Raw genomic sequence first — 225,638 nt, 5'->3', positions numbered from 1 at the left:
TCTGATTGCAGTCGTTCTTCTTCGGCGATGAGAATGTGGAGTTGATCCAAAAGAATTTTCTCGATTGTTAGAGGTTTGATCGAAAGTATCAGTGTGTGTGTGTGAGATGGTTGGAACCTAGGTAGGGTTAGAGCTTCTTCTCGTATCACAGATCCTGTATTTTCAAACGTTTCTGTGTTTGTTCTGATCAGCGAACTGCAACTACTGCAAAGAGTCTTGTTATGTAAGAATTATGTGCTACATCTAAGGCTCCGATTTATATGCTAAGAAATTGAAGTATGCGCATACGCAGGGTGTTTCGCATAAGAAACAACACAGAGTATATGGGTATAGGGGAGCCTAAAATTTGACGATTAGGGGCCATTTACCTTCATACCAAGAAGTAATGGTAAATAGAAGGCGATTGAACCATTCTGTAGGGTTCATTAGGAATGACTTCACAGATGTTTTTATACTATGCATAATTTAATTCTAGAACTTGTTCTATTCTTTTAGTTTTACGATAAAACTTTGTCTCTTTCAAAGTTCAACAATGTTATTTATTTCAATTATTGGTGACTTAAAAAGTCTCTTACATTGACATTAAATTGAGGTGGTGCTCCTTTATGCATAAACCTATGTTCCAATTTCAATTGTAACGGTAAAACTTCAAATAAATGCGGAAGACAATTCTGGAGCAACTCTGAATGAGTTTGACTAGTTAGCCGATTTAGTGAAATAATTGATCCAATCAAACATGATAGATAAGGTCAATCCAAACATTCATCTTGAACTTATATGAGTGTTTTCATCTTAATACTCATGATAGTTACGCATACTTGTACTACCCCTACGAGTAACGTAAACCAAGGTTTGAGGTAACAACTCTTGTACTTTTTGAGCATGTGGTATCCAAAATAGGTTTCGCAGACTCATATGAACAGAACATTCTCCATGAAACTTTCCTGTTTATTGAGTCCGCCTTTTAACATTATAAAATGTCTTCCTGTGAGGAACCAGGCGATTAGCAAACTTCTTTGACTATTATTCCGCGCTTCTTGTACAGTTTCCTTCACAAAAACCTAACCAGCTTTTGACTTGTTTCTAGTTTTTTCTTTGGTTATTCAGCTTTTCCTTGGAAATGACAAAGTTTTCTGAAAAATTACAAGAGTACAAAAGCTCTAGATTAAGGTGTTGCCCTATAATTCCTCAGTGACGCAAGTTAGTATATATTGTAGTAAATTGCCACTAAACATATATTTTGGGCACCCTTATACGGCCTATATGCTATATCTTTCCATTTTAACTTCCATAACGCAGTTTCCAGGCGACAGCATAAGTAATATTGACATAATATTATTAATAGAACAAGGAAAGACAATTTTGAGGAGTCAAAAAATGTTAAAATCCGTTCAGTCAACCCGGAGTAATTTATGTTAAAGGAAAATGCTTAAAATTTACACATATCTCGTGATACGAAAAAGATATCGACATGTGGTTTTCGCTATTCTGTTGCTAATTTATTCTACTTTTATATTCCTAAATTAAAACTGCATGTTTCCATTTAACATTTTTCAGAAAGAAATTATGTATGGGGCGAATAATTGCGTTGTTCCATTGGCTTGGCATTTCTTCTAGTACCCACATTTTTCTCAACATGCTGAACATCCGATTCCGAAGAACCCCTCCAACCACATTAAATTACTTCTATTGTTATTCCGGCACTCTTATTTTTTTTCTATTTCCACAATTTTATATTAGTTAATATAAAATAGCAATTTGGTTTAATAATAATTATAATACAATATTGATATCTTAGTCCGGAACTTATTAAATGTAGCTGCCACGTTCAATTTTAAGGTAGTTGATTAAATAATATTTTGGCATTGAAGATGATGGAATTTTTTATCAGATCAGAGGTGAACGTCCAAATTTTTTCTTCTAGTAGGGTAACTATGAGTGGGTCTCTCAGTTCAGTTGTGAAAGAATTTGCGAACCAAACAAACGGATTTTAAAATGAAAAGAGTGGAAAGAGTTGAAATTTTGTATTTTTTAAAATAGAATTCGTTCTATCTAATGGGTAGTTCTGCGAAAACCGGTAATTCTGAAACCAAAAAGGGTAGCTCTGAAATTTGAACTCATTTTGTATTTAAAAGAAAAATAATACTATAACGTATATATTCTGTACACTACTATCTTTATTACACTTCATTTCTTGAAAACTATAATATATGATTCACATATTTGACTAGACTCTCTTTTTCAATAAATATTGACTACCATCAAATCACGATTGAGTTACTTACAGTATTATATAGTAATGAATAGTCACGAAATCAACACAATAATAAAAAATTAGAAACGACGAACCTTCAACGCTGGTTCTTTAACATTCTTGTGTTCTGATGACTCCGTAGAAGTAGAATCAAAGATCCCTTGAAAGCAATCCTGATCCTTGGCCTTAATACAATTTTTAACGTGAGGCTTGGCAACTAAAATCCGTGAAAACACTTTGGTAATATTTGGAGAATTATCTAGTTTGATTAATTTTTTTATTACATCTTTTAGAGTGTGTGTAATTCCATGTCAATTATTTCATTATACTCCATAGATAAGTTGGAAAAATTTAGTTCTTTAGCTATCATTTTATGCAAGTTTTCAATGATCAAAGATGGATCAAACAATGTAAACTGCTTTTATATTTGCACAGTAATCTGGTCTTAATAGAACCTTTCATGTGTATAATTTATCAACGATTCTAAAGCTTCAAAACATATAGCTTCAATATTTTTTCTCTCAGACACGTACAAATTATGTTTAACTGAACGTTTCATCTCTGTTAACTGGATTCCTTTCAAAGTAAAAACTTCGTTTCAATTTGTACATTCAAAGCTGCTACCTAACCACCAGCAAGAGGTTTCGTTTCCAATTCTTTCAACCTCTTACACAGTTGATTCGTGTACTTCGTCATATCTAATAACGAGGTCGTATCTCTTTGAAGATTTTGCTGATATCTTGAGTATACTTCTAATATATAAGCTAAATATGATAATAAACGTAAAATATTTATGATAGCCAGCATATAATATCCTTGAGTTTCTTTTTGCGTAAGGCACTTACGTGAAAGAAAGAAGCAATCGAAGATGATTCTTTGATTATCTTTCTTATCTCATGTACATTTTAAATCGTTGAGCCCCAAGGATAATTTAGACATAAAAAGTATCAAATTTTTATACTGTATTTATAGTTAGTGAAATTATTTAATATGTGGATGCAAATAATTATTTTACTTGTGCACAGCACACCATATTTTCAGAATTGGTGGTAAATAACAGTATTCTTCGGGAGTTAGACTTTTTACAAATTCTTCAAAAAGACACCACAGACCATTGTTTTCTCCTGTATTCACGGAGGCTCCATCCTTAACCAGTGACGAGATATTTTTCATAATGTTTGCTAACTTTTCTGATCCAATTCATTCATTTATAATAGCATTGAGAAGTCCTTTTGCACACCGTTCTTGTAATTCAGATGCGCCAAGAAAATAAAGCTCATCAGTGCTATCTAGAGAAATAGTTTTAGCCAGTGTGAATTTTAACAACTTGTGTTCTGTCTACTGATCCATCACAACGTTATTGAATAGCTAATGTTTTATTCATAGTACGTTCCAAATTTGGTCTATCACATTTAACAAAAAGTTTTTAACTGTGCTTGGATTGACATAATGAAAGTTAAAGTCCTGGTTTAAAACTGCAGTAGTATCATTTAAATAATAATTTTCGCCCAAAGAACTCATCAAAACTATGGCTGGAAAAGTGTTTGCTGAAAGAGTCAATTTTTTCGCGCTCCCATACGCGTGGATCAGTAGATTTCCAATTTTTTTAGCTAATAAAGAATTAGTTTCAGCTAAGCAACGACCAATGGGAGTCTTCTCATGTTTTAAGAGGTTTTAGTTTTGACTGCAAGTAATCTTTGAGACATTATTTGTGCACCTCACTTTTCATGTGTTCCTCTACAATTGCATTTCTGATGTAATGGGTGCTTGCTTATTATTAGATTAATTCTGCTTTACAACGTCAGGAAATGAAAAACAACATTTGCATTTCACGTAGTGCTCCCCATTGCTGTGAAAATGAATTAAAAGTTCCCTTCTCTTTATAAGATTTTGATTTTCACTAAAAACTCGCGTAAACTGGTTTACTCAGTCCTTGGCTTTCTTGTTGCTCATTTTTGGCATCATTTTGTGATTCGTAAAGTAACTCGTCCAACATTTGAATCATCTGGATTATTAGAATTGGGATCTATAAAAAAATACATTCATCATGAAAAAAAAAACATAAAATAGCTACTATAATATTATTTAAAATTTATTATAAGGTTGTTTTCAAAATTTATGTTTATGCGTGCATAAAAAAATTACTTTACTTATGCACTTTGTTCAGGTTTCAACAACCAAGTTCTCACAGGATCATTTAGAATTTTATTTCTCATGTATCCTATCGAGGGGTGGATGGAATAATAATCCAAACTCACAACAATAAAAATGGTCGCTAAGACAATTATTATTCAATCAAAGCAAGTTTAAGTACGAATTGTTGCGAGTTTTGACAATATTGGACTCTGGCCGGCGTTTGAATTTACGTCAATTGTATTTTTTGTTGTGTTCTCAGAGAAACGCAACGAGGCCGGAAACCAGACTACCCTTTTTGGGCTCTACTTTCAGGGCTGTGTAAAAATTATAAATAATTGACCTACAGTTACAGTACAAATTCTTATTTTTTTCACTTAATTGTTTATAACTTTTGTAATTTTTTTCAGGGGCTTTTCGGACTATTCCTCAAACTTTCTAGGTAACAATACGAATCGAATGACACCTTGGTCGTAATTTTCGGAGACTACTGAAAATTTTTATAAAAAATCGTACATGTGAACTAGACCATTATGTATATATTGATTTTAGAATGAACATTATTATTATAATATATTATTATTAGATATATTTTTTCAATCGTGTGTTTACTGCTAAACCCAATGATAATAAAGAAAAGCACATATCAGAAGTGTTTGCAAAAATAAAAATGCGATGATGATTATAAATAAAGTCGGAAAACTTATTTGCGTTGCTAATTATTTATAAATAAAAATTTAATATATGCTGTCGTTACTAAGAGTTGTCTTACATTAATTAATCCATGTACAATAAATTCTATTTCAATATTCTATTTCAATACTTCAGAAAAAGTTCATATAACGGGTATATATATATATAATCAATTGGTTTTAATTATTCCGTTAAGCTCAGACTTAAATGGAATAAAAACGTCAATTACCATGAAAAATTGGAAAAGCTGGCAACAGGCGCTGGGAACCAGCATACAAGTTGATATTTCTAAAGTGACCTGCGCCTTGTCCAGATCCCTTCTGTGTATTATGGGTAGCATAAGCATAACAAATTATTGACAGTGGTGCGCGGCAAGCCTACGGATAAACGTTTCGTTCTATCCGTGCATTTTTATTCTAAAGATCGAATCGTAGAATTTTAAAAGGTTTATTAGTGATTATGGCAGTTCCGCTCGCTTGTACGCGTTTCAGCGATAATTACGATCTTAAAGAAGAACTAGGAAAGTACGTATATTCTTATTTTTATTTATACACGTCCAATTTTTGCGCCGATCGAAAACCAATGTAGAAGCTAATATTCTAAAATAAACTAAGCTTTCACCTGTTTGTGTGCGTTTTAACAGCGTGAACTTATAATAATAATATACTCTCCAGCGAATTCGCCGAAAATGTTTGTTGGTTTGGATATCTGCATTGCCATAGAGAAAATCAATATTCCAGAGGCTCAGCCCTGTGCAGTATGACAGGTGGTTGTCTCCCTATAACAAAAATTGGGTTATTACACGATTATTACTAAAAAATGATATTATCTAACGTTACCCTTAGTCGAGGAATAGAATTTTTTGTCATATTTGTCATATAAATGAAATCAGTTTAATTTAAATCATCATAATAATTTCATTTTCATCTCTATTAATATGATATTAACTGATGTTTGTCTACAATAAAATTTAGTTGTAAATCTTACTCCATCCTTTTGAAAATTTTAAATATATACAGTTTTTTGTTAAGCGATACATTGATACAACAAGTGGAAGAGCGCATACGTCAAAAATTCCAGTTTTTTATTTTATATTATATTAATCTCAATCAAACTTCAATTGAAACTACATAATATTGATATATTTGTAATAATATTAGGTTCCATCATTTCATGCAATTTTGCCAAACGAAAATCGTCTTTAATTTTGCATTATATGTTTGCAAATTTAGAATTGCTTGTTTATAATTTGCATATTGTATGTGGTCAGTTATCCGTATATAATAAATACATCAACTGTATAACAAATTTATAATATCGATATTAGAACGATATTAATTTATTGAAACCATTTTTGGTACAAATTCATTAATTGTATACACGAGGAATCGCAAGAATAACTTGAAAAAAAATATCGTTTTAAAATACATACTAATCAGTAAAACAGTTTTTCTCTAGGTGGCCCAAAGTTCAATTTCAGTAAACAAAAATATAAATATAAATTTTATAACAAAATAAATTTTAATTGAGAAAAAACGTTTTACATTGATTAAGATTTTAGTTTCATTTATGGGATGTTTGTGGGGCGAAATAATTTGTTCGGAATGTTATAAACATTTGAAACTATTTAGGCATTTTTAGTACAAAATTTTATGGATTGTTTTTCATATTTTGTCATTTGTTTGCAAAACTTCTTCAGAAGTTTCGTTTGAAATTTTGTGTGATTTTGATACGTCTATATACTAGTTCAAATCGGTGTTGAACCTACACTATTACTAAAATTATGAAGGTAAATTTATTCGATCCGGAGTAATGTCTAGATCATTGTGCAGAAATAGTTAAAAAGTCTGTATCTGTAAGAAATATCGAAAGGTAGAAACAACACTTTCCAAAAATAGTATCTGGTTTTTCGCTTATAGCTAATAAAGTATAAATATTTTCGAATTTTTGAAAAAAAAAGAAGCAAATTTACTAAAAAAAATTTATGCCCAGGATTGTACTACAATTATTTATAATTGTACTCAAAAGCGAGTACGTCAATTAAAAAAATGTTTTACTGAAGGTAAACTGTCTCTGAAGACGATAACTTGGTTATCGAAACGCGTGTCATACAGTGTAATCATGAGTGTTGGTGTAGTGGTGGTGTAAACAGTGTAATTAATCAGTATCTCAACTAGATAATGATATTCCATCAAATTAAAAATAAACAAAAGAGTAAACTTGAAAATCTTATTAAAAAATTAATTTAGTGCTCAAAATCCAAGACAATTGGAATTAAAATATTTCAAATAGGGAGAGACTAGTGATAGGTTATTTTAGTTTTCTATCACTACTTGCGCCCTAAATTTAGTATTGAACCTAATTACTAAAGATACTCCAATTAAAACTGTGTTAGTACAGTAACACAAATGTTGTAATGTTTTCAAAGTACTTTGTCGGTATTCCGTATCATTTGCAAGTGTCATGTTGAATGCTCAATCATCTACTAGGTACCTATAATATTCAAAAATTTGGGCACAAAACTGCGTTAACTATATTTAATCACATTGAGAAATTTAAAAAAACTTTTTTAAACTTTTGTGAATGTCAAAGAAAAGTCACTATGAAAATATTCTCATTTTGACAGAAGGTGAAACACCAAAACGTTGATACGTCGTCAAGGATATATTCAATCAATACGCGGTAACTACGCGAAATTCATGAATTTCATTGGTTTACTTAAACTTGGTTGTATAATCGTTTCACCGAATCTTGTATGAATGGCATGCTATTTTTCATTACAGAACAAGTTGTCGTTTTCATGACGCTATTACAAGTATTGATGGACTGTTTGTAATGTTTTGGTGTAAAAAGTTAAGTAGGGAAATATTCGAAACCACTTGTAAATCAATGATTATAAATGTAATTTGATATTGAAGTACAGATTTATGATAAGAGATGAAACACCATTGAAATCATCTGAGATGCTAATATATATATATATATCTTTTAAAAAGTATCAAAAGCTGGGTAGTTGTGTATCTCCTTAAGGTTACGTTTTAGTAGAGTATTGTCTGCATTCAGTGAGGATGTGCTTAATATACGCAGGAATGCGACGCCATAACTTTGGCAGAGATGGAGACTTTCTGACGACATCCAAAAGACATAAGTTTTGTGTGATGCGGAGTCTTTTCATTGTCACAGTCTCTTTCCTACTCAAAAAGTTTAAGGACTGTGGAGAAGTAGATTGGTGGCATTCTTGTTCAATCTCCCTTATTCTGATGATAAATCAGCTCAACAGCTTTTATTCTCTTCTTGAAAGTAGACATCATACATCTTTATCCACAATACATTCTCCATATTTAGAAACTAACTTTTTTCATCTACTCTTGCTAATTTCAATGGATGCCTGCATTTTTCCTATTCTTCTGTACTTACATTTTTTACTGTAACACGTTTACACTGTGTTTATAATGCAACGTAACTTTGCACCCTTTATATATTTTCAATTTATCTTGATTTATTATATTACTAATATTATTGTCGAGATCGCATAACTTACTTCATTTATTCTACGGCTATTGAAACGGAAAAGTTCTTTTTTTTAGTTGACAATATCTCAATCTGTTATAAGAACTGATTTGAAATTACGCAATTGCTGAGTAGTTATTTGACGGTCTATCGATATTATATTTCTCATTTCATCTTGATTATCCGGTTTCCTATTACAAAATGTTTTTTAGATATTTCCTGAAAAAAATCTTTCACATCATTTTTTCACAAAATTCCAATCTGCGGCCTTGATTATGTTCTGATAATTTTCTTACTTAAGTTATTCCATGAGTTTGAATTTTCTTAATAATGTTACAGCTAAATCTCACACTTACATCTTGTGGTAACGCTGTTTTCCAAATGGATATACAAGAATTTGCTCCAAAACTTTGTATACCTCCGAAGATAGGTTATGCATTTTTAGTTGCAGTTTTCGATCGGTGGTCAGTTTTGGTGCTATTTTTAGTTCTTCAAGAATTTACACAATTCTCCAAACTACTGTTTTAGTAATCTGACGATCTTTCTCTTCTTCCGCCGAATTCCAATATACAAATTATTTTGGCGTCATTTACTGGACATGATCATACCATTCTAGTTGCTTCATTCTTCATCCACTATTGAGGGAATATTTTTCTCTTTTAGCTACCATACTTCGCTACCGCATGAAACGATGGTTTTTACAATTGTCTAAACAAATAATCGGTGCTTATTATTTGTGGGTACGTTGCTTTTCCATAAAACGTATTTTTAGTATTGATCGCTTTTATTTCCTGGATATTTCTGTCCTCAATAGTGTCCAACATTTCTTCACTTGTACCTTTTGTACTCAAATATTTGTATTTTTATCACCACTCTATACATTGACCGTTTTTCTGTGGTATATTTTGGTGATCTTCCAGTACACATATTTCTCGTTTTTAATACTTATGTTTAGCACAGAGAACATTTTAAAACGTGTGGTATATAATCAGCCTCCCTTTTTTAACCACATGTTTGTAACAAAACCGCTGAAGAATGAGTTTTTTATTATTTTTATATGGGAGCCCTCATAAACTTCCTAAATGGCCGCTATGATCATAATACTTATGTTTGTGTCAATACCTTCCCATAGTGTGACCAGATGTACACTATCCTAACCTTTTTTAGTTCCACAAACAATAGGTGGAATTCCTTATTTGCGGCTACCGTTTCTTCCAGAATTTGTGTAAGGAAGCATAGTTGGTCGTCCTGTCGCAAATCCAGCTTAAGTTTTATTGTGAGCGAACTCTCATTATACGCATAATTATCCTTTTCTATTTGGTAAACTTAGTAAAAAGAATATGATTACTATAAACACATATCACTAATGACAATGATAAATACTTTAAATATAATTAATAACATTCTTTGACACAATTTTTAAAGAATTAATACTGTAACTACATAGGTATATGGTGACCACGCCATCTGCCCTCGCATTGAAAAATACATGCACACACACCTTTCTTTTATTTCGTCCTTAATGTCTTAATAACATGCAATTGAAATAATCCTCTCCAATATACCTGGTACACATTTTAGGATAAACCATACTTTTTTGAACCCAGGCGAGACGTTTTGAAACGAGGAGAATTTCATTCTCGAGATAGAGGAGTGAGCAAAACTCGATCCTAGATCTCGGCAGAGACATTACTCCTAGAGATTTGGCAGATTCGGCACGCGCGACTTTAGTTTAGTATATCGTTTTGTATATATTTTTGTGTATATTGTTTTTTTTTATTTATGTATATATAGTAAGTTTGAGAAGTTATCGAATTATAATTATTGTTTTACCTTTTTGCAATCTTCGACCCTAAGACTAGCTCCAATAGGTACAGGTTATACTGTTAGAACATTGTTAATAAGCTATGTTTCAGTTACAGCACTCTTCTGTTGGATTTCAATATATTGTTCATTTTTGTAAACAGAAATCGAAATATTTGTGTCACATTATTTCCTAAGATTTCCAAATTTTCGTTCATCACTCAATTAGGTCTTCAAGTGTAGGTTAATGTTCTCTGTAGCACTTTAACTAGGATATCGTCGATTCTCAATTTTTTGTATTATCATCTATTTTATTCCTCTTTCTGTTTTAGAATATTTACCTAGATTTATTTGATATTTCCTATAAGAAAGCAGTTATCGCTCAGTATATGTTCATATTCTCCACATAAATATGAAGTAACCTTGAAATATATCGTTTGTTATCGTTATAATAAACTGTGGTTTGATTGTAAACAAGACATTACTCAATAGTCGATATCCATTAGTGAAATTAATCAATTTCTGATTAAATTCGATGAAAATATGTTAAAATACTTTGTTACTTAGCAGGCGTTGTTTAATATAAACCTTTCACATGTGTTCATTGAAAAGAAATATTTCTATACAGTCTGGTGACATTATTGCATAGTCCATAAATCAACACAATTCATGAAATTTTATAGATAATTCCGAGGGCAGGTCGATTTTCTATTTTAAATAATTTAACTAGGAAAGTAAATTCACTCCGACATAATCGTTGCTATTAAATATTATTAAAAAAATCTTTCAAATAGTATATGCAATTCAAGTTTGATTATTGATTCATATTTTGGGTAATCTGATTGCAGATCTAATAGGTGGTGAAGAAATGCAAGACCAAGATCAGGTTAGTTTGGTCTAGCTCTTACATATTTCTTCTTGGTCATGGTATTACAGTGTACAAATAAAAACAGTGAAAAATCAATTTGAGTTAAAGAATCAAATCATTTTTTAATTTTTTCACCATATTTAACAATTTTACTTACTCGCGTGAGCTAATAGTCCGGTAAATAAATGTCGAAAAATTGAGTAAGCGATCAAATTCTGCAATGTTCATTCAAGTTTTCATTTGTGCCGATATATCAAAAGCTATGACATTTAGAGAAATTTTGTTTGGATAAAAATGAAGACCAGTTGATTATATACAAAAATTGTACCAATAATTTTTTCCCAACATCAATAAATCTTGCACATCTTGCAAAAATATGAAATTAGAGACTTAGGGGTGTGAAATTACGCTAAACGTCATGTTCTGGACTTTATGGACGCATTGAAATGGCGTTGTCACGTTCCTTCCTTTGGTAAATATACTGCGGCTATACATGAGAAGCCTTGAGCATGGTTAATTTCTTAACAATTATTAAGGTTGCGATTCTGATTTTTTGCCCGGATAAATGTGTTTGGTGTATATTCATTGGTTGATACGTGATGGTGTTAAAAAGTTTATCCAAAGCTTGCGAAAATTCACTTTTTGTGAAAGAAATTCTTCTAAGCCGTACACTTATTCATTTGTTTCCTGAATATTCTTGACAATTTTATCAATCTGAAAGGTGGTTTCAGAATTATTGGAATGTTAAGGCTCGTCAGTGTTAGAATATTTTGTGCACCTTCGTAAGAAGCATGTTCTACAACCGGTATGCTATCTTGCTACGGCAGTCACTTGTGGAAATTCTGTCCAGTACCACTTTCGTCTCTTCCTAGTTCACATAAATATTCATTGTACTAATAAGTTTTGACCGAAATTCTGGATTTCGTTCAACATTGGAGAGATATTTCAACAGTATGCGTTATTTTTGAACCTGGCTGAGTACATTACAAACAATTGATCTTAAATCGAATGCATCATCTGAGCGCCTCTTTTTCTTAGGACTAGCCAAATAGTCGAACCTCGTTGTGTGATTTTTTACAAAGTCGTTGTATAACAAATTTCCTCTGAATTTTACTATGTAGCGTACGTTGCACTCTAGATAGACCTTACTTTACACAGGATTTTTTTCCCAAGAATAGATGATGCTTTCTCTTTGTAAACCATAATCAGCATATCCAGGCCTCCAAGACGTTTTCAGAAATAGCCTCAAATCCAATAAAGCAAACCAATTTACCGTTTGCTGCCATGATCCTACAATAAAGTATATAAAACCAGTATTGAAACGTTTACAATATGTCCCCCTTTTCATATTATAATTAAAAAGAATCTTAAATGTTTTTGTCCCCTTTTAGCATTTTCTGCCAAATAGGCGGTAGAGTACATTTTCAAAATTTATTACGTTTATTTACCCATCGAGTTGATAGCAATGAAAATGTTTTTCATTTTTTGTGTGTTCAAGAGCTCAGGGTTTTTAAATTTTTTATTTAATTGACAACAAATGCGTGCAACGTAAAAACAATTCACTTCTTTCAGCGTTGTTTTATTGAAGTTTTGAGTTAAATAGTAATATTTTTATTTCAGTGCAACAAATATTTCTCAATATTTCTACTTTGATATGGAACATTTGCGGCTTCTTTATGACCCATTTTTAATGTAGACTTAATAACTTGATCGTAACGGGTCACTATTGAGTCTAATAAATAAACTAATAAACATAAAAATCTTACAATAAATTACGATCTTTGAAAACATTGGACAAAAACAGTTAAGTGATTTCGGATAGTTGCATAGTGAATTGAAATCTGTAAATCATTATTCAGGATGTTACAATAATCGAGTGAAACTTCTAAAAATATATCTCGGGTCACATATCTGTAGCCATAGTCTACGCTATTTTCAACATGTCTTCTATAAATAACGTTTGTCTAATATTTTCGGACTCACTTTCAGAACTACAAATGTTTATAAACGTTCTTATCGATATTTTCCACAATATTGTGCATTATTTTGACTCTGTTGCGTTAGTTGTTGACCGAAATTTTTCTTTAATTTCTTTGTCTAGCAGACATTATGGTTGTATGGCGGATATGGCATGCACGATTTTGGGTCAATGCTACAGCTAGGTACCTACAATTTGAAGTTTTATACAAGATTCTAAATTTCATTAAATTAGTAGTATTTGTGTCTCGTAAAAGAATTTAATGAATATGGCAAAACAGTCGTTAAATATAGATGTATAATATAATAATAAACAAAAACTAGATACTCAATGTATTTATATACCAAATGACAAAGTATGATAATGTTATTTTCAATAATCGTTGTTTTATATCCACTTCATGGCAAAATTGAGTTCTTATACATACATACAGTAAACCGAATAGTAAATCAAGATTTTTATATATAATATTGAGGATAATATGTTTTAAATATTGTTTATTTCGAAAGGAATCAATGAATAGAATCAAATAATGGATGATTTTTATTTAATTGAAAAATTGCATCTAAATGTTGAAAAAAATTAAGTAATATCATGAGGCAGGTTCAGCTAAAACTAAATCCATATCCGAGTATTGGGGGTTTCAAATAGAATAATGAAATCATATCTGTGTATTTCAAAAAGATGAGGACTGGTTGCTTATTCCGTTGCTTTGGATCAGAAAGTAGAACACTTGGTAGACCTATTCTTGCGCTTCGGGCGATTTAATTCATGTCTTCTGGACATGACCCTTTGCTCACTCTTTGCAAATCGGTGGCTATATGACAAAAATTTGAGGTTAACGATGATCATTTTTGAGCAATACCCTATCGTTGAGATTTTATCTTCCACATCTGCCTCGATAAAACCCACCGGTACGAGAGTTATATTATCGCTTCCACAACGTATTTGGTATTGGTTCAGACGAAGTTGAAGCAGATCTTTCCGCCTTCAGGTCTTTCTTTTCAATGTATAAACTTCTACAGCTTCAAAAAAGTAGATAAAATCCATAGCACTTATCATTCCAGTAGCTCTCCAGGTAAATATGAAAATTTTTAGTTAAAATGACGCGTTCAGAGAAGCAAACACCCTCTGAAATACTGAACGATTGCATGCTCGGCCTGTTTTTTATTAAAATTCAATCTTTAAGACACAAAACAGATGAACTGTATCTTTTACTAGAGGAGCTTAATTTTCCAGAAATGGTTGCCATCACTGAACATTAGTTGAATAATAACGAGTTTGCTCTTGTCAAAAACTGTACCACAGTAGCCAGATTCAATAGAACTAATTTATCTCATTGAAGTACTATGATCATGTCCACAAACAACGACTTTTCTGAAATAACACAGTTCAATGATTTACTATATTCGAATTTTTTATCGTCTACCACAAGACTTATGACCTCTATATTGTTTGTATTTACAAAAGACTTAACGCTGACTAGCATTTCTGTCACAAATTACTGACTCTACTGGAGTCCTTACCTCTAAAAATCAAACTAATTCATTGTGGCGATCTCAATATTGATTATTCCATTGTGAATGCCAATCTCCGAAATATCATCTCCAGCTTGCTCTCCTCCTACAGAAACACCGCAAGTAGATTTTTCAAAACCTCAACCAGTACAAAATAAGAAGAAAAAATCAATAAACTAGCCACTACCACTTCGGATGCCATTAATATTGAGTCACTATTACAACCAACTAAATAACTGATTCAGGAAGCATCACAGCCATATGTACTAAACTATATCCAATTAGTAAGCTTCTTAGAAGACGTACACGGCTCTTCCACCCCTCTAGAAATTGCTCTGAAGTACACACAAGACATACAAGGCCTACTACACATGCTGACAAAAATATATCTCAAGTTGCAGGAAAGAGTAATGAAAACCAGGATTACAAGAATCAAGAAGAAAATTCTCAATAAAATGAAACAAGATTTAAATAACGTGTCGGGTATTTACACATATCGAAATGCTTCAACTTTTAATTAAACAAACACTTCCAAAAGTCATCTGCCTACAAGAGACAAACTTCAAAACAAATATAAAACATTCTTTAAAACAATTTTATGCCTTCACAAAATCAGAACCAGCACTAGTAAAGCCAGTCGCAGTTAAAATAAAGTCCCCAACACAATTCTCTATATGCAACATATACCTTCCCATCAGATAAGGAAATTACCTCCAAACAACTCGAATCGTTAATAGATCAAATTCCAAAGAAATATTCCATATATTCAGCAGAATTGGTAGCAATATCCAAAGCCCTGCATCATATATTACAACAGTGCAAATCAAAGACAGTAATTTTTACTGATTTCTTAAGTGCAATTCAGGGAATATCGAGGATATACCCAAACCACCTGCCAAATTAAAACTGACCTTGAAGTACTTCACAATATGAACAAACAAGTCGAGTTCGTGTGGATTCCATCCCACGTCGGTATAATAGGAAATGAGAAAGCCGATCGGGAAGCTAAGATGCCTGTAGTAACAATAGAATAGAAAACCGACCTCCTGAAATTCCACATTCCAACATTAGAAGCAATATTAAACAACATTCGACGGAAATATAGCAAAAAAATGGGAAAAACTTGAAGACAATAAATTACAGCGTATCAACCCAAATCTACTACCAAATAGGAAAATATCACAAAGACGACGGGATCAAGTGATACAGTATCGCATGAGAATAAGACACACCAAGTTAACCCATGAGTACCTATTGAAGAAAGAGCAACAAAAACTGTGCTTTCGCCTGCGATACTCCTTTAACAGTAGAACATATTATTGTCGAATGTCCACTCTACCATCAGGAACGACTAGAAAGTGAACTTCCACGTGAAATGAAAAGTGCGCTGGACTATGTCAACAGTGATAAAATTTCTAAAATTGACTAACCTGTACAAATTAATATAGTGCTTAATTGTTTTGAAAACTTAGATTAAGACTTTACTCACATTGTCCCGTCGTCAATAACTTTTCATGGTTGACGCGGTTCTTTTTTTAATAAAAAAAAATTTATTATAATAGGAGACTCGCCAATTCTTGTAATGTTTCTAAAGAGACGTGCTTCATTGTGAGTGATCTAAGAAATAAGGCTTCATCATCGAGCATAATCTTAATATTTACTTTGTGAATGTAGCCAAAAATTTATCAAATTCTAGAATTCTTTCTCATGATCTTGTTTCATATCTCCCTGATGGTAATGCTAACTTACACAGCTTCTTATTTATGCCTGTAGTTTTAGCAGAGCCTCGCAGTACAATAAGTGACATCAATAATAAATCCACGTCTGGAACTGATGGACTTACATTAGAAATGTTTTAGAGTCTGTCCGATCGCATATTAAATCACCTTACCACTTTAATTAATGTTTCATTTCAAAATGGCACTTTTCCCAATTACCTTAGGATGGCTGTAATTATTCATCTTCAAAAAAGAGGAGATGAAAATCAATGAAAGTTTGGTCAAAAATAGGCTTTTATCATTTCTGTTTAAATATAAAATACTCGTAGTTACTACCCATCAATTTTTGTTTTTAAGTAACAAATGCACAAATTATGCTTTATTCTCACTCCTAAATAATATTTTTATTAACAAATTAAATAACAAATACAACAGTGCTACGGCTTCAGGGGACACCTCTCGTATGGTTTAAGTCGTACCTTACCAACACAAGTTAACTTTTAAGGTTTGATACAACGATGTCTTCTTGCAAGCCAATAGAATGTAGAGTGGCTTCAAGGTAATAGACGACAAAAGTATTTCCCAGGCCTTATTGAGTTTAAGTAAAATGATTCGTATTTTCTCCGTTGATTCGTAACTGTAGATGAAACCTGGATCCACCATTACACTTCTGGAATGAAAATAAGTCAGACAGTGAATAGCAAAGGGAAAACCTCCAAAAAAAGGCAAAGACAGTTTTATCGGTTGGAAAAGCGATATTTTTTTGAATAATCATGAAATTGTGTAATATAGTAACAGGAGCATTTATTTTCTGCATTGTCAAGAAATAATTTGAGTATTCAGATAAAAAACGACAGAATTGAGAAAAACCGAATAAACTAAATTAAATTAATAATTTTTAAATTAACTAAACAGTCTATTGCACCAAAACAATTTTTATAGGAATTGGTTACATTGTGTCCCGTTCACTATCTGACGGGTCAAGACGGTTGAAGACCCTATTATTTGGATTTGAAAATACAATTAGATCGGGAAGCACTGCCATATGAAGATATTCTAAATATCGCTCAGCTGTTGAAATTCCGTGAAAAAGAATTTCCGTGAAAAAATAACGATCAATAAATCTTCCCCTTATGAGTCCTATCCAAACATCAATTTTTTGGAGATGAGAGATTGTTTTGTCTGAAACTACTAAGGATTTTTCCGAGTCCAGTAGCGACAATCGTGTCGACTTATTGTACCTCTCGAACGAAACCTTGTCTCGTCTGAAAATACTACACTGTTGAAAAAAATTTTTTCATCTCAATGTCTCATGAATATTTCACAACATTACTAACGTCTGTCCGGATCATCTCCTAAGAATTTCGTGACAAGTTTATCTTTGTATGGGTGTAGTTTTTATTTCGTCAAAAACTCAACCAAAATCGACTAAATATTCTTCGTATGGCAATTTCTGGTGTAATTGCGTGAGAATTGTCTTTGCATCGTTACTTATGCCTATCCTTCCATATTATGAAGCAGCAATTAGTATATGGCTTTCAAAATACTTTTCGGTAAATAAAGCACATGCATTTTCAAGACTATCCCCGTATTCTACCATGAAAAGAATTTCTATACTTTTTCTTTCAGTAAAAGACGTAATAATAAAAATGGTTTTAGCCTATTTATAAGACTGACAATCACAGTTGTTTTGAAAACAAATGTAACTTCAATTTTTGATGCTTTTAATTATTCAAATCAAGTTTATTTTGTTTTCTAACTCCATTTTTTTAGAAAATGAACATTTTGTGAATTTTGTGCATTACCTTATTATAACTGTGTATACATTTCAATATTTTTCAGGAATCTTATCATTGCTTTCTTTTTCATTTCAGAGGTGCATTTTCTGTAGTAAGACGATGTGTACAAAAATCTACAGGATTGGAGTTTGCCGCTAAAATTATAAATACAAAAAAACTATCAGCTAGAGGTAAGTAATATTTAAGTTTCGGTAGATTCCACTCTTTAAAACGAACGGTGTAATAAATAAAAACCCGAGATAATTTGACGGTTCCCCGATTTTTTGTAAATTATTTTTCATTTCATTATTTCTCCGATGACACTGGCTACGTGGCTACTAAATAGGCTTACATAAAATAGTGTGTTGTGCTACCACCTGATAATTTCAGCTGGTGTATACCGAGAGGATTTATTGAAGCTCAGACAATGCAGTAGTGTGATTGTGGCGTGACTGACTATAACAAGATGTTACAAAACTTCGCATGGGCCAAAAAAATGTTCACCATACCTACCATTAAAAGGACGAAGAGACGTACACCATTCTATGCTAATCGCTTAAATAAAAATCAAAATTGAGAAAAGCGTCATATGGTAAGGAACATTAAAAATGTCAGACGTATAATGAGCAGGAAACCACTGCCTTTGTTTCGTTGATCTTGAACCTCAAACTACTAATGAACAAATATTTGAGTTACAATATATTATACAACAAGAAATATACCACAATGTACAGGATGGTCGTACTAAAACATATTGTATAAAACCATGTCACTGCGTCAAATGACACATGATACAAAAGATTAAAGGATACTATCTTCCAATTACAGAGGATGTTCTGCTTATCTTGACCTCCTAAATGCCTGATACAATGAAAATATAAAACAAACAACGATCCAAAAAACAGTTACCAATAGTAATGTAATCTAACCCATTCAATATACACAAATGCAATTTACAACAATAATAATAATGAACGAACTAATAAACTATGAGATTTTCTGAATTATTGCACTAACCTGTTTTTTCAACTTTTAAAACATCACATCATGATTTTATCCAGAAAGCCTTTTAAGATACTTCAGACAGAATAAGCCACAGGCTACATATATCACTACATGAAGCAAACCATGTGTCTTTCCAGAATTATGTCTCGAGCCATTCTTCTTAAGACCACTCTATTTGGATACAAATACAAAAAAATTCAAACGATCGACATCAACAGATTAGGATTTGAAACACACAAATAAATTATTACTATTTTACGATTATTGCCTTTTAACGTACGATAGATAGTCATTGAACAATCAAACATACAAACGTGCTAAACGGTGAACACAATACAGTTTAATGCAAAGGCTTGAGTCTACATTTCATCTTTGGATTATGTGCTTTCTAGATAATTAAGCGTTCTCAGATTTCTGTTCCATTTCGTATTACTTATTAAATAGTGTCTAAACCCGCTAGGAATCTCCGTTATTTTAGGCAAAAATGAGAAATTCTCGAAACGGTCAATTGTTATTTTAATCGAAGTTTTTTATAATTTACAAAAATTATTACCTCTTTCGCCCACCACTAATCTTGACAGCTACCACTCAAAAATGTATCATAGTTTGTTTTAATCTCAAATATTTGTTTGTTGAAACGATTCATTGGTTTAAGATTCATATTTTGCGAATAACAAAAAAAAGGTACACGGGCTTTACTTTAATGTTGAACACTCGATATAACAAAAATGATCTAATTTCCATTTTTGAACGCTTATACCGATTTATTTTTTCTACATTGACAAAAACAAAGTGAAATTAAAACTTTGATCACTTTTTTATCCACAACAATCAAAATGGTACAGCCTCGTGGCTTAGTAGAAAAATGTAAAGTAGTTCCAATGTTCAATGAACATATTATAGACTACTTTTGAAACTGGTTGTGTAGAAAAGACTAAGAAAAAACAAGTGGATATTTTGTCTCAATTTATATTAAATCAATCCAGTTCAAGTACAAATATTGCTAACTGGTGCGAAGTAAGTCACAGAACCGTTTTAAAAATTTTAAAATAGCAAAAATTTCATCTATATAAAGTGAAAATGTCGCCCGAATTCACAGATGGTGATCCAGATCGACGGCTGCAATATTGTGAAACCATAGATAATAATATTTCACAATATTTCTATATTACTCATCAGCAGGATAAAGTTCTATCTCATTACTCTGCACGAGTTCGAAATGCTTTAAATAATGTGTAATTGAGAAGGTGGATTGTGCGTCGTGGATTCATTTTATGGACACCAAGATTACCAAATCTGACTCCTGTAGATTTTTGCTTATGGGGTTTCCTTAAATTCAAAAAGTTTGTGAGCCATTTGACGACACTTGCTGATTCTCGTCAAAGAATATTACAGGATTTATATTCAGACCCTACAAAAGGTTAGGGAGGATCTACTTCTGCCAGAAAGTGAATGAATAACATTTTAAACATTTTCTGTAGGAGATCCAGTTTTCTTTAGGATAATATTTCTAGTCCCTTCAATTTGAAAGGATTAATGTTTCTTGATAATTTTTATCAATTAATTGTTTTATCCAAAATTTTAAAATCATAGATTTTTGAGTTTTGCTTTTCAAACACTTTCCAGCAAAGTATCGCACAACTCCCCTGGCTATATAAAAAATCTGAGTGGGTAGCTGTCAAAGGTAGGGGGTAGAAGGGATGAAAATTTTTTGTATGTTATAAAACACCTCGATTAAAATAAAAACACCGTACATAATTAAACAAATTAATCAGTATTCTGATACGTGCTGCACCTTAATTACGCTGCTTAATCACCACACATACTTAGTTGGTGATGACCTAAATTTCTACCTAATACCTTTTGTACTGATTGAATATCATTTTAATCGAGCTTTTTATAATTAGCTTGGATTATCAACTATGTCAACAATTAGTACACAAAAAAAGTTGTTTCCTTTGTATTCGACATATTATGCGATGTTAGGACTAATTAAAATTTATTCATTTGATTCAAGTTACATTTTACAATTTATATCCAGTAATATTTTATTTCTTATATATAATAAAGAACGGGAAAAAATTTTCAATTAATTATTATTGTTCAAAAATAGAGCTCATAAGATTGTCATTTATATTATGTCCCGTATAGGTGAATTCATGATTTCAGTTTTCATTTTTTGTATTCCAGTTTGGTTAAAGTATCCAAATACTGCTTGGCGTTTGATCAAGAGATTTTTTACACCGATAAGAATTGATTATAATTAAAAAGATACTCCAGTTGGTTGAATCCAATAAATGCAAATCATAAAATGTCACTCAGATATCGAAGCGTAATTTCAGACATAAGTAAAACATATTTACAGAGAATTTTTGAAGCAATCAGAATTTTTCCTTAAATCTAAATTTGTTACATTTTAGAAGAAAGTGAGGAAGCAAGGCCATCGCAATTCAGTTTGTGTTTAGAAGAGTTAATTTAAGAAAACATAAATTTTCAAAAATTAATAATCAAATAAAATTAGAAAGCAACAACCAATAGCGCAAATATATGTAAAACATTTCATCTACAACCTTTTATTTCAAGCAACTCTAGTGCAATATGATAGTCCCAAGGATCAGCTACAATTTAATTATATATCGAAGGGTGACAGAAGTAGTAACCAATCATCAAGCTATAAAATATCAATGGAAACGCGGGTCTTTTCTAATTAAGAAACTTTCACAATATCTCATTTTGCATTAATTTTTGTTTTAGATAGAATGTTCCATAAATTAATCATGTTCTATTTCAAATATCAAAGTTAAATAATTATAAGGACCATACATTTATTATATCATTTATTACTCGCACTAAATCTGATAAAATTCTGGATAAAATTATATTTATGGTCGAATCGGATGCCTTAAACAGGTACATTAATGACTTATACGAATCGCACTAGCCAAATACTTGTTTACAATCATCTCACTGATGCAGTGATACTGTTGTAATTATTCCTGTATTTTTTTATATAAGTGTAGTTAACTAATTAAGTGGCCTCAGCTTCTGGCTTCCTTAATGAAGCTTATTAAAGTATTCAAGTAGTAGCTTTTTTGTGCTTGCCAGGAGAGAGCTAATATGCATTGGGATCAATCAAAGAAATATATAAATTAGATATCGCCGCTTCATTTTTTATATAAAAAAATACTTGCACCACAATTTTTAGTTAATTGTTTTTTAATTAACGTGAACTTTGGAATAGTTAAGTATTTTTTTTTCAATATTTTTGGGTCTTCGGTTCAGAATCGTGAAATATGTAGAAAAACGCATGTTTAATAATGTTTTATCCGTGAATCTTCTATTTTTGGTAGTAAAATTATGTGGGTGAATTTATAAACACAGTCTCTTACGTTCTTAATTTATTTGAACACCATACACTACACTTATAATAAACTTATCACTAAGACTTAACTAACAAATCGCCTGCTATGATAAAAACAAACATCAAACGAATTCCTTGAGGAGCACTACTGGAGTTACTCAAGGATTGGATCGATTACAATTGTCGAAATTTTTAACGATAAATCTATATTTGATCATTTAAGATATCCTCTTACAGGAGTTGGCAATATTATTTTAGAAACTTGTACTATTTTAAACAAACAAAATAATAAGAAAAAGAAGAGAAATTCAGTGACAAATGGAATAAATAGATAATTCATTCCACAAAAAGGGTCTTGAAAACATTCCTCAAATGCAACTCTATCATTTGTATATGTTAACTTTTTCTCTTCCATTTGATAGACTGATTTTATTCAGATTTCTGCGGTATAAACTGTAATTCTTTTTCACTACATAACCTATCCATTTTTAAAAGAAATAAAAGTAACAACGTTGGTGAAAAAAATGAATTTTAAGTCACATATTGCAAGTTAATTTGTTTATTTTGCCATTAGAATGCAACGATAATGATGTCTCATCACTAAAATAACTAGTTTACTTTATTATTTCCAATTGTCATGTTTTCATATTAATATCAATTTTATAATTTCATAGTATAGGTAACACAAGGAAATAAAGTATTTGTGGATAACAGGTCTTTGGAACATTAACAATTGAATATTAGGAGTATTAAAAATATCTATTTTATTCTAGTGTGCCCTTCTAGTGGATTCTCAATCACCACCACCGACTACCAATACAGTTTTAGTGTCCCATTTATAATCTGGCATTAGTAATCTCTAAAAAGTTGGCAGTTTGCTTATTCTACTGTCCAATTTTGTATAACACAATATTTTGTACTATTTCAGTCGAACAGCCGATATATTTTTGGCAAATATCATTTTTGTCGGTAATTGTAAAACTTTGGGTTTATTTAGTTTCAAGTCGTTGGTAATCAATATATTTATTCCATTTTGATTATTTTAATCATTTAATTCGTTTGTAATATGCTCCCATGCAACCTAAGATAATTTTTAAAAAAATTGTTAGGATGCCAAGAATTTGGGGTCTGGTAACATGAATTATAAAGAAATTGAAAGCGACTTGCATCGATGTGATGAAGAGGTGGGCGAGGATAACCTACGCTTATCAAACGCCAAACGAAGTGTATCAGGAATACTCGACGGCCTAGTGAAAGAAGAAAAAATGAAATAATATTCGAAATAATAAGGAGAGACACCGACGATATTCCGTGGTGCTGAGTCGGTAGCAAATCTCAAAAATAAATGGAAAAGTGCAAAAACTCAACAAACTTGTTGATTCAAACTGGAGGGATTGCAGTATTGGGATGTTTGTGAAACTTCATATGAAGAAAGAACCTTCCAGTATTTGTTTAGAACATCAAAATTTCATTTTGTCCTATAAAACGCATTCACGTATTCACAATATGATTATAATATCGTTTATCAATTATGTAAGTAATATTGAGATCATTTTTAATATTGTTATTCTGAAATATTGTCCTCCAACAATTCTTTTGTTACAGATTTCCAAAAATTAGAACGAGAAGCTAGAATATGTAGGAAACTTCAGCATCCAAATATAGGTATGTTTAATTGATTCATATCGATAGTTGCCTATAACATACACGCATATATACCTCATATAACCTTCAAATCATTCATCATCAGCTTTAGCTAAACATCACTCTCTATTAGACACATGTTAACTCTTACTGATGAATGTTATTGTTACGCAATGTTAATGTATTTTTTGTTTTTTCATTGTAAATATAGTTAACAATCCTGAGGTTCTCAAGCATTTAGGTAACCGTTATTGTTTACTATTCGATTGATTTTTTTCGTTATTATTCATGTTAGTCACGTGCTTGCATGAAATTAGTTGTACACAATTTTCTTTGCTTGAACAATTGGATGAATTGAAGATAAACAAATAACAGACTTATCCATACATCTTCCTACATTTTAAGCAGGTATAAAAGTCAGTCAGTTCATTCCTTTAGTTTCCTATTGGCAACGAAACAGCAAAGTGGACTAACTTTAATATATTTTTCGAGTTTTCGAATCCTTATGTATTTATCGTCTGGGAAATAATTAATTAAGATTTTCGGTGATTTCTAATAGTTTTAGGTTAGGTTAGGTGCTTGTATAAATTTTTAAACTCATAGAATTCAAAATTCAATATTCAAATTGACGTTGATAGAAATATTTCTACGATTCATATAAATTTCTTTAATTTCTTAGACCTGTTGATATTGTTTATGTTTCTACATGTTTTTGATTTTAGTTCTCTTCTGTTTCAAAAATGTTTTTTTTTAAATAATTTTAAAAGATAGTCATCAGTCACAAAAGTGTTTCACTTATTCAAGATAATGGAAGATGTAACGCTAAACGAGCGAAGATCTCTATTTTTTATGCACTTTGATAGAAGTTGTCGTAATTTGCTGCAGAGGCAGATTCACCTCAAGAATTCAAAGACAGAATTCAAGGTCACCTTAATGTCATCATTGCCGTCATAGAAGATTAATGGATTCTTTAGAAAAAACTTGTGTATTCGTGAAAACGGAGGAAATTTAGAACACCTACTCTAATTGAATTCTATTTTATTTTTTTAACTTTTTTTTTAAATTTTCATCTCGTGATTTTTTGTTTAATTATTACATTTATCATTACTTCATATCAGCATCGGTTATTTCATCATAATTTTCAAAACAAAATATCCAGACACGGTACACAGTATCGAGTATTTGGTGTAAAATTAGATGATGTTCAAGTTCACTTGAAATTTTGCTCAAGAAATCTAATATTGAAAAAGTTATATTCGATACTACTTGGTACGAAACCTGTAACTAGCGCCCTCTATGAGAGTCAGACATAAAAACAAATTCATTTGATGTGTCAGCTTCCAAAACATACTCTTATAAAATTCCAATACAATGTTGCCAGTAGTTGAGTCAAAATCGTAAAAATTGTGTTTTATCTTCAGCGCCCTTTATCTTGAATACGGATGGCATTATAAAAATTTTTTACCGAGCAAACCCCAAATAATTTTCTTTCTATCCTTGAGAAGAGATCACCTTTTTTTGAAACATTCTGTAGATTGACTGAAGAAGTATGCATGTAGAAAAAGTGATTTTTCAACAGAACAACATACCTTCTTATACTGCGGTGGTATTCATGGCTAAAATTCACGAATTGCATTCGAATTAGTGTATCATGAGATTGGGCTCCCAGCGACTTTTTCGGTTTTCTAACCTTCAAATTTCACTTCTAAAAGAGATTAAGAACTAAAAAATGTCTTTCTATGTTAAGTCGATTTTTTTTTACACCGTATACCCACGAAGTGACTGATTGTGACTGATTTTTAGCTCTCAATGACTTTGCTTAATATAGTTGTCATTCATACGTAGACTTCAACAAATCTATGGAAAATTGTATAAACTGTTGCCATGCTTGTTTAGCTTTGAAAAGAGTCCATTCCAAAGTTTTATAATTCAGATTTGTATTAAAAGACGTAAGAATGTTGATTTTTGATCAATCCTGATCAAATTTGATCTTATTATATCCTTGATAATAACAAAATTATATCAGATATAGATGATAATTTATCGTGTCTTTAGCATGAAGAAACTGGCATTAGAATTATTTTTCTGTTTATAAACCAAATTTTTCAATTAAATCCCTACAAGTATGTTTTGAAATGATGATGATCACGTATGGTTAAACACAGGAACTGGAAAACCAGAAACATATACCATATTCAGAGTAGAATAAAATTCTTTGGATCTGAAGCAGAAATTTTTAAACTCATCTGCATTCTTTTTGTAACTACAGGACATTGTTACCAAAAACATTTTTTTTGATAAGCTTGCTGTTTGAAAATGTAAATTTATGTAAAGTGTTTCATATTTAGTTTTATTTTCTTTTAGAAAGTTTCACTTATGATTTTATGATCAATTTTATAACACCTGCATAACTAAAGTATTTTGAGTAAACAATTTAAGGTCAACATATTGTAAAGCATTTGTATAGATTGTAAAACGTGAATGGGACTGAAACCTATTTGACTAATTCTGTTCAAGCTTTTTTATCCCTTTCTGGAATCTTTGTTTGCAGCGATTATTTAATAACTTTAATGGTCTAGTTGTACCCAGATAAAGACATATTTTAGAAGATGGTTTTTTTTCGAAAAGTAGTAACTCTCTAACATACTAACATGTGTTTTTAGTTGAGTCCTGTTCTTGAAATATCTACAATCAGTCCCATTAATGTTTAAATCCTTGCTCATTTTATTCAGAATACTCTTTTACACTTGTTTTTTCTCGATCACTTTTAATCTTCCAATTTTTTACTTCGAATTTCTAACTAATGTGTAAAAAACTTTCAAAACATTCAAAATACTTTGAAATATTGTTTTTAAAAAATTTGGCATGGTTCAGCTGCGTCATAGATACTACGGAAAGAAAAGAAAATACAGATAGGAATTCATCCATATCCGGTTTGCATTGTAGCTAGATCTTTCCCTCATTGCCTTGTAGAAGAGTTCAAGAGTACACTATGACATATTTCTAAATGTATACTAGGTGCTTAGCTATTTTATCTAAGCTCGTAGCTTTGTTTAGTACCCAATACTGTGAGTTCAATACATTTGTTCGGCGTATAATGCGCCTGTTTCTATTCACAAAAAGTGATGATTTGTCTTTTTGACGAGCTCCTGGTATGCTTGTATGGGTGCTGTAGACTTGAAGTCTGCGTCATAGACTTATACTTTATTTGCACCCAAATGTCTAGCAATTCTCCAAGGAACTTAAATGATTATTGTTGAAGCAAGTAGCAACTGAATGATACTGCGTAATTGAACGAAGCCTTTTCTCTGGCTTTCCTATGTTAATTAAACCTTAAAGTGAAGTGGAGGGCAGTGTTTACCGAGCTTCAAGTCTTGAGTCGACCAATTTTTAGTTGCCAAAAAACGCTGTTTTGATGTTCAGGTGACAACCCATTTATCATAAATTTTGGAGAAATAATTACAGTGTCCTCCGCTGACTATAGAAAGTCTTTTGCTTAATAGAATAGAAGCAGTTCATTTTGTTTGGTTGAAATGATGTTTGGACGTCGAATTTATTCTTTTGATATGGACACACTCTTAGAGCTCCATGACTCATGTGGTGAGTGTGTCATACATAAACAAATATAAGATTAATATATGCTGTAACCTTTGATCCTCGGCAGGAAACTCTTTCTCCGGAAGTGGTATTCGGCTTCAGTTAAAGTATTTAAATAGCTGGTACTCAGATGGGGTGAACAACCAACATTAAATTGGACGCCAACAGCTTTTTAACGAACGACGTTACAATTAATAAAAAAAGCGGAAAAGCTGGAAACACCTTCTGAATTAAATAAAAAATTAAACAATATAAAACTATCCCCGGACACGATTATACAAATCAATATTTATTGCTAAGAAGAAGAAAAAAGTTTTAGCAACAAATACATTTATTGAAAAAAATACTAAATTCGCATTAACGGCATAGCCAAAAAAGCACAACTGGGACCTCAACTGGGCTCCCAGATGCTAGAGTTGAGGTTTAGTTTGTAGCCTGTTGATTGAATCCTTGGTGGTTCAAACTCCCAATCTTCCAGCTGTAGAACAGGGAATATGATGAATAAAATCACCTCAAATTTAGTAAAATTTACTTTTATTTGGAGTGTAGATAGGTAGAGAAAGAAATCGAATCAATTTGGAGGCTTTACTGAATTTTCGATTGAAGTGGAAGGTCGATAACAAATTAATTTCTCCAAAAACTTGAATGGTAGTATAAATAAATCCGAAATTCTGATCAGGATTCTGAAATATGACAAAATCTTGTGGCCTGGCGCCACCACCAAAAGTGTTGTAGCGCTTAGTATCAGTCATTAATCGTTATGACAGTTATTCTACTCTATGATTATTCAAACCCTCTATTTATTTTGTAAGATTCAGAAATAATATTTGCAATTGGAAGCCACACCGAGAAATTCAAAATATTTATCGAAAAGCATATTCTCAAATAAGAAGGAACTTATGTGTTTCTATAAATATTTTAAAGTGATTATTGATTTTCCGTCTCATGATTCACTTATTCTTATCATGTGCTCTATTTTTCTTCTTGGGATTATCGATTTTATTTACGGAAACTTTTCACGGTTAAAGCCTAACAATCGTATTCGTGTTTTATGTTCAAATATAGAACAACTTTAATAGTGCTCTGTACAAATTGAAAATATATGACTTGTACAGTGTGTCCATAAAATAAAGCATACTTGCAGTTTAATACACATAGGGTGATGAAATTCTATGCCTTGTTTGTTTTTGAGGTATCAATTTGAAAATTTGAGGGATTATAATCAACATTTTAAAATTATTTCCAACCTTGCAGTTTGTTCCAGATTGCTGTACTTTATCAAAATTACATTTTTTCAAATGAAACACTATATATTTTATTGCGTATTTGCAATCAACTTCACTTTCCCATTATATTAATATAGGATTGTGATATGTTCAATGGGCATATGAAAAGTTATAACCAATTTTCCAGAAAAATCGTAACAAGTTCAATACATTTTTTCGAATGAATCCTCATATATATTATATGTGAGTATCAAAAAGTACTACCAAAATACTTCTTTTTTATCTTCAATTATATCTTCAATAATAATTCCTTCCGAGAACAATGATTATCAAATCTTTCTTTCGACTACTGATAAAATGGAATGTTTTATATGCAAGCAAAGCACTAAGCTTCCAAGCCCTCAGCATTAAACATGCAAACATCAGTCCTCATCAGCCCTAATATCCAATCCCATCATCAACCAAAAATTAGACACACTACCTTCCTAATCAACAATTAACACATCCAGCACTCCAGATGTTATTAAAGTTACTTTCTTTACTGCAGATCATCCGCAACCACCAGTAATTCCTACAAATAAAAGATCCTTATCAAATTTAACTGACACTGAGTCCCCGTTGAGACAACTGAAAATATAATTACGGGAAGCACCGCCTTGTACAACAAATCTTCTATTTCATTTACACAGCCTTTTGAGCAGTTTATAGCTTTTCTAGAAAACATATATCTAAAGACCCACTATCAGAAACCCAATCATTTATCAGAGGCATCAAACTATTGCTTGTTGACATGCATACTTTTTATCCCGACCTTGCCAAAAGATCTCTCAAAAATCGATTCACAATCGTCAATAGATGATGACTGAATGTCTGACAGTTCTCTCATTTTTCAATTTTCTTACTAAAATCTTATACAATGGAATTGTGATGTGATTCAGGAAAATCACAAACGGGAATCCAAACGCTTTATTGGTTACCAATACATTGGGACCCAACTTCATAAAAGCTAGCGGTGGTACCTCGATATTTTTTTCTAGTGATTTTTATTCCATAAATGTGTCACTATCCTCTCCAATAGAAAGCAGAATAAAAAAGCATTTTGGAATAACTATGTTTCCACTTCTTCTTCTTCTTCTTCTTCTTCTTCTTCTTCTTCTTCTTCTTATTTTAAGACTGTGTCTTGTGTTTTCAAAGAGGCAGCCTAAGTTGTGACTGCGAGGACCAGCTCTCATACCAGCGCTTTGGTGGTCTTCCAGGCGGTCTACTTGTATTGGGTCTCTCTTCCTTTGCGATTTTCGCCAGTCGATCGTTGTTCATTCTATTGACATGATCTCTCCATGCTCTTCTTCTAGTTCTGGCCCATCTCACTATATCCGGAACGTTACACATTCTTCTGATTTTATTGCTCCTTATTCAGTCTCTTAGTGTTTTCCCTGTGATTCAGCGTAATGTCTTCATCTCGGTTGTTCTAAGAATTAGTTTAGTAGTTGCAGTCTCCGCCCTCGTTTCTATGGCGTATGTCATTACTGGTCTGACACAAGTTTTATATATCCGTGTTTTGCTTTCGATACTTAAAAATTTATTCCTCCATATCACGGTTCGAAGGAATCCTGATATCCTAGATGCTGCTGTTGTTTGCGTTTTGACTTCTTGTTTCAAGTTCCTATTGCTCGTGATGTTAACCCCTAAATATTTAAAAGACATAACCTGTTCTACACTTTTATTATTAATTTCCAGTTTGCATCTTCTTGGTTCTCTCGCTATTGTCAAGGATTGTGTCTTTTGTTTCGATATGATCATATTGAATTCTCCTGCAACTGTTTCAAATCTGTGTAGAAGTTTTTGCAGATTATCCTCATCTTCAGATATCACAACCGCGTCATCAGCGTAGCAAACTATCTTAAACTCATGTTTTCCCATTCTGTATCCTCTGCCTGCCGTTTTGACTTTTTTTATGATTTCGTCCATTATAATGTTGAAGAGTATTGGGCTGAGACTATCTCCTTGTCTGATCCCTGTTGATACTGACATTTTACTGGAGAGTTCGTTGTTTACTCTTACATATGTGCTATTTCCGTTGTTCATGTCCCGAATGATGTCTATTGTCCTTTGGTTTACGCCTCGTTTTTTTTAGTAGCTCAATGACGTCATGTAATCTCACTCTGTCAAATGCTTTTGTTAAGTCTATGAAGCACATAAACGCGGTTTTATTGTACTCTATGGCCTTTTCGGCAATCTGTCTTAAGATGAATATAGCGTCTATGGTTGATCTATTTTTTCTAAATCCCTGTTGTTCTTCGCTCATGCCGCTACTTGAGATTTCTTCTGCAATAATTTTTGTTAGTAATTTTGAAGTCGTGCTTAGGAGGCTGATCCCTCTATAATTATTTGGATCTTTCTTTTCCCCTTTTTTAAAGACGGGGATCGTTATGCTTACTTTCCATTCCTCTGGTACTTTTCTCTGGTCGTATATCTTGGTGAACATGACATGCATTTGGTCTATTAATTCATTGCCACCATATTTAAGAAGCTCGTTATTAATGTTATCCAGCCCTGGTGATTTCCTATTTTTCATCTTGCGCATTGTTGCTTCAATTTTGTCTTTTGATATTAATTGTTGTTGGATGTCTTCTCCTTCCTCAGATATATTTTCTTGTTTCTGTTCTGTGGATTGGCTTGTTATTATGTCACCGTAGAGTTCATGGAAATACCTTTCCCATTCTTTTAACGTTATTGTTTTCGTGTGGATGTATTCATTGATTGGTCTTTTGATGTTCCTTATCATATTCCAGATCTTTTTTTATCCCCCATATAAGTTGTTTTCCATGTCTGATGAGTATTTCTCCCAGAATTGTCTTTTAATCGTTTGTATTTCCATATTTGTCCTATTCCTCACGACTTTGTAATCAGCATATGTAATCGTTTGACTTCTATATTGAAGATATGCTTTCCTTTTTTCTTCCGCAAGTGATTTGATTTCGTGTGTGAACCATGGTTTCGTGTTGGGCTTTCCGTTTAGGTTCACCGTTCGTTTGCCTAATGTCTCTTCTGCAGCTGTCCTTATATTAGTACTTAATCTTTTCCATGCTAGTTCTACGGTATCATCTTTCAAGATCTTGTTTTCATTTATTGCCTTCCTTAGTCTTTGCTGGTAGAGGTATTTTGTGGTATCATCGCTAAGGCTTTCTATGTTCAGCTTTTCTGTCACTTTCGGTTTGTTCTGGGTTTTCCTTTGTACGCAGTTCCGCATTATGGCTAGCACTATATGGTGGTTAGTCCCTGTGTTTACTGAGGTTAATGTTCTGACATCTAATATTTTTGAGGGATGAATATTTCTGTTTGTAATAATGTAGTCTATAATCGATTTATGTCCTCTTGTGTTCTCGAACGTATACTTGTGCTGTTGTTTCCACACTTACCTATAATATACCTCCGGGACAAGTGTGGACAAATCTACGACAAATAAAAGGCATTAAAAAACATAATAAAACTCCAGCACTGATTATTTAATGGTAACATTGTTATTGAGAAACAGAAAATCGCAAATTCAATAGCTACTCATTTTGAAGAGAAATGCAGACACAAGAACCATGATAATGAATACCATAATTAACAGAACGAGCTCCCACTTCCCATCTCCCCAACTCTCATATCTGATCTTCAATTTTTCAAGTATTTCATCTAGTGTTTTTGCATGTATTGGCGGCCTTATGATCTCATAATAGAAAGTGCAATATTTATACAATACAAGAAAATTTTGTCAACTCTATAATATCCGCTAAACGCAAAAAAAATCACAAAATACGAATAAATACGTACAACTTTAACCTAATCTTAATAACCAAGATTACATTCTGATTCCAATGTGACGACATGCGCGAGGCGTGTTAAATTTGTGCCGACAATTCACCATACTGGTGTATGTGTATCGTGTCTTGAATTATAGGCAGGACTAAGCATAAAAAAGAATAAAAATTAAGACAAAGATACACAATATTCTTGACTAATTTTTTATTAGTCACATTGCACTCACGATTTTAAAAACAAAAATTTCATTGCAAGAACCCATCGCACTGTTTTTTATCATAACAAGGATGTTATTTTAATAATACCTTGTCAAGTGTCAGTAAAGAAATAATTCATAATATACCACTTGATATTCTAGCCGTGTACGATTTAACAAATTGATTATAGTTGAAATATTCTTTTATAAAAGCGTAAAAATATGTAAATCTGTGAATAAAAGTGAATTTCCTTTCGTTTTGTTTTTGAAAGTGTGAATAAGATTATGCAATCAACGGTTTTTATATTTTATTAAATAACAAAATACTAAATATACTGAAATCTACAGATATCACCGATTTAAACTACCCCAAGTCGTTAATGCTGAGAACCCACTGAGCTACTTAACTTTCACCGCCTAGTGATTGAAATATAAGCAGGTTATTCCATTATAAGGCGCTGTAATGGCAAACGACAATATGCAATGCAAGACACAAAATATATTAACTGAAAGAATGCAATTCATACAAGATCTCATAATCGCATCTGCCATTTTTATTGCATACAAGATATTGAGAAGCCTAATTTTTTAATTGAAGCACTTTTTCGTCTTTTGTGATAAATATATTCTCGTTGGCTCGTGATTTTTGTTGCTGACATTTATTTACTCTAAGATTAATGTTGGAGGGTTGGCTGCCACGCAGAAGAGGAAAGGTTAGTTTTGGGTTAGTGTAAGCGATTATATAATGACAAGATCCTTGCATACTGTGAAAAAAAGTGCAAGATCATTTCTTACACGTTGTTTGCTTCATACCCATAGGCACCAAAGGTAATACAATGGGTTTTGACTAAGTAGTAGTTACATTATATACAAACTTATTCATTAGAAACTCAAAATACGATTCAAATTTTCTTCAAATAAATCATTTATCATTTTCTAAATCTATGCAAATTTCGACATATTCCTGTATTCACAACCACAAATAAAAAAAAAATAAATTTTGCAGTGAAGAAAAAATGGAGGAAATGTTTTTGTATCCTTGCCATGGATCGCTCTACAAAGCTGATAATAATTTGTTTGAGAGATATGTTTTAGATTTATACTAGTATTAGTAGAACTACTAAACAGAGTATCTGTAAAAGGTCTACATCAACTATAGACATATTATTTAGATATACAGTTGCCTTCGATGGAGATATAACGATTATAGGTTTTTCTTTCCCCTCAAAATAAGCTTCAGTTTCGGCGATAATCTCAAAATTTTTGCCTAAAGAGCATTCTCTTGGTGTCTGAGAACAGGAAAATGTCGTTGGGGACAGAGAATAGGGTATTCGGAAGCAATTTAAATCTCAATTCCATGCAATTGTAAACACGGTGAGTTGTGTCGATGAAACAGTACTATATTTATCTTCAAATATACCCGTTTTTTCGCAATTTCATCCTTCAAATGCTTTAATAACGTGTATTATACCATACGCATACAAAAATATTGATGTCATAATGTTGCCAAACGACTTTTTCCTCTTTGAAGTAAGATCATCACGCGAAGTCCATTGGGCCGTTTCAGAGTCATCAATCCGTTGTATTTGGTCGATTGTGAGCTCGCGCAGCACTCACTTTGAACAGAGCTTTCGCACACCCAAATTCACGATATGTCCAAAAGAAGAGCTGCACCTGGCACACCCTGTTTATGTTCTCATATTTAGTTTTCTTTCATAGTCCTTGCTACCACAAAATATCGAAATCGGTACATGATCGTTACCTAAAATATTTTTGTTAATAATTTCCTTGGATAATTCCATAATTCCGAATTTTTCGACTGTTGTCTATGTAAATATTTCGAATTATCATCTATTTACAATAAAATCAAATAATGCCGAGTAGACTAATTTTGGAAGTAAATATATCTAAGAAAAATATTTGTTTCCAAGTTTGGGATAGTTATTAAAAATAGTGCTTAGTGCTTTTTATAGTTCATATACTAGTTTGTTTAAAAATCGATTTGGTAGTGGAAACTATCTTTGTAGTTAAGTTAGATAGAAGAGGACTCAGTTGCAGACGAGAATTCTATTGATTAAATCATAATAGCTAATACGATTTCCAATTATCGTTGAGAACATGACACCCAAAAAAAAGGGAGTAGTGAAAAATTTTGAATCTTATTTTACGTATAATACCACTAAATTCAACATATGAGATACTTATCAATAAACGTCTAAAGTACATGCAAAAAAATTCTGATGAATTCATCTATCTCTGATCAGAAGAATATTGTAGTGGCATTTGAATTGTAGTTAAATAAAAGTATTAGCTCTAAATGCGGAAATAATGGCCTGTAATTTTTATTAGTTTCAGTATTTAATAACAAGAAATACATAACATTTTATGGAAGCATTTCGTTGAGTCGTGCTGTTTTGGCTACAATCTGAGGTTAATCTCTGTTTAAATTATTATACTTCAAATATGTGACAGTTTTCAAAAGTAGTAGTCTTATTCGGAACCTAAGTGCTCCCAAAACCATAACTTAATCACTAAAATACTTCCTATTCTGTATTTAACGGATTTCATATTTATCCACAAAAAGTCGTAGGAATGTCTAGCTCTCATTCTTTTCAGATGAATATATTTCTTAAAACGTTTAATACATGTGACATGGGTCATATAAAATGTATTTGAAAGCATTCATTAGATTTAAAGGAGTATTTTAATCAGATTGATTAAAATTGGAACACAACTACTTTGGTTTGTTAATTTTTCGGTGTTCGATCACATCAAAAGTGGATTAAAACAAATTATTTTCTAGTATCGCATATATCTGTGAAAGTGGGATCATAAGTATCCAATAATGATTATAAATTACTCCTCTGCACTAATTTTGTGGTATAAATAATAATAATAATTTCTCTCACAATTGACCATATTTTTTAATTCACTATAGTGTTTTTCATGATCAAGCGACGGGTATTAGTTAAACCTAGAAATTCAAAGACCGGCGTTGGACAAATTAATTTAGGGATTCGTATTGAATATTGCCAGGTGTATAATATTTTTTTTACATGCAATAAGTGATTTTCTAATTAGATAAATCACCAATGAAACCGACATATGAGAAAACCAACCATAATGACGTATCACGTAATAAGGTATTAATTTGAACAAATTTCATGAATTTCAAGTATTTCAACTGAAATGAGTACTCATCATATAATCTAATATGCATGTATAAATTCAACTACATATTTATATTACGAGGCATATTTTTTAAGTAAGTACCGTTTTGGAATTAAAAAAAAGTGCAAAGATATCGCAATAATTTTATTTTTACAAGAAATCCTCTACCTTAATCTACTTTTCCACATAATTTCCGTGAATATTGAGGCCCTTGTCATATCGTGGCACCAGTTTTTGAATACCCTCCTCATAAAATTGTGCCGCCTGACTTGTTAACCACTGTATCACAACTGTCTTGACTTCGTTATCGTCTTGAAGACGCTGACCGCCCAGGTGTTTCTTCAAGTTCAGGAACAAATGGTAGTCGCTGGGCGCCAGATCAGGGTTGTAGGGAGGATGATCTAGAGTTTCTCATTGAAAAGATTTGATGAGATCTTTGGCCCGATTAGCCACATGCAGCAAAACGATATCCTTATTCAAAATGCCACGTCTTTTGTTCTGGATTGCACGACGCAGATTGTTCAATGTCTCATAATAAGACGCTGCATTGATTGTCACATTGCGAGGCCGATTCTGGTGTGACGTAGACCACCCATGTTTCGTCACCAGTAACAATTTGGTCTAAAAAATCTTCACCTTCATTGTGGTACCTCTCAAGGAAAGTCAATGTACTGCTTAAACATTGGGTTTTGTGCAAATCCGTCAACATTTTTGAAACCCAACGTGAACACAATTTCCGGTATTTCAAGTTCTCGGTCATAATGCGATACAAAACACTACGAGAATATTGAGGAAAGTAGTCACACAATGATGAAATTGTAAAACGTCTGTTTTCTCTCACCTTTTCGTCCACTTTCTGCACCAAATCTTCATTAACGACGGAAAGACGCCCACTCCGTTCTTCATCATGCACATTTGTGCGGTCATCATTAAAGGCTCTCGACCATTTCCTTACCATTCCATCACTCATAATGTTTTGTTCGTAAACTTCACAGATCTCACGATGAATATCAATCGGCTTTACGTCTTTAGCACTAAGGAATCGTATAACAGCCCGTACTTCACAATCGGCGGGACTCACGATTGTCGGAGGCATCTTAAACACTCATTAAACAACGTACACAATGAAGAATCAGACTGTAATGGCGTCAGTGTGTAGACAAGAGATGTAGGTAACCTGCACACGTGCGGAACGCCGACCTTGGGGTTGCGGCGGCGGAATCGCAGAACGGTACTTACTTAAAAAATATGCATCGTATCTATAAGGGCAGAATCAATTGGTTTTCAATTTTTAATTTGTGACAAAAATCACAATGGGGCGTTATTTTCCATGAATAATAAATTAAATTGATTAGAAAGTCAAACCTCATGTATGTGTGTTGATTGTAAATAATTAAAATTTTATATTAGATAATAATACATTGCATCAACTGTACCAAAAAAAACGAACAACTCTAAAAAGTTTTAAAATCAAAATTGCTGTTGACCGTTTTACGTTTCCCGATATTTTATACTCATCGACATTATCAACCGTTATTTATGTGTACAAGAATACTCTGTACAGTACCCTATTTACAGATGAAGCCCAATTTACAAGAAACGGAATAAATGATTCCCGTAATTCATATGTGTAGACAGAAGAAAATCCCCATACTATTCGAGAATGTCGTTTTCGGTTAACGTGTGTCGTAACTGACTAATTAGTAGGACTTGTTTTTGTGTGTGTTTGTTTTTGATGGTCCTTCAAACGGATACGTCTAAACTTTCTACAAAATATTTAGCCAAATTTGCTTGACAACAAAACCGATGTTATACGAGGGACGTATTTCCAATATGAAGGGGCATTGACACAACAACTAAATAATGATTATTGTAACAGGTGGGTAAGACGTGAAGGTCCTATTTCATTGTCTTCAAGATCCTCTGCTTTTAGTCCCGTTGATTAAAATATTTGGGAACAATTGGAGCAACTAAAGTCTATTTCAGAAAGGTATAGACCAATAAAATGGGGAATTCCGTTCAGCTCAGCTGAATTTCGGTGTCGGTCATAGGTGTAGCTCTTAAAATATTGTGTAGGGATTATTTAGGTAGTAGATTATACAGTTACGTTTCGGTTTTAACAGTTACCGTTTAACTTTCTATTAGTGCCTCTACCTAATTTCAAACCTATTTCAGATTCGGCAATGACTTGAGTTGGAAGTACACCGTTTTCAAATTATTGCGGGGGAGAAAGATAGCAGGCCAAGTGGAACCTCCCAAGAAAAGTCTAGGCAGACCCGTAAAAGTTCTTGATGAAGATACCAAAATTGTAATTCAACGCAAAGTTCACTCTTTTAATTTTCAAAAAGAAATACCCACCCCAGATAAGATTTCAATGGAGCTTGGCCATGATGACAGTATTCCGTTGATAACTGAAAAACTTTTATGGACCACTTTGAAAAATATGGATTTTGTCTGGGAAAACATAACCATAAAGCACTTTTACTGGAAAGCGATGAAATTGTTCACTGGCGACGAAAATACTTAAGGCCATACAGGAGATTACCATTCGGATTTTTTTAAAAACTATTTTGATGAAATGTTAAAATATCTTCCGGCTGATGCAGTAGTAGTTATGGATAAAGCAAATTATCATTCTCGACGCATAGATAAGACTTCATCTTGGAGAAAACAAGAAATTATTGATTGGTTAACCATCAACAGTATTTAATTTGAAAAGAATTTGATAAAAAAAGAACTATTAGCTATAGCAAATTTACACAAACATCGTTTTATGAAATACGCCGTGGAAGATATGACAGAAAAACATATTGCAACTGTGCTGCGCACACCGCCATATCATTGCGAGCTAAATCCTATAAAACGTATATGGGCGCAATTGAAAGGATTTTTGTAGCAAGACACAACATGACATTCAAAATGAAAGACGTTAAGTTACTGTTTTATCAAGCCATTACGGAGGTGACACCAGAGAACTGATGAAAAGCAGTCCAGCATGTCATTAAAGAAGAGGAGAGAATGTGGAATCTTGACCACTTAATCGATCGGACCTTCGACCCGTTAATTATAACATCAAGAGATGAGGGTTCCTCAGATGACGAAGAATATTGTGATTTTTTATAATATAATTTTTGTATAATGTATTTTTTGTATAATTTTCAATAAAAAATAAGTGTACCTGATACTATTCACATATTGCCTTATTTTTATTCTGTTAACATAAAATTCTTTCCTTTCCTGCCGGCTCAATCTCATATAATTCATACATCTTTACTATTTATCAAAGAAATTACTCCTAGGCTCACCAAACTTTTCAATCACAATAACAAATTCAAGATTGCAAATTAAACAATTTTAACAAGCAGATATATCTTTTCCAAAATAAAAGATGAAAGATATCTTTTATTACTATTATTACATATTATTACATCTTTTATTAAAATCATGGTCCAAAATCAAATGAAATTGGCGAAAGAATATAACAAAACAAGCTTCCTACTACAATGTAGACAAAAGAAGAAAAAAGAACATTTCTACAGAATAATATCAAGCATATACATAAGCTTTTAAATGATGAAATTGTAATCAAAAAACAACTTTAAAATGATATCTTACAATTTAAAAACCAAATGAATTCACTTTTGGAAATTCTTCGAGCAGACAATAAGTTATTTATAATAAATTATTTCTTAAAATTAAAAACAAAAAAAAAGAACTTAATAATCTTATTAACAAAAAAATCAATACAGTTCTTAAAACCCTAGATAAATGGATTAAAAATATATTTTACATATATATTCTACAATTTCTATCGTTAGGGCATAAATTCAGTATTGAACCTATAATTACTAAAGATATTTCAATTAAAACTATGTAACCAATATTGACTACATATCTTTCATACAAAATGAACAAGAAAGAAATTTTAACTAACCACATTCATGAATCAAAACAATTATCTGTTTTAAGAGATCTATTGCATAAAACCAAAAATTTCTTAAAAGAAAATCCAAATTTAATAGTCATACCATCTGACAAAGGTAATGTCACAATATTTAGATTTATCCAAAGAACTTATCTACAATTCTACATCATACAAGAACTTAATACTTTTGTAATTTACACTTAAATATATGCCTTACAGCTCTACAACATAAATGTAGCGATATAAGTAAAAATTGTAAACTTAATAAAGGAACTTTATTAGAATTAATAACATTCATTTTTAACAATACATATTTCTCTTATGATGATAAAAATTACGCACAAATTTTTGGAAAACCAATGGGGTCTTCAATATCCCCTATATTAGCAGATTATGTAATGGATTATATCTTGGACTTTGTAATATCTGATTTACCCTTCAAATTATTCTTCATTAAAAAGTATGTCGATGATATAATTTTATCCCTTCCATATAATGAAATTGCTAATTTATTATTTTACTTCAATAGTTTTGATCCCTATATACAATTTACTATAGAAAAGGAGAATACTGAAAAATCGTTACCTTTTTATACTAAATTTATAAGAAACGAAGATAATAAAATTTCAAATGACTGGTATTTGAAACCAATAAGTTCTGGAAGATATATCAATTATCATTCATATCACCCACGTAACACTAAAATTGATTCGATCAAACAGATGAAAATTTCTGATCTAATTTTTCATAAAGAAAATATTGAAATACTTCACAAACTTTTTTGTTAAAACTCATACCCTCCATATCTTTTGAAACGAATTTTGTATAATTCATTTGACATTGACGCGAACATTGATTCATCATTTTTAAACGTAATTAACATTTCTATTCCATATATTAACACACCTTTACCTAATATATGTATATATATATATATATATATATATATATATATATATATATACATTGGTCAGTAAAAAGGTCACTGATCAGTCTGGTAACTTCCCACAAGAGTGAAGCAGATTATATCCTGATTAGATGTTCATTAGCGACTCATGTTTATCATGAAGGACACAATATGAATTATGAATCTGCAAAAGTTTTGATAACTGAAAAAAACTACAAAAAACGTTTATTTTGAGAAACAATATATATTGCCCAATATGATCAATGCATTAATAAGAAAACAGATTCAATTATTTAATTATGAATTCAACGTAATTCATAATCTAGCCAATTCAAAATTAACCAGAATCAATATTTCAATTAATCAATATTTCTATCAACGTCAATTTGAATATTGAATTTTGAATTTCTATGAGTTTAAAAATTCATAAAAGCATTAATACTATAAAAAATCGCCGGAAACTTTATTTAATTATTGTTAGTAAAATTTTATTATTGTTATACATTTATACATATTTCTTAAAATGTATTTGACCATAATTTCAGTCCCAGACGATAAACGATAAATACATGATTATTCGAAAATATATATATTAAAGTTAGTCCACTTTGGTGTTTCCTTGCCACGTTCCCAATAAGAAATACATAAATACGTATAAAAATATGATATCTAATGATTTTTCACAATTTTTTTCAATCTAACAGTTTATTATGCCAACTACGAAATTTTTTAGTTGATGTGTATATGTATTGGCTTGCGAAATATACTTTTTAATGTTGTTGGGGTTCTGTATTGTACATCTTTGTACTCATATAAGAATAAGCGTTGAAGTTTACACTTTGAAGTTAGGATGATTAAGTGTGTATTAGGGCTAATGTACTGATGATAATGAGGTTTCTCTGTTCTTGATACTAATACTGAAATAATGAAACTAACTAATGTCTAGGATTGTGATTCTTCATAGCCAACATAACAATTCTCATAAATTACTGTCCGCACGAGTAATTTGAAAAGTTACAATACTCTTTTAGTCATTCCAGGCACAGAGTATTGCCACTTGCCAATCATTTACAAAGCCGGAAACACATATTCTTCGTACTGTAAAATATAAAATATCATTTACTTTCTATTTGCAATTTTTCACTCTTCATTAAAAAAATAAAAAAAAAACGAAGGCAGCCGAAAATTTAAATTTAATATAACCAAAAAGCTAGAAAACCTTGTCTTCCGTTTATAAATTTTATTAGAGAACAGCATAACCACAAAAATTGTATTAATAAAAAATAAATTACAATAAATATTCTCAAGTCAATATCTGAATCATCAGAAGTATAATTGTGACCTTCGAATTCACCTAATTCATTAGATTATTTTATCATTTTCTTCCATTTCGACAATGTTCTAGATTTTCAAAGAGAGTGATCTCTGATAGATCCTGTTGGTTTTACAAATGTAAACCTTTGTTTCCCGGGTTCGTGCAACAATGAAGTTACACGATATACTTACCTCGGATAACATTTTCACTCGCGTTAAAATTTCAATCTTTAAAATTTACAATCCCCTATTAGGATCTACATCTTATATCAACGTGTTCGCAATAAAACAATCGAAAGTATCGATATTACCTGTTCATATCTGACAATACAGTAGTTCATTTAGGTAAATAATACGTCAATCCAAGGGATGCACAATCCACGTTTGATACTTTGTCACTATAACATTTCCTCATTATCTTGATGTTGCAACATTAAATTATAAATTAGTTTTTTTTTATAATCAAAACAAGCCTGCCCATGATTTTTTTTTGTCAACCTATCTTGAATCTATTTTCTAATATACTGAATTTATTATAAAATATGTTTCATTTTTTTATCAGCCCGGTGAATGTTGATTTAGGTCGAATCTTCTACTAACTAGTTCTAATATGTATGAGTGATGAAGTTGTTCGCCTTCATGAACCAAATAAATTCGCTGTACTTTTTGCACACATTCCATTTTCAAACAATGTGGAAAACTCGTTATGAAATATAATATACGAAATTTTAGAATTCCCAGCAGTTGCCTGGCCTCAAGTATTATTTCAACATTTCTGTTACACTATAAAAATGCAAAATACGCAACAAATTATTTATGATCATGTAAAATGTACACTTTAAGATGCCTTGGCGGTTTCATGGAATTGACAAAATTCCAAGTTCATATATCTATTCACTCAAATTTCATAAAAAAATTAAGACTGATCTGTACTCAACATCTTGTAGAGGTTGAAAAAATGTTACTGAAAAAAGTGAGTAATGAACATCTAATAAATTGAAACTATTATGAATGAAGTTTGTTATAAGGCCATTAAGCCATCTAGTATATTAATTAATATACTTAGAAAACTGCCTTAGTAATCAATTTGTTTATGACAGTATCAATGAAGAGCCCTTGTTAGGTTCTCTCTGTGGTTCTTCCATGTAGCAAAGAATAGGTAAAATATTTTTTTACTTGAGACTTATGAAAAATATAGGGATTGATGGAAGTATCAAACAATGAATTAGACCATATGTGGATCTAGGTACATAAGTTGTTGCAAGACTTATACGTGTCTTTAAAATATTCTTTTACAAGCACGAAATCCAAATATATCGAATGAAAATTTCTTTATGCCACGCGGAGTTTGTGAGCAGCCGATCACACTAGCACACCGTAAATATGATAGCTGTAGCATTTTGATATTGAATTATGTTTTGTTACAAATTTTTCTCATTTCACTTAGGATAACTCGTATATTGAAATATACCAGCCCTCAGCGAACTCATATTGCAAAACGGCTTTGAAGTTGTATTTGATATTTAACGTAGATAACATACATTCGTTTAATTATTATATCATGTTTTTAAGTATAAACAGTATTGGAGAATCGGAAAATTCCACTAAAATGACAAATCTGCCAGTCGAGTAAAATGTAGAAAGGAAAAAATCCTCCTTGATCCTTTGTTAGTATATTTTCGTAATGTACTTTTGTTCTCCAAAATCTTTGCTTCGATAAGCGAAGGGATTGAAAAAATAAGCTAAAAGAGAATTGGTGATACTAGCTATTACGTAACACAGCTATGGTTAGATCCTTACCCTTAAATTCAATGGAAATTCATTTCAAAAGTAATGTTCTTGGTATATTTTGTTAAACTGTTAAAAATGGTATAGTAGTTTAATATGTCAATTAATGCCGTTGCCAACGTTAACTTTAAGAAAATATCTCTATAATCGTAACATATAGAATATACTCAAAAACACAAGCTGATGGAGTAATGTTTTTGGGGTATACTGTTTAGGTATAGTTCTTCCAATATCAATTGAAGATTATATAAACTCATTTCATAAATTTATTATTTTTATAAATACTTTTACAAATATGTATATCTTATACGAGAAAGTATTTGTAAAAAAGCAATTGAATCATAAATTGGGCTACACTATACGCCGTTATTTATACAGATGTACTTATTTGTAGTCCTACTTGGAAAAAAATCATTATTATACATCGTTAACCTGCTACAACTGAATATTAAATTATAAAACGTAAATATACTAGTAAAATGTACCTGCCTGTAAGGGCTTTTGGTTTAAACTACCCCGTCAGACGTGAACTGAGCCCTTTTGTACCCCATTCGTTTTTTTTCTGGAAAACGAAATGTCAAAACAAAAACCATAAAGGAAAATAAATTATTTGCAAATAAACAAAAAGAAAAAAAAAACATTTCAATTCCAAATTATCTTTATAAATAATTATAATAGTCAGAATCGTCTAAACTGGGTCATAATCTTTTTTTGATCTTCTTTTTTGACAACATTTGTTCAACACATTTTTTCAAAGCTCTTGGCGGTTTGCTGCTAGAACTTTTTTTACGAGTTCTACAACATCTTTACTCAGTTCTGGAGACTGATTATATTTTCGTAATTCTGATTTTACGTTTGCCCACATTAACTCTATAGGGTTAAATATACAATAGTACGGAGGTAGTCTGAGAAGAGTATGACCCCGTTCTTTGCACAGCTTCTTCTTCTTCTTACGTTAGGACTAGGTCCTGTATTTTCATCAAGGGTTTGCCAGGAGTAGTTCGAATGCTGAGGACCAGCTTTCATTCCACCTTATAGGTGGTCGTCCAGGAGGTCGCACAGCTTCAATATAATAAATTTTTTCTAGCTTTGTACATAACAATAAGCAATTCTTTGTTTGGGCGTTTCTTACGATCACTAACAGGAATAGGAATATTTTTTTCAGACATAAATGCCAAAATTTAAGTTAGTTACTACTATTATTTGGTATCTTAAGGAGTTGCCGCGAGTGGTAGGATGCGTTGTCTATATGTTAGATAAAAGCTGTTCATTAAACCACTTTTCAAATAATTCTGCTGTCATAACTATTAATAAAACATTAGGCACGAAAGCTTCTTTGCTTCTAGCGTGTACGCGTTTCCATTTAGAACATGGCTTATTCAAACGCCAATTTTTAATATTGTCAAACCCTCCGAAATTTAATGTTTCATATAGATAATTTATGTATCTATTAGAAGTTAGAAAATAGAAATAATATTGTCGCCATCGAACGATCCTTGACGATACGGTTATTGCCCTCCGTTTATTCAGTTTTTTGTGTTTAAAACCACCTGCTGACAAAACTTGACGCTATGTTTCTAAACTGGTATAATTGTATATCAGTTTTTCTGTACATGTTTTTCGGTTCTGTGAATGATCCACATCAACCCCTTTCGTAACTACTCGATAAGTGGGAAATTTATTTACCCATTTAATTCATCAATTCTTTTCTTATTATGATTGCATTATCATATTGCTGAATATTTTCCTTTTGTAAACATTCAAATATATTAAAAATAACTTGCTGTATATTCTCAGTACACTGTGCAATTTCATTGTCTTCATTCGCCCATGGTCTGCAGAACGTCATATTTCTATTTATGAATTAAATCAATCTCACCAATCCCCGCCAATGCTTATCGTGAACTTTCTAGCAGGAATATTTCTAAAAAATTGTGTGCATACGGCCTTGGCCAATAGAGATGCATTTATATTCACGATTCGATGTTTTCATTGGTAAACAGTGGAGATGATGAGTCCACGTGGGCTGACAGTTTGTTATATGTTTACCGAATTTTATACGAGAAGTAAACATTAGTTTTCATTTCTCAATTTGGCTTGAGTGCCGTGCGTATTTATAAAATATTGATTGTTATATTCATGATATATTACAAACTATTTTTACCTCTTACTGGTTTTCCATATTTTTTTCAGCACATTTTAATGAGAAAATTTATCCAAGAAAGATATACACATTGAAAGATTACAGAAATTCTTTAATATCTATTACAAAACACATGCTGCAAAATGAACACCATCGGAGATACAGCTGATTACCATCCATATCACTTCATTTAGAATAGTATTTAAAAAAGGCTTTACTATAATTATGTTGTCTTATGCACAATTTTTTATGCTATTTCTGTATTTTTTATATTGTATTGGCATTTAAGTATAATCGTTTTATAAAATACACTTTTACCTAGCCTTCAGCTTTTTGCAAAATTTGCAGATGCTCTTTTTTGCATGATTACTTCAATTTTTGTCATAAAATTTATATATATTTTTTATATTCCAGTGAGATTACATGACAGTATCCAAGAAGAAAATTTCCATTACTTAGTATTCGACTTGTAAGTACAACTTTAATTTTTTTCCCAGAATGCTTAATAATATTTAAATCAATTAGATAGCAAAAAAAGATAATTCACATTGAAAAATGAGTAAGAATTCCCTTTACAGTACTGTATTGGCTAGCAATGCAATCATTAGACGTTCATGTCTACGATAACGTCTTGATCTGATGAACATTTATCTCCTGTAAGTGGATATTTAAGGTTAGGAAAAAGACACTGGGGACCACATTGGGTAAATAAGGAGAGTGGTAAACCCAATGCACTTTTAGCTATGGTGATAACCGAAGTGTGAGAAGGTGCGTTATCTTGATGTAAAACCACTTTTTTTATCAAATGCGATCTCTTTTATGTAGATTCTTCCTTTAAATTGGCAAGAAAGGATTGGCGATATTCTCCTGTTATTGTTTTACCTTTTGAAAGATAGTCGATTTACACAGTATCCCATGATAATTCCAAAAACGGTGGATACCACTTTTCCGGCCGATGAAACGATATTCGTATGTTTCGGAGCCGGTTGGCCCTTTACAATCTACTGTCTTGACTATTTTTGTGATAGTTGATCCAAGTTTCATCTAAAGTTTCAAAAAAGTTGACCCATTTTGCTCAAATCATGTCAGTAAATTCTGGGAAATGTTCGATTGCTTGTTTGGTTACAAGTGAGGTTATTTCAATTTGTGGACTCTAACGCTCCGTTGCAGTTACGCTGGCACGACCATATTTGAATTCAGCTGTCCAAAATTACGGTCGCACTTGATGGTGCAGAGTCTCGGTACACAACGTCTAGCACCTCTTCCATTTGCGTAAGCGAATTACCTTTCACACTTATTTAGTTAATGAAATCTCGATCTCCATTTTTCCATTATCAGAAAAATTCTTAAAACGACTCACTTATACGATTTTTAAACTGAAATTAAGCAAAAAATATGAACCAAAAAATATTCTATTTTTAATGATATCCGCCCATACCACATCCATTTTTCTGTTTTGAAACCTCCCCATTGTTCGTCAGCATGGTTTTAGGTCAATGAAACCGATATTAAATGTGAAAATAAGGCAATGTACAAATTTTCTGTTCGTCTACAACAACTGTGCGGTCAATTCTGCGCATGTTTTTTATTGTACCAAGTTCTTCAAATTTGTGGAAGATCTTACTAACAGTAACTGCTGAAATGTGATTTTTCGAATATTTCACTTCAACTTGCCGCATGTAACCAAAATCAATATGCTATTAACATTTAATATAAATGAATGAACTAGATTCAATTGTATTCAGTCAAGAAACCTAGTTTAAAAATACAATTTTTCTCTTTTCTGGAGTACACTGTTCAAAATTGATTGGGATCAGACCCATTTCATGTCTTTTCTGAAATCTCTATATTTCTTTGTGTTGGCATTGCTGCCATTTCCCACAGAACTGAATTCGTATGTCCATAACGGCATAAGGATGCTTCTCTACACTAGTACTTTGGAAACTCATACAATTACATATAATATTTCTTCTACTACTGAAACAAAAAACAAAAGTTTTATTTTTTTCAAGAAGAAACTATAACCCTTTTATTGATTTCTAATAATAGTTATTTCTGTGACAAGTGTGCAAAGTAGCTTTTTTTTCACGAATACGAATATTGTCACATTGTCGAAAAAACGCCTTTACACACGAATTGCATACAATATTTTATCAACTAGCGAAAATTTTATCAAAATACAGAAGTTTAATGGTAATTCAATTAGTAACATTACTAATAGTAAAGGTGCATTTTGTGCAGTTATTAAATATGTCAACTCTTCTTTTCGGCATGCCACCTAACGTGATTATTACTACATAAGTAGAAAAATAAAAATGGATTTAGCGGGACTATGAGCCTCGTACTCTTAGCACTACGCTACGGACTCCTTAATTATGATTTTCTTCACGCACTACCATTTAAAGTATGTTTCTTTACGCACTAGTGCGCAAACCTTACCCACTCGAAAGTGTCTCAAGAGAATGAAGTTTACACACAGTAGTAAAAAAATAATATACTTAACTTTCGTTTGGGTGTGCATCACTTCTCAAGATTCTGGTATAACGTTACTTTACATAAATGAAGAACAACTTTGGTTATACATTTAGCACCGCGTACTCATCTTATGAATTTTAGCACTAATATCTCAGATTTGAAAATATATAGAACTTTATACAATACTTTTGATATTTATTGCGTATGTACTGCCTCTTTGTAACCGCTCTCGCCACAGTATCATAGATTCATATAATGACAATTCTTTTCCAGTGGGTTATTACATCAAAAATAGAGGCCATTTTTTTGTTGTGAATGTTCAAACCTCAAGATAAGACATAAATAAATAAAGGGACATTTCATAATGACTGATCATAATCTAGAACACATTTCTATAAATCATTTACAGCTTTTGATTTTGAGGTGAAATCTTCATCCTCGGACTTCCTATAGTTTATTTCAGAAAGGTATAGAGTAATATTAGGTATGCAAAGGGACTACAGAGTCACCCAACGAATATTCAAGCTAATATTAAGTGCGGGTAGTACCACCCGGGTTGGGGTCAATATGAAATTATAAAAAATCATAATATTCTTCGCCATCTCCTCTTGACGATATAATTAACGGGTCGACGGTCCGATTGATCAAGTAGTCAAAATCCCACATTTTCTCCTCTTCTTTAATGACATTCTGGACTACTTTTCGCCAGTTCTCTGTTGTCACCTCCTCAATGGCTTGACAAACAGTAACTTAACGTCTTTCATTTTGAATGTCATGTTGTGTCTTGCTACAAATCCTTTTAATTGCGCCCATATACGTTTTATAGGATTTAGTTACAATATGTTTTTCGTCTATATCTTCCACGGCATATTTCATAAAACGATGTTTGTGTAAATTTGCTATAGCTAATAGTTCTTTTTTTATAAAATATCTTCAAATTCAATACTTTTGGTGGTTAACCAGTCAATAATTTCTTTGTTTTCTCCAAGATGAAGTTGGAGTCTATGCGTCGAAAATGATAACTTGCGTTATCCATAACTACTACTGAATCGGCCGGAAGATATTTTATCATTTCACCAAAATAGTATTGAAAACATCTGAATCCATGTCCTCGTGGTAATCTCCCGTATGGTACGACTGAAAGGTTAGCAAACCTTCTTTTAAAAATCCCTCTTCGCTTCCAATATGGACGATTATTAGTCTTTTCCCTTTACCTGAAGGCACCTTAATAACCGTTGACAGGCCTTCCATGAAAGCTTGGCGAGCACTGGTTATATTTTTGTCTTGCTACATTTTTGGTACTGTATATTTTCGTCGCCAGCAAACAATTTCATCGCTTTCCAGTAAAAGTGCTTTATGGTTATGCTTTTCCCAGGCAAAATCCATATTTCTCAAAGTGGTCCATAAAAGTTTTTTAGTTATCAACGGAATACTGTAATCCTGGCCAAGCTCCATTAAAATCTTATCTGGGGTGGGTATTTCTTTTTTAAAAGAAAAAGAGGGAACTTTTCTTCGAATTACACTTTTGGTGTCTTCATCAAGGATTTTTACTGGTCTGCCTGGACTTTTCTTGGAAGGTTCCACTTGGCCTGCTATCTTTCTTCCCCGCAATAATTTAAAAACGGTTGACTTCCCAACTCCAGTCATTCGGGAACATCGGTCGACCGTTTCTTGTGCAGTAAATTTAGGGTAATAGTATTTTATGCAATCGTGTACATTTAAAATAATAAGTAATCAGTGATAGTGGAGAATTATTGGAACATCTTTTCGGTTTCTTTCGTATTTACGGTTTAACAGCAAATACTGATACGTTAAACTAAAAAAATATACTTATAAAGGTCTAAAAATTTTGGGTAGGGCACCAGTGCTCTTACGGCGCATGGTTAAGCCGAATCTGAAATAGGGCTGGAATTAGGCAAAGGCACTAATAGAAGATTAAACGGTACCTGTTACACGCAAAACGTAACTTTATAATCTACTACCTAAATAATCCCTACACAATATTTCAATAGCTACACCTATGGCCGACATCGAAATTGAGCCAAACTGGCCGGAATTCACCATTTTATTGCTTTATACCTTTCTGAAATAGACTATAACAGTAATATCTTGTGAATGATGAAGTTATTAAACAATATAACTCTTCTTCCTTGCCTATCAGAATGTCTAGATTTTTAAACTTTCTTACTAGTGTAGGGAAATGAAGCGAACGATTCCGTAATATTATAAGCGTAGTAACCAAACTGTCAATCAGACACGCAGTACAAACATCATCTTATTCATAACTATTTATTTCACTAAAATCTGTTTGAAACAAGATTTTTGTTAATGATGAGGAATTTGAGACATCTGGGCTGCTTATGAAATTTCATAGATGAAAAATCAATGTTTTATTGTCTAGTTTGGTTTTACATAAAAAAATACACGAGTTTTCAGCGATTACAACTGGTTCGTCGCCTCACTTCAATTTTACTATCCATGGAAATCATAGAAATTGAAGTATATAAAACATCCCGACTACCAGTTTTGAAATTCATATTATATAGATTATTTTGTTTTTCGACACTTTTTTAGATTCAGATAGGAACGTCTTTAGAATTCGTAATTGACATAATTTTTCTAAACTTTCGTGTTCTTATTTGACGTTTTCTAATTTTTCAATCAAATAGTAGACACATTTTGTTCAGCAAACGCACTCCGTTTCAAATTTTGTGTTTACAACGAAATAAAAGCATGAGAAATATATTTGGGATGACCCAGAAGCAAAAAACAAAAATGTTAGAACGTTACTAAAGAATTCATGAAGGATAAAGTTCTAATTTTGAAAATGACTGGAGGAAAACTTTCCCAAAATGCAGACTATCAATAAGATATAGAAATATCTAGAAATTGTTTGGTATTTGATCATAATGCAATAAATTGTCTATTAATAATACTTATATTCCTTCTCCAGTGTTGGTGGAACCATGGTATTTTTTTCTATTGTTGTATCCCATGTTAATTCCAGGTATTTCTTTTTTATTATTTTGAAAGTGTCTACTATGATACTACCTTTCAACAATTCCGGAACTTATCATTCTTTGCATGTGACATGGTAATTTTTTGATGTATCTATCGTTAATATTACCATTAGACGTCCTCCTTGATTTTTTTTCCTTTTATTTCTTCCACTCTTCTACGATCTTCTGATCTTCATAAATTCAGTTTTAGATTCATTCCTAGCGGTTTTTTCGTTTATAGTAAAGTATAAATATTTTTGAAAAAGAATAATAAAGCGTTGTGGTCAGTTTCCTTGAAGACCCGTATGAGAAGGAACTCAAAATATGTCTACTCCTGGTACTATTCTTAGTGCTATCTTTCGAATGTTTTCTAGTTGGTTTAGAGTACTTTTCTAAGCAGTCGCATATACTATAGAGCCGTAGTCTATTTGTGAGCAAAGTTTTAGTCTTCTCGGTTGACAATTGCCCGTTACTTTGGACCAGTTTTTGACGTTGGTTCAAAGTTTTTCGGGGAATTGTTTCTGAATGGAGTTGATGTTCTCACTCCTGGAGAATATTACCAGATGGCCATTATATACCCTAGGATTGACTAGTTTCGAGTGCTGGTTAAATATATCAGAAAGTGTTGTACTTATGACCTATTCATAAGGAGTTCCGTTAGTTTGTTATTTTCACGTTGGAGTAATAAGTATTTTCATAGGCTCGAACACGAATGAAACGATTAAAACAATTTAGGAATTTCCCGAGGTTTCCTTTAGCTCCATGAATGAAGATATTTGATAATGCTATGGTGCTAGGTTGTGTGGAAGGCTTCTGTAATATGTATAAAGGATTTCGGATACTATACTGCTCTAAACTTTATGCTTATTTTAATATAAGGCTTCTGTTTTCTCATTTCCATAGAAGTATTTTGTTTTGATTCAGCTCTTGGGCAGTTTGCCTTTGGTATTGGTATGACGATGTATACGGAAACATATATTTTGTCTTGATTGGATTGAATATTTGGAGAAAATATGATTTGACAGTATACGAAAGATTCTCGAGAAAAATTGATGGAATGTTATCAGGTCCTAGAGCAGAATTTATTATTGCGCCTATAGAGAAATTCACTTGATGAGTTATGTTGTTTTCAAGGTCATCGAAATCAATTATTATTTAACTAATGATAGCTGCAAAAACTATGATTTGGTATTTAGATGTAGGTATTTCAAAACCACAATTTTTCTTGAATGAAAATCTTCTTTCCATTTTATGTGAATAATTTTGTAGATAAAATGCATATCTTGTAAGGTATATTTTATGCTGGCAAACTGTTATTAAATTAATTAATTTTAAAGTAATGAATTAATGATCGCATGAATATATATTCATGACGTCGTTTTCATTACTTGAATAGCTCATTTACATACACGTCATTTTATTTTCGGACGATTTTCCTTGAAAGAAAACCGACTTCACAATAGATAGTGACAATAGTGTAATAAAAATTTGAACTACTCATAACTGATACATAAAAACTGTATACGTACCTCCATAAGAAAATGCGCTTTCTTCACTTCGCGTTGGGCATCATACTATCAACCAAAGAAAACGCATATTTTCCTCACTTGGTAGGAATAAAACCTATCGTCACCTCTACTGTCAATAATGTATGAAAATATTTTGATATTCGTGTCTATAGATTGATATAACTATTGGAGTTGTCAATGTCAGATTATATGAATATAAATATTTGTAGTTCAACTCAAGAATTGCTGTTCAGGACAAACCTTAATTTAGAAATGACAATACATCATCGGCGGTTATCATTTATGATAAAATAACAGAATTACTGCAAAATACTACAAATTTCATCAGAGGATTATTTTTCATTCCAAACGAGCTTTCCAATTATGGCAGTAGAAAATTCCATATGTCAACTGGGTTCTTTTGGAAAAACATTAAATAAAAAAGACAATAATCTGGACGTTTCAGTATTAAACGACAATTAATTGTTCAAAGTCAAAGCAGAAAAAGGACTACTGTCATTTAACTTTCAAGTAAGACAGTGTTCGAAGTGAAATGTAGTACCTCAACCAAAGAAAATAGCAGTGGTGACCAAAAAATTATCAAAAAATATTGAATCAAACTTCTAATTTGTTATGATCATTGGTACGTTGACAATGGTGCAATTATATTTGTAACATAAAACTTTGAGTCTTTCAATGAAGATCATTGAGTGACAAATGGTGATGTTACAAAAACTTTTGCAAAAGGAACTATTTTGATGAAAGCATGTTCCTTTGATTGCCAACAATATTTTCTTAGTAACAAAAATTCACAGGAAAATTTTGGAAAGAGATTTTGAAACGCACAAAACGCATTCGTCTAGAGATTTGGTCTTGGATGGAGAAATAGAGGTTCGGAGAGTAGACGCCAGAAAACAATGACCTTATTGCGGTCGAGGTTAGTTCTCTTGAGAAGTCTAATATGCAGTCTAATCTGAGAAGGTGGAAATGAATTTATGAATTGCTTAAATTGATATAATGTAGTACCGTTGCTTTTCCGAGTGTGCTGATATTTTTTTAATGTCAGCGGGACAGAAAGTTTCTGCATTGTGTCTAAAGTCCCCGATGGTCTCCGTGAAATGTTAACCTAAAAATAAGTGAGCCGCTCAAATATACTTTTTCGACAAAGCAGCATCCATGCTGTATTAAACTTTATGTCGCCAGAAATGAGTAAGGAATAATGGTCATCTACAAATAGAATGATAACCACAGACTAAATCAAACTCCAAAATAATGTCGAATATATGACCGTAGTCATTCATACCAACAAAAAAAATCTAAAGATTTCTCGTACAAAAAGCAAATATTCTAATCTTAAATAAAATGTTTTATAAGGAAAAAATTGGAATATCTAGGACTATGTAATAGATCAAGGGTCGGAAACCCATGGCACGCGAGCCATATTTGGCACACTGGGTGGTTTAAAAAGGCACGTATAACTTCGTGAATTTAAATAATTGAAAATAAAGCAATTGAATATATATCAAATTTAACCATACTTTTGTAAATTAAAAATAATCTACGAAACTATATACAGGCTAATAGCTAAAAAGCAAAACTTTATGATACTCGTATGTGTATACGTATTGTATTATTCCGAACATCTACTTTTAAGGATAATATCGAGCACGATATGAATCGGAGTTTAAAGAAAATACTAATAGAATGGAGAGAATCCAACAAGTAGTTATTCAATATACAAAGCAGGCAACATTTTTCATAAAATTTAGTCAAGGGAAAGATCAAGTATACACATTACATGGTAGAAAAGGGAAGACCTGTCACCGATGGGAAATTTATGAAACAAACGTCTGTTATAATTCGAAGGAACCAGAAGACAAGAAGAGATATACTATCACAATTCGACAATCATTATGAGTAACGGGGACTGGATATTTCCTTATTTACTGCAGATAGTGCACCCGTTATGATCGCGATACAAAGAATTTGTATCCCTGCATTATTCATCAAGAAAGTTTATGTGATAAAACCAGATTCAATAGATTTTATCAACATCCCTTAAAATAATTATTTTTTCGCATGGATCTAAATTCAATAGCTTCAACATGTTTACCAAATGCATTCATTTGACTAAGAAAGGACATTTACAACACTTTAAAATAGATTTAATGCCCCATTGTTCATGGTTTACTCCATTTCGTCATTCATTTATGTTAATGTAGGACTTCATTGATTTTGTTCTGGATTGTACGTAATGGTTGAAAGTTTAAAATTATTTATTTAACGTCAATTACCTTTTGTTGTTGCAGGGTTACCGGTGGTGAATTATTTGAAGATATAGTGGCCAGAGAATTTTATTCAGAAGCTGATGCTTCGCATTGTATACAACAAATATTAGAATCAGTCAACCATTGTCACCAAAATGGTGTAGTTCATAGAGATCTTAAGGTAAGAGATATTTATTATTGTAATGATTCTCTTATTTATTTATAATTAATTAAATATTATACAGAAATACCTCAAAACGAATTTATAAAAGCTATAGAACTCACACTTACAACAACATATTTCAAAAATGAAAATGAAATATATAAACAAATTGATGGATGTGCTATGGGGGCTTCCATTTCAAGTGTTAGCACTTATTGTCATATATAGCACAATTATTAATGGAAGATCTGGAGAAACGTGTTCTGAGCAAACTTGATTTAAATATTCCATTCTTTTTCCGATATGTAAATGATTGCATTACTGCCGTATCAAAGAATCAAATCGAAAACATAAATAAATAATTCAAGTCACAAAAAACAACAGTGATAATAAGTTTGGCTGATAGATCTATCCAACTATCAGATCTTGAATTCGAATCCGAAACATCAAAACATAAAACATTTTCCTCACGATATGTACAAGGACTTTTCCAACGAATTATTTCAATAATTATAATATTAGTATAAGTCATAAAGGACATAATAATTTGTCCAAATATTTCACTAAATTGTAATCTAAAACACCAAAAAACAAAAGAAGTAATATTATATATCAAGTGCCTTGTACTAATTGTGACGCTGGGCATAGGGCAGACATCTCAGTATTTAGAAAATAGACTAAGATGTCATCAATACGATAAAAAAAAATAGAACTGTAATAACGAATCATGAAATATCAAAAAACATAAATTCAATTATAAAAATTCAAAAATTCTTGTTATTTTTATGCAAATAAAACTACAGGATCCAACACTCGTAAAAAAAAAGAACTATAATTATATATATATATATATATATATATATATATATATATATAAATATATAGAAATAAACCAGGTTACTTCAAATACCTCATCCACACGAACGAATGAACTGAAGATGATACGGAAAACCATGATCTCACAGATCCGGATTTCGTTCTTCCCAACGCATCCGAACCTCATTTAAGCACTCAGCATGAATAAAACCACTTAGTTACAGATATACAATGGTGTTCTCCATGGAAAATAATTAAGGTCTTATTATTCTATCATTTCGTAAACTTTTCTTAGAACTTCCTCTTTATGAATATATGGGTATCTATACTTTACTTTACATGTACTGGAATTTCGTCTGTCGTTTTAATTGAATGTTCTATTGTTGAAGTAAACGTTAATGGATCACCCGGTTTTAGAAAGCATCAGAAAATTTCTTACATAATTTGATTACATTACTTTTTTCTTCTGAATTCATATGGTCTGTTCAGATCAATTTTCTTATATCTGTTTTTTGTATCGTTCCATTTGTATTATATTGACTATAATTTTTTATCTTTTTTTTGTCTTTTCAGTTAAATAAATATATAATATGAAATATATTGTAACATTATAATTGAATTCTTTAAAAGTAGGGATCTCTGCCTGAAATCGTTTTGTTCTACTTACTAATGAAGTTTTTATATCAACATTAGAGTGATACTTTTCAGAAATAACGGGTCTAAACAAAGATTTATTACTGCCCGTATCGATCAAAAGTTTCAATTTCATTTTTATCATCATATCATAATCGTTTTATTCCTCAGATGTGAAATTTGGTTGTTGATTTTTTTTACGTTTTTCTTCGAACCAAACACCTGTGCATTGGTCAGATAATTATGACGTTGCTTTGGTGAAGGTTATATATTAATCGGTTGACTAGGAAAACTATCAATGTTATAATTATAATAATTATTATTATTATGCGAAAGACTTACGCACTACTCAGCTCAGAGCCAGTATTATTTACCTATTCCGGATAGAAAATATCAAAAGGATTAGATTCGGTTCACATAATAAACTTGCGCACTTTGTGGCAAGTATTCAATATTACAGTCTTCTGGATATCGGCGAAGGAGTTTTTTGGTAATCCCAGTTTGGCGATGCTATAGTTCAGGGTCTTAGGTATAACGCTGGTCGCTGGATAATGGATCTATCGTAGTAGAGTCTGAAAGTATTGAGTATACCAAACTTATTGACCAGTTTCTGGTGGATGATGTTGCACACTTAATTATGTCGGTGTAGATAGTCGCTATTATATGTTGAGTGGTCTCTGATGTTTGTTGACACTTTCTACATTTGTCGGATTGAGTGTTCGGATCCCTAAAAACATTTTTCTTTTAGAGTTCTTCTTGTTAATAACTGGATAGCCATTATAAAGCCTTCTGTCTCTGGTAAGAGATTTCCGCTAGTAAGCCAACTGTTTGTTTCTTTGTCAACATAGTTGCAACACAACGATTCCAAGGCTTTTCTAACTTCTCCCTGCCGTGCTTATAGAAGGATTTGTCTTTTGCATCGAAATAAGCTTCAGTTTCAGCAATTGGTTCTTCAATTAAGCTGCATTTCTTACCTGTGAGCACATTTTTGAGATTAACGAATCGTCAGTAGTCACTGGGGGGGCAGAACTGGACTATACGGTGTCTTGGTGAAACAGTGGTTTTTTCTTCGACATATTAGGACATTTTTCCTTAATTGATATATCAACTTCATGCAGTAATCGCTACAGTCCACTCAGATGATGATCTTTTTGATTGATGTGGAGTGATGTTTCCATGTTTCATCAATTGTCACATACCGACGCAAAAAATCTGATTTATTATGTGTTAACAAGGCCAAACTCTTCTTTGAATCATCATCACGTTGTTTTTTTGATCGACTGTGAGTGAACGCAGCACTCAGTCATGGTCAAATATTCATACATAATTGTAAACACACTGTCTTCTGATATCTTTACGGCCTCAGCTATCTCACGCAGTTTCAATTTACGATTAGATATAACCAACATTTGATGTTTTTTGAAGTAACCACCTCAATTGGACGACCGGAACATTCACCATCATCGGTGTCTGAACGACCACGTTTAAATTCAATAAACCAATAACAAATGGTTTTTTTCGATGGAGCAGAGTCCGGATAATACTTTTGAACCTATTGCTGAGCTTGTACTGTATTTTTTTGCATCAAGAATCAATGATAAATTAACTCACGCAGTTGTTTTGAAAATAACAAAAGTAGCTTCACTTTAAACGGTTGTCACTTTTTTCTGACTAATCGAAATGTCATGATATTTTACACATAGTATTTTTAAAGCTGGTACTTCATAAACGTCATATGGATTTGACAATTGCAGCGCCATCTGTGTGTCAGTCACACGATTTAATGAGTGATATAATATCTCAAGTTGATTCCATTTATATTTTCTTTCTAACCATATTTTCGCTTTCAGAGTTAAACCTAAATATTCCATGTTTTTGTTTGGTAGTCTTTGGTCGTTTATTACAATTGTTATTATTATTTGTTTTATTTTTGTGAAATCTACTTTGATCGACTCAAGCTTATTAAATTTAATTTTGGATTCATGGATTCATTTATATGTACATATTGTAACTTGTATTAATCAACTATGTCAAATATAAGAAGACAATTTTCAGAATGATTCACATACATAGGAACGAGGAAGCTATCAATGATAAACAAGAGCTAAACAATTTAAGAAATATTCTATTCTATAAAAAATATTTAATGAGGTTAAAAATAAACGTTTATTTTATGTGTGATATTCTAATTAATATAAGTATGCAAATTGTCAAGGCCAAATCATATTTTGATAATGACCGAAATAGGTCGAAACGTCAAGATTATTTTATTTACCAACAAAGAAATATTTATAACAATTGTGATGTTTCGACAGGAACAAAAATAATTTTCCGATTATTGGCATTTTCGCGATAATACCAGCAGTTATCGGTTTGTGAATAATCAGATATTATGGAAAATTTGATATGAAAAATTATTTATGATAGTGAGAGTATGATAATAGATAGATTTTTTCCTTATATTTCAGCCTGAAAACTTATTATTAGCTAGCAAACAGAAAGGCGCTGCGGTAAAATTAGCAGATTTTGGTTTAGCGATTGAAGTTCAGGGCGAACAACAAGCGTGGTTTGGATTTGCAGGAACGCCAGGATATCTGTCACCGGAGGTGTTGAAAAAGGAACCATACGGAAAACCAGTGGACATATGGGCGTGTGGTGTTATTCTATATATACTGCTTGTAGGTTATCCACCCTTCTGGGACGAAGATCAACATCGGTTGTACGCACAAATCAAAGCCGGAGCTTACGACGTAAGTATATTGATTTAAATAAGGTATTTAAGATTGTTGGTCTAATCTCAATGTTTTTGTGCTAAATTCCTTAGATATTAAGTGAATACCTTCAAGAAACTGGAAGGTTGAACAAATTTTTATTCTTTAAGGAGCTTTTTTTTAATGTGGTAAGACTGAGGTTATAAAAAGCTGCCATATTTCTTTAGTAACTGGAACAAGGTATTGTTGTCCGCCGATTATAGTATATTTTAAAAGTAGTCTTCATATCATGCTTGATTGTATTCATCAGGTGGAAGAAGAATTGGAAGTTGAAGAGGAGAATGAAGAAAAAATTCTGAGCTTCATAATTATTGAGATTTGACCGTAATACCATAAGAAGATTTTTTCGACTAATAGTAAAAAAATTCTTCAAGGACACTTTCATACCCGCAATAATAGACACTTCTGTTATTAATTTAGGCGACGACTCTGAATCCGTTAAGGATGATAGTGACACTTCTTTTAGCTACATAACAACAAATGAAATGAAAAATATTCAAATTGATTTTCTAATAAATGTCATATTCATGTTTTTCTAGCCAACACTCATTTTGATTATTCGAGAGACGGTACATTTCTTATACATGAAGAAAATCGTCACTATTTGGTGCGTCAACATCAGATATATTGACACATGAAGAAGAAAAATTATATATTCTCACCTGATTGTGGCAAAAGCTTCTTAAATATATTATATCAGTATACTCTAATCTAATCGAGAGTCCTATCCGTGATCTTTCTTTCCCTCTACTTAGGTCCTCTTCTACGTCTTTCAATACTTTGATCTGAGCTTTCTTATTCTTCCTCTATATCCTATATCTCACTATAGCTTTGGCAAAGCCACTTTGTCATTCGCTTTCTACATTTGTCCTAGATATTTTATCCTTAGTTTTTTTATTCTCTCAATTATATTATAAAAATTCCTTTTCATCCTGACACTCTCCAGACACTTCATTTTTTTTATGTATTGTGCTGCTTCAGTTTTCTCATTGACAGGTTCCCAGAATTCCTTAATTTCTGTTCTTCTAGATGGTTAAACTTTCAGTTGATTATTATTTTTTTTAACCTTTTGACGATTTTCATCAATTTCCAGACAATTTCCGGACAAAAAGTCCGGAAATTTGATATATGACCAACCAGATTCTTAAGTTATTCCAACAAAATCAAAACGATTAACATAATGGAAAGAGGAAGAAATTCAACCAGTTTGCCTCTCGAGTATTGCCGTACAGCTCAAAAACATTAAGTATGACATTCAGGATATATTGCCATAACCCTCCAATGGCTAAAATATGGTTGCGGAAGAAACAAGATGATGCAGGGGATATCAATAGTAGATGTAGTACATAGGCCGATTGAGTAACGATATCAAAAATCTCCACGGAGAAATTCTTCTAACGCGAAATTGGATAATGATGGCAAACTTTTTAAATCTATTATAAGTAATAGATTAATATCTGTTTATGATAAGAAAACCTTCTCCCAATGCTTTGATTAAATTGAAAGACCATTTTTAAGAAATATTTCATTTATTTCATTAACTTCTTCTCCCAGTGATTACAGTAGCGAATTGTTTTGAGTGAAGTGGACTATGAGCGAGTGCTCCACTTCAGTGAATAATTTGCGGCTTTCTCCATAGTTTCTGAGAAAAATGAAGTGAGGCTGATGGATGGTAAAACTTAGGTCTCCTGCCCGTTGTTTGTATGAAAACTAATTTCGTCGGTGTCCATATTTTGGATATGTAGCCTAAAATCAGGCTTGCTTTGAATCGCTTATTTGAATGTTCCTTCACAACTTCGAAACCTTTCTGTAGCAGAGCTGAAAAAATGCCATCTCTGCCAGGAAATTTGTAGGGCTTGAAACTGTCAATCGTCCACTATTCGGATTATGAAAAATATTTTTCATGTCAGAATTTTGCTTCTCCAGTTTAGAACGTTCATTCATTCTTCCAGTATGTTCTCTTCAGCGCTTCTCATCATTTTTTTGATATCTGAACCGAGAAAGTTAGTCTTAAGAACTGGATCTAGACTTTCATGCTCATTGTTGTAATATTCCGCTTTTCACTTTTGAAGTAGTCCAATTTTGTTAGGATTGGTTCTGATGGAGTATGTGTACATGTTTAACGCTCCCTAGACTTGTTGCTGTTAGAGTTCCTTGTAATAATTTAGTAGGGCTATTCTATAATTTGTTCAATTGCAAGTATTACTTGAATTTTTAAATTGCTTTCTCACCTTATGCTTAAGCACCCAAGTTTCCCGTTTTACCAAGGTACGTATGTATCTGTAGATAGATCCTTTGATCCTAGAAATAGTTCACAAACATAAGAGAGAAAGAGCATTTCTATTTTAATAGTTTAATTGATGGTTGGTAGATATGTTTGAAATGCAACGATTAAGAAAATAGCACATTATGTTACTAGGAGTAGAAGGCTGTCATTTTTGTTGGGCTCAGATTGTTGCACTATCGAGGCGTTAGCAAAGTGGGAACATATAATGGGTCTTCTACTCCGAGTGACATATACCAATTTTTCTTCGAGCGTAAAAATAATAAAGTGAAATTCTTCTTGGGATATTTTGACAATACACTTTTCAAAACTTACTTAGTTACTTAGGTACAACGCCCACAATAAGACGTTGCTATCGGCTTTCATTATTTTGTCACTAATATAATAATAAGCGTTCATTATTTTACTAGTAAAAGAAAAGTTTATTTCTACGACCTATGTTGCCGGAAATAATATAGATATTATACGCTTGAAGAAAAAATATTTTTTTGTCGTTAGAACAGATGTTTTTATATTCATGTTGTAGGTGATCTATTGATTGATATAATTATTCAATTTATCTTTGTCAAATCATATTTTGATAAGGACCGGAATAGGTCTACTGAAATTAATGCTCTATAAAGGAGACCTAAACTCAAGACGATTTATCAAAAAACAAATATATAAAAAGGTCTTAGAAGTAAAGATTTAAATATACTATGTTAATTTACTTTCAGTAGTTCAAAAAATGTTTTTTACGTTCCAGTATCCGAGTCCAGAATGGGATACTGTGACGCCGGAAGCGAAGAATCTCATTAATCAAATGTTGACAGTGAATCCAGCGAAAAGAATTACGGCTGCAGAAGCTCTGAAACACCCATGGATATGCGTAAGTTTTGTATATTTAATCTATAACGAAATAGCTCTAATACGTCGGTATTTTTTTTTTTTGGAAACGTTCTTTATACCAGATATTTGTCACTTTTAAAAATCTGTTTATAAACATGGTCTTATAAAGTTTTCTCACATGGTACGGCTGATAAGAACAATTTAGAAAAAAATATCGTTTAACTATTTAGTAGTAATTATTTTTAAATTTTACAGTACAGAATTAGTTATAAACTGTTCTATTATCTTTAATCTATTCTCATGTCGTTCTTTCTTAGTAATAATGGAATATTTTCACGATATGCGATTATTACTATCTTCAGAGAATGTCTTGGAATATGAATAATTTTTCTTTCAACGTATTCATTGTCGCATCAACTTCAAATGCTATTAGCGAGATGTTAGTTTATAGTTTGTAATTGATGATTGATTGCCTTATATTGTTTAGATAGTTGTTAAGTAGTCTTTCATTTTCATACTTTTGACAGTTCAAGAATAAATTTTTCTCATTTCTGATTACAACTTTCACATATTGGTGGATACTCTCGATTCAATAGATAGGAGTGTCTCACTTTAGCCTTCCGCTATCGATTTTTATTTGGTTCGTACAATTTTTGGAACTGTTTTTCCATGGCTGACCGCATGGTTTGATATATTTCAATGTTGTTAGCGATCTGTTCCACTCACTTTGCCAATTGCAGTGAATTCCTGTTCTAATGGTCGAGTTAAAATCATTGCTATAACTTCATCATCAAATAATCAGTGTACAATCGAGATAGCGATAAAAAATAGGATGGAGCTTATTGAATACCATTTTCTTCTTCTTCTTCCTGCTGTGTATAGGCATCATTGCCTGTTTTTCTTCACATCATTGCCTCTGCTCAGTCACCTGGAAGGTTGTCACTCCATCTTTTCCTAGGTCTTCCAAGGTTTCTTTGTCCTGCTGGTGATTTGTCCCTTGATATTTTCACAATTAGTTCTTCCGTCATGCGGTCAATGTGCTCATTCCATTTTATCTTTCTATCCAGTACCCAGTCATTGATGTTATCTATCCCGCATGATCGTCTTATGTTTTCACTTCTTTCTCTATCCATTAGTGTTCTTCCCGCTATTCTTCGAACTATTTTCATTTCGGTAATCTCCAATATCCGTTTCGTTTTAGAGGTATCAGGTCGGTTCTCTGCTGCTTGCAGTCTTGTATATGCGGGCTTTTGCTTTAGTTCGAATGTATTTATTTCGCCAGTCATTTAGGTATGCTGCTGCTCTTGAGGCTCTTGTAGCTTGGTTTCTTACTTCCGTCTCCACGTCCCCGTGTCCAGATATTTCGATTCCCAGATATTTACATTTCATTTTCTGGTGTATTATTTTGTTATTTTAGAATCCTATTATTTTGTGATTTTTTGACAGAGAAGCCACCAATTTTATTTGGAAGTATCTATCTGTAAGGAAATTGTTAATGAAGTATAGAATGTTTCCTCTCAGGTCCCACTAGTGTAATTTTGAGAATATGTTGGAACTTCTAACCATATCGTATGCTTTGGAGATATCAATAAATACTGCTATTCATTATTAAGTATTTGCTAATTCGGCTGTGCATATATTTTAGCAAAATTCACTTTGTTCTGGTGTCAATAAAATATTCGGTTCCAGTACCCGAGTAGACCACGATTGATTTTGCATAGTGTTGGTTCTCGTTTTATTAGGTTTCAAAATTGGAGTTATCACGGTTTCACGCCAGCTTGAAGAGAAGACTTTTTTAATCCAAATGTAATTACATAGTTTTAATAGGTAATTTTTGGTGGTATCTAAGAGTTTTTGTAGGAATACTATAGGTATTTGATCACGAGCAGTATATTTCTATATCAGAGCTTCATAAAATTCTATCTCGCTGAAAGTGCAGTTAATAGGATTTGTTCTTGTTTCAGTAGAATCTTTTGATATCCCTTCCGTTTAAATTATTAGAGTTATGTATTTTATATATATATTGTAAGGCTAATATTCATCCTATTTCATCTGATATTATGTATAGGGTGTTATATATAGCTAAAAATGAAATTCTTTGAGGTCATTTTAATCCAGACATCTTCCGGAGGTTTTGCGAAACTAAGGATGTAATATATGTAATATATCTTGCTTGAGTTCTTTGTTTTTCACATTCAATTGAATTTTCAGCTGTGTTATTCCGTTTAAACTTATTGGAAGACGATCTATATGTTCTGATTACTTTTTGACAGTCTGTTTTCCACCAAGGTAGCAATTTGTGGTTTACTAATAGTTTAGTATATCCTTTGTGAACTTTTGCCATTTCTATGACATTAGATGTAAAGTTTACGTTACAACATTATCTATATTTGTAATTTGCATGTCATTTGTAGTATTAATCCCCTCAATTGTTTCACATAATTCTCCCGATTAGCATTTCATTTGAGTTTATATAACCAGGTATGAACTGCCTGTTACCGCATTTTTTATCAGTATCAGTAGCTAATTATTGTATGTTAATAAATATTTCTATTTAAAAAAGTACAATGTATTAATGTTATAATCAAGTAATTCAAAAAAACTGAATAGATTTTTTTGTTTTTCAGCAAAGGGAACGTGTTGCTTCTGTTGTTCACCGACAAGAAACGGTCGATTGTCTCAAGAAATTCAATGCTCGACGTAAACTCAAGGTAAATGAATTTACACACGTTTTATAAATATTAATCGGTCCATTAATAAATTATAGGGTGCTATCCTTACTACTATGCTGGCTACTCGCAATTTTTCAAGTAAGTTAAGTAGTTTTCATAAATTGTTCTATCTAATATGCGTTTAGCTAATTACAAAAAATTGTGATTTTACAGAATTTTCATTACATTAAATTAAATTTTCATAATTGTATGGCCTTATTATTATTTTTATTGTTAATTTCTGGAATAAAGTTAATAACGATAACATGCTAGAATAGAAAAAACAGACCTTCCAAAAGATGTTACAAAAATTTAAAATTATACCTTCTATTTAAGAAATTGTATATGCCATAAATGTGTTAATTTGTATTAAAGCTGCGTATTGAAGAGAACAATAATCAGATATAATATTTTTTTAAACTAATTTTTTATTTTAAAAATAATTTAAAGCAAGTATTTGGGTATAGCCATTCGAAAACATATCAAAATGTTTTACCTCAACTCAAGCAATTTATTATTACAGCACCTTATTAAGCTTAAGGGAAAAGTAAAATAGTTGCCAATTCCACTTTAGAAAGTCTATAGGCTTGTAATGAACCAAATTCTTCTTCTGTTGAAATTGTCTTATTCACGTGTCAAACAAAAAATAGGACCAACCGATTATATACGGTGTGCTTCTAAAATTTAGACTGCCTCATAACACAAATAACTTTGAACGTTTCCTAATTTTGTTGAATATATATGAATTGTAGAATTATAAAGAAGTCTTTGCCAGCTATATTATGAGTAGTTTTTTATTGGGAACGTGGCAAGGAAACACCAAAGTGGACTAACTTCAATATATTCCGAATACTTGTATATTCATCGTCTTATTTATATTGTATTTGACCATAATTTCAGTCCCAGACGATGAATACATAAGTATTTGAAATATCCCAACATTTTTAGCACTGGGTTCAACACCCACTATCACGTGCCTACCCACTTTATATAAGATACTTACAGCTTGTACAGAATTTATAAGAAACTCGAGGAAACATATTAGCAGAGGAACAGAAATGTTGCTGAAGAGATAACCAAAGGTCCAAAGAACAACTTATCCTGGACTCTCTGATACTTCGGCAAGCAAAGAGAGATCACCGTAGTATACACACTGCTTTCGTGGATTACAAGAAAGCATTGGAGGTGTTGCAGATTCACAAAGTTCACCCAACTACAAGCTTTCAACAACGATGAAGGGTTGGCGAACGAACCTACATCTTCAAATCGGTCCAAACTGCCTCAGCATCGACAAAATACCCATTCTTAGGGGAATATACCAGGGCGACTCCTTGAGTTTGTTGTGGTTTTGCCTTGCAATGAAGCCCTTATCTACCATGCTCAATGATACAAATAAATCACTTTCTCGATTCTCCACTAATATACATATGGACTTGGGACTGTCTAAGTGCAAGACTCTACATGTCGAGAAAGCCATTGTCATTAATGGAAATGTGCAACTTCGTAACGGAGATATCGTACAGGCGATGGAAAACAGAGAAACCTACAAATACCCAGGATTTCAACAGGCTAAGTTGCTGGACCACAAGCAGGCAAAAGCTAGAATCTAGGATCAATACACCCAAAGAGTGAAGTGACTTAAGAAGTCCGAATTAAATGCAGGCAACTTAGTCAGTCCAGGCACTCAACACCTATGCCACGCCTGTTTTAACATATTCTTTTGGAATCCTGAAGTGGACGTTGGAAAAACAGAGCTAGAAGGTATTCAGAGGTTGACACGAACAATGATGACGAAAAACAACAATCACCATTATCTACACCGGCATAACCAAGTGTGCAGCAACATCAATTGAGATTAAGCAGATGTGGCACAGCGAAAATGTGGAAATAGTCTCAATTATTATGTCAGCAACCGGCGTCGTGATTGCACAATAGCATCTCCAAACTGGAATTACCAAAAAACACCTTCCCTGACATTTAGAAGGTTGTAATATTGAATACTTGCCACACAGTGCGACAATGTCCCTGCCCGATGAAAATCTCTTTCATGCAAGTGATAGTTTGAGGTTAGAAAACAGCCTGATGGGAAAGCCCTTTCTTTTCTTCAAATGCGGTCGATTTTTGCAATTTCTCCCTTTGCCTTACTAAGCAATTATGTATATGTATATACTTTCCCGTTATTGTTTCACCACAGTCGTCTACACTTTGCGGGCCTTTATCGGAGCAATTTGGCCGTTCGCAATCACTGTTTTAACTATTTTTTCCTTTCAAGAATTTAATAGTAGATCTAGGTTTTATCAAAAGATTAGAAACGACACAAACAATTCGACTCATTTAGCTTAAACCGCGTCAATAAGGCCTGGAAAATGTTCATGCGAATGTTTTTGGTTCAAAATCAGCAAGCGTGGCACTTAGAGCGCGGGTAGCAAAAATGATAAGATTCAACATTCCGTATCTCACTTCTAAATAGAAATAGAGCCATTATTGTAATGGCAAGGTTAAAATTTCTGCATTCTGACCGTGTACTTAATATTTTTTTTCTACGATTTCTGCTAGTGCTATTTTTTACATAAAAATGATATTTTTTATTGATCACTATTCCCTTATTTGAAACGTTAAAAATATTATTTTCCAATTTTTATTTTACTTTGCTATTAAAGCCTGCTTTCCCAAATTTTTTAAACTACTATTGATCTTTTTTTTATTTTGAGTCCATTATTGTGCTGCTCCGTTACTTGTTTTTCGTCGGTTTATGAAAATGATAACTTGGTTATCGAAACACGCGTCAGACCGAGTAATTGTGGTGTTATTTGTGCAAACTTCAACCTGTTCATAATAAATAAATGTTTAAAATTCTGTTTGATTTTATGTTTCATATACTCTTGTTATCAAACAGTAACAAGATGTTTTATTAGAAAATTTTGGGTTACTAACCATATGCTTTGATCACAATTTTTTGTAAAATATATTTTATCATCTTTGTAATAACTACTATTTGTACTACATCAAAACACACCCTACACTTAGACACACTTTTAGTTTTTAAAATCTTCAGTTAGTTTACACACTTAAAATTAGTTTTTTCTTTTATTCTACTTCTTCATACTTGTTCATTGCTTCAGGAGGTTTTTTCATAATTATTTCACATTTAATAAACTCGTACTAATGACGTTTAATATATTTTTGTTTCGAATTCATTTCTCGTAAATATTTATTTTTCGTTTGTTAACACTCTTTACAATTTTGTTGGGTTAACAATTATGATAATAATGTTCCATTTTCGACATTTCGTTCAATAAACAATAGGAATATTAATTTGATTATAAATAACAACAGAACGTAACTCTTTCATAGAAAATGGTATAAATTGAAATAATTCATAATAATCGAATCCGCAAATGATTAATTATTATACTAAGCCAAAAACTATGTTTGACAATAATATTTTCTCTGCCTTTATAATGAATAAACTGTTGAAAAAACTTGACTCATCAAATTCTAATAAATGAGAACAGACCTAGTCAGTTCCTTCTAAAACGATTTAATCGTTATGCTCATTTCTTCCCTCAATGCAACTGCGATTTGTAATTCTTCCTTTCCTGGGGCATTTTTGAACTACATCTCTTCGTTATTTGAAATCAAACTAAAAAGTTTGTTGTTGTTGTGGTAGTTTATAACTATACCCTATACATTTACTTAGTTTCAAGTATTCTTTGTACTTGTTTTTATATTAGTTCGATAACTGAACTGTATTTAACTGGGCTTTTTTGTCTTTTCTTGCGCTTCGTTGCCTATCGATATTTGTTTCAAAATGTAACGCGACTTCATTTTTCACGACTTCAAAGGAGTACTTCTGGTAGTATAGGCTATAATACCGAGCGTTTTCTATTAACACTGAGAGGTGAGGCAACAAATCACCGTTCGGCATTATTCACAATATTCCCCTAATAAAATACAACATTATATTTCCCAATTTTAAATACAACAACTATTATACTAAATCAGCTTGTTTTTTTTTTGTATATAATTTGGAAATCGGTACTCCATTCACATTTCAGTTCATTTGTGTTTCAAACCAAAGGTGACCTTGTCTCTAGGACAGCTAAATACTGAGAAATAATTGGGATTTGCTTAGTAAAAAAACCTCGCCATATTCAAGATAAAGGGCATTGAAGATTAAAAATTTATACAAACTTTATACGCTTTTGCAGAAACTACAGACAAGATTGTTATGAAATATTTCATACAAATATGTTTTGGCTGATGCATGCCATGAATTTGATTTTACTCTGACTCTCATAGAGAGCACTAGTTTACATAGTTTTTACATACTTTTTCAAAATAGGACAAAATCTTGAAATTGACACAGGAAAATGGTGAAACTCAGCTTAGGGGGATGTATGTAATATTACTATTAAATCTGTCATTTTTTTTAGTAGTTGATAGAAATTCTGCTGTCCAATTTACTTTTTTAGTTCATTCTGTTTCACCCACAGAAAAATGTATATTTTTTGCGGTCCCATAGTTGAATCGACTCCTGTACATGTTTCCAGAAATTTTAACTTTCTGACATAAGAAGCAAGAGTCTCTATGGAGAGAAGTGCAAATTTAACGGTGTCCCACATAAGTTGGATGGGATTTAAAATTAGGGACCGTGGTCTGATGTATAATATCCAATATAAAAGTGGTAATGTTCGTAACTTAGGCTATCATTCGTTATGCCATCGAACTTTACTCATCGTCCTTGACAGTTTCTTTTTCAAGACAGAATTTTGTCTCCATTATTCAATTTTCTTAAGAATACGCTTGAAATTTTGCATAATTTGCTTTTCTTTGGTTTAACGGTCGTTTGAAAGTCTTATATTGATAGTGACTTCCGAATATTATTCCGATGAACTGATGTCTTTAGTTTAAAAAATGTAAATTGTTATTTTACTTAATCATATTAGAATATATAAACTCTTTGTTGCGAACCGAACTCTTGAGTTGTTGGTATATAAACGCTTAACACTATATAAGCGAACGACCGAAGTATGTGATGATCTCGTAGGTTTGATTTCTGTATACCACTGGATCTCAGGACGTCAGTAATGATTTCGAATTGTCTTCCAAATTGGCTACATCGACGATATTTCAGTATGTGCAGATAAAAAGAAGCTGAACAATATTACTCAGAAATTCAAAAGAGGTATACAACAATATTAGTGACACTCAATCGAGTTAAATCAATCACAACTTGGAAGGCCAATTTTACATATTCCATCAATTAAAAATGCAGATGGTATGTGGGTAATGCATGTTTTAGACTTTAATGTTTTAAAAATATAGAAAATAACAGAGATGACAGATAGATTCAAAAACCAGGTGTATATTTATCACTACCTTCTCTATTGACCAGATCCATAGGTTAATAGATATAATATTTCGAGTAAGAAATCTGTCCAACTGTCTTCCTCTACAAACCGCAAGCATATGATATAGCATGAGGGACTTCACTACAAATTGAGCAAAGTTCTTCGTTCTGCCCAAACAGTTTCCAGAAATATAAAAAAACTATCTAATATTATACGTTTTGGCATGTACGACACTTAAACTCGTATGTTCAGTTTTCTAAAGTTAGGGGTAGTTTTCCTGTATTAGCATCGGTTAATGATTTGAAAAATTAGTTCAGGGAAGCTAGGAAACAATCATTAACTTTTCCAAATATGGCATATATTGTTACTAAGCGGAAATATATCGACAATTGTTATCTTAAATTCTTTAATAAATTCAGCTGGAGCTTGCAGTTAAAGGTAAAGCTTTACGCACTAGAGAATCAAGACTTTTACGCTGAATTTTTTTTGCCTGCACAAAACTGCTGGCATTAATACTCTAGGAAATACCGCATCCTATAATATTATATATGTAGATTTCGAAAAAATTTTAATCCCTTAATTTTCCCAAAATTGTTGAACAACTTGAAAATTTATTTATTTATGCATCAAATATGAAAATAACATACAGAATCATATAGAGAATGTTTCTAGATAAGTTGGTGTTTCCCAATTTTCAAAATTGCGACCTTATAAATTGATTTATATACATTTACTGCAATCGCTCCTTATTTCATGAATATTAACAATTGGGAGATAATATTCACATATTTTTGAATGCTTATCAGTACCTCGAGGAATTCGACTTTCATTAACTCGGCTTCTAATAATCGTTTTAAAAAAATATTTTCCAAATTGTTTGGCTTTTTAAAGACCTATCGTTTTATAATTCCTAATGGAAGCCAACATTAATTTTTCAATGAAAAATTATGAACGAACTTGAAGGTTCTTTGTAGTTCAAAAATGTGTGAATGAAATTTTGAAAATTTTGTTCAAATTATTTGATAAACTATAACTCTTTCCCTGTCGATTGCAGTGAACCCCATCTCAAAATAATTCATGTAATGAAAAAATATATTCATAAAATAAGTTTGCGCAGCCGCTATTTTGGATTATGAGAAGTAAACAAATTTTCTAATAGTTTGATTATTTTCATAAAAAGAGGAGACGAAAAATTTTTCTAAAGCTATTTATATGACATTCTCTGCAATTTTTATGTGTACAATTTTTTTGAGCAAAAAGAGTTATCAGCGTAAAACATTCGCTAAGCTGTACTTCGTCGCAAGCTCTAGTGGAATTTATTAGAGAATTTAGAAAAATGATCGTTGGCCAATAGGTTAAAATGGGACCAAATATTCCTTATCGGGAAAAGTTGATGTTGATTCCCCGGAGTAAATATCAGACGTTCGATAAAGCGTTGCGTTCTGTTGATGACTTTTCAAAATTTGGTACGATATATTTTTAGAATCCTACTGTTTTTGATCTATATACAGGGTAAGTTTTTATTGCGCCCTCGTTCAATAAATACGTTATTATGGAAATTATCCGAAGAAGTTATTGACATAACTTACAGACAAAATGAAAAATATACTGATATTTAAAGGGGTTGTAGCTGTGTCATAAAGCAAGATATGAATATTTTTATATCGAAATTACTACGAAATAAGCAATATATGAATAACTAGTAAATAGGTGATTATTCTTTTTGCACAACAAATTGACGAATATTGTTCAGTAGTTGAAACAGAAATCATCGACTAACATCCGTGTATAACATCCTATCCCAAATTTGGAAATATTCTTAATTTTTTCTACATTTTAGTAATGCATTGTTAATCGATATTAATAAATATAACTCTGTTATTTTATTCGGTGTTGTTTCATGCTCTTGCTAGACATTCATATCCGAATGTTAATAACTACTGATACGCTAATAACACACATTTAGCCGCCTCCGAACGTTGCGATGGAGAGCATTTTGATAAAATTAAACCACAAACAATGGAAACGTTACCCCCGGCCGTGCTAGAACTGCCAGATTGCTTACGAACTCGCTCATCGATATAGCCGGTCCTGTCCTAATATGTTACCGAAGCTGAAGTAAAGGCGGTGTTATTACATAAGGTGATGGTCTAGCAGCCCATTCACATCTTGGTGTAATTGCATATAATTCGAATGCAGAGGATATCAGTAACGTAGAGTAGTACTACATACTTTTTGCCTTTGGTGGTAACGATTGCTATTTTTCTGTATTTTCCATATGCCATTCATTAAGTACGAACCAAGTATTCCAATAATCTCTCCAACGTTCGTGTACTTGTGTGCTTTCGTTTAGGATACCGCTATTGATATATTCTGGTTTCAACTATTTCTTATAATTTTTCCAACAACCACAGTTTTCCAACAAAGAAATTACTTGAACAGTTAATTATATGACTAGAGGAATTTATCAGTAACCCAACTGAAGTTTAACTTGATTATTATGAAAACTTCCTATACAATAATGTAAAGAAAATATTGTTGAAATCAGATTATTCTAGAGTGCTAAATTAATTCATATTTTCATAATTTAGAATTGTTTATACAATATAATAATGAATTTAGTTATAGGAAAAAGTAATCAAAAATGTAACATTTCAAATGCAATTAAAACAAAAATGCAGAATTATATAAAAAGCAAAGAAACTCATAAGCTTACTTTTTAGTTCTTCTTGTATAGAAATGTTCGTACATGATTTCGATTACAGTAAATTTGAAAACACAACAATATTCATCTACTGTGTAAAATAGGTAATAATTTGTTTTACCAAAAACGTGTTTGCTTTGTTTCCCAGCTATGAGTCACTCTGTAGATATTGTCATATTTTTCAAATAATAAGTATGTTACTTACAATTCTTGTTTATAACTCTTCTGGATATTAATAACGGAATATTGACCGTTGTCATATTAAAAGCCCACTCTGTATATCATTACGTATTATTTCTAAATAAACATAATTTAATAATTACTTTTTATTTTCAAATTTACTATCCAAAAGTAAGAGGTAAATACCTTAATTTTTCGTTATTGGGCTGATAAGTGTTTTTCAATATTTTACAGTATTTATAGTTTACTAGTATGGTAGAGATCGAGATTAACAAGGCTGACGCTTATTTGGAATTTAAATAAATAAGTAGCCCATTTCAGTAGACTTCATGTAGATTTGGTCATATTTCTGTTATAAAATATGAAATTAAAGTTTCTATTGAAATGGTCACAAAAATCATTAACCTAAAATGATTGAGCTGAATTGTCAATGTACTAGAAAGCTAATTGTAACAAATTCAACAAATGCAAGCAGAAAAATTTGCAGCTCATCTACAGCTTGGGTAATCAGTTTCTAGATATCTTCCCCACATTTGACTTAATTGATCAATATAAAATTATATTTGAGCTTCAAAGTTGCTTCCTGTAACCTGATCTAAGTCTTTTTCACCGAAACATATTTTTGAGATAAGTGAATAAGTAGAGTCAGATATGACTAGATCAGTTGATAACAGAGATTTGTATGAAAAATGTAAAAAAATCTCTGCGTGAATTTACATTTATTTCTGCTTGATTAAAGAAAATTAGAAGTTTTGTAGGACGCATTTTTCTCTAGAGTAATATTTGGCAAATACAAAAAAAAGTTATTATGCAAGTCGTTTAGAATCGACATTTAGATCCCTATACTAAACTTCAAAATCATAGGTCAGTTCTAATTTATATATTTATTCCACATATCGAAGAAAAATATTGTATGTATGTATGTATATATGTATGTATGTATAATTTAGGGTCTCGTATACACTGCGACCCAAAGGTGTTTAAAGCTGATCCATCAATCCCATTCCTTTTAAAAAGTCTAGAATGTCGGATGGCTTCAATTGCCAGAGAAATGGTTTCTCGTCCTACTGTGTCTTCTATTTCATACGCTTCCCGGTGTAATGACTTGGAGTTTCACACTTTGAGAGAATTTGGTTAGAGGCTTCGTCCTCTGTGCATCAAAACTTGCACGCCGCAATATCTGCTAGGTCTAGCGTCTTCAGGTGTTTGTTGAGGCGACAGTGCCCCAAAAGATCTCCTGTTAGTATTCGCAGATTGTTCTTACTTATGTTGATAAATTCAGCAGATCTACTCTGGTTAAAGTTTCACAGAAGAGTCTGTCTCAGCCCTTGTAAGTTGTCCCTATAATTGAGGTCCCATGAAGGGCTTGTCTGTGGTATTCAGAATAGTTCTAGTACCCCCAGATAGTAGTTGTGCCATCCATCTGGATCCTATCCACTCCTCTCGCATCTAATGCTCTTTTGACAGGGGCATGTGAAGTATTGTCAAATGCTACTTTATTAGACTTAAACAGAGACCAAAGGTTGTGATTCAGTGTTACGGAACAGTCGAAAGATTGATAAATATTGTTAATATTTCTAAATACTGCAACAAACAAAAGTTGGGTAACATGAAGCATTTATTGTAAAAAGAAAAAATCAATATCTTATGATGAAACTGATGCAGGTACTTCAGTTCTTTTGAATAAGTGGTGTTTTAATATAGGCGCAATTTTTCAGTGTTCAATGAAACATGGTTTTCTGTAACAAAGTATTGAAATATTTATTGATTGAAAATATACATTTGGAAATTATATATGAAACAAAATATCTTGTAAATAGTTTCCACGGCGTTATTGGCATATGCGCACCTTGTAGACAAAAATTTGGTTAGGTTAGGTTAGGTTGGAGGCCAATTCTGGTACCAAATCGAGAAATAACACGACTAGAAGGAAACTCATGCAATATCGTCAATGTTTCACGGACGGTATGACATAAGGCACGGTCTTGCTGATACCACATATCATCAAGATCAATAGCTTCGGAATAAGGTACAAGAAACTGAGTTATCATAGCATAACGTTCGCCATTCACCGTTACTGCATTACCTTCTTCTTTTTCGAAGAAAAATGGTCACCAAATGGAGAAATAACACGACCAGAAGTAAACTCGTACAAGATCGTCAATGTTTCACGGGCGGTATGACATGTTGCACCGTCTCGCTGATACCACATGTCATCAAGATCAACAGCTTCTAAATGAGGTACAAGAAGCTGAGTTATAATAGCACAGACCATAATGCACCCCATACAGTGACCTGTTGTGGGCGTTATCTTTTCTGATGAATCATTCGTGTATTCTATGAGCCCCAAATTACGACAGCTACGCAAGGATCCAATTGGTGAATTCTCTTCGCTGTTTATGGTCTACTGGTAGAAGTTGTTGAGTCAGTTGAATTTTGTAGGCATGAAGCTGTAAATATTTAGTAAGATTTCGGTGAAAAGTGCCTGTCTTGAGCCGTATGGCGAATTGACGTCTCTGTTGTCTCTATCACACTCTCGCAAACTGCCGTAATTTTTTGTTCTCTCTACGAGCTCGTATCGTGTGTATCACATCACCAACCACACCAGTACTAATAATTTTTTATTATTAGGACGCCTTGTTCTACAGTGTAATGCTCCATGTTAACTCTATCCAAACTGTAAAATTTCGATCTGCCACGCCATAGTCAATGAAATTATTACCGTTAAACATGGCGCGCAATTAAAATATTACGCTATATTGAAACACCCTTAGATGCATATCTCAAAAAACAGTTATAGTTTACAGTTTACAGAGAAATTCGATAGTCCTACATTTCTGCCAATTCATTTAAAGAAACTCATCCTATTGTAACTGAAAAGGAAGAGATTGTAAAAAACTAATTCCAAGATAAGAGTAACAATTTATTTATATCAGACATTAATAATACATTAATAATCGGTATAGTAGAATTTTTTTCCATGATGAGAGTTGTCGAAACTAATTTCTTTACAAATACATAATGGTCTTTAGGGAATCGACTTCCATAAAAGTGCAAATTATTTACGATTACTAGAATAAATAAAAATTCATATAAAATATTTCTGCCAGGATAAATCTTGACACACCGGGGGTATATTGTACCTCTGATTAAATAGAATTGATTTTTATACTGAATTTCAGAATATAGTATAAGTGTAGTTTTAATATCAACCGCCTATATATAAAAATATAGTGAGCTATGTCGCATATGATGCCTGTGTGCTTATCTAAATAGTGATCTATGTCGGCTGCTTGTTAAGATTTTCAAATTTCTAATTAAAATCTATGTGAACAACATTTTCCTCAACCTTTTCAGATAAAACAAAACAAAAAAATTGATAAAGGCTTATATCTTCGCTGAATACGTGAATAGAGAACTTTATTTCCTTTATTTTATAACAGAAATAAAAATTGTTGTGTATCGTATTGTGCTTTTCATTAAAAAACATTTTTGTATTTCATATGTAAATCATTTACTTGTGAAAATACTTCCTGAATCGCTCTTTTGGTAAACTTCAGCTCCTATCTTAGATTTTGAATACTATTACCTTTATTGATAACGACTTTTTTGTATAAGTCAAACCCCATTCATTACGAAATTAATAAAAATTAGTAATTACCGTTGTAATTACGCGACAAAACAGGAATCTTTGAGACATTTATTCTTAATTCACTAAACAAAAAATAGGAGGTACATTTTAATGAATTTCAGCTTCACCAACATAGATATTATATTGCAATAAATGAAAAAGTGGAGAGATTTTGATCACGAATTGAAATGTTTTAATTATCAATATTTGATGGATATTCAATGACTGAACCAAATTACTTAACTATGAACTTTTAGATTGAAGTTCCCTCACCAATCCCCATCTACTTATATTTGTCTTAGCACTTACGAATGTTTTTTTATGTCGCTAAGTTTTTGAGGGGTAATTTCTGCACAAGTCTATAGAATTATTGCACAAAGTTCGCTTCTATCACCGTTTTGAAAATTTTTTACAATATATAGTGTAGAATTGTTAGATCTGGAGGGTGCCCAATCTATAGCTTATGCTACAGTTCTGCGATTTTAACCCGGTCATATATTTACCAAAGGATGTTTATTTTTCGTAATTTCTATTACTATTTCTAAATTAATAATAAACAGAGTTTTTCCCATTATAAATTCATCCAATAAATAATGTCCTATTAAAATTCTATTGCTTGTATTGGTCAGGTTCATTTTAACGATTTTGCGAGTATTCTCCCTGGTATTCTCTATGTTGTCTTTTCTATCAATTGGGCATATTAGTGGCTTCGACCATATATCTGCCATTTTCTTTTTATGTGTTACAAGGTGTATATTTTTGTTGTAATTTTGACTCACTATATCTGATTATTTCTGAGGAGATTCCGTTTTCTCCGGTACTTTAATCGTTTTTCAGTTCATTCTTTCTCGTCTCTACAATTTGATTTCTTCACTTCTCTCTAAAAATTCTTACTCTATTTATTGACACAGTGATCTTTCATTTGATCTAAGTATTTTCTAGTTGTTTCTTCTTTCTGATTGTTAAGCTCTATATTTGATTCTTATTATTTTTGTCATTAAGGGATGCCTTGTATACATCATTAAACCGTTCTTCTTTCCTTCCTCGCCTTTACTTTTTTTAATTAAGTCTCCTTTTGTTGTGTTAACATCATACACTGGCGTATTTTGTTTTACTTCATCTAACTCTTTTTGATTCTTGTTTTATTCCACACTACACACACTTCAACATTTTATGATTCAATTAGACTGATATTGTATATTGTAATTTTCTAATATTCTGAGTTTCGTTACGTAGCGACATTACGTGAACCGGCCTTCATAAGGATGATACGTCGTTTTCAAAAAAACTTTCGATAACTTCCAGATATTCATATCTCTAGATCTGCAATCGACTGTAGACTATTTCCTGTATATTCTTTTAGTCGTGTATTGGGTGAGAGTGGATTTGACACTTGTGAAATTATTCACATAAAAAACTCTCTCTGCAATAGTCCGTAATCGATATCTCTACCTTTTCATTTGTCTGAATGACAATACTAATGGATTTATACAATAAATTTACGCATAAGAATACGAAAATGCTTGTTTGATTAAGTAATTAGTTAATTCGATAAAAATTGATATTTATACAAAAAAGTGCGTATAGGTCCCTGAAAAATAGTACTTAGAGAATTTAGTTTATTTTTATTTAGTCGATGCACTGAAGCATGTTAGACATATATAGATATTTTTTCAAGTTATACATGCAAAATTTTCTACGTTCGAACTCGTATTATATGATCGAAATCGTATAGATATATGATGTATCCTAATGTATAGAAAGGATTATTTTAATTTTTTTTGCCAACAACACTTTCAACACATACATCACACATTAACATGTACCCACACACAAATATAATGCTATATTAAAAAACATATTTTCAAAGTTTAAAGGTGATTCTTATTGATTCGATTGATAAGTTGTCGTTGTTAAATTGAAATTTAAAACGGTTCAAGGTCAAATTCGTTTGTGAAATTATTTTATTATAAAAAAGAGATAGTTAGAAGTATAATGAATTTGTTGATACAATTTTAACTAGTTATGTATATTGAAAATATATTCTTAAATCTCTCAATAATAATAGCTCTCGACCTCATAATTGAAACGGCTTTAGTATAAGTTTTGTGTCTATCGCTAGATAGCGTGATCGAATTAAAAATATGGAACGACAAATATCACATACATACATTTTTGTTTAAGTTTAGGCAGTTTTCTTGCAGAACCTATACAAATTACTTTTTCAACTCGTGTTACAATATTTCTATTGGTAGTCCAGTCAAAATAGACATTTGACTTAGGCAACATTCGCATACAGCTGAAAATTAACAGAGACCTTAAATACATCATTATAAATGAAATGTCAAAAGGCCCCTTCGACCCTACTTCTACAAAAAATTTCATTGAATGTGAAAAGTACAATAAGTTTTCATGATAAGAATTTTTTCTTCATGTTTATAATTTGATTTCTTGGTACGGCAGAAATACAGACATACACATAATGGAAAGAGAATAGAATACTAATGTTCTAATACAGTTTTCTCAAAATTTATCATTACTATTTGTGCCATAACACTTGATATGGGTGCCTTCATACTATTAGTTCTATATATCTTCGATAAATTCGTTTTGAGGTAAGTCCGTATATTTTTAATTTAGAACCAATTTTTCCTTAGTATATCTTCAACAATTGTTATAGAATTATTTCTTTATGGAAAAACTACATCTAACTAAATAAATACATAGTTAGATATTTTCATTGCTCATCGCAAGGAGATCTTGAGGAAACTGTCTTCAGCAAACTTAACATATATTCCACATTTTTTCCGGTATGGAGATGACTGCAGTACTGCTGTACCAAAAAATGAAATTGAAAACATGAGACACAAATTCAATTCTTATAAAAATTTCACTACAAAACCGATTTTGATTAAAAAAATAAAATTAATTGTCTTGATGTTACATTATACGTAATTAATAATAACAAAAAATACAGGATGACATTTAAAGCCAGCTAGGTTTTCACAATATTTAAACTTCAATTCATATCATCCCTATGTCATAAAAAAGATTATTAGTTTGCCTGATGGTGCTATCAGATCATGAATATAGATGCACAGCTATTAATAAACAAAGACTGCCATGGGAGAACATAATTGTCTGGAAGAAATTATCAATAACATTTTCAAAATTAGAATAAACTAATTCTATAATCAACTAAGGAACAAAACAGAATCCAAACATCAAAAGGTAGTCAGGAAGACCAGAATACATTATTGAAATATTTCAATAAAGTTAAATCTAAAACACCCAACAACAAAAGAAATAATTTCATTATTATATTATAATAAAAATAAAAAATAACTACCTTGTATTGATTGTGACACTGATTACATTGGATAGACATTTCAGTATTTAGCAGATATATTGAAAAGTCATCAATACAATGAAAGAATAAAACTTTATCAACAAACCACGATTTTTCATAAAATATACATTCAATTATATCAAATTTTTTTTTTTTTGAAATCAAATACAAGAAAAAGAGAATTTCACAAATATAGAAAAGAGATATGTCCATAATAATAAACACCCAAATATTTTAGGTAAATTCCAATGTAACAATAAATGTTTTGATCTTATTTTTGAGATATGACTACTAAAATATTATATAGTGTGATTTAACCAAACTTTCATTTTAATATTCATTTTGTAGGTGGTATATTTATTGATATAATTATAGAAATTATCAATTTGAATTGATAGAGTAAAACTTATCCAAGCCGAATTTTTTTAAGGATTTTTCCGTTCCTTTTTCATCGAACTCTAGCGGTAGATATGCAAAGTATTTTCCAGATGTTTCTCGATATCACATTTGCTATAAATTTTTGTCAATCAGCTGAACTATGAACAGTTTCTAATATATGGCCGAAAGCTATTCACATTGAAACATATTTCTTGCCTCTACGTAAAAGTGTCATATATTTTATATATACATATATTTCAAGTGATACGTCAAATAGTATTTTTAATTTTCGAATACGCATTATATTTGATATCCAGCAAATACCTTTCTTAACGATAATATCATTAATTTATGGGAAATATGAAGTACAAGTTGTATGCAGAGTGTAAGATGATAATAAACTTTGCTTCTTAGTTATGGGTACATAAATTTTTCGAATTGTAAATATTCTTATCCCAGCCTAACACCTGAAAAGGTATAGACGCCTCGGGATTCAGTTAACTTATTCTCATGTCCTCTACTAGTTCCCTTAATTTTTAACATCGAGTTTTTGTACATTCTGCATAAATGGTTGATCTCTGAAATGATGTAATGTCTATCTAATAGTGGTTTATTATTCAATTGCACACCTGTTTTCTAAGTGTAAAAATCGCGGTAACAGGTTGAACATCTTCTCTATACAACGCGGTAACATGTGTCGAAAGCGTCAAGCTCATATTTTTGCGTAACTCTAAATGATATAAACTCTCTTCAGCTTATACAATTATTTGCAACTATAGCGAATTGATTACTGTTACTGATACTAATTTGATATTAATTTACCAAAGTAATATTTTTTTTCAACTAAATGAAAAAAGTCTTACGTAAAAAATATTATTTTCTTCAGTACTTATTTCAATTTTTATATCAGAGAAGCAAGCTACGTGTCGTGTCAATATACTCATTTATATTGCAATCAATTTTGTGATTGTCTATCAAAGTTGAAGTTAGTAATAGCTACTGTCTAATTTCCTAAAAGTCATTCTTTCTATTCTTATAAATATTTCAATATGGCCATAATTAAATGAGAAATTTCTCATACGCAGCCTGCCAATACTTTGTCAATTTTCCATACACTTGTTGTAAACCTCAACTGAAATGATGTTCAGTACTTTGTGCGAATGACTTTTTATGAGTTCAATTAAATTATCGCACGTTTTCAGAAGCATATTTTTGAGTTTTGAAAGGAGGATGCAGTCACAGAAAGACAAATCTGTCGAATACGTGAACAATGACTCTATTTTCGTGTTTGGTCGAAAAATCAGTCACAATCAGCTTAGATTTCATATTCATCAACTAACACCATGTCCTCAGCTGCATTGTTAAGTATCTTTTCTGCTACCTTTTGAATATGTTGAATCGTTTTATAATGTTGATAGTTTCTGCTACCCCTCGACTTCATGACCTTCACTGAATGCTTTGGCTACTCAAAGTAAACTCCTCAAAACACAATCAACATTTTCATTCCGTAGGTGTAATTTCATTGGGAACATAAAATTTCAAGCTAACTTGCCCCTTAACTTTATTTCCACAGTCAAGATAGTCAAACTTTTTGCATTGTGAGTAAACAGCTGACAAACACACAGTAATTCAGATATGACGCTCAGCATCTCACGAATATTCAAAGAAGTTGTACTAATTTGGAAGAAAAATCAAATTTTCGGGTGTAGTTTAAATGGCCCCAGTGCTGGTCAAATTTGATGAAATCATCTACTATATACTGTCATATTTGACACTATATAAGAATTTCCCTTAAAATGTCTTTCGAAATTTGAAAATGACAGAATACATTACTCAGTTTACATTCTGATGAAAAATATTCGTAGCCTCAAAATATAAAACTAAGGGATATTAAATATCTATCCATGTGATTTAAAACATTTTGAATGTTTTTGTTTTAAGTTGGGTCATTATAAAAAAGGAGTTGATTTTCATAGGTTATGCAGGATTAGGTTGTTACAGACGACGTTGAATTTTTTTAAAATTACTTTCAAAATCTTAAAAATATGGTTCCAACCACCAAGGTTGTTTAATTCACTAATCATCTAGCAATATATGTTGTTCCTAAAAATAGGCTTTTTTCGTAGTTATTTTTTGTTGTTAATACTTTGGCGGATTTATAATCCTTAGAATGACCTTCATAAAATATGCGCTTAGCAAGTGAACATCTGTAAGGGTTTAATCGGCTGTCATTGTTGTAAGATATAGTCCGATTGATGGATGAGCTTTTAAATTGACTAATCTATTTTTATTACAATTTAAACAAAGAATTTCATAAATTATTTTCTAGCTGTGGTTCTATTTTTGATTTTACTGTCAATAAAATGGATTGTAGGGTGCTGCTACTCTTACGTCGTATAAAGATTCCAGAAAGGTTAGGAGTAACCGATTTGATATATGGTAAAAAAAACTATGATTCTTAGAAGTAGTATCACTAGATTTTAAGCTCCGACAATGTCAAAGTTAGTGTCGCAAAGGTTATATAGAATTCGTTTTAAAAAGTTTGTGCTCTGTCATTCTTTTCATGCAAAATAGGATCAGAAATTTTTGGCGCTTTATTTTTCATCTGCTTGATTAAATATATGAATAATAATATGGTGTCAAGAAAACTTGACGGTTGTTTCATATGTTATAGTAAATTGTATATTGAAACTATTGAACTAAAATAATATATTAACAACTCTAACTATATAGAAATTACCTCAATTTATTACTTCTAAGAAAATAAATTGTCTTGATTTCAAGTCTATTGTGATTTAAAATTGGATATCAAACAAACAAAAATCTTGACATTCCGCCCTATTTTGATATTGATATATAACAGTTAAATCCGTCAAGATTTTTGTTTATTTGAAATCCAATTTTTATTTAAAAGAGGTCTAAAATGAGATCATTTACCAAGAATTTATGACAATATACGAAATATGTATTTGTAAATGCTGAAAAATTGTTAAGGAAGGTATCCTATCTCTTTTACAATGCTATCTATCACTAGTTGCCATGCATTATAATTTAGTATAGAGCATTAGGTAGTTAGTAACTTTTGTTTTATTGGTTGTGGCGGACTTGTTCACGTCACTCTACCTCACTTCACTCTTCACCTTGATGCAACTAGAATGTGGTAAGAACACTGCATCCTGCATCAAATTTCAAATATCCTCATAATGAACTTTCCTCACTTTTTTTCTATCACATTTTTCGGCTTATAATTTGTTACCTAGATAGAAAACTGAACGGAATGTAATAATAGAGAAAAAATTCATGATCTAAATAGAACATGGTTAATTTAAAAAACAAATGTATTAAATAGACAAAATACTGATAAATTGAAAAAAAAATAAGCTTCCTGTAGGTACAATCTTTAGACTGTGTGTAAACAATATCAACATATTTTAATTTTTTAAATCGAACCACGAGATGGCCTCAAAACACTCACTAAATAATTGTGGAAGTAATAACTTCCTAAAAAAGTTGTGACATACTTCGACTCTCGTTTCAATGGTTCAATCGAATATAATTTAAATCAACGTCCTTAAAATGAATTGCGTTTACCTTTTTGAACACATCTGCAGTCTCCAACGATTCTTTGACGTTAATTTTCTAGAAATTCAGATTGTGTTGTGAATACCTTGATTCAAAATGACCCTGGAAAATGAACCTGAGGGGTTTAGTGTTGATTCTGACATTAGGATCATATGGATTATGGGAATATTGAGATATTCGGATCGACTTTTCCCTGTGCCTTGTCAAGATGTGCATACTAACATCGATTTAGATACCGATTTATGAATTTTTGACCACTAAGTTCATATCTACAAACTTGTTAATTCCAATCACTAATCACACCTCCGCGTCTTAATTCATAGGTCTTAAATGTTTTTATAACAAAAATTTAGAGCATTTATAAAAGTTGGTTCTAGTTTTTTCCATCTGTCATAATTTGCACTCGCAGATATTTGAATTTTGAGTCGTTTATTCATGATAATCTTCTTTGTTCTTGTTAACACTGTCGTCTTTTATTTTCATCTATAGATGGTAACTTATTTTTTCGATGTAGTCTTTACATCATGATTAGACGTAGAAGCATCGTATATGGAATTACTAATATAAAGAGTGAGCTATGTAGACGCATCACGCTGAGATTCTAAGTTGTTGCTTATTATCTTCAAATTGCGTTTCGATCGATTTTCGAAACCGGAGGTTGAAGAAGTTAACCACTCTAGACCAGTTTTAGTTTGAATTTTTCTAAGAGGAATTTTACGAATACAAATATTATTGTAAAATATGTCTTCCTCTAAGTCATAGTCGAAATATTTCACTGCTCTTTTAGAATGTCGATTTTTATCATCTTTCATTCCGTGTCAATTCTACTATCTGAAATATTGATCTGGGAACAGTAAATAATTGTTTGCAAAAATAGTAAAAATTTCACTTTAGCAATAAATTATATGAGTATGAGTAATATTTTCTCAATATAGTTTTAACTGACCTTTTATTTGTCTACCATGTGGCCAAACCATATTAGCTTTCAGCTATTAGTTCCATACTTACTTTTTTCCTTAGGACTTTGTTTTTCATTCTGTTTTTCGTGTTATTGCCCTCACTCTTCTAAGAACTATTTGTTAGTACCAGCTTTCACTTTCATACATTGTTAAGAACATACTCTTCCATATACCGTCATTTTGGTTCACTTGCTTATTTCTTTTTTGACTGTGAATTACCTTGAAGGTGGATGGTACCGTTCATATGCACAAGAGATACTTTGATTTATTCACCCATCGTTTGTTAATTCACGGTCTAAATATTCCACTGCTTCGACTTTATCCATTTTTCCTACTGTACGTTATTTTCATCTGTTCATTTAATTCTTTCATGTGCCTATAATACTTTTAAAGATTGATCTTCAGATTTTTCATGTAGTACTCGTACCCATACATTGGTGTTATTTCCTGAACATGCTTTGGTAGATGCACAGGTCATGAGTTGATTTGCAAAGGCGTATTTAGACAATTCTGCTTGGTTTAACCTACTATATCTCAATCTTAATTTCTTGGATTTCCTTTCTGTTGCAATTATGAAATCCATAACTATCATAAACAATAGATGGTTCAGTACTATAAGAGAAAGTGTCATAATAATTGCTTTTACGAGTGTGGTTATTGGATAATGAGAAAGACGATGTAGTATATTTTATTCTGTATTCATACATTTTATTATCTTCATTATATACTTATTCTTCATCCCTGCAACGCTCCATGAGAGCCTTCCATTGTTACAAACAGTGGTGAAACTGTAAATCGGCTAAACTTCCGTAATATCTTTCCGGTTTACGGTTATAATAAAAACAAGCTAGATTTAGCGTCTTAGGACTTAAGACTCAAAATCCATTTATAGAGATTATTTTGAGAAACCTATTTTCAGGAGATGGATACTTGCTAGGAAAATACGTATAGTAACAGTGGTAATGTCAATATCATGTAATTCAAAATTAGTTAACATTTCAGTTTACTACCTTTCCGTACTTTATGGAAGTAATTCAAATTGTGTTTAATGTTTATATATACTATATGTTTAGTTTTCTAGGCTGAGGTAACAATAAATATGTGAATTGTTTTGTGCATGCTTTTTTCCTATTTTTCGATACATGTTACATATTAAAATCACAACTTCGTTATATCAGGCACCACACATCATATAAAGCTTATTTTTACTAGGTCATTCCATTTATAATTCGCTGAGTTATATTAAAAATCGTTTTGATACCGACTATTTCGAAATTACCGAGGTTTCACAATTTTTTTATTAACGTTTGTTTGAATTTCATCTGTAGAGTAATAAAATGCCTAATAAGCATTATTAGAAACTAAGTTTCATGATTTCTCTGACAAAAACTGTAAGATGAATTAGTCAGAATTAGTAAAAACAAATAGGCCGAAAGAGTTTCTTTCATACAATATGTTTCTTATTTATAAGGCACAAGAAGTACCAACCAATAAAGATAAACCACGTAAAAGAATGGTCAATTATTTGTAGATAAAAATTGCAGGTACATGAAAGTATCTCTCAATCAGCACTGTATTCGTAGTGAAAAAACGTAAGATTGCTCAGCAAGAATAAATGTATGAGATGAAATTTCAGATTTAAACCAAGTTGTGACGTTTAGCAACCAGATACAGACTACGACGCAGATAAAAATAACTACAAACACGATTCCAGTGAATTTTTTATTCTGGAATCACTAGGAACCAAACAAATACCGTTTTTTACAGTCGTTTTAGTTACACTGAGTCTATATTGTCTGGTGCCTTAAGAGCGGGAACCACGGTGCGGGCGAACGTGAGTTCCGGGTTTTTCAGAAGAAATTTGCACACACGATCTAGGTAAACGTCTGAATTGTGCTAGGTTCTCATATTACTTCAACGTTAGTTTTTTTGGAAATATGAAATTGTCTAGACGTAAGCTATTCTTTGTTTACTTCGCTACCGAAGAAGATAAAATGCTTCAGAAATATTTGGGTTCATCCTGTTTTAGGAAAACGACATCTTTATGACGCAATCTATTAATTATTTCTTGAATTGGGGGATGATGAATTTTCCAACTAGTTTTCTGTAGCCTCATTTGACGACCTTCTACAGAAAATAAAGGTACACATTGAAGGACAAGACACCAACAACTATTTTGGACACCATCTTCCAACTGTCTCGATTGTTTTTGTCTTTATAAGTATCTAATGCTCTCACCAAGAGTGATGGAATTTCTTGTCCAACACTCACTTATAACTAATAATTATCCATCTAATCTCGTAGACGTAATGATTTAGAACAACGATACACGTACACTATTATTCAAACATCACCAAATAATACAAGTTGTTTCTAAATACACTGTGGAGGATTGAAGAGGGACAGTCATGAATAGACGCCGGGTGACTCTTCGGGTCGTGTGTTTAAAGCGCAGTGCGAATGAGTAGAGAATACTTGGGCGAACACCTGTACACTTTTTCGCCCGGACTGTGTGTCCCCAGCGTAACTATCCAACTTCGACTTCGATGGTTGTCCAGACGTAAGGATTTAAAACTCTGACGGTCTTCCTATATTTAAATTTAAAGTTTAAAGTAATATTCATAAGTAGATAATCCCAAAAAACTTTTTAGGCATTTTATCACGCTGCGCGATTTTTTTTTCATTTTCAATAAACTGCATTGGCTTGTTTTTTTGAAATTTCTGGATTTGTGTTTTCGTCAGAATTAGCGACATTAATTAATGTGAATAATCAATTTCTAGGTAGGAGTATAATCGTGAAGAAGGGAGAAGGATCTCAAGTGAAAGAATCAACAGACAGCTCTACAACTTTGGAAGACGACGACATCAAAGGTAAGTTTTCCATTAATAAAATAAAACGTCTGTTATTTTTGCTGCTATAAATTGATGCGATTTAGAATATTTGTTGTGAAAACGAATTATTTATTAACATTTCTTTAACATTTTTTTAGTCCACAATAAGAATGACACAAATTTTATCATGTTATAAAACATTTTCTCTCATGAAATGATAATTTGAGGATTACCTTTACAAGAATTACCATTAAAAAATGATATAGGACCAAACTCATCACTACAAACCGTAGTTGTATCAGTTTCAGCTTTTGTGTTGGTGTTTCTTAGACGACAATAATTTTTTGAAAAGTGTCGTTGGATGTCATCTAAGAACAATTATTATGGAAATTGTTAAGAAATGAGAATATTCATGAGCCTATATAAATTTATTAGTGTTAATTATACAAGGTGTTTTATTATTAATTGCAAATATTTCAACTGTCGAATCTTAAGCTCAAAATATTTGAAATCACTTAGCCAAATGTTGTCTTTTACCGAATTACTTGGACGAAAATGAATAATTTTATTGAAGTGTTTAAATATTTTGGAAAAGTAAAAAAATAGGCAAGGAAGTACTTTTTCAGTATTTTCTTTCTTTCTAAAGCATGACTCAACAGTTTTGATTATTGTCTACTCAACCATTATTCACTACATAAAGACTGTCAAACCATTTTCTGCAGACAAAAAAAATTGAAAGCATAACACTGTGTCACCGTGATGTAAATGTAATCTAGATAATCTGCTTTTTAGTTTCTAATGTAGCAGTCTTAGTCCACTCATATCCATCATGAATAAATGCATGTTATAAAATTTTCCCAACATCTTTTTCTATTCTCAGCATAACGTCTTCTTCAGTGACAACTCGATAAATAGGAGTTTATTTGCGGGTCTTGGTGGCCCAATTTCTCTTCTTATCCTCAGCAGACGTTATGCATCAACGCCAGGACATATGTCTCTCCTAATGTTTTCCACATGATTTTATCTTGTATCGTTTGCATCCAGTGTTATCGTGCTATTCTCTTGATAGAACCAGCGTTTCTGGGATCCCGTTACTTTTTTTCTGGTATCTTTTGGATGCTATATTGTGATCTTTGTATGTATTATCTTCTAAAATGACCTACACACTATCATTTCAACCTAGCTATATGCTTTATAATATCTGTATCCCCTATTTTCCCGTTTCTCGTTATAGATCCTATCTCTGAGCGAAATTCGTAACATAAAACCTTGCCTTTAGTGTTGTTTCTAATCTAATAAATTCTTACTGACACATGCAATCTTATTACTACTTTGCTGCATTTCATTTCCAAGTGTTAAAAAAAGGTATATTATCCAACATAATACAACAGAACTCAACAATATACAGTGCTTTTCAGATAAAAGTATCCACCTTTAATAACTTTTGTAATACTGGTATTTAGAAAAAATCCAAAAACACGTCAATTTATGTTGGAAGGGGCAAGCATTATGGCTTATTTAAACTTACTGGAAAAGCCACCCCCTCACCCCTAGCAGCATCCCCTTTATTTTTTTAAATTACTTTTCATATTTTTTATGTAAAATTTGGATACTCCTCTTTGAGCTGATTTCAAAAATGTATAATACTTGTAGGTTAAAGTGGTTAGTTTATGAGATAAACAATTTTTCTTTTAAGAGCACAAATTTTACTTATTATTTACTTTCACCTTATTTGCCTGTACTAAAATGGGTTGTACAACAGTTCAAACTCTTTAATCTTTTTAACTGTGCTATTTATTATGAAGTTACAATAAGTGTTCAAAATGAGTACCATTCACTTCCATACTATGGTATAATCTATTTTGAAATGCCTCTCTGACATTGCTTAATACGGCTGGATTTAATTGTCGACATTCATTTTCTATCCTCTCTCGTAAATCATCCAGAGATTCTGGTTGGGTAGCATAAACTTTTGTTTTTAAATACCCCCATAAAAAGAAGTCTAGGGGTGTTAAATCCGGTGACCTAGGTGGCCACTCCATCATCTGCCCCCTTCTACCTATCCAACGAGCGGGGAATGTTTCGTTTAAAAATTGTCGGACAGACATAGCATAGTGTGGGGGAGCTCCGTCTTGTTGAAATACCAGTAAATCTTCGGAAAGGTTATCATCATTTTCTATTATTGTTGTAATACGTGGGTCAACCCCTTCCCTGAGTAACTCAAGATATGATTCACCATTTAAATTTCCGTTGATGAAGAAAGGTCCGACAATGTGGTCACCTAGGATACCACACCAAACGTTTAACTTTTGGGGATGTTGTGTATGGAATTCACGCATAATATGTGGATCACTTTCAGCCCAATATCTACAATTATGCCTACTTACTAAGCCATTTAATGACCATGAGCATTCATCAGAAAAGCAAATATTGTTTAACAATTGTGGATTGTTATTGATAATTTGCGTCATTGATTCGCAAAACTCTAGACGACGATCAAAATCATCTTCATTCAACTCGTGCACCAACTTAACTTTGTATGGGTGGTACTTGAATTTATGTAGAACTCGGAAAACTGTAGAAGATGAAACACCGATCGCTCTACTTATTGTTGACAACGATTGGGGTTGTTGAGCCTCTAAGCTGACTTGCCCTAAAATTGCCACTTGGATTGCTTCGTTATTTACGAGTCCCTCTCGCTTATGCACTTTATTGCAAACAGACCCTGTTGTGGTAAATTTCTCCATCAGTTGAATTACATACTTATGAGTTGCATGTCTTCCGTCATGTAGTTCGTTAAATATTCTAGCAGCAGCTCTTGCACAATTATTATTTTGGTAGTATAAACCTACAATTTCAATTCTTTCTTGCAAAGAGTAAACCATTTCAGAGAAACAAAATAAATAATGTATCAAATTACACTATCAATAGTGACTACAAATTCTAGTTGACAATGTCAAACTTTAATAAAAAGTAGAGTTTTTTGTTGTTTGGATTTTTTAAGTAGAATAAATAGCACAGTTAAAAAGATTAAAGAGTTTGAACTGTTGTACAACCCATTTTAGTACAGGCAAATAAGGTGAAAGTAAATAATAAGTAAAATTTGTGCTCTTAAAAGAAAAATTGTTTATCTCATAAATTAACCACTTTAACCTACAAGTATTATACATTTTTGAAATTAGCTCAAAGAGGAGTATCCAAATTTTATATAAAAAATATGACAAGTAATTTAAAAAAATAAAGGGGATGCTGCTAGGGGTGGGTGGGTTTTCCAGTAAGTTTAAATAAGCCATAATGCTTGCCCCTTCCAACATAAATTGACGTGTTTTTGGATTTTTTCTAAATACCAGTATTACAAAAGTTATTAAAGGTGGATACTTTTATCTGAAAAGCACTGTATAACATTTCATTCTACACACACGTGCAATGACTATGAGCCTAGAAATTTTCAAACATTGGTTCATCACTCTGTGGCTTGATATTCTTACATCAATAGTCCGCATAGACTATTGTGCTCTATTGAATGTTTAAGTTTTATCAACAATATTTTACGTTTTTTATTTTGCATTTACACTCGTGTTTAACGAATTGAGTTTTTGATTGCTTCTTATGAAAACAGCTTCTACAAGATTAGAACCACTTACTATATGTACTATATTATATAAACGTTTCTAGGTACAACCATTGTTGTAGAATAGGGGTATGTGATTGGTAAATCTTTCCTCAACCCTACGCCCCATTTAGTTGCATCTAATTGCAGTTGGAAAAGTTGTATACTATAATATTGCAGTCCTGCACTCTAAGTCAAATATTATAAAGATACCCGAAATGGTTTTAAAATAATTTATATTTTAAGATGTTTAGGTTAGGTTAGGTCTTATTATTTTGAATTTAAAATGCAGTAGGTAAAATGTTTCCAATTATTAATAATACACCCTATTTAAGCTGAAACAATTCACAAAAATGTAGTAAGAACCTTGAATAGATTTTAAAATTGAACATTTATTAAAAAATATTGAAAACCGTCAGTATCAGAAAGTATATACATACAATTTTCAATTCTTTTAATTAAATGTGTTCCTCAATATTACAAAAAATTTTCTCATTATCACTGTCTAACTACAAAAAGTAAAAACTGTTGAATTTAGTTGTTTATATGCAAAGATTGAAATCAACTAAATTCAATTTAACAAATCATCAATTTTTCATGAAAAATTTCCCTTTCACAACGAATATGATAGACCCTGTATTGTTAACATTCATCCACATACCACTGGTTTATGTAGATTTACATGTAAAGTTTTAGATCATCCATATGCTGATAGTATTTACATCGATTCCATACGATGACGGGTAAAAATATCCATTTAAAATGTCACATATATGCCCACAGTTTGATTCTTATGCCTATATTCGTATTATCAAAAATAGAATATACAATGTATATTGCCATTATCAAAAATAAGTTAATCGCAGCCTATTAAGGAATAAAATTATCTTAACAATATTGGTGGGCGAAAAATTTCTTAATAAAAGTTTATATTATCTGCTATCTATCATTAAATGAGATCTTGTACAACAAAATATTCGAGTCTTAAACAGCTGATGTTTCTTTTCTAGTCTAATATATATAGAATCCTGAAAAGATCATTTATTATGATTAATTTTATTTATCTATTATCTATTCAAATTATTTACTGCCTAATACTAGGAAAACATAAACCTAGTGATAAAGTTTTCACTCTACACCAACACTATAGTCCAGTCATTTACGGTATTTCAACAAAATCGTGCCTCCATTCTTCCCAGAAACTCAGAAGCAAAGATATCTTTCAAAGTGTAAAAAAATGTTATTGGGAAGGGGACAAATTCATACCCAAGAATGAAACCTCCACTGAAATTTTGTTGTATCATTATTGTGTGAACATCCAGTTACCCTTAATTTTAAAAGTTAATACCACTGATTTTATTAATAAAAGTATTAAATGTACCTATGATTTTCGCATATATTATATTCTAAACACTTAACGGATTAATAGTATTAATTTAATTAAATGCATAAAGTCATGATAACGTTTCTGCACACATTTTAGGTGCATAAAAATATCTTCCTTCAAAACCTCTTACCCTGCTAAGATCTCAGTCATTATATAATAATATCGAAGTACTTACTCGTACACGTAAATCAGGATATACTGTCATATGTTAATACTTTGTTTGATTTAATGAACATTCATTCTAAAGTCTATTTATAGAAGAAAAATAATAACCCAAAACATAATATTCACGCATAGTGCACGTGATCACAATGTAAACGTGAGGTTTGGATTACTTTGGAAACTTTCTTATTTTTCTAAGGTATTCTCGCCTCCACACATTATTTCTATTTTTGTTTTCTATAATAAACTGTTCCTTCCTCCTTCCTGTTTCTTGTAATGCAATCCAATTTCTTTCAATATAAAATGTTGATTTTTTAAAATCCGACAAGTCCTTATCTTTGTTAACTACTTTTAGAATTTTAATAGCACTCTTGTACAAATCATCAATTCAATTGAAGGGAAATTGTTGCCTTGATGGATACTTTTTGGATCGGCCACTGAATTATTAGCTTTGTACTCATATTCGATTCGGTAGACACTTGAAGAACATACTTCTGTTTTGGAAATAACGTCATCAACAGTCTTGACATCATTTTCCTTCATTTTATTGTTATAAATATTCACAATATCTAGTTAGCCTAGACCAGTTCCTTGCATGAACAAAATATTGCGTTACCATAGCAACGAACAATAACTTATTAGAAGTGTCAGTGTAAAGTTTGATGACGTTAAAAAAGTAAACCAGAGCAACGCAATAAATTAAAAGAAAAAAGATGTTCACCGACGAAATTGTGAAAATCGAAAAAGCAACAATGGATGGAATGGCGACACTCTGGTTCTCCAAGACTTAAGAAGTTTCGTGATTTCGTTTCATGATTGATTTTTTGGATATGGGTAGAACTATAACAATAAATTCAATCGTGGTCACACTTCGCTACAAGATGAATTTCGTGAAGGTCGTCCCAAAACTGCTGTTGTGCCAGAAAACATCGATGCTATGGGTAATCTGATATTGCAAGATCGTCATGTGAGATACCGTGAGATTGAGGTATACTTGGGCATTAGTTCCACTGGCATATATTTGACTGTGAAATAGATTTGTTCGCGTTGGATACTGCATTATTTGATAATCGCAAAAACCTATCTAATCAAAAAAAGCTCGTTCTATTGGTGCAAAGAAATTCTTAAAAAATGCAATGACAGTACTTAAAAAAACGTCTATAAGATCGTGGTAGGCGACGAATCAAGGAAAAACTAAGCAAAAATCGACTGTATGGGCCGTTCAAGACGAGCTAAATTCAACTAAAGTTGTTCGCACACGAAGCACTTTGAAGCGAATGGTCCCCTTTTTTTTTGGAATAACTAGATATGTCGCCAACTTTTCATTAGAGCAGCAGAGAACGATCAATTCTGAATAGTAAACCAGCATTTGCATGCCAGAAGTGTGGAATAATCAGGGAAACCAATCACAGAAGTCTGATTTCTTCCTATTCTCATAGATCAACAATAAATTGTGAAAGTTTTTCAACACATAAAGAATCAGTTGAGGCGTTCAAATCGGAATGGAAAAAATGTTTCGACAATACGTATGTTTACTTCGACAAAAATTTCAGTTAATATTTAAACGCACACAGAAAAATATACTTTATGCATATCCATACGTAGTTCTTTGTATGGCTTAAGCTTAATCCATACTGACGCAGAATTTTATTCCCCATAAAAATGAATAAAATACTTAGTCACTACTGAGCACAAATCGATGATCTTTTTAAAAGTACAAAATAAATAAATTGTTTTACACCCTATGCTTATTCGAAGTTTATGTTGACTATTCCGTTAAATCCCACACTATATTTCGAAATTCCAGGTATAATAAGATTTGCTGTCGTAGAGAGCACAAATTTTTATGCCGTATTTTGTTATTTTTGTACGAAACCACAGTAGCCTCGAAATTTACTAAGCATTTCAATAATTATGTACGCTTTCATATCAACATATGGAACAGGAAAACTATAATGGAAACAAAATAAGCTAAAATTATATACATATAAAACTATGGGATTCGAATCTATTTTGAAATGCAGAATGCAATCATGTGCTCGTTATCTGTACTTTGTCATATGATACGTTATTTCAAATGATGTATGTAAAGGAATACACAGTCTATTAGAGATTTTATTATCAATTACTACTTTAATAACAAAATCGAGATGATATTAGAAACAATTTAAAAATATATTGTCGTCATGAAATTTCATATTATCCAAGAAGACGACGTATATACCTCCATAATTGTTTGCAAATGGAAGTGAGGATAGCGCGAGTGGGACGTCTGTGGGACGGTGGAAAGCATCGTTTACTGGTGTTCTATTTAGATCATATTAGAGCTTTCTAAAGAGAGGGACTCACTCACGCAACAGTTGAAGAAACTTTGGCTAAGCCCAAAGCCCAAGAAGCAGAATATATTAAATGATAAACGACAATTAAACCAAGTACATAAAAACCACTAGCAATATGATTCATAATCAACAAAAAAATACGGTAAACATCGGAGGTCATTTCTTCGAGATTGTTAACATATTTGTTTATCTTGGAGTGCTGACCTAACTCAACAGTAATACAATACCCGAAATAAGTCTGCGGCAAATGCTATTTTGGCTTATTTAGACATCCACAGATTAACATTTGTTTACTTAATATAGCATTGGAATTTTCATGTTTTTGTTTCTAGGTTTATACATAATGTGAAATAAACTGAGGTCTGAAAGTACATTATCCATAAATATGATTTGTATACACTAGCCATTATCCAAATTTGCAAAATGATTATCATTTTTTTTATTAATATACAGCCCTTCTACCTATAAGCAGAGTAATAAGTAAATTGTCTATAATATAGTGAGTCAGGAACCATCCATTGACGGTACTCTGAGAGTATTTATTATGGGAGATCTTCTGGCCATATTCTCTTCAATCTTCTCTTTGCTAGTGGCTGGTTGAATAGATTATTTATTAATTCATTGTTAAGGTCATTGAATCGATTTCTGTATATTGTGGAATAGTTCTTTATCATATATTTGATTAGTGGGATGTTCAGATCATTATGAATTAACATACGGTGTGTTTTCGATTGGAATATTTGGAGTATCTTCGTATTTGAAGGTTTACTGCAACTCCATATTTCTATTCCATGCGACCAAATTGGTATGAATATAGTTTTGTGGATGAGCAATTTATTTTTAAGTCTTAGTTGAAACCTTTTGTTAAGTAACCAGTGCATATCTAATCTAACTGTTTTGAATATGTTGTCCATGTAAGTTTTTAAAAATCAATTATGCCTTAGAAATCTTTCTGAGAAGTGTCTCTTATGTGGTAAATATGAAAAAAGTTATTGTTTATTTCTAAATCAGTTTTGACAAGTCAAGCACAATAGAAATACAATATTGTCTGGTAGTTCATTTTAACAGATTAATGTTGTTATTGATAGAACTTTGTTTATTAATGATAATCTTTCACTTGTGAAATGAACATAAAATGTTATATTACACTATAGGGGCCGAAAATTGAATTTTGGGCCATGATGAGGCGAAGTCAGAACCGAGATTTTGGCCCCTGTAGTACAATCGACTTTTCTTCATAGCCAGTCGAAAGTACGTACTATCATGCAGGTACAAAAGTACTTAAACAACTTGTTGTATTTGCCAAATAAAAAGTACTTTACTACAGCTAAAAATAAAAAGTTTTCGTTTTCCAAACAGCATTGCCAGACAGAATGTTTCAACGTATCGATTTGAAGTTAGGATAAGTTGTCTAAAACAGAATTTGAAATTTTAGGAAGCTTTTTGCCGGAAATTGGTGGTGAAGCTCTAGCATTAAGTGTACGAAAACTATTAATCTTCTTCACATACAGATAGTAGTATGAAAGCGCCTGACGATCCTGTACGACTAGAGTATAGTTAGTAGTTTCTGTGATGAAACCCAGCAGACATTATTTTCTAGTGTTCTATTCAAGAACCAATTCGCTTATGCCAGAAAGTTATTAATTCTTGTGATATACACATATGGGATAAGAGAATTCAATGATATTATCCAAAAAAGAATCAGTATAAATTTATGGTAAATATTTGCATAGGAACATTTGCAATCATTTAATAGAGCCATACTTTATGGACGGTACTTTGACTCCGCAGAAATATTTGTATTTTCTGCAAACCTAGCAATGGAACCTATTCGATCATGTAGCATAGCAAATTCCAATGAATTTATTATTCAAGCATGAGGAATGTAAAGTTTCCTGACAAATGGATTATACGGGAGGATCTATTTCAGTGGCTACTACGATCAAAGGATGTCAATCCTATAATTTTTTGGGAGGTGTTTTCAAAAATAAGTGGTTGTAACACCAATTGAATATTTATTAGATACACTTATGTGCACATTTCACTAAAATTAATCAAAAACCAGAAAACCAATCAGCCAAACGGCCCATTTCATCAAACTGCAACCAGAGTACATTTTCGTCAGCCAAAGGTGTGAGAAAGTTCGATAATTACTACGAGTTGTGTGTCAGTAACTTCAAGGCAATACTATATATCTGTTCACTAAACCAACATAGACAATAAAAAATAAATAAAAATTTTAAGTCGGTAGGCCTCTAATTCGAAAATGAGTACTTATATAGACAATTTTATATGAACTACTGAAATTATTTTGGCTCATCCTATATGCTCTTGACTTTTTCCCAATAAGTCCCAATTGGTTATTTTGGAATAACGGTAGAAGGTACAAAAAGATCTATTACTTTATTAGGACACTGTATAAGGGATGTACATTGTAAACTACTTATTAGGATTAAATTAGTTTCATTAAGCATGCACTCTTCTCTATTCTGAATAAACCAACCAGTTTATGTGGTACCTTAGGGACAACATTCTGATGTTAGTTAGTTAGTTAGGAAATTGAGTTCACCTTTAACCTTGTTGGTTGAGGGTTGAGTGTTTGAAAACCCTCTTGGGAATACTGCGGTTTTGTATTTGTCGCAGATTTTAGTATTATTCAGATTAATAATATTTTTATTTTAGAGCCGTCAACTATATTAGGTTTATAAGAAGAGCAAATAAGTTAATGTGACAAGAAACATTTAGTTGGACTAAAATAAACGTCATTGGGTGAAATTTCTTTATCGAAACTCTTCTATAATATCAGGTAGTCATGGACAATCTTATCATATTTTAAGGATACAAGATGTCATTCAACTTTCGAACGCCAAACAATTGTACAAGTTTATAGCAACTTATCATTTCTTATTTCGAAATGACTTTATTTGAGACTTAAATGACTGGACTATTGAATCTTTTCATATTTCTGAGAAGCATTTGGATTAGCAAATTTGAGCTAGGCTAGACTTCCTTTGAAGCCCAAAGTGAGCAAGTAGCAAAATTTCATTTATCCATGCTTGTTTTGCGTTGACAAACATTTCGCTAAGTATTACACTTTATTCGGAAAATACCAACTGATCAACTTTAAACATAAAACACAAAGAGTGACTAAATCTATGGAACGCCTCAATTAATATCGTTGTCAGATCTTTACTTCTTCCGGACAAATAACGAACTTCGTTATTTCAAATGGATAACCCTGTATATTTTTCCCTTTTCGAAATCTTTATTATTTTTCATTTGATGTTCCCTATACCTAAAGGCCATAATTTCGGAGTTATACCTACATTTGCGTTATCTCTACTGAAGTTAAAATAATACATGACGTTTGAATAAATTATTATTGTTGGAGTTTATTGAAAGTCAAAATGGATCTGAAAAAGAACGAATTGATATTTGAATGATATTAGGAAATGGTGATAGGCGTAGAAGTCAACAAGAAACATTTAATATCTTTAATAATTTATATCCTAACCGAAATCCCATATGAAGATCTACATATTGAATACACTGTCTACACCAACACTTACAATTACACTGCCTGACGCGCGTTTCGATAACCAAGTTATCGTTTTCAGAGACTGAAGGTTTCCTTTCCCGCGAAAATTAATTCTAGCGGGAAAAAACTCCTTGGCGGGAATATTCACGCTCATTCTTTGACTACTGAACTATAGAGTGGGCTGTAAAGAATTTGCCCTTTGTTCCTATTTAAGCTACTCTTACATCATTTCAATGCTCTCAAATGCATCCAACAATTTATTATTGGATAAATTTTTTAACAATTTTACACTATTAATATTTATCTCATGATTGTGACTGGCAGCGTGATCGGCAATACTTGATTTTCCGGTCCGTCCATACTTCAAATGAGCTATGTGCTCTTTAAACCGGACAATAACGGATCTCTTAGTCTGTCCAATATACTTTCCGTCACAATCACCACAGCTTATTTCATATTTCCAAATTTGGTTTTTAACCTGGCTTGCCCAACAATTGTTTTAAGATATTGTTGCATTTATAAACCAATTTGAAACCCACTCTGCTGAATATTCCTTCCAATCCTTTTGTATAAAGAGGATTGAAAGGTATCAAAGCAAATTTTTCTTGTTTTTCACTTTTGGTTTAGAAAACAGTGGTTTCACATAGATATTTCTCAAACATTTGGCGATTGATTAACCTATTGACAATTCTTTTATAATAACCGTTCAGTACAACTACATCCTCAATGAAGAATTTTTCCTTATTGTATCTCTCGAAGTGGAAAATGGATTAACCGATGTACCAGGAAATGGAGACTGGTCATCTTATATTGGATGCAATGAAAAGAATCAGCCGGGATGTACCTGCACGTAGCAGTATTTTTCCTAAATACATCAAATTCTAACCTATTACTATTCCTAATTACTAATGTATCTAAAAATGGAAACTGTCCATTATTTTCCATTTCATAGGTGAACTTTAAAGATGAATATTTTGAGTTGAATACCAAAATGAATTTTTCCCATTGCTGTTCCTACGTCTTGCTTGTAGACTTCGTGGTTGTACTGAAAATAGTTTCGTTCCGTACATATTTTTGTTAACTGTAAATATTCTTCTATTACATCAGCTCCCAAATTATAAGATCTCATTAAGTTCTCAAGGTATACGAATGTCTGTGGGATCGGCACGATGGGATATAATGAACTTACATCAAAGGAGATTAAAATTTCCTCCTCCTTCTTCGTTAACCACCTGGAAATATTATAACTAGATGTACAAATTGTTGAAACAATAGGTCTCATTGCCTTCCCTGCTTTGTGAATTTTGGGAAGGCAGTAGAGCTTTGACAATGTTGGATTACTTTCCGATAACTTATGCCTGAGTGTACCGGTGACAAGGTTCTTACAATTTCTAAAATTTTAAAATAATAATAATGAATTCCATACATACAGAATAACGTGGGTTCGAGAGTTGTTAGATGACGATTTTGATGGACGTGAAGATGTTGCAGACCTAATGATGAAAAAATGTTACAATCAAAACAATCCAAATTTTTTGACTAATGTTATGTTTTGCGTGGCCACTTGTCGTATTAATGTAAACGTAATCTGCATAATTGTAGATACTGGTCACGTTACGCTCCTCGTTAGATGCGTTAATCCTACACCGAATATCCTGAAAAACTGAATGTATGGGCTGGAATAATAGGCGATGAACTAATTGGTCCCTTTTTCACTATTTAGAATTACCACAGAGATAAAAAGAATTGAGCAGCCATGGATGCTGCAAAATGTATTGCAAAATTCTACTTCACAAATGTGGATCTACTTCTTATATGATACAAACATTTAAAGATTTGTTGTTGTGGGTTTTCTTCGCCATGATTTGGATAAATATTAAATATTTTACTGAACCGTTTTCGTTTAACTTTTTACTAACTTACTGACACTAGACCTCGTTACGAGATTTGTATTAGCACATAAATTATAAAAGAATATTCAAATTGAACAAGTTTATTCAATCGTAGCCATCTATATGTACAATATTTTTTTCAACTTTGATGGAGATAGTGTAAATGTAGCTTTAACTACGAAATTATGGCATTTAGGTATAGAGAATATTACATGAAAAATAATCAGTATTTATTAACGATTTCTAGAAACACAAAATATATAAGCTGATCCATTTGAAATAACAAGGTTCATTATTTTTCCGGCCATAATACCGACCGTATCACAAGAGCCGTTTCGGAGATAATGGGGCGTTCCATACATAAAACTCACTCTGTATATTTTCGTTATTTTACGAAGAAAACTTGATTATCGAAACGCACTTCAAATATTATTATTTTGTACGGAGCGTTTCATCTTACTTAAAAATTAGTAATTCGGAAATTTTCTAATAAATGTAAGCTTTAATTATTTAAATCTCTTCTTTACTTTGTGAATAATTACTTCGAAACAATGGCATCAAATAAGAAATAGATTCTTTATAGTCTTCACTCTATTTCCCAATCATGAACTAGAAACTAATTAATTTCAGATCAGTAAGACTCGAAAATTTTCTAGGAGGAACTGAATGAGCTTTGTATTTCGTAACACTCCTCTATTCATTCTCTGTTTCACATCAAGGAATAAATCATTGTTTTTATGTAAAAGAAGGAAATATAAATATATAAATAGATTATGATGGATGAATTTTCCACTTTGGTTTCAAAAAATAAATAATAATAAATCAAACGTTTCAAATATAATATTTTTTTTCAAATTTCCAATTGTGATGGTATTTTAATTATTCAATTGATTTACATCGATTGGCGATATTGAAAGTGGTTCTTCGTAATATCGTCGTTAGATTTACCAATTAAACGATAATTAGTTGAATTGTTTTTAAATAATGTGCCAAATTTTTCGGCTTAGTTAACTTTCACAAGTCTAAATATGTATAGTTTGCAAAAGAATGTTAAAATTCTAGATTTGTGCTATATATAAGTACGTAACTGAAGTTATTATGGAACGTCAACAAAAAAAGTTTCCAAGATCGTCTCCAGGGAACGTAGCCGTTATCTTAAACTTTTTAAGTCATGCTGAATTTATAGATAGATTCAGATTTATCAATTAAACCAATATTTATAAATCTGAATTTTATTTTAATAATATTTTTAGTTGAACACTTTTTTGTGTAGATATTTATTAAAACATGGTGACTGTATGCGTGTGTCAAAGAAAAGAGATTGGAAACCATAGATTTTCTTGAATGATCCTGGAGAAATATCGATTGATACAACTTTGATAAAATTTGCAAGTAGATCTGAAATAAGTGAAAAGTTTAATTTACTTTGTAAACTTGTTGATTCTAAAATATAAAAGAGCTCGTCTTTAATTTATCGAGTCTATTTATATAGACTAGATAACAAAACATTCAATAGAATGAGCACATTGTTCAGGGAATGATCAGATCAACAGATAAATTTGCGATCATTATTGATGAATCGAATACCGTAAACAAAAAATCAACTCTGATTTTGTATGCTCGAACTTGTTTAAAAGACTTAAGTATAGAAGCCCCTGTTCATTTATTTTGGACCTCGTTGAACTTAAAAATGTAAATTTATGAGGCTATCATTAAATGCTTGAGTGCTACAAAATTCATGAAATTGTGCTGCAAAATAGATTTGTTGCTTTATCTTCAGGCGAATGTGAGAGAGTGTTTTCTCAGATGAACCTCATCTAAACTGAATCCAGGGCATCTTTGTGAACACAAATTGTTTCCTCACTACTTTTTATGTAGCTAGATGGGCCTACACTCACTTGTTTTAACCTTTCAAAGTTTGTGGATTCTTGGCTTCTTCTGGGACGGCACTCCGCTTTGGATACTAACACACACAGAGAGAGAGGCATAAACTATGATAACCATACCAAGCTTAGGACAATTTTATAGAATGAAATGTGATATCTATTTTGGTTCAATAATTGTAGAAGTGAAGCATTGTTTCATTATAAATATTAATGCCAGAAAATTGTAAACCCAAAATATTAAAAGCTAGTAAAATATTGTTGAATATATGTATTTTTCTTCCCAAATTTGTTCTAAAAACTCAAAAAACATCCAACCATATAATAAAGGTACATTATTAGCATCTTTTTGAGTTGAACGGTAGTCAAGAGGCCTACAAAATATGTTGAAGTCACAGTCTAGTGGATCCACATTAAAAATTATTATCACTAGACCATAGTAAGAAAATTTGTACCATAGCAGTTTCAGTCAATTCAAATTAAGACTGCTGAGATAATTTTTTGTATCTTCTGTTTCCTACAGATGGTTCGAAAAGCGTAAAAATATCGTATTTAAAGTCAATATTCTACTAATGCGTACATACAAGGACACAAGTACAACCCATATGACCAATAGTTCACAGTACTGGTACCTTTTTATCACAAATCATGCACTGATCACAATAATCAATCACCCTGTATTTGGTACATGGTAAACATCTAATTTTATTGGACCATAAAATCGCTGTACAATTACAGTCACTCTATATAATTGTGGGCTTCAACTATAATATTTACAACACATTTTACGATTCTGGTGCATAGTACGACTGCTGCTCTTGTCAATATAAGAAAATATTATTGTGCCTCTAGGAATGGTAGACGATAAATAACACAAAGTATTTTTCTAAATAAACACACTCCGGGTGGAGTGGGAAATTGAAAAATGTATTTTTTTTATATTTGACTAAAAAAAATACATAGTCCCGCAGACCGTCACAAAGCTTACTGGTTTCCCCAACAGGAAAAAATTTATCGGCAACAAGTAAAACAAGTGATTATAAGTTGTGTTGAAATCCTCTCTAGCTAAATGTTTTCTACTACAGTTGTTTACTTTCAGTCTCTGAAGACGATAACTTGTATTTAATTGTAAGTGTTGGTGTAGTGGTGACGTAAACAGTGTATTCAGAAAAAGTTGAATGCTCAAATTTTGTTAATTAAATTTTCTAACATCACTTCAAAAAATTATTAATTGCAAAGAACTGTTTTTTTGCGTTTTTCAAATTTCCTTAAAAAGTTCAAGCATCACAAACAGCAGTGATTAATTTAATATAATAGTTCCACATTCTCTGCTCAACTAGTGAACTTTTTAAATATTGGTACCCATTTTAACTGTTACCGCTGACTTTGCCGTGTTTGGGATAATTCAGTAAATGGCCGGGTCAACAATTGAAAGGGTTGAATAATTTATGCATATTTGCTTTAAAAATATATATCTACACTTGCTTCTGACGACCATCTTGGAAATTATTTTTTGACACGTTAAGTCATAAAATTTTCTGATTTAAGCCACTTGGTGATTGTCTAAATCGTAGATCGAGATTAAAAATACCGATCAATACCAAAACGCATGTACGTTTTTTCATTCATTTATTAACAATTATGGCTAATAGATATTATATATTTGGAGGTTGGTTATGGTCATATTGAATCGCTGTAATGAATAAATGTCAAAATTTTCGGTGATGAAATGCTTTATTAAGAATATTTAAAAATTACACGTTACTCCATTGATACTGGATCCTCTATCAAAATTTGAAGTCTATTTCGAAGCGGTGAATTTGAGTATCGCTTTTTTTTGAGAAAAAATATTGTAAATAGGCAATAATTATATGTGTGGGTTTTCATAAATATGGATATTTTTTCATTCGTTACTTACATACTATTTCCATTCATCGTAAAATGTAGTTTGGGCCTTCGAGAAAATCTGAATAAGATGGGAAATGTATTAATTTTATTGATTGATAAAAAAATGTTGAACTCTATGATTGAGCTGTTCAAAAATAGAATGGATCAACCACACCAACTGTGATTCTGAAAATTTACTATATTTTTATCCAAGTACTTTTTAAGCCTTACATTTTTCTGTTTTATAAGAATCAATTGTAGTAACATTTAAATAATGGTCTCCTTCTGATAGAAATTATGATACAATAGCCTATCACGTCTTTTAAATATTTAGTTTTCGAAGTCAAAACTATACTGTTTCAAAATTAATAAAGGTATTCTTACTATTTTTCAAACCTATGCAAACTAAATAGTGAATAATTTTTGTTTATTTTGTTATTAAATGTTGTAGCAGTAATGAAAGACAACACAGCAGTAAATATTTGAGGAAAATGAAAATTTTTATAATTTATATTTTCTAATGAATGGTTAAACACTCGTTAAATCCTACTAATTAGGTTGTACGGATCATGTTGCTTGAGTTTACGTTGGGCTTCTGGATGTATCAACAGATTCAATGTCAATCTATTTGAATGGTATTTTATTTATTTTTATAGCTTATGGATAAGATTTCACACAATAACAAAATTTGGCAGAAACCATGTGGCATCTACAATAATTCAGTTGTTTGTGCTTGGTAGAGATGTGTTCGATTATTTAGAGTGATTTATGTACATTGGCCTTTACGGTTGGTGATAGTTCCGTTTTACTTCAATTTGCCATTTCTTCAACCAGTTTCCTATCTTGATGAGGTGAAGCTGTAGTGTATTAAATGCTACAATAGGACAATTGTGCGATGCTCATATGGTGGTATTGCTAACTCATTGCTTTTTAGTAGTTCAGCCTGCTTTGAGAATCTCCCGAGCTTATTTTTGCACAATTAGTTCATCAAAGTATTTGACTATAAAATACCTGTCTGTGGGGTAAGAGAGAAGAATTTGGTGATAATTGATAGATAAGGATATTCTGATTTAAAATAAAAAATCATCATATCAAATGTCTGCGTGATGTATAGGAACGATGCAGCACAATTTCTTCTATTTTTTAAATTTTCTTCAATTATTTCAATAACCTGTTGAACTTTGATTATTTCATGCTCACGTATCAATTCAAATCAATCATTTGGTAGTATATTTTTTTGGTCAATGGTTGGTTGCATTTTTTGGACAAGGATCCTTTGTATCGCCAACGAGCTTTTTGGCTAAGTGGCGTTTTAAAATGGAGACGTTTGGTGCATTCAGTCCAACGCAACGCGGCGGGTTGTGTGCGAATAGTTTTTATTTTGCGACAATCCGAACTCTCTAACTCTTCAGGACTAGGTGAGATTGGACTATATGTTTTACCACATTTAAAAAGTTCTGCTTAAATCAATAATCTAATCGAGCGAAAAGAGTAATTGATGCCCTGATAAGATTTGCATAGATTGGGAAAATAGGATTGTTTCTAACCAAAAATTTTGGAAATAATATTATATATAATTTTTCTACAACAAAAAATGTGCTATCGAATCTATATTAATTATGAACTGGATATAAATAATCAAATTTAATATTATTCCCTTGTGTGCAGAAATAATAACTAATATAATTATAAAAAAATTATGCTACTGTATAATTGTGTTGATGATATACCTTACACTAGCTAAATTATCTTGATTTCATGTTAAAAACTGTAACTCACATTTCAACAATCAAAATTATAGAGAGGGTTGTAATAAAAAATAATTCGTGTGCATCGCAGTTGGGGAGTAGTTTTTGGAGAGTGAGAAATAGTGAATAAATGCGATTATTGACGATTAAAAATCTCCATTAAAAAATTTGCAGATTATTGTATAAAGGCTTTTTCGCATAATTTCTAAACCTTCGAGAAAATACGAAAAATCTTTAATTTCTCGTTTTTTTATTCAGTTTTAACAAAAATTATTAAATTTTCATCAATCATGTCCAAGTTGTTTCTTTGTTTGTATTTATGTTTCAAATAAAAAACAAAATTTTCATATACTCGTACAAAAAACATGTAGTTTCCAAAATATTTTATATATATAATATATATTTTTTGTACAAATACAGTTTTTAATGAAAATTTTCTTAGAATATCGTCTTTGCGGGTTCGTATGGAACTTTTTTTGTGCTCGCAGTTACTTTTTCCTGACAAAAAAATATAGTTCTAATTAGAAAATACTGAAAATGCGAATAAAAAACCTTCTTTTAGTAGATATATTTTTTAATTTCTCTGATCAAATAATACAATTGAGTTTAAAAATCTAGTGTGATTTAGTTGTTTCATTTGATTTCACAAGTACAATATAAGAGATATGTATAAATGAATATAAAATTTTTACAAGAATTTATACAACTCAATGCCACCACAAATCTCAATTAATTATTTCCCAGATATTCGAAAGCTCGGAAAATATATTAAAGTTAATCTACTTTGGTGTTTCACTGCCACGTTCCCAATGACAAACGCTCTCATATGCTCTCATGGCTACCATTCCTGTATCCACTGCTACCCAAGAAAGGTCTTTCTCGAGCCTAAGGAGACTGAAAAACTATTTAAGAAACACTACAAGTGAAAACAGACTTAATGGTATTAATGGTTTGGCTTTCATGAACATTCACTATGCCAAAAATTCATGCAGATGAAGTAGTATATTTAAAAGAAAAAGCCTAAAATTTCTTCTTTAATGGTTTTAGATGTAGCGCAGAGGAACGATAAACGTTTTCCGATAAATATATACAGGGTGTTTCTATGTTCGACTGACAACGCTCTACCACAGAGAGATCTCAATAAATGACGGGGCCTAGTTGCTGAGTTACAGGGTGTTCAAAATACGTTTGCTTAGAGGCAAATTTCTACAGCACCGTTCATTTTAGTTCCATAAAAGGTTATTAGTTTTTTAACTAAAAATAATGAGGCAATTTGAGACAAAATTAAAAAAAGAATTTGCTCCAGTTGTTTTAGTTTTTTTTTAATAATTTTTGAAACAAACATAAAACACTTCAAATTTTATCTTTGTTTCAAAAATTATTAAAAGGAGACTAATTTTAAAACAGAAGAGACCTAAAATCAAGAACATCCAGAAGCATATGTATATATGAATTGTGACGAAGTCTTCGACAGTAATATTATGGGCGATTTTTTTAATGGAAACGTGGCAATGAAACACCAAAATAGACTAATTTCAATATATTTTCCGAGCTTTCGAATACTTTTGTATTCATCGTCTGGGACTGAAATTATGGTCAAGTGCAATATAAGATAAGTATGTATAAATGTATAACAATAATAAAATTGTAGTTACAATGATTAATTGAGATTTGTTGTGACTTTGAGTTGTATAAATTCTTGTAAAAATTGGAATGGAAACTATATTTATTTCGTTTTATAAAAAAGTAGGTGTCTTATTAATAGAATAAGACTTGTGTGAACCCTCTACCGCGATTTTTCGTGAAGCTCTTTTTAATAAAAAACAAACAAATTATATTTTCTAAACTACACGTCTTCCTTTATACAAATGTATATATCAATCTTGATCAAGTTCAATTAATTTGGCGTGAATTAGAATAAAAAAACAACAACAAATATAAACATAGAATAGACATAGAAACTGTAGATATTTTCATAATCCACAACTTTTCAATTGAACGTATTTCAATTAAACGTCAACTGAACTGTAAATCGGAATAATACATATTATTTATACCCTTTTGAAACTACTCTGGATGTTCGCTGCTCATGAATTTTTGTTGGTTTCATATATTACAACTTCCGTTACCATTTTCAGGTGTTAAAATGAGGGTTACAATTTTTTCAATTTGAAAATCCTTGCCTGGAATATTTCTACGTAAATAAAATATGTCTAACCTCATATAATACAAGTAACAATGTTGCTTTGGATAATATATTAATACATTTCCTAGTGATTTGTACTTTTTCTCGAAATACACATTTTAAGTATGTTAACAAGTAAATTGTAAGTCACAATGATGCCCTAACGCAAAAGATAACATGTTTATTTTCTGGGCAACGCTCAGAAGATAAGAAAGGTGGTGTCGACAGAAGTTCGACGGTTATAGCCAAAGATCCCGAAGGTAAAGTCCTTTATTCCTAATTTTATTTTTAACCCTAAAATTATAATCTTTAAATATCTTTAACGGAATTCCACTAAGTGTTTGATAAAATGGTTCAAAATAAATGTCCTTGTCATTTTCTCTATGTAGGTTACAGTGTTTGTTATTGATTTTTAGTTTTTCGAGAAGTAGGTGACGTTCGGTATTAATTTATACCTAGGGAGTCCACGGTCGCGGTTACCTTGGTTGCGTCCATGTAACCGCTAGGGTGAAACATATCCCTCTCTGTTACTATTTAGGGCTTCGTTCTCATTACTTACTTTATTAAATGGGATAGAAATATGGTTTATACGAGGTAGGCACCTAATAATAACGGAACATTTTATTGCATATCTTATAACTTTTCTTGGGCTAAGCGCGCACTACGAATATAGGTAGAGCTTTTGCTGAGCTGCTTATTACATTTTTTTCTTTGACCTCTACATACTTTTATGAAACTAAGCACTCACTTATTTATTTACCTTAACTGCGTTCCACTAATCGAACTGTAAACAGATCAATAATTTATTAAATTGTAGTCTGATTTGAAGTGTTACAATCCTCCATTATAATTATAATACGAAACAAATCAATCTCGAAGATAAATTAAATTAATTAAATAGTTTGTATAATTATTGATATAGAAGAGGATGTAAGAGAAAATGTTGATTATGGTATGGAATGGAATCCTCAATTTATCCCTCGGCCACTGTTGAGAATTTGCATTCTCCGTGCAATAGTGTTTCAGATGTGTGCCGATAACAGTGTCTAATGTATCCTAATTAGTATGACAATGTTTAATATTCCGCTGTCGACAGAACAATTCATACAAATTGTGAAAAAACAGTTATCCAAATTTTGTAAATAATGCTCATATTTCTAATAAGTATACTAATAATATTTATAACACTCAGTATTACTCAATTATTATTAATCACACACAGGATTTTTCTAAGTAAATAAGATTTATATTTTATGTGACATAAAATATTACCACTCAGGGATGTAAAGTTGGACAAAGGCAATCGAAACCTTTTTGTTGATTGTTACTTACGTTTTTCAAAATAGTGTCAAAATGCGTTATGTACAATATAGGGAGGAGAAAAACCAATTTTACAAAGGTACGGCTGCTTGCAATACAAAATTTCAAATAAATCTTCTGTCACTTCCGCATCATCAGACTCAGTCTCTAGTTTCAGTTCATGCAATATAGAGTTGTGAGCTGACTTTGCTTGTCAAAAAAGGAAAATTTATGTAGAATGAGATGCATTGATCCTGATCTCGGAAATCATTGCGGAAAATTGTTTGACTAGGTTGTTAAGATTTTAAAATCAGTGAAAATAACGTTTTTTGTGCATAAATTTTTACCGTTAATTCTACAGAAAAAGATCAAAAACTTTTTTCCTCAAATATATAGATTAGGTCCGAAGTTATGAACAGAACCCATTATTTACAATTACAATACACCTAGTTGTGCCCTCAATTTCATAAATATAGTGTACGAAATTTAACACTTAATTGGTTTCCAAATTAAGACGTTATAAACAAATTAATAGATTCTCGCCCTTCACTACATTGCGCATCACCTTTACTTAAACTTTATTATTTTGTTAGGAAATTTCACTATGATAAGTCATTAGTCGTAATGTATAATGTAATATATCGTATGTTCAATGTATTCTACACAATATCATTACGTACGCGAGAAAACTTCGATCTGAAAACAAATTGGTCTAGATTCACTGGTAAACTGTTTAAAATAGTTATTTTAAGGAAAACATATGAGGTGAAAGTTCGAAAGTTCATGCAACACTATGCAACCGTCAAAGTCGACCTAGTATGCTACTCGATGGAGGAATCTATTCTTATAATCTGAAATTATCAAATTTCATATTCTGAACCGTTAATGGTGCTTTTATAAAATATCCAAATTTTTGCAGTATTTTTTCGCTGTCATTTATAATGTTTATTTGAAATGATCAAAATTTCTGTTATAAACAAAATAGAAAGATTCCGTAATATTTTTTGGTTTCTTACAATTTAACATACGTATTACGAATCACTATATTTATTGAAGTTTCATTTAAATACATTGTTTATAGTTTCTAACAGTGAATATGTGTTAATATTTACATGATAAACCCTTACGAGGGCTCCCTGAAAAGTCTCCTTTTAAGTCTATTTCCATAACAGTTGAATTCCTTCTCCTGAAATCAAGCGATAACATCTTCGTCTAATAAAAACGTTGAGGTTAGAAAACAGGAAAAAGTTACTGGGTGGCCAACTAATTCGTAGGGCAATATGTAAATTTTAGCCATAGCGATCACTGGAGTGTGAGAAAGTGCTTTGTCCTGATGATAAGCACTTTCTTTTTCACTTGAAATTTTTCCCTAAACCTTATTATGTAATGATGCTGTACTCCCATGACAATCCCAAAAAACGGTCGCTATTACTTTTGATGATGATAAAACAGTCTTTGGATCAATCCAAATTCTTCTTTGTTTTTTCGTTTTATGAGTGTAGTGATGAATTCAGATGTTATCTATACTAGCAGATCGAAGCAAAAACTAATTCATTTTGCTTAAACTTCATTAATGATGCCTGGAAAATGTCCATTCTACTGTGCTTTTGGCATTAAGTGAGCAAACGCGGTATTGGGTACCGGGTTTGCTCATTTTTTCACGTTTTCAAATGCCAATAGCCTTTCCTATCTTTATAACTGTAATCTGACTGTCGTACAGTACTATTTAGTACATGTTTTCGATGATCTCGTTGGTTGTCATAGTTTGTAGCTCTCCCGAACGCTTTCCGTCAATTAAGCTGATACGACTATGTTTGAATTCAGCTGCCCAAAATTGTGCAGTCGTAGATTTTGATACAGATCTCCGTACCTAATACTTCTTTTATTTGCAAAGTTGTATTGCCTCTTGAAAACACATTTTGGATGACAGTTCGATATTGAATTTTTACCATTTTCCGAAAAATTTTCACATTGACTCGCTTCTCCGATTGTCAAACGGAATTTAAGCTTTCAAAATGGTTGAAATTTTAGTGAGTGAAATTAGTAACGCAATAATAAGAATTTTACTCCCTCATCACAAAGAGCTTATATAAATATCTTTAGATTTGTTCCAACCTGTTAGTCGGAACCGTTCTTGGAACCGTTCTCGGAAGCATTTATAGATATTTTCTGCGCAATCACCGGCTATGCACGGTTCTTATAACTGTACTTGCTATCAACCAAGTATCGAAAAGACCGTCTCGAAAACGGTTCAGAAATGATACCTCAGTCGATTGGAACACACAACAGAATCGTTCGTATTTTTATTGAGATATGATTCAACTGGGTCTTATTGGTCGTCGAGATATTCATTCTGATTCGGTATATCAATAATTTCTTGTATAATAACGTCAAATGACTTTTCACAGTGTAACGAAACAAGCGGCACAAGTTTACAAATTAATTGATTTACAGATTTCGTGCCTATTATTTGTGAATTTGACGATATAATAAGGTGTAATATCGAGACGTCAAAATAATAACGCCGAGTTTCAAATTTGTCTAATAATTTTAAGGTATATTATGGTTTTTGCTCAGAACTTCGGTCCTAATCCAAACTTTTTTACGGACAAATTATAGCTTTATAGATCTTTTGAGTAGAAAAAAAGTTATTAACATTTTTTCTGTGAAATTCAAAAGTAGAATAAAGATTTGCACAGAAAACGGTATTTTCATATCATTAAACAATTTCTTTTTGCAACATTTTCAGATATCAGATCGAGTCCCTCAATTTTGCCTTCTTGGCATAAAAATCAGCCACTTGGAGGGAAGCAATGTAAAACGGTCATTTTCAGGATTTATTTCCTGCAGTAAATAACAATTCTTAAATATAGTGTAGAATTAGGTTGCAGCTGTATCCGAAATCAATTTTCAATCTAGTTTTGTTAGAAGATTGCATTAGGTTGTTGATATTGATTTCATATGTCACATTAAAATGAGTTTGCTTTTAGAGTCTGGTCCACTTAAGCAGCAATGTTTAGTGTTGTCTAATCGTCATTCATTATATTATGACTTCGTCAAAGAAAAAATGGCCTGTTAGAAGGTCTGAAATTTTTTTTATTCGCTAATAATTTTGCCAACATTGCACCATGCTTGATGATTGCATAATCACCATGGGGATCAAACACCTCGTGGCCGTGGAAGTTTTCAACAATAAAGATGATTTATTATTCTTTAGCCTTGATACACTCCTCGACTAATACACTGCGGTTAACTTCTCAATTCAACGATTGAATTGGTTGAAAACCAAAAATTTTGAATTTTGACCAACGTTAATCACGTCACATCATGCATACAGGCAGTCAGTCAATTTCCCTTTCGTAACTATGTATATACGCTCTTGTTAAAGAAGTGAGTGTTTCATTGCTATTAATAAAAAATCTGCAATTGTAAATGGAAAACCTTAAACTGTCTTTTAAATTAGTCATTTCTTAAGTAACATTCAATCCTATTTTACATAGGGAAGGTTTGCATCTGCGATTGTATTTCGCGGTATAAAAATCTTACAAATAAGTTCCGTAATGCGCACTTAGTCTTACAATAAAAGCTCAAAAAAGTGATTCAACAAGTCATCAGCTTTTCGCTAGATATATTCACAAAATATAAGTTTATTAAACCAAGATGTATTGACATGAAAAGTTTCCTTTTATAACTTTATTTTCATATTATGTAACAAACTTGTAGATTTCATTTTCCAAATGTTGGCCAGAGTCTAAAAACCAATGAAGTAATTTAAATTTTAAAAGCGTATTAATAATATAGTGAGATATAGGAAGCCGTATTCGAAAAGAAAGATCATAGATTTGTAATGAATAGAATAGCCATTGTATGAGATATTGACTCAAAAATTGATCATGACCTAGTTTCGTAAAGTCCAAAAAATATTATGTAAGAAGATATGAGTTCTTTGTACATGTCGCCACATGCGCTATATAGAATTGTATGGAATCAGATAAAATTGTTATTTACTAATTAATTTTTAACACACTTATTTAAGTTTAGAGCCTTATAATTTCTGTAGAAAGAAGTAGACGTGTTATGTTCAAAATATTAAGCATTATCGAGATATTGGCAGTTTACTGATTCACACTATGGTCGTCGTTTCATCATAGTTCATTGTGAAAATAGTATTCCGATTGATTTCTTTTTAACATGAAAAAAAATCCTAAAAAAATATTCTAAAAATATTAGAAATAAATGATAAAGAAAATCAAAACCATAAGTTTATGAGACAACCAATAATCAAAATAACTATATAAGAAAGCTATGAAAATAATTTCAAAATAAAGTGCTTTTCTGTTAAACCACGCACCATCTCACACTTTGTCAATCGCCGAAGACATTATCTCATACGTAAAAACCTATTATGAGGAGAAAGTGTATAGAATTAAAAAAAAAATACTATATGGAAAAATAGGATTCAGTATGGAAAAAAGGTTTTTCTTTGTGTGGTCCGAAACCTTCCTAAGCGTTACATTACTGATTCTCACAATACAATTTACAATAAGCATTTTGGATAAATCATAAATTTTGTGCTCAAAATTGTTATTTTTGTTGTTTCAATTGTAATGTGTAGCTACACGTTGCTTTAAAGGGTCGTATAGAGTCGGTTTATTTGTCTTTCCCTTCTAGGGAAACTAGAATATGTTTGTCATATGAATTAGAGGAAGTCAGCTACAAAACTTGATTACAAAATTGAGCTCATTTTGTTATTTTCTGCCAAGTATTTTATATGTTTTAATATGTTTATATAGGAAACAACGTGAAATTACTTAAGGTTACCTACAAGAAATGGCCCTGAATGACCGCAAAAATTATATAATTTAATTTGTTATATACTATGCTTGTTGAATCACAATAATGTTAAGGTAGAAAAGATAAGTTTTAGCTATCTATTAAAAAACCAGATCATTTCTTTTAATGTTTAATTGGAAAATATATACCTTCACCAGCTCCCTAATTTTCATGACTGTGTAATCAACTTATTTAAAGTTAAATATAATTTAACCCAAAATGACATTTAGGTATAGAAGTTTTCGTTTCTGTTAAAATATTTTACTAAATGAAATTAAGAATTGACATTATTGGAATTCCTATGAGATATAAGAAAAAATATTTTATTTTGAGTTACTATGCGCAATACTGTCAGTATAAGTAGAGATAGTTGTAACAATTGATATGTAAAAATTAAAAAATAGTTTCGCTGTTATATGTTTATATTTACTCGCAAACGATTAAATTCAAATTACATTTCTGTTGTGGGAAACGTGGATTTTCATTTTAAGGATGGCACATTTTAACATAATAATTATAAATATACGTCACCCTCTTAAATAATTTAAATTGCTGGTGGAGAGAGTGATACATCTTTTAAAAATTATTTGATTACATTTCGTGAATAATTTTTATGAAATTGAATTATCCTATTAATGGATCAAAATTGATTTCCATCAATTTTATCTTTTATTTTCAAATTCTTCGCGCGCAAAAGAGAGATATATAATAGAGAGAACTTCAGTGCTAAACACACGAACTAAATGACTTATTACTAAAGGGTGTGAAGCACTCATAGAAGCAAACGCTTCAGGTCGCTTGACATGATGCAAGATAATGTGCAAGAAATTGCATGCAATTGCAAGGTCAAAATATTGTATATACGAATATTGCACGTTGCTTCACTTTATGCAAGTCTCTTGCCTTTTGATCATGACTGCCACTAATCAAAATTCCTTAAGTAGAAGTAAAAAAATTCCTAACTTCCAATTGTATTTAATATTTTGTGGGCAGTTTCAAAATGAAAATAATAAAGCTAGGTGAAGGAAACGGCAATAATTATATCTGCTGCTACTTTGAATGGATGAAGAAATATTTAAACAACTTCTAAGGGAAATAAAATATAAGATAACTAAGAAATCCATGGCGGTCAGATCAGAAACTCATTTGTCTCCAGAATTGCAACTTGTATTGCATCATATCAAGTGGTTTTTACCAATTCACACTATCACTCGGAGAAGCTAATTTATTAAATATAGCTCGAAACAAAACCGATTCCCGTCACCCAATCTGTAGAATGTTGAATAGTGCTGACTTAAAAGCTAGGAACCAAACATATGTTTAACAATAATCACTTGCAATTTAAATTTTTCAAGAAGAGTAGAGAAGTGACGGTATTAATATAAGTAGTATGGTAAAATGTATCCTTTTCGAAATCAAGTTCAACGAATTTCTCCACTTATCCTTGGCAGGATGGGTAATTTTCGTTACGATACATTATAGTATCGTTTTTTCGTATGTTGAATCGTTTTAAAGTGTATATTATTACAAAATTTACTATTGAACGCACTACTTATACTTTAACCAGTATTGTAAATAGAAGTAATTCCAACTAAGTTTGTTTCTACCTTTGATTTAGTTGCTTGGAACGATAGATTTGTTACTCATCGCAGTTAACATGTTTTGTCGATTTAAAATCGAATTAGCCTTCTTTGAAAATAATATATTTGATGATAATTTGGGAATATCTCGGACGGCGACTGGAAACAAATCTAATAACATGAAAAAATATCATTTTCCGTATCAGTATTATTTTGAAGTTTTCTGCTTATGCCTTGAATTTAATATATTTTAAAAATTCTCAAGGTAGTACCGTTACTCAAGTAATATATAGCGACTAATATTAAGTAATTTTATTTATTATCTTGATTGAAAATTATAATATAAAAATTTACTACTCCTTTTTTACAATTCGAATGGGATCTACTATATCTCGAATGAGACTATAGTTCAAAATACCTGTTAGCGGTAGTGTACCTCGGAGGAGACTACAGTTCAAAATACCTGTTAGCGGTTACCTCTCTCTACTTGTAATTGTTATCAGGGATGTCGATATGAAAAGATCGATATCACGTTCTATGTCTCTAAGAGATATAGAAATGTAATTCAATATTCGTCGCAAGAAATAACCAGGAAAGTATTTGTTTTTCCTTTGAGAAATGCGGGTAAACATCAAAACAAAATCTGTCTAAACCTTGCTAAAAAAATTTTATCTTCAGTTGTCATATAAAAATAAAGAAATCTTTAATTCAAATGAATTTCACTCAAATTCTATTTATGTATTATGTTGGGGTTGTAGTATTACAGATAGATAATATATATATATATATATATATATATATATATATATATATATATATATATATAATTTATTCTAATGAGAAAAATTAATTTTTTCCTCAATCCTAACATTTCAAATATGTAGCAGTACTGAATCAATTAAATAATTTGTAGTTTTATAAGAATTTACAAAATAGAGCTATAAATTTCACTTGAATTTTTTAGACCTTTTTTATCATTTATAGCTTTTCCGTTCTTATGAATGTGAACCATTTCTAAAAATTCTCTCTCTCCCTCTATATACAGTGTGTCTACTTAAGTTGAAACTATATGGAAAACTTTTTTATTAGTGGTTTTATGAAAAAAGTTATTCCTGATAAAAAGTTCTGCATGGTCCAAAAGTTAAAATGCAACCATCAGATATAAATTCTTTAAAGCAGCATACGCGGTTTGTCAAAAAATTTGAATTTTGTGCAAGAGTAAAGTCTTTATTTTTCACAAATCGGAAAAATGTTATGGAGTAAAATTGTTTTGAATTAAAGTTATATTCAAATATGCAATTAAATCCATTTATTATTAAAATTCAGTTTTTGTGATATTTTACTAATCATTCCGTATTAATTATTCTGGCTGGATACAATTTATTATGATATATAAAATAAAAGATTTTAAAATTCATAGGTCAATCGAATATTGGAGGTTTAAACTTAGACTTTTAAAATTTTTTACAAAAATACGATTCAAAACCACCGAAAATCATAATTATTTCCCAGACATGAATACATACAAGTATTCGAAAGCTCGGAAAATATATTAAAGTTAGTCCACTTTGGTGTTACATTGCCACGTTCCCAATAAGAAACTGTGCTACTTTTTTGGTATTCAGTATCTGAAAGTTTTCTTTTGAGAAAAATTTTTTAGATTTTGTTTTTCCAAAATCTAAAAGATGTGAGGTATTCCAAGGTTATTTAAATCTGTTTTTAATCAAAACACTGATTATCTTGAGTAGTATATGGTCGTTTTCTTCTGTTGTAAAAACATTGGCAGACTTATAGTCCCTAGAATCAATTTAACTTTTGTGAGAGGTGATTCGATAGATATGAGCGATCGAATTTTCATAAACAGTTTGTACGATATTTTTCTTTTCGTGAAATATTAAATTAGAAATTTTAACAGCCATATGTTTCGAGTCTTTGAATCAATCTCAACATTAAGTAGGTGGTATGAGTGATAATTTATATATCTTTCAGAACTTCTCAAATTAGATTGGTTTATTATTATAAAAAAAATATATTATTAAAAATAAATGTTATCAATTCCAACAGTTTCAGTATTGAATTTCCAATTTTTACCTATATCACTTAATTTTTCTTATGATAATAGCAACATCAGAAATCTTTGAAACACTGAAAGGGTCTACAATATCTCCTATACTAGCAAATTTTCATCAATCAAATTACATCTCACAGCCTAGCAAATTATATCCTGACAAAAGTTCACTTACCAAGTACGTTATTCATGAAGACCGTTCTAAGGATTTCAATTCTGCCAAAGTAACTGGTAGATCGAAGTATGTATTAAGAAGAGTTTACTTTGGTACTGCATTGCTAAATAACACAACAATATATCGCGACGAATATTGGATATCTCCTCCAAAGAACGTAACATCCTTAATGACTCGCAGAGTCTGATCCTAACTGAAGACGGCACCAGGCCACGAAAAAATAATTTTCACTTTTAATTTTTAATAATTTTAAATTTAGATCATAAATATATGCAAACAACATATATACTATAATTAAATTATTTATTTAATGAATTAGATCGAAGTACTTATTATCCTTCTAATTTGAGGTAGTTTGTCTCTAATCAGAAGTGGTTTCTCAACATGATTTCTAAAATTACTTAATGTTAGTCGCTAGCTCTACTTCTATAATAAGGAATGAAATGTGTTAAGTATTTAAAAAAAGGTAGCAAATTATAAATATATTCTAAAAACAGAACAGGGGAAAAATTGTCTCATTGCCGTAAATTATAAATAATAGGATATAATTATAATTTGTAATATTTTGATATACGAGCCCTTTCCCTTAACCGTTGACTTACCTATTTAATATTTATTTACAATTTGAAAATGTTGAAGTAACGTCAACTCTATTTTGTATCACAGCGGAAATTCATTGAGTCATGTTAAAACAATCCTATAATCGAATCCCAAGTATCTTGAAATTTTGTGAATCCATGTATTATTCTTGTCGGACAGCTCCGAAGTATCTCATGCCACAATGTTTACTGTTAGTAAAAAATCCGTACTAATAGAAACTCATTCCAAAAGTGAGCAACTGCAGTCTTCCATCAAGTGTTTTCAGATGCGTGATATCTTTTTCTAATTCTACTGATAAATTAAAACATCTTCAACTGAAATATAATTCCATAATCGGTATCAATAAAATCTTATTTTACGTTTGAGACGATCTGGATAGAACTGATCATGTTTTCTTGCTCATTCGTTCTGAAATGATGTGTGGATCTCGTGCGTAGAAAGTTACATACAAAATTTAAACAATTTTAACCATTAAACACATTCAAAAAATAGTATTTGAATTATTAAAAAAGATCTTCAAAAAGATTCCCGGTACTCAACCCTAATTGTCGGTGGCGCGCATTGTCTTGAACGCGAGTACGCCAATCAAGGTACTTGAAGTAAGTTGCGAAATCAAAAAAAATATATTATCAAACCAACCCCTCAGAGAATTGATTCCCGTTTGAGTTTAAAAAACCTTTCATTCTAGCTTACTTTCTAATGAAAATAGTTAAATATTGCATTAATGTGTTTATATATGTAAAAATATTCTAAAAGATTATGTTTCTCAGTTCTATTTCCAATATAATTGTCAATTAATCCATTGTTAATCAATAATGTTCAATATTTTCAAATTGTGTAGGCCAACTAAAATGGAAAGGAGCTTGTATAGAGACTTTTTTAAATTCCAAATAAATGGCTTATATTAATTGCTTGATTTGACGATATTGTATCTGAATTAATTCCTAATAATATATTTTACATATTTTTGCCAAATATGCAAGTTTAAATTTATATTGCATGGAACAATGTTAAGTTTCAATTTTGTTATTTGTTTATATGGAATGTTGTGCTGTGGTTTTGCTTTACTTGCATTTTCTGTTTGTATATTAATTTCTAGAGCTGATATTGTGGCTTTTTACTGTGTTGCTCTATACCTTGCTATCCACTCAGGGAAAAGAATATGGTACTTCCGAATAAATATACGATTACATCTAACTATAAACTTTTTTCTGTAGCTAAACGAAGATATAGCATGAATTGGCTTATATCCAACGGTTTTCAAATGCGTTTGCTTTTTGCAATTTCTTCCATGAACTTACCAACGATGCTGTATACTCTCCCATTATTGTTTAACCTCTTTGAGAATAGCAGATGAACACAATTCCATGAACATATTTGCCAGGATCGTAGCAGATTCGCCCTTTGCAGTCGTGGTAAATTCATGTTTCATCTTAGTTATGAGTCGACCTATGAATTTTGATCCAAGTGAACGAACTCAGCATCCAATGAGCGGAAATTTTACGCATGCATAATACTTTTGCCAGTATATGGCAAAAACTCTGAAATTTTAGTTAGAATCTCTCAGCGCATGCGGAAATATATTACCCATCTTATGTTGGAGCTTTTCCGACAACCCTCGTATTTATATTATAATCGACTTGATTCATTGCGTTGCGATTATAGTAAAATACATGGTATACCTTCAAGTAAAAAACTGTGATATCGAATCTTCCCAAGAATACTTTTTTCCATAGAAAATTGAAAATTTAAAGAAAAATGTTGCATAACCCATGAGGCTAAATGAAATTAATTATACCCCATCCAGAATATGAAGTCTATAAAAGTAAATATTTAAGAAAATAAATAGACTGTTTCTGTATTATTATTCAGTTTGAAAATAATTGTACCCTATCGTATCGGATCTAGATTGATGTATATGATACCAAACTCTAGTAGTTTTTAGTTCATATTATTCGAAACAATTTGTACGTCCCAGAATCATACATAAAAAATAATTCTATTTGGATACAAAAAACGCCAAATAATTAGGTTATATAAAGTAAATGTGAAGTATTTTGGAGTTTTTTGGAAATTATGATCTGAATGTTGGGAAAGAGATGCAGATCAGGTTCAGTTGCATACGAAAACTGAACGTGGTGAATGGGTCTTAGGTATATGATGACTAGTAGATGAATATGATCAGCTGACGAGTTGTTTCTTTTGTTTTTGATTCTATAATTACTAAAAGTTATAAATTCCTCATCTATAATTAATTATTTGGAGTAGCGTATTATTAAAGTTTGTTGTGTGTCGGTAAATAATTACTCAATTCTGACTGAGAAACCTTTTCGGGAAAGGTTTTCTCTAGCATCAGGGAGACTACAATATAGAACAATACAATAAGATTAGAACTTATTTATGGATATAAAGTTGAATAATTGAACAGTCACTCACAAACACACAAAATTTCTTTAATTTATTATTATTAAATTAGACCTTTTTATATGTGAATGATGAATGGTTTTGATTTTAGGTCTATTCTGATTGAAAATTAGTTTTTAAAACAAGTGAAAACATTGCAACCCGACCTATTTCGTTTATTATTATATTATAAATTTATAGTACCCCTTAATTGAATTATTCATGGTTACACTGAAACTTTTTGAATCTTATATATAAAAATGAATCTGTGTAATATATACAAGCAGAAATTAAGAGCGCTGGTAACAAATTGGATAGTTCTTTTTTGTGTACGTTATTACCACGGCAAATTCGGTACACAAAAAACAATGTTAACAATCGATCAATTAACTAAAGGCTGTTTTATTAAGATTTCTTTGGCAAGAGCAACTCAACAACCTATTTAAAAAACCACATAACAGAAAAAAGACATTTGATTGATTGATTGATTTCAGTTCAGTTAAGATCCCGCATAGTATATTAATCACGAGTTTATAGTGGAGGTTATTATACTCATTATATAACTCATTATACGTGAGTAGAATACTATACTTTATCCACGACTACTAAATATTTTTGTTGAAAAATTTTGTTACATTATTAGAAACCCTATAATTTCATTTTAACAAATATTTTTTACAATATATTATTGTTCATTTAAACGTAGTACATAGGTATCGAAAATTATAACAATAGTATAATGTCAAAAATCTATGCATCTATTTATGAATATATTTATGCAAATTGTCAAAGACAAATCATATTTTAATAAACACTGGCGTAGTTATAAAAGTCAATAATTTTCCTTGTTTTAAAAACCAATCAGAAGTGACCTTAAATCAAAACGGTTCATCAACAAAGACATATAAAAAGGTCTAAAAAGTAAGAAATTAGAAAATATATCAGTAGTTGTACTTATTGTTACATTATAAAACTGGTTACGGAAAACACTTTAGCTCCTACAGACAATTCATTTTAGAATTGTTTATTTTAACTCGATGTACTAAAAATAGTTTTATTTTCATGAAGCTAACTACGATTAAAACATCAGTTAATCGTGAACTCTTACCAGCGTTATATATAAAACAGTCAGTAACTTATTTGTATTTGATTTTGTTCCAATACTGACGTGTGTCATTTGGTAACGACAGAGTTGTGTTTTTCGTAAATTACGTCATTAACTGGTTAAAATTGGTTGTTTAGGTGACATTATGTCCGCCCTAGCGGCGGTTTGGGGTACTACTAAACGGAGGGATAGTGAGTATTTTGAACAAGATTGATCACGGCCGCATTTTTAGTCATTATTCTTGTATCGAATCAATATAATTGAATATTTTTTAAAATTTCATTTGTCTTAGACCTTGATTATACAGTTTTTTTGTTAAGGTTTTTGAGGTTCCAACCTTATATCGGTCTTTATCAAAATATATTTAACTATGAATTAATGGTTCACCTACCATATTCGTCATGTGCTGAAATTCAAATTTTAGTACACAAAGAAGCATTTATCATTTCAAATGATTACAGTTGAAGTGAAAGTTATAAAATAAATCTCAGAAATTTTCCTCAAATTCTTTAGGTTTAAGGTATGGTTTGTTTGTGAATTGATTTGTTTATCCTTCTTTTGAAATTATTTTTTCTCTAGAATTATTTTCTCTTAATGCATTGTTTGCGTTTTAAAAATCTGTGCATAATAAATTCGGAACCTGACATTTGTATCAGCCAAACTAATAATCTTTGATTCCTTCTGTGAGATAGGATGACATGAATTGAAGTTCAATTATATTGAGGTTCAAATACCATACTTTTCATCATGTTATTTATGTTATTCTTAATATTAAATAGTGTAGCATCAAGAAAACATTTTTTATTCATATATGCGCATATTTACAATTTAAATAAGGAGCAAGTATTAAAAAAATGTGTTCAACATTATTGGCTTGGAAAGGACCATCCATCGACGCTACTCATCATTGAGTATTCTTACATTAATGTATATATATGACCATCAGGCCAGATTCAGTGTGGTATTTCCTAATTTTAACCACTGGTAAATAGTTCTGCTATTAGTTCGTTGTCGTGGATTTCTATTAGTTTACTCTATTTTTCGACTCACTATTTCAATTGCAAAATACAAAATAATTGTGTGTTTTGAATGCGAAATAAATATTTTTGAAATCCAATTAAATTAACGATACAAGTTTTTCAAAAAACGACTTGTCTTATTTTTCTTCTGTGGTTTCCTATTATCATCCCACCATATGAAAAAGTGCTGAGCTTGGTAAACATATGTCGTCTTTTAAATTACCTTTTTATTGTAGGATAAGTTTTCAGTATCGCCAGACTTTTATACTGATCTCTCAAATATTGTAGGGGTTCCAGGTCCACTGAAGTATTGACACAACCACCGACTAAATTTAAATTTTCTTTTTTGATGCCTAATCATTTTCGTTCAGTCTTTATATATTTTTTCCAGGTGAATTTCTGGTCGAGATGGAGACACAGGTATTTTGTTTCCACAGCGACTAGGATTCGACCATTGTTTATAGTTTCTGAAGCGCAAGAATGTTGGTGGATGGTAAAGATGACTTGTTGACAAGAAAATTCAATTAATTATACAATTCATCTCGACTATGAATGGAAGTTTTTTATGATAAGAATTATACATTCAACTGTAGTATTTTTTCTAAGGCAGTAATACAACTAAGTTGGAATTTTTTAAACCCATGGTGATATTCCTAGTCAACACATTGTTTATATTACCACTACAGCAACACTTCACCATAAACTTCAGCCTTTGAAGACGATAACTTGGTTATCGGAACGCGCGTCAAACAGTGTAATTGTGAATGTTTGTGTAGTGGTGGTGTAAACAGTGTATTCAGTAGAGTGCGTAACATAAGAAGAATGGAATATTCATAATTGCTTGAGAAAGCTTTATCAAGATCTCCAATTAATTGAGCCATAACCCTGGATGCAGGGTTATGGCTCAATAAAAATAGAGTGGTATACGAAACCAACTAGGTCCTCAAGATATTTGAATTTTAATTCATGTCATCCTATGTCAAAAAAGATCAGTGATAATAAGTTTAGTTGATAGATCTATCCAACTATGAGATCCTGAATTTAGAGACTTATCTAACTAAAAAGCATTATTTATTATTATTTTACACAAATGCTAGCTGAACATGGATGTTTCCAACAACTGTTACAGGTTAGTAAAAACCCCACACTTTCTGCCAAGGAAATTATTCATCAAATAAACTCATATCGCCTTTATCTTATAATCCAAAGAAAGGATTTTCTTTCTTTAACTTTTTACTTCTTTTCCGGTAACCAGTTTTATAACTTGATAATAGCTCCACTACTTATAAATTATCTAATTTCTTATAAGACCCGTTTTTCACGATAATTTGTCATGATTTTAATCGTGAAAAGTATCCAGGTGTATAAACCATTCAGATGGATTAGGAAAAAATCTAATGTATCTCTTCCATGGACCAAATGACGAAAGTACAATCAACATAACGTAACTAACTGCCTTGTCGAAGGAGGAAGATAAAGTCAGTAATTCAATACCTATTCCTGGCATTGAGAACAATGGCTTACATTTACGCTTCAGCGTATTAACTAGTGTCTACAGAAGGAAACGAAGTCAACAAAAGTGAACGAAACCTTTAAAACGACGCATGAGGATAGTGGCATCATCGTTTTACTACTGTTTCGGAAGCACCGACAGATGGTGCCCTTCACTGGGAGCTATATGGCAATGCTGAGTGAAGGCAACAAGTATAATATTAGTATTTATTTTGTAAAAAAAATCTCAGAAAACTGTACTCGTTTTTCTGGAATGTCTTTATTTATTTCCTATACCAAATCTGTTTTCTAGGAATGAAATTTGTTTTTTACACTCGTATTGTCTAAATTAATAATATAAGCAATTTTTTTGTCACTAAAAATTGAAACTAGAAAACATTTTTTGCGTCTACAAAACTTCTAATCGATCCTATTTTTTTTTCTTCGCCGACCTATGTTTTTAATTTATTTTCCATGTACTTACCAGGTCCTGGAACTCCTCCTCAATCACCACGAATAGCACCTGCATCTTCTGGTTCTCCTTCTAGTTCCATATCAACTTCAACACCTAATCCAAGGCCTAACGCCTTAAATGTAGGTCAAGCTTTATTGCAAGGCATTCAAGGTTAGGTTAAAAGGGTAGTTTTCCTCAATTACTAACAGTTTTCTTGTGTTTTTGACTAACTTGTGTTTTATTCCAATAATAATCAGTCAGAATATTACGAGATTATAGACAAAATTCCATTATACATCCGAGTCATATCTAGTAAAGCCGTTACTATAATCGGGATATATTGTCTATGTTCTCGTTGGTATCGTTACGATTATATCGGGTGTCTCGCATAAACATCTTCACAGAGCAAAGGCGTATAGGGGAGCCCTAAATATGATGAATGGGGATAATTTATTTCTATACCAAGCTACATCTCTGAGGATTTACGGGCCTTGGAGTAGGCCCAACACGTTGAAAAAAATTTTGTACACTGTATGAGACTGTTTAAGTGCATTAAGTAATGGTAAGTAGAAGGCGACGAACCAATAGGAACGACCTAACCTCAAAGTTCATAAATATAAAAAGTTTTATTTTCATACCATGAATAATTTGAATCTAAAATTTTCCTCTTTACTCTTTACTCTTGTAATTTTTCATAAAACTTTGTCATTTTTAAGAATAAGCAAAGATATGTTTTCAACAATGTTACAAAAAAGTCAAATGATGACTATTAATTTATACATCACTTTTAACAATTTGTTATTCAGTTCTTCTAGTCATTAAATTGTTATAATTTTTTTAAAATTAGTTAAAAATTTTTATTTAGCTTTGAAGTGGGTATGTTAAATTTTTGTGAAGGAATCGGACTCCTTTAACGCTTCCCAAAGAAAGTAACTACCTCTAGCGAGGTCCTATGAACAAGAAGGCCAATATTGATGATAATTATCGCCAATCCAGTCATTTGGATATTGGCGACTTAAAAATTCTCTTATATTGACACTTAAACATCATGCGTTAACCAATGTTCCAATCTCAAGACATTTTCCTTAAAAAATCTAAGACCAATACCATATCCACTTGTTCACTGAGTGAGAATTGACAACTCATTAAAAAACATACCATTTAATTTAATAGAAGAATTGAATTTCGTATTTCCAAGTTGAAGGGCTACAAAGAAAGTATTTTTTTAAATTTTGGGCCCTTCTTTGATGCCCTATGACTCACCAGGAATGCAGCTTGCTATAGAGGTAAATTGACCGCAATCTTCATATTTCATGATTATGATTAGTTTATAAGTACATTTATTATGAAAATATATCCAATTTTTAAATGTGTAGTGATAGTTCTGTTGGAGACTCTAGAGGTTGTATAATATAGGTACGTTTCTCATTTTGTCAATAATATTTCTATGCAGCTCCTCCATCAATGCAGATTCGAATGTTGAATGATCTGTTACTTTAGTAATTTCTTGTAAATTCTCTCTCGAGTGTACCAAGACACTCACGAATAATTGGTAAGTCTCGATTAATTGTAAAAAAATAATTGTTATTAATACGTATTTTGACTATAATTGTTGGATTCTATTCAAAATAGTTGATCAAGCAAAAAAGTGCTTCATTTTCACACCATCCTTAAGTAAGTTTGGCCGTGGTTCACTTGGAGGTCTGAGGCTAATTGTTTCCCTTTATTTTTCCTAGGAAATTTAATTAACCTAACTCCCCTTTTTTACGTTTATGGAATATGCTATTTCTTTGAGACAATTTACTGTGTCGTTCCCCAGCATTTGATATCTTTTTTTTTCCAAGGGAGTATACCAACAAAGCAAATGTTCGATCCTCTCTTCTTCATCCTTTGTGATAGTTATAATGACCAGTGATCACTTCAATGGTTTTCTGGATGTAGTGTGTTCTCTTCATTTATCCTTAGTGCAATCGATCGGCATGCAATAATATATCCTGATTTGCTGCTCTCATTCCTGTCAGCATCTTAATAAATCAATTGGTAGTAGTACTGTAACTGTTTCTTCGGCATAATCTCTCGTCGTTCCATTTCTAGCAAGTTTGACAGCTTTAGAGTACGCTTCCACTTCATAGAGTCCAAGTAACCAGCAGGGGCTTACATTAAATGTCACGATTCCAGGAGAGTTCCTTGCGAGAGCTTATTATTACTTTTGATTCGGTCCAGTTTGATAGTATTATTTTGAAGGCTGCTTGGCTGTCTGATTATATTATTGTGTTTCTATTCAATTCACCACTTACCATTAACAATATGACAGCTTTCTCTATTACATATATTTCCGCTTGAAGGATATTACACCAGTTTTCAGTGTATACAACTTTTGGATATTCAATTCTTTTGACAACACACTGACTTATGTTCTATAATTTCTTACCGAGCTATCTGTGAAGATTTAATTTACTTCTAAATCCTTTTTTATTCAACGTTTTAAGTATATCTATGAAACTTTGAGATATTTTAAGTGATTTTAAAGGTAATTCCCTGCCCCAAACAAAATTCAACATTCAACATTAAATCCTTCGTAGTATGATAAAATAAACTTATATTGAAGAATGCAATCTTGTCTTTCAATTGGTAATTCGAATCTAAATTAATTGGACTAAAAAAACAACGTTCTACAAGATTCTTATTTAAAGGACGCTTCATTTGAGGAAAACACTGGCATTAATATATCTAAATTGATTTTAATAAACTCTTGTGCAATTATTTTCACACTGAAAATACTTGACAATATTTGGATTACTGAAATATCACCGAGTTACAAGGTGTTTCTTATAATAATTTAAAAACTATTTTTGACCAGCATTTTAAAACTTCTTGACGTATCATTCCCATTGCAGTCAAAAAACTATACCCTTTTTAAACGGACCTTGTTACAGCTAGTGGTAAATGATTATTTTACCTGTACTCAACTTCTACGCCACTAGCAAAATTCTCCTTCCGTAATCGTACTGGATTAGAATCGTGAACTGAATTGCTTGGGTAATTCTGGAGGAATTCTTAGCCGTCACTAGTCCAGCTTCATACCTTTGCATTTGAAATACAAACTCATTATTTGGATATTTGTGTATTTTATCTTGAGTATAGCCTGGATTCAATCGTATTTGAAATGTCCACATAGTATTGAGCTGTAGATAAATAATGTTGAGACTAAAAAATCCTGAGATATCAAGGTCATGCATTTGATTTCCTTCTCGTTGTCTACGTCCAAGCAATAGTTGTTGATTATGCTTGATTCTCACTTGATAGCGGTTTACGTTTTCCTGTTGTATTTCTTGCATTCGTTGAGCTAATTCTATCGTTGTATCCTGCATGAATATGGTCTAGTTTTTATTTTGTTATTGGCTTTCTTTAGAGTGTATTTATGTTTCAAAGATAATTTTTGAGACACCCTGTATCAAAATGTTTGTTTTCAACTACGTCAAATATTTTCATGTCTGTAATATATGAGCTGCAAATATACATAAGACATTAAACGAACTTAATCCATGCTTCAACAAAATATTGATTGATTGAACGCAATTTTCTGGGACATCCTATACTCTTAGTAGTGGTAGTAGAAATGACAACAAGCAAAATTGCTGTTTTTCAGACAGAGGCCGATTATCAGGATTCCATAATATATTCAATGCCATTTTATCTATTGGTTTTAAGTGGGTGGAAATTGTGTCAAAAGATTCCGTTACATACACGTAGATAGATTAATGTCAAGCTAATATAATTCAGATTAGGCCAGGACATTTACGATATTACATGACAAAATTAATAGTAGAAAAAAAACAACGCCATCGTGATCTAGGTGTTAAATAAAAGTTATGTGCATAACTTTTTTTATCTATGCGTTATTTTTTTAAACGATAAAAACACCAAAAAAACAGTACAAATTTTGTTTTTTGCGTCTTTGTTACTATGGGCAATATTGTAGAGAATTAAAAAAAATATTTAAAATTAGCTTTTATGAATTCAATTTCGATAATTTGTGTCTTAGATAATTTAAATTTCGATAATTTGTTGCTTAGATTAACCGGAAGGAGAAAATTTTTAATTTCTTAAATTGTTTATAATTTGTTCAATTTTAAATATAAAGGTTTCTTTGTCATCGAAAACCGAGGTCTCGATGTACTTAATAAAAGTTCTAAAGATGGGCTCTGTGGCCCCAATAGTTTTTGCAAAATGACAATTAAATCATAGGAGGCCCTTTTTTTCAAAGGACCATTCTTGCTCACCGGATGGTCCTATCATCATTTGGAAATTCGCGTTGGAAAGAAGAAGAGTTGAACTAAAAATCCCTCATCTCAGTTTTTTGAATTTTTTTGAGCTCCAAAAAATGTTCGAAAAGGGGGTAAAAAAAATGTATAAATTTATTGTTTTTAAAACATTTTATAAAAATATCGTAATACCAATGTCTTATTCGAAAAACTGACAGCTTAATTTGGGGCGAAGCTAGAAATTTTCTTTTTTAAATTCACTGGTGCTTTGTTTTTCAATATTAAGGAATGTTTTTTGCGCCATTTTGTAGGAGAAGCTTGAAATTTTTGTCAATAAAAGTTTCAATAATCCATTATTGAAAATGTGCATTTGGTAGCAGTATAAGTGAACCTGTTTTTCTTCGCTGTTCCACGACAGCAGAGGAGTGGGGATAATGAAAAGAAGCAAAGACGGGGCGCTCAAAAATACTCCGACATACTTCAAATCTGCGGAGCGCTGAAAAATAATAATTATATCAGTAACTATTGGACCGATTTTGATCTTTTTAGCTGTCACATTAGTATTTTGCTAAAATTAATAATTTTTAAAGAATTTTCACCTCTATGAATTTTAGTTTTTCAATTTTAACTTGTGATAAAAAAAATCTTACAAAAAATTGCAAAATTCATAGAGGTGAAAATTCTTGAAAAATTATTAATTTTAGCAAAATACTAATGTTACAGCTAAAAAGATCAAAATCGGCCCAATAGTTACTAAGATAATTATTATTTTTCAGCGTTCCGCAGATTTGAAGTATGTCGGAGTATTTTTGAGCGCCCCGTCTTTGCTTCTTTTCATTATCCCCACTCCTCCGCTGTCGCGGCTTCGCAAAGCAGCGGAGAAAAATTTCAAGTTTCTCCTTACCTAACCCTTTTTTGAACACTTTTTGGAGGTCAAAAAAAATCAAAAAACTGAGATGACGGATTTTTAGTTCAACTCTTCTTCTTTCCAACGCGACTTTCCAAATGATGATAAGACCATCCGATGAGCAAGAATGGCCCTTTGAAAAACAGGGCCTCCTATGGTTTAATTGCCATTTTGCAAAAACTATTCGGGCCACAGGGCCCATCTTTAGAGCTTTGATTAAGTACATCGAGATCTCGGTTTTCAACGAATAAGAAACCTTTATATTTAAAATTGAACAAATTATAAACAATTTAAAAAATTGAAAATTTTCTCCTTCCGGTTAAATTATCTAAGCAACAAATTATTGAAATTCAATTTATAAAAGGTTTTTTTGAATATTTTTTAGTTCTCTACAATATTGTCCATAGTAACAAAGACGAGTCTTGCATAGGTTCAGCGCAAAACGCCAAAAACAAAAGTTGTACCGATTTTTTTGTGTTTTCATTGTTTAAAAAAATTACGCATAGATAAAAAATGTTGCATTTTATATTTTATGTACATCACTTTTATTTAACCCCTAGAACACGATGGCTTTGTTTTTTCTCCTATTAATTTTGTCACCAAAAGCCCTGGTCTATATAGAAATGAATTCTCTGTTTCTCGGTTTAAGGAGAATATCAAGCTGTTGCAAAGTATTTAGTGTTTTGTTTGGTTTGGCATGTTTAGTCAACAGTAGAATAAGTTTGAATATATGTTTGTATGTTAAATGAAAAACCTATTGATAATGGCACGCAAAAACAAAATGGGATTGTATTAATTTTTTCATTTTATATCATAAATACTTAATTTACTAAATTGTTTATTTGGAAAAAAAATGGAACATATACCCATTGTATTTTAAAATAGAAATATGAGTAAGTAGAGTAATAACGAAAACTAAATGTGCAATTAATAAAAGCATATAACACAACTATTACTAATATTTAAACCTCGTGTATCAAATTTTATACACCAAAGTATAGTTTTTTGACAGATTGTTTTGACAAATGAAAAATATAAAAGAAAAAAAAAATATTTGGAAAATAATTGTATGACATTCCAATAGTGTGTGAAATGAGATGACTTGGAAGCTTGCCCATTAGTCATAAATACGTTTCAAATTATTCTACCTAAATAGCAATTTTGACATCTTAAATGAAATTGACAAGTAGATCTAAACTTTGACGGTTATCCGTGCGTAGAAGGTGAGTAAGGTTTAAAAGTAGGATGTACGAATGTTCAAAAAGTAAAAAGTGGAACGTATTTACCGCATTAAACAAAATTATGATCAGCATTACTGTAAATATTCTATGGTTTTTTGAATACGATTCATAAATACAATTATACAAGTCAATTTCACACACACAACTTTATTACACTACAATTTTCACATTAATTACAACATTATTAAAATATTAGTAACTATCACCTCACTTTAAATTTCACTTGGCCCCACCCCGATTATTTTCTATCGTTAATCGCGTATATTCAATATTCAACTAATTGCCTGCTTTACTGTGAGGGTCTGCCTTCTACATATATGCTTTTGCAACGATTTTATTTAAATTCCCATTGTTTTCAAGGCATTTTTGCACGGCATTCGCTATATCTTTTCCTTCGTCCCGAGAGCGGTAGCAATCCTAGAAGTTCTTCTTTTGGACCTTGGGAAGACATATATCTGACAAAAAAAGGAACTTGTGCCGTATCTTTTTATTTTAGCTATTCTATCCTTCTTATACTGTTTTAACGGATAAGATCAAGAAGCAAGAAAAAGCGCGTACAAGTCGCTGGGTGATAGAGTCGATGCCTAATCCTCGTTAAAAGGGAATCAATAATATTTGCGTATGGAAGGAACTAGAGAGCCTCAGCTTCATATCCAAAGAGCCGCAGACTGCCAATCCCTGTTCTAGGCAAGTTGAGCATCTCGTGTTGTACAAAAATCTGAGTTGTACCAAAACGGTATTCCTAAAATAGTTAATTTAAATATACATTTTCAGGATTAAAGTAGTCTGCTATTATTTTGCGATTTACAATGAGATGTATAAGAGTTTCTTACAAAGTATTATATAATTTCTAACAGATTGCACCATTTATTTATATTTATCTTATATTTAAAACATCAAAAGTTTGTATATCGGTACTAATTGTTTATCGGAGTCTAGTATGAAGCATTTTGTAGAATGTTCCTTGTCCTCTATCACATTGTTTTAAGGTCTTTTCAGTTTAACTGGATTAAAGGAAAAAAATTATAAAATTTTCTAGAGTTAAATTTTCCTTGTTTTCACAAAACTTTTCGTGGAAATTTCTACAATTTCTATAAACAACGAAATAATGCTTCTCACCTCAAAAAATTTAATATATCTTGATCAATTTTTTTCTTAGGATTCCCATCTTACGTGCCTTCTTTCATTCACTGACCTTCATGACATCAACTTACATTTGTCCTTTCTAAATAATAATTTTGAAATGTATTTTTATTTACCGATAAAAATCTCTTTGAACGTACTAAAATAATAATCGGCTATCTATTATTGTAATTAATTCGAAGAGATTGTACCATTTGATCCTTACTTGTCAACGAGTCTTGTATGTTTTGGGTGTCTCTATATTTGGGTTTCAATTGCTATCAGAGATTGATCGTTTAAAAACTGAAGAAAAATATCATTGTATTACACGTAAGAAACCTTTCGATTGCATATCCCTTATTCCCATGTATGGCAGTCTGATTCGGAACGATTGGTTGGTGTTGTGATTGTATATGTACTGTACATCCAACTCCATTTGTCGTCTAAGATTCATGGGTATCAATCCTATAAATCTACTACTAAAAATTTTAACACTGTCTCGTTAAAACGGCTAAATTTCCTATAATTAGGGATTATTCCTACACTGGCATCATTCTGGAAGGTTTTTGGTTGTTGGAAGGTTGTTCTTTATGGTTTACATTGGACACTTTTCAACCTTTGCCACAAATGAGATACTCTTCCTTCTATGTAACCTCCAAAACCCGAGAATTAACACGCGTTCAATGCCGATAACATTCGCTTATATAGTGTTAAGCTTTCCGATACAGGCTGTCTAATGAAAAACATACTTTCGGCTTCTAGGATCGGCTAGGATCTTTATCAGCAATTTTTATTACTATTCGCTTGAACAAATTGACATTATAACCTCTAAAATGAAAAAAAAAGACTGCGCTCGAGAAAATTCACACATCGTTTTTTTGGTAATAAATCCTTAACTCTTTTTCAAAGTTTTTGACAATCCACCTCACAATTCTGATCTAGCATCCAATAACTAGAACTTCTTTGGGGAAATAAAGGCGTGATTAGGTAGATAACGCACTGCTGCCAATAAATTGACGGCGAAAGGTAAAGGAATCTTGTCTTTCGTTATGACAAATACCTCATGTTGCCTATTGAAACTAAACAGCTCTCATAATAAAAAAAATCCCATCTTGTGGTCACTTTTTTGGTTATGTATATTCCATATACAATTGCAAAAGGAAAAAAAAGAAAACCTTTATTGAATCTTTCCGGTTTTTGATTTTCAAACGGTTGCTTTTTCTTTATTGTTTCATTGAAATCACGCTGAAGGTCAACTAAATATTACGATGGAAAAGTGGTATTTTTTAGCAATGTTCCACAATGCAAACTTTAAGAGATTTTCTCTCAAATTCAAATCTTCTAACACAGGTTTAAAAATAAATAAAAACCTTTCTTCTTATAGTCTCCTTTTAGCGTGTGCAAAAGTAAAGTTTTCCTCACAAATCGATAATTCAATGATTGCCTCGACTCCTATTGACAGCCTATTGTATAAGACAGAATCAATCTAGGACCCCAATTTATTTCTAGAAAACGCTCTCTGTGGATCAAAACAGCCCCTCAGATATTTATTGCTTCAGTGATAAATAAAACCAGAATGACCATATACTCCGAATGATACATTATCAGTTGTGAGATAAACATGTTTTTCGTGGAATAGGTTTATCGGTAAGAAACGTCCCATGGTAATATTGATTCTTGTCTAGTATCAGTCTTTAAATATGTAGCAAATAGCAATTCTTGGAAGATATTTTCATCTTTAATATGTGGAGTATATCCGAGAATGTGTTGCATGTGAAGAATTATGAAAAATTTTTCCCACATCTCGTCTATCCGTCTCCAAAATGTGTTATCACAAGGCAATTTCTTTTTAATAACCATTGGTGGTGTGGTCTTGTGAATTATATCAAATATTTACAACATGGTAAAGCGTCTATCGCACATCGTATCTGCATGAGGCAATTTTCTAGAGCTAGGGATTGTTGTGGAGTATCTTTCTTCTTATTGAAAAGATAAGAATCTTTTCGGCCTCATTTCGAGATCAGTAAACATGTCAAGAGATTTCAAAATTCTCGACTCATCAGTTCATCAAATGTTAATTCAAGGGCCAATTACTTCAAAAATAGTCTTCTCCGTATTGATGCGTAATTATGGCCAAGGAAAAAGGCTTTAGACTTCATCCCACCAAAATTCAACATATTTCCTCTGGCCATTGCTAGATATGTTTTGATACATTGAATGTAGTATACATTTTGTGAACGCCTCTTTCTGTAGGAGTATGATATTCTATACTTTCTGGATTCTTCTAATCATCTTAATATCGACGGAGCGTTGATACAAGAATCAAATTGATATTTTGTCTGTAGCACATACGAGACTAAAGTCTGTCTTCCGCCCAAATAAACTGCTGAATTGTTTCCTTCCTCTGGTAGCAATAAATTGTGGTAGCAACTGTTTTTTCTTTCTTTATACTGACCCAAAAGTATCTTTAATTCAACCACAAGATCCATTTCTATGAATCAATTATTTGTCGTGATGTTACGCCCAGGTCCAAATATAGTCTCTGTCATTTTTTCACATGACTTTACTTGTTTATTACTCACAAAGAAGGGCCCATCTAGTTAAGACCCCGAATAAATTTCCAAATTGTACGTGTAGTTTATTGTGGCATCAACAGGAGGAACATTTTATATCGTACCTTTTTGGCATGGTATTAGAACTGAAACACTATCATCTTTAGTGATGAATCCCGATTTTGTTTAGACATGCAGACATGCAGGATGATTTAATTAGAGATGAAATGAGACGAAGCGAACGTAGTAATACTGAATTTTCTATTGAACAGCATAAACAACGCCGGTTAGTCCTAACACTCAAGGTCAGATTTAGTTTCCATCAAAAGCACTATAATTGTATATTGATACATTTGCTACCAAGATTCCCAGATTCGTTCCAAATTAAATATGGGTGGAAGAAGGTTAAGAACTAGAGATACACCTGAAGCATATTTATCACCTGGTTATCAGTATGCCTAGACGTAGTAGGAGTATCACGGAATGTGTAAGAAATCGCAAAGCTTCAACCCTTTATTAAGATTGGATTATCAACACCTGTTGTGAATGTATAACTTATTTACATATTTTCTGATATGGGTGCAAAATATTTCTTAAATAGAAAATTTTTTACTCGGTGCTAGGGTTTCTGTGTCACTACATATCATTTCAACCCAAATTATTAGCTCGCAGTAGTAGAGTTAATTCCTTAATATTATCATTGTAGCTTCTTCATTATCATCATTATTTCTTTCATTATAATTTTAGGATATCAATTTTGACCACTAAAATCTTAAAAATTGTTTCAGCTACTAAAAATTCTCTCTGGAACAAAATTTTGTCACTAAAAAGGAGTCTGTGCAATAAAGAAAATAATTAATGTAAGCTGTGTTTGTTGTCATGTTAATTGTTAACTAACTTGTTTTAAAATATAGATTGATTGAGAATGTTTGATATTTTTTTTTCGATACCAATAAAAAAATGCAAAATATTGTAATCATTTCAGTTCTATTTTCTTTCTACTAATGTATGATAGATATTGGGATGTTTCGTTCATATTATTGATATATAGGATATCATCAGGCTTTTGCTTTGATAACTGGCAAGTGAAGTTTTGATACCTATGAAGCATCTTGGAATTTCTCATTTACCAATTAAGGGATAAGGCAGATACATATATTTGCACACTCAAGCATAATGATTCGATCTTTTCTCAATTCACCACCAAGACACAGGTAACTTTTGAATGTAAAAGTTTTATCTTGAAGGTGTTATTATGTAATTAGTATATATGAAAAATATTTCTGAAATTTATTCAAAAAAATAAACTAGTTTCTTTGGACACTAGAAAGCAAGTAAACCCTAGTACACTTAGCTAGATTATGAGATTCCATAATAAAAACCACACCTCATTTTGACTTAAGGTGAAAAATTTGATATCTAAATGGAAAGTCATACTTTATAATAATTGTTACAGGTGCATTAAATTATTATCCTAAAACAACCTGTCTGAAAACTGGTTTTGCATGTTGTGCTTAAAAACGTACTAACAAAGCTTGTTTGCCATTTTATTTATAGAGATTCGGATAGTGTGCCCCGATAAGACGTACACTCAACTATCCACAAATTCACAATCCTCAGGTATGAAAAGTTTAATTAAATAAGTAAGTGAAAAATTGCTTTAAAATATTAAATATCCATTTCCCTTTCCTACGGCGTTTGATGCGTATATTTGTAACTGTTACGTCACATATTCATAATTCTTAAATTTCGAAAAGAAAAATAATATTATACAATTAATGTTCAATCAATTTTTTCTCAACCTTCATTCTTTTGATAGCCAAACAAATTTAGTTTGTTAGTTTATCGGCTTGTTATCTATCCAAAAAGCAAGTATGAATAGGTAAGTATACCAATTTTTCGACTCATCAAAATTGGTTTCAGAAAATTTTTTTGTTACCTAGATTGATTTTTCAAAGTTCGTCGCAACGTGTGTACCTAAATCCCGCTTGCAAAAAGCCGTTTCTTAAAGTTTCCAGGACAATCTTATAAACCTGAAGTCTATTTTGAATGTGAGCTACTCAGTTATTGATCTGTGAGGCTAGGTATCTTGTAACGTCAAACAAAAACAATAACAGAAGTCAGTGAAGTTGCATTTATTGGTAATTTCTTCAACGTAACCGATTGCCATGGCTATCGATATGTATCCTATTTGTCGTTTGATTAATTTACCATAATTAGACCAGAAATGCGTCGAAATGCATGTTCCATGTATTTTTTAGAATCGTCCAGATTAAACTAATGTACGTACACAACGAATATAAGCCAAATGTATTAAAAACAACCACTTTTTTGTGCATTTTCCGTATTAAGGTATATTTCTAATGCAATTTGCGGACGAATGCAAAGTGACACGCACTTCGACGTAAAATTGCCTTATTTCTAATGAACTTTGCGAAAGTGCTTGCATATTGGGCCGACTTTTGATGGATACAAAAATAAACGATGAATTTCTTCTCCAATGTTTATTTAATTACCAGCCACTTGACGATATGTCACATAAAGAGTAAAAATCTGTTATACAACAAATTGTTCAATTCGACCTAGTGCACGTGTGTCATACACGGCACGAAATGCAAAATTTTGCAACCTTTGAGAACTCTGTGAGCACGATTTTTAGCCTTGTATTACATTAGAACTACCAACATTGTGTCTCCTATGCCTAGCATGTGTGTGTGTGTTTTTTCACTTCGCCCGCGAATTGCATTAGAAATGTACTCTTACACCTCGCCGTAAAAAAATGGTAATAACCAATATGCTTCTTTTCGATATTATGGCACTATCTTCAAAAATAAATACAGTGTATCAATGAAAAACTTCTGCGGATTCTTTTTCTTTAATACTTGATTGCACTGGTTCGACATTTTAGGAAAAGTAATCCTACACTATTTGCTAAACTTGTGATATTTTTTTTTATTTCCATTTGTGCAACCGCAATACTGCTTCACTATATGAGTAATAAATAATAATACACATTTTTAAGTGGAATACAGCCAGTAGCAACAGTGGTCACAAAAATTGATGTTTCTAGCATATGATTCCATTATTATGAAATATATTTTGATGTGACTTGGTACTCTAGTGTATCCCGTTATCTTTTACGAAGTGATTATTATCAGAATAATAACACTGATTAACACGAGTCGAGCCAAACGAACTCTGATAGTTAATATATTTTTTACCACCAAAATTCATTAATAGTTTCCTTTCTATTGTCCGCAGATTTCTAAAGATTTGAGATGGGTTGGTAACTACTATGGTAATAAACACAAAAAACGGTTGCATATAGTTATTTAAAAGTAATTGCGTGTTTTTGTGAATATGCCGATTAAATATAGTAACGACTCTTTTTGTTATATTTGTGGAGAGACACCTTTCGAAAAACGAAATTTCACTAAAGTTATGATGTCTGTATTTTGGTTTTCCTTTGCCCAATCAAGACAAATTTTGGGCTGCACATATTTGTAACACGTGTTAAGAATTTGAGTGATTGAAGAAAGGGTCCTGTACGAGAGTTCCTATTTAAGTTTTGAAATAGACAATTGTTTTTCAAAATATTGTATACTAATTTCAAAACACTCTTGCATGAATATAAACCAATTGTCATTTTTCCATTTCGATTAAGGTACCTCCAAAACATGTGATTTGAACGTATCAATCATTTCTTCAGATGGAGAAAAACGTTTTACTCGCTTTGCATTAATTCTCACGAGCTTTTTTTGAGCAATTGTCAAATTATCTCAACAAATTTTTTTGACAACCATATGTTCCTGCGATATTGAGTGTATGCGAGTAGAATCAATGTCCAAGTATACCTCCATCTCGCGGTATGCCATATGACGATCTTGGAATATCAGTTTATGCACGGCATCGATCTTTTCTGGATCAACCGAATTTGGACGATCACTAAATTCATCCTATAACGAAGTGTGACCACGATCGAATGCGGAAAACCAGCTAAATACAGTCGGAGCGAGTTGATCGCCAATGTTTCAAGTATCTGTAAACAATTAAGATAGAGTACGTTCACCATTAAAAATGTGAAACTTTATGATGATAATTTGAGATTTGATATACTCATATCAGTGGTACCATAAGTACTTAAATAGCAAACAACGTACTGTGTTATTTGCTGTACCCATGATTTGGACCGAACCCAAAGATCACGTTTCAGTCTACTATTTTTGTCTTGTCGATATAAAAAGTACTAATTCTAACAGCTTTATACTACTACTACTTCATAGTGACAATTTACCTATACCAGTATCGATTAATTCACAACACTCAACTTTAACTGAATCTCGGGACGTTGATGACAATGAATTTGGATTTGAAGAAATCTCAAATAAACCGCACTTAATAAGTTGAGAAGACCTAAACGTCTTGATTCGTGACTTGAATTTGTCAAAAAAGTAGCAAGAACTCTCAAAATTTGCTACATCTGGATACTACTTTTCAAACTATTCTCAAGACGGATAGCTTGATGCTGCTAATTTGAAAGAAAACAATAAAATATATATAAATATTTTTTGCAATACTGTGATGATTACAATGTTGTTGTCCTCGGGCTCCAGCTGGGTTATATCAAGTTCTGCTGTTTTCTTAGTGAAAGTTCATTTTCTATCATGGCACATTAAACTAGAATTAATTATAGAAACGAGCATGGATACCTTCTAAAAACATTGTTGCAAGTTTTCTAGGTAACCATAAGAGTGAGACGTACAAAGAAATTCTTAGCGAGTTGTTGATGACTCATTAAGCATTGGGTTACAATTAACCTCTCAAGATTCACCTTTTTTATATCTGTCTGTATTTTTGAGAATTTAGGAGCAATGAGTGTTGATCATGGAGAGAGGTCCCATCAAGACATTTCATAGATTGAAAAGCGCTATAAGGGCAAATAAATGTTTGTCGATTACCCTAAATTCATAATGTGTTTTTTCTTTTAAACGGTCACTATCTATTGAAAACTTTAAATTACAGTTATCTATAGAATACTTGGTCAATATTTTTTTATTTTCACTAATAATCATGATCAAAATAAAAAATTAGTAGAGTTCATGTGACAAGACAGTTTAAACTTTGTTTCCCAGTGTACTTTATTCAATTCCAATGCTTTTCGCCTTATTATTTTTTAAAAATTGATATTTTGAATAATATGTTAGAATATGTGATTTACGTACTCGATTAAATGAAGCGATGCCATTGGTTAAGAGTCAAAAGCTCAATAATTGCCAATTGGACCAGACCCAACGAATTTTACAATGAAAGCTACATCAACCGAAGCACAGTTTACATTCAACCCTATTTACATTTTAAGTGGAAACATAGCTGTACTGAAGGACCTTCTTATTTCTCCTTCGCGTGTTTTGCATTTCAAAGGAAACCAATGAAAATTGATTTTCAGAGAAACGCTGGATATTTAAAAATATCTTGGGAGATCAGTAATTTCAATTAAAATATCTCAAAATGGGTAATGAGGGTCGTTCGATGAAACCATGTCCTCCTTTCCATTATTTTGATACTGCCTCACCTCACGTGTATAATTTGATGAAGCTTCGCTTATGTTTTATTGGAATTCAGTTACTGACCTACACCAATTTCATATATCACAGTGATGCGTCATATTTGTGCCATTTTTTTATATATGAAATCATCGATTCCTTTTGTTTTCGAAGGAAAGGAACACATCTATTGAATTTTCAATTGAAATATCATATTTTAAAGTAATTTGTGACGTACCAGTTACAAATAAATGTATAACTTTGAAGGATTCGCAATATTGTAGGTAACCCGATATTTCTTAAATTTCTTTTATATTCGCATCTAATATTCTGTTTTATTGTAAGTATTTTACTTCATCAAGCTTCCTTTTTGAATAATTTTTACTTTTCTTATCTATATGCTATGCATGATTAAGAATTCAGGTTAGAAAAATGGAGAATTAATAATAATTATTCATATGACTGTGAGGCATAAATCAAATTTTGTCGATCCTATAAAAATCTGATATTATAAACCAGTGGTACATTGTACTTCGTTTACATATCCTGGTTGTTTGGTAATCATTTTCGTTTGGAATATATTTTAATGATTATTTTTTCACAGCTCGACGACAAGAAATAATTAAGATGACTGAACAGCTAATAGAAGCTATCAATACAGGAGACTTTGAAGCTTACACGTAAGTATATCTTTTTGTTACACTGTTTATTCAGAAAATGAATCCATTTTATTAAATAGTTTCCATAACTCTAGGCTATTCGTTTTGGTTGAGATTTATACTTACCTATTCTCAAGGATCACCTGGTACTATATTTCAGTATTTGGTTAACAAAAAGTGCTCATACATTCATCACTGAATTTATTATTATTCAAAAGTTAGCTAAGTTGCTTCAAGACAAACTAATATTGTCTGTAAAAGAAATATTTTACCGCTGATGTCTAGCTAAGCAATGTTGTTGATATGTAGAAGAAACAAAATAGGGCCTAGTACTGAGCCTTGAGGAACACCATATTCTGTCCGTCTATATTTTAAATGGGTTGGGTTCTCTTTAAACCGGATATCAACAGACTTCTTACTTCGCCCCGATTATCAAAATCAACACACCTCAATACATTCTTGGTTCTATAAACTAGTTTCTAACCTTCTTTGTTAATCCTTAATTAGTTGCAATATTTTATTTCAACCAACTAGCTGCTTGATCTACTTTATACTTGCTACGAAAATAATCAAAGCGTATTTTTCTACTTTTAAAATAAATTTGAATTATTCAATCATTAACTCAGAATTCTCGAAGAAAATCTAAAACATTGTTACGTGGGTTTGTTCGTTCGATTTACTGTTTTATTCTTTGCTTCTTCTTCACTTTTCATCAGGAATTTATCATTGCTGCATTTGCACAATAGCACTTGTGGATTATCTCTACCTGCCTTATACATGTTTTTGTTTACCAGACCCATTTGGTCAATTTATATTTATTGAAAAGTCGTTTTTAAATGTTTGTCATACAAATCTTATCACTAAACTGAGTCAATTAATATTTTGACACATCTGGTTCAATGATATCCTCAGATTTCTTATTAAATTTTTATTTTTTTTTTCACTAGATTATACATGGAATGAATTTAAGTCGAAAATTTCAATTTGCTTTACTATTTTGTAATTTTCCATTTCTATTCATATGAATAGTGAATTAGTTGGTGGAATATTTTACATTGTTACTTGGCGAAATATTTTCCAATTCTCTCTATAGAATGAAAGGTTCTCAATTCTGGTTCTGTATTTTGTAAAGATAATCATTTTTTATTTTTCAGCAAAATATGTGACCCACACCTTACTGCATTCGAACCAGAAGCTATGGGAAATCTAGTAGAAGGGATGGATTTCCATAAATTCTATTTTGATAATGGTAAGTATTCGCCAATCATTCAAATACATTGAACTATAAGAATGAAAAGTATTTTTCGATTGATATTTATGAAATTTTCATCAACCGGATTATGAGAAATTACCTTAAGAATTGAGTAAAGATAAAACTAAACCCGTTGTCTGTCTAGTACTATTTAACTTGTAGTCGGCCGCAACGTCCATTATTTTTTATAAAAATCTTTCCGAGATACCACAAAGTAAAAATTGCAATAATCCTTAGAAATGTGACAAATACCAATTCAAGATTATAGACTCCATATGATTTTTGATAACTGAAAGATGACTAGTTTTAACACCTGTTCCTCTATAGAATTTTATATCTTGTATTTGTTCTAATTTTTTGTTATTAAAATATGACTTATTTGGTTTCCCGTAATAGTCCCTGGTATCATCCATGTAATTTTATGTTCTTTCTTATGCTTAAAACTGATGTATATGAATATACATGTTGATTTCCTCGATTGAATTGCATATTCTCCATTCATTATTGTTTTTATATTCTACCTCTTTTAACATGACATATTCTAGTATATTTCTACCTATCCCTTTGTTTATCAAGAATCCTATTGCTTATTATCTTTCCCACTATAAAATTTTTTTTGTTCGACAATTTTCCTTCCATCGTATATCTTGATTAATTAATATGTATATTTTGTATTTCAACCTTTATTTTGTTTCTTCCATGTTTCGGATTACCAGTATTATTTTGACATTCCACGATGCCATTCTCATTAGACCTTTCCGTTTGTTTCTTGTTTATACACTTAGTCATTATCCATTCCATAACCTTTTTGAGATTCATTATGGCTACTCTCTTTTATTTTGATACTAGTTTTTTGACTTCTTCTAGTTGTTGCCTCTGTGGTCTGGGTACGAACGGTTACTGTGTATTTCTTATCATCTTTTTCTCTCAAATTTTCCTTCGTAAATGCATCTTCTCTGTTATTAACAAACAACTTTTGTTTATTTCACCTGTAGTAATATTTTTTTTCTATTTGCACTTTTTTCTAGTAGTCATCATTAAACCAAATATTGCTACCTTCCAGTTTTTCAGCTTGTTTCACAATTTCTAATTATTTGTTTCATTTTTCAATTTTCACCATAATTGGTCTGTTTTTGTTTGGTTTTTAATGCTCCTATCCTTTTGGATTCTATCAAATCTACTTCCAGGTCTACTTACACATATTTCACCTTGGAGGCCTTTTAAAACGTTATCCATAACCCGTTGGCATGTATCGGGTGCATTCTTCAGCCCAAATGGCATTCTTACGTACTAGTAGAGCCTGTATCGATTAGGAGTTTCAAAGGAGGGTCAGAAATTTCGACATATGGAAGCTCCTTTTTTTTCAGAAAAAGCGTGGAGATTGTAGAGGTAATTGGTTTTGATTCAGTGGTCTGTTCCTATTTGTAAAGCTGTCGATATGTTCGTGTGAGTTGGTTAGGTTAGGTTGTCTTAGGTGTCTTAACTGTTTGTCTTATTTCAGATCTTGGTTGGTTATCCAGTTGATTGCCGTTGGGAATTGATTGTTGTTGGACCATTGTTTGTCGGAATGCTAGAGGTCGTTGAAAATAAGCAGTTTGTTTCTGGACCTAAAAATTGTTTGTGGATCGTCCTGGAATTGACGATTGAGATGAATTATTACCCTTTTGTAAATATCAGATGTTATTTTCTTCTTGAATATATTGCATGGCGATTCCTAAATTATTCGTTCTCATTGCCCTTCTCGTAATTGAACCTAAAGGTTCTCGTAAGCCTGCTAGGAATGTTGTTAATGCCTGTTGTCTGAGGAATTTCATTTTGCTACTTCTTATTTTTGAGTTCTGAGTGTCAATTTCAATATAGCTAGTAATACAGTTCAGAATGGGACCATTACTTTCTCATAAAACTGCGTTGGTGATTTTTGAATCCTCTGTCCAAGGTTAATTAAATCTCTAGTGAGGGAATTTTCATTTCTCTGGTCTCCAAAATCCTGAATCAAGACGTCTTTTACTGCTTCCCATGTTTCTTATCCATAATTAGAAATTACACCTTTGGCTGTACCAGTTAATTTACTTAAAATACCAGGAAAAAGGATTTGGTTCTAATAATCCACTGGATTATTTTGGTTAAATAGTAAAGTCGATATCTTTTGATGAATCCAAATAGTTCATTTGTTACTCCATCAAAGCAAGGAATGATGCCTGAATTCTTCACGTGAAATAGAACCATTTTGTTGTTACCTCTGGTTTCTGTCTGGTTATTATGGTTCACATAGTTAATACTGAAGTTACTTAGATGATTCTAAATACATTACACAATTAACAATATAACGAAACTAAGATTAAAGTCAGACTGAGTTGTATAATTTTGGTTGGGTTAATTTATATAAAAAACATTGATGACTCGACAATCGATTGTTTTGTTAAAAGTTTTGTCTATCTATAGTTATTTCACTTAGATGAATTCACAAAATTAGAAGAAATCTGTGTAGTTTAAAAAATAATATTTCATTCATATTTTTTTAGAATTTATTGAGTTAGCAGCAAATACAGCATTCGATATAATTTGTTCGTTCAACGTCTCTTTACGTAAGAACGAACTGATATATTTTGTATACTCTATCTTAAAGAGGTTCATAACTTGCATCATAGCGTTGTAATTCATGTATGTATTTTTCATTAAAATAAAGTGACAGTTATCGTCATTAATCATTTCAATTATCTTAATTTATAATCTCAGACAATAACAATACGGTTCATTGGGAGAATAATAATAGAATGAAAGGAATACGACCTTTAGCATTACAGCACTCTGAAGATACTTGCCACATTCACTGTATTCACAACATCGGTATAATTCCAAACCAAAGCAAACTTAGACGGCAATACTGCTTTTCAACCTCACTCCCAGCTATTCCGATTCCGATTGAACTTCGCGTTGAGGCTAGAAATTATGGCCGCTGGAGCCAGTAAACTTTATATCACTTCGTATCTATCAACGATCCAGCTCAAAGGACCAATGAACCCTATCGGTATTGTCTTAGATATCAAATTATAAATCAAGATAATTAAAATGATTGACCACAATATCTGTCACTATAGTTTAATGAAAATATACGTATGTATATGAATAACAACGGTACCTTTATACTTTCAACAAAAAATATACAAATAATTTAACAGTCCTCCTCTAAATTGGCTACACCCTATAGATTTTTAAGTGGCTCAATGTTGAGTCCATAAATAATACATACGCTATAAAGTTTTTGGCAGATATAACTTTCTTGAATTAACCGCTTTCGACACGCGAGTTGGTCGATCTTACATTTGCATAGGGTGCATTGCAGTCATTCACGTTAGGTATTTTTATTTACTACACAGCTCTTCAGAAAAAATTGTTTGATTGCTCTGAATATCTTAGTAAATTTTTGTGTTCGAGTGTCCATATTACTAATTTGAGGATTGTTTGAAAAGTTTTCGACCTAACAAAGAAATAATTTTCAATGATATTTCTCAATATATGATGGGAAAGCACTTTCTTTTTCTTCAAATGCGAACACAATCCCATAACTAGCCCACAATACGATAGCAATCACATTTCCTGTCGATGAAACCGTCTTTTCCATTTTCTGAGCAGTTTTGTCCTTTGCAATCCACTGTCTTAACTATTTTTTAGATTTAGGAGTATAGTGCTGGATCCGGGGGTCACCTACAGTTATGAATCAATGGAAAAAATCTGACTCATTCTGCTTAAACAGCATCAATAAGTTCTGGGTGATACGACTGGTATTATGGTGGTATTTACATTGTTGTCAGATCTTCCCTTGTAATGAACTTTGTTATTTCAAATGGATCACACTATATATTTTGTGTTTTTAGAAATCCTAAAGAAATACTGATTATTTTTCATGTAATATTCTCTATACCTAAATGTCATAATTTCGGAGTTATAGCTACATTTACAGTATTTCCACCAAAGTTACAATAAATATTGTATATTTAGAGGGCTAAGATTAAATAAACTCGTTTAATTTCAATATTCTTTAATAATTTATGTAATAATACAAATTTCGTAACAAGGTCTAGTGTCAGTAAGTTAGTAAAAAGTTAAACGGAAACGGTGCAGTAAAATTATTTATCCAAATCATGACGAAGAAAACCTACAACAACTGAAGACAAATCTTTAAATGTTTGTGTCATGTTAGAAGTAGATCCACGTTTGTGAAGTAAAAAAATTACGAGTTTTAGAAAACATTAGTAATGGCGATTACAACAAATGCTCAAAATGTTGTCCATTCACTTCAATACAACAAGCCTTGCGATTTTTAAAATTTTGCAATACATTTTGCAACATCCCTGACTGCTCAATTCTTTTGTAGTAATCCTATCTTTTAATTCCTAAATATTGGCAGGTTTTGTTTTATAAACGATGTTTTTTAAATGAACCCCAAGGAAAGAATCGCGAGCGCCATTAGATAAAACCATTACTTCCAATCCATCTTCTGGGAAACACATTATTTAGGTATTGCATCACCATACACACATAGTGAGGTGGGGCACCATCTTGTTGTAGGCAAATATTGTCCTTTGGGATATTGTTATTACTTGAAAATTTCTAATATCTATCTAAGTTTTTTTAAAAGGTAATTGAAAATACTTACTTGAATTTCGAAATATCCGAACCAACTCAGGTATAATACTATTTTCCAATAAATCTAAATAGGTTGCAAAATCATTTAAGTTACCCTCATTGAAAAAGGGACCAATTTTTTTGTCGCCTATTATTCCAGTCCATACTTTCAGTTTCTCGGGATATTGGGTGTGGCATTAATGCATCCAACGAGGAGTGTTACGTGACCAATATCTACATATATGCCGATTTACGTTTCTATTAATCCAAAAAGTGGCATCATCGCATAACATAACATTACTTAAAAAATTTGGATCGTTTTGATTGTAAAATTTTCCCATCATTAGGTCTCCAAACTCTTCACGTCTATCCAAATCGTCATCTAACAACTCTTGAACCAACTTTGTATAGATGGAATTTATTATCACGGAAAATTTTCATTACCGATGTTTATGAAATATCAAGTTCCGTTGATATTTGTCTATACTCAAGTTTGAATCGTCTTATAACAGGACACAAACATCCAAAGATTTGTTTTCAATTGATGCAGTTTTTCTGCGATTCATTTGGATAAATCTTTTACTGAACCAGCTTCGTTAAACTTTTTTACTAATTTACTGACATTAGATCTTGTTATGGGATTTCGGTTAGCATATAAATTATTAAAGATATTACACGTTCCTTGTTAACTTCTACTCCCATCACCATATCCTAATATCATTAAAATATCAATTCGTTCTTTTTCAGATAAACGATCCATCGTGGCGGAGATAACGCAAATGTAACTATAACTCGGAAATTATGGCATTTAGATGTAGGGAATATTAGAAAAAATATTGAGTATTTCTTAAGGATTTCGAAAAGCAAAAAATATACAGGATGATCTGTAATAACAAAGTTCATTACTTTTCCGGAAAAAGGGAGATCTGATAACAATGTAAAAACCACCAAAATTCCGGTCGTATCACAAGAACCTTGTACACAAAAATTTATAAAAATCGTTCCCGAGATAATTGAGGCGTTCCATACATAAAATTCATAAAATAATTTAGTATATGGCAAATGCCGATAGTCTCTTCTATCTCTATAGTGTCAGTACAATTTGGTGAAGTATTATTTGGAACGGTAAATAAGATTAGAAAATCACTGAACCCAGAGATAATTATATGACAAAATTCAACCCCACTGTCGTTAAAAACCTTACAGGGTAGAAATTCATTTGTCTGCTGCGAAATGATGTAGAGGGTTCTGTAATTTATACCCATCATCCAAAACACGGCGATGTTTTAATTGTTAGTGTGACACAGGTTTCACTAATCCCAGCAACTTATTCCAGCATATATTCATAATCTAAATTACTATTCGAATATCGTTCCTTAAATATTGATGATGTCCATTTTACGCATTCCGTCATCAATAGTAATATATCCTGTTTTTGGTTGAAGTGTAAACATTAGAAAAAATGATTATAAACTCACAAATTTAAACTGGAGAAACAACTTATATCATTAACTATATGAAATAGTGTAAGAAATGATGAATAAAAAATAATTTAATTATAATCTCAAGAATGGTATACACGGGCTCTTTTTATGGTATAACCTGTACGACGTAAATATTCTAATGCAGGTAAATTATACCCAGGGATCGAAATATGTCGTGTGGTATTTATTTAAATTAACACATTGTATGAATATTGACCTAGTTCAGGATTTATCCATTTGTTATAATCTTTTGTATGTATGTCATAAATCATACTTGATTTCAAAAATATATGTATTCATTTCTATAGGCTACTATAATTCATATTTAGCAGTTTAAATACATTACTATAATCAAATCCTAATGAGCAAAACATGTCTCATTTATTAAATCTCGCCGTGAAGTTTTGTATTCAATTTTGCAGTTTGTATTTGCCCCCGATTCACAAACTCATTATTGTTTCAACTTCCTTTATATCCTAATTCTAATTATAGCTAATGATGCCCTATTTAAAATTAAATTTTTTGACAATCTAATTTCTCTACTTGTAATTATCTGTGTTCAAAAGTTAAAACAATTTGTAATATATTTAAAGTTTGTGTGTAAAGTACTCGATAATGTTTAAATATGTAATTGTGAACTAGAGCTAATGTCATATATGTTTCAGTTTTGGGAAAGAACTGCAAAGCTGTAAATACGACAATTTTGAATCCTCATGTACATTTATTGGGCGAAGACGCTGCTTGCATAGCCTACGTTAGATTAACGCAATACATGGATAAGTGAGTAAAATGTTGAATTTAGTTATTAATTTGTTAAATAAATCACCAATAAAATAATCATCTTAAATGATTTTAAATGACTTGTGCCACTCCGAGGCAAGTACTATTTTCCAATTGGGGCAACACTTTCTAGTATTAGAATACACCCAACGGTAGTTACGAGAAATCTTAGCATTAAAAACAAATTGAGAAAGAGTACATAATAGAAGGCTAAAAAATAGAAATTATCGCGTTCACTTAAGAAAAAGTTGTTGCAACTAGAAAATTAATGGAGATTGCTTTAAGGCTATTATTATGTTGTCTGTTGATAATAATGGGGAAAGATGGTTCATTGATAAGATCAAAAAAATTAAGGAAGGAGTAATTGAAGTAGGTACTAGAGGAGGACAGTCCACAGAATGGAACATTCGGGATAAAGAACGCGCAAAATAAAGTGCTAATAAAGTTGAGTAGCCATTACTAAGAGGTGAGCAAACAAAACAGACTTCTAAATAAAGGATTCCTCACATCGGTGATAACGAAAAAAACGAGAAAAAACTAAATAGAATGGCGTGAATATTTTGAAAAATTGCCGAATAATCAAGAAGAATGTCCAGAGCATGAAAATATAGAAAAATTATGTAGAATGTAGAACATGGAAAAAATTCCTGGTAATTATAACAATATGTTCTCTTCTCAATATCAGTCTTCAATATAAGGTTATTTAAATCAGTTCTTTTTATCAATATAATCTTCTTGAACAATAAAACAACATGTACTGCGCAACATGAGAATCTTATTATTGAGAAAATGACTTAAATTACACACTTTAGTGTAATTTATGCATGTATTCTAGATTTTGAAAAAATAAAATATAAAAAAATCCGATGTCATTTTTTAGATTATATTTTGAAGTAAATGAATTAAATATATAAGTATAGGAAATGTTTCACCAGTATTTTGAATTGATTAATCAATGTTCTATAGTTCAAAACACAAACTTCAGAATGACAAATAATTGAAGTAAAATAATATATTATATATTTCATTACATGTAAGAGATGAAATTATATTGTCTACTTATTAATGATTTATTGACTAATTTTAGATGGTTAAGCTTATGTTTTATGAAATTACTAATTAACACACTATCTGTTACCTACAGATTTTTTTGCAAAAAATAGGAAAAGCAAACAGCCTCGGACTCCTGGATTGATAACCTGGGTATTTGCAGTCGATATTCCGTATCAAGCTTTCTAAATACGGGGTCTTAGAAGAAAGTAATACAACAGTTAATGCCATGTTCTTTATTGAAAATTAGAAAGAAAACTATCCTTAAAGACATAGCGATACGAATAAAAAGTGTTGGAAAAAGCATTCTATTCAAAGGGTACTACATAGTAACTCCAAATTAAGGCAAAAACGGTTTCTAAACGTTGCAAAATCGCAAGTTGGTACGTGCAACGAGTTCTCGGACGGTCAAAGCAGTTTCCTTGACCCACGAAATTTAAAAATTTGGCGGTTAAGAATAATAAACATATAAATATACTAAATACAAACTCATCTCGGATTCTAATTTGAACGGTGCGGCCTTTGGCTGTTATTGCAGACTCTTCTACTGACCTACTTCTCATAATTAAATCATTTATATCGACTAACCTGAGGTTCTCCAACCTAAGTTTAGAAGAACTTGAACGCATCAACCGCTTCTTCAGGTGGAGAACAACGTTGACCTCGCAATTTATTTTTGTTCTACGAAAATGAAAAGGAATCATCATCAACACTTCTGATAAACAAATGCCGTTCTACCATACATAACTGACTGCTCTACATTGCTCTAATGGAACAGTAGCGACATGTTGAGTTATTCCGAAAAAATCGGCGACTATTTGCTTCGAAATGCTTATTGTCATTTTCAAGCACATTCTGCGACTGGTACGTATATGATGTATACGTATTGAGAAGACCGAAGTCGGTATTATTTAACACATTACAAGCAGATTGAGTGTTCGGATCCTTAGTGAAATTTTTCTTGTAGTTATTCCTGTTAATAACTTGATCCTAGATAGTCATCATGAAACCTTCGGTCTCTGGAAAGAGATTGCCGCTAGTAAGCAGTCTGTTTGAAGCTTCTTTGTCAACATGTGGCTGGTTGAGGTCGTGATGATGTCTACCGTGTAGTGCCTTTCATGACCAATATTATTGTTCCTTCGATAGCTCAGTTTGGATTATATCACCAACTACTACGAAATACGAAATCACTTCGAGACTGTACATTTGCCTTCGTATTCTGAGATTACTTGTTCCCATTCCAGACCAGTAGTATCTGCGTGCTATGCGTTGATACGTGCGTTCTATTCCGTAATGTCCTGCAGCTTCTAAATCATGATATTCCTTCAGGATTACTGGAATCTGAGAGTTAGCTGCTACTAGCTGAGGTCTGTCTTCATCAATTTCTAGTGAATAACGATAGAGTACACCATTGGACATAATATATCCTCTATGAGCTAATTTTGTTGGTAGGTCAATAAACACTAGATTAATCGATTCATCAGATTCATTTCTAGGTGGTCTGGATAATGTATCAGCGATAAGATTACCCCTCCCCGTAATATAGTCTATACAAGGCCCATCTAGCAAGACGTCCAGTAGGCATTTTCAAAGACATCAACCATCTTAGGGGCTGATGGGCACTTTGTACTACAGCAGTTAAATTTTCTATGTATCTCTAAATTTCTGTACTGCCCAAACAATAGCCAGACCGTCGCGTTCTGTGGTACTGTAGTTTTTTTCTGCGGACGTCAGTAATCTTGAGGCATATTCGTCTTCCTTCTCCCCCTGGAGTAAGCAAGCTCCCAGAGCATAACTACTTGCGTCTATGCGTAAAATATAGGGTAAATTTGAATCAGCTATCTAAGAATCAGAGCTTAATAAAGTTTTTAGCTGGTGTAAAGCTGCAAATTGTGTGTCACCCCATTCCATGCATTTTTCTTTGTCAGCGTGGATAAAGGTTTTGATATTTGAGCAAACTTGTCTATGAACCGGCGGAACCAAAAACAGGTTTGCAGAAATGATAGCATTTCCTTAACATTTGTGGGAGGTGGCCTATTTCTTGTGGTGAAAAGATATTTAACAGAATCACAACAGAAGAAGCATTTCTCACGAAATAATTTAATGTCCTGAAAACTTTCTTAAGATCGATAATTTATTCTGAGAAGCTGGTAAATATGACAATTAAATCATCGAGATAGACTAGCATGAATACATCATGAAGACCAGATCGAAAACGATTTATCAATCTTTGAAATGTTGCTGGGACCATAGCCAAACCAAACCAAAAGGTATACGAGTGTACCTAAAAGTATCAAAGGGCGTCACAAAATCAGTTTCATCCCTATCAAAAGGTTCAACGCTAACTTGATGATATCCACTTTTTAAATCAAGGGTGGATATAAAGTTTGAATTTTTGGATTCATGAAGTAAGTCGCCTATTCTTGGAAAAGGCCATTGATCCTTCCTAGTCATAGACTTCAGTTTCCTGTAATCAACTGTCAATCGAATACCTCCATCCTTTTTGGCTGCTAGAACGGGTGATGCCCATTTTTAATTGTATCGCTTCAGAGAAGTTTATTCTACTCCTCCTTAAGTTGCTGCTTTTTGAATTGTGACTTTCGGTAAGGTGGTACATATATCGTGGATTATATTATGATAGTCCGCTCTGTAACAGTGGCGGCGAAAATAAAATTGTTCCGTTACAATGTTAAAATTTGACCTTAGTTCATAGCACTTTGTCGAGCAGCAGCAAAGAAAATCACAAAGGAAAATGTATCAATCAGATTGAGGGTAAAAACCAGTTTTATAAGTTTCCCGAAATGGGCTAATTTTCTTCAATTTGAAAATGCTAACTCATACACAGATTATTCGTTTCGAAGATCGACTACTAATAAAGTGTTAAGACTTTAGTAGTGCTGATATAACGCTGAATTTTCGACCAAGTAAAGCAACGGGTGTTGTGATGGCAGGAAGAAATATAATTCCAACAAAAGAAAATTCGACTGTTCAACCGAATAGAAATGTGTCGTTAATGCAATGAACATTTAATAATTGTAATTTTGATATAAAGGAAATGTAACTTTATTGTATAAAAAATATAAAATAAAATATCTACCTTTGCCTATGTGTTTTTACAATATCTATGAAAAAACTACTCATACTACTATCAGAAAAAAAAGCATGATTAGGTATAATATAAAAACGTCATAATAATAGCATCGGACTTTAAATTTGCTTATTAATAATATTGTAAATAATATTTTTTTGCTCATAACTCTGAGCTTAATCGATATTCTTTGACTCGCAAAGTCTAGGTTTGCAAATCTTTTGGGTAGAGAAAAACTTCTTAACGTTTTTTTTTTTGGTAAAATTGAAGGGTAAGAAGATTTGCAAGAAAAACGTTATTGTCGCTGAAAACACAATCTTCATAAGCAATTTTTCGCAACGACTTCAGAGATCAGATGAGTGCATCTTAATCTACATTAATTTTCCCTATTGTTCAACAAATTTTGCCACTAGGAGGAAAACAATGCTTACAACTCTATATTGCGTGAACTATAATTTGCGTTTACTGAGAAGTCGTCTTGATTTCATGACTCTTTTAATTGTTATTGCTTTTTAAATAGACACTCTTAGTATTTTAGCCCAATTTAGTTATTTATCAAAATATAATTTGACATAGATGATTTGTCAATGTCGCAGCGTGTTCGTAGAATTATGGCAATAAAAGAAAATAATATTATTATTAATAATGTAGGAACTTGCTTTTAAAAGAGAAGAATCTAATATTAATAATACATTTTCAGACATGGTCAAGCACATACTCATCAGTCAGAAGAAAGTCGTGTATGGCATAAGCGAGATAACAAATGGCAGAATGTTCATTTTCATCGTAGCGGCGGCAATGGAGGAGCAGCTTTCGGCTTTAGTTTACATAAATAGAACTGCTGAGTCTTTTATATGAAATTTGCTTAACAAAATTCATAATAGACTATGATGTTTCAATGTGAGATTCTCAATGGTGATGTGTGAAATTTGTTATGTTTCTTCGTACTTAAGGACGTAGTACTTTGTTTTTCACACGCAGCTATATTTGACTTTACCAAAAAACTATTTGATATACATTAATATAGGAGCAAAGAAATATTCAATATGAATTTATAGATGGTTATTAAATAAAGACACAAAGTGATATAACGTAATAACTTTGTAAAAATAAAGCAATAGGCATTTAAGAAAATTAAAGGGAATCTATCGTTAAGTTTAAAGGAGGTAAAGTAGATAGCTTGTTGAAAGATTTGCGTGTAGAATCTGCTTATTTGTGCTCAACTTTCAAAGTATGATATGTAAGTTTTAAACTGAATTAGAAGGCACTGAAATATTATAGTTGTGTACCAAGTTGGACAAAAAATTTTTTATCGGGCAAAAAAGATGACTAAAATTCCATTATTTCTCTCAATTTATAGCTAAATATAAAATCTTGATGAAATTAAAAAAAATTCCATTATTTCTGTTTGAATCAACCAGTAAAAATGTTTGTAAGAGAGAGTTTGTAATCGACTAGAAATGATAAATTCTATGTAATCCCAAAAATGTTTTATTATTCTTTTTACTATAGATTTAAAGGATTAATGATTAAAAAATGAAAATCTCGAAAACATAAAATTATATGAAGAAAAATGTAGAGGAAAATGTATCAAATAACTCAATTTTATAGCTTAGCTGCGTGCTATATTGAAAAAGTTTAAAATGTGGATTTTCCACGTTCTTGTGTTTTTAATTGTATCTACAAAATCTAATAAATAATCTCGATATGTTTTTTCTAATTTCTAATTATTTGAAAAAAAATCCAATTAGTTAAATTTAAGAAGCCTAGTTTTTATTTCTGACCAGAATAACACCTGCTCCCGAAAAAGGCAGGCCTGTGGTTGGTTTTGAACACACAATTACACTGTATAACACCCGTTTCGAAAACCTTCAATCTTCAAAGATTGAAAGCAAATTGTATGCAGTATGCATTACTTTACATTAGGAGGTGGATAATCAATGGCAGATTAATATTTAATATTGCCTTTGAATGATGAGGAAAAATTTTTAATTTGATTCTATTTAACCGAAAAACAAAGTTTTTCCAAATTAGACATTTTCTTATACTAACAAAAATAATTTTTTGATAAATTATAATCTTTTTATATATTGATAAAAAATATTTCAAACTTGTTGCAACTAAATAAGAATTTACTATGACCCAAGAACAGATAATTTCATTTGGAAGTCAATAAAAAATTCAAGAAAGCCCAGGATAGCAGCCGCGCCTGTACGAAAAAACGAACAGTAGGCTAGAAGGAACAAAGTAAAAGCAGATTTATTTGCAAATCATCTCGCTACAGTCTTCTAGCCACTAAGTCACGAAATAGATCAAGAAGTAGAGAAAAACTTAGCAAATACAACAAAACGCAAGAAGCCCCATGAAAGCATTGACTCCAAAAGAAGTGTACAATGAAATAAAATTAGTAAACCCGAAAAAAGCACCGGGCTCCGACCTAATAACCGCGAAAATGCTGAAAGAATTGCCACAAAATGGGGTAGTCATGCTAAATTACTTTTTCAACGCAAGTCTTGAGACTCGGATACTGGCCAAAATCATATAAAGCTGTACAGATCATATTGATTGGTAAACCAGGCAAAGACCCGACCAACGTGTCATCTTACCGTCCAATAAGCCTTCTACCTACAATATCCAAACTCCTTGAAAAGTTATTCCTACATAGATTCACTGAAGACTTCCTCCACAGGAATGGATTCATTACCATCAATTTGGATTCCGACAAAAATATTCGACAGTGCAACAAGTCCACCGACTCACGCAGAAAATAAATAAAAGCCCTCGAAAACAAAGAATACTGCATTGCTGTTTTCCTTGATATCGGACAGGCTTTTGACTGAGTATGACATCAAGGGCTGCTGTACAAAATTAAACAAACTCTCCCCCCAAACTATTACCCACTACTGAAATCTTACCTAGCCAACAGAACCTTACAAACAAAAGTTACTACTACTGATCATGAACCACAAACAGCAACAGAAAACGTTCAGGCTCATCTTAACCAAGTGCAGGAGTGTCTACAAAAATGGAGGATTAAATTTAATGAAACCAAATCAATAAATGTAGCATTCACGCTACGTAAGGGTACATGTTCGCCAGTTAAGTTAAACAAAACGGAAATATCATAAGCAGATAGTGCTAAATACTTACGAATCCACCTAGACAAAAAACTGAACTGGAATCAACAAATCACAAGAAAAGGAAAACAACTTGATATAAAAGCAAGAGAACTACATTGGTTGATAGGTACAAAATACAAAGTCTCACTTGAAAACAAAATCCTTATCTACAAATTTGTCAAGCCTATATGGACATATGGAATAGAGCTGTGGGGCTAGGCTTCCAAAGCTAATATAAATATTATTTAGAGACTCCAATCTAAAATACTCCGTTAACTAGTAGATGCTCCATGATATGTAATAAATCACACCATTCACGTGGACCTGGGAGTGCCCGCTGTATAAGAATTTATCCAAGGATTATCAAACACCATAAAAGTATAGAAACCCACCCAAATCCACTACTAGAGGAGTGAGCCAAGAAACGCGAAAAGACTGAAAAAAAGTTGGTCAATAGACTAGACTAGACTTAGATTATCTAACAATTGTTAATAAAAACTTGTTATAAAAAAATATTTAGTCGGGAATTGCTACGTAATCACTTTACCGAAAAACTTGATTTACTTGAATTACTTTATACATTTTACTTATATTTCATCACTTCATTAATCTAAATTCACTCCTAAATAATACAACGCTTGAGCCCCAATGGGAAGATTCTCTATTTTAAATAATAATTTAGGATAAAAGCCCTCCCAAACCAGAACGTAATGTAAAAGTAGAAATCTATTTCAAAATTTGAATGTGGGGTAGTATGGCCATATATGTACTGAAAGGGAAGAGGCTTTACCTTTATCTGCTCATGGAGATATACACATCAGAAAAGGATCTGTTTTTATAGAGATACAAGCATTGTGTAGAAAAAATATAAAATTTTGATGCAATTTAAAATAAAAAAATAATTTTCTCAATATTCCAACTCGGCTAAGCCATAATTTTGAATGTATTATTGCAAATTCGTCTCAACCGATCTGAAAGAATTAGGCTAAATGGGGTGGTTCCACTTAAAGCCTGTTATCAGCAACCACTGAATCCTTATAACCCTAACTTAAAAAAGCTGCTGCAGGCAAAAATTACAATATGGCGGTTTGCTCTAAATTTGTAGTTTCAAATAAGGATGAACTTGCAAAAGAACCATGCGCCAAAGCGACTCATTCAACTAGTAGAGAAATTTTTAAACCAGAAAAGTTGTTTAATTATTTTCAGATACCTAAACGATTTTATTCATCTCAGGTACTTTATTACTTCATACAGTACTAAAAACAAAAAATACCAGAAATATTGACATTAATTACTAGATGGATAACTATAACTAAATTTATACCATTCTCAACATATTTTAAGACAACACATAATGGAGAAGAGTATTGAGAAGTAGAATGTTCTAGACAAAGACCAGCGTATGTTTGCATCCAATTTATCTGTTTAATATCTAAACACACTCAATAAAAAATACTGATATTAAAAAACCTCAAATTCCCAAATACCTATGTTAAGCATTTTTAGAAAAATTTTGAAGACGAAATTGATGGCTTTGGCAAGGAAACTGTCATGTAGATCAAAAGTGTTTAATCCTACGAAATATTGTAAGAATAAAATTCTAAGAAAATGTAAATTTTATTGAAGAATCATCTAATTTTTTCATTTAAATTAAGAAGACATCAATTGCAAAAACTTTATAATCCAAAGTACAAAAATATGACACAAATTCTTTCCTTTCATAGTGACTCATTTCATATAGAAGTTATCTCAATTATCACTTTGTACTATTCATACTACTTTGCTTCTATTTTAAAATGTATTAAAATACTTTTGAAACTCGAGCTTCAAGTGTACGTGTTCATTTGGATTTTGAAAGAGATAGAAATACAATGGACTTATCTGCATGTGTACTACAAGTTTTAACCCGTAAAAAAGCAGGGTAACAAGTTTAATACATTTTTAAAAACCTTTTCTAATCTCTTTTAAAGCACATGTTTCAAAAACAGACTTGTACACACTATAACGCATACTATAATTACTACAATTATGCTAATTATAGAATGTTTATTTACATTTAATATTATATCAAAAATAATATTTAGTAATGTTTGTGGAAATCTACATTTAGTGATAAAAAAATTTTGAATTTTGAAACCGAAAATCGAATAAAGATGAATAGGCAATTTTATTATAGAGAAAAATAGTTTGTATAAGTTTGCATACAGTTTGCCAATTTTTCTCAGCATCAAGAAATTAATTGATACATGATATGTACTTCAACAACAGCTGCAATCAAGTACTACCCTCTCACAAAAGTATATTATTATTGTTCATATTTATTTATAAGTTTTTTAGATCTCTCATCTTCGCGAAGGATATTTGGTCCCGAATTAACATCTTCAGATATGAAATTTGCACTTAAGTCGTTGAGGTTCAGTTTTTTATTGGATATGTATCTGGGGTATTAAATGTAAATTAAACCATATATTTCTGTCAAAATTTAAATGTTCTTTTCTGGATGGTCTGTTAGTATAAAATCGTTAAAAAACATATCAGTTTAGTCCATATATTGTTCAGCTGGATTAAAGATGTGAATCTGGAAGCACCAGTTTATCTATTCTTAAAGCTTTTTTTACTTTTGGATAATGTATTCTAATTGTGGGGGTAGTTCTGAAAACTACTATGTAATATGTTCAAAAAAAGTTACTTTATGCGATTGGTATCTACTCTTCCAGAATATTAACCATATTCGTAATTTTTTACACTATGAGTAATTTGGAATTACACGTTAAAAATAATCGATATTTCAGTAGTAACTGCTGTTGGAGAAAAATTTTATAGCACTTTTCATCTTGTTTCACGGATTATAAGGATCAAAAAGATGGATGAAAGAAAATTTTTCAGATATACATTATGTTTCTTGTGTTTTGTGCCAAAAATATATGGGACTAGGGAATGCATCAATTTTCCTATTAAAATTCTTCATAGTTTTGTCGACCATGTATGTCGATCCGATTCTTCTTTTCCAATGTAATTTTTTTCAATACAAATGATGGTTTCAATTTTGAGACAACCGTCGAGTGAAGGCTGCTCTAAATGATCGATTGCACCTATAAAGTAAACTCAGATTTTCTTTAAAATAAGCACATTCATATGACAAATATGTGTATTAGGTAATAAATTTTCTGAACAATGGCTTAATAATCTCACCTAAAACCTAAAATTATATAAGAACTGTTTTTATGACATTATCTTCTGATCACATCATTTCTAACGCATATTATCGAATGCCCCCCTTTAATTTTTGATTTATCATTTCTTTAGACATTTATTTCTTGAAAATCATTATTAAAAAAATTGAAGAGAAATTACGGATTTAGATATAGGATATAGAAAATAAATATCAAGAAAAAAATGAATAAGAGATGTCTAGATGTCTCTAGTTTCATTGCAAAATCGATTCTTTATTTTTATTATCCCTTTTCCCAATTTTTTCGAATTGAGAATACTTTTAATATTCAAAATTAATTCATATATAAAATTTCATCATTGAATCGTTGAAAAAATTTGGATAAGTAATAAATACTAAATAAAAATGTTCTGTTATATCAAAAGAAAGGAAACTCTTTAGCAGCAACACTCTAAACATATCACATGTAGGATGCTTAAGGTATATAAAGAGATGCTTTTAATGGAACGAAGTTGAAATCCGTTTGTTCATTTAGAAGTTACATCTACTTAAAAGACATTGGATTATCCTCTATGACTTTATTTTGATAAATGAGTGTTATAACAAAAATTATTCCAGTAAAGTTATTTTAAACAATAAATATTTTTGGTAACATTTAGGATTTTCATGAACAGTAACATCCAAAGGTTATAGATGGCCGTAATGCTTTTTAACGACGAATATTTTCCACGTCTTTTGGTCACTTAGTGCAAAAATGTCTTCACTGCAGGACTCTACGACTAATAATTTCTGAGCAACCGGCTAAATACAATGAATGAAAAGAAAAAGAATTTAAAAGAAATTTCTGTATAAAGGCATCATAAATATCAGTACGGTTCAAATCAAACAAAAAAAACATGGATAGAATATTAATATTATTTTCTGAAGGTTTTGAGAACAAGAGAGAAGCCCAGGGATTTAAAATGGTTATCAAAAAGAGAAAAATATACAACCAACTAAAAAGAGCTTCCATCCTCCATTATTCTACTTGTTATTCTATCTGAAAGAGTGAAAACCGAAGCCCAAAAAGGGGAAAAGATAGTCTAGAGAAGAATAATAATAATTTTTACGATATGTCCATACTAAATCATTTTCTGCTTGTTTTTTTAGTTCTTCTTTTCCAATTATTTTTGTCCTCACTTTTATATGCACCTCTCACAGACTTTTGAAGCAATTAACTAGATTCGATTGAGGATGCAAGGCAGTTATTGTCTTGATCAAAGAAAGTCATTTGCTCTTCTATCTTTTGTAAACCGAATATCTGTCAGTTCATGGTCAGTAACGGTGAATTAAAATAACTTATATTCTTGGGAAATATCTCTCTAATAACATAGTTAATTACACCGATTTTCTCGAAGTGTAGTTCGCCATGTAATGTGAAGTTTATTTTCGCTTTGTCAGCATACAAGTAGTAATCTCATTCATTATTTGTTATACTGTTAGTTACAACTAGTTTACTGGAAAAAATTTTGTTTTTAAAACATCAAAATTGAACCACAATAGTTGGAGAAGAACCCAAAACGTATCGGTTTGCAGTCATTCTTTTCAATGTGGGGGGTCGTTGATCGAACTTCAACTATTTTAAAAAATCGATACAAGTTTATTTTATTCGCCTATTAGAAGATAATGTTTATCCATTTTGTCATTTCTGATTTAATTGTTATTGTCTGGTGTATGAATGTATCTAAATATATCTTAACCTCAACAAATCGTTATTTATTAATAAGAATAAAACTTATAATGTAAAAAGTATAGGTTTTCAAATAAAATATTGCATACAAAAATCGTTAATTACAATATTACATATAAAATGTTAAGATCTAAATTTAATATTGTTAATATCTCACAGCCAATTATGAAAACGTTTAAATCTTTATATAAGAATAATCTCATAGTTAAGAAGGAATTACCAAGATAAAATTATTAAATCTCGCATCATTTTTGCCTACTTAATATCTGCTGATGCTGGCAGTCTCATCTAGAGCTCTAAACTACAAATACAAGATTAACTTGACCTTGTGCGTAAATCATCAATAAAGTAGATAGTTTATGCTGAGGATAAATGAATATCGTTCTAAACTCAAAAATCTTTAAGTGAACATTTACCTACCAGTTGAAATTGGAAATATTTTCTGTTCACTACCTACTAATATAACTCCAATGTCGTGTTTTTTTCTCAAATAATGTTCCACAACAATGAAATCTTGTCTTTGTTTAATATTTTCTTATAAAATTAATTAAAAATGATGTTTGACTAAGTGTTGATTAGTGTAATTTTAGTTACATATAGTATACTGTTAAGTGTGTTCTAATATAGTTTTGGCAGCAATTATTTTACATGTAATCTAAATCTATTGTGCCATATATATGTTTTCTCATTACATATAAAATATATGTATCTAAGTAGATAAGAATAATTGATTTAATAAAAATTTGTATTGAGCCTAATATATAAATATCTATGCTGGAAACAGGTGCCCAATATGGCTCGTGTCCGAAAGAATTAGACATTTCTCGATTTGTCCTTACTAGACTAGACTTGGCAGGTGCCGTGACTCTTATTTCACTAATCCCACACAATCCAATTTTGTAACGTCACAAATTACATTGTCAAGAAAAATGGTCATTTTAAATCCAATTTAGACTAATTCGGAATTTCTTTCAAACTTAAGAACCTAAACACATTCTATTCACCTAATAAAATGAGGCTTACATTATTTATTGTTATGTTGCTTGCTTACATTTTATTATAAAGTGAGGTAATTTCGGGTAATTCGTGACGTCAGAAGACAGTTTGATATTTTTCTTTAGGTAGACCATCCTACTGGTGCATTCCAATAAGCGTTCACGGTGCCTAAATTACTCTTTTGAACGTTCCACATAGCAACTACAATCGTTGTGCTCGTGGTGAGAACGTCACTCATAACGTCATGACTAACGTTCACGGCGACCCTTATCAAAAAGTGGGTCGAGGTGAGCGTAAGAAGAATTAGCGGAATTTTCAAATTTCAAGCAACACACATTGCAACCATGATAATATATCTCATTATTTGATGCGATATAGGATATAGAAGTACTTTTGAAGCATTCCTGTGACGCACCACCACGTATCGACGCAAAATATATTTTGATTTTACTTTAATGTAAATCAGTTGAACTCTTCATTAAAAAAATGAAATAACTCACAAATTATAACATAACGTTTTAAGTTATTGCTTTATATTTTCTGTTTTACCATTCGTTAATTTTAATCTCAACGCACAAAACGCCTCATAAGTCATTCCCCTTGGGTTTACGATTATAACTCTCTGGACTAAGTGGAACGTGAACATTATTTTCGTGAGTGCTTAGTGGAATGCACCCTATGCTTTATGGAAGAGTCCTTGTGATTGCTGCTTTTGTTGGCTTCGTTATCATTACTAAATAATTCTTTATGGAATTGATAAAGTAATGTGTCTTTTGTATTTTCGTCAACAGTTGCCTGAAGAAGAAATATTTTTTAATCTTGTAGTTTCAAGAGGAAAAATTGAAACCATAGTCAAACCATTGATAAGTCGAGTAGCAAACATAACCTCGTATGGAATACGTTGAATGCCCCTGTAGTCAATCGGTCCTTCTATAACTGCACAAATCGTAAGACCTCTGACCATTTGAATAACTGAGTTTCCTGCATCCTTTGCTTTCTCGATAGCTCTTTGGCTTTGTGTGTGGCGTGGTTTACCGTGTATTATTGGAGCATGAAACATATCAAAAAAATTATAGATCATTTTATTAACAAACTTTCTGCTTTTGTCGCTATTCAATAGACAAAATAATAGTAACACAAAAAATGTTCATAAGATGATGAGCAACTTTTGGGCTCGTTTAGTTTTTAGAACTCCAAGAAATACAAATTTTGCTAAATAGTTTTGATTCATTATCCTTTGATCCGATCCTTTGATATCTTTTTTAGTTTGCACATATCACATAATTTCAAATATTTCTGGATAAATCACAGTACTTTTTAACATACCAAATCATTTCTTCCGAGTATTTCTCCGAGCTCTTTTTAAAATTTCATGAACATCACTAACTTAGAATTAATACCTTAATGAACCAAGATCATGGATCTTATGTTTCGGTATAAGTTTTTGTTTTCCCTATCTTTATAATTTCGAATTTACTTAGGTTTCGACAATCTTGGTTACTTAGTTTTTCGCATTTTACCTCCATTTGAAATAATACTGCTCAGTATTTATGGCAGTGGTGAAATTATTATTACTAATTTTTTCGATCAACGATATGAAATACCCAAAAATACTTACAAATTTTGTATTTACGATACAAACCCCAATAATACACAAACCGCACTTTACAAAACCAATTTGAGTTTTTATCTATTTATCGATCAAATGTGCATATGGCGAAGTAGCTGAATTGGGTTGGTCAGATACCGAATCACTTACTTGTTCGGCATCATTCTGGCAAGTGGCAAGTAGTATAGACAAATCGCCATATTTCGAACAAAAGCCGAATTCGGCTTCCGCCTCCAACATATATAAAGGGTGGGGCAAAAGGGGCGTAACAACGAATTTGTGACTTAATTATAATTTATAATTTTTACAATTTTCTTGAGTAGATATGATACTTCCGAATTTACTGATATCAGGTTTAGTCGGTCTCAGACTTACGAATTACACTTAAGTACATCAAATACAATTGTAAGTACTTATAATAATATCCTAAGTAATTATCACATTGTATAGAAAAATGTTTATTTATTTTAACGTTTTTGTCATAGAAACAAACATTCCAATAAATTTGAAACAAGATATTTGGATTCAATACAGATTAATAATGTCGGCATTCAGTAAAGGTGAAAAAATTACTTTATTTTATGCTAGTTGTAGAAGTAGAAAGAGATTATTACAAGAAGCTGTCGATTTGTTTATTGTACATATATCGACAGAATTTCTCATATTTCAAGTCTAAAATATTCCCCGTTGAAGGCAACAAAGAATAGCCATCAAAAAGAAAATGGACTCATGTAATTCCAAGTGTACAGGAAGAAGCAATTATGAATGAAATTGATGATTGAACTTTTAAATCGACATGATTGCGGGATAATAAACTACGATGGATGGAAGAATGTCTTAGACAATATTTACAAATGATGAATATTAATTGAATCCTTTTTTATGAGAAACGAATTAAATGGTTATAGCTTAATTCATTAGCTTTCTAATCGCATCAATCATTCACAGTTATCAGAAGAAATTTGCTTTAAGCAACACGGTGCTCTACCTGATTAGGCTGCTAGGGTTAGATAATACCTGAACATTGTATTTCCGCAGAGATGAGTGAGCCGAAGAAAATATATTGAGTGACCTGCAAGGTCACCCGATTCATCTCAACTGGATTTTTTTTATTATATTCGAAGTCTATAGTTTAATAAGAATTACCTAAAACTTGACGAATTAATGAGGTACCTGCTATTACTAAATTCTAGATTATATCTACTCAAAAACATAAATAAAATCAAAATATTATCCATTGAAGTCATATCTCCTAATTGTGACAAAAGAAGATCTGCAAAAGTCATAATTAAGCCACACATTCAGTGTTTTCTCATTTTCCTGGTATTTTCACTAGACAGTTTCATATAACCTTAGAAATTAAGTATATGCCGAAGATAAAATGAAACTCTTCCAAAAATTTTATCAAGTTCATATATACACTTGATAATAGATTGCCTTGTTAAGCATAAAGCCGCCGCTGAAAATGCCATATCGTGTATTTCAATAAATATGTTATTTAATTCCAATACATAATTAATAACACAATTAAAATACAATTATTAAGGTGATGTTATGCACCCAGACAAAAGAACGCAGACCAATACGGGAGATCTAAAATCTGGTCCTTAGGCTTTGTAAGTGGGTGAAACCTGTGTGGAAAATATAGACGTAAGATGGTCTCCAACCTGGACTGGTAATGTCGCGTTCCTCGCTCGCACGTAGAGAAATGTCAAAAATTACATTATTTTCTGATAAAGATACAAATAAATCCATTGAAATGATCAAGACAGTTCCAGAAGATAATGACAATTCGCACAGAGCTTTATAATTAGATATAGATACTGAATTTGCCGATATTTTGATTAAGTTTGTAAGGGATGTTGTGCCAACACCAGGAACTTCGAAAACAGGTATACAAGAAAGGCGTGCTCCAGACAAACAAGTAAAAAGTAATGCCAAATAAAAAAAAACAGATTTTCATTTTCTAAAATTTCTGAAAGAAAGACAAGGAAGCACACAAATTCAGCTACAAGCTTTGAGAAGTAGCCAAGAGTCAGCCGAAAAGAAACCATCATTTTCCGAAAATGTTGAAATGTCATTTTCAAAATGTTGAAGAGCAATAAGCTCTCTTTCCAACACAAAGTCCTGTTCTTTATCAAGCACCTCATCACCAATCCCTGAAAGCTAAACCCAGAAGGATTTGATTGATTTATAATATCGACAATACCTATGAGGAAACTTCAAATGAACCATTTAAAGGATCATTTAACGATTCTTCATGAACATTTCACCATTTATCTGAAATTGTTATAAATAATTAACAATATTGTATATGTTTAGACCTAGCAACCCTGATGTTGAAGGCTACTGATAGGTAACCAATTTTTGTTTATTGTATACCTATATTGAAAAAATGGATAATAGCAATTTGTATGAAAAATTAATTACAATAAATTTACGCACAAATAATTACGGCTCATTTATGTTAGGCAACGCATCGCTATTACTTTGCATACACTCTAAACATTCCTTCAAACTTATTTCAACCAAAAAGAAAACAAATATCTGCAGGAAGGACCAAAAATTTTTTTTCGGATGAGAAATGCACATTATGGATTTCAATTATTAAAATGTTATTAATAGATATATTCACATTCCCAGAAATAACAATTGCAGCAAAATAAATGATTAAATAATGACATGACAGTAATTACAGGAAATAAAATCGTAATCTATATTATTAGAACTGTTAGGTATTAGTTTGGGCCCCCAATATAAAGCACTGAATATTCAATCTAATCAAACATCTAATGAAACAAACAATAAATGTTACAATCCAAAATGTTGAACCAAATTAGAAGTTGATTCTTGAGTAATGGTGAAATGAAAGCTAAGGTATCAATAATACTTCCAACCTCAAAAAATAGAAGCGTTAAACCTTTATTGTCTCATTTATAAAAGATTAAATTTAATATGTCGAAAACGTAAAATGAAAGCAGCAATTTTAATTTTGTGTTCTTTTTCATGTCTTGATATTACTTATTCCACAAATGGAATCAACAACATCTAAAAATAAAGAGTCAAACGACAATTACAATTTTGTACAAACAACTTGTAAGCAAAAAATACGAATTATTGGTTGTGAAGTTTTACTCGAAATCTGGCGCCCCCCACCTGTTTAACGCTGCGACCCTCTTTTTAGGTTGAGAATATGACGACCACCTTCTAGTAATTTCGTTAAGTAGCTTCCTAGCATTATTTAATCGTTCTAAAACATGTTACAATAGTAAAAAATACCATTTTTCAAAACTATAAACAAAACGTTGATAAGCAATAATTTATTAATAATTAATAAAAGAAATTGAAAATGAACATTTTCAACTTAAATAAGAAATAAAAGAGTATTTCTCAAGTATTGGTGGCTCATCCATTGACAAATTTCTCCTGGGGATCGTGACCCACCGGTTGAGAACTTGTGTTATATCTGGGACAGGAAGTCGTGAAGAAGTGAATCTTTTGTCGGTGATTTTTGAAACATCCTCGTAAAACTTTTTGCCTTAATTTTTTAACAAATTTTACTTGAAGAATTTTCGAATCTGAGTGTTCTTTCTGAACTTGAGCTATGTAATACTTGAAAGTATCATTCTTTGTTTTTAATTTGACCAGAACAAATCGTTCGTTTACATTTTTATCGTTTAAATATTCATCAGTATTTTCTTTAACAATATCTACTATAGTTTCAAATTCACTCTCATAATCATCAAATATGAAATATTAAAGATACAAAATTGGACATAGTAATCATTGTAAATTAATAGGAAAAAATATGAATTTTTAAAATTTTATTCACATATTTCTATTCAATTCTAACACTTGAATTAAGATTTTTCGTTTCGTGATTGATTAGTTAGACTATTACATCCAATTTGTAAATTTCATTTTTTCATTGTCATTGCACCTATGAATATGTATGAAAGGCGCAGTTTTCCTTATCGCGAAACAACACTCAGAATCAAGAATTAATAAAGCGTTAAGAAATATGTCAATGAAATTAAAAAAAATATTTTCATATTGTCTATTAAACTACAGCTCTCACTCTAACTTTTTTAGGAATATTTTCTGCAAATTACATTTTGTTACTTTGATTAGAAGTACCACATAAATAAACAAATTTTAAAAATGTTCAACAATTTTCGTAGAATTCAGGATTGAAATCTACTTATATAAAGTTGTAGGGAAAAAAATTGTAAGATTATATTCAAAAATATTAATTCACATAGAAAATTCAGTTTTGTTCGTTTCTACAAATTTTTGTGTGGGAAAAAATTTTATTGATACAAATGGATTTAATTACATATTTGAAGATATTTTTAGTTCTTTTTGTCGTTATCAATATTGTTTAATATAAATATACTTTATATATAAAGTATTTGTTGATTTGATGATTGCGTTTCAAACCTTAGAAGATGTAGATCTTACTATTTAAAAAAAATGGGAAATGCAATATTGAGATATTAATTATGAATTGGAATATGTATTACACTATAGTGAAACAACTTCGGCAGCTTAATGCAACTACTTCATAACGATTAGTTCGTAATTATTTGTAATTGAAGGGGAAGTTACTTAATTTTTAATCTCGATTTTTAGCTACAGAATTACCTATCAAAAAATGTAGCGAAATCATTTTCAATTGTTTGTAAATTATTATATCAATATGTTCAAAATTATACACAGAAATCGAATAAATATTATTAAAATTGTAACGCTCGATTTTTTTGGTATTCTTGTAGACGTGTGTTTTTTGCACGGTGCACAGATAAATAAACTACAAATATTCAAGAACTTGATAAGAACAGTTGCGTTATTTAAAAAGCAAGCTCAAGGAGATGAACCTTATTACACTCGAGTAGTGCCTGTAGTGTAAATATGCCTATGAATATGTCTTGAGTTTTTGTTAAGTTGTGTGAGTAGTGAGTAGTGAAGTGTAAAAAATGAAATCCCATTATGGATCATAAGAAGGGCAAGCCAAAGAACAGCTATAGGAAGATATGAAATATGAGAATAGTGTGAATTGTATACTGGAAATAAAAATATATAAATAAAAGCACTAGCAATGGAAACTATTGAGTATAATAAGTGAAAAGAAACAAATATGCAACTCAAACAGAGGATCTAATAACTTTTCAAAGAGTTAGCTGTAGGCATGGAATGACTTGGTGATTATGATAAATATCATTGTTTTAATGATTCTTAGACATCCTATTACAAGAAGAAAAAAAATTTTCAAATGTAGTACTAATTAAAGATTTAATTTTAGAGATGATAGTTTACTAATTTTTTAGAAAATGTTTGTGTTACCTTCACGACAAATATTTTTTACTAGCATTGAATCAAAAAATTTTATATGTGATGTACTTTTCTTATTTTACATTTTAATAAGTTGAAGTTTTTTCACTGTATTGTAAGTATATAATAAGCAAAGTACATAATGTATCGATGACAATATATATATATATATATATATATATATATATATATATATATATATATATATATATATAAATTTCACAAATGAAGTTCTTAGCCCTCATTGATAGTCCTGCACACTTTGCATGAGCCCACATATGACACATTTGGCATCGTAGCCAACATTCTTGAGATTTGGATCAGCTATACAACTCATAGAGGCATGCACAATCATCGTCGTCGTCCTTATTAAAAGGCTCTTCATAGTCTTACTCATTTTCATAGATTTTAACCGCCGTACTTATTTCACTCTCTCATAATTTTCCGGTCTTCTTTTCTTTCTGAATTTCTTCATCTCCTCATTCTAAGGTAACATCAAACACATTTTTCTTTACTGAGTTTTGCTTATTTTTTCTTAACTCCCTCGCTTTCTTCATATTCTCTTGTTCTCGAAGTCTCTGGAGGTATGGACTCGTGGTAAGAATATCTTTGTAATTATTGCCCTTCCTTCTTCTGGACTTTCTTGCATTTCCCTTAGGAAGAGGTGAAATTTGCAACAAAACATTATTAACGTTATTAGCTGAAGATTCTCCGTGTTCGTGTGGCTTTGTACCTGTTGAAGATGACTGCGGATCTTCTGCATTCAAATTTTCTGCTGCAGTGGAACGTTCACCCGGGTTAAGGGATTCATGTTGTTTGCATTATCGGCCTCAAGTGGGTACGTCAGTTACTGTGCTGGGCAAATACATGTGTTCTGGAAATATATCCGGGTTGAAAGGCGAGATCCCTGTTGCTTTAAATCCGCTTAAAGCTATCGCTGGTGTTGCTGCTTTATTGTAGGCGGAAGAAAAAAGTGACGCGACTTGATAAAGAGTAATGACACGACCTGGATTTTCTTCCAACCATTGAGCTGCTGCTGCATCGTAGTACTTACTTAGAGGTCCGAAAAAGCACACATCGAGAGGCTACAGACGATGCGTGCAATGTGAAGGCAAGCAAAATAGCACCACTGAATTTTTTTTGCCAGTTCCAATGCTAAATTTTTATGGCTGACATGCCCGTTTAAAATAAGCAGGGCTTTGTTTTCGCGATTCGTCCGAACATGTTTAATAAAGTGTTCCATCCACTTAACAAATAGTTCCCCGATCATGTAACCTGATTCATTGTACAAACATAAAGTCCCAACGGGCGCTCCGTAGTACAATGCTGCATTGAATTTCTTCCGAAGGAAAATCATAGCAGGTGGAATATAAGTTCCCCCTGAACTCATGCAGTAACCACTACAATCGTAGTCGCTAAGTGGAACTCCCAAAAGAGTATTTCAGGCGCCGTGAACTTTTAGTGGAATGCACTCTTTATCTATTCCATTTCACACTTCAGATTTTGTTTTTCAATAAATTGCGAGAAGTTGAAATCATAAAATGACTACATGATCATTCAAAATACGAATTTGGAAATATATCAACCTGTATACTCCACCATACATACCAGATCTTAAATACTTATATAAGACCGTGATACATACGTGATTCAAATAAGTATATTTCTCTATGGTTTTACATCCGAGTATAAGTGTAAAACTTGCATAAGAAGAATTACTGACGCATGCGTATCACTCTTTCATTTGACAAATACATGTTTTTTTTTATACGGTATTATATTTGAGTTGAGGTTATGGTGAAATTGGATTTCAGTGTAATGAAATACACTTTAAATGGTAAGTTGTTTTAACAAAAAATCATATTCAATTTTGCGTTTGAGAGTATTTTTTGCTCTTGTTTTCTATGATTTTATCTATTAGTTTGGAATGTATAGAGAATGTTAAAATGCATTTTTCAAAAATGATGTATTTGATAACTATGTCCACATTTCATATAATAACGTGTTAAATATCGGGAGTTATTAATTGAATTTTGAAAACATGTTCCTTATAGAATAATAAATAGTGTCTCAGTTCAGGGTGACTTGCTTCGAATTAAAAATTGTGCAATCAAAAATATAGTCAAGTATTATACTACCACGATTACTGTCATGAATTGTTATTATCAAAGATCTTTTACGTCTTAACTTAGTTTTTCAAATCTTTGAAGATGTTTTGAGAAGCTTCACTAACAAATCAAGTTGTAAATGTTTATTTTGTAAAGATGATTTAATAAGCAATGATGCTACTGTCTGGACACATTTAAATAGAATAGATAGATTGTCAGTGTGGTTTTTCTCCTTTTTAATATTCATACAGGGTGTTTCTATATTCGACTCACAACGTTCTACCACAAAGAAGTCTCAATAAATGATTCATTTTGATATAGGAATACAAACCCTTACGGGGCTTAGTTGCTGAGATATAGCTAAAACCTGAACTTCTGATGTTTTTTTTGTCTCTTGTTTTCTGCCTGTTTAGGATTATTTTGAATAACATTATCTTGTTGTTGCTACTGCTTGTCCCTGAAGAAACAAACGTTAGTGAAATGATCTCTATGTTGACAAATTGCACAATTTCTATTATTAGAAGGGCAAACTTTATTGGCATTCACTTCTTGTATTTCTCATGCATTATTATTTAATAACTCAACATACTTCATTGTCACTATATTTTAACATTCCTTTTCTTTTTGGTAAAAATTGATTATCAAAACAAGATAACACTTTTTGTAGTTTCGTGGTTTGTGTTTTATCAAATGTATTGTAGATATCTAAACATGCTTCTCCAAGAATATTTAACAGTAATGCTACTTTAACTTTTTCATCTGCAGTGTTTTTCCTGAAGCTAACAGAAATATCTCATTCCATTTTGGCCATCCGTGTGACTCTTGTACCTTAAACGCTTCTGGGGGCATGATGTATTCCATTTTTTATTATTATATCTAGTTTTACACAAGCTAACTGGTTTTATTGCTCACTGGTATTTCCTATATTTATATTTTTTATTATTAATACTACTTATATTTAATTGAAATATTTTATTATTTTATAGCATTCTTAGATTCATGGTTAATAAGCTACCATGTCTTATTACATTGCTCAGTGATATCAACATACATAAAAATAAGAATTAAAACTAGAGTTTTCCGGATAAATACCTTAGTAAAGACAAAACATAAAGATAACTATAGAACCATTCCATAAACTTTAAGTTCCTCCAGAGTACAATTTTAGAGTACTTGGTCCCATATTGATCCTATTTAATAACTAATTTTTTTAAGGTTTCCAGTATGAAATGTTACCTTTAATAAGTTATCTCCCGCTGGAAGTACTATTGAGACCCCAAAAAAATTTATTGGAGCTACTAGAAGTTTTAGAGAAAACCAAACTTGATCTTAAGTCCACAGTGAATGAAATAACTGTAACTGAATTATTTTGATAAATTCCGTAATCTCTGATAATACTACTATGAATTATAAAATATTGGAAAAAATGATTTCAATAGATCCTACAATAACTCAAACACAATTGGAGGAAATATTACAATTTTCATTAATGGGAGAAGGTAACGCAGATGAATACGAAAAGATCTTACTGATGATTATTGATACATTTTCAAAGTTACATAGATTTGAAAATTTAATATTTAAAATTGTTTCTGTTATAAATAACTACTGCGAAGATGTTTCAAATAAGAAAAAGAAAAAAGTAAATTTGGAAGTTCGAGATTTATTAACAACGAATATCCTGGCGTCAATATCTAGGAATATCCAGAATTTGGCCAGTTGGCAAGTTATCAACATATTCAAGACTCTATTATTCTCATTGAAAAAAGTTGTGGACAATCTAAATGTTTTGGGTGGTAAGTAATTTTGTTTTTATTTTTCATGAAAAAGTTTTTTTGTCACTACAATAGGATATTTGACAGTAATTGATTAGAATTTGTTTATTTTATATTTCTGGACAAAAGCTCTTTCAAACAATATCCAGTTTATAAAACACGGCTAAGCAGAACCATTTTTTTGATTGAGGTTCAATCGATTGCGCCTATTGTTAACGGGAAATTGTCTATTCGATTCATCCCGAAATTGATTCAATAATGGGCTTAGTAAACTCGAAATCGTTCGAAAAAAATACAAGCTGTTATAAATTTCCAAATAGTAGATATATTTTTCGTCTTCAGATGAGCTTGAACTCTAACTATGAAGCATGATATCTAGCCATTATGTCAGGAACCTAACAATCAAAAGGCAAAGATAATCGTGAGAAACTATGAACAAAGAAAATCTATTTAATGAATTAATGTAAGTAAGAATAATCTACGAATAGTCTTATCAGAGCATTGCTGCCTCAGTGGACACATGCTAGGTTCAGTAGAGAGGACAACGTGCAGATTCTGCTAAGTACAAAAGAAATCTCTATCCATATGCTCTTGAAGTGAGAATTACTACTGAACTTCACAGCATAACACATGGGAGCGTATGAAATAGAATATGAATATCTTTGGCAGCTAGAGTTATCACACATTCTGAACTTTCTGAAATATGTGGGATTAATAGATCAGCTGTGAACACTGAGCATCCCCAGCAGGGAAAGGGGACACAATAGATCCTTTTCTCCATTTACATTGATGCATAGTTGCAAGGGATTTTCAAAAAAGCTACTCACATTTTTGTCTGAACCCATAAATTATCAATTAATCTGTTATTCCATCATAAAAGTCATAAATTGGCATAATCAGGGTAAATATATATTTCAGTAGTGAAAATAATGGAACTGTATATTTAAGTATTTAACTGTTTCAGTTCTAAATCTCTTCTTCTTATTTAGTTGTAGAAAGTATTCTATACATAGTCTATCTTTTACATAAGACAAGAAAAAAAATTATGACTACCTTATTGGGCCTCCCTCTACGATCTCGCTACGATTTTCTAGAAAAATTATTGTTTAAATGTTTAATTATTAGAATATTGTAATAAATCATTCAGGTGATTTTCCAATATGTCAATATAAGTGACATTGTATTTGTATAAACATTTTATTGTAGGTAAAATAGAATATTGCTTCCACTTGGAATATTTGAGCGAATTAATGGGAACGTTTTTGTCAAGTATTAGAGTAGCGGAACATACTGTAGCTGTTAATGTAGTTGAAAAGACAAAAAAATGTCAAAAGGAATTGGAAGACATACTACATAATTTAGGAACAGGCCTCCTAAATAGAAAACATGTAAGTAACAATTAAAAAACCCAGAAGGGATAATTGCTTTGGCAACATGATTATCAAATTTTGAATAGGCTATGATAACAATACCGGGCTTTTCAAAAAAGGTAACCGCGACTCTAGGATAGGTAGAAAACAGAAAAATAATTGGGGTTTGCTTATTGAAAAATTTCCGTAACGCCATACGTATACAATTTTTTTACGATTTTGACGAAATTTGAATTTTAATGTTTAACCTATCGACTGACATCTGTACTAACACTTTTTTTCATTATTCGACATATCACATATATTATCTTGAATGAATGTTAATTAAATTCCTTGTGAAAGCTACTAATTAATTATTATTGATGTAAGGTTATTATATTACAAAAATATCTTTCTTCATCTCTAGATTTATCTTTGTCATTTTGTTATATCTTCTAGTATTGTATCAATTAATCTCTATAAATCATAAATTGGCATAATCAGGGTAAATACATATTTCAGTAGTGAAAATAATGGAACTGAATGTTTAAGTATTTAACCATGTTTCAGAATTGTAGTTTGATGAGATCCTTTTTAAATATGGGATACTATTGGGCCGAAATGAATATCATTTTGAAATATTATTCTTTGAATCAAGAAGATAAAACAAAAGCCTCTGCTTTGGATTACAATCTTGCCGCTTGCAACATAACTTATATACATCCTTATTTGAGTATTGACGAATGGTGTTCAATATCTGAAAGGATAACTAACTTTGGAGAAGTATCTTGTAAACAATTGTTGGTAAGTCGGAAAAAAATTATTAGGTTTGGGTTAAAATAGATTTTAGGTTCGAGGAATAATTCAATCATAAGTTTTGCTAGATTTACTAAACTATCTCTTCCCTATTGGATTTAATATTCTCATTTATTTGTTTTGTGTGTATTTTGAACTTCACGCTTATTGTAAATAGGACTTGTTTCCTCTTCGCTTCATCTATTTTTCCTTTATCTGGTCAGTCCTGGGTCTTCATTTTCGGTTTTTCCACCTCCTCTATTTTCCTGACCATTCTTTGAGACTCGTTTTCATCATATATCCATACCAATTTAAGTGTTTCTTTTTATTTTATTTATTATTGATATTTGTACTGTTCATTTTGTGCTCGTTTCTAATTCTCATTTTTTGTTTTTCCTATTAATTTTCTTACATTTTCCATTATAGATCCGTGCTTTCTCCAGAGATGGTTGTTTTCCAGATATTTCAAATTACTCTTCTCCTACTGTACCTACTTCTACTTATTTTGAGTTGAATTTACTATATACTAACTACTGTGCAAATAAGCACACGAATATGAAAAACAAGGAACTGGGAGTTTTCTTCATTTGATTAATAAAATAAGTATTTATCAATATTAGTTACAACTTTTGTTCTTATTTTAAATAATAATAAAATAAATCTTATTTTAAAATAATAATGAAGAGCCACAGAATTAATATATGTATATATTAGAAATACTCCAAATATGACTTTAGTTTAGTGCTACATATTGTCTCTTGAACCTTTCTTAGATACTGAAGAGTTATGCATAATAGCTTATCCATTCAATGTCTTCTTTATTGCCCCATCTTGAATACATTATCTAATTAAATTGAAATACAGGCAATGATAACGATGTTGAGGGGTGAAAAATTTATAATGAATCTTTCAGTCTTCTCTATCTATAGAAATAGTGTCTCAATCTAGCCCTTTCTTTTGATACTCTTTCTACCCTAACTTATATAGTATACATAAAATATTTTTCTAAAAGTACCCTGATAGTAATCTAGCTTTTTTTTGTAGTATAAGTTATTTGTACAGAAAGTACAAGCTTTGTATATTTTTGAAGAAAAAGTTAGTGAAGAAGTTTTACAGGATCTACTGAGATACCTAACAAGAGATTTGAACGATATTTGGAAATATATTTTACAAAATAAATTTTTGAGCAACAATTTGTTACCTTTAATGGATCAATCGTCAATAAATGCTCTAACTGAAATATTGATAGATGAATTTGACAATTTTCAGAATATTCAACATATTTTTGATAACACAACTATTTTGAATGCTATTGTTTATACTGTCATCGCAAAATGTGATAGATTGATATCAAATAGAAAAAGAAAACACAACGAAGAAGGACAAATGAAAAAAATGCGAAGCACGAAAATATTTAATGAAATGGCGAATGCTTTATTCGAAGAAGAAAAGAAAGATATAACACCTTTAAAAAAAATGAAACGAATAATGGAAATAGATATTGAAAAGAATTTGGAAGTTACATTTGAACAATCAAAAGTTTTGGTCCTTCTAGAAGTCGCAAGAAAATTTCCCATATTATTTTGTAAACAATCGGTACAAAATTATTTTCTTCTCTATTTGTTTTCTTTGCACAAGGATATGACTTCGGAATTTTCTAAAAAAAATTATACGAATCTACAAGTCAGTCTAGAAACTATAATTTTAGGTAAGTGATAATAATATGCGGTGTTTATGAGTTTTAGTTAATAATTTTTAAAATCAAGCATTTACCCACTGGCTATCACTACATTATCTTCTCCCTCCAGCACCATTCTCACAATTCTCTGTTGAGGGATTCTGGAAATGGGTCGTAACCATCTTCTTTGTGTTAGTTATTTTGCACACATTATATAAAAATATCTGTGTTAGCTTTTAACAATAAAAGAACTTTATATTATTATGCGAAAAACTTATGCACAACTCAGCTTAGAGTCGATATTATTTACCTATCCCAGATACAAAGTATCAAAAGGATTAGGCTCGGTTCATATAATAAACTTGCGCACTGTGTGGCAAGTATTTAATATTACAGCCTTCTGGATATCCACATCTGTTTAATCTCAATTGCGAGATCCGCGTATTTGGTCAGTTTCTCCTGGTGTTTGTTGAGAACGTTTTGAGTGTTCGGTATAACTACATCGACAAGAAGGACTGAAATGACTCTTCTATCAACCACTACGATATCAGGACTGTTATTTGTCACCTGTTTATTGGTGATAATGGACCTATCGTAGTAGAGTCTAAAATTGTCAATTTCGAGCACCTCCTGCGGCTGGTACTTGTAATACGGTGTATAAGTATTAAGAAGACCGAACTTGTTGGTCAGTTTCTGGTGGATGATGTTGCACACTTGATTATGACAGTGTAGAAAATCAGTATTCCTAACTACTAGCAGATGTTGCAAGGTCTCTGATGTTTGTTGACACTTTCTGTATTTGTCTAATAGAGTATTCGGATCTTTAAAAACATTTTTCTTGTAGTTATTCGTGTTAATAACTTAATCCTGGATAGCCATCATGAAACCTTCAGTCTATGGAAAGAGATTTCCGTTAGTAAGCAGTCTGTTTTGAAGCTTCTTTGTCAACATGTGACTGGTTGAGGTCATGATGATGTCTACCGTGTAGTGCCTTTCATGACCACTGTTCCAGCTTCTCGGAGTCCAATACTATATTCAAGTCATATTCTGGAGATGCGAGATGAGGGGTGAGTAATCCTTATCCGCCTTGGATATAATCCGGTGTAGGATTGAGGTTTCTGATTTCCTATGAAAGAATTCACGTAGTTTCATTACCTTCAAGAGTGCAGGTTAAGAAGGTCGATCAAGCTTCCCCAACCTCTTTTCAGGGTAATGTTGTTCTAATAATGGATGACTTCGGGTGGTGGCGGTTGTTCTTTGTCATCATCTTTTTTAAGTCATCTAAGTTGAGAGGTTGAGTTCTGTATACAATATTTTTGACATATCCCCACAAAAAGAAATCGAATTCTATATATCCGCCCCTCTTTATCCACCGATTTGGAAAATTTGGTTCAGATACTGACGAGCATTCATTTGCTAATGGGGCGGCGCTTTATCTTGCTGAAACAATACGCAGAAACTTGTAAGTTTGCTGGATCAGGATATAAGTTTGTCAAATTTAATACATTATTCCAAAAAACTCTATTGTTTGTACAATAACAAAAAACAACTTACATTTTTATGATGTGACGCCATTTCACTGATAAAATGGGAGCTATTGAAGCTTTTTGTTGATAAATGTTGTTATAACTTTCGTTGGACGTAAAACAGTGTGACCAACACATTCATAATGAAACTCGTTCACTAATATAGACCTTGAAGCCGGTTCTGTTGTTAAGTTAAAGTTTGGGGAATGCGCCAGTTATTTCTGTGTATGCTTTTGTTACCCGCTATATTATGGTGTAACTGTTTCTATAGAGACAATTTCTAAGAAGGCTTTTTAATTTTCAACGGAAAATTAGAAATTTCCAGTAATCGAAAATTCGAAATTTCTAGTTATACAAAATTCTCAAAAGTGAGATAGTATATAAGAGTATCTAACAACCGGAGAGAATCAGTAAATAATTTGATGTCAATAAACCAAACGGTGTATTCAAACAAATTAGTGCTGTGAATAGTTGAGTAGAAGTGTTAGTGTATAAATTACTTAAGTAAGATTCACCGTGTGTTTAGATCAACGCACCTTTTACTAATTAAAAACTATTCAATTAAATATGAACATTATAGAAGATTTGAAGCTAAACAAGCGAAACAATCTATTTTAGATGAGTAACTATTTTCCGAATAGATGGATTTTAATCATTTGGCATTGACATTGCACTGTTTGGTAATATCTTAAGGAAAAAGTATATTCTCGTCAAAATTGCAAGACAGAATCCAATTTCATTTTAATGATCGCTAACCATTTAAAAAAGGATAGAATTACGTATTCGTGAAGATGGGGATATTTTGAATACTTGCTCTAACGAAATTTTATTTCATGTTCTTAATATTTTTCTTGTGATTTTAAAGTAATTAATAACTTCATACCAGCATTGGCTCTCACTTCAAAATTTTCAAATCAAAAATTCCGTAAACGGTACACAATACCAAGCTTTGCGCAGAGTACCATTTTGGCGTAAAATTGAAAGATGTTTGAGTTCTCTTGACATTTTGATTCATCAATCTAATTTGATACTTGTGTCGGCACAAAAATCTATAGACATTTTTTTCCTCGTCGCCATTTATCTTGAAAATTTTTTACTAACAGAACCTTAATGCACACTTTGTATAATTATCATAATTTTACACTAGTATACTATATATTCTAAATTGAAATGCTCTAGGAATCCTTCAACAGTATAAATACAGATTAGAAGATATATTTACAATAAACAACTTATGCGATGAAGTCTTGACCAATTTCATTGAATGGAAGAGTGTAGTTACTTTGATAATAGAAAATTTGTTTCGAGATAGAGAAGAAGTAGTAAATGTTGAGTCATTCGTTTTGCATATGGCAGATAAGTTGCATATACACACATACATGTATTGTGCTATTTGTATTTTAAATACATTGAACAAGGTAATTTTTTAAGGTTGATTGGGAAAGGGAACTTAATAACGAATAATTTTTTTTAGTATAAAAAACTAAAATTACCGAAGGAGATAAAAAGTATGGCTGAAAATTTTAAGCTGATAATATGCAACAAAATATATGAATTAGTTCTTACAAGTGATCCGGAAGATTTTTTATTACCTGGATATGTGTATACTATGAGAATGTTTATAGCACAAGAAGAAACTGAAAAAATTTCACAATTAGAAACAATTTTAAAATCGTATCTAGAGTTTTCGCTACAAAAATATGAAGAATTTGATAAGTCCAGTTATTTGCAGCTATTCAATACAGTTTTACAAAACAAAACTGTTTTAAAAACAAACGTAGATGATCTACCATTGAAAATATGGAAAGTGTGCAAAAACAACCAAACAGTTTACAAAAGATTCGACGAATTTTCACCATTGATGCTTCTAATAGTCGGATGTGTTTCTAATGAAGATTTTTTTTCAATCATGGAAGATCTTTTATTCATTTCAGTAAGTATATCTTTTATTTTCCAAAACTTAGTTAACCTAGCTAACCACCCTCGAACCTCTTTTCCTTTTTATAACTTATTTTTTACCATTTCCAATCCAGAATAACCATTTATTCGGCATCTTCTCTCTTCGTCCAACTTTTAGCTAGCCTATCTGCCTTCATAGTAACCAGGCTTATTTTAGTATCAAGAATCCAGGAGAGCTAAAGACAAAGATAAAATAGTGCTCGGCGTAGATATAACTCATAGTTCATCATAAAATCTTGGCATTACTGAAGAAATCTCCTAATCTCAAATTAATTAACACTTCTATTTTTAGGAAAGTTTTTTGATTAAAAACAAACACGAGGCGTTTGGAAATGTATTGAAAACCTGGGTGGCGATATTAACTTCAAACATAAATTCTATCAAAACAAAAAAATTATTAGATTCGCTAGAAATACTTATATCGCAAATCATTCACCATTTCAGAAATGCCGATTATAGCAAAGACATACTCAACTTTGAGATAACAATAGTGCAGACAAAGCAAGTAAAATAGAAATAAAATCATTTTATTGCAGCTTTATTTCTTTTTATATATTTTTTCTAGCTCCATCTATCGCCATCTTTAATAGATGTTTTAATATTGAGTGCTACAATATCATTGAATAAAGAACAAATAGATTTCAAAGAATCGTATACCTTAGCAATATCTCTATTATCAAATTTATTGAAATACCGCAAATCTATTATTATGGATAGGTTACCACCATATTTGAAACAATTTAGAATGTTATTAAAAACTCTCTGTTCAAAGAGTGACGCGGATGAAACAACTGAGGAAGAAGTCGTTCAACAGTTATCGGATTGTGCTTTCCAATTAGAGAAATTAACAAAAAATTTAGTTGTCCACCAAAAAGATATGTCCAGAATCGCTATGTACATTATTGCCGATACATTGGAACAGTATGAAAAGATAAACATATTTCCAAAAGTTAAGGTAAATTTTTTTATGCTTCTAAATGTGTTCTTGATTTTAGGTCTTTTCTGTTTTAAAATTAGTTTTTTTTAATAATTTTTGAAAGACATTAAATTGACGTTTTGAGTTCCTTTATTCTTTATCAAATTTTTTTTATCCTAATTAGCCAGATAAATAATACAGAGATAATACTGGTCTGCAGAAAATTATTATTTTATATATAACTATAGTAACTTTTATCCAGATTTTTAATATTATTATTGTCTGTTGGAAGTTCTCTCGTAATATTCATTTTAGTTGGTCCTTATTGAAAATGCATTAAAAAAATTTCATTTTCAGATGCACTTAAATAACTGTTTGTACAGTTTGTTAACTATATGTGATCAACATGCTATATCTTACTTAATGAGGGTATTATCCACTGCTTCTACTGAAATATTCAAAGTTGTGTATGAACATTATAAAAAATATTATAGATTTACAGGAAAAGCTTAAAGTTGTTGTTTTATTTCATTAAACCTTTAAAACATTAGAATGAAAATTTTTTATACGAGTGAAAATCTATAGAAAAAAATTTGGCTGTACGAATTGGCGACATGGCTCTAATAAAATGACACCTGGGATAAAAATCAGTTGAATTTATGCGTATCCGAAATCGACTTGTTATGTTGGTATAATATGTCAAGATATTTCGAAAAGTTTTTCTTTAATTATATGTGATCATTTAATTTTAATTTGACTTCTACTTTTTATACAAAACACAACTGCCGATAAGAACCAACGCGGTCGGCTGAGAATATTTACACACGAGAGTGATCTGGAAAACTTTGTTTTGAGCTGCCTTTAAATATTTGTATTTTCAGCAATAGGTTGTTGTTTTAATATCAGCTCATCAGTTTTCTCATTATTTTTTTCTTTGCATTTATTAAAAAGTGATTAGGTTTTATATTTTGGTCCCAATTTTGCACAAAATATTTCTAGTGACAAACAATTACCTGTGACAAATATCTTATGTAATATTGAATGCAACACCAATCATTTAAATAACGAAATTGAAAATAAAATAAGATCTGATACTAATATCACTAATTTCAAAAATAAATTGAAAAACAAACAACAACAAAACAATATTAAACCTCAAAATATAACTAAAACCAAAGAATTCATAAATAAAAACAGAAATCTCAAAATTTTGAAAGCAGATAAATCTAATAAAACTGGTATCATGAAATCAGAAGATTATAATAGTAAAATGATGAAATTATTAAACGATAAGACAACTTACAAAAAAATTAAACAAGACCCTGCGAATTCTTATCAAAAACAAAATAATGATCTAATTCGATCTTGGGAAGAACAACTTTTTATTTCGCAATTAGACAAAAAAATTGAAAAACTTAATATTAGAACGTAATCAAGGACCAGCACTACTAAGAATCCTTAATTTCTCGGAGTTACTAATAATTATTAAAGTAACTTTTAATTTAATACCCAGAATGTCTCTTGGACACTGTTTTAATTTCAAAAATTTAATAGCTTAATTATGATGACAATAAAAATCATAACTGGAAAACCGAATTGTCCTTCGTGGTTAAAGGATGGTTTATTTTTATTAAAAGAAAAATAAATGAAATGCCTTAGTACCTCAATAAAATATGTATTACAATATAAATGAAGACAATTGTGCATATTCATATAAAATCATATTCAATACTCAGAATTTAATAAATAAACATGTAACTGAATAAATGAGTAAAGTAAAAACACAATCTCTAACAATAATAAAGGCACCTCTAGAAGCCATATTTCTTTTCATATTATGCTTAACTCGCTCGCTTAATTATTAGATATATATATTTTTTTTAAATATGGATGGTTATTCTAGGCAGCATGTCTCAAGATTCAATAACATCTTTTCATTTATTGTACCAGAATTTCATAGTCGGGGAAAGACAGTTCCTGACCCCCATATGGTATGTAGCATACTCCATGACTTGGTTGTACTTTTCCGACAGTCAAGGAGCCATCATGGACAACACGACCTACATATAATGGTTCACCATCTTCACTTTGTCCAGCTGTTAGAGCATTTGGAGGGATGTTTCCTCGAGATGTGGCGACCCATCGTCCAGGGAAATCGCATAAAACTTCGTATTCTTGAACGGAATTCTCATTTCCTCCCCATGGGACGTACCCGCAACCATGACTTTGAACAAGTTTGCCTGGGATAAGAGCTCCATTGTATTGAGCTCTGATAACGAATAAAGGTTCGCCATTATCTTCACCACCAGCATAAGCTCTTGGAGGTATTTGACCTGATCTACCTGGAGCCCAGCATACAGATGAAAAGTTGGTCGGAGGTGCTGTGTAATTTTGAGGAGCTCCACCATAGCCTGTAACATTTTACATATACATTATATTTTGAAAGTATCAAACACATCAACTAATACCCGGTCTAGTAAGCAAAAAAAGCTTTTCTGTCAAATTTCGCTATTAGTCAAACTAGTAATTAATCAGTCTAACACTTCTTCAAGTTTCCTATGTTATTGATAATAAATTTTTTTGACCTTAAAATAAGCTTCTATTTCAGCAATTACTTCCACTTTGATATTTTATTTTAGGGGCACTGTTTTCAGTTTTGAGAGAGCCAGTAGTCGCTGGGGGTTAGATCTGGAGAATATAGCGGGTTCAAAAACATTACCAAATTCAATTAATTGAACTTATCAACTTTTCGACTTGCAAAAGTAAAGGTTGATTGTCTCTCGTTTTCTAGGTTATGTGGTTTGTAAAATATGACGATGACAATATGTAATTGTTTTAAACCTCCGCAAAATTTTTTTTTTCAAATTTTAATGAACTGACGAACGGAGGTATTTTCATTTGTTTGTTAATAAGACATTGGTATAACCCTTTTTGGTATTTGTATGAAGTTTGAGTTCCATATCGGGATCATTGACAACATTGCATAAGTGTTTTAGGAAGACTACTTTATGCAAACGCAAGTATTTGAGTAGTGTAAAGCATTCAGTGAAGGTCTTAAAGTGATCGAAAATTCGCCTCGTGTGGATCGTCCATCTACTTTTGTTAACAACGATAACATAAAATGGAAATGGCTGATTTAATTTGTAATAGAATGCATCCAATTTGCGGCGATACGATTCTTTCGATACAAAAACTGTTGTTTTATATGTAAATGCAAGCGTCATATTTCAACATAAATGAGTCTATTTATTCCACACCTTTTTTACTCGATACTTGGTTAAGCTACTATATAATACAAGTAGTATAGTGGGGATGTACACAAACATTTTTAGTTTTTAAACTTCAAAGTATGTCTAGCTCTCCCCATATCATATCACGAGGAATTAATACTGACTATAAATTTGAATGAAATATTTAGAGTGATTCAAAGATAGTGATGACACTTTTAGAGGTCTAAACATTAAAATGTGTAACTAACTTTAGATACTCACCGCCACCTCCTCTGGGTGGTTCAATTATCCAAGAGCCATTAGCTCCCCAGCCGGTACAGACTCCTACATATTCAATATTGATGGGTGCATAGTCATTCCATGACAGGAATGGTGCTTGTTCATTTTCCCTTCCAACAGCAATGTTACCGTTTTGCCATCTAGAAAAATGAGCAATGAGGGTTCAATTACAATTTGTAAAAATTAGAATAACTAACTAAGCATTCCATTCCTTCATTAAATAGCATGTTCCAAACAAAGAATACTTTTTTCCCGATTGATTCCAGTTGTTTTAGGCCTTTTGACCTTTGGGTATTTTAATATGTGTTAAAACAATTTATAACTTGATTAGTTCATTAGCACATGAGGTATTATATCATATCTCTTAACAAAGAACCCTGTAAAATTTTGTTTCACAATAGTGAGTTAGAGACCCTGATAAAACTTTGTTTCTAAAGTACCCTAAATTTTTTATTACAACTGTATCTGTATACAACAGATTTCATCTCAATCCGTGTGATCGTTTTAGCACTTAGAGACACTTTATTGAATAAAAAGGTTTTCTCAAAGCTTCTTGAATCTTTCTCTGATTCATTACAAGAAATTTATTTATCGAAAAAAAAAATAGATGGCATTATGGAAGATTACTGATTCTTCTTTTCAATTAGATGGAGATATTCATTTGTCGATAAAAATTTAAATTTCTTAGAATTAACTTGTACAGGCGATGTTATTGAATGAAAAGACGCATTTTTAATGAAATAAGCGGGAAATAATAACTGTTAAATAGTTTTTGGACAACTTATTCTATGAAACCTAATATTTTTCTAATAAATAAATGTCCGAGGATTATTCATGAAAATAAAGAAACTATGATGAAATATAGTTGAAACTAACCTGATCCAAAATCCACGAAATTCATTTGGGTTCAAAATTCCTGGCGTGGGTACCTCAGCGACATCTGGTTTGGTTCTATTTTTTCGAATAATTGATTTGGAGTTACCCCAGCCGCCGATAAAAATTTCATACATTGGGTCGCATTCAGCGGCCTGTGTAGTAAGAGCCAAATGAGCATCATTGGCAGCTCTTACACGAAACTGTACAAATCCAGTGTTGTTCGGGAAGAAATTGTATTCTAATCTATCCTCGGTGTCCAATTCTGAAAATAGATGGTCATATACTTAAATAGAGAATAAAAAATTAAATACCTAGGTATAATAAGCAACTAAATAGAAAAAATAATAGGTATAAACCGAGCGAACAAAAACCAATGAGACCCATAACAATGTATGCATCAGAAACAATCACTATGACTAAAATGGAAGAAAAAAGATAAGGATAAACGAAAAAAAAAACATAAACGAAATAATTAACAAGACGGTGTTGTTAATAGATAATATTAGAATGAATACTTCCTATGCAAAGGATTGGAAGGAGAGTTTTTTTGTATGGCCTTAAAACTTCTCCTATTTAACGCCACTAGATTTTTTTATCGGGTTATTTAAAAAGTAAAATTTATACAACAGAATCCGATTCAATAGAAGAAGTAAGAGGATGAAGTAAGAACATGAATGCTGTTTAGTAACGTTCGACATAATTTCGATTAGGGAATTTATAATTTTATGTATTATACTTCTAATTTAGTTAATATTCATCACATCATATTTAATTATATAGTTTTCTAACATTAAATTAATTGAGACTTTTTTTGTGAACAGTGTGAATATTAGAAAAAAAATATGGACGATCATTATGAATAACGCATCCATATGCATGTCTATTGATGTGCTACACATGGTATATTCCCTTTATCATGAACATGTTTTCCCCTTAGAACAAAAACTGACCTGTTACAGCATTTTCTCAAAATCTAATAAATAGTACTAAATATTGAGGTTTATGTTTTTATAAAATCATAATGTATACAAATTGTTCAAATATCAATACATTATATTTTACCATTTCATTTTTCTTGTAATTGGTAAGGTACTAGAAGTTATTTTGATGTTAAATTTCAAGAACACGACTACGTATTGTCATATTAATGAGCGCATACTTTATTGGTTAGTCATATATTGCATCGCTATTTTTAATAATGACGACACAGAGTTTCAATTCCGAAAAATGGAATTACTCATTGGAATCATAAGTATGATTTGATATGACTGTGAACTTTAAGCAAAGATGATAATAATTATTATTTTTAGCTAAATGTTTGAAATCAAAATAACGGAATTAAACCAAACAAATACTTCATCTCCACTATTCTTACTGTTTTATTCAATATCAAAGAATCACAGCCGAAGTCCAAGATTGGTCTATATATTATTATAGTTGATAACTTGCCTTTATAATAGGTATTTTTTAATTGTAAATTTATTTTTGAAACAGGTAAAATATTGGTGTTTAAACCTATTTCGATATTTATCCACGATAACATACAGAGAGGTATAAGAATAAAAATAAAACTTAACACTTTCGTCTGTGTCCCTGGTAATAACTCTCTTGTTAATGGCATTACTCATGGCATAAAACAGTTTCATTATTATTCATTATTTAGTTTCTCTCAGCTTTTTCTTTTTTCACTGATTTTTTGTCCCAAGTAATCAAATTTTTTCACCTGCTATTTTCATACCACTATTTTTATGGTTATCTATTTATACATATATTTTTTGTTGATAAATCGTCTAATAAATAAGAAGTAAAAGAAATTTTATGTATTTTCAACTCTTCTTCTTCTTCTACTTCTTGGAGATCTGTCGATCTGTTAATTCTGAAGCTGCCTCTGCATCTTTTCCTAAGAGGTGGATTGCCAACTATCTTTCCACCTTTTAGGTGGTCTCCCGGGAGACCTTGAGCCAGACGGGTTGTTTTCTAGGACCATTCTCGGAAGTCTGTTCTCGTCCATCCGTCTTACATGGTTGTACCACTGCCTCTTACGTTGTCTTCCCCATCTCACAATGTCTTGTATCCCAGATTGCTCTTTGACATCTGTATTTCTTACTCTGTCTCTTCTTGTTTTCTCCACTATTGTTCTCAGTGTTTTCATCTCGGTTACCCTCAGCATGTACGTCATGATGGGTCTGATACAAGTCTTGTAGATATCTCGTAGACATCCTGATAGTGCGGATGCTTTGTTAATCTGGCTTCTTAGGTCTTTAACTGGGTCGTGGGTACTTAATATGTCCATGCCCAGATATCTGAATTGAATAACTTGTTCTATGGGATTGGGAAGTTTTTTCTCATCTCATCATCTCAAGTTTTTTATAGTGCTTCTTCTAGATCTGTCATTAATTTTTCTTCCTCATATTCATCATCTGTTAATTGTTGTTTTATATATTGTTCGTACTCTACTTCTTTTCCATGAGAGAAAAAAAATGCTAATTTTGGTTATTTATGCGTATGTTATATTTTTGACATTGGACGGGTTACAAATAAAATTTATGTTTCTCATCATCATTCATTCCTTGCGCATTGTTTGCGCAAAACCATTCCCACTACCTTTCGCTTGGTATAAAGCAGGGTATGAAAACTCGCGGGTAGGAATCGTGGTTGGTTCATTGTTGAATGTAATTTTTTTGTCTGACCATCACGAAGAAAGTCCAAGTATAACAGTGCTTTATTTTTTATATTTGCAGTGTTTATATAATAAAAAACAGACAAGAGGTACCGCAGTCTTTGTATAAGAGGCTTATACTGAATATTTCCAAATAAAAAATTAGATAACCGTGGGTTCCTTGTAAGTTTATCCTGTGTTGGATCTTTAGGTTGTGCAAAAAAGGAGTCGAAAGATATGTGCTATTTAAAAAATTCATCTGTCGAAAAGCCAACCTAATAAAAGAGCCTATTGAGTAGAGAATCAATTTTTTTTATACCATATGATTTGTCAACGAATTGAACAGATAGTTGATACAAACATTTATTTACTGAACTGTTAAAATCAATCAAATGATTTGAAAAAAACTCAGAGTAAATCTTCCAAAATCAGACAATGTTAGAACTCAAAACACCAAGAAAAGGAAAAATTCATGAAAAGTTAATGAAACTGTGAAATAATGAGGAATTGGTGAAAAGAACAGGGATGAAGAAGAATGCTGTTTTATGTTATTCTTAAAAAATCAGCTATCGTATAAAAAAGTTTTTATTATTGTGAGTATAAAAAATATCGTATACTGCACTGTATTTTGGCGCCTCGTAGTCACGGAATATATAGAGATGATGTAACACAACAAGGATTTCAAATCGATTATATTATTACTTCCATGGCCTCTTTTCTACGACGTAATCTCCTAACGAGATCGCAGACGTTGCGGTGCCCACTACAATGACTATCACCCACTTTTCTTCAGCGCTTAGTTTGTCGCTTTGACCGAGAAATCGGAACGAGTTTATACGAGGTAGACTTGAAAGAAAAAATGTAGTGAAATCGGTTGTCAACACTCGCTTTTCTGGTTTTTAGACATATATTTCTTCAAGTTTATTCAAAACTGAGATATTTTCGATCTTTTTAAAATGAAAATTCTTTTTTTTTTCATGAAATTTTTACTATTACAAATCGTTGCTCATGTTCTAACTCACCGTAATTCCAAAAATGCTTTTTTGATTTTTGAATATCATTCGATAAAAAATCTCTGTACAAATAATAAAAAAATCTTGAAATTGATCTATGTTTATAAACTTTCCAAAAATAGTTATTTATATACAAGGGAAGAAAGTACTAGATTTTAGCTTGAGGTTGCGCGTATACTTCACAACTTTTTTCTGTTACGAGAAAAGCGATGATTTAAAATTGAAAAATATTACAGCAATCAACTCAGAAAATTATCCAGATAAAATTTGAATTTTGACATTAGTAGGCTAACAATAAGTTGTACTTAGAGCGACAATTAGACGCTATCTTCGAGTTGGATGTAGTGTATACCATAACTCCAGATGGGTTTCAGTGTGACTTTCTATACTAGCAATTGATTGTTGAATGGGATCTTCGACCTGTTAACTGAGTTTTAGACCCAATTATTTTTTCTTACTACTCGTATGTGTGTTCTCCAGGTTAGTCTTCAGTCTATATGAATTCCAAGGTATTTTTTACTTTCTGTTAGCTCCAGAATATGCTTGTTCAACATCACAGTTGGGTGTAGGTGACCATAATAGATTTATTTTCATTCACTCTAAATCCCCAAGTTTTCAGCTGCAATATTTGGGAAGAAATGGCAGGGTTATGAAGAGATGTTAGCGCAACAGTAGAATCAACATATGTTGCAGTAGTTACTTTATTATTTCTGATAATATTAGTTTTGTATATAAAGAGAATCGGTCCATGTGCACTTCTCTGTGGAATGTCCGACATTATTGAATCTAGAAATGTGATGTGATCTTGAATTTTGACTTATCTGTTTATCTTGCAGGTAGGATATTAGGATAAGAAAACTGTTGTTTAGGACGTGTTTCCTAGTTTTATTCAGTAGTCCATCATATCTGGGCATCCAACTAGTATTCTTCATCTTGTATATATTTTTCTGTTCTATGGAGGCATGTTGCGCTCTATATCCAAAATGATGGTTAGGTATTAGTCGGGAGGCTTTAAAAATCTGTTCAATTTTCGTTATCAGTAATTTGTCTTGTAGTTTTAACTATACAACGTATAATAGGAGATGTGATCTCATCCCCCAACTTCTGAATATGCCGGGCGGTTTCCGAAACGAAGATATTTACACTTTAAATAAAAAGATAAAAACACCGATTTTATCTGTTTTTCATTTAAACACAGTTTGCTAGTTTCACTACTTGAAACAATTTTCTTGTCGAAAATATTTTATTTTTATGATGTACATGAGGGGTTTTCGTTCCGTTTGATGTGAAAATACTTCGCCTAATTAGGGGTGACAGCATTTAGGCTATTGTTTCACCAAAGTAACGTGTTTTCTACATTCAGTTCAGTAAACAAAGTTCAAGTTATTACTAAGGTATATAAATATATATAAAGTGAGTGAGAATTTTTGTGTATAAGGGTCTTGTGATACGGCCGTTATTATGGTGGTATTTATATTTTAGTCAGATCTTTCTTTTTTTCGAAAAAATGATGAACTTTGTTATTACAAATAAATCAACTTGTATATTTTTCGCATTTCGAAATTCTTATTATTATTATAATCAGTATTTCTGAAGAATTTCTAGAAATACAAAATATATAGGGTGGTTCGAGCGCAAAGATTATATAGGAGGGTGCATCGAGGAAAATGCAAGATACGCATTTTAATTATTTTGAACATAACACTAAAAATGCACTCATTAGAAAAGATGATTTTCTCCATCAATTTTTGTTCAATATTTTATATAATATTGAACATTTACTAATTTTGGAAAATCTTAGATGTTCCTGATGGTTTTTCGTTTTGTTTTAATGATAATAATTATTCAAAAGTGCCAGTTCCAGTTTGCCCATCTCTTCTTCGTGCGCTCATCGAACGATCTTTCGGATTCGACACAGAAAGTGTGCGCTAGATTCACGAATGTGACTGTGCGCTCGATGCACGTACGCTCCTTGCAGCACGTTTCACAATTGTGACATGCCGATTCACTCGACAAGAAGCAGACACACAACTTGGATGTGTCTCTACTTACTGGAACATTGATGGATGTATGGAAGATACAACCTGGTGATATCTTGTCGCTGTTATTATACGCTATATTGATGGTATAATGGACTAATATTGTATTGTCGAAATATTCGTTGAGAAAAAAGATGATACGCATCGGGGATTAAAATTGCACCGAAAAAACTATTAAAGATTTGATTTTCGTTCAGCACTTGTAGCAATAACCTCAGTAGATAATAATTTCAAATTTACGATTCGTGACTAAATATAATTTATATCAATCAATCGTCGTACCTGCGGCGTTCGTCGTCAGTGTCGTTAATAGTATTTTTAGTGACAAAAAACATCCAGTCTTTCAACTATTAACACAAAATCGATAATCATAAGTATATTAATAGCTATATCGGTTATAAATTATTTTATAGTAACTCATAAACTCCATTTGATCACGTGACTAAAAGTAATCAATCTTGAATTATTTTTATAGTGTTTGTTTCCTGTTCCCATTTTGGTTTCGTAAGAAAAATTGTTAGTTTTCGTACATGCTAAGGGATATTAGATTTTTATCGACAAACTACATCGGTCGTAGGAAAAATTCTTCTATATTTATAATGAGATCAATAGAAATCTGTTGACTTCTTCATTTAGCAATATTATTTGAAATTTTACGGATTAAAACCAAAAAGATTTTCATACAGTAACTGTTCTAAAAATAAACTAAATCATAGACATTGTATAAAAGTGCTAATTTGACTAAAATGATTCATAAATATTGTGTTTACGTATAAATAACGACGTACATCATCAATGATGTCGTTTTAGTTCAATTACGTTAGGATTTTCACCTGCGAATGGAACGGAATAAGCTGAAACCTTTGTATGAACCTTTATTTAGGTACTCCAGCGAGGTTGGCATACTCTCGATTTATTCAGTTAAACGAATCTTCTACTATAAAAAGGGCATAATTGAAGCGACTGGATTAGTTGTTTTAAGTGTGGTAGATTATCTCGCTTGTTCTCTCCCTTTGACTCGCTTCCGAAAACTGGACGTCGCGTTCTTTCGTTGAGATTTATTACTATTATATTACATTATAACTACATTTTAGTGATCCAAAAAAAGTTTCTTTTTGTTCTTTAAGCCGCGTCCCCACTGGACAAACAATGGATTAACATTATTTGCCAAACATTTGTCGAAAATTTCGACAAACTATTTTGTTTGACAAACAATGTTCACCGGTGTTTTTGATGTGGACGCTATCCTAACAAACATTTCATGTATGGAAGGAAAAGGGGCCGTCATTTTTGTTTGTCTAGAATGTTCCCATCCTAGATCGAACATTGTTTGTCAGTGACTTCCCCTACCACCTGTTTGGCTTGTTTTAGTGTATTTTGAAATGGTTTTCCGGCATAATTTTTGGATATAAACATTATCATTTGTATTTTTTTATTGAAAATATTCAATGGAAAAGTGTGTAATTATTCCGCAAAATGAGTAATGAGTTTTGGAGCCAGGAGAATTTGATAAGGTTAATTAACGTTTACGAAGATAAACCTTTATTGTGGGACACTAATAATGATGATTATAAAAACAAAATCAAAAGAAGAGATGCATTAGATGACATTGCAAAAGATTTAGGTGTAAATAATGTCGCCGAGATTAACTAATAGAAAATAAATATATTAAATCATAGTCCTTTTGCCAAGGTACACTGCCACTATCAGATGAGACCGCAGCAACTAACTCCTATTCTTTGGGTGTTGAAGGTGTCTTTACGTACTCTTTCAAACAGTTTACAATTGCGGTACAATTTTTGAAATGCTTTGTTAGGATACCTTAAATTAATACATCAACGAATGATAGGAGTCAGCAGAAGCCAAAAACCTGAGTGTTATAGCCAGACGATCTTGAACGCTGATTGCTTGGCGAAAATTAGTACTTTGATTACTCGCTGGTCCTATCATCAATATTAACAATTCAAAATCCCTATTTGAAATTTTCGTAAAATTTGTAAACAAACACCCGGCTGTCAAATCATTTCGGAAATCATCACCACTATATTCGTAACGCCGTAAAAACAATTGTCTCTGCCACCATCGACGAGAACAAGGCACTTCCATTAAAATGTAAGCTGGTGCAATGCAGGCCAGACGACGGCGCGGCGGCGGTTCAAATCACCCATTCTTCGACAAAACCTAACTGACTAATGTTTCATGCCGAGTCGCAAATGTTTGTCAAACAAATGTTTGTTAAAATAAGAAATGTTTGTTAAAACTGCACTTCAATCAACGTGTTTGACAAACTTGTTTCCCCATTGTTTATCCAATGGAGACGCACCGGACCTTAAGATATCATGAGAATATCGTTTGAAATGATTAAAAAAACTTCTGGTTTAAATAACACATAATTTTTTAATTGGTTCGATTTTTGATGCAGTTATTTGAGAATCAAGTCCAACATTATATTGAAAATGGTAATTTTGACCGTTTCTCAAATTCTATCAAAAAGTAATTGTTGATTTTTGTTCCTGGTTTTATATTTTAGTTCTGAAATCACATGACATGACATTTGACAGGAAAATTAGACCTAAGTTTGAGAAGCAAAATTCTTCAAAGAAAAACTGAATTTAAAAATTTTGTTTTCGAAGAATGTCCTATTTTTTTCGGAAAGTACATATTAAAGCCAATGATTTGAATTGCAAAATTTGAACAATTTTAATTTTAACAGATTATTAAACATTTTTTAGGTTAGGTTGGGATTCTCTTCATGCTTTCAATTCTAGTTTTCAAACTCAAGTATCATTTTTATTTTAAGTGTGCCAAGAAAATAAACAAAATGCAAAAAAAAACTGAAAATTATGATTTTTCTATGTCTTATGACAAAAAATAGGGTGGACCCCACATTTAAATTATAACCACTTTATTATTAAGATTGTTTGATATAATTAAAAAAAGAGTTGCAATCCTATTTTTTCACTACTTTTTCCAACTCGAACGTCTTTGGCTATTAATTACATAAAAAAATACAATCTATTTTTTGACAAACCAAAAAGCTGACCGAAATTTTGTCGTTAAAATTGCAAAAAACTGAAATATGAATTAAATATAATTATTAAATACATATTAAATATTTGTGATGTCAAAAATATATATTATATAATGCTGCACATTGCTTTAATAAGAAAGTAAAAAACAAGAGCACTAGCTTAGTATCGCGCCGTAGTGGAAACTCGTTTCATTTTCCTTTTTTGAAATTGACGTTCAATAACTTTCGTATGAAATTTTTTTTAAATCCTGCTTGGTTTTCGAAAAAAATGGAAAAAACGAATAATTTAATAGTTTTAATAAACTTAAGTTTCCACGAAAATATTTCTTCTAGCAAACCCAAAATATCAACTCTTAGAGACAAAATACACTATAAGGTACAATTTGCAACTCGAAAAATCACCCCAAAGGATGATTCGACTATTAATGGTTACACTTAAAATTTTCTTGTATGTATATGTAGCAATGTAACAAATGTTGAACATATTTCTTTATTTTTGAAACGGGTTTAAATATAGAAAAGTATTTTTCAATTATACCATAAAATAAACAGTTTACATTAAACATTCTATTTTTATATTCTAAATTATATTAGTTGGAAATTTCAATATTTTAAAAAATCAAATTATCAGCAATTTGAATATAAAGTTTTATTCACAGGATGTTTAATTTCTGTTTAATGAATATTGATAATGGAATATAAAGAGTTTTCCACAGAAAATAGCCCTAATATTTATTAATATTCAGTAGATTTTGAGGAAATGCACAAACACTTTGATTTTTATTCTAGGAGTTACTAGTCTTGTCAACCTCTTCTCTTCCACTTCCGCAACGCCTTATTTTTAAATAATAACCAAAATTAATTATTCAGATATTAAAAATAGTGTTAAAAGATGTCCATCGTCCACTCAAATTATAAATCAACAAATATCTGTCATCAAAATATATATTTCAGCATCTCCTAAGATATCGAGGTGGACTATTTTTTGCGGCCCACTCAACATAAGAAGAAAAATTATGTATAATCATGTCGAGTGTTTTTGTCAACAAAATTTAGGCATAGAATACTTCAATCAATTAGGGTATCGTATTAATTTTTTTAAATGATTCCCATTTTGAGATTCTTTGTAGATTGTCGAAATCAAGAATTAATTAATATGAGCATTATTGATATTGGAGAAAGGGGTTGAGTTAAGGTGGTTACCGTTCGTCAGAGTAAAGTAGATAATCGTAGAAAGATTTATTATTGCATTTAGGGATTCGTAATCTTAAATCTTAAGCTATAGGAATGTGCGTTGCACACGCACATCAAAGGGAAGGAATATATTTGGAATTGTCCCGTGTAAATAAACAAGTCTACGTCTGCGTTAGCAGATGCAGATACAAGATGAGAAAGAGACAGTGGATGGCATAGTAGTACTATAGCTAAGAGTTAGAAGATTGTGACGAGTTGAAAGATAAAACAACACGAATAGTAGCTTGTAAATAATTAGAAAAAGAGTGAAATGGAACCTTAATGACGAATATTATTGTCGATAATGATTTAAACGACACATCTTATATATCGAATGACTTAGTTAATTTTGGTCCGAAATTTGATAACCTCACCACTATTGTGTATGAAATAATATAGCTAAATATATACTATGACGTTTAATTTGATTAAAATATTTAATAATTATTATTTGAAGATGTGAAACTACGTAGGTTGCTATTTGTATTTCTGACCTAACATTGAAAAACAATGATCGAAACTGAATTTAATTTCCTTGAATTTCTACTAATTTATGAGCACTTCGTTTGAGAAAACGAAAAGTTATCGATGCCAAATCAGTATGGTGGATGGCACATTAACTCGGCTTTCTGTCAGGTTTAAGGTTCAATTATTTGAGTAGTTGTATGAGAGCTGAATTATCTCCACGAAAAATTGTTATCCTTTTCTATGATGTTTTCAGAACCTCTCAAGTGATTTCTAGCAAACAAATGGTTGTGTACTATTCTGAATTCACCGCTTTACGGAAGCTCTATGCCAAAGAAACAAGCAATCATTTGCTTCGATATGCTTCTTCCGCGAACCAACCAACACAGTTGATGTTTTATTGGGGACTCATATTAGTGCAATCGAACTCAAATGGTAAAATGTTAAAGTTGAGGTTATCCTCAGAATGTAAATTTAGTAATTATGGGTAACTTCATGGCGATTGGTAGGTAGATAATAGCGAAATGGTATAATTAATAGCCGAACAATCCTGTTTTCACCGTACTGATTAAAAAAATACATGGTACCATTTTAATTATTCAGAATATGCTTTGTATTCAGTTTGATGAACATCTAAAGTATTTCTTGAAACATTGTAATTACATTATGGATTTGAACCTGTGAATTGTGGTAATTCATGAATTCAACACCTTAATTTTTCTCAAAACACTATTTTATTCAACTAGAATTAAAAATTAAAATTCCACATTGATATCATGAACATAAAGTATTATTCCGACCAAATTGAAAAGGTCACATGACACGTAAATAATTCTATGACAACAGTTCTAAAAATAGATGTTTGTGTTACACCATTCTCGTAATATAACAGATTGAAATGCTCAAATGATCTTGGAGGTCGAGGCATGGGCGTGACCATTATCATCATTAATATAAATTCAACGAATTTAATAATGTATGTAACTACTTCAAATTCCACAGTACATCCAATTTTTTAGATTCTTTTTTAAAAAGTTTGGCTTATTTTTCTATCTATTATTAATGAAAATCAATTAATGTAGTATTTATATTTAGTTTTTAGCGAAAATAAGAAATTTTTATGTATCTAGCAACAATATTCTCACAGTTCACTATGGTGACATTTTCATTTTTCTTGGTAGTCACTGGTACATTTTCTTCATATAATGAACTCAAGAAACTTAACAACTATCGTATTCCCTTGTTATTCCTTGATTAGACATTATAAATTTTAGTAGAGTTAAGTTATCATGATTAAACCTGTTTTCGATTGATAGAAGAGATTAAAAAATTCGCAGCATTTGTTAAATCAGTGACAATACAATGAATTTAGATCAACAATATTATGTTTTTCATTGCCGGATTTCCGGATCTTTTTTGTATATATTAAATCATCCGCTTTTATTTAACAGTCAAATATACGTCCGAAGTTTAGTTCGAAAATAGTTCATACATAGTATGGTTTCGGTGTCAAAAACACCGTTACGAAATTCCGAAGAGAAGTGTCGTGCTTGTGTTATACAAAAATTCAAACCAACTTTCAATTCGTGTTGAGTGTCACGTAATAATTTGTATTCCTTACCATTCTGTTTTAATGTTTTCTAATATGATTAAAATTTAAATTTGAAACAATAAAACGTATAAAACATAGATGTTGTATTATTAATTTTCATTTATTTATTTTTGGTCCGTCCGTCGGGGTAGAAGGCGACGACAGGGTAAATAGAATCATTCCGATAGATATTTTCCAGAAATGCTTTTACGTGGTACATTGAAGGAGATTAATTCAAATTTAATTCTACCTTTTTTCTTAGTTTTTAATAAAATAACTATCCGTATTTTATATCATACCTCGTAAAAGTTAGCAATCTGCACTGTACTGATACTAGTAGTATCAATTAATGGTTTAATACAGAAATTCTATATCATTTGTATGTTCTAAACTCTGAACAAGTTTTCTAAGAGTATCAAGACCGATGTCTAAAAGAGTCACTGAGGAGAAAAATAGATAAAAATACATTATGACGTATTTTGTATAATACCCTGTATAGGTGAGTAATTATTACTGTAAATCGTTAGAAGTAGGTTTATGGTGTTCACTCAATGCGTTATATGAACATCAACTCTATTTGTAGGATATGATTTTATAATTTGGTGATTAAATCATCATTTATAAGCACTAACGAAATGTCCACATTTAAATATTTGATGTTTTCTAAGCTTTAAACTCGATTACTCACTTCCGTTTTGTAAAGATGTTTGACGTCATAAAAATGATAAAAATCATATATATATATATATATATATATATATATATATATATATATATATATATATATATATATATATATATATATATTAATAATTAATATCAAAAGTACAAATATAACATATTTGAATATGTTACGCACTGCCAAATGAAAGTTTTCAGAAAAATGAAAAACAATTCGTTCTACTGCTTTAAAAAATATCTTGTTTCTCTTAACTTACTTAATTTCAAAATTATATACGAGGGTCGTTTGAAAAGTGTACAAACTCATTCTGATGATGTTTGAGCATTCATTGAGAGATGAGGATCACTAAAGTTCAGTCATGTTGGACGCTTAGTTTCTGTTTGAAAGTTGTATTGTAAGTAAGTAAAAATGAGTATCGAGCAGTCATTAAATATTTGTACGCATTCGCAAACATGAGAAGAATAGTATCAGCTTGACTGCCGACGGGAATTCAGGACGGCTAAAAGCTGCGACAATAAGAGATTTCATCAAAAAATTTACTAATGTTCTTGATTCATTCACATAGAGTCGAGTTTTAAGAAAAAAAAAACTTATTACATCCAATGTTGGATTACATCTATGGTTGTAACGCTCAAAATGATGTAACTTTGGTTACAATAAATCTCGTAGCAATTTCACAAATTCTACAAAGTTACTGAATCGCCGCGTTACTTTTTAAAAGTTCAAGTGAAGCTTGATTATAATCTAGAACCAAAAAAATTGGGTTGGAAGTTGGTCGACAATACATTAGAATCAGTGCAAATGTTACTCCTATCTGCGCCGGAAAAACTGCAAAACATGATTTTTTGCAACTATAACAATAAATTTTTGAATCGGTAGTTCTGCGGAAAAAATATTTGGACATTTTTTATAAACAATTATATGATCTTTAATTTTTGCCTAAACTAGTTTTATGTTAAATTTACCTTTCACAATGTTTTTGTGACCTTTAAACCCCAGTAAATTTTTTTCCATATGTTGCATCCATGAGAATTTTTTAAAATTTTATTTATATTGAACAATCGTACCAATTTTGAGCTACGTGTGAATTTTTGTACCTTCACTTCTATTTTTTTAGTCTAATTTGACCGGATATAAATGGCGTGAAGTACACCAGCTGTGTAAAAAAATCTACTAACATCAAATATTAGGTTTAATTTTGAATAAAAGACCAGATAATCGTGTTCCCTAAAACTCAAACAAGACACCAGACTGATTACAGAGATTTTTAAACAAAGCCCCAGACAAGAATTATCTACTAATAAAGGCAGGTTATTAAAAGGAACTGCTTTTAGAATTCCTATCGCTTTTTGTAATGATTAATGTATTTTTTAGTAGATAAACAGATAAATATTGAAATGTTTATTTCACATACTTATAAACAAATATATGTACTTTTTAACAAGGTTCTCAAAATGAAGCTCGGTGGTGCAGTACATCATGTAAAACCAAGTTAAAAATAAGAATTCGCCATCGTGAATTTATTCATCCTAGCAGCTACTCATCAGTTGCGGAATTAACAACAAGGAGGCGTTGCTGGCCTTGTTAGAAGGAAACGAAATTGACCAAATATACGTGCAAAGAATGCGGCCAATAACTTTGCCACATTTTTTTTTCCAGATAGATGCAATATTGATGAATGTAATTGTGATGAAGATCGAAAGTTTTTGTAGATCATATTTATAATTTGTAATTTCCACCGAAAAATTAAAACGATTGGCGGAAACTGTTATCTGAATCTTATTCTGGGTTAGGATCTGCAATCAGCTGAAAAGTTGTCTACCTGAACCCGGGTTATAGTTTTTGAAAAGTCCTTATGTTATATATTCATTTGAATTCTTAATAAATAGTCTTTAATTAGTTTTCTTCAATTTTTAATAAATCAAATTATTCATTTAAGCTATTTAACCAGTTTTTACCTAAAACATCTTAAAACAGAATGATTAATAGTATATATTTCATTTTTTACTTCCCAAAATTAATTTGATCTATTTATTTGATCATCTCACATTATATTTATCTATTTAGTCACTTGCGAAAATTAATTATTTCTGTTTAGTTAGTGACGACAAAATAAAACAGATGCAGATGTGTTCACTAAACTACTGGGTGAATATCTTACATAAAATATTGTTGAAAAGGATCAAATAAGGGAGTGTGATCAATAATGGTAAATCCGGTACACTTCTTTTGTACAGAAACGAGGAAGCCCGTTGTCACAAAATAAACGGTTGTATTTCAGCACAATACATTTGTGCTTATATAAATGAATGATTGGTATAATGATTGGTATAATTATTTTCATAAAATCAATTAAAAATATTTAAATGTATCGAAATACGGCTGGATCAAATATATTTTAAACAACATCGGTGTATTGTTTTTTTGATAATTAAATTTCAAATATGTGTAAAAATTGGCATGAAATAGACAAGGGCATATTTATTGCTCTCTCCCATTTTACTTCTCTTGCCCTTACTTTTATATATTGCATATACTATGCTATCAATAATGTTCTGCGATATTTACACCATTTTTGCAAAAAATACCATAGTTTTTTGTTGAATTATGGGTGATCAGGAAGATGGGGCGCATAGGCCTTGTGATAGCCCCGACGTGCCTCACTTAAAGGGCGGTGTCCTTTGAAAGGCTTTTACTTCCCGGAATAATTGAGTAATGTGTTAATTTATCGAATCCAGAAGTTTGGGATGACAATATTAAGACGAAATCAATTCTCTGCACAGAATTTAATGCCCCTATTATAGTTTGTAGATGGTGTCTTGGATGTCAACAGGCCAGTCACCAGTTAAATTCCACATCAATTTAGGTAAAGCTTGATATGAGGCAAGCCTTAGATTGTCTCATATCAAGTGTTTATAGCAGCACTTTTGGCTACACCAAGAATGAGTTATGGGCACATTGGTGGGTTTGCCAATCTGGTGAGAAAATCAGCCTCGTCGTTGCTCTAGTTGCCCGAGCAACGAAAGTCTTAATACGTGGAGTGCCATCTTTGAAAAAGGCAACAATGATAATCATTTTTACTTTTACATCAAAAGTATGTTCAAAATTTTGCAAAAACAATATGATCATTGATTGTAATAAAACAAATATTAACTAAATTAGAAGTTAGGATACCGTAAAACATTTTCGTCGACTTTTCGAAGTATTTTAGGGGTAGGTAATTAAATTCACGTCCCTACTATTCGCAATCTTAATTCTTCTAACAAAGCGGTTTCTGTTTTATAAATTTATGCTGTTCAATAAAACCCACAAAAATCGCATGCATAGGAATTCCAAAGGTAGGTAAATGTTCATTGAATAAAACTGATTTGAACGTTGTTTATCATATTATGTATTATGTATAGTTCAGAGGTGGTTGAAATTAAGAACAGATATGGCATCGGTATGACAGAAATGGATATCTGGCGAAGATAGGATACTGGGAGATCCACGATGGAAGCCGAACATACATAGACAATGGGTCTAATTTAGAAACAACTCATCAAGTGGAAACCCGAAGACTTAGTATAATTGAATGACCGAAATAAATGAAAATTAGTAATTATCTGTACCGTATATGTCAATAATAATGGCTCTAGATCATATATCAATAATTAGTTATTGTACAGCTACGAGAAACAAAATATAAAAGTTAATTTTAATAAATTTGAGGAACAAAACAAAAATAATTATTGCATACTTGAAAAAATGCTGCTAATATTTGATATTGCAAGCTTTAGTCCATCTAATCAATATGAGGAGGAAGAAGGTGAGATGTACAGGGTGCGGCAGCATAACTTCCTTTTTTAAAAAGTTCGCCATTTAGTCGGTAGATGTCGTAACGGAGTGCTAGTGGTCTCGTTCGAGAGGGGGGACTATAAAGTTTTGTCCCGGCACAGTTCAGTCGCCATCATGCGTTGGAACAGTGAGGAGCGTGCGTTTGCCGTTGAGGTTTACTTTTCGAGCGGATGTTCTGTGATCGCAACCTAGCGCGCCTTTCGGAATCGCTTTAATTTAGCCCCCTTGGCCCCTGTCCCGGACCGGAAATCAATTGTTACGTGGGTCACTACGTTCAGACAAACTGCAAGTGTGACAAGACGAAGAACTGGAGTCCCTCGGCCCATTAGATCACCGGAGAACATTGAGTTAGTTAGAACTTCAGTGTTGCGATCACCACGGCGTTCTGCGCGCAAACATGCGTCTGCCCTTGGACTTTCCGATCGTTCTGTGAGGAGAATACTTCATGATGATCTTCATTTTCATCCATACAAGATGGCAATTGTGCAGGAACTTTCTGAACGTGACTTCAATTCTCGGAGGAACGCGTGTGAGGTTTTTCTGGAAGTCGTTCCTGAGGACGCTATTGTTTTTTTTAGTGATGAAGCCCATTTTCATTTGTGTGGATCCGTAAACAAACAAAACATGCGCTACTGGGCTGATACCAATCCTCGACAATTGCATCAACGGCCTTTGCATTCACCTAAAGTCACAGTGTGGTGTGCAATTTACTCACGTGGAATTATTGGTCCCTGGTTCTTTGAGAAAAATGAAGTCACAGTGACAGTGAATTCGCACCGGTATGTAAACACGTTACAGGAATTTTTTTTCCCACGGCTAGATGAGTTGGACTTAGGGGACACTTGGTTCCAACAAGACGGAGCAACGGCACACACTTCAAGAACATCGATGGCTGTTTTGAGGGAACACTTCCCAGAGCGCCTTATCTCAATTAGGGGCGATTTGGAGTGGCCAGCCCGCTCTCCCGATTTGACCCCTTGTGATTATTTCCTATGGGGTTTTTTAAAATCCCGTGTGTATGTGAACCGTCCAAGGACCCTACAAGATTTGAAGTCGAACATCCAGGAAGAAATTGCCAACATAACGCCTGCTATGCTGGCAAGAGTCATGACAAACGCCAGAAATCGGTTTACTCAGTGTATGGAGAATGGGGGACGTCACCTAACTGATTTGATCTTCAAAACTCAGTAAAACAAAACTTTATGTATGTGCCTGTATTATAAAAAACGAATAAAAATTTTCTGATTCATACAATAAGTTTTATTAACTTTTGAAAAAAGGAAGTTATGCTGCCGCACCCTGTATCTTATGAAAAGACACCCGTAACTCCGGTTCTACTTAATCGATTTATATGTTTTTCTCGAGCCCTATATTTTTTGGTGGCAGCTGTGCTAAAAACGGTTATAAGACCGAAAGCCATTCTGATACTACTATTTAAAAGTTGTTTATTTGAAGATACAATAAAAAATTGTTTTCAATTAGAAGCACTTTAAAAAAGGCACCACCGCTAACTTGGAGAATTTTCTGATCAGAACATTTTATAAATAAAAAATTATCTTGAATAGTGCAGTTTTTATTAGTCGTTTCAAACCGGAAATAGTAAGACACTAAATATTTTATATCTATTCAAATTCTAAATACCAATTTTTCATTTGCTAAGTATGTCAAGTTTATCTAAAACGTCTAATTAGTTCTTGCAGTCACCTTTTATATCAATATAAAAGTGATCAAATGATTATGAAATTCATCCTTATGGTTTCTAAACTTAGAGCTGTATAACGTTTCATTAAGTTTATAAACGCTGTTGTATCTACTGCACACGAGACTGTTTTATTCCTCATGTGTTGACATAATGTAAACGGAGACAATTATCCAAGGAAAAGATAGTGTTAGCGTGTTGGTAACACTTCATTAAAACATACCCTATACGACTTTACATATCTAATTCATAAGGTTTAAGTTACATTAGACATTGAACCCGACTATTAATACTTATTTTTTGAATTCTTTCTATTATTAGAAATCAGCTATTGGTTGTGATATTCAAGGCAACATAATTTTTATAACTATCGTTTCACGTGACAAATTACAAAAAATATCAAAATTGTCTTAATTGATTTGAAGGATTTGTTCATTATTTGAATAATTTAAAACCGTAACATCAAACGTTAATTTTAGAAAAACAAAATAGAATATCTATCTAAACTATTGAAATAGCTAAAATGTCTACTGAATATTTCTAATAAATTTAACTTTTTTAAGAGGTCAGTAATAGGTTTATGAAAAAAAGTTGACCTTATTATTATATTCATAATGAGGAATGACACCATTTAAAACTAAGAAATATTCACATGCAAAAATGCAAATCTTTTGCCGGTCTACTTATTTCTATTTAGTTTCAACAAATGTCAAAGTATGATATCTAAAATATTTATCAGTACAGCCTATAAAAACTTTATTATTAATTAATTAATATTGCAGTACTTACGAATAACACTCATGATGAAAGTTTTTAATAAAATTCACTAAAAGGAAGACCACACTCGACGTTGGAATTTCAAACTGAACTTCTGAATAGAATACGTGGACACCCAGAGCTAAAAGTTTCTATAAATTACAGGAGTGTGCGCGTCCTTTGGACAGATCCGGCTTGAGAATGTTTTAATATCGCTTGATGAATCAGCAGAGGAAAGATGTTTCAGTAGTTAAAATATTGAATTCAAGGATAGGGACTCAAACTTTCCTATTATATATTTTGATAATACCTATAAAATTGGAATCTTGAAAATACGAAATAGTTTCCTTATATATTTAGTATATGAAAATGAAGTGCAATCAATACAATTACTCGTTTTATAATATATGAATGAATGAATAGAAAAGTTAAATATTGATTTCCAGTGAAAAATGAGCATGTCCAAAATGAGATTCGTAAAAATCAATATTCCGTATACTAGTAGATTATATAATGGATTATATTATAAACTTTATCATATCTATTTCACCCTTCAAGGCATTTTCCATTAAAAAGTATGTGGATGATATAATTTTATCCCTTCCATATGATGGAACTGATAATATACGATTTTACTACAATGGATTTTATCCTCATGAAAAATTTAATATAGAATCAGGGAAAAATGAGCAATCTACACATTTCTTGCTACTATAAAAACGGAAACAACGTAGACAAATAAGTTCTGGAAGATATATTAATCATCATTCAGATCGCCCGCGTAACATAAAGATTAATTCTATCAAACTGTTGAAAAATAGAATCCTTTAAATATCTAATCAAATATTTCATAGAAAAAAGCTAAAAATACCGTACAAACATGTTAATGAGAACTCATAACCATCATATCTTCATTGATGAAGCTAAATTACAATTACATCTCACAAAAGTGACAGTAAATTCACTGCAAAATTATTAACAACATAAAGAATTACAAAAACAAATTGTATTAATACGTGTATTAAAAAAACTGATACAAATAATCTTACTGTAATCAATTCATATCTTTCAGATTTTAAGAAAACACGTTCTTTTAAAATTCAACGTCATCTGTAAGGACCTACGGCCCAGCTTTGCATAATCTATTAATGGTAAATATTTTTTTTTGTATTTTGTATTTCCTGAATTTCTTATTTCTTAGACCTTTTGATTTGTATATAGTACTTGATTTTAGGTCTCTTCTGATCTAAAACTAGTTTCTTTTATTATTTATAGCTATGAAGGATAACAAAGTAATAATAATAAATAATTTAAGTAAAATCTATACCTCTAATTTGTAAATCCTTATACAACTACAAATAATTTAATTGATGACTGCTACGTATTTGAGATTTAAAAATTGAGGAAATATTAATATTTCTTGTTAAAACAAATTTTGATTCAATTCTTATTTTGATATTGATATTGAAAAAATATTTAACAGTCTAGGAATATATTGTGATTTGCAGCAATTCGGAAACGAAAACTAAATAATTAATTTAAGACTGTTTTTAGAGCTGCAAACCTCAATATCTCCCTAGCTCCAGTTCTATCTACTCAGCAATTACTACCAGTTTTGATTTATGGCTAAAGTACAATGTAAAAATAGGTATAAAAGCATAACAATGTTGAAAATTACTTATATTAAATAATTGAGGATTGAGGTGATAATTTGTTTTCATTAAAAGAAATATAAAATCCATAAGGAAAAATTCACTAGGCACATTAAATAATAAATTTTTAATAATTTAAATATTATTCTTACTGAGACCGTCTATTTCGGTCCCTGAAAACGAGTTTTTAGTAATCTTTGCAGTGTACTTGAATCCTGGCCTGTTGAAAATGTTGGTGAATATAAGAGGGAGAAGTTATATTATAAATCGCGTCATTCCTAAAACAACTTGACCAAAATGTTCCAATACCAAGGTTTATACCAATCGAAATACATGTCTATAAATAGATGTTAATACATACATTTACAATGTTTACAAATTTTCTAATAATAATGATTAATAATTAATAATACATACCTGTAAATAGTAAATAATAATAATAGTGTAGGATAATATAACTAACGGTGGCAATGAAAATGTTTTTACTTTATTATTATTATTACAAATTTCAACCTACTGTGTTTGTTTAGATGAATTTTCTAATAAAATTTTCATTTCATTAACTTAATTATAGGAGATAGACAACACATTAAACGGTGCAAGTAAGCAGAATTTAAATGCAACAAATCAATGGTAGATCGGATATTCACTTTGAAACAAATAACAGAACAAATATTATCATTTTTTTTTCCTTTACTTCTGCCATATTTATGGAAAACGGGATGTATTGTAAAGAGGAAATAAATAGGAAATTTCTTTTTTCTACGACCGTGCGTTTTAACCCACTTACCCGCACGCATAATTTTACTTTCCTGCACTAGAGCGGAAAAGTGAAATTATGCAAATTTTGACCTTATTAGATAGTTTTTTACTTCGGAGGTTGTAACTATTATTACTACAGGTAAATAAATATTTACGAAATAGTCCATCAAATAAAATTTAAACCTTTTCTAGCTTTTTGTAGCATTTTTAATTTTTTGAAAATATAAAATAATTAAGATATTTTGTATATGTATTTTGTACATTCTTCAAAGGGGTGTCACAAAACAACCATCAAACCATCCGGGTTTGATATCAGTTGCTATGACAACCCAGACGTGTAATTGTTACTAAAACATCAAAGTTGTCCAAAACGTCTTGGAAGTGACCGAATAAGTACATCTTTTTCTAAATTAAACCACATTAAACCGAATCCGATACAACAATATTAATATACGACCATTTTGTTACATGGTATAAGCAGAAAGGGGCCAAAACTTATAAGGAAGAGGTATTTCTGGCGTATTTTTCAAACCTAGGTAAGGTTTTGAAATCTAATACATTATGGCTCCGCTATTCGATGGTAAAAAGTTTAGTAAAAATAAAACAAAATTTGGATATAGGAAACTTCCATAAGCTAACGTCGTTTCTTAAACAAAAAAATATTGGTTTTCGAGCAAAGAACGCGCAAGTTTTTACCAAAGAAGATATATCCAGGATTCAGCTAGTTACCGATGAGGTATACCTGATGGTTAAAATGAGTACCATTTTTGCACTGGCCGGCGCTCTCCGCAGATCCGAGCGTGTAAATATCACTGTTGACGACATTCAAGATAAAGGCAACTTAATTATTGTGAAAATTTCTGATTCCACAATTAATTCGTCAAGATCATTTGTTTTAACTTAACGCTGTACAGAAAGTACGCAGATTTACGACCACCTACCACTCCATACCACCGATTTTTTATTCATTATAAGAATGGAAAATGCTCAGTTCAATGCGTTGGCGTAAACACTTTTGGTAAGATGCCAGCAGAGATTGCCGCATAATCCGGAACGTTATACAGGACACAGTTTCAGACGTTCTTCGGCAACGTTCCTAGCAGACTCCGACGAAGAAATAACAACCTAAAGCGCCTCGGTGGCTGGAAGTCTACTACTCTACTGTCGCCGAGTGCTATTTGGACGACTCCGAGAATCAGAAAAGAAAAATATCAAATAAAATTATCTGTACTACAAATGACTTAAAACCGTTGCCGTTGCCGTCACCGTCATCGTCATCTTTATGCGACCTGCAACCGATGCCATCCTCATCGACGTCATCTACCTTCCAGTTGAAACCAACTTTTTCTACTTTGCTTGTCCCATGATTAAAATCAAACAGAAAATCAGACTATTTCTTGTTTCCCATCGAATAATCTTACTAACTTCGCCTATTATTTCACATGGAATTACAAGTGAATATTTAAAAGAACATTTTTCAAGAAACTGAAAATGTACGATCAGTACAAAGAAATTGTAGTATGCAAAGTTTATATTTTTTAAAAACAGAGGATGCATCTGTACTTGTCTTCATAAATACGTATATTGTTGAAATACACTAATTATTTATTTATACACTTATTCTATTTTAATTAGCATAAATATATGATTTTTATGATATGAGTAATTCTTATTTATTAATAAACATTTATTCATTTCCATAGTATGTGTTACATATTTATCCAATTGATTCATTCATTATTGTGGGATAATAGACCTTCTGGCAATAGTATAAATAACTTTATCAAATCATTTCCAAATTAATCATATACTCAATCAGAGTATGAATAACGGTGTTAAGAGTATTTGGATTTTCTCATGGGTTACGGCCTTCAAAATATAAGCGTCGAAATTAATGGAAACTTCAAGACTTCACAGAGTATTGACGACGGGCGAGGAAACTGGATGGCAGTTTCACGAAGAGTGAATAGGACAAAGTACAGCTCTTCCTGAAGACTTACTTTCCGGAAAGTGGCAATCCAGCCTAAGTACACACTAGGACCGAACATAGCAAAACTATGAAAGAAACTATTGCAATTGCAAAGCAAGTATGCAGCAGTGAACATCTTTCAACCGTTCAAGTCGCCAGGAGTGGACGGAATTTTTCCAGCCCTCCTCCTCCTCCAAAGGGGACAGGAGGATATCTTGCCACACTTGATCCGCCTCAGTAGAAGCAGCCTAGAGCTGGGTTACATACCAGAGTCATGGAGAAGGGCCAAAGCAACATTAATACCAATAGTAGGGAAAAAGGACAACACACATTTCAAATACTTCAGACCAATTAGCCTCACCTCGTTTCAATTCATAACGATGGAAAAAGCTGTCGACAATTACATTAGAACAGCGATTCTGAAATGGAAACCTCTCCATCCATGTCAATTCGCATAGCAAATAGGCAAACTGAGACTGCATTGTACAATTGATAACTGAAATTCAGAACGCTCTGACGAACAAAGAAAACGTAATATGTGTCTTCTAAGAGCAATAGATGCGAAAGGAGTAGATATGACAACCTCCATATGGATAGCAGAACGACCATCTACTAGAACAGTAGAAATAAAAGTAGGGAAAGACCCAAGTGGGAGTCGCGCCCCAACTTATATGGAGCTTAATAGTAGACGAATTCTTGTGCGGGTTGACGAAGCTCGGCATATTCTGTCAAGGATATGCAGATGACATAGTCATCTACGCAATAGGATGCTTTGAGAATACACTCTGTGGCATAGTTCAAAGAGGACTCAACTATACAAAAAGGTGGAGTCTAACGGTAGGGCTAAACGTCATTCCGAACAAGACCAACCTAATTTTCTTCATTAGGAATCCTCAGGTCAATTAAGCTAGACGAGCAAGTAATCGAGTGAAAAACAGAGAGAAAATATCTGGGACTCATATTAGACAATAAATTTCTCTGGAACGAACATTAAAAAGAGATAATCACGAAAGCCACAAAAGCCCTGATGGTGTGCAGAAACTTTGCAGAAAGGAAATAGGGTTTTACCTCAGAGATCCTACGGTGGATGTACATGGCAATTGTGAGACCAATCATCACATATGGGGCAGTGGTTTGGGTTACTAGAACTAGTCTGAAAAACAATCTTTCAAAGGTACAAAGACTGGCTTGTTTATGTACAACTGGAGTAATGAAACAGCTGCACTAGAAATGATTCTAAATCTCTCACCTTTTCACATAGTACTGGAAAGCATAGCAGAGAAAACATCACTTAGAATGTTCAGAAACGGAATTATCAAGGAAACCGTTCCTAGATAATGACCAACCCTGGGACACCAGCGTACCAAGCATTTTTGAATATCATAAAATCCAAACTCGTTTGGGATTACCTAGAAACATTAAACGAGCGTGGCAAGAAAAATAAAACTACCCTACAATGGATTCCGGGACACACTGGAGCGAAGGGAAATGAAATAGATGATAAGGTCTTAATGGGACCCGGACTTTTCTGTGGCATTAGCTAAAGAACAATGAAAAAAGCACTCAAAAAGAAAGTTGATGGGACTAAAATCAATTATCGGGGCAACCTAATGAGGCTGAGATAGAAAAAAACTCTTCTGGGAAACTATAACCAAAGTAGATCTGCTATCCACATTTTCTCGAAGTGTCAAACACTAAAAAGTTCCCAAGCACTACACCTGGGAGCTCTTCAAATAGAAGACTAAGATTTCTGGCAATTAAAGCCATCCCACATTCTAGACTTTTTAAAAGGTGTGGGATTAATGGATCAGCTGTAAACACTGGTTCTTCAGTATCGCAACAAGAAAAGGGAACACAACGAATCCTTTGGGTCGCAGTGTATACGAGACTACAAATCTATATATACACACATACATACATCACTAATTAAAATTCTCGAAAAATTTTAATTCTGTATTCAATTTTAATTTGATATGATTTATCATCAAGAATTAATATGTCAAGCAAAGTACCTCAACATTCTGTATCTAATATTGCGGAATGTATTCAAGGGTTAGATAATCTTACATATTTGGAATTCTGACGATAATTTGGAAATATTTGACGAATCAGCAACAATACTTGCTAGAGACTTAGGTATTGCTTCCGATTTTCCCATCTCAAAGCTCAGGAGACATACCCGTTTGATTATGGGGGCAATGATGAATCAGTTTCATTTCTGATGATTATCTTATGAAAGTCTACATAGATTTAGACATTAAGTTACAGGATGAAAGTCCCATTGAAGATATAAACTGTAACAACCCATTCAAATAAAAAAAATCTTTTTTATTCTTAGTTTTCCAAATTTTGCTCTGGCATTTTTCATCTGTGTCTGTAATTTCAAGCGAAAGAAGTTTCAGGAAATTAAAAATTATTTAAAATCACTTGAGAAATAATATAGAACAAGAAATGCTTACAGATTTAGCCATTATCTCAATCGAATCCGAATTCTATGAAAAAATTAATTTCACCGTAATTATTGCGTTCCAGAAAGCTCTAAAAGTTAGTTTATACTTAATTATTGGAAATAGATAGCATTTGTAGGAGAACTGGTTTATATACTTTTCATGAGATTCGTGTTTACTTTGGTCTTAAATTCTATTTTCTGAGTGAATACTGTTGTATTGTATCTCTAATTAAGGAGTATTTAGTTTGATTTTAAAGGCCATATGTTTTAGTATGGTATATTTGAGTAATTAACCCGACTGGCTAAAAAATAAACGTTTGGTTCCCAATTTTTTTACATTTTTATTTCTTAAGCCGCATTTACACCGGAGTTAATAACACGAGTTTTTAACAAAAAGTTATTAACTCGGTAAAGATCAAAGGAAATGTGTTATGTTTTAAACATAACATATGTTAATGACTTTTGTTATTAACATCAGTTAATAACAAAAATGTTAAAAACTTGTGTTATTAACTCCGGTGTAAACGCGGCTTCAATGTTTTACTTTTTGTTCTTAGACGGTAGATGAGTTATGTTATCGCTAAGTATTAGTCAAAATATGAAACATTCTAAAGAAGGCGGCACATCAAGTCCTTACACGTTACATACTATCGTTCGTCTTTCTAAACAATTTTTAACTTTTAAGTATTTTCCGTTAAAATTTTTATATGCACTTCGTGATACTAAAATTTTGTTCTAATTCTGTTGATTCTACTATCTCAATAACATTCATAATTACATTGTCTCAGACAATGAGAACTTATCGAAATTTGCGTCTAACAGTGTAATTAGGTTGATGTAGTGGTAGTAAGCGATATAAATATCGTCTACGGTTCCGGAAATTTCATATACATATTTGTGTTGATAGTCAAAATCTTAATCATGTAGGAATTAGTATTGATTAAAATAAAAACATTTGAAGATAATTCGATATGTGAAACTGACAGGTATTAAATGTTTATTTCTGAAAGATTTAGTTAATTTTTCTTGCCATATTTAAATTAATAAGAAAGAAAACGTTAACTATAGATACATCTTTATAAATAGGTTTGTGATTATCCTATGTTTAATGCAATAACAGTGGTGTCCCGCTTAGCTACCGACACAGAGAAGAGGCGTATAGAGGAGACCAAAATATGACACTTGTTCCTTCAATGAGAATTTTCCACTCATCAAAAAAATATAAAGATTTAATTACTAAAAGAATTGAATTGCAAATTGTCAAATTTGATGTATGAATTCATAGCCACTTCTTGACTTTTTTGTAACTTTTTAAATAACATTGTTGAAAATATGTGTTTGGTTATTTTGGACTTTTCCTTGATTAAAAATAGTTCCAGCATTAAATTATCGATAGTATTGAAATGAAATTTTTTAAATCAACACTCATATAAAAAACTTCTGTGAAGTTTTAAGGTTAGGTCATCCCCAATTAACCCCAGAATGGATCGATCGCTTTAAGCACAGGATGTTTCAAAATTTATGCAATTGATGAGGTGATTGCTCGTGTGAAATTAAGATGGGTCTTTTCTATAATAAAATTTCCTCAGCCCACCCCTTTCCGAGATATCATATGTAAGAGGTGGTGACTAAAATTAAGTGTTTATTTTTTAAAATTTTAGTAAAGCTAGAAACTTTAAATTAAAGGACTAGCTACTGGTATTTTTTCAATATTCCTGTTAACATTATGAAATAAGCAGCATTTGCTTCATTTGATATCAAACTTTTTTTTCAAATAAAATTATAGTTTAAAATCCTTGTTTTATTCTTGAATTTTTTTCCAAAAATCAATAGCTGCAGAGAGTCCCGTAGAGTGTAGCTTAGAGTAGATTTTCCAAGGGCTCTATTGGTTAAATTTGACCGTCAGTTTTTGGAAATTTCAACTTTTCTATTTTGATTTCGTCGTCTTTCGTGTGTATCATGAGTACGGCTTCTGGAGCAGAAAATTCTTGAATGTTTTCCTTTGTGTAAAGGTCACCTTCATCAACAATTATTGTTTCTTCAATTAACAGGACACAACTTTAAAAGGGTGAACTATTCTTATCAATATACCTTTAGATATTTCCTGCACAAAATTTTCTGTTGCTTTGCATTCGGTGCAGTTATCAACATTCGGAATTAGACATCTCGATGGTACATTCTTGATAAGAAGAGCATCTTTGGAGTTAATATGAAGAAGTTCGTTTTTTGAAGATTTTAACTCTTTTAACATTTGTTATACCTATTCCATGAAATAGATTAATAAGCAAATGGTTAATTAAAATTATAGGAATCTATATAGTTATGAAATGTGAAATATTCCTTTCGTTCTCTTGGTTATTGGCTCATTATTTATTCAGTGCCCATAATCTCTGATTAAATTCTCAACGACAGTTCTTTTGTTACTATTACAGTCCACAATCAGGTTTCTTTATTTCTTCTTTTTCTCCGTTAATGTTAGTACTTCCTTCCAGACAGATAAAATTTTCCATATAACCTTCCTGTCTTATTTCCATTCCATTCATCATATTCTACTATTTTTATCTATATTTCTTTCACATCATATTATTATTATCTACTTTAATTATAATCATATCATGTTGAACTACTAATTGTTTCAATGCAGTTTTTTCTTTTTGAATAGCTAAGCCTTTAAATTCAGGATCTGATAGTTGGATAGATCTATCAGCAAAACTTATTATTACTGATTTTTTTGTGACTAGGATTGAAGTTTAAATATCTTTAGGTCTCAATATTTGCACGAATTATTTCTAGTGACAAAGAATAACCTGAGACAAATTTCTTATGTAATATTGAAAGCAACACCAATCATCTAAATAACGAAATTAAAAATAAAATGAGATCCGACAGTTATATTATCACTAATTTTAAAAATAAATTAAAAAACAAACAACAGAGCAACATCAAACCTAAAAATATAAATAAAATCAAAGAATTTATCATTCAAAACAGAAATCTCAAAATTTTAAAAGCAGATAAATCTAATAAAACTGTTATTATGAAATCAGAAGATTATGCTAATAAATTTATGAAATTATTAAATGTTGTGACAACTTACAAAAAAATTAAACAAAACCCTGCGAATTTTTATGAAAAACAAAATAATGATCTAATTCGACCTTGGGAAGAACAACGTTTTATTTTGCCACCAGATGAAAAAAAATTGCAAATTCACAATGCTTTACCCCCTAAAATATATGGTTTACCAAATCTGCACAAGCCTGACATTCCCTTTCGACCTATTGTTTCAAATATTCAAACTCCTCTTACCCCAGTATCTAATTATTTGAAACATATTTTGAAAACAATTTTATACCAAAATAAATGGGATTTCAATGAAAAAATTAAAAGTATAAAAATTCCTAATGAATATGTATTTATTTCGTTAGATGTGTTTTTTTATATACAAATATTCCTATTATCATTGTGAAAAATATATAATAAAAAATGGGACAAAATTAAAGAATATACAGAAATACCTCAAAAGCTATAGAACTCACACTTTCAACATTAAAGTTATGTCGAGCACAGACGTTGATATCCTAATTCGTTCAAATGTGAACTTTGAATTTGATTGAAAGCCTTTTTGGTGATGATTAAGGAAAATACCAATTAAGATTCGTTTTATTCGATTTCGACTTAATTTCTTTTGATGATAATTGTACAACTAAAGGTAGCGACGACAGCAGGAGCATCAGCAACATAATTCTTCAACATTTACTTTAATACTAATCATATACTGCACGTGCAATAATTGAAAAAGAAAACTGATCTAGTGGAGAAATTAGAGGATACTTTAATAAAACAAAAAATTATATTTCTATATATTTGTTTTATAGAGTTGAATCATTAATTAAATACATGTATTTTGTAATATATCTATTCCTTGGGCGCTTTTCCTATTAAACTAGTTGCAGCACAAATATCGCATATAACATACATTTAATCTAAGCACTTTGAAAACTGATAAAATGATGTTATTCGTTATTTTCACTTTGAAAATAACATGTTTCGCTTTACTTATTCCCACGATATCTCCAACTCTCTATTTTCTAGATTCCGTAATTTTCAAATGACTGAGTTTATTATTTAAAATCAGCTTTTCGTTGCTGTCATTTAATTCTGGTTTACAGCTTGTCCTACTGTTACGTGTTTCGTATCAATGTATTTCTTAGTGATTTGAGGTAAAACAACGATCCATTTGTACTTATACTGATAAGACTGAAGTGTTCGTGAATTATCGTTTTCAGCGTTCTAATAACTCTTTCTGCAATTTGATTCATGGGTATGGCAGTAATGTAATCATCTAAATATTGGAAAAATAATATTTTATTTTGAATTTCGTTATTTAAATGATTGATGTTGCATTCAATATTACATAAGATATTTGTCACAGGTAATTGTTTGTCACTAGAAATATTTTGTGCGAAATTGGGATCTAAAGATAAAACTTCTTTCGCTTCATTTGGTATCACAGTATCAGTTGAATTTTCGATCCATTTTGATTTTATTTCATTTGTATTTTTAGCAATATGTTGTTTAATATTTGTTTATCAATTTTCTTCTTTACATTTATTAAAAAGAGAGTTAGTTCTTTCTCAACATCTTTCTTCAAATTTCTGAAAAATATTTATAAGAATAATTTTATTTATTTTAACTGTTATGTTTTTGAAATCATTTTCCAATTTTCTTACTAGAGTAGATGATTCAGTAATAGATAGTTGTATGACTTGGAAAATAAATCTAGATAAAACGTGATTTTGATATTCATGCTGCAGGCAACTATTTCTAAATTTTATACAGGATAATTTTAAATTTAGAAATATAGGTATCAACTTATCGTTTTTGCATCTGAATAGAAAAATTTTTCGGTGTTTTAGTTTTGCAATTTTGTGGAGGATATTTTCGAAATTTTTCAGAGTCTGTTTGGCTTCAGTTCCATATGTAAGTTCAACATTACAGTAGGTAGGCATTATTTTATACATGCTGGTATAAATTTAATTTCTTAAACCTTTTGATAAGTTTATATTTCTCAATATTCTTGATTTTAGGTCTCTTCTGTTTCAAAATTGGATTATTTGAATAATTTTTTAAAAAAAGCGAAACATTGAAACATCTGGGACTGAAATTATGGTCAAGTACAATATGAGAAATATGTATAAATGTATGATAAAATTTAAATTACAATAATCGATTGAGATTTGTGATGGCTTTAAGTTGTATAAATTCTTGTAAAATTCCTATGAATTTAATGTTTTCTACCTTAGTTTTAAGTTGCAAACTCTATATTCTGTATTTGAACCTAGTCCTAACAATTTGTCACAACTGTTGCCGTATCTCCTTTCCCAATTTCTACTTTTGTCTATGACAATAGAAAAAAAATACATAGATATGTTGATCAAAGATGATGACAATACATATATACCATCAGTTTTGAGTATGAAAATAGACTAAATTATATAGAAAATAGCTGGCAAGATTTCTATGAAGGACCCCGTAATATGCCAATGGCAAAAGTGTCCCACTTAAGTGAGTATAACAGGGTACCAAACACTTTTGCTTAACTTAGTAGTGTAGGACCATTAATGTGTCTTACTTAGTAAATACTATGTCTGTCAATACATCAGATAAGCATTTCAATTGTTTCAACCCTAAAATCATTCTTTTTAAGATTCCCATATAATAATCACCCATACATTTTACTGATAAAAGTTGGCTTTATATTGGATTCCACTAGCTTTTGGGTCCATATAAACAGTAATTTGGGGTATCAAGACAAATAATGTTCAAGACTTCAGCAAATAGTAAATTACACTATTACCCGCTTATACTGAGAGTACCCAATGGCCATTAAATACTTCTTTGGGGAATAGACATATTTAAGGAAAAGTTGGGCAATATTAACCAGTAATAAGAAAGTGTAAATTAGAATGGTACTTTGTTATGTTGACATCCACCAGCCCTAACTTAGGACTTATTGAAGTTTACAGTTCTAGACCAATGAAATACTAATGTGAGGTATTGACAGACAATTTTAACCCAAAATTCCGGCATATTAATGGAAACCACATTTTGATTAGGGCCAATATTATTGGTATTTACATTGTTAGTAGTTTTTCCTTTTTGTGGAAATAGAATTAACTTTGTTATTTTTTTTTGTTTGTCATAATCTTTGAAGAATGATGAATATTAAAACAATCCAATGAAACAAATCTAAAGTGATAATTGAAGTCATCATGAACCCAAATATGGACTATTCTTAATATACATGCAATTTTACACCAAGAAAACATTTTATGGTTAATATGCTATATAATAACAATAAGAAAAAAACAGGAATTTGTAGAAAACATCATTCAATCTGAAGAATCACTATGATAATTATTAGGATCGAAATCTTCATCATCTTCATCATCATCTATATCGAGATCATCCAAATCCTGAAACAATGATTCATCAACTTTAACTGCATCTCCTTCATCCAAAAATTTGAGATCTGATTCATTAAGAGTATTATCCTGCATAAATAACTCTCGGCCAGTCAGTTTTTTCCCTTCTTTTTCTAATAGTTCTTTTTTTTTTGTAATACCTAAAAGAAAATTATTTAGTCAACTGAAATTGCCTACTAAAATTTGGAATTTTACTCAAAACATGTTTCAAGATAAAAAGCTCTTAATGTTGGAAAATATATAAAATATGTACTTTAAATAATTTATATTATACAAAAACAAAATTAACTAACCAACCATTTATGTTAGTTCTTCATATATTATCACAATATATAGAAATTGAGGTCACTATGAAATATAGGTCAAAAATTTCATTAATTTATTGTTAGTTTATATAGTGGTAGTATATATTTAAATTGAGGCTCAATACTATTTTCCATTTGAGATTTTAGGGGTTCTGTCAGCCTCACTACATAATTGAAGTAATTTAATTGAAAATCATTGCCTATAAACTCCCTCTCTTAAAATAACTGCATATTTTTGGAATTAGTAACTAATAAACTAACCTGATTTAAAAGCAAACTGTAAAAAATTTAGACACAAATTTGATACAAATGAAAATAGCATTATTTGCGAAAAACATTCTTATTGAGGGTATTAAATTGAACTTAGTAAAATGTTCTTCAAATAAAACAAAGTTTTGTGAACATTAACTTAAAGATAAATAATTCTTGTAAAATATATTTTGATATTAAAGAAAATTTAATTTCAAGTTAATCAAAACTTTGATTTTTTATATTTTGAATTGTGTGTACCCAATTTGTGTCCATATATTTTGGTAGGAGAAATTAGTAATAAAGCATATTCCCTATGGTTAACATTCACTTCTATGGTAATTTCGAGCTTACAGTTTTAACTTTTTCACAAGGTAAGTAATATTTTGCTTTACCTAATTCATCTTCAAACAGTCTCTTCCACTTCATAAATGTTTCAACAGTAACTCGAGTTCCTTCGAATCTCTTCATTTCTGCTTCTTCCTCTTCCTTCAATCTAAGGGCTATCTGTTCTTCTTTTTCTTTCTTAATTTCTTCCCATTTCACATTTAACCATTCTTGGGCACTGGAAACTAATGTGAATACCATAACCATGCCTAAATTTTCTTGTATCTGTTCATTTAAGTAATTTAAAAGTAATTGTTCATATTCGTCATCAAAATTTTCACAATTATCAATTTCTATTATAGGTGCTTCTTCAGGATATTTCGGAGTGTATGAAATAACAAGATCACAGCTCAATCCATTAGCCATATATGGTTCGTATTCTTCAGTTTTAATTGGAATTGAAAATTTATGATACGGTTTAGTTGAAATTATTTCAAAGTCGCCGTAGTAAATAGATTCTAGTGCTTCTATTTCATTTTTTTGTTCCTCTTGATAATCCATGTCTTCCAAATCTTTTGTATAAGTAAATAGTAATCGAGTTGCTAGTTTTAATTATTTAAATAATATTATAAACTAAAGTTTAATATTAAACGAAACAATTCACTTAACCCTCATTGACATATGTGAGTTTAGATGTAGGTTAAGTTTGTTTTTACGGCGAAATATTGGATGGGTACGTTCCATTTGATACCCATGATTGTAACATCCTACTTGTATTCCAAAATAATATACAGTAGTTGTAGTACCCGCATATCACCTATATGTATAAGTGGTTTGTGTTACTACTCCCGACAGAGGTAATGATGTCATGGATTCAGGCTGTTTCGATATGAAATATATTAGCTATTAATATACCTTTAATAATTAAAAGATAACTAAAATCAAGGCCATCAAATCATATTAGAGTTATGCTATTAAAGAAATTTATTTTGATGTAGATGAAATAATGATCACCTATCATAATATTGAACTCCAATAAGAAAATGAAACAGATCTAAAGAGTTGCAAAATATCCTCCAATAAATTTTTGTTCTGAGAACAGAAATTAGATGAGCTGATTCCCGAATTTGCATATTTTATATGAATATCAAAAATTGAGACAAATTAAAAGGTTCTCTAATTTCAAATAATAAAAATAAAAAAAAAATAAATAACTTTTTATAAGTTGTAAAGAAAAAAAAATATTAAAAAACAAATAATCTAATATCTTTCGTATTTTTATTCATTTTCCTATGTAAGCTTATGCTATGTTGAAACAACGATGTTTATGAACGACAAAAAAATTATCTTCACGTAAATATTGGTCTGGTGTAATACAGGGACAGCATCCGGATTCGTATTTTCGCACTGCAGATTTTTTATTTTTGTCAGTTGCGTAATTTTCTTAAACTTGTCCGAACGGATACTTGGGTTCAACCCATACCAAAATGGTCAATGTCACCTGATAGGGAATAAGAAAATGTGTTTGTTGAGGTAAAAAATTAAGATTTTATTCTAATGTTTCAATACACATATTATTTATAATTTATATTATTATTCTGCTGTATGAAACCGCAAATTATTTCTTGAGTGCGGTCCTGTTATATGCTCGGCTCTGGCGTTTTCGATTTTGATCACGTGCACTATGCGTGATAATATATGGGCTTATTATTTTCCTTCGATAAATAAATTCAAGGGTGTACATTTACATCCCCACTACCCTCTACATAAAAATAACTCATTGATATAGATGTTTCTTGTCAAGTAAGTGTGCGTTGGTAAAGCGCTGATAAATGGTCAATAATAATTATTAAATACCTAAAATTTACTATATGATTGAATCAAAGTCCATAAACAGAGGAAATGTTTGATGTTATCGCACAAAATCAACAATTTTATAAGCTCAATTCTATATTTGAAATTTCCACCGAAAACGGATCTCGACAATTGGAGTCTCTGATGAAAATCCCGTTCTGGATAAAGATCTACCTGATATGAGATCATATTTTCCGAAAAGCAAAACCTGTCAGCTGATTTCATTTTTCCATCGGTATACTATGGTATATAGGATCCTAATATATGACACAATTATTTCTATTACTTTCTGAACAACAATGAACATAATTAGTTTCCGAAAAAGAAGAACCTAGCATGTAAATTATGCATTATAATATGATTGTTTAAGATGGCACTACTGTATCGGAAATTGAAACAAAACGCTGAAAGTTGTTAGAGAAAGATAAAATTGAAAAATGAAAAAGTATATTGCATTTTCACATATGCAAAAATGCTAGGTAAAAGTTTGTGTTTTATACCTATAAAGTATTAATTTTAAATTTACATCGTCCTAAATGGATTGCGAGAGGTATTGTGAAAAGTTATTTAAATACTACTTTTAGCTTTGAGAAAGACGTATTTGAATTAACCCGATAAGAGAAAGATCCCCTTAATCTTCTCTCCGTAGGCAAAGGTTGGTGAATAGATGACGCTATCTTAATTTATAAGTTTATTATAATCTCTACACTTTTATTTTCTCTATGGTTTGTAATGTCATTCATTTAAAGCAAACTAACCTTACATAATGGAAGTTTTTTAGTTTCATAATCATTTTCGCCCATTTGATTCATGACAGTCCAAGGTCAAGTTTAAGTATTACAGAAAAATCCAAAATTGACTCATTCAGGTTTGTTTGAAATTAGGAATAGTGGATTGGATGTTGTAATTTTTAAATAGTGCTTTCCTTTTACCATTTTATTTTTGTACATAATCATTACAGAGCAATCATGTCCATTAGTAAGTAAATACACTTGTTATTTTTTAATAATATTGCACCATAGTTTTTACTTTTTAAGTTCAATACATAATAGAAGTTATATATATAGTTTTTTAATTTTTAGCAGCAATGAACGAATCAAGCAGAATGTTCTACGAACAAGAAAGTCAATCAGATCGACTTGTTAGAAAATCGAAAGAAACTCCATTTTTTCCCATAGGTAATATATTTTCATTAACATATGTTTATTAGCTTGGTTATTAAAGCATTGTTATATATATTTCACCAATAGTTCAGAAAAAAACTGTGATTTTTATACTATTCAGATATTTTTTTCTAGCTATTGGAGTATGTCTTGCTGCTGTAGGTTATGGAGTTTATGCATTTAAAAATAAAGGCAAAATGAGTACAAGTGTGTATTTAATGCATCTTCGGGTTGGAGCACAAGGAGCGGCTGTAGGTTCATTAACTTTAGGTTTAATCTACACAATGGTCAACAAACATATACTCAATAAACCTGAGTAAATTTAGTAATTTTGAAGTGTAGGTTTTTATGTAAATAAAATATATTATTTATAATAGTATGTATATATTTGTTTCAAATGTTAATTTATTTTTGAAATATAATTTGCTTACCTCTATGTGTTTAATGTGAAGTATTCAACATATGAAATAAAATATAAATGCATATGAATTGAAGATGGTAGTGGTATTAGAAGATAATAATTGACAAAACTTACTCCAATGTAGGTGATAAATAAAAATAGCAAGAAATTCATAATCCTTTGAGAGCAGAATTGCTAAGTCACAGAATGCAAACTTGACACTTAAAAATATGTGAGTTTATCGTAAAAAATTAAATGATCAGCTAGCAGTTCATAAATTCATAAAGTTCGATCGTCATGAATCGTTTGTTGTTATCACCGCTTGCTAATAAAATATACCCGGTTTGTCATTACGAGCAACAAATTTGTTGGCCAGTATTTGTAAATTTTTGTTGGCCTTAAACAAATTTACATCTTAGTATGGAAGTTCTTCACTTACTTCTGATAGTTCCTGCATTGCATTATACATTACAGCCAAAGCAAAAGCAAAGGATGCCAGTTTCCTGAGCAGACCTTCATACTTACATCTGCTTGAACTATCACGTGTTTTGTCTTTTTTACCTGCTAAAAAATGATTTGCTAGAATTCCAAAATTCTGCCAAATTGCTCAAGCTGTTTGAAAGAGACTACCCTTCTAATTTTCAACTGTTAAACTCCCAGTTCGATTGTAATCAAATATAACTATAACGCGGGTATTCTTTGGTAAAGCATGGTACAGAATATACAGCTTATCAATAAACGGTTTAAAGGGATTGACTTTTTACAAGGCACACACACCAGACTTTCGGTCAAGTATGACTATTTTGTTACACAATTCCATCAAGGAATTTGATGATAGAGATTCCCTAGCGACATGAATTCCTTGCGTGAGCTATACTATCGCTTTCAACGGAGATACGTCTACAGCTTCAAAAAATTAGATAAAACAATAGCAAATATTATTCCAGTGGCTCTCCAAGTTAAAGTGAAAATTTTTAGTTAAAATGACGCCATCAGAGAAGCAAGCACCTTCTGAAAGACTGAACGATAGCATGCTCGGTTTGTTTCTTATTCATATTCAATCCCTAAGACACAAAACATATGAACTGTATCTTTTACTAGAGGAGCTTCATTTTCCAGAGATTGTTGCCGATCACTGAGCATTGGTTAAATAATAATTAGCCTGTTCTTGTCAAAAACTATAACACAGTAGCCAGATTCAATAGAACTAATCTATCTCATGGAGGTACATGATCATGTCCACAAACAACGACTTTTCCGAAATAACACAGTTCAAAGATAATATCTGAGAAATTCATGAAAAGGTCATGAAAATTACAATATACGAATAATGAATGGATTGGCAAAATATAACGAGAATAACCAGGAAGCTTAGAATAATAGGAAATAGGAATGATCCAATTCAATAAATAGATCAAAACTCAATGCATTAGCATTAATTAAAATCGGTCAGGAGTGAATGGCCAGATTTTGATAAATAGTTTGAATCAATTACATAATTAATAGAGGAAAAGTTCTACAAAAATATTCGTTCCCTGAAAGATAAACAGTGTCAGACCGATATACCAATCATTCAGTTAT

At 31.3% G+C, this 225,638-nt stretch overlaps 5 protein-coding genes across 12 annotated transcripts; 3 read left to right on the top strand and 2 right to left on the bottom strand.

Moving 5' to 3' along the window:
- Nucleotides 1-5,389: 5,389 nt before the first annotated feature.
- Nucleotides 5,390-170,355, top strand: LOC130446124 (calcium/calmodulin-dependent protein kinase type II alpha chain). Of its 5 annotated transcripts, none has more exons than XM_056782614.1 (16): nt 5,392-5,604; nt 18,349-18,443; nt 24,224-24,283; nt 46,751-46,805; nt 55,628-55,766; nt 59,666-59,947; nt 62,998-63,120; nt 65,708-65,791; nt 65,848-65,890; nt 88,710-88,799; nt 109,595-109,651; nt 126,452-126,589; nt 142,653-142,728; nt 143,862-143,956; nt 150,735-150,849; nt 155,688-170,355. In XM_056782614.1, the coding sequence occupies exons 1-16, from the start codon at nt 5,540-5,542 to the stop codon at nt 155,821-155,823; spliced, it is 1,653 nt and encodes a 550-aa protein (XP_056638592.1). In that variant the 5' UTR covers nt 5,392-5,539; the 3' UTR covers nt 155,824-170,355. The 5 variants fall into 5 exon arrangements, with proteins under 5 accessions (XP_056641781.1, XP_056638592.1, XP_056640201.1 ...); XM_056784223.1 differs by lacking the exon at nt 126,452-126,589 and adding an exon at nt 138,063-138,125 and having other exon boundaries at nt 5,413-5,604; XM_056783422.1 differs by lacking the exon at nt 109,595-109,651 and having other exon boundaries at nt 5,413-5,604.
- A 2,334-nt stretch (nt 170,356-172,689) lies between these two features.
- Nucleotides 172,690-183,679, top strand: LOC130445172 (uncharacterized). Its single transcript, XM_056780703.1, has 10 exons — nt 172,690-172,780; nt 174,267-174,847; nt 176,033-176,214; nt 176,746-176,979; nt 178,015-178,678; nt 181,354-181,592; nt 181,649-182,107; nt 182,426-182,638; nt 182,699-183,088; nt 183,407-183,679. Exons 2-10 carry the CDS (start codon nt 174,454-174,456, stop codon nt 183,560-183,562), a joined length of 2,931 nt encoding a protein of 976 aa, XP_056636681.1. The 5' UTR covers nt 172,690-172,780; nt 174,267-174,453; the 3' UTR covers nt 183,563-183,679.
- Nucleotides 183,680-184,708: 1,029 nt separating this feature from the next.
- LOC130445174 (uncharacterized) lies at nt 184,709-211,012 on the bottom strand. The gene is made up of 4 exons (XM_056780717.1): nt 206,473-211,012; nt 187,435-187,696; nt 186,541-186,698; nt 184,709-185,460 (listed from the first exon to the last, which is right to left on the bottom strand). The coding sequence occupies exons 1-4, from the start codon at nt 206,483-206,485 to the stop codon at nt 184,988-184,990; spliced, it is 906 nt and encodes a 301-aa protein (XP_056636695.1). The 5' UTR covers nt 206,486-211,012; the 3' UTR covers nt 184,709-184,987.
- A 6,110-nt stretch (nt 211,013-217,122) lies between these two features.
- On the bottom strand, nt 217,123-221,435 carry LOC130447070 (RWD domain-containing protein 1). The gene is made up of 2 exons (XM_056783705.1): nt 220,709-221,435; nt 217,123-219,899 (listed from the first exon to the last, which is right to left on the bottom strand). The coding sequence occupies exons 1-2, from the start codon at nt 221,199-221,201 to the stop codon at nt 219,667-219,669; spliced, it is 726 nt and encodes a 241-aa protein (XP_056639683.1). The 5' UTR covers nt 221,202-221,435; the 3' UTR covers nt 217,123-219,666.
- A 1,812-nt stretch (nt 221,436-223,247) lies between these two features.
- LOC130447073 (HIG1 domain family member 1A, mitochondrial-like) lies at nt 223,248-224,093 on the top strand. 4 transcript variants are annotated; one of them, XM_056783745.1, is made up of 3 exons: nt 223,248-223,362; nt 223,580-223,672; nt 223,793-224,087. In XM_056783745.1, exons 2-3 carry the CDS (start codon nt 223,582-223,584, stop codon nt 223,975-223,977), a joined length of 276 nt encoding a protein of 91 aa, XP_056639723.1. In that variant the 5' UTR covers nt 223,248-223,362; nt 223,580-223,581; the 3' UTR covers nt 223,978-224,087. The 4 variants fall into 4 exon arrangements, with proteins under 4 accessions (XP_056639723.1, XP_056639716.1, XP_056639709.1 ...); XM_056783738.1 differs by having other exon boundaries at nt 223,251-223,362; nt 223,577-223,672; XM_056783731.1 differs by having other exon boundaries at nt 223,262-223,472; nt 223,793-224,093.
- Nucleotides 224,094-225,638: the final 1,545 nt, after the last annotated feature.

This window comes from Diorhabda sublineata, chromosome 1 (genome assembly GCF_026230105.1).
Source record: "Diorhabda sublineata isolate icDioSubl1.1 chromosome 1, icDioSubl1.1, whole genome shotgun sequence".
Classification (NCBI taxonomy): Eukaryota; Metazoa; Arthropoda; class Insecta; order Coleoptera; family Chrysomelidae; genus Diorhabda; species Diorhabda sublineata.
Note: the sequence above shows the minus strand (reverse complement) of the source record. Positions and strands in the feature narration are given on the sequence as shown.

Excerpts from the sequence above, each read along its gene's own strand:
- LOC130447073 (XM_056783721.1), top strand. Across the intron at positions 223,673-223,792 it reads AACTCCATTTTTTCCCATAG|CTATTGGAGTATGTCTTGCT; the intron begins GTAATATATTTT and ends ATTTTTTTCTAG.
- LOC130445174 (XM_056780717.1), bottom strand. Across the intron at positions 186,699-187,434 it reads TTTCGTGGATTTTGGATCAG|ATGGCAAAACGGTAACATTG; the intron begins GTTAGTTTCAAC and ends TCATTTTTCTAG. Across the intron at positions 185,461-186,540 it reads ACCACCCAGAGGAGGTGGCG|GCTATGGTGGAGCTCCTCAA; the intron begins GTGAGTATCTAA and ends AAAATGTTACAG.
- LOC130446124 (XM_056782614.1), top strand. The coding sequence starts at position 5,540 with ATGGCAGTTCCGCTCGCTTGTACGCGTTTCAGCGATAATTACGATCTT. Across the intron at positions 88,800-109,594 it reads GGAAGACGACGACATCAAAG|AAGATAAGAAAGGTGGTGTC; the intron begins GTAAGTTTTCCA and ends GGCAACGCTCAG. Across the intron at positions 126,590-142,652 it reads TTTATTGCAAGGCATTCAAG|CTCGACGACAAGAAATAATT; the intron begins GTTAGGTTAAAA and ends ATTTTTTCACAG.
- LOC130445172 (XM_056780703.1), top strand. The coding sequence starts at position 174,454 with ATGAATTATAAAATATTGGAAAAAATGATTTCAATAGATCCTACAATA. Across the intron at positions 178,679-181,353 it reads TCTAGAAACTATAATTTTAG|GAATCCTTCAACAGTATAAA; the intron begins GTAAGTGATAAT and ends GAAATGCTCTAG. Across the intron at positions 183,089-183,406 it reads ACATATTTCCAAAAGTTAAG|ATGCACTTAAATAACTGTTT; the intron begins GTAAATTTTTTT and ends TTTCATTTTCAG.
- LOC130447070 (XM_056783705.1), bottom strand. The coding sequence starts at position 221,201 with ATGGATTATCAAGAGGAACAAAAAAATGAAATAGAAGCACTAGAATCT. Across the intron at positions 219,900-220,708 it reads ACTGTTTGAAGATGAATTAG|GTATTACAAAAAAAAAAGAA; the intron begins GTAAAGCAAAAT and ends ATTTTCTTTTAG.